This window comes from Lepidochelys kempii, chromosome 3, assembly GCF_965140285.1.
Source record: "Lepidochelys kempii isolate rLepKem1 chromosome 3, rLepKem1.hap1, whole genome shotgun sequence".
NCBI classification, from domain to species: domain Eukaryota; kingdom Metazoa; phylum Chordata; order Testudines; family Cheloniidae; genus Lepidochelys; species Lepidochelys kempii.
In genome coordinates this window covers 119,083,041-119,371,398 of record NC_136382.1, presented here as the reverse complement: position 1 = coordinate 119,371,398, position 288,358 = coordinate 119,083,041, and positions in this window count along the sequence as shown.

The following is a 288,358-nucleotide window of genomic DNA, read 5'->3' as shown; positions in this document are numbered from 1 at the left end:
GGGCAGAACAGAGGTGCTAGACCAAAGCCGCCATCCAACACAGACAGCGGGCCCCCTGCAGCTAACTTACCCCTATTCTGCACATCTGAGAGTGAGTCTGAGGAGGAAGACACAACCCTGGTGTATCCTGGGATGGAGACAAGCTTTCAGTCTCGATCAGCTGAACCAAACGAGAGTTTTCCCTCTTCCGCCCTAAACCCAATGGCGGAACTATTTAGGCCCCTTTCTGATACCCCGGTGCTGCTGATGAGACCCCCCTGTGATGACACACACAGGTTATTGGACAATGGGGACAGACAGGTAGAGGATGTCCTGGGCACCTTGGACCCTCCAGCGTTAGAACTAGGAGTGCAGGGGCCTACGCCAGTAGCCGAGGGACCCTCCAGGGAAGCCTCTCCATCCGTCACTCAAGAGGATGTTCCCCTTACTTCGGCAACAGAGATTCTCAATAGACGAGACAGGGTGATAAGACCAGTGAAACGGTTAACTTATGATGCACCTGGGGTGACTAGTGAGGAGCCAATACATTTAGCACACAGGCTTGTGGAAGCTAAAGTGGGCTTCCTGAGGCCCTTTGGAGGAAACCAATGAGTTGGTATAAAGGGAGTGTGATTTGTCGGGACGACAAAGTCTCGGCTGGGGGGAGGATGTAAGCAGTGTCAGGATGAGCTCCACCCTGACATCTGGTGGTGAGGTGTGGCAAGTTGTGGAAAAGAACTTCAGGGGCCGATCTCATTTGCATAGGCACACCCACCACGCCTAGAATGAGACCATAGCTGCCCAAATGGTCACTTTGGCTGCTGTGGGATCCCCAGTGTCTCTGTTATTGGGGCAGGAAGAATAAATTGTTATTACCCTGATTATGGGAACTGTGCTTGGAACTGTACGTGGCCTTTTGTTACGATGGAGGGATTCACCATCATCTAAGTAGCACTCGCTAGGCAAGGGTCATGGGTTCCAAAACTGTGTGAATGGAGAGAGGCTGGGGACAAGTATTAATACTTGGTGGCATGGGCCCCTTGGTGAGGGCCTTACATGCTGATTGCACTTCCTCCTCTCTCCACTGTGGAATATCAGAGCTAATTTTGATTTCATTAGAAGTCTAGTTATAGGCTGCTGAGCTCACTTTGGGCTGACAGTGCCCCAGCACTGGGGCTCCCCTACTACAAGCTGAATTCACCTAAGAGCTGAAATCACTGAGTGTTGTGTTAAGTAGTGGGGGAGCCTGAAGATATATTGTGGAGCAGTTTGCGGGACGGCTGGTGAAGCAGTTCGACACGGCGCAGTGTGTGGATGGCAGGAGCTGCTTGTGGGCCGTGGAGCTGAGTGAAGGAGTTCGTGGGGCGGCTGGCGGAGCGGAGCGCAGCTGAGCGAAGGAGTTCGTGGGGCGGCTGGCGGAGCGGAGCGCAGCTGAGCGAAGGAGTTCGTGGGGCGGCTGGTGGAGCGGAGCGCAGCTGCGCGAAGGAGTTTTGTGGGGCGGCTGGCGGAGCGGAGCGCCGCTATGGAGCTATGGGGCGGTCAGCTTCAGATCACGTAAGGTGCCTCCTACCCCCGTCCCATTTCCACCCAGGTTGGGAGGTAAAGCTCCGCCGATAAGCTTTCGAACTCTGGGGCTGCCCTGACCAGGGACAGAGACTTTTGGGGCATTGGACTTTTGGGGTTGCTGGACTCAAGAACCAAAGGGAAAAGGGCATGCCCCAATTTGCCTGGGGTGGGGTTGTTTTTGCTCATGGGTTGTGTTATGAATCCGGTTGGTGGTGTTTCCCCAACATAATGCCACATTGTTTCTCTCTGTTATTAAAAGACTTTTGCTACACTCAGACTATGTGCTTGCGAGAGGGGAAGTATTGCCTCTTGGAGGCGCCCAGCGGGGGTGGTATATATTTGTCCCAGGTCACTGGGTGGGGGCTCGAGCCGGTTTGCATTGTGTTATTGGAATGGAACCCCTAGATATTGAACCCGGCCCTTGTTGCTGCCAACTCTGACGGGCAGAAGGGTTACATTATATTTCAGGCACTTTCACATATCATGCTCTTTTTGAGGCATTAGAATATTTTTTATATAACACTGGAGATTTCCTTTAACATTGAATGGGTTCTAAATCCCTTCAGATATGGAAGGGCCTGATTGTATTTGCCAGGGAAACCTTAGGCCCTGCTTGTCCCATCCCAATGTTAAACCTGAGCTGACGGAACGTCTTCGTGGCTCATCTTATGCAGTTCCCCCCCTCATACACCACAGAAGAGAATTAAAATTTCTTTCTACTTGATGGGAATCCTGGAGTCCTAGATCTCTGTAGGGAAACCTGACTGTAACTCCCTGCACCTGGGGTGTATAGCACATGGACCCTGTCCCTCTGCATTTTTGCCTAGGCTCCTCCTATCATGGGCAACATGAATAGCTCAGGAGTTGTGGGGCCTTTGATTCTTTGTACTCTTTCCTAACATTCCTGGGCCTGCATCTGCACCTGCCCCCCATCCCTCAGAATATGACAGGATGAGCAGTTCTGTTAAGGGCAGAGCTAGGTCCATCCCACCTCTAGTTCTGGCCCTTAAAGTGCAGATTCTGGGTGTTGTGTTCCCTGTAGGGGTCAGGTGATGAAGAAGACCGTGTGTTGGTAGGTCTATAAAATAGCTGTGCACACTCCAGAGTGCAATGTCTCATGATGTGTCTAGACTAGTCAGAATAGGATAGTTTTATTTCCCTGCCTTCCCAGACAGTGGAACAGGTCTCCTGTAGGTTAACCCATGATTCACCTCTCTCTCCTCCTCACTCCCTTCTTAAACTTTTGTGCATTGCCATGCATCTGACTGAGGTAACTTCATCCCGGGTGCAACTCCACTGAATCTGGCCCATTATTTCCATGCTGCTTCATAAATTATGTTGGACCGAGCAGTGATTTCTGTGTTAGATGAACAGTATCGTGCTACTGAGCTACTGTATATTTTCTTGCAAGGCAAATACAGGCAACAGGCACACAATTGTTAAACTAATTAAAGTTTCAAGAGAGAGCTTTATAAAAATATTGTACATATTGGCCTAGTTAATTTGTTGTCACAGTATCTTATGGTAAATGTTTTTTTCCAGTTAGCTAAATTAATAATAAACAAAAAGGAGCATGTGGAATGAGTCAGCTGACGAGTCAAGGTGGCAGGAAACATCAAGATTGAGTTTTTAAGCAGCCCACTGCCTTAAGGTTTTCTTTATGTATAAATTGACAGAATATTACAATCATTTAGATGAAGTTTACCTGTCCCTTTACTCTTTACCCTGGTGGGCGGAGTACCACTACTTTTGTCCCTATTTTACAAACCAACTAAAATGTAATGTTACACCAACTCAGTTTTAATGGCAGGTTTCAGAGTAACAGCCGTGTTAGTCTGTATTCGCAAAAAGAAAAGGAGTACTTGTGGCACCTTAGAGACTAACCAATTTATTTGAGCATGAGCTTTCGTGAGCTATAGCTCACTTCATCGGATGCATACCGTGGAAACTGCAGCAGACTTTATATATACACAGAGAATATGAAACAATACCTCTTCCCACCCCACTGTCCTGCTATCAGGTATATGCTATCCTGCTATGGGTATTATAAATATGCAACTATACTAAATTAATCATCTCATTACTTTTAAGGGGCTGGTGAAAGTAAAGTACCATTGGCTTGGTTGTGGTTGCCATTGTATGTGTTTGCAAATGGGGTGAGGAAGAAAATAGGGAGAGCCTTCCCACCTGCCCATGTGTTAGGAACAATGGCACTGCTTGAGTTCCCCTGAATAGGCTAGCACTGGAGGTAGAGAGTGTCCCTTCTGCATCAGCCATTGGAGCTGGCTGAGTGATGTAGGAGAGTGCATGAGGCCCACTGCCTTGGGGAGCTCCCGCTATAGTGGTGTACCTCACATTTACCCAGCTTGTGGGTTGTGGATTCAAGCCTATTGTAAATCAGGTTTTAAAAAGGTGGTAAAAAAAATCCCTTTGGGAACAGTTTGGAACAGGAAGTTTTGCATGAAAGTATTTTATGTGCAATATTATTTTGGTTGTGCATTTTCAAAATGAAACAAATTTTCTGTTGACTTTGAATGAAAAAGTGCAATGAAATGTTAAAAACCACAATGTTGAAACAAAATAATTTTTTCATTTAGAAGTTTCCCATTCAAAAATAATACAAAAAAGTAATTAAAAATGACATTTTCCGAGAGGGAAACGTTCAACCAAACTCCATTTTTTCAGATGGAAATGTTTTTTCATTCAAAATTGTTGGACCAGCTCTACTTTTGAAAGAAAAAGCAAAGTGGGGTAATAGCATTTATCCTTCAGGTGACTCCTTACAAAATGCTGCAGTGTCTGAAAAGAATCCACAGTAACAGAGGTGAATAGGTTAAACAATAACTCTTCATTAAGAGAGGTTGGCCAACCGCTCAACAGGATCAGAAGTCTTTGGACTCTCTACCCTTATCTGGAGCTTTCATTCAGAATACCGGATGCTGGTCACTCTTCTAATTTTGAAAGTGATAATTCACAACATGCAGTGGTTACTGATAATTGCTAACTATGCCACAATGTCCATTTAAATCTCTAAAAATATCCCAATTTTTCAGCTGTTCAGTGCTCTAAAACTATTGTTTTATTTATTTTGAAGTATGAGCTGCTGGAAATTATTGTTACTTTGACACATCTGAGCTACACTGAAGGTCACAGACTGGTCTCATGATCCAACAGGAGTCATCATAGGATGGCAGGACTGCTCCACAACCTTACCTTACCTTAATGGTTTGCCTCTGGTTTGTGGTTCAGTAGATGAAAGATATTTAAAAAATAGAGGGAAAATCCTAAAAAAGATGATCATATATTCCTTTCAGAATCTGCTTAGCTTTGCTTTGCTTGTTCATACATGAAGCTTTAAATCTTCTGGTGTTTCACTGCAAATTTTTAAAATTATGTTTTCATTTTTTTAAAATGAATTTTCATTAGCTCCAGTTTCATTAGATCTTTGCACACAAGTGTATTTATATATTTTTGGTTTTCCATTTGGGATTTTTTGTTATTCCTGTGCAGGGATTGCTTTGGTTGGAACAAGACAGAAGGGTTCCTGTTATCTACTCCTCCAAAACATAGCTCTCTCCTTTCCACCAAGACTGAAAATACAACCCGCAAAAAATGCGAACTCAGAAGCAGAGAATAAAGATTCTCCAGCTACCTGATGCTTCCCAGGAATTCAGAGTAGTTCCAAGAGTATCTCCAAGTAACAATTTAATTGAAATAACAACCACAGGATCTGGATAGTGGACTTACTACTGTGAGTGTGCCCACCGATGTTCAGTGGAACTACTCATGGAAATAAGAACTAATCTTGGTAATGTTTGAAGAATCAGGTCCACATGTTTTATCAGAGCTTCTGATCCCATTGAGCTCTTCTTACTGTCAATGGTAAATCTCTCTCCCTTCAGTGGGAGCATGATCAAGCCCTTAGAGAGGAGTAGTGATCAGAAAGTTTGGGGGAAGCGGATTTGGAGAAAGGGGCATGAGTCTATGAAACAAGTCAGGGACTTGAAGAAAGGGGTTAAAAAACCCTAAGAGGAACACAGTTTTGAGAACAATATTGAAGTTTGGGAGACAGCAATATGCTGAACTGAAATCCAGAGAGGTAAAGCTCCCAGACCTTGAGAAATGGCAAGGACATAACTAAAAGCAACCCAGGTGGTCTTTTGTGGTTTGGAACAAGTGCTGTGAGAAAGGAAGATATTAGTAATCTGTACCTCTATCTTTCTTTTTATCTTTGGGAAACTTGTAGAAGACAGCAGTCTGGAGGGATCTCTAGAGACAGCTTAACTTTCACAATGAACAGTTTAACAGAAGTGACAGTTCTAGTAAAACAGTAGAGAAAAAAATACCCCAGAAAGGGACTTGTCTACATTTTGTGCATTGAGAAAGAGAGGAGGTAAGATGAGAATGATCACAACTACTACGAGTGTCTTTTCTACATGTGAAATATGTGCAATCACCAATATTTTGTTTTTAATTCTGTGGGTTTTACTCTTCTGTCATGCACGTTTTTTATTGGTGGAGCTCTGTCAACTTCAGTGGCATTGCTTTTGATTTACACAGCTGTAAAATGGAAAGGAGACTCAGGCTATGAATTACCCCAACCTATTTAGTAGCAAAATATAAAAAGGAATTTTAAATAATTTAGCCAATGCCTCTCTTTGCCTCAAGTCTTTATGCTTTCCCCCCTAAGATACAGTAAGTAAAGGAGCCCACAACTTCTTATGCAGATGTTATATGATTTTCACAGCACATATTTTGTGCCATGGGTAAAATACAGGTTTTACATACCTAATTGGAGACCTTGAAAAATATGTGGGCATGTTACCATGTTTTAAAAGCTTTTGTTTCCATGCAGAGATGAAGTATAGGTGTTAGGAAACACCCAGTTATCTCACAGAAAACCTAAACAATAAATACAATGTTTTTGTATCTAGAGCCTTGGGTATAAAAATACCATGCCTGATAACCAATTATATTTTGTGTAAGTAAATTCAAGTAATACATGTTAATTACAAAAAGAAAAGGAGTACTAGTGGCACCTTAGAGACTAACCAATTTATTTGGGCATAAGCTTTCATGAGCCACAAGTACTCCTTTTCTTTTTGCAAATACAGACTAACACGGCTGCTACTCTGAAACATGTTAATTATAATATATCTTACTGATTGTCTCTGTAGACATGCATGGGCAGAAGTAATATGGGTTTAAGGACAAGTTTCAGGGAGAATGTGCTGCAGAAGAGTGTAAGGCTGAAATCTTTTTGTCTGCCATCATTTTCAGTCTCTTAATGTGCTATAACAACATTCAAAAAAAGATGTTTTTGACTGACATGACATTTTGTGACTGACATAACATTTTGGGGACTGACTGCCACATTTAGCCCTGATCCTGCCAATACTTATGTGTGAGTAACTTTTGACATGCATAGTAGTCCCATTGAATTCAATGGAACTGCTTATATGACTGAAGTTGTGTATGTACCTGTTTACTGGATCAAGCCTTAGTGCAGAAGGGTGGACACTCACCTATTCCTCACAGATCCTGAAATTCTTTCAGTTCTCACTCCTGCACCTGGGATCATCTACAAGCGGATCTAAATAAAATCTGTAATAATAATAATAAGGAGCATTATTTCATAGCCCTTCTGCCCAGAATGAGCTATAAAAATACCACAGAGTGGTCCCAAAACAGAGAATATGTACCATATAGCTCCATTTCATATACTAATCTTCCTGTCCCTTCAAACTTGACACACAAATATTACAATGATAAACAATTCAAGAAGAACTCCAAGATATTTCAGCCTAAGAAAATAATTCAGTATAACCCAAAGAAAAAAGGGATTAGATATGCACTCACATCCATGCTGTTGAAAAATGTATGAAAATTATGTATTTAGCATCTTCCTGCCTATTGTGATATGTTCTACATAAACTTTAACTTCAAAGCGCAAAGGGCAAAACTCTTTTCTGTGATCCTCTCTGTGTGCATCTCTCTCTTATCCACGGTGCTTTCTGTTTCATATTCTGTACACTTACTTGTCTTACTCATGCAGCTGCAATTGACACTTAATGGGAGTTGTGGAACAATAGAACAATTGTGGAATATGAGCAGCATTGTAAAATTCTCCACTCCAACCAGCCAAACTCAAGGAAGTTTAGTTTTTTTACAGGTGTGTAAAATATTGTTGTTTCCTTATCCTGGCAATTTGTAGCAAAATCAGCACTGAGGCTCAAATTGTGCCCTCCCACGGAAGGGACAAAAGGAGAGAAAATCCCTGAGAATCCTTTTGCAAGAATCCCCATTTGCGGAGTGGGGGGGTGGGGAAGGAGGAGTTGATTCCAAACATGGAATAACCCTCTAGACCTGTGTCCAAAACGAATGGATTCCCCAGATATCTGCATGGATCTATGGGAAGTCAGGACCAATTGAACGCTACCTTTGGCCCCTGGTGACTTGATCCAGTTCTCTAGCAGTATGGCTGTGTTGGAGCTGCGTCACCAGGGAACCCCCCTGGCTGCTTCTGCATTCATAATCATTGAAGACAGAAGGTGGATAATGTGTCCCTCCCCCTCCCCCACCACAGCGTCTGACCCTTGCACAGATCTGGATCCGGGGATGGGGTGGGTTGTGGAAATTGTGCAGGAGAGGTAGTCGACCTCCCGTATGTGCTGGCCATTGTATTGGCAAGTCCTCTCTGTTTAGACTCCGTCCCTTTGATTTCCTCCTCTTCCACTGTATCAGGTTCAAACTTTTTGTCCTAACCTAGGCCTTGCATGACTCTCATGCTCCCTATTTGTCCACTCGCACCTCTTATTATGTTGTCACCTCCTCCTCCCTGCTATAATGCCAGCCTGCACTGACCTGCTTCTCCCTCATAGGGCTTTGTGCTTTCTTCCATGGCATTCTATAAGTGCAACTTTCCCTCCCTGAACCAACCCATAAGGCTACTGCCCTCTCCTGCAAACACTTGTTCACACAATTCTGAAGCAGTCAAACGCACTACAAAGCATATCTGAAAATGGCAAATATGTGATATCTGCCTTGCCCTTGAGTATTGGAGAGGGATCATTTGTGTCTGTACATTACTTATCCAAAATGGAGCATTGGTCCTGACTAGGGAGGTAGGGGGCTACCTTAACACAAATATTAAATGATAATAGACTCATCTTTGCATTTCATTCAGCTTGGCCAGTGTAGACTGGTCAGTTTCATTCATTTTCTGTTCATAATTTCATTTCTTGTTTCTCGTGAACTGATGTTTCTGAGTTTCAGGGGCCAACAATTAAAAAAACAACTATCCAAACAAAAAGGAACAAACATTTTAATTTCAATTTGAAGAAAGAAATCCTAAAAATATCTGTTCACTTCAATTTTTAACTGAACCCTGTCATTACTAAACAAATTTTGTGTCTAGAGTACTCAACAGCATTTCTCTAAGCAATGAATGGCCTGAACCAAGGCTATTGACGTTAACAGAGGCCAGAACCTCAGATGGTCTAAATTGGTGTAGCTCTGTTAACTTCAGTGTTGCTGTGTTGATTTGTGCCAGCTGAGGATCTAGCTCTGGGAGGTTGTTCATTGACTTCAATGGGATTTAGATCCCATTTTTATGAAAAATAAAGGAAATGAGAAAGTGTGGCTTTCTAGGATCCCATAACTGGATTACTGTGCAGTCAAGAATAAATTTAAAATCAACAAGTACCTGAAATATCAAAAATGTGCTCAAGAAAGATGTAGTAAGTAGCATCTATACAGCACTAAAATCCAAAAATACAAGTAAAAAGAGCCCCGACTGGCAGAAAATAAAAGGTTATTAAGCACATGGAGATCCATCTTTGGGCTGTGTGAAACTGAAAAGTGAATGGGAAACAATTGTGAAGATTATAACTGGAGAGATGCTAACAGATATGAGGGATGCTTTTTCAAGGAATTTCTAAGGAAATTGGATTGTAATTTGAAAAGGAAATGTAATTGAGAGAAGATTTCTAAAAGGTGAATGAAAAGGCTTTTATAAATAGCAAACACACAAGTTAAGATGCCAAATCAGCAACAAAAAATGACTGTGTTCATTTATTGGTAATTTTTATCATGAAAATGATTGAGAAGTGTGTTTTTAAACCCAATTGTTTGAATATTTGTTTCACCTTCACTTCCCTGCCAAGAACTGAGTTTAAAATTCCATGCTCGCTTTGAAACAGCTGATATATCACAGCCATTGCGGAGCCTGATTCTGTAAAACACGTCTGCTTAACTTTACACCCCTTTAAACTTTACAAGATTAATGCCATTGGTGTGAGTGGGACAACCCAAGTGTGCAAAGTTAAGCATGCATAAGTGTTTGCAAGACTGGGGCCTAAATCAGCACTCTCTCCTTTGGTCTGGGGCTAAGATGATCTCCTTACATTGCAGGAAACACATGAATGTAGGAGTTGGAAGTGCAAGGATAGGTATCAAGCTGTTAATATACAAGTCAGATAATTTATTGTTAGTAAGGGAGGGATGTTAAGAGCAGCTACAGCCAATATAGTTTCAAAGACTGGGGCAAACATGATTCCAAAGGGCATTGTTCACAGTAATGTTATACAGAGAGCAAGACACAAAGACAGGAAAACACATTGAACCAAATCCTGAGCTCCTATTTAGTACATATTCAGGCAACCACCCCTTGAGATTACTCAGCATTTGGCCCATTACAAAATTAAAGTATAATAATTAAAGTTCTCTTAAAAATGAACAAACCAATATTACTCAGCTTGGGTGAATTTCGCAGAATCTTTTCTGCAGACCAACCCATGTAGCAGGACTGCTGTGGTTTTCCTAGCCAGCGGGCTCACAAAGAGGCTATACATTTTCTACGTATAGCAGAGATGCTTCCATGCCAGTTCTGCGTAGATGAAATGGGGACATTTGGGGATGGAGTGAGGGAGGGGCAGAGGTGTAACTGGTGGGTCCATATTTATATGGCTCCACTAACCACAACCCCTTGTGTAGCACATGCATAGAAGTCTTGCCACTCCCCCCAGCACTCAAGGCCAAGGGGTGGAGGCATAGTCCAATGAGTAGAACAATAGACATTCTTGACTCTGCCAGTGACCTGCTTTATGATCCTGGGCAAGTCAATTGAAAACTGTGTGAAACCCTGGCCCCTTTGACTTCAGTGGGAGTTTTGCTTATTCACCCTCTACCTTATTTTCCCCATCTGTAAATTGAGCATAATGATACTTGCCCACAATGCTAAAGCACTTTGAGATCTATACATGAAAAGTACTATTTAGGTAAGGTTTATATGTTGTCTATTATTATTCCATTCCCCATGTCCTTGTATTCTGCTTGAATAAAAAGCAAATTTACTCATGTAGGGCCCATGTAGAATTTCACCCTGGACAAACAACAATAAAAGGGTAGAAAAAATGTTAGAAAACAAAATTTAAAAAAATCACTGAGCGCAGAAGAAAAGGCAAGCTGAATTAGTATTATTTATTCTGTTTTATATTTTACCAACTTTTGAACATATGAAAGTTGCATATTCCTTGCACTTAGGGTCTGAGAGAGGAACAGTAGAGATGAAGTTGGATGACTGAAATAGTTTGGTGAATAATTCATAACAAATAATTTCTTCAACAAATTTTGCCTCATTATCTTCTCACAAATTACTCTAAAACAGATCACTATAGTCCCAAATTCACTTATTAAAATTATTTACTGAATAATTCTTGTAATTGTTAATATTAAATGTTAGAAAGTTGAAATGTTTTGTTTTAACAGACAGGCCACATGTTATTTTTCTGTTCACTGATGAGTATAACATTTTAAGATCCAATCCTGACTTCACTGCTACAGGTACAGGGATCTACCTGTGTGGAGCAGCTTCTAGGATCAGGATTCATGGTGCAAATTCATTATTCTATTAATATTTGGAAAAAGTCACTTCAGATTCACTGTTTTGTTGAACATCTCTGTCAGTAAACTTCTTGGCTAGAACAGGTACAGAAAATAAAAACAAAAGTTGGGCAAACCCTGTTGAAACAAATTTGTTTCACAGTTAAAAACAGTGTTCATGGAAATAGTGCACTATTCAACCTGTTAACTACTTATTAACTAGAGTAAATAATTGTGCTAAAAGAGACAACAGATTGTGAAGAGTTTAGAGAACCTTAGAAGTAAGCTGCTGGTTTTAATTTAATTTAATGTTTATTAAAAGTGCAGGCTTGACAGCCCAGGAGAATGAGTTTGGGAAGGTAGTTTAGTTTACATATCCATTCAGCCAAACCAATCTTTTCCTTAATGCTGCAGTAGGGAGGAAGATCTGATAGGGATTCAGGGGCCGAGGGACTGGGGATTTTGCTTCTCTGGGTGCCAACTGGATACTCTGTCACAAGTATTGGGGGTTTCTTCCAGCCCCTCAAACAAAAACAATTGTGTTTTGGCTGGCTTGATGGCAAATGTGAACTCAGACAACTGCAGTATATGCTGGAGGTTTGGCTGTACACGTGTTACCGATGATCTGTCTGCAGAACATGCTAGTTGCTTTACTTAGCGTAGGTTGGTAAGAGATCAATTAGAGTGAGAAAGTTCACAGCCCACTTAAGAAGCAATATTCTCCTTTTATCTCATCTGCTTCTCCGGTTTCTGTTTCCCCCCTCTTGTATAGCTGTGTGCCTGTTGTGCTAAATGCTAATGTGAAAATTCTTCATCCAGCACCAGGCAGACATTTTTGTGGAAATTAATTCTATCCCTTTGCACTTGTCTCATGTTTTTCCACATCCCTATCCAGCTGATCAAATTATGACCCTGATATTAAGGGCAACACCTTAGGTACATGGATTGTTGCCCTTCTCTGCTAAAGATGCTGTGCTCCAGCTGGTTATTTCAGAACAACTTTGCTGAGATCATTTTATTTTTGCAGAGAAGCAAGGAGTTAGGGTGAGAAGCCAATCAAATTATTCCTTTTACATAATATTTTAATAAATTAATAGACTTGTGTTCCTTATTGAACCAGTAGTATCGGTAGTTGAATAGTATTAAGAAAATAACTCATTCAGCAGTTTTTCTTCTTTTAATCATTGCACAATTTTTTTCATTCTTTGACCAGCTCTTCTCCTCAGTGATTATTGGTCTAATTGTCTCTATTCTATTCATGTTCGTACACTGAGCACATCACTGTGGTGTCTGAACATCAGATCAATGGCATGTAATTACAGTCACACAGAACACAATCAACAATTATAGTGATCACTTTTGAGATCTTTCAACAAGGAAATCCTATTTAAGACATTGCTGCAGGATTTCAGATTTTCAAATATTTGCTCTTGTAATTAAGCAGATGGAGAACCTGCTGGTAATGAGACACCAGGTCTCAGATCTTCTTCCACAGCTAATTTCTGCCCAGACCAAAGTAAATTATGCTACAACAATTCTTTATCAAGGTAAATAGCCCTGTACTCTACTTGGCAAAGTGCCTAACGACAAAACCCCAAAGAAGTGTCTAAAGGTTTTGTACACAGTAGGGGATTTTCATACCACAGTAATAAATGCAACACAGCAAAAACCCATAGCTAGCAGAAGGGAATGCCTTCTTATCTAACTACTCCGGAGGATATTTGCTGATCAATCCTATGAAAAGATGATATGCTTGTGTGTGTCCAGAGGATGAAATAACAAGCCTGGAGGTAGTAATGCTCTCGTACCATGTTTGTGAATTTTACAAATACAGCATGAGGCTCTGTGACTCAGTCTGAATGGAATTCTGTTTAGCCCATGAATTTTACATGATATTTCAATGCTAGCTCTTTTGGGCAGTTTTCCTAATACCGTGAGATGTCAGTTTTTAGGCTATTTTTTAATCATAGTGGTAAACATCATAACACATTTTGTGAAATGTGTGAGAGGCTCTAAAACCTTAAAATTTGAGAATTACATGAATATTTCATTTGTCTTCTTTTACTTTTGTAAACTCTCACAAACACTCAAAACTATTGGAAAATCAACAAAGCATAAAAATGAAGAAATACAACTTAGTGCAGTTTTTGCGTGGTTTCTCTACAGACTATAATTTCTGGTTGGTATTAAAACAACATTCCCAGTACAATAAACTGTTCCAGATTCATCAAAGAAATAACAAATAGATATGTAGATTTTTTCTTTTTAACAACAAAGTGCATTCCTTTTTGTTTCCAAATTTCTACAAGTAACAATTCCAAGTGATTATCAAATTTCCATATAGAAAATTGGAAAGTGGGAGTGTAATAGCACAATCTGATATTCTTGAGCACCAGTTTGCTATAAATAGAGAAATCTGTTATTTATCACTGGAAATCTTCATTAACTTAAAAATATATACATTATTGGGCATCTGTTCCTACATCTGCAGTTGACTGAGAACTTTTAATCCACCTAGTTGCCATGAAGTGGAATTTCAGGCTTTGAGATGAGGCATGGAGACTCATTTCTCTAGTGTTGCCAGATCTCATGATATTTGGTGATTTTTCTTAAAGCACCAGCATCTGAAGTTAGGTGACTTACGCTCTCATTTAAAAATAAGATGAAGTTTCTAGCTTTCATGGTTGCAGACTAGAGATTGAAAATATGAACCCTAAAGGCTCAATTTCCCCCTCCCCCCCCACATGCAGTGACTGCAAATAAAAGAAACCTAAATTTATTATGTTTAAAAAACTCACGATATTTGAGCCAATTCCCTGATTCTTGGGAGGCTTGACTTGTGATTTTAGAATGCTAGTAGTAGTATGTCAGTGCGTGCAATACCAACTGAAACCCCACAAAACCATTCTGTAGTATTGTAGAGTGTTCATTTTTCAGGGTGTTTGTAGCATACTTTGCACAAAAGGAGCCTGCTCCTGCTTGGCAGGCGTGCCATTTCAGATTTTGGTAGGGGGAGCAACTTTAACTGTGATTCCAGGGGCTACTTAGGCACCTGAAAACTCTAGTTTTTTGGCAGATAACTTAGCAGTTAGCTGACAGGAGCACCGCATCTAATTCCTATATAAAAGAAAGAAAAATAAATAAATATTAGACCCACTCATATCTAATACTAACATGTTCTGACATCTTGTGGCATATCACTTAGGGGACATTGGTTAGGTTTAAAATTGTAATATATATTCTTACTTTGTTACTAACTCTGCGCAGAGAGAAACCTGGCAGGACTCCTGGGTTCTATCTCAGCTCTGGGAGGGAAGTGGGGTCTAGTGGGTTAAAGCAGGGGGCAGATACATCTGAATTTTATATAAGAACATCAGAATGGCCATACTGGGTAAGTCCAATGGTCCATCTAGCTCAATATCCTGTCTTCCAACAGTGGCCAATACCAGGTGCTTCAGAAGGAACAAACAGAACAGGCAATCATTAAGTGATTCCTCCCCTGTCACCCACTCCCAGCTTCTGGCAAACAGAGGCTAGGGACCCGCAGAACATGGTGTTGCATCCCTGCTCACCCTGGCTAATAGCCACTGCTGAATCTATCTTCCGTGTACTAATCTAGTTCTTATTGGAACCTTGTTATAATTTTGGCTTTCACAACATCCCCTGGCAAAGAGTTCAACAGACTGTGAAGAAATACTTACTTTTGTTTGTTTTAAATCTGCTGCCTATTAATTTCATTGGGTGACCCCCTACTTCTTGTGTTATGACAAGGAGTAAATAACATTTCCTTATTCAATTTTTCCACACCATTCATGATTGTATAGACCTCTATCATATCCTTGCTTAGTCATCTCGTTTCTATGCTGAAAAGTCCCAGTCTTTTTAATCTCTCCTCATATGGAAGCTGTTCCATATCCCTAATCATTTCTGTTGCCCTTCTCTATACCTTTTCCAAAGCCAAAATATCTTTTTTGAGATGGGGTGACCAAATCTGCATGCAGTATTCAATATGTGGGTGTACCATGGATTTATATAGAGGAAATATGATATTTTCTGTCGTATTGTCTATCCCTTTCCTAATGATTCCCAATATTCTGTTAGCTTTTTTGATTGTCACTGCGCATTGAGCAGATGTTTTCAGAGAACTATCCACAATGACTGCAAGATCTCTTTCTTGATGGGTAACAGCTGATTTAGACCCCATCACTTTGTATGTATACATGGGATTATGTTTTCCAATGTGCATTACCTTGCATTTATCAACACTGAATTTCATCTACCATTGTGTTGCCCAATCACCCAGTTTTATGATATCCCTTTGTAATTCTTTGCAGTCAGCTTTGGACTTAACTATCTTGAGTAGTTTTGTATCCTCTGCAAATTTTGCCACCTCACTGTTTACCCCTTATTCCAGATCATTTGACCTGTACAGGTCCCACTACAGATCCCTGGGGGACACCATGATTTACCTCTCTACATTCTCACCATTTATTCCAACCTTTGTTTCCTATCTTTTTGGGGAGCATTGAGTTCAAAAGGGCTGAAGTTTAGGCCCCGTATGGAACAAATTAATGGCAAAATTGGGAATTCATGAAACCTCATTTTTTTTCTCTGATAGCCTGGGGATCAATAATCCACTCTCAGCAATCAATTTAGGGCCACTCATGGAATGCTATCACTTGTTAACCCTTGTATTTAACAAACAGCATCTTATAGCCACAGTACAAACATCTGGACTGATGTTTTCATCACTGTCTTCCCAAAGAAACCTGTTGCTCAGGTGTATGTAGCTTCCAAACAAATGTGAGTATTGAAGCATTTTCCAGAATTGCTTAGCCCCTCCCTGCGACTAGTGTTTGTCATTTATTGCCCCCTTGAGGCTTCCATCCAAAGTTTGGTCATTTCATTTCTGTGAGTTTTCCTAATCTGCCTTGATTTATACACACTTAATTCAAAAAGAAAAGGAGTACTTGTGGCACCTTAGAGACTAACCAATTTATTTGAGCATAAGCTTTCGTGAGCTACAGCTCACTTCATCGGATGCATACTGTGGAAAGTACAGAAGACGTTTTTATACACACAAACCATGAAAAAATGGGTGATTATCACTAAAAAAAGGTTTTCTCTCCCCCCACCCCACTCTCCTGCTGGTAATAGCTTATGTAAAGTGATCACTCTCCTTACAATGTGTATGATAATCAAGGTGGGCCATTTCCAGCACAAATCCAGGGTTTAACAAGAACGTCTGAGGAAGGGGGGGGTAGGAAAAAACAAGGGGAAATAGGTTACCTTGCATAATGACTTAGCCACTCCCAGACTCTATTCAAGCCTAAGTTAATTGTATCCAATTTGCAAATGAATTCCAATTCAGCAGTCTCTTACTGGAGTCTAGATTTGAAGGTTTTCTGTTGTAATATCGCAACTTTCATGTCTGTAATCGTGTGACCAGAGAGACTGAAGTGTTCTCCGACTGGTTTATGAATGTTATAATTCTTGACATCTGATTTGTGTCCATTTATTCTTTTACGTAGAGACTGTCCAGTTTGACCAATGTACATGGCAGAGGGGCATTGCTGGCACATGATGGCATATATCACATTGGTAGATGTGCAGGTGAACGAGCCTCTGATAGTGTGGCTGATGTTATTAGGCCCTGTGATGGTGTCCCCTGAATAGATATGTGGGCACAGTTCGCAACGGGCTTTGTTGCAAGGATAGGTTCCTGGGTTAGTGTTTCTGTTGTGTGATGTGTGGTTGCTGGTGAGTATTCACTTCAGGTTGGGGGGCTGTCTGTAGGCACGGACTGGCCTGTCTCCCAAGATTTGTGAGAGTGTTGGGTCATCCTTCAGGATAGGTTGTAGATCCTTGATAATGGGTTGGAGGAATTTTAGTTGGGGGCTGAAGGTGACGGCTAATGGCGTTCTGTTATTTTCTTTGTTAGGCCTGTCCTGTAGTAGGTGACTTCTGAGAACTCTTCTGGCTCTATCAATCTATTTCTTCACTTCTGCAGGTGAGTATTGTAGTTGTAGGAATGCTTGATAGAGATCACCTCTGAACAACATACTAATCCATAGAGACCTCCCTACCAACACTACAAAAAGAAGGATTCTAGGTGGACTCCTCCTGAAGGTTGAGACAGCAGACTGGACTTCTATATAGAGTGCTTCCGCCGACGTGCACGGGCTGAAATTGTGGAAAAGCAGCATCACTTGCCCCACAACTCAGCCGTGCAGAACACAATGCCATCCACAGCCTCAGAAACAACTCTGACATCATAATCAAAAAGGCTGACAAAGGAGGTGCTATTGTTTTCATGAATAGGTTGGAATATGAACAAGAGGCTGCTCGGCAGCTCTCCAACATCACTTTCTACAAGCCATTACCCTCTGATCCCACTGAGGGTTACCAAAAGAAACAACACCATTTGCTCAAGAAACTCCCTGAAAAAGCACAAGATCAAATCCGCACAGACACACCCCTGGAACCCCGACCTGGGATATTCTATCTGCTACCCAAGATCCGTAAACCTGGAAACTCTGGGCACCCCATCATCTCAGGCATTGGCACACTGACAGCAGGATTGTCTGGCTATGTAGACTCCCTCCTCAGGCCCTATGCTACCAGCACTCCCAGTTACCTTCGAGACACCACTGACTTCCTGAGGAAACTACAATCCATCGGTGATCTTCCTGATAACACTATTCTGGCCACTGTGGATGTAGAAGCCCTCTACACCAACATTCCACACAAAGATGGACTACAAGCCGTCAAGAACACTATCCCCGATAATGTCACGGCTAACCTGGTGGCTAAACTTTGTGACTTTGTCCTTACCCATAACTATTTTACATTTGGGGACAATGTATACCTTCAAATCAGCGGCACTGCTATGGGTACCCGCATGGCCCCACAGTATGCCAACATTTTTATGGCTGACTTAGAACAACGCTTCCTCAGCTCTCGTCCCCTAACGCCCCTACTCTACTTGCGCTATATTGATGACATCTTCATCCTCTGGACCCACGGAAAAGAAGCCCTTGGGGAATTCCACCATGATTTCAACAATTTCCATCCCACCATCAACCTCAGCATGGTCCAGTCCACACAAGAGATCCACTTCCTGGACACTACAGTGCTAATAAACGATGGTCACGTAAACACCACCCTATACCGGAAACCTACTGACTGCTATTCCTACCTACATGCCTCCAGCTTTCACCCTGACCACACCACACGATCCATTGTCTACAGCCAAGCTCTGCGATACAACCGCATTTGCTCCAACCCCTCAGACAGAGACAAACACCTACAAGATCTCTATCAAGCATTCCTACAACTACAATACCCACCTGCAAAAGTGAAGAAACAGATTGACAGAGCCAGAAGATTTCCCAGAAGTCAGCGATTGCAGGACAGGCCCAACAAAGATAATAACAGAACGCCACTAGCCATCACCTTCAGCCCTCAACTAAAACCCCTCCAACGCATTATCAAGGATCTACATCCTATCCTGAAGGATGACCCAACACTCTCACAAATCTTGGGAGACAGGCCAGTCCTTGCCTACAGACAGCCCCCCAACCTGAAGCGAATACTCACCAGCAACCACATACCACACAACAGAACCACTAACCGAGGAACCTATCCTTGCAACAAAGCCCGTTGCGAACTGTGCCCACATATCTATTCAGGGGACACCATCACAGGGCCTAATAACATCAGCCACACTATCAGAGGCTCGTTCACCTGCACATCCACCAATGTGATATATGCCATCATGTGCCAGCAATGCCCCTCTGCCATGTACATTGGTCAAACTGGACAGTCTCTACGTAAAAGAATAAATGGACACAAATCAGATGTCAAGAATTATAACATTCATAAACCAGTCGGAGAACACTTTAATCTCTCTGGTCACGCGATTACAGACATGAAAGTTGCGATATTACAACAGAAAAACTTCAAATCCAGACTCCAGCAAGAGACTGCTGAATTGGAATTCATTTGCAAATTGGATACAATTAACTTAGGTTACCTTGCATAATGACTTAGCCACTCCCAGTCTCTACTCAAGCCTATTTCCCCTTGTTTTTTCCTACCCCCTTCCTCAGTCGTTCTTGTTAAACCCTGGATTTGTGCTGGAAATGGCCCACCTTGATTATCATACACATTGTAAGGAGAGTGATCACTTTACATAAGCTATTACCAGCAGGAGAGTGGGGTGAGGGGAGAGAAAACCTTTTGTAGTGATGATCACCCATTTTTTCATGGTTTGTGTGTATAAAAACGTCTTCTGTACTTTCCACAGTATGCATCCGATGAAGTGAGCTGTAGCTCACGAAAGCTTATGCTCAAATAAATTGGTTAGTCTCTAAGGTGCCACAAGTCCTCCCTTTCTTTTTGCAAATACAGACTAACACGGCTGTTACTCTGGAACACTTAATTCAGTGATATTGCATGGCACGTACAGTGGGGTAGCATTTGACCCTCCATCTTTTTCCCATTTGGTTTGCATGGATAGTGATTTGATTGGCTGTGTTTTTTTTTTTTTTTTGGTCAGTATTGGTCTTCCTTTTATACTTTGTGTGTGTGTGTGTGCGTGCTCGTGTGTGTGTCTGTGTAAAACAATAAATAAAATAATCGCCACTCATGATTTAAGATGGCAAGCAGGATGGCAGTAGGAGGCGTAATGTTCCGCATCCCAACTTTTTAGGGGAGGGGAATTTCTTAGCTTACAGGGAATAAATGAGACAGGTTAAAATTGCAAGCTTTACTTTCCCTTAGTCTTATTTTTAAAGATTCAAAACTCTGCCTCCACAAATCACCTTAAACTGTACAGTGCAAGGCAACTGCTTGACCTTAAAGCAATCCTTTTTGAGGGAGAGGTGACAAAGGGGTTGGCAGGCAGAATTTATTGCACTCTGGGGAATAGAGAAGGAGCACATGAGCATAAATATATGGAGAACTGGGAGCAGGAATCGCAGATGGATCTGGCAGATAAAACTTGGGGCCTGTATCTTTGAGTGAGTAGGTCAAAGTGTGATGGTATCGTCTCCAATGGAAATGCAATTCAAAATCTTGTTTGGATGGTATATGATGCCAGGCAGGCTTTATCAAATAGATAAATAATTATCTCCATTATGGTTGTGAGGCTGCAGAATAAGTAGAAAACTCAGCATATATTATGAATGTGAGGGGTTCTGGGGCAGAATACCAAAGGTGACTACAGAAAGCACACAAAAACAATTCTTACTGAATAATTTTAAAGCCATTCTAGGGTTGGTCTCTGTGGAAAGACACCACCCTGGGCAAGACACTGAAGCTTGCAGCTTGTTGTTCTGTAACTAGAGCCCCCAGAGTGTTTAAAAAAAAAAATCCCAAGAGATGGCTAGGGTGTGGTATTCTCTAGCTACTCTCTCAACTTGTCTCCCAGTCCTTCCTTGTTGCCTGACATATTCCTGCACCAATGCCTGTTGAAGGGAGACATGTGAGCTGACTGCCTCTTTCTGGGTCCACAAAGCAAGTGGAAAAAGGGAGAGGTAGAGTTCTTTTTGAAATAATATTTTTGCTACTCAGGTTGCAAAAGTTGGCCATCACTGACATGCTGTATATCACAGTAGTCTAACCTCAAGGGGATGAGGCATGGACTCACAGGGGTAAGGCCTACATCTGGCAGGAAAGCTCTCATTCTCCTTGACAAGAACATATGGGAAAACATGCCTTTGGCCTTCTCCGGACCAAGATAACACCCACATTCTGGACTTGATTTGCAAATGGTGGATGCACTTCCTCAGACAGATTAGCTGATGTCATCTTCACCAGCTCTGGTAGTACTCCACCTAGTTTACTTAGAACTCAGTAGTACAGAGTGCACAGCGAGGGTTCAGGGCCTTTTTTGTTAAGTTCTTGCATTTTCATACCAACCAAGTGTGATGAGGTGGGATTTCTTTTTTCTTAATATTTTTGTGTTGCCTGTATGTGCCTCAGTTCCCCCCTGCAGCTTGCAGGCTGCCCAGCAGGATTGGGTCTGCCCTCAGGGCAGAAAGGGAGATGTGTGTGGGCATGTGTCACTTAGCTGTCTGGGCCAATAAAGAACAGGCAGAAACTGACTGGAATCAACAGAGGGTCCAGCAAGACAAAGAGATGCCCCAACAACTGAACAATCCATACCTAAGAACAGGAAACCCCGGCAGGTGGGACCTGTGAACTGAGCTGGAGATCAAAGGGGTAAAGGTGTTAGCTGACAGGGAGAAGGGTTGCTCTTGGGAGGGATTCAGGAGTTCAGACCTGGGTGGACAAAGGGAGCCATAGATGGAATCCCTCACAACTTGGCTCTCTTATGAAGACACTGGTTTGACCAGGATGGACTTTGCCTTAATTTTTGCCTCTCTGCGCTAATCTAAGAACTTTCAGATTCTGTGGGCCAGGTGACTAATAAGCAGTTACTTTGTTTTAGAAAGGCTCCCTGTGTCATTGTGAATACTCCTTCAGAGCACTGCACCCTGAAGAGCACAGTACAAGCCTCCTGCAGGAGTCTGGGTTGGCCCAATTTGCTGCAGGGAGCCAGCGAGAGAGAGAGAGGGATTGCTGGTGATGAAGGCCCATTCTTGCAGTGTTGGAGACCATGGACTTGCCCCTGTGGAACTGTGTGGCTGCTTAGGCCCAGCACACTAAAGGGGTGTCACCATGCCGCAGTGGGTCGCTGCTGAGAATACTAGATTCAGAACAAACTGCTGAGAAGTAGGGCAGACTCACCCACACTGGTGGTTATTCTGCCATTAGGCTATAGCAACTTAGTAACAAACGTAAACTTCTGTTTCACCACACTGGTTAACAAGAAGTCAAATATGCAGTCTCCTGAGGTATTCTAGCACTTATTTAATCACTCAGACACTAGACTTTATGATAAGTGGTTATTGAAAACGAATGTCATCAAACGAGTTCAGAAGAACCCTTTCAGAAAACAGCCATGTAGCCAAGCTAATATATAACACAGATCTTACCCAATAATCATGTTGCTGCCAATCCTTTTAGTAACTGAAATCTAAAGGTTTTTTTTTATAAAGTAAAGAAGAAGAGAGTTAAAATGGTTAATAGATCTAGAGCTGGAGCACTCATGGAAAACAACCAGTAGGTGCTTAGCACCCACAGGCAGCCAAGCTCCCTCCCTTCCACCAGCGCCTCCTGCCCACCAGCAGCTCTGCCAATCAACTCTTCCTCCTGCCTCCTAGTGCTTCCCATGTGCCATGGATCAGCTGTTTTACAGGGTGCATGAGGTGCTGGGAGGGAGGGGGAAGAGCGGGGATAGGGTGTGCTTGGGGGAGGGGCAGAAAGAGGTGGGGTAGGGGGCGGTGCAGGGGTGGGAAGAGGAGGGGCAGGAATGGGGCCTTGGGGGAAGGGGTCGAGTGGGATTGGGGGTGGAGCATGGGCAGGAAGAGGCAGGGCAGGGGTAGAGGCTTGGGGGAAGGGGTGGGGTGAGGGCGGGTCCTGGGGCTGAGAGGGAGTTCAGCACCCCCAGGGAAAATAGAAAGCCTGCAGGATGAGTTTCTTCTATGGTCCATTGTGAGAGTTAATTGCCTTTGATGGGCCATCAATAAGTCTGGGAGTCTATCACAGAGATTGCAGAAGTCACGGATTCTGTGACTTTCTGCAACCTCTGTGACTTCTGCAGCTGCAGCAGCCAGTGCAGCTGATCCCCAGTCACTCTGGTGGCCCTGGGGCTGCACCAGGTGGCCTGAGACAAGCAGCCCCTGCTGCTGGAGTAGGGGCCAGCTGTCGACCCCTGGACCCCACAGAGCATTGGTGCCCCCCCACCCCGCCGAACAGCAGCGCTCTAGGAGCAGCAAAGATTTAGTCAGTGGTATTTATAGTTAAAGTAATGGACAGATCATGGGCTGTGAATTTTCATTTATTGCCTGTGACCTGTCCATGACTTTTACCAAAAATACTCATGACTAAATCTTAGCCTTAGGCATCAACACAAAGCTGGCTGGCTTCAATGTAGATTTTACCTGGTGGGAGTTACCCCAGGAACAAACACATTTGGGATACAGATCTATCTATCTATTGCCAATATTCATAACTTCAGATACAGTGATGATAAATGGATTTAAACAGGATAGCCATCTTTAGCAAATCATAACTTTTCCACTGACACCTTCTAGGACATACTTTGTATAAAATTTGTTGCAGTTGTCTATCAGTGGCAATATCAATAACATACATGATGACATTTCAATCACACAGCATCATAGTGGGTCACTCTCAGGAGAGTGGTTACAGGCTGGGGTCTAGACCAGACCCTGTGTCTCCATGATGCCAAGTAGAGCCCTTTGGTGAAGGCCAGAACCCTTTGCCAACTCCAGCCTCAGTCTGTCACATTTTTTCAGCCCACCGCCATCTTCCACAATTCTACCATCCCCCCTCTCCAAGCACTTGGGGCTCCAGTTGGCCAAGAAACTGCTGAGAGATGGAGAGAAAATGCAGGTTCAAGACACAGAAATAAAGAACTAGAGGAGAATGAGACAGAATGACCGCAATGCCACAGATGTCTGTTTGTTTAATTTTTGAAAAGAAAGGTGTGGGTTGTTCTTTCCAGATGCCCCCCCCCCCTTTTTTTTTTTTTTGGTAATAGCTTCCTTCTGTCTTCTGCCTCTTTCTTCTCTGTGTCCTCCTCTGCCTTTGGAAACATTTGAAATGTGGCCTTTCACAGTGTGGATGTTGGATTTTTGGGCCCTTGGGTGAGGCCTGCCTTATTATGTACAAATTTGCATAATGTGGTCAAAAGTTAATTAGACATAACATGTGGCTAAAATTAACCACTGTGCGCTCCTTTCAGCACAATTTTCTGGGAAAGCATCTCCTGCATCATCCCTCTAGAGGAGGGCTATCAGTAGTTCCTATGTACTTTCAGGAGTCCCCAGCCTTCTGAGATTTAATTTATGAACACTGAAGTGTCATCATAAGTGTTGTGATATTTTATGCTTTCCTGAAGCTTCTGGGATCCCATGGTTTTGTGGTAATCTCATTTGAGAATCTCACAGAAGTTGGTCCGATAAAAGACATTACCTCACGCACCTTATCTGTTTACGTTATCTGCACTATTAATAAAGCTTCAGTTTCAGGGCATAGGCAATAGCTGCAGGTGTCAGGAAATAACTTTTGCTTTGTTTCCCTTTCCGTTTGCTCCACCTCTCCCTCTTTCATACACAACTTCATTTGAAACAACCCCATGTTTCGGGTCCCTATACCCCCAAATACCAGAAGCTTGGCTTGGATGATATGGGGTGGATCACTCAAAATTGCCCTATTCTGTTTGTTCCCTCTGAATGAAGCATCTGGCATCAGCCACCGTTGGAAGATGGGATACTGGGCTAGATGGACTATGGTCTGATCCAGTATGTCTGTTGTTATGAAACATCGAGTATTGGCTACTGCCCAAAGCAGGATACCAGACATGGTGGATGAATGGGCTGAATCACTCTGACAAATCCTATGCCCATTTTTTCCCCATGAAGATCCAGAAAAGGAAAAATTCTTTTTAATTAATCCTCAGTGTCCAATGCCCATATTCTGCCACTGTGTACAGCAGGAGCAATAAATGACTATTCAGTAATAGTATAGGTATGTGTTGCAGAGGGTCCCAAAGAGAATATACTTTCATGTACAGAGTAGCTGCTAGCCACTGACCTGTCTCTCCACCCTCAAATCCCAATCAGAATGAATCATGTTGTTCCTTGTAAACTAGGACAGTAAAATAGCTAAAGAAAAGGGAATTGGATGTTTATAAAAAAAAATTCTCTAATGTCCTTATTGGTCCAGATTCTGGCCTGGGATACATGTGTGCATCTTCCCATTGAAGTTAGAGGCAATTTAACTGGAGTGTAGTCTCTGAAGAATGGGGAGACAAAGTAGCCTCTATGTACTTTATTAAGTGTATGGTGCCAATTTGTACAAGGGACTTTATACACGGGTAAAAATATACGGTCCTTGAGCTGAAGAATTTACAATCTAGATAGGTTCAAAAAATTGCATGTGGGGGACAGGACGAGAAGAAATGTGAAGTAACTGAGCAATGAAGCTGAGCACATCTGGGTAATGTCATGATTTTTATTTGGATATTTTTTCTTTCAATATGTATCATGCTTAGTGTCCAAGCTGTCCAGATGTCACATTAGTTAACACTTCATTATGGGTAGGTCTGGGGCTCATGGATTTTTTGGTAAGAGGTGTATTTGAAGAAGAACTTGGAGGGCAGCATGGAGATATGGAATACTGGATGATGGAAGGGTTTCCAGATATATGAGACTGCATAGAAGAAGGCCCAAAGATGATGGAGATGGTGTAACTTGGGTTGTTTGGAGAGAGTGGAGTGCGAATAGTGAGGACCAAAATGAGACCACAGAGTTGGTGGTATCTCTTGACGTTGTTAGGAGTTACAAAGGTATGCCTTAGAGACTAACCAATTTATTTGAGCATAAGCTTTCATGAGCTACAGCTCACTTCATTGGATGCATTCAGTGGAAAATACAGTGAGGAGATTTATATACATAGAGAACATGAAAAAATGGGTGTTATACACACTGTAAGGAGAGTGATCACTTAAGATGAGCTATTACCAGCAGGAGAGCGGGGAGGTTGGGGGAAGAAAACCTTTTGTAGTGATAATCAAGGTGGGCCATTTCCAGCAGTTAACAAGAACGTCTGAGGAACAGTGGGGGGTGGGGAGGGGAAATAAACATGGGGAAATAGTTTTACTTTGTGTAATGACACATCCACTCCCAGTCTGTATTCAAGCCTAAGTTAATTGTATCCAGTTTGCAAATTAATTCCAATTCAGCAGTCTCTCGTTGGAGTCTGTTTTTGAAGTCTTTTTGTTGTAATATTGCGACCTTTAGGTCTGTAATCGAGTGACCAGAGAGATTGAAGTGTTCTTCGACTGGTTTATGAATGTTATAATTCTTGACATGATTTGTGTCCATTTATTCTTTTACGTAGAGACTGTCCAGTTTGACCAATGTACATGGCAGAGGGGCACTGCTGGCACATGATGGCATATATCACATTGGTGGATGTGCAGGTGAACGAGCCTCTGATAGTGTGGCTGATGTGATGGTGTCCCCTGAATAGATATGTGGACACAGTTGGCAACAGGCTTTGTTGCAAGGATAGGTTCCTGGGTTAATGGTTCTGTTGTGTGGTGTTGGTTGCTGGTAAGTATTTGCTTCAGGCTGGGGGGCTGTCTGTAGGCAAGGACTGGCCTGTCTCCCAAGATTTGTGAGAGTGATGGGTCGTCCTTCAGGATAGGGTGTAGATCCTTGATGATGCGTTGGAGAGGTTTTAGTTGGGGGCTGAAGGTGATGGCTAGTGGTGTTCTGTTATTATCTTTGTTGGGCCTGTCCTGTAATCGCTGACTTCTGGGTACTCTTCTGGCTCTGTCAATTTGTTTCTTCACTTCAGCAGGTGGATATTGTAGTTCTAAGAATGCTTGATAGAGATCTTGTAGGTGTTTGTCTCTGTCTGAGGGGTTGGAGCATATGTGGTTGTATCTTAGAGCTTGGCTGTAGACAATGGATCGTGTGATGTGGTCTGGATGAAAGCTGGAGGCATGTAGGTAGGAATAGCGGTCAGTAGGGTTCCGGTATAGGGTGTTTATGTGACCATTGCTTATTAGCACTGTAGTGTCCAGGAAGTGGATATCTTGTGTGGACTGGTCCAGGCTGAGGTTGATGGTGGGATGAAAAGGGTTGAAATCATGGTGGAATTCCTCAAGGGCTTCTTTTCCATGGGTCCAGAGGATGAAGATGTCATCAGTGTAGCGCAAGTAGAGTAGGGGCATTAGGGGACAAGAGCTGAGGAAGTGTTGTTCTAAGTCAGCCATAAAAATGTTGGCATACTGTGGGGCCATGCGGGTACCCATAGCAGGGCCGCTGATTTGAATCATAGAATCATAGAATATCCGGGTTGGAAGGGACCTCAGGAGGTCATCTAGTCCAATCCCCTGCTCAAAGCAGGACTGATCCCCAATTAAATCATCCCAGCCAGGGCTTTGTGAAGCCTGACCTTAAAAACTTCTAAGGAAGGAGATTCCACCACCTTCCTAGGTAACGCATTCCAGTGTTTCACCACCCTCCTAGTGAAAAAGTTTTTCCTAATATCCAACCTAAACCTTCCCCACTGCAACTTGAGACCATTACTCCTTGTTCTGTCATCTGCTACCACTGAGAACAGTCTAGAGCCATCCTCTTTGGAACCCCCTTTCAGGTAGTTGAAAGCAGCTATCAAATCCCCCCTCATTCTTCTCTTCCGTAGACTAAACATCCCCAGTCCCCTCAGCCTCTCCTCATAAGTCGTGTGTTCCAGTCTCCTAATCATTTTTATTGCCCTCCGCTGGACTCTTTCCAATTTTTCCACATCCTTCTTGTAGTGTGGGGCCCAAAACTGGACACAGTACTCCAGATGAGGCCTCACTAGTCTCGAATAGAGGGGGATGATCACGTCCCTCGATCTGCTCGCTATGCCCCTACTTATACATCCCAAAATGCCATTGGCCTTCTTGGCAACAAGGGCACGCTGTTGACTCATATCCAGCTTCTTGTCCACTGTAACCCCTAGGTCCTTTTCTGCAGAACTGCTGCCGAGCCATTCGGTCCCTAGTCTGTAGCGGTGCATTGGATTCTTCCGTCCTAAGTGCAGGACTCTGCACTTGTCCTTGTTGAACCTCATCAGATTTCTTTTGGCCCAATCCTCCAATTTGTCTAGGTCCCTCTGTATCCTATCCCTACCCTCCAGCGTATCTACCTCTCCTCCCAATTTAGTGTCATCTGCAAACTTGCTGAGGGTGCAATCCACACCATCCTCCAGATCATTTATGAAAATATTGAACAAAACTGGCCCGACGACCGACCCTTGGGGCACTCCACTTGATACCGGCTGCCAACTAGACATGGAGCCATTGATCACTACCCGTTGAACCCAACAATCTAGCCAGATTTCTATCCACCTTATAGTCCATTCATCCAGCCCATACTTCTTTAACTTGCTGGCAAGAATCCTGTGGGAGGCCGTGTCAAAAGCTTTGCTAAAGTCAAGGAACAACACGTCCACTGCTTTCCCTTCATCCAAAGAACCAGTTATCTCGTCATAGAAGGCAATTAGATTAGTCTGGCATGACTTGCCCTTGGTGAATCCATGCTGTCTATTCCTGATCACTTTCCTCTCCTCTAAGTGCTTCAGAATTGATTCCTTGAGACCTGCTCCATGATTTTTCCAGGGACTGAGGTGAGGCTGACTGGCCTGTAGTTCCCAGGATCCTCCTTCTTCCCTTTTTTAAAGATGGGCACTACATTAACCTTTTTCCAGTCGTCTAGGACTTCTCCAGATCTCCATGAGTTTTCAAAGATAATGGCCAATGGCTCTGCAATCACATCCGCCAACTCCTTTAGCACTCTCAGATGCAGCACATCCGGCCCCATGGACTTGTGTATGTCCAGCTTTTCTAAATAGTCCCGAACCACTTCTTTCTCCACAGAGGGCTGGTCACCTCCTCCCCATGCTGTGCTGCCCAGTGCAGTAGTCTGGGAGCTGACCTTGTTTGTGAAGACAGAGGCAAAGAAAGCATTGAGTACATTAGCTTTTTCCACATCCTCTGTCACTAGGTTGCCTCCCTCATTCAGTAAGGGGCCCACACTTTCGTTGACTTTCTTCTTGTTGCTAACATACCTGAAGAAACCCTTCTTGTTACTCTTAACATCTCTTGCTAGCTGCAACTCCAGGTGTGATTTGGCCTTCCTGATTTCACTCCTACATGCCCGAGCAATATTTTTATACTCATCCCTGGTCATTTGTCCAATCTTCCACTTCTTGTAAGCTTCTTTTTTGTATTTAAGATCAGCAAGGATTTCACTTTTAAGCCAAGCTGGTCGCCTCATATTTACTATTCTTTCTACACATTGGGATGGTTTGTCCCTGTCACCTAAATAAGGATTCTTTAAAATACAGCCAGCTCTCCTGGACTCCTTTCCCCCTCATGTTATTCTCCCAGGGGATCCTGCCCATCAGTTCCCTGAGGGAGTCAAAGTCTGCTTTTCTGAAGTCCAGGGTCTGTATTCTGCTGCTCTCCTTTCTTCCTTGTGTTAGGATCCTGAACTTGACCATCTCATGGTCACTGCCTCCCAGGTTCCCATCCACTTTTGCTTCCCCTACTAATTCTTCCCGGTTTGTGAGCAGCAGGTCAAGAAGAGCTCTGCCCCAGTTGGTTCCTCCAGCACTTGCACCAGGAAATTGTCCCCTACATTTTCCAAAAACTTCCTGGATTGTCTGTGTATTGTGTATTGTATTATCCTCCATTGTATTGCTCTCCCAGCAGATATCAGGGTGATTGAAGTCTCCCATGAGAACCGGGGCGTGTGATCTAGTAACTTCTGCGAGTTGCCGGAAGAAAGCCTCGTCCACCTCATCCCCCTAGTCCGGTGGTCTATAGTAGACTCTCACCACGACATCACCCTTGTTGCTCACACTTCTAAACTTAATCCAGAGACTCTCAGGTTCTTCTGCAGTTTCATACTTGAGCTCTGAGTAGTCATACTGTTCTCTTACATACAGTGCAACTCCCGCACCTTTTCTGCCCTGCCTGTCCTTCCTGAACAGCTTATATCCATTCATGACAGTACTCCAGTCATGTGAGTTATCCCACCAAGTCTCTGTTATTCCAATCACATCATAATTCCTTGACTTTGCCAGGACTTCCAGTTCTCCGTGCTTGTTTCCCGGGCTTCGTGCATTGTGTATAGGCACTTGAGATAACCCGCTGATCGCCCCTCTTTCTCAGTATGAGGCAGGAGCTCTCCCCTCTGATGCGCTCCTGCTTGTGCTTCCTCCCGGTATCCCACTTCCCCACTTACCTCAGGTCTCCTTCCCTCGGTGAACCTAGTTTAAAGCCCTCCTCACTAGGTTAGCCAGCCTGCTTGCGAAGATGCTCTTCCCTCTCTTCGTTAGGTGGAGCCCGTCTCTGCCTAGCCCTCCTCCTTCTTGGAACACCATCCCATGATCAAAGAATCCAAAGCTTCTCTCCGACACCACCTGCGTAGCCATTCGTTGACTTCCACGATTCGACAATCTCTACCCAGGCCTTTTCCTTCCATGGGGAGGATGGACGAGAACACCACTTGCGCCTCAAACTCCTTTATCCTTCTTCCCAGAGCCACGTAGTCTGCAGTGATCCGCTCAAGGTCATTCTTGGCAGTATCATTGGTGGCCACGTGGAGAAGCAGGAAGGGGTCCGATCCGAGGGCTTGATGAGTCTTGGCAGTCTCTCCGTCACATCGCGAATCTTAGCTCCTGGCAAGCAGCAGACTTCTCGGTTTTCCTGGTCGGGGCGGCAGATAGATGACTCAGTCCCCCTGAGAAGAGAGTCCCCGACCACCACCACCCACCTCCTTCTCTTGGGAACGGTGGTGGTGGAACCCCCAACCCTAGGACAGTGCATCTCATGCCTTCCAATTGGCGGAGTCTCCTTCTGCTCCCTTCCCTCAGGTATACATTGTCCCCAAATGTGAAATAGTTATGGGTGAGGACAAAGTCACAAAGTTCAGCCACCAGGTTTGCTGTGACATTATTGGGGATACTGTTCCTGACGGCTTGTAGTCCATGTTTGTGTGGAATGTTGGTGTAGAGGGCTTCTACATCCATAGTGGCCAGGATGGTGTTTTTAGGAAGATCACTGGATTGTAGTTTCCTCAGGAAGTCAGTGGTGTCCTGAAGATAGCTGGGAGTGCTGGTAGTGTAGGGCCTGAGGAGGGAGTCTATATAGCCAGACAATCCTGCTGTCAGGCTGCCAATGCCTGAGATGATGGGGTGTCCAGGATTTCCAGGTTTATGGATCTTGGGTAGCAGATAGAATGCTCCAGGTCGGGATTCCAGGGGTGTGTCTGTGTGGATTTGTTCTTGTGCTTTTTCAGGGAGTTTCTTGAGCAAATGGTGTAGTTTCTTTTGGTAACCCTCAGTGGGATCAGAGGGTAATGGCTTGTAGAACGTCGTGTTGGAGAGCTTCCTAGCAGCCTCTTGTTCATATTCCGACCTATTTGTGATGACGACGGCACCTCCTTTGTCAGCCTTTCTGATTATGATGTCAGAGTTGTTTCTGAGGCTGTGGATGGCATTGTGTTCTGCACGGCTGAGGTTATGGGGCAAGTGATGCTGCTTTTCCAGAATTTCAGCCCGTGCACGTCGGCGGAAGCACTCTATGTAGAAGTCCAGTCTGTTTCGACCTTAAGGAGGAGTCCACCTAGAATCCTTCTTTTTGTAGTGTTGGTAGGAAGGTCTCTGTGGATTAGTATGTTGTTCAGAGATGTGTTGGAAATATTCCTTGAGTTGGAGATGTCGAAAATATGAATCTAGGTCACCACAGAACTGTATCATGTTCGTGGGGGTGGAGGGGCAGATGGAGAGGCCCCGAATATGTCCCAATGTCCTTTCCTCATCCTTTTATATGAAAACATCATTATTCAGGAAAGCCTGTCTGACCCTAAAGCTAGAGAAAAGGAGGGAGACTGGTTTGAGAGCGGAGTTTTGGACGTACATGTGCTACCACCACAGCACAGTCCCCACATTTCTCTAAAATTGTTCAGATTGTTCTGTGAATGTGTGTGAGAGAGCTGTATGGTAGGCAAACATAGCACAGACACAACGCGTTTTGCAAAGAAAAAAATGCAGGTAAAAAGCATTTTGCACAAATCAACATGAAAATAGAACCTGATGTAATTGTTTTGAAAGGGACTGGTGTTAGGATTCCACCTTTACCTCAGCTGCCCTATTATATCTCTGAATACTGAAGCTCACAATGTTTTTTTTCCCTCCAATTTCAGAAGTGTCAGACAGGAGAGACAGTGCCAGTGGAAAACCTTATTCCGATCTCTTGTTAGCTAAATGCAGTGTTTTGTTCCATGTTTACATGTGTGCACAAGCCATCACTGTGTCAGTCATTATTACCACCTGGTCTGTGGCTCCCTTCAGGTTTCATCACCTTTGCAGTATTAAGCACCCAGCTGCAGGAAGCAGAGTTGACTGCCCTGGAGCAGCAAGCGTCCAGCTCTGGATTTCAGAGTATAATTGCTGCCTGAGCACAAACATTTCCCCTCCTCCCTTCCACCCCACAAGAAAAAATACACTATCCAATCTGACTTACTTCTTTGGCAGAGATTACATGTAGTTTTTGCCCTGCACTGAAATACACACTCTACCTTCTACACTCTGTCTGCTATTTGTTGCTGATATATGATTCTTTAAATGAAGCATCCTACAACACAGTTATATAGTTTGGAGATTTTTTCAAGGTGAAGCTTTGGGGGACCCATGTATACCCCACTTACCCTCAAAGCACTATGTTAACTTAAGGCAGAGACCAGATGCATACTTCTTTGTGCCGATCAATAGCTTTCCCATTAAACAGACTGAGAGCCCGAGATTGGAAATGAAACCAGACCTCCTGGATGTAATTGCAGAGCAGCACTGCCTAGCCAGTTAGTGGTTTTAACTGGGATTTTTTTCTTCCCTGTTTTCCCACTTCTTTTTGTAATTCAGCATTGGCTGTCTGACCCAAATGAACGTTCCTGCCAGCAATCATGTTGCATTTTGTAACTGGCTATGGCTTGTGGACAGTTTGCTGCTGTGATTGTCACACTCTTTCACTTAAACATATGGCACATGGAGACACAAATTGCTCCAGTGTGCGGCTTTAAATGACAAACTTTGCATATTCATTGCAGACGTGGTATGCTGCTGCTGCTGAGATATGGCCCAAACTTGGGAAGTGCTGAGTACCCACAATTCCCACTCAAATCAATGCAGTTGCCGGCATGCCACATTTCTCAGGCTCTGGCTCAATTAAGAAAGGTGGTATCAGAGCCAAAGAGGCTCGTGGTCCGTACTCAGTCCAATGGAAGCATTGCTTCCCAGTGGAGGGAGAAGTCACCCTGTAAATGAGAGGCATAAACAATATTTCTCAATGAGAATAAAATCTGGATTCCAGAGCTGGATGTGGAAGGGAGGGATGGGAAGAGGGAAGATGTAATTCAATTTTAACTAGGGATAAGGTATAACTTAAGGTTCAGAAGTCCAGTCTGGATATGCACTCTGACTTTAGGATGTTTGAATCTCTCTAGACTACAAAATTGGTCTCGAACTCTTCTGAGCACTCACTTTTCCCAGCACTAACTTCCAGTCCCAGGTAGAATAAGGAAGGGGAAAAAGATATTGTATGTGAAAATGAAAGAAACCTCTCCCCGCCCCCCCCCCCCCCCCAATTCAAAATGCTCTAACTCTTCACAAAGCTGAGTTGTGCTTCGAGGGACAGATGAAGAAGATTCTGTTCAGTTCTTTTATTTATCCAGATTAATCCCTCTTCATTTTCATGGTGTAAAACAGAGAAAAGGAGTTAAATGTATTTTGCAGGAGTTAGCTGACACGACCTGCTGAATCTTTATCCTACGCTGGCAGGTCTCAACAGAGACAATTCTGCAGATTTGTCACCATCTCATTGCTATCAGTCATGTGGATGTTGGTGCAAACATGAACATGGGGGAACCAAGAAAGAGGAGATGGAGCTATTCTAATTTTTGAGTAGGGGCAGTGCAGTTTAAACTTGCATATTTTTCAGGTGCTAATTTGGTGTGGGTGTAAGAAATTTGATGGTAAAAATATCCCACTTCTTCCAACTTTTATGGGGAAGAGTTAATCATGAATCATCAGCTGGAAAATGGAGCAGCTGCTACACTTTCTCAACAGATTTTTATTAGTTGTGCATGCTGCTAAATTGAGTGATGGTGAAATACCGGGCATTTTGTGTTAAGCTGGTTTCATCAATGTTTAGATTCACTAAAATTTGTTTAAATTGTAGAAAATCTCTAAAACTTTCTGGCCACTGCAGTGTTCAAAGTGCTCTAGGGACCTTCATGATGGAAGGTGACATATAAGTGAATACATAGGTATATGCCACTATTGATCCATTCTCTCCTTCTCGACATCTTGACCTACTTTGGCTTTTGAAACTCTCTCCTCTCTTGGTTCTCCTTCTACCTCTGCAGTTGTTCCTTAAGCATCTCTTTCCATGAGTCCTGTCCTCTCCAACTTACTGTGGGCCTCTAACAGGGCTCCCATCTCTAGCCAACACTTCTTCTTCCTGTAGATCCCTTAGGGACCCTTATCTACTCACATGGCTTCAGTGACCATCACTATGCAGAAAACACACATATCTATCCCTCTCCTCCTGATTTGTCTCCTGTCCAATCCAAGGAGGTATAATATTACTCCAGCCCCTGTTTTAGCATAATGGTCCAAAATATCATTCAATTTATTCATGTGAATTTTATTCCTATTGAAGTAACTGGGATTACTTGTGTGAGTACGCTGAGTAGAGATTGGCTCAGTGTCTCTGAATAAAAATTGGTTTCAGAGTAACAGCCGTGTTAGTCTGTATTCACAAAAAGAAAAGGAGTACTTGTGGCACCTTAGAGACTAACCAATTTATTTGAGCATAAGCTTTCGTGAGCTACAGCTCAGGTGCCACAAGTACTCCTTTTCTTTTTGAATAAAAATTGAATGGCATCAAAAGAGAAAAGGACATTAAGCACCCATAGTGTCTAATCTAATAAATTTTAGGTATTGCTCAGGTACCTATCTCAATCTGATCTCATTACACTTTACAGATGAACAGACTAGTGACGAGCCTAAACTAGAATCCCATATATGAACATCATTGAACTTTGGGAAGGTTCAGATCTAGATCAAAGCTTCGTGGCTTGGCTCCATTCTGAAAACAGACTGAACTAGCATAGAACCCACTTAACAACAGAGAAACAAGGAAGCATAAAATGATAAAATATATTGCATGTCAATCACGGGATAAGATTGGATTGGAAAGAAGGTGTAAATTTTTAACCATGAGGGTAATTACCCCTTTAAACAATTTATTAAGGGTCGTGGTAGATTCTGGCAATTTTAAAATCAAGATTGGATGTTTTTTCTAAAAAATATGCTCTAGTTCAAACAGGAATTAATTCAGTGTGAATTCTTTGGCTTGTATTATGCAGTTCAGTAATCCAGTGAACCTTTCTGGCTTTATAATCTATTAACACAGAGATGATTTGGGAAAGAATTTTGCGAAGAACTCCCACCCACCCTCTATCACCAGCAGTTGTATTTATTTTTGGGTGGGAAGGCAGAATACAGTTAATCATAAATGTACAAAACTTTCCCTAAATATTGATATGTGGAAGTTTTTACTCTGATCTCAACAAGGGAATGTTCGAGGGATTGGTGAATAGTTCTGAATAAAATGAATCTGTTTAAAATTAGCCAGGCTTGAGTCAGCCAAACCAAACTTGATCACTGTGGGTCTGATTTTGTAATTTGATGATGTTTTCACTGTTATTTTATCACATCACTATACTAGATCAGAAAAAGCTCATTTGTGTGGTATAGGTGGCAAAAGAGGTTTGGCCATATGGAATGTTGTTATTTCTGAGTGTGCTTGGTAGCCCCAAAACAGAAAGAGGATATGATTCCTGCCCTAAGACACTTGCTAATTCAATTAGACACGTGAATAGGGTGGTGGAGGGAAGACAGTGGAAAAGAGAAGACTACATAGTTATGTAGTGAAGTCGCTAAAGTGGTCAAAATACAGCAAGAACTTGTAATGGTTTCGGGGCTGGCTGCATCTCTTTCCCTTTGCTGGTCTCTCTGCGTGCACCCCCTCAGGTGTAAAGCCTCATGCATTTTCCTCTCCTGAAGTGGAATTCCATACTTCTTCCACTCTTAGACTGCACCCTGGGCTACAGTACCAGTGTATCCACAGTGCAAGTCTGATTGATTGCTGGCACCTATGCTTCTTCCTTTAGGAATCTGTGACTGTAGTGAATAAAGTGACCAGACAACCTCTTAAAAAAATATTGTTTACTTTGCCAGTAGGAATAAAACAATTAGCAAAAAAGAATATTAAACACCACGTATAGACTGTTTCTTGTTTGATCTTACCTCTAAGCTTACTACAGAGCCAATGGCTTTCCCATTATCCTGTATCAACCCTCAAGTGTTTACTGGAGGTGGCTCAACTTGTCATCATTTCCTTGCTGTTTGTTTTCCTTACAGCCTGCTATTAACAGAATATATTCGTACAGTAAACATCACATTAACCTGGTCAACATACCATAGTCACAAATTATTACCGAGAAGCTCCATGTCTGTCACATGACTTTCCATGAAAGATTTTAAATGAAAAAAATGTTGTTCAAAAATTTTCACAATATTTGGGTACTTTTAGTGAAACAAATTGGTCGGTCTTTTCAAATCAAAAATTTTTGTTTCATTTTGGTTTTGGTTCCCTCCCTCTTCCTCTTCCCTCGTCCTCCATTCTTGAAGGGTTAAAGAGAGGGAACCTTTGAAACGAAGTTTAAAATTTTGATCAAAATTGAAACATTTTATTTGATTTGTCGTGTTGAAAAATCAAAACATTTAAAGGAAATGAATTTTTTCACATAAATTTGTTTCCTTCAGTAACTCATCTTGCATAGTAAAATATTTTAAATTATTATATTTTTACTAGATGTAGAGGTAATTTCTCCTCAGGGAGAAGGGGGTCAGCTGCTTCTCCATGCAGATGACTTCTGCAGCACGTGAAGGACTTTGAATGATCTGGAGACCAGTGCATGCCCTACCACTTCCCCAGTGTGGTAAGCTAGAATGGCAAATTCTGATCTTTATATTGGAGTATGTCTTTCTGATACTGCATGTTAAATTGGCTATCTTATAGGGAGATGGGCACCTTACAGTATCTGATAGGTCGATGTTGTAATGAGGTTTCCGTTTTCCAAATGTAATCAAGTCTTTGGCATTTGAATCCCAAGTTCTGTAAGAAAGTAAGAACGGCCATACTGGGTCAGACTAATGGTCCATCTAGCCCAGTATCCTGTCTTCCAACAGTGGCCAACGCCAGGTGCCCCAGAGGGAATGAACAGAACAGGTAATCATCAAGTGATCCATCTTCAGTCGTCCACTCCCAGCTTCTGGCAAACAGAGGCTATGGACACTCAGAGCATGGCGTTGTAAATTTGCCTTACCAGAGTACACACTGCAGCTCTACTGAACTGAGACAAAAACTAAGAAACTAAGCTGTATACCTATTATTAGCTTCAGCGTATTCACTACCTTCAGCTGTTTGGGTTCCTGTGACAAAGAGGCCATCACTGATTGGGAGTAATTTTTTCTTGATAGAAGTGAAAACCCAAATTTGGCTAGATTTCATTGGGTACAGTCTGAGCCATAAAACTATGACAATTTCCCATATTATTTAGTGAAAGGACCATCTATTTTTAAAATAATATAACTCCACAAGTCTGGATTCTCATCCAGATCTCTTTGGGATGGATATCTTTGTGAGCTTTCAAAAACTTCAGATGATTGGAGAAACAGCCCATCTCACAATACATCAGTACTTTGACTTCCCATCCTGGCCAAAATCACTGAGTGCAAGAATGTTTGTTTGACATTCCCGCCTTCCCCACCCCAAAAAAACCAACAACAGTTTACTGAATATTTTGTACTCTGGTCAGCTAAATTCAATTTGATTGAAGTCTGGGGCAAACATTTACCTGTTTCTTATTTTATCCATTTTGGGTCACTTCAATGCAACTTTGTGATCAAAATTGAGCTTCAGCAGCCATGGTTAGTTATAAATCAGGACAAGATGGGGAGGATATTAACTGAGGGAAGTGGAGATATCAAATCATATTTGATTTCACATGAATTGTCAGGAAAACTCATTGAAAGTCAAGAAACCTAGGAAATGATGGAGCTACCTGCCTCTGGTTGGTGAATTGCTTAAGAATGAGTATTGCACATACAGAGATAAGCTTTTTGGACACACGAAAATGCCAGTGTGTTTCTCTATAGCCATTTTGGTGTATTTAAAAGACAGATATGCCCAGACCTAAACCCTGAACTTTGAAACAGTTCAAAATCCAAGCCTGGATCTGAATGTAGCAGCTGGCACATCTATTTCTAATGAGTTATTACTGTTGATTGCTTGCATTGTGGTATTACCTAGAAAACCCAATCCACATTATGTTGGACGCTGTACAAGCTAACAGTATGTCTAAGTTGCAATTTAAAGCCCGTGTCTGGCCTGTGCCTTTGGCTTGGGCTAAGGGACTGTTTAATTGCAATCTAGATGTTTGGGCTCGGTCTGGAGCTTGGGCTGTAGGATCCTGCAAGGTGTGAGGGTCCACATTGCAATTAAACAGACACTTAACCTGTGCCCTGCAAGCCAGAGTCAGCTGGCACAGTCCAGCCGCACGTGTCTAATTGCAGTGTAGACGCACCCTAAAAGACAGCCCCTAGGTCCCACCCCAGAGAATTGACTGTCTAAACTGTGACCAAGACATGACTTGAGGTGTAGGATGTAAGGAGAGGGAGGCAAGGGCAACAGAAGTGGGAACATAAGGTAGCAATTATTAGCACTAAGTGTGTAACACAGCGGCATTAGAGCTTGATCTTTTTAAAAAAAGTTTTATCTGTATTGGATCTATTATTCCCAAACCTTCTGGTGTTCAAAACTCAGATCTGAATCCAGATCTTAGTTTTTGGCTTAATCCTGCAAGGTGCTGAGCACTTCCCATGAGGGGCTGAGTACCCTCAACTACCACTGAAAACTCTGCGAAGCTGAGGTCATTCAGTACCTGGCAGGAGATTCTCTGCACCTCATAGGGGATTGGGCTCTTTATAGCTCAGGCCCATCTTTGATTTAAATAAGGTTTTAATTTTTTGGTGTACCTCAGTGTAACTAATCGTTGTCACTCTTACAACACAAGGACAAACTGTTGGCACACACAGAGGTGTAGAAACAGGCACCTGGGTGCAATATCTGTAGCAAGATTTGAGACAACTTCCTACTGTACATTTTTGAGAGAGAGCCAAGTGCTTGTGCTCTGTAATTGTGTATTCAGTCACTGAATATGGATAGCATTTACAAGTGCAATGTAACATGTTGACAACCCTGCACACATAAATATGTATCATTTATTTCAGCTGTAGCCCAGTGAAAGAGAAATGAAAAGGGACTGTTTTTATTTTATTCTATTTTTTGCAATGGCTAAGCAAACTATTACATGATTTATAAAGGAAAGTGGGAGTCCTAATGGCTTAACTGCCAATTCAAGATAAAGGACTTCAGATCTACAGGCTCTGCTTCCTAAAACATTCGTATCTCTTGCTCAGATCCCACCAATTATTCCTTCCTTTGCAGCTATTAGCTCTTGAACTCCCTAGTTTGTTCTATATCTCTTTTCGATGACTTTTCAAAATTCAGATCATTCTAAAGTAAAAGCTTTAGCTATCCTTTAAACCAAGACATCTTTTTCTTTCTAACATCAGGACTTCTCCCTTTGATAACTTCAAATGCTTTTCCCCCTTCTGCACCAAGTACTTAATTCTCACCAATGGTTTTGCTTTTCGATCACATCTTGCAATAACAAACTGTATGTTGTTTATCTCCTTCGGTCAGTTATCTTTTTTTATTTCCCAGCCATGTTGGTATAAACAGCGCTATTACTTGTATAATACCGTTGTGGGTTTTTTCCTAATTACCTAAAAATTCACTTGCTCTTTAAACAAAATGTAAGCTTTCTTTATGTGTTAGCAGAGCTGCACAACTGGGGTTTTCATCCTGTGCATTGCTCTCTCTGGCTCTGAAATAAATAAAAGCCAAGATTTTGCATTTCATAACCTCAAAGTCCTCTGAGTAGTTTCACCTCCAGGGCTGGGTAACTGAGCATTTTGAAGCAGCTTAGAGAGAAAAGTGGGGTGGGGGAGAAAGGCAGGGGAAAAGGCAGTAAATGAGAATATAATTTGAGGTTTTCATTACTCTGATTAAACTAAATAACAAATAGCAACAATAGCAGCAGCAGAAAAGCAAACCTAGAGTAAGTGTGAGTGAAAGAGAATGGTTTTATAATTTAAAACATATAGTATATTAGTATTTCAACCTTGCATCATGAAAAAAACCAATTCATTGCTCGTAATGACTGGTATTTATTTAGCACCTTTCATCCCAGAGTATTCTAAAGTGTGTTACATTCTTAAGAAACTGAAGGAATCTCTTCACCCACCACTGAAATGCAGCCACACAGGGGGTGTACTGCCGGGCTATGCCACCGTTTTGGACTGGAAATGAGAGTCCCACAGACATTCTACCAGAGAAATGGATTCACTAGACTGAAAATAGTGACTCATGGGTGCTGAGGAACTGGACTATTTTTACTGAGATCACAGGGGTAATTGTAGTTAAGAAAAATGTTGCTGGTCACATGAGGGTTTGGCCAGGATACCACCTTCCTCCTTCCCACAGTGAAGTAGCAAAATTTGCAGATGACACACAATTATTCCCATTAAGCCCAAAGCTGACTGTGAAGAGTTACAAAATGGCAGATGAAATTTAATTTTGATAAGTGCAAAATAATGGACATTGGAAAAAAGAATCCAGCTACACATATATAATGATGGGTTCTAAATTAGCTGTTACCACTCAAGAAAGATCTTGGAGTAATCAGGATAGTTCTCTAAAAATTTCAACTTAATGTGCAGCAGTGGTCAAGAAGGCTAACAGAATATTAAGAACTATTAGGAAAGAGACAGAAAATAAGACAGAAAATATCTCATGCCTTATAAAAGTCCATGGTGTGACCATATCTTGAATACTGCGTCCACTTCTGGTCACCCCATCTCAAAAAAGGATAAAGTTGAAATAGAAAAGGTTCAGAGAAGGACAACATAGGTGATCAAGGCTATGGAACGGCTTCCAGATGAGGAGAGACTAAAAAGATTAGGGCTGTTCAGTTTAGAAAAGAAATGACTGAAGGAGGAATATTATAGAGGTTTATGAAATCATGAATGGTGTGGAAAAATGAATAGAGAAGTGCCATTTACCCTTTCCTACAATACAAAAACCAGGAGTCACCTGGTGAAATTAATAGGCTTAATACAAACAAGAGGAAGTACTTTTTTACACACTGCACAATTAATCGGTGGAACTCCTTGCCAGGGGATGTTGTGATGGCCAAAAGCATAACTGGGTTCAAAAAAGAACTGTCCATCAATGGTTATGCAACCCCATGCTTCGGGTGATCCTAAACCTCTGATACCAGAAGCTGGAGGCAGGGCAAGACAGAGGTGGATCACTCAAACTGCCCTGTTCTATACACTCCCCCTGAAGCTCTGATATTGGCCCCTGTCAGAGACAGGATATTGGGCCAGATGGATCCTTGATCTAACCCGGTATGGCAGCTCTTCTGTTCTTTACATGCCACAAGGTCTTTTATTATCACAAGTGGTCATGAAGACCTTTGTTTTCCACTTCTAAAAATCAGCCCCTCTAGCAGTTCAGTGCCCCTTAGCACCATATTGGCTCACTTGTTCTATCAAATTGTCTTAAGTTATCTAAGAAGTTGGTACAGCAATTAGTAAGTATGCTAGCTTTCCAAAAATACATGTACACTTTTGCACTGCACAGAACAAACTCCAGCACATACATGCAAGCAATTCTTGATTTAAGTATGCATGTACTTATATGCTTGTGAATTGTGTATTGACAGGAAAAATACAGGTTGGTTGTTTGACCACAGTGAAGCCAAGCTTTTTGAAACACATCACGTAAGTAAGGCACATCACAGAAAATGGAGAAACTGGATGCTTCTGATGATGGTGAAATCACTGGTTCCAGAATCTGAATAATCTTGTAATCCTAGAATCATAGAATATCAGGGTTGAAAGGGACCTCAGGAGGTCATCTAGTCCAACCCCCTGCTCAAAGCAGGACCAATCCCCAACTAAATCATCCCAGCCAGTGCTTTCTCAAGCCTGACCTTAAAAATATCTAAGGAAGGAGATTCCACCACCTCCCTGGGTAACGCATTCCAGTGTTTCACCACCCTCCCAGTGAAAAAGTTTTTCCTAATATCCAACCTAAACCTCCCCCACTGCAACTTGAGACCATTACTCCTTGTCCTGTCCTCTTCTACCACTGAGAATAGTCTAGAACCATCCTCTTTGGAACCCCCTTTCAGGTAGTTGAAAGCAGCTATCAAATCCCCCCTCATTCTTCTGTTCCGCAGACTAAATAATCCCAGTTCCCTCAGCCTCTCCTCATAAGTCATGTGTTCCAGTCTCCTAATCATTTTTGTTGCCCTCCGTTGGACTCTTTCCAATTTTTCCACATCCTTCTTGTAGTGTGGGGCCCAAAACTGGACACAGAACTCCAGATGAGGCCTCACCAATGTCGAATAGAGGGGAACGATCACGTCCCTCGATCTGCTGGCAATGCCCCTACCTATACATCCCAAAATGCCATTGGCCTTCTTGGCAACAAGGGCACATTGTTGACTCATATCCAGCTTCTCGTCCACTGTAACGCCTAGGTCCTTTTCTGCAGAACTGCTGCCGAGCCATTCGGTCCCTAGTCTGTAGCAGTGCATAGGGTTCTTCCGTCCTAAGTGCAGGACTCTGCACTTGTCCTTGTTGAACCTCATCAGATTTCTTTTGACCCAATTTGTCTAGGTCCCTCTGTATCCTATCCCTACCCTCCAGCGTATCTACCTCTCCTCCCAATTTAGTGTCATCTGCAAACTTGCTGAGGGTGCAATCCACACCATCCTCCAGATCATTTTTGAAGATATTGAACAAAACCAGCCCCAGGACTGACCCTTGGGGCACTCCACTTGATACCGGCTGCCAACTAGACATGGAGCCACTGATCACTACCCGTTGAGCTTGAAAATCTAGCCAACTTTCTATCCACCTTATAGTCCATTCATCTAGCCCATACTTCTTTAACTTACTGGCAAGAATACTGTGGCATTGTCTACATATGTAACAAAATGCCTTATATAACCAACTTAATGATATTTATCTTTTGAATGGATGACTGTTTACTTACAGCCAAGTAGTTGGTTGAGTGAGTTTTTTTGCCACTGTATATTCTCTGTTTGTATGAAGTGCATTTTTTCTGTTGTAATATTTTGCTATAATACAGTACAGCTGTAGTCTGCAAAAGAGACATAATATGTTTGAAAAACAAAAGCAAGGGCTGAGTGAGTACACTGGGGCTTGTGCCCATACACTTCTGAAAATCTGGCCCTGTATGTGTAAGCTAATTTAAAGAAGAAAAGGTAATGTGAGACTAATATTTACTACAGCAATGTCATCTCTCTGCAATGACTGTTATTTCGAAACACAGGGATAGTCTCCAAAAGGGTTGAGGAGAAAGCGAGAGAACTAATATACAAAGCTGCTGTGTTCATTACAATTTCTGGTGTGCACTTTGGAAAAATAGGAATTACGATCCTTACCCTCTTTTATCCAGTATTTTTCAATCATAGATCTCCAAGTGCTTTAATAATAATAAAAGATAATGTCTAGTGCTTATATAGCACTTTTCATCTTTAGATAACAAAGCGCTTTAGAAAGACAGGTGAGCATCAGTATCTCCAGTACCTCCAGTAATGTTCAACGTATTCATAAATGATCTGGAAAAATGGGTAAACAATGAGTTGGCAAAATTTGCAGATGATACAAAACTACTCAAGATAGTTAAGTCCAAAGCAGACTGTGAAGAGTTACAAAGGGATCTCACAAAACTGGGTGACTGGGCAACAAAATGGCAGATGAAATGCAATGTTGATAAATGCAAAGTAATGCACATTGGAAAACATAATCCCAACTATACCTATAAAATGATGGGGTCTAAATTATCTGTTACCACTCAAGAAAGAGCTCCTGGAGTCATTGTGGATAGTTCTCTGAAAACGTCCACTCAATGTGTATCAGCAGTCAAAAATGCTAACAGAATGTTAGGAATCATTAGGAAAGGGATAGATAATAAGAGAAAATATCATATTGCCTCTGTATAAATTCATGGTACACCCACATCTTGAATACAGCATGTAGATCTAGTTGCCCCATCTCAAAAAAGATATATTGGAATTGGAAAAGGTACAGAAAAGGGCAACAAAAATGATTAGGGGTATGGAATAGCTTCCATGTGAGGAGAAATTAATAAGACTGGGACTTTTCAGCTTGGAAAAGAGTCAAGATACAGGTCTATGAAATCATGACTGGTGAGGAGAAAGTAAATAAGGAAGTGTTACTTACTCCTTCTCATAACACAAGAACCAGGGGTCACCCAATGAAATTAATAGGCAGCAGGTTTAAAACAAACAAAAGGAAGTATTTCTTCACACAACGCACAAGCTACCTGTGTAACTCGTTGCCAGAGGATGTTGTGAAGGCCAAGACTATAACAGGGTTTAAAAAAAACTGAATAAGTTCATGGAGGATAGCTCCATCAATGGCTATTAGCCAGGAGTTGCAGGGATGCAAAACCATGGTTTGAAAAGTCTCTAGCTTCTGTTTGCCAGATGGTGGGAATGGGTGACAGGGAATGGATCACTTGATGATTGACTGTTCTGTTCATTCCCTCTGAAGCACCTGGCATTGGCCACTGTCCGAAGACAGGATACTGGGCTAGATGGACCATTGGTCTGACAGAGTATGGCCGTTCTTATGTTCTTAGTTTACATCTTGGGGAAATGGAGGCACACAGATGTTTAACTGACTTGTCCAAGTTCACACAGCAAGTCAGTCGCAGATCCAGGAAATGAACCTATGTCTTCTGCAATGGTGCCCAATCCACTAGATGCTGCCGCTTACCATTAGGGGGTTTGTACAACATAATCTTGAAAGAAACATAGAATAAGTTGTATTAGCTAACAATTGAAATTTAAAAAAATGCATTAGAGTTGCTTTTTCTTTAGCCCACTTGGATGAGGGGATAGGAACTCCTGGTTAGAATGAGGCAACCCAAACCCCCAAAGAACTTGTGAGAATTATTTTAGCAATGAAAGGTTATTGTGCTTTTAAGTGTGATGTTCTGTTACTCTACTTAAGGGGAAAAGCTAAGTCCAGAGCAGTCCTGCTTGTGAGGTTAGTTTCTGGAAGCTGCTGAGCAAGCTGCAGGTTGGACTGAAGAGATCTGGTTGTGTATGTAGGCGGCCTCATCCTTCCTACTTGCGAGGGAAGTGGGAATCCCAGGAGACTGCTGGGGTTTGAAAGCCAAATTAGGGGAGGAGCTGCATGTATTCAGAATCCACAGGTGAAATCTTGGCCTCACTGAAACCAAAGGCAAACTTCCATTGACTTCAGTGAGGCCAGAATTTCACCTCAAGAGTTCCCCTGAAGGGCCAAGTCCTTGTGACACCTGACAGAGGGCTGGGAATGCATGGAGCTGTGAATTTCCATGTTTGTATCAACCCTGGATTGTCCCTACCTGAGGCAGAACTTCTTGAGATGCTTCTGAGTATCATCTTACCCACCATCACATACTCGTTGGAATTGTGCCTCCTGAAAAGGTGGAATTTAGGATGAGATGCAAGAAAGACTTTTCTGAGATCCACAAAATCCATTGTGTTTTGGCTGATTGATTAGTCCCTGCATTCTACCGCAGAGCAGTAATAGGTCTCTGATGGGACTGGGAGGCTGCATAGATGCAGCAGCGATTGTAATGGAGTATGCAGAGAGAGACATCCAGTGACAGCAAGGACTTCATGACTAGTGCCTAGAAATCAGTGGTATAAGGAAGCTGTAGTCACCCAGGAACCAGTGCAAGTGAGGAGAAACAGAAATAAGGATGTGAAACCAAATACCGAGAAATGAATGAACTAGAATGAAAATAGTGGCTCTTTTTACTTAAGGTGGAAGGGGAAAATCATGTTTATCGCAGCAGTGCCTAAGAACCACCCAAATCAGTCCTCCATTGCACTGGTCCTGTGCAAACACAGAGTAGGAGATTGTCCTTGCCCTGAAGAGCTTACACTCTCATAGACGTTACAGACACAGGGTTGGAGGGGGATGTATCACGCAAGCCAAGTGAACAATGTGATAATAGCAAAGGACATGTTTGTTCCACTGTTTTTGAGGGACGGTTTAGTTAGGAGAGGATCAGATAAATGTTAAGAAAAGGGGAAGGGAAGGTAGTTAGGGGGGCAAAGCAGGGGAGGAGGAGGTAAGGAGGGGGCAGGTGTGGAATGAAGCAGAGATGAAGACTGGGTGGGTGGAGGAGGGAATGGGTTGGAGCAAACAGCCAATCAGAACAGGGCAGAGAAAGTCAGAGACCTGTCTGCAGTTTTGCCTGGAATGTCCGAAAGTGAAAAAGGTCCACGGTTTGGTTGCTTCTGTTCCTACCAGCTGGAGTCTCTGGCCGGCTCCTCTCTGAAGATGAATTAAATACTGTTGGGTTAATTGTCAGGATTATCATCCCAACAAGGGGGCAACAAAGTATGCATCTGGTCTGGTGAGAAAGGGTAATAAAACTATAATCTAATACATTTAAAGAAGTGATAGACTCTAAGGACACCTATAAGATGCAAGACAGATTTCTATGGAATGCCAAGGGTTCCAGTAATGGAAAAGGAGAGACAATATGAACTGAGAGTAGCAATTTAATATGTAAGGATATAAGGGGTTAAGGCCCCAGTCCACAAACCACTTAAGCATGGTGTTAGTTCCACTGAAATCAGTGAAATTATGTATGTGCTTAAAGTTATGCATGTGCTTAAGTGATTTGCTAAATTGGGACCTATTTACTTCTGTTAAGCTGACTCATGTTCCTGATTGGTGAAAATCTTTAGGGATGAAATTGATCAGCTGAAGCTGAGTTTGAGAAGGTAGATTGTCAGATATTAATCGGAGTCAATACAGCCTGAGTCTCGTGCTAATTGCTGTGAAGATAGATTTACTTTTTCATAAGTTATTAGGATGGAAATAGTTGTCTATATTTATTTACGTCAATGATTTTGGAGATAATGCCAGCAGTTGGGGGTTGAAATTATTTCCAGCTACTGTGGGACAAATATTTGTGTGCATATATAGTGTGTGTAGACACTGGTACCTATGCAGAAGATTACAACACTGATTTGGGCAAATTCTGCCCTGGATAATGAAGTAAAAGGAGGCAAAAGATGCTGTTTGATGCAATCTACCAGCCAGGGCAGGATTCCCCATGACAGAGGTGGATGCACTGCTTACTGTTCTTCTGAGAGGAACAAAGTGTGTCCCAACCTGCTGTGAGCTAGTGTTTGCAGCTGACCATATTGTGCTAGTTGGCTGAGGGCAAGAAATGCCCACTAAACCATACTCTTTCTGGGGACATGGTGCACAAACCAGGGCATTGGCCATCTATAATTCCTAGTGCCTTCTTGAGAGATATGGAGATATCCTACTCTACTGCTTATAAAAGGGGAAAATTATGCCTATGTTTTCTTTCAGCTCGCATCCTTGAACAAAAAGAATGCAGGGTCTAATTGAGGCTATAGATAGTTACTCTACTTACTATGTAATGTAAAAGAACAGGTTTCAGAGTAGCAGCCATGTTAGTCTGTATCCGCAAAAAGAAAAGGAGGACTTGTGGCACCTTACAGACTAACAAATTTAGTTAATATGCCATCATGTGCCAGCAATGCCTCTCTGCCATGTACATTGGCCAAACTGGACAGTCTCTACGTAAAAGAATAAATGGACACCAATCAGATGTCAAGAATTATAACATTCATAAACCAGTCGGAGAACACTTCAATCTCTTCGGTCACTCGATTACAGACCTAAAAGTTGCAATTCTTCAACAACAAAAACTTCAAAAACAGACTCCAATGAGAGACTGCTGAATTGGAATTAATTTGCAAACTGGATACAATTAATTTAGGCTTGAATAAAGACTGGGAGTGGATGGGTCATTACACAAAGTAAAACTATTTCCCCATGTTTATTCCCCCTCTCCCCCACGTTGTTCCACAGACGATCTTGTCAACTGCTGGAAACGGCCCACCTTGATTATTGCTACAAAAGGTTTCCCCCCCCCCCCGCTCTCCTGCTGGTAATAGCTCACCTTAAGTGATCACTCTCATTACAGTGTGTATGGTAACACCCATTGTTTCATGTTCTCTGTGTATATAAATCTCCCCACTGTATTTTCCACTGAATGCATCCGATGAAGTGAGCTGCAGCTCATGAAAGCTTATGCTCAAATAAATTTGTTAGTCTCTAAGGTGCCACAAGTCCTCCTTTTCTTTTTGTAAAAGAACAGGTAGTGTCTTTTGAAGGAACTAAGTATCATACATTGTTGAAAGAAGGGCCAGACTCTGATTTCAGTTATACAGATGTAAAATCAAAATATTGTAGTTCCACCAAAGCAAGAGTCACTGCAGATTCACATTTGTGAAACTAAGAGCAGAATCTGGCACAAAATGATAATAAGAATCAAAGGTAAATCTCCATATCGTATTTTATGAACACTTAAAACATTTGACAGAGCTTCAAAATATCAGAAAGGCAAAGAATGTTGAATAGATAAGCAGAAAAATATGGGTTTGCTTCAATCTGCATTGAAATGTCTAATCCAGGTCATGAAGGACCACACTAAAACTCTGTGGGTGTTAAGTATGCAATGCCCTAAGGTGTGTGTCAACAATACATAAGTGCTTACTGACTAATCTTGTGAAAAGGAATGGAGGTTCAGAAAAGCTGCATAGCCCAGAGATAGAGGGAGAGAAATGCAAATGCAGATCGACCCTCTAATGAAAAACCTTCTTATTAAACTGTGCTTTATCTTGGAGCAGTCCTTCTTTTCGGAACACATCCAAGCAGAGATAAAGGCATCTTACCATACTCATTAAACTGTGCATGGTTTGATGCAATCAGACTAGTATCATTTGCATATGGATCAGTTTAATCTAGTTCATCCTGTTTCGCACCTATTGTTAATCATGCCCACACTCCCCCTCCTTTTCTCTTTCCCCACAACCCTTTGATTCAAGTAGATAAATGAATAGGCATAAGGACATCAACATCTTTGTGAGTGATCATCAGCCTTGTACACTCAGAATGTCCCATGCTTTGCTGATTATGTCTTGGTTGGCATTCCATATGTTCTTGATAGTGTCTGTCTTTACGGATTTAGGAAAAGCTGTACATAGGGAGTCTGAGAAAGATAGAAGATTATTAACACATGCTGCAGACCCAAGTTTAAATTAATCTCTAGCCACAAATTAAATAAGATTTGTGTTCTCAACTTATTCAGCAGGATGGAGTTGTCATTAGAGAATGTATCTCTGAATGGCCCTTCAGGTTACACTGAGCCAAGCAGTTATTTTTGGTTACTTATATTGTTACTTATGAATGCAAGCGGGTCAGAAATAGTAAAAACTGATTTATTTAATCTATACGCCGTTGAAGGGTAACCTGGATTTACTCAGACATACATTTTGAATTTCTTGGGGGGCAACACTTTTTTTGTTCTTCATCTGGTCTTTTATTAACACTCTGTTAGATCTCTGCTAATCTTAACCCTGAATGACCTGAATTTTTCTTATGCTTGATCTGGAGATAATTCAACATATTTGTAACTTTTTTTTGCCCTTAAATTACTGATATGTTCTCCCAAGATTTAAATTAAATGTAGTTTGCTTGTCTAGGAGACTATATATAATGGGATCACATCTGTTGTACTGAGGAAAGTATGGGGGTAATTATTTTGAGGAGGGAAGGAGAGCAACATATTGGACAGTTTATGTAGACTATTCATTGTAGTGAATCTTCCACAGAAATGTGGTGCTATGCATGGCAGTGGAAGAGATGGTTACACATCCACATTTAAAATTGCAGCCTATGATCTCAGCCCTTGTCTGCCCCTGTCCAGAGAACTCTCAGGGCTGGTTTACATAGGAAAAGTTACATCAGCATAGCTACATCTCTCAGGGGCTTGAAAAATCCACACCCCTGAGAGACATAGTGAAGCCAGCCTAACCCCTGGTGTAGGCAGCTCTAGATTGATGGAAGAATTCTTCCATCAACCTAGTTACCACCTCTTTGGAAGGTGGATTACCTACAGCACTGAGAGAACCCCTCCTCTACTAGTTAAATTGTGCTATAGTCTTCACCTATAGATTATCAATGGCAAAGTTACACAATGTGGTTATAACACACTAGTATGTTTACATATGATGCTGTCAAGTGTATTTTTGTTTTATGTTGCCCATTTCTGTAATATCTGAGCAGCTGATGTTACATAGTGTCCTTATACTCATAGTGTCTGTTACTGTAATATCTGAGCATCTGATACTGCATAATCTGTAATATGGACAGAGGCTAAAGGAGTGTGTATCAGGAGGATGGGGGGCGGGGGGTGCTGGGTTGGGGAAAGGGAACCAACATTAATATCCTCTCTATACACACCAGCTGCCATCTGCACATGAATACCAGCCATCAGCGTTGAGTACTCTCAATCTTCTTACCTTTTGTGCATGCTAAATTCATCATTTATACATGCAGCGGGATAAAAAGAAAGTTTAGATATTCAGTTTGTAAATGAGGTAATGATTACATAAGAAACTGATTTGTCATTCCTTTTACATCCTGCAGTGTGCTTTCTTATTTTGTCTGGGAGCCAGTTCATGTCAGTGGAGCTTTTGTGCTAGAGCCATTCCAAGGTATGCCAAGATTATCACTGTGTCCATCAGAAGTGTATGTATATGAGAATGTAGTATTGTGTGCTCTGGTATAAAGGCTGTGTGAGTTTGGGATGTCACCTGATGTACTCTAACATTACAAATTTACACAGAACAACATTTGGCTAAGTTATCCATAATGTTGCCCTTTTTCAACCTGAGAAGCCAGTGAAAGTTTGGTGGCCTGGGAGTATGCCAGTTGGAAGCAGAAATTGATGGAGTCTGGTATTTTCTTTGGTGCAACCTTGCTTATTGACAAGGAATGCGCAAAGTCTTGGTTTTTTGAATGCAGGAACAAGACGAGCCATTTCTTAGTTCGCAGCACTTGGCCTCCCCACAGCACCAGACCCCAAACCTCTCTGCTCACCAACCACTTATTGGCTTTCTTGTCTTTTGCCTCCGCTTCCCTTTCTGTTCTGTTTTCAGTTCCTGTGTGTTCTGTCTTCCCTCCACACACAAAGCACAAACAATACTCAGCAAAACACTCAATCCAAAATCCTGGACAGGTTCACAACCCCCTTTTGTCTTAGATGGGGGACTTCTGGTTAACTCACCCTGTTGGTTATGTCAATTGAAGGGTGTGTTCACACACAATCTCAATGAGGTTTTAACTCAACCCTGTGACGTGTCATTCCATATTCTTCATGAAAATATGCTTATGATATGAATGTGACATAACTGAGATATACTTTATGCAAGATGGCGCATGTGAGCTATCATTGGGAAGGTTATGACTTACTGAATGTGATTATCCTATTTGTATGTATGTATCGTTTCTGTATCTGAAATTAGGAATATTGACTATGTATCTGTATTTCAACTATGCTACTTTGGGTGACACCCATGCCAACACTTCAGGTACAACAAAGGAAAAACCAGACAGGGCGGATGGCCCATCAACAGGGACAACGGACAGTAAAAGAGATTAGTCTTCCTGTGAACGTGTGGGTCAGCCTGTGAAGAATGCCTACAAGGGCCCTACAGAGTCAGGTGGTCTTGTCATCTGATACTAAAACATTACTTGGAACTTCTTGTAACTTTCCACTGTAAGGGAAGGGGGGGTCAAACTAGGAAACAAAGGACTCCTGCCTTATGCAAATCTTCTTTAAGCGTGGGGAGTGAGGTAATCCAGGTAATCAATTTTCCCCTGCTACCCCACCCAAGATGACTGCTGGAAACAACTAAGACTGAACAGGGGGAAAGAACTGGGTCCAGGCTAGAAGGGCATCTGGCCTGTGAAGAAGATTATCAGAACTATATTTAGGGTGAGAACTCACATGTAACCAGTTTCTTTAATGTATTAAGCTTAGTTTGCTTGCTCTGTTTTGTTTTTTTAGTAATTTGCCTTGTTCTGTCAGCTACCTCCTTAACTACTTAAAATACACCTGTTATAGTTAATACATTTATTTCTGGTTTATAATATAACCCATTTTATGTGATTTGTAACTGGAGAAGAGGGGGGTGAGAAATTGTGCATACCCTCTTCCCTATTGAGGGAAGAGGCAAATATAATATATCTTTGGGTCTGTACTCCAAGGGAGGTGAACATCTGAGTGCTGGAGCAAATCCCTTAAACTGAGTCTTCCCAGGGCTCATCAGCAGCTGGGTGTGGCCCTGCTTGTGTGTGTATTAGAGGAGGTTTTAAGAGCCTGGCTCAAGAAGACAGGTTAAAGGGGGCCCATGCTGGCAGAACAGGTAGACTCAGTGGTATCTCAGCACATAAGGTGACTTCCCAAGGGGTCCAGCCCATCACAAACCCAACTCATAGCAATAGTATTTTGAGTGTTCAGTGGAAACTTTATCAGCTTAGTATAACTATAGTATTCAAGAAAAAGGAAAAGGAGGACTTGTGGCACCTTAGAGACTAACACATGTATTTGAGCATAAGCTTTCGTGAGCTACAGCTCACTTCATGCATCCGAAGAAGTGAGCTGTAGCTCACGAAAGCTTATGCTCAAATAAATGTTAGTCTCTAAAGTGCCACAAGTCCTCCTTTTCTTTTTGCGGATGCAGACTAACATGGCTGCTACTCTGAAACCTATAGTATTCAAGGACATTGGACTAAAAGAGATTTCTCTCAGCTCTGTCATCCTTCACTTATGGCTTGTTGGGTGGGCACCAGGGAATGTTTAGTGCACACCAGCCAGGTCAGTCAATGAGCAACAGGTTATTGCACTTAAGAAATCACATGGCAGAATGTGCATTATCCCACCATGTTGACAAGCCCTCAGACATACCAATTTACTGCTAAGAAAGCGTGCTCCTTGCTGCTGACTGGACAATCCTTATTATGGCCATCATTAATTAAATTTAGGAGAAAGGATTTAAAATTCATAATCATCCTTCCCTACTATCTCATTTACAGGGAACTTTATGCTTTTGTTTTTAACATGAACAAGGTATATTAACCATTATTCAAGAGCAGGTATCTTATTTATCCCATCTAGGGTCTTATGCTATCAGTGTAGTATCGCAAGATTATAAACTATACACGTAAAGATATGTGTTTGCTCTTTCTTTTTCTCCTCCATCCAGTCTGCAGGGGCTAGACTTAGTTTGTTGTTATTCTTGCTGGATTTTTTGTGGGGTTATTGCAGGAACGGTAGGTCAAAGGAATTTATTTTATATTTGGCTCTGATGTTTGTTGCCGCCCCAGTCTCTTCTGGGAATCAGTATTACATTCATAGGCCAGTGAAAGAGAAAGATCATGCACTCAAGAGGTTCACTCTTGAGGCTGCCATTTTCATTGTTTTAGAGGGAGTGAGCATAGTCAAGTAGTATCTCCGATGGGCTAGTCATGTGGAGAATGAGTTGAAGAGAGCAAAGTACTGGAGTGATGTGCTCTGGGCAGTTTACATTCTCGCTGCTGTGTTCTGACCAAACTATACACTTGTTTTTAAGTCAGCAGTTTCACCTCTTGTGAATATATGCGCCAAAGGTGTTAATGTAACGCAGTCACTGTCCAACATTAAACAGTGTTAAACAAGGTTCAGGGTTTGGTATTCAGAGACCTCAGCCTGCTTAATACCATGGCAAACACACTATTAAAAGTCCTTCTAACCTTTTATTAAAGATAAAGAAAAGAATGAAAAACAGTTAAAAGATTTGAAATGTAAAGTGTTAAATCAGGCTTTTATTTTAACTGCATCCTTTGTTCCCTTTCCCTTTAGCCAGAGAGAGTTTAGAAGGAAACCCCCTTTTTTGGACAGTCTCTTAGATGGTGTTGAAGATATTGATAACTGTCTGTTTAAGGAAAGGAGAAGTTAGTTGAGATGGGCGGAGCTATTGTTGTTCCTGTCTGTTAAACTCAATCCAATTTTATCCCAGGTGGTGTTTGGGATTCAGCTAGAGCCAGCGGAGGTGGTGATGTTATCTGGGTCCCTCTCTCTGGCCTAGTCTGGTCAGCACATCTCTCAGGATTAGGATGACGAAGGCCCAGGGTCCCAGCCAGGAAATGGTGGGGTTGGCAGCCATGATGATGAAGCTTGCTTTAAAATCCTCTTTCCCCAAAGTCTCTTTCTTTAAGGACTCAAAGAGGGAGTGGTGGGTGGAATATCCCATCCCCTCATTATTTTGTTCACCAATTAGGCCTACTTTCCAACATACCAATTTTGGTTCATTAATTGCTGGGCCCACATTTTTTTGTTTATCAGGCACGATCTTAACATCGTCATTAAGTTATATCAGTAGGCTTTTTTGTTTAGACTTATTATTCAGCCTTTCTGTCTCCTTTTTGTACCCTTTCCCATCAACATTTGTTGTTATGGGTTACTGTGACATCTTATGAACTGTTGCATACTTTTTACAGTTAAGCTCACAATTAAGGTAAATTTATAGGCCCAATTATCACAACACACGTTATAACTGGAATAACACCATTTCTATCAATTTATTTAAAAGGATGTCATGGCTAATGAACAACTTAGAAAACTAAATAACATCTGTGAAAACAGCAGATTGGGAATTTTTTAACAAAAGTTTTTTTTCAAAGAAAAATGCTGATTTGTCAAAACCAAAATAGTTTGTGAAACACGGTTGGTTTTGACAAATTTCCCAACTCAAAAATAAGTCAAGAGAAATGTATGAAATTGTTGCAATATTTCATTTTGATATTTATGAAAATGAAAAAATTCCAGTTTTCTGGATCAGAATGACTTTCATTTAAATATTTAAAATAATTAGACTAAAATAAAGATAAAAAAAAAAAAAGTAAAAAAAGTCCAAATCAAATTGGAACATTTCAAAGTTATTGAAACAAAATATTTTAGTTGACCAAACTGGGAAAAAAATGTTTTTTCAGTTTGCAAATATTTTTAAGTTTTCAACTTTTCATCCCATTTGAGACAGAAAAACATTTTAAACTTTTTTAAAAAAAAATAGTGGGACAAGAAAACAGTTTCCTACCCAGTTCTATTTGTGCTCTACCACTTTACTAATATCTTAATCTTTGAAATTTTATCAATGGAATTCAAAAATATTTGCATAGAAGAAGAAATGAAATGGAACTGGTTTTTGTTTATTCTGCAAACACAAAAAGGAAAATTTCCAAAATGTATCAATTGATACTCTGTAACTGTCGTATAACAGGTGATGATTTTGATAAGAAGTGGAATAGTACGTATCATTTTCCTAATCGTGAAAAATGGTTGCCTTATGTTTATAAAGCCTCTCTCTGTACCTACCTAATTAGACAATATCACATTTCTAGAGGACTTATATGAGTCCAAATTTGTTCTTTAAGGGCCCGATACAACTTCCAGTGAAGCTGATGGGAATTTTGCAATGAAATTATTTTGATATTATTCTATTTGAATTTTCAGAAGCTATTTTATACATTCGGTCTTCTGTGTCTCCACTAAAGCACGTGAATTCAGTAGATTGCATCCACAGTACCAAGCCTAGCATCGAATGTCGGAGCGGTGCACATGTGGGTAGCTATCCCACAGTTCCCGCAGTCCCCGCTGCCCGTTGGAATTCTGGGTTAAGCTCCCAGTGCATGATGGGGCAAAAACATTCTCGTGGGTGTTTCTGTGTGTGTGTCATCAGAAAGCTACGGCAGACAATAGTTTCGCGCCTTTTTGGTGTGCAGACGCCATACTGCTTTCAGCAGATGGTGCACCGCTGCTCTCCTGATACTATGAATCCACCTCTCCAACTCAACTCTGCTCGGCCATCGTGAACCAAGCAGCACAGCTTCTGCTGCCAACTCTGCTCTCCCGCTATTGCCACACTTCCGAGCTTCTCCATGTTGTCTGTACTGGGCTCCCACCTCCGTGAAAGCCACAGAAGACAACCATTTTCAGCCTTTGTTCGGCTACTGTGAACCAAACAGCACAGCTTCCACGGCCACTCTGCTCTCCTACGTTTCGCACCCTTTTTCCAGGATTACCCGTGCAGGCGCCATAGCCATGGAGCCCGATCAGATCTCCGCTGCAGTTTTGACCATTGTAAATACCTCACGCGTTATCCAGCAGTATGTGCAGTACCTGAAAAACCGGGCGAAGAAGTGACGACAGCACAAATACTATAGTGATGAGGACATGGACACAGATGGCATGGCATGTGGCGATTGGGAGATCATGGTGCTGTTGGGCCAGGTTCATGCCGTGGAATGCCGATTCTGGGCCTGGGAAGCAAGCACAGACTGGTGGGACTGCATAGTGTTGCAGGTATGGGATGATTCCCAGTGGCTGAGAAACTTTCATATGTATAGGGCCACTTTCATGGAACTTTGTGACTTGCTGTCCCCTGCCCTGAAGCGCAAAGACACCAAAATGAGAGCAGCCCTCACAGTTGAGAAGTGAGTGGCCATAGCCCTGTGGAAGCTTGCAACAGCTGACAGCTACCGGTCAGTCGGGAATCAGTTTGGAGTGGGAAAATCTACTGTGGGGGCTGCTGTGCTGCAGGTAGCCAACGCAATCATTGACCAGCTGCTATCAAGGGTAGTGACTTCGGGAAATGTGCAGACCATTGTGGATGGCTTTAATACGCTGGGGTTCCCTATCTGCAGCGAGGAGATAGACGGAACACATATCCCTATCTTGGCCGCAGGACACCGGAGTGGCCAGTACATAAACCGCAATGGGTACTTTTCCATGGTGCTGCAAGCACTGGTGGATCAAAAGGGATGTTTCACCGACATCAGTGTGGGATGGCCGGGAAAGGTGCATGACGCTTGCATCTTCAGGAACTCTGTTTGAACAGCTGCAGGAAGCAACTTACTTCCCAGACCAGAAAATTACTGTTGGGGATGTTGAAATGCCTATAGTTATCCTCGGGAACCCAGCCTACCCCTTGCTCCCATGACTCATGAAGCCATACACAGGCATCCTGGACAGTAGTAAGGAGCAGTTCAACTATAGGCTTAGCAAGTGCAGAATGGTGGTAGAATGGGCGTTTGGACATTTGAAAGCGCGCTGGTGCAGTTTACTGACTCCGTTAGATCTCAGCACAACCAATATTCCAATTATAATCGCTGCTTGTTGTGTGCTCCACAATATCTGTGAGAGTAAGGGGGAGACATTTATGGCAGGGTGGGAGGCTTGAGGCAACTCACTTGGTGGCCAGTTTCACACAGCCAGACAACAGGGCGATTAGAAGAGTGCAGCAGGGCACGCTGCACATCAGAGAAGCTTTGAAAGCCAGTTTCGTGAGAGCTGTGTTTGTTTCTCTTAAAGTTACCCCCTATATATATATAATGAAAGGAAATAAAGTCACAATTGTTTAAAAACCGTTCTTTATTATTTGTTGCGCAAAACACTGAGAGAAATCAGAAGCTAGACAGGGGAGGGGGGTACTGGGTTAGGGGGGTGGTGGAGGAGGGAAAAACAAGTCCAGAAACCAAATCAAAATTTAGGATATGCTAGCTTTCTGCTGCTTGTGCAATCCTCTGGGGTTGACTGAGTAGGTCCCCATAGCTTCCCCCTCCCCCCCGTGTTCTTGGGCGTCTGGGTGAGGAGGCTATGGAATCTGGGGAGGATGGAGGGCTGCAGCGGCAGTCTGTGGTCTTGCTGCCTTTCCCGCATTAGATCCACCATACAGCAGAGCATGTCAGTTTGCTCCCCCATGAGCTTGACCATAGCATCCTGCCTGCTCTCAGCACACACATCCCTCCTCTCTTCGTATTCATGTAACGCTTTATGCGACTCCGCAATTGTTTGCCTCCACGCATTCAACTGGGCCCTATCAGTGTGGGAGCACTGCATGAACCTGGCAAACATGTCGTCCCGAGTTTGTATTTTCTGCCTTCTGATCTGGACCAGCCTCTGGGACGGAGTAGATAGGGGCCGCATTGAAACATTTGCACCTGCTGTAGGAAGAGAAAAAGGGAGGGTAGTATTTTAAAAGATACATTTTAGAGAACAAAGGGGACACTGTTTCTCAGTGAAACAGGCAATTCATAGTACGTAGCACATGTTCTTTCTGTACAAGGTCTCATTTTGCCTCTTATACTGAAGTGCCTGCCACTTTGGTGTGAGTAAGCCATCACATGCAGCCAGGCAACAGAATTCAGCTTGCAGCCAGCCTGTGGGCTCTCTGGGATGATCACACAACACCCCCGCGCCCCCCCCCACACACCGCGGGGCTCTGATGAGGCTCTGAGCAGGGATGAGCCCTTTAAACTAAACACAAACAGCCCAGCGTGGCTGGGTTTCCCCCCACCCCCCACCACATGGCTCTGATCAAGCTCTCACTCACCAGAAGTGCCTTCTCCAGGGTCATGGTCTGGGAGCATGCTTTGGGTGTAGGGGGAGGCTATTGGCTCCAGCGTTAAGAATAGTTCCTGGCTAGGGGGGGAAACAGATTCCCCACTTGCCGCCTGTGCACTGTCGTCCTCCTCCTCCTCTTCGTCCTCCAAAAACTCATCCTCCTCACTCCATGCTACTCCCCCCTTGCAGGTGTCCATGGACAGTGGTGGGGTAGTGGTGTCATCATCCCCCATAATTGCATGCAGCTCACAGTAGAAGCTGCATGTATGGGGCTATGACCCAGAGCTCCTGTTCACCTCCCTGGCTTTTTGGTACGCTTGTCTGAGCTCCTTGATTTTTGTATGACACTGCTCTGTGTCCCTGGAGTAGCCTCTTTCTGTCATGGCCCTGGAGACTTTAGCATATGTATTTGCCTTCCTTTTTTTGGAACGTAGTTCTGCCATAGAATCATAGAATATCAGGGTTGGAAGGGACCTCAGGAGGTCATCTAGTCCAACCCCCTGCTCAAAGCAGGACCAATCCCCAATTTTTGCCCCAGATCCCTAAATGGCCCCCTCAAGGATTGAACTCACAACCCTGGGTTTAGCAGGCCAATGCTCAAACCACTGAGCTATCCCCAGATTCGTCTCCCCAACATGCAATAAGATACAGTTCCTTCCGTTTGGACCATGCTGGAGGTCGTCTGTGAATCTGGGACTGTGTGGTCTTTTGAGATGGTGGACTCTGCATGGTCGCCTGTGCTGATGGTAACCAAACAGGAAATTCAAAAGTTCCCAGGGCTTTTACTGCCTACCTGGCTAATGCATCAGAGTTCAGAGTGTTGTCCAGGGTGGTCACAAGGGAGCATTCTGGGATAGCTCCTGGAGGCCAATATATTCGAATTGCGTCCACAGTACCTGTAATCCAGAACTGCGATCTCAATTTTAGCGCTACTCCATTTGCCGAGGTGGAGTACAGAAATCGGAATAAAGAGCCCTTTAAATCGAAAAAACTGGTTTGATTGTGTGGAGGGAACCAGTTTTATTTTGAGGTAACTTGGCTAATTCCGAAATAACCACTTACTGTAGACCAGGCCTTAGGTTGTTCACTCAGCTGTTTATTAGCTGTCAGGAAGTGCCTGAGCCTAGGGTATTGGTGACTTTGATCTTCTATGGTAGGAGTGTTCTTTTGTCAAATATTTCTACTCTCCTTATTTATTTAAAACCCAAATTAATCTCATGTAGGTGGGCTATGTTGACGGTCCCTTCTTGCACCAGTTGCTCCTTATAGTTAATTGTACTTTTCTCAGATTGGAAATCTTCCAGTCATATTCCTTTTAAAATAAACAGGTTGTTAAAATCTGGCATGCTTTATTTGGAAACACAAGCATCACAATGAACACCTGTGTTGTTTCTATTAAGACATAACTCTTTAACACATATATGAAAAAGATATATATGACTTCTCTCTAGTGGGATAGATTTGTTTTGGAGGGATGACTTTTTTTGGCTGAGACTCCATGTCCATTCAATCTTTGGCTTCTCTGTTGTGATTACCAGCAAGGGTGCCACTTATGATGGTTTTTCTGATACCGTCCAGTAGAAATTGAATTTAAACTGCCAGTTACCAGATGGGAACAATTTTTAGATGCTACCAAAATTTGGCTTGTTTTGAACCCGTGAGCTAGAGGTGAAAGACATTCTTCGGTGTCATCCATTCCCCCTGGAGCAGCATTTTAACAGCACTGCCAGAAAGCTCTTTTATTACAATCACAAATCAGGTGGCTAACAACATCAGTGTTTTAATCTTAATCCAACCTGCGTTTTCCCCTTGTTTTTCCTTTTCCCTTCTGCCCCTAAACAATACATTTACAAACAGAGCATTTTCCCCTCTATAAATACAATGGATGTTGTTGTCAGTTCAGATAAGAGCAAACGCCAGATAGGATAGCAATATTTTCAGTCCTGGCAAATGCAATCATAAGTTCAGTTTATTAATATTGCAACAGTTGCACTAAATGAGATCACTTGGATAACAAAACATTTATCAACAAAACGCTGCCACCTACTGAAGTTTTGCAAACAGCCCAGATGATTGGATAAGATCACAAATTCACTCTGTCACAAGCTTATGGTCTTTGCTGAAATCACTCTGAAAAAAGAATGATAACCGGCAGAACGAGACAAGACATCTCTTTCAGGCAGTCTGTTCGGAAAGTGTCAGGGTAAATCCTGGAGAGCAGCATCCAAACAGAGAAGGAGTTTTTGGCTCTTGTGTTCAGTTTGTTGTGGAATTTTCAAGTACAGTGGCTGGGGGAACACTTCTAATCAACTGCTAGGACTTGCTGCTGCCTATTACAAATGTCTACTCCTCTTTACATGCTGATCTTCAGCCTGTAGTAAAATGACATTAAACAACTAGTTTGTTGGCTTCCCCCACTCCAGAGAACAAACGTCTTTGTAAATAAATACATAGAGAAGGGAAAGCTAATAAAAAAATCTTATGCTTATACAGCGCTTTTCATCTCACAGGATTCCAGGCAATTTACAAACTCTGGGTCTGATTATGATTTCAGTTACATCAGTGTAAATCTGAAATAATTCCACTGAGGACAATGCAGTTACACCATTGTGAAACCAGTGTGAGATCAGGCCCAGACATGGAGCCCCTGTATGGTAGAATGCCCTAGCTGATTAGGAATACACAATATTACATAGTTTAGGACAGGAAGTTAAGAACACTGTATCTGTGTGAAACTGCAGGTGGAATTCATATGTGTAGAATGGAACAAAAAGTGCTCAAGTCATGCTGGAATGCTCTGGGATTCTTCTCCAGCATTTTTTGCGGGGGAGCTGGAATGGCATCTTATGGCACTTCTGGTACTTGTGTTCTAGCACTTCTTGAGTGCAGCACTCACCTGCTGATAATAACCTAAATTGGAATTTGACCATGGCTCTGGAACTAACCTCTTCATCTCATGTGAGAATTGCCTTGGGATATTGGGTTACTGCTTTTTTGGTTATTAATTTGTATTTATTAATTTATTTAATGTTAAACAGAATCATTGACAGTGCAACCATTTTATTACACAAGCAATAGAAGTGAGGCTCTCAGATAAACAAGAGAAGCAACTGTGAAGTGTCAAGGCAGCACAGGTTATGAGTTACTGTAATTATATTGTTCATTGTTATAAAAGTTATTCTACCAATGGCATTTTAAAATCAGTCCATCTCACTTGGTCCCACTTAATTAATTTTGTTTTGTTAATAGAAGTAGTAAGTTATTCCATATCTCTTGGGGTGGGATTTTCAAGATGTGTATAATTTAGGAGCGGAAGTTCCATATATTTTCTCTCTTTTAGTTTTTAATTATCACATTTATATAGTGGATATTTGTTTTCATAAATTCTAGTATTGAAATAAATAATATATTGGCTGCAGGTGCAATGGGTGAAATCCTGCCTCTATTGAAGTCAGTGTTTTTGTTAATGATATTCTCTACTTCAAACAGGAATTATTGGGGGAAAATTCCATGGCCTGTGTTATGCAGGAGGTCAAGACAAGATGATCACAGTTGTTGCTTCTGGCCTCATAATCTATGAAAGGGGGGTTTGCTATTGGCTTCACTAGGGCCAAGATTTCACTCAAGGATTCTAAACAGGGTATCTATCTTCAAGTCCAGCAAATCTGGACACTTCACTAACATCATGACCACTGGTGATCAGAACTCTGATTTTTTTATTTTTTTTTTAAGAAAAGGTACATTGAATAGCTAAAAGATCTACTGTACTTTAAGAATAATTTTACGTCTTTTAATTAAGAAATAATGGCTGAAAGGGAAGGATTTGTTGATGCTGACTGGCTGACTATGTTCACCTAGGTAGTCACCAGAAATGTTCAACCCAGTCATTATTACTATTCCAAATTTAACAGAAAATATTCTCCTGTGGCTTTCACCTGCCCCCACCCCCCACAGTATGTGTTGAATCTTGGGGGCTGCATTCTGGCCCTGATGCAGTTCTCTTGTTTATGGTACTACTGTATAATATTTTCTTACAGTTAATGGCAAGTATTGTAGGACAGAATCATAGAAGCTGGAGATGGAAAAACTATATTAGGTTATCGAGCCCACCTCCCTGCCAGTGCAGAATTGCTCTCTATATACCTTTTTAGCTCTCTGTACAATCTCAGTTTTGGTCAGAGAGAAAGTGTGTGTGTGTCCGTGTCCCCATCCTTCAATGCACAATAGCACAGGCCACTCACCTGGGAGGTGGGAGACCCTGCTTCATGTTCCTATTCTGCCTAATCTGGATTAGCAACTGGAACCTGGACCTTCCACATCTGGGTGAGTGCCCCAGTCACCAGACAGTGGGCTATTCTGTGTTTGTGTTTTTTCACAAAAAAATTGAAAATGGAAATAAAAGGTGTTAGCTCTTTTCCTAATCTCAAGACACCCAAATGAAGCTGCATTCTTGTGTTTCATTTCAAGCCCTTCACTTTGTTACCTCAAGATTTAGGGGGTGGTTTGGAAAGATGGTGCTTTTTTTTTTAATGCATCAGTTGCATACAAAATGCATGGGGATGCACGAAATTGCTTGAAACTAGTTCAGAAGGAGGCTACAAAAATGAAGATAACTTAATTCCTCATCTCTGCCCAGTTAATGAAAAAAATCAGTAATGGTGAATTTAGATTTAGTAGATAACTATTTTATGTTAAAAACAAATATTTTCTCTTAACCCCTAAGCTAGAAAAGCACACGCATAACTTGATGCATGTGAGTAGTCCTGTGACGGGATGCTGGGCAAAGGGTTGCTGATTCAGCCCTCTGTCAGGCGAGCTCCCATTTAGGGGGATAGATTAGAGCTGGCTGGAGATAACCTGGCCCTAATTGGGGAGGCAGAAACAGCTGCTGCCTACTTAGCCTGGGGCTGTATAAAAGCCTCAGGGGAAGGAAGCCAAGGGAGGAGCAGAAAGAAAGGGAAAAGGCAAGGAGCAGAAGCAGGGTGGTAGTGCTTCCCTCTCTCCTGCCTGCAGATGGTGAAGGGCCAACTGTACATGGTGAAATGGTGGTGGGAACAAGCCTATGAATAAACTGCACCAGTGGTTACTAACCCAGGGTCTCAGAGTGATCTTGTGGATTTAACAGAGGAGCCAAGGGAGCCCTGCTGTAGACTGCTACGTGTCCTATTGGAACTACTCACATGCTGAAGTGCTTTGGGGGATCAAGTTCTTATTTTATGTACTCCAAGACTTCCATGGTTACAAAGCTCACAGAAAATCCAGACCTAAGTATTTCCTACTTGCTACTCATTTGAAAGGAACACTAGGATGTGGCTTCATTTGGATTGATCTACATCAGGGGTCTCAAACATGCGGCCCATGGAGTTATTTCCTGCAGCCCACCATAGGTGCCGACCCATCGGCAGTCAAGCTCCCCTCTCCACTCCTTCTCCCCCTCGCTCAAGCACGCCGCATCCCTGCTCCTCTGCCAACCTCCCAGCGCTTGTCACCACCAAACAGCTGTTTGGTGGCACTTAAGACTTTCCAGGAGGGAGGTGGAGAAGAGGCGGGGTTGAGGTGGGGATTTGGGGAAGGGGTTGGAATAGGGGCAGGGAGGGGGCGAAGTTGGGGCGGGAACTTTGGGGAAGGGGTTGGAATGAGGGTGGGGAAGAGTTGGGGAGAGGCGGGGCAGGGGCAGGGCCTCATGGAAGGGGTGGAGTGGGGGTGAGGCGGGGGGCTTTAACTGAAGTAATTCTAAAACAAATGCATGTTTTGTCATTTGAGTGAGGTGCATTACTGAGTGTTTATATTTTATTAAAATCCCTCTTCGCATTACAGTTTTAAAAAAGTTAATACATTGACTTTTAATAGCATACTATATTACTCTTCATTTTTGTTCATTTTTGACTATACTTTTATATCGTTGTATGAAAAGGTGTCAGTGATGCGGCTCTCGGGCCAACGTACTAGTCCTCATGGTGATTTGAGTTTGAGATACTGATCTAGATGATAAAAAGAGGTTGAAGTTAGGTCAGAGTTGGTGTACTTGGCCCTAATCCTGACCTTTTTCCTAGTCTGGAAGTAGGTTTACACCTTTAATTTTGATTTGGATTATCGAGATCAACCTTAGATTCCCCCTAGGCCTGACCTGGACCATATGTGTTAACTAACCCTGACCTAATCTCAACCTCTTTTCCTAAAATAACCTTTCTCTTCGCTATCAAAAAGGTGTGTTTTTACCATGTGATAACTAATGCACATTAGCTGTCCTGCTGTAAAATCCTAGTGGAGACAAGGCACCTGTAGTTTTTACTGTGAGTTAGCTAAGCAAAGTCAGCACTATACCCTTCGCCCATGGTTGACCATGCCTGTTTACCTCCCAGTAAAACTACAGCGCCCTGCCTCCGCTAGGATCTTACAGCAGGATAGTTAACGTGTGTTGGTAATACCGCAGGGAAAAAAGCCCCAACTGTTTTTGCAATGAAGACATAGCCTTAGACAAACCCTACAGCTCTTGCTTTTGGCCACATGGAACTCATGTTCCCAGAGGTAAGCATGAACTACTTCAGGCAGGCCTGGGTATGAACTACCCTTTGGTAGAGTTGCTCTGCAGCATAGAGGAACTTGAAACAGGTTTCACTATTCTCAGGGTCCGCTGGAGCCAGCACGGCTGCTAGTTGCTTTCTAGACAAAAGAGAGTGCTTAACACACACACAATTTCCGTAGCAACCATGCAGGTGCAGTTGCCAGATGGAGTGCCTTGGACCAAGCCTTCTCTGTTTAACCCTTTGTGTAGAGTTTCATATTTGATACTTATATCAATAATTCATAACATGCCCTTTACTGGCATGTTTGCTATTATAATGTAAAGGCCCTGGCAACTCCCTTTTCCCATTCCCACAACAGGGCTGCTGCACGCTTTCAAATAATAAGCTGCCCCAGTAGCCTGTGAGTCTCAAGTATAAGGCCAATGTAAACTAAGGAGGCTGTGATTTACCTTCATTATTCCAGGGATAAATGGCTTCTCTGACACTGTGGGGACATATTATCCTTGTCTTGTATTATTCTTCACCCCTTTAAGCCCCAAGCTTTACTGAGCTCCAAATAGCAATTCTGAAGAGGCTGGGAAAAGTGTACCGTTGAAAGGGATCTGATCTGATATAAAGTGAAGTTCAAGCACAGGAGCTGTGGGATAAAGTTAAAGGGGTTAAAATTATGGACTGGATTGGGCTTCTAAGATAGGATTCTATAAGGAAAGGGAGGTAGTGAAGGGGATCTGCTGCAACAGGATCCTCAAGAGGAATTTTGAGCAACTCAGCCAGAATTCCTGTTGTGCCAGCTCTGACTTCATTTGAAAGGGTTGAGTACACACTTATTTTACACCCAGCCAGCCTCAAAAAATCCTCCGTATCTTTTGGCCCAGAACAATCTCAAATCAAGATCTATTGACACAGTGCAGGCAAGAGGATATGAGCACCATCATTGCCAGGAGGCGCTGGAGATGGATTGGCCAGGTGCTTCGGATAGGAACTGATTCCTTCATCAGAGTAGCAATAAGATGGACACCTGAAGGCACGCAAAACCAAGGCTGCCTGAAAACAATATGGCGAAGAGCTGTGGAAGCTGAGCTGAAAAACCTGGGGCACAGCTGGGGAACCATTGAAAGCCTTGCCAGAAACAGACAGAAGTGGAGAAGCTTCGTTGCTGCTCTAAACGCCAGAGGCGTAATGGGAACCTGATGATGACGATGAGTTCTGCTGCCTGGATGTGAAGGTTGGCAGGGTCATGGCTTTTTGCATAAGCACAGTAGATCCACTATAGACATGAAGGACCCTGTGTTTAAAGATAAAAAAAATGAGGGGGAACTCACAGTTGTTTCTCGTAGTGAGTATGTCATGGTAGATGCTGATACTCTGTGGTGAAGTGACATTGCATCTTCTAGTGTGATGAGAAATAGCATGGGAAAGGGACAACTGAATAAATGTGACTGAAAGGAATCCATGGGTAACATTCTCAAAAGTGCCTCAGTGATTGAGACGCCTAAAGTCCCACTGCAAATCACAGGTGCTTTTGAAAATTTTATCCTGTGTCCACAAAGAGGCCTATAAAGTCAGCCAAACAAAAGTGTGTGTGCATGCATATGTGTGTGTGTCCGTGTGTGCATTCACGCATGGTGTGGAGCTCTGTGGGTCAAAGCATCCTTAGTTGTTGATAGGGCCCTACCAAATTCACAGCTGTGAAAAACACATCATGGACTATGAAATCTGATCTTCCCTGTGATATCTGGGTATTGTAGGGGAGGGGCAGGGCTGTAGGAAGCTCCAAGGCTGCTGGCTGGGAGCCCAGCTCTAAAGGCAGCACAGAAGTGAAAGTGTCTGAGTGTGCTTCCCTGGCAGCCCAGCTGGGGCCTACTTCCTGCTCCTTGGAGCCCTGACTGGTGGCCGCCTCCTCTTCTGGCAGCCCTGCCAGCCTCATCCCCCACCACTGTCCCTGGAAGTAACCTGGGAAGGTCCTGAAATCTGTTGCCCTAGGCAGCAGCCTAGCTGGCTTATGCCTGGAGTGGCATCTGCTGCTGGACTGGCATCAAGTCAAAGACTTGCTTGCTTGGTTGATATTAAGGCATATGCTTCTCTGAGCTTATTGGCTACTCTGAAGTCATTGGATCAGTATCTCTACCTCAGCAACTTTAGCATGCCAGGCTGATGTCAAGGCACAGGCTCCTGGCAGGGTACTGGATCAACACGTATAGTTTGTTGGGCTGATGTCAGAACTTAGGCCTCTGTGGATCTACACTGCAGAAAAAAATCCCAGTGGTCTTGAGTCTCTGAGCCCAGGTCTACAGACTCATGCTCGTGCTATAGTGCTAAAAACAGCAGCGTAGACGTTCCTGCTCCGGCTGGAGCTTGGGCTCTGAGAGCCCCCCACACCGCCCATCATGTTTCAGAGCCTTATCATGTTCCGGGTCCAGCCTGAGCAGGAATGTCTACACTGCTATTTTTAGCTCCATAACACTAGTCCGAGTCTGTAGATCTAGGTTCTGAGACTCACTGCCTCAGGTGTTTTTGTGCAGTGCACATATACCCTGTGAGGGTTGCTGGTTCTAGCTTGCTGATTTCACGAGATCTACTGTGATGTCTAAGGCTCAGCATCTCTAGTTTGCTGCTTTTATGCCTAAATCACTTTTGAAAATGGGACTAGGTTCCTAAGTCACCTGAGATGCTTTTGAGAATTTAACCCAAAGTCTCTTTCTTGTTTCTCTTAAAGCCACACAGAAACATTTCAACATGAACAACTCCATTAATGCAATGTTAAATTTGAGAATTTAAACCTACAAAGATCAGGAAATTCACCTTGTCGCAGACAAAGAAGGTCTGACACTGAATCCTTTGGCGATTTTAATCTATAAAATAAAGAATATGGCATAAGTTTGGTTTCCTTGCTCTTCATTTAACATATTCCATTTAAAATACTTGTAATGCTTTTTTGATCCGTGTAAATTACCATGAACTGTTGTGACCACAAGGATTTTTAGCTAATGTATTTGTCATATTGGTTAAAATGTCCATTTTATTTATCATCAAGAAAAATTAAAATTTGTACACCTCTGTTGCAATGTCTATGTTCTCATTTCTCTCAACATGGTGAGTAACAACTAATAGGGGTATTAATAAACAAAAGACATTAGAAAAAAGTTGTACACCTCATTTCTAGAATCATTTCAGTTTTCCCAAGAAAGCATAACCTAAATACACCATTCTTGCAATGTAACTGTCTAACAAATCATGGATTTCTTTAACATCCTGAAAGGTGTGTCCCGTTTCCATACATCCATGTTAATCAGTAGCTGCTGGAAGATTGTCTCATTGCAAACATATGACACAACAGAATGTACAAGACATAATTTAACCAGTGTGGTGCAATGTGAGGAAGGGAGGCTGGGGGCTAGGGTATGACTAGTGGATCTGGTATAAGGGGGAAGATCCACCAGCCATTCCAAAGCCATGGAATGAGGATACAGGAATACCCAAAGAATGGGTGTGCTGCTGCTGCTTTGCTGTCTTGGAGGGCGGGTTCCATCTGCTCCTGTCCCCATGTCCTCCCCACTCTGCCCCACAGTCTTTAGCAACCTGCATGGAACTTGCAGGAAGGACCACAGCTTGCAAGGGGGAAGAGTTTGGAGGAGGCACCAGGAAGTCAGTCTGTGTGCACATGGCCCGAATGCTACCTGCAGTTGCAGCATCTCTGTAAATTGTTCTCTTAATAAAGAGCCAGTTTAGTTTTTGAAACATGGAGTCCTCTCACATTATTACTGAGCAAGTGATATTGAAACACAGCCCAATCACTCAGGGTGTAACCTGGGGATAGGATTTGCCCCATATAGTATGGGGGTACATTTAAAGTTGCTTTTGGAGCAGATGGGGTGATCCTTAGCAGGTGGAAGTCAGTGTAGCTCCACTGAACTCAGTGGAGCAATATCGGTTTGCATCAGCTGAGGATCAGGCCTCTTAACTCTGAGGGCCTCTTGCACATCCTGTTGTGCACCTACAACTGCACACCCAAACTTCAGATTGAATTTCTGGACTCTTGTGGATTTAACTGTGCCCGCTTACCCGCTTACTGTCAGCAGCGTGAATATAGTTTGTTGGTGGGGTTTTTTTTATTACATCTTGCCCCGTCTGAATCTCGTTATTAACGTTTCACAAAGTCAGCCCCTGAGGAAGTCACAAGCAACGACTACAACTTTCCTACTGTTTGGCATGTGTTGCAAAATCACACTGCCAGCTTTTAATGCTGGTGGATGGCAAAGAGATTAAATCTTCAAATGCCAACTCAGTCGTGTAGGGATGACACGACACCTGATGTATTGCTAAATTTACTGGAGTGTGTGGAGCGGGACAGAGCTTTGAGAAAAAAGGTTTATTCACTAAGATAGCAAATGAGGAAATTTGAAAACTGTAATCATCGTTTTTGGAAAGGTTTGGCATTGTGCCCTGGGTGCTGTCTGCATTGTTTGAAAATTACATAACTATGAGTGCAATTTCTGTGTGGTGGGTTTCTTTTTGTGTTTGTTTTTATGGACAGTTCAGAGTGATGTCTAGGGAAATTGAACACCAATGGAATCAGTCTGGCTGTAAAGAAATGTTCATGCATTTTCTGGTTGATGGATTACTAAACCACAAAAGTACCAAGAGCTCATTAATGCAGCATTCTCAGAGTGTGGCTCATGGGGATGGGGAAGAGCTCCGGAGAGAGAGAAAGATGTGCGCCGTTGTAAATGTGGCATCCTGAAGCAATGGATTATGGGAAAGGAACAGCCCTGTAACAGTTCAGCTCAGCCTTCCCTGGGGAGCATTAGAATGTTTGAATTAGGCAGGAGTAGGGAGGTAAGAGTGGAGAACACTATTCTGCCCCAAATATCTCCTCCTATTTTACAAACAGCAACAGAATGGAGACTGTGTGGGCGTGGTGGGGGAGTGAAATGGCATAACTGCTCTACTCTCCGACATGAACATTGTCGTCAGAGAACACGTAGTAGGGTTTTGAAAAGGAAAAGCAGCCAGTCCAGGATGGACCCATAACCCTTTCACATACTGAGAACAAGTCTGTTAATGGAAACTCCAAATACTTTGTGCTGTGTACAGTGTTTATGAAGAGGAGAATGTCATTCACGGAGTTCCTGATCCTGCATTAATTGGAAAAACAACATTTCAGTGAGCAGCAAGGACATTGCTCTCAGATAAGCACACATAACTCCCATTGACTTCAATGGGAGTCATATGGATGAATCTCAAGGGCAGGATTGAGCCCCAAATCAGCTACTAGTGACCAAAAAAAAATAAAAAATAAAAAATAAAATGAAATAAAATAAAGGGGGTGGGAAATAATTGACCATATATTGTTCACTTGGACAATGCAGATTTGATGTGTTAGAGCTGTTCCATCCTTCAAGTTACCAGATGTCCATAAAAATTCATAGCAGGCTATTAAATTTAGCAGATCCCATCTTAATTAGATTAGCTTCTGCACAGCATGACAGGAAAGTATTTCACTGATGCAGGATTTATAAAGATTTCTGGTGGGAATTCTTTATGGATGATGTAGCCTTTTATCCAGTGAGATTTACAAATAGGAAAAAAAATAACCCTGATAATGACACACAAACATTGTCATGGGATGTTAGAATACAAATGGCAGCTCTTATTATCTTGATGTTTCCTTTTTATTTCTCTTAAGAATATGGAGAGCGTAAGTGTGGTTGTTTTTGTGCCGTTGCATATAAGGCCCAGCTAGCGTAATGGCATTTGGGTGGAGGAAAACAACAAGCAAATTCTTGCTGTCAAACCCCCTCATAAATCTAGCACCATAGGAGTGCTTGTCAATTCATGAGTTATTTTTTCAGCTACGGGAAACAGAACCACACAGTTCATATTGGGTTGGTTTTATGTGCTGCAGTCCAGCAGCTATCCATCCGTTGCCCTTCTCTGTTTAAGGCCTCTGCAAAAAAACAAACAAACAAACAAAAAAAACCAAATAAACCCACTTTTTTGTTGCTTCTGCCTCAGCCTAATGCCCACAATGCTCTGGCTTTCTGCAAACACAGTTTTATGGAGGATATATACTGTTAATGGTGACATAAGTGTCACGGTTAGGATCCAAAAAGGGGCAACTCATGCGCTCTATGCCCAGATGTAGATCGTCACCCTTTTTTTTAAAAAAAAATGAAGTGGGGTCAGGGGATGGATACTTTTTCTTGTCACCTGCTTCCCCATCTAAAAGGTCACTTCCATGGAAGAAAAGACAGTCTTCCCTCTGAGTTGTCTGGGGGAGGAGCAGAAATGTCAGGAAAAGCAGAAGAGAAGCAAAAAGGAAGACTCCCTGCCACAACAGAGTTTTCATGTGGTAGCAAAGCAGCCCTTCTAAACACAAGGGCACAAAAAACCCAGAGCATGTATGTTGGTGGCTGATAAAAAGAAAGGACCATCGTTTGCTCATGCCGCAGGCTGATAGCATTCACATCATACACCGTTTGTTACTAGGCAACTGATTAAATGTACGTGCTGGTCCTTCAAGCACTGCTTGCAATTAATTAACCAACCCATTTTCATTTGGACTGTCTTCCCCTCCCCCCCTCCCGCCCCACCCCACCAACCACTTTCCCAAGCCCTGACATCTGACAGAAGTGCAAGTGATTTGATGCTCCTCCTGCACTCTGAGGTAATAAAATGATGGACTCCTTCCCCAGCAGAGGTGGTTGGCACCCAGGTAGTGTACACCTCTGAGCACATTTGCAGTGTCTGGTTGCAAGCACAACAGGCTTTTGTTCCTTTGTTTGTTTTGCAAGTGTTAGAGCAAACTGAGATGCTGAAACCACAGGGCAGTGTTCCGAAGAAGATCCCCGCATTGCAAACTTGACTGTGATTGCTTTCGGGGACTAGGGTATTTTAAGAAAAGCCAGGACTCCCAATCCTAAAGTCTTTTCTGGTCAAGTGTAAATTATTATTATTATTTAGTATTTATATTGCAGTAGCATCTGGAGGACCCAGCTGAGATTGAGGGCCCTGTTGTGCGAGGTGCTGTGCAAACCCATGGTGAACGTTATTCCCTCCCTGCAAAGTGTACCCTCTAAATAGACAAGACAGGCAAAGGGTAGGTGGGGAAACAGAGACACAGAAGGTTCGAGTGATTTGCCCAAGGTCACCCAGCAGGTCAGTGGCAGAACTGGGAATAAAATATGGATCTTTGATTTGAGAAGGAATTCTTTAATAAAATCAAGGATTCCACCCAACATTTTCCCCCTTCTAATTTTGTAATACACTTTTCATATTCGAGTTGTATGAAATAGACCGGCATTACATATGGAAAATGGATAACTACATGAATCCTGGAAGATCTGACTGTTCCTATTACACTTGATCAAATAAAACTGTCTGCTGCTTTGGCAGAGATCACCTCTGATGATTACAAGGAAAGGACTACATTACAGGTGGGTTCAAACGCAAAACCGCTAGCTGCAATCCACAATTAAACAGGAACAGGTATTGTTCTGCTTGCTGACTGGGAACAGAGCTTCGGTTTTTTTGGAGTTCACAGGCTTACCGCAGTGCTTGCCTTTGAAGAGACACAAAACCTTTCTAAATGAGTGCTCCCTGTCCTGCTCAATAATCTGAGTGCATTAAAAGAAGTTATTTAGGTTTTATTTGAAGGGAGAAAAAATATAATGTCCAGTTGTGTTTCTTTTTACCCCCTCCCCACTGGCTTTCTGGGGTGGGGTTTTGAATCAGTGGTTTTCCAGCAGTACTATCTAGTACTAGAGTTGGGTCTATAATCACTAGACGTGTGAGAAACATTAATAATGAAACACAAAACTACTGAAAATTAAGGATATTTTTCTAAATATTGGGCAGATCCTCAGCAGGTTGTATCTTGTAAATGGAGCCGTGCCAGTTTACACCAGCTGAGGATCAGGCCCTTTGTAATAGAGTCAAAATTGGAATAACTTCTATGTAAACTGTTCTTTGGGTATGTGACTCTTCTGAAGGAAACATGACCATTTTCTAATGTAAATTGGCCTGTTTTTATTTTGCACAGTTTTGAAAAGAGAACAAGTGTTGTGGGGTTATTGCTTTTTTGCATAGTTTCAGTATGAAAATAGACACTTCAGCAAAAGATTTGCATTGATCAGAAGTATACATGTGTAAGTAAAAGGAGAGCCAAGTCCACAGTATATCATGCTTACAGTATATACGTACAAACCAGCCATTTAAGGACCCTCAGTCTATCTCATGATGAGAGGTCAGACTAAGTGAAAGACCCTACTTTTGGCAGCTGAATTGCCGCACATAATATACAAAGCAGTCTCACTGGAGTCTTGCACACTTTCTAAGTGCTTTGCTGACCTCTGAATGAGAAAAAAAACGTTAGAAAAGAGTTATTTTGTACCAACATCTATAACCAAAAGCTATGTTACAACAGCCAGTGATGGAAGCACAAGCCATCAGCACCCAATCTCATATGGCAGCTGTTTTCATCAACGGCAATGCTACATTATTAATCCAGCCGGTGCTTATCAATGAAATAAGATGAAGGTTTCTCACTAGCTGAGAGTGACATTCTGGAGCAGGCTTCCAAAAGGAGTAATGGGTGCAAATAACCTAACTGGTTTTAAAAGGGAGCTTGGTTTGTTCATGAACAGGATAACATGAAGAGGTTGCCTGTGATAGCAGGGGACTGGGCTTGGTGGTCCAGGAAGTCCCTTCCAGTCCTATATTCCTAATGAGAGCTGATAATCCCACTCAGAAGATTTGTCCCCTCTGCCAGTTCAGACACTGCTTCATTAATCCAGGGCAACAGAGAAAATTGGAAAACACCTATATTTATTTTGCAGGTCTTTTCCTGTTGTTTTCCTGTCATCTCTGTAATGTTCTATATTTAATTATGTCTTCATTTCTTTTCTTCTTTTAGTCTTGCAGGTCCCATGCCCAAGTATAATCTGTCACCAGCTCTGAGTTTTCCACCTTACTTAAAACAGTAAATCCAGTGGGGCTGGGCAGGAAAATTGTCTTACTAAATTCAGGCAGGAAGCATATGTATAGGAGGCAGCCAGAAGCCTCTGACCATGTGTCTGTATAGTGTATTTCAAGGGGTGTCTGTGGCAAGCCTGGAAAAACTTCTGCCTTTGGTAGAGGCAAATCTTCCTGTTGCTAGTATAAGCACAGTAGAGGTTTGTAGGAGGAGGACCCTGGGATTGTTATAATGCACATTATAGTCAGTTACATTAATCTATTCATATTTCTAAATAAGAAACTTTTTACTGACCTTGGAGCTGGATTCTTGGTAGGGTGCCTATCAGCAAACAAAACTCTGGGTTAGGCAATTTGTTTTCACCATTTCATAGCGTCACTTTCTCCCACATAGAGCTATTTTAACCTTTCCCCATTCTTGCAGCAAGCACTGTAGTCCTGGGGTATACCCATTCAAGGTCAGGGGCCAGATTTGCAACTGACATAGCTCCATTGAAGTCAATAGAGCAGCTATGCTGATTTACATTGACTGAGAATCTAGGCCCACATTTTTATATCTGTCACTAATACTTACCAGGTGGTACCAGCTCGGGGGTCTGGTTGTTTTCTTTTTCCCTATTACACTAATTCTGCTACGGTAACTTTATTTTATTCATAGCTTTTAAGGTCAAAAGGGACCATTGTGATCATCTAGCCTGACCTCCTCAGAATGATTTTACTTTCAATGGATTGCTATGAGTGACCATGCAGAAGGGGAAACAACTCCTATCCCTGTACAGCCTAGACAGCTAAATCCCTCACTCCACGTCTTCCATGTTTCAGCTGCAGAATGTTACGCTAATTTTGCTTGCAGCTTCAAGTCAGCTGAATTTCCGGCTGACTTCAACTTAAGCTGTTTTTATTTCAAACAAGGCAAATTACCAGCTTCAGCTCAAGGCTCAGTTTCCAGGCTACCGTTTTGTTGGTTTTCAAGCTTCATTTCCAGCAGTTCAGCATAATCCCTTTGGAATGTGTGTCCTCTGTTACTCCTGTGCCAGGGATGTGCTGCTGCATTTGGCTGCTCTATCATCTCAGGACCAGGAACACTCCTCTTCCTCGGCCTTTCCAGCTGAAATCACCAGTTGTTTTTTTCACCTCCATTGAACAATCTTTTCTAAGAGATGCTTGCCTGCTCCTGGTCCCATTCATGGAAGCACTGAGCCCCATTTATTTCAGATTTGCCAAACCCTTCGGCCATAGAAATGAGAAAGATCATGTATGTGGCGGAGGAGTATCTCTGTAAATACTGAAGAGAATTTAAATAACCTGAGGTGTTTGATAACTGTTTATTATTTCTATTCCTATAGTGGCTGAATGCCCCAACTGAGAGGTGGGGGGGCGGGCTGTGCTAGACGCTATACAAACACAGGAGACTATCTTTGCCTTGGAGAGCTTCTATTCAAATAAATAGCCAAGAAAGACAAAGGACGGAGGAGAAAACGAAGTATATAGAGAGGTGCCCTGACTTGCCCCAGGTCAGAAGCAGAGCTAGGGACTCAGGTTTCCTGATTCTCAACCTAGTGCTCCATCTACTGGGCCATATGGCCTCTTAGAGAACCATGGAACCTGTTCAAGTGTATTCTAGTCCCATGAACATTACATTACAAAAACCAAACCAAACAAACAAAAACCAACTCCCTGACCCCAGAAGATTGAACAAAGCACTGCAATTATCATACAATGAAAAATAATGTTTCTCTGTTTGCCTCAGGAACAGCTGACATTTTTTGTGCTGGGCTTTGGCCTTTCCAGTGACAACATCTTGTAGGCACAAAACTCAGGTGGATAACTGCTCAAGGGCACAGTATATACTTGCTCATGGGCATAATTGACCTCCAAATCATTTTCATATATGTGATCTGTTTGGAGGTTAGACTAGATGACCCTTGAGGTCACCTCTAACCCTAGGACTGTATGACCTGTGTATGACTTGTGTGATTCAGAGAGCATCTACCAGAATTTCGGTGTAATTTGTGAAATGATTTAAAAAAAATTATTGAGGAATGATTGGCTGAAATCTTTGGCTTGTGTCATTCATCTGCGCCTTTCTCATCTTTTTCTGACTTACAAAGTAGTTCGTGGAGGATGTCGCACAATATTTTAATATTGTTTTAATAACTGTTCAGGAGATTGTGAGAACATGCCTGATTTTTCTGTCATTTACACCACTTATATCAGCAACCTGCCTCTTTTAGGAATGTTGGATTAGTGGTCCACCTAGTTCGGTATGCTGATTCTGACAATGGCCAGTTCTGGATGTCTCAGAGAAAAGCATAAACACCTCAGCATTCAGGTAGACTAGACTAGACAGTTAATGATAATTCACACCCTGAATCTTTCTGTTTTGTTTATTTAGGTTCTTATATCATGCACATCACCAGGGTATCCCAACACCAAAGGAAGATGATGGAGGTTATAGTTTCAGTTTAAGTAGTGTAACTGCAGATTCTACTCCTACGAACATATAGTAAGTGTCTAGTCCATAGTTGAATCTTTAAGCTCTGTGTTTCCATAGCATTCTCCAGCACTAAGTTCAACAGGCTAATTAGACATTACATTGCATTAAAATGTATTTCCTGTATCTGATTTAAATGTGTGCCATTGCCTTTATAATTTAGACAAGCTGGAAAATCTGATGTTCTCTGTACAGTTTTATTATTTTAGCTATACTACATGTGTATATATAGTATACTGTATCTCTGTTATGGGTTGCCTTACACTTCTACTTTCTGAACTATACAAATAAAAATACGAGGCCTTCTAAAGTCTCTTGTTGCAGCCCTCCTCCCCATGCTGCCAGTCATTCTGGTTGCTTTTTTCTGAACTTTTTCTATTTCTTTCTACTATATTTTTCCTAGTGGAGATGAGGGGGCTGAAACTGAATGCAATGGGCAAGGCAAAGATATCCAGTACTGTTGGTTAGTACAGTGTCACAGGATTATAATATTTTCTTCATTATTTTTAGACCCTTATAAATGCAAAACCTGATGTCTTCTTCCTTTTTTTTTTTTTTTTGACCACTGCTACACATTTAGGAGTTACCTCCCTTGAGCTGTCCATATTGATGCTTGGTTATTTTTTATGAGATAACTAATTCAGAACCTATTAGTGTGTTTGAGTAGTTTAACGGGTTCTTTCTGATATGTACCATGTTTCTCTTGCCTATGCTGAATTTTATCAGCTATCTTGGTTTTTCTTAAGTTTTTCAGGAGTTTTTTACTACCCTCCCTAGTCTGACTAACCTTCATAATTTTATGTGTCAGCAAATTTTTCCACCTTCTCTCTTCACCACCTTCTTCAGGTCATTAATAAATATACTGAACATGAATCCTACTACTTATCCCTTGGGAACCCCACTATTAACCTCTTTCCATGCTGAGAATTGGCCATTTGCTCCTACTCTTTGCTTCCACTCTCTTAAGCAGTTTTTTTTAATACATGACAGGACTTTACCTCTCACCTTGTGGTTACCTAGCTTCCTTTATAGCCTCTTCTCAGGAACTTCATCAAAAGCCTTTTGAAAGTCTAAATAAAATATACCCACTGGGTCTCTTCTATACACTGTTTTGTTAACTCTTTCAGAGGTTTCTAACAGGATAGAGAGACACAATTTCTTCTTATATAGAAACTATTCTGGTTTGTCCATATCATATTACATTCATCTACTATTCTTGCTTTATAACTTTCTTTAATATGATGATTTTCCTACACCTGCAGTGGGTTGCTTGAGAACAGAAAGCAGAGGGAGATATCTGTCTGTGGAGACTTTTCCTAACAGCCTTCTAGCTGGATGGTTTTGTAGCCTTTAAGCCCTGAGGTAAGGAAACAGGAAAATAGATTAATAGATATAGCAATCTTCCCCAAGATATTTTTAGATAAACACAGCCTTGGGCATTTAGAAATTCGGATTTACTACACCTTAAAAGAGGTTTCTGAAAGCTGTGGCTGTTTTTATTTTAAAGTATGCAACTAAAGGCCTGCACTTCTTTAATCTTTGCCACTTTTCAACGATAGACAACCAAAAATACAGGTCCCTGGGTTTAGAAACAATTGTGTATACACTGGAAACAATCTAAGTACTGCTTTGTAACAACAACGATCTTTTTCAGGGCACTGAAGTGCATTTGAACACAAGCCAAAACACATTTCCAATCTGCAAGCTATACAAAGATAGTTACACATGCACAAAAGATATTGGTAAGATAATACATCCACTGATACTTTCCTGGAAGCAAATGAGAGTGGAAAAAATATAGTGAGATGTTTGTAGGTGGGTATCTTTTACAGACCTAGTCATCAGTAGGTTCAAGGACTGACTATCAAAACTATACCTAATGTTTCTGATTTGATCATCACTCTAAGTACTCTTCCTGTAATACGTTAGAGCACAGTTGTGACCTGTGTTATGCACCCACCCCACACGGGACCAAAAGACATAATGCACTCTTTTATTATTCTGCACGGGCTATCTGTATTGTGGGGTCATGGTACCAGGAGGCACAGAAATTTCTGTACCTTCTAGTGAAAAAAACTAAGGTTCAAAATTTCCATTCAAATAACCCCAAATTATGGATGAATATCTGAACCTTTCCAGACATATCTGAACAGTTGGCTTTCCTGAATTGGGCTGGAGACCACAGACTTTCTTGTGAGCTTTCTGGTTCATCATTTTGTATTCAGCCCAGAAATATCATAACTGTCTTTTATCACCAGAATCAGGAAGTAGAAAGGTTATTAACATATGAAATAACAGGGCAGAAACATTTTCTGAACTGTTTTTGAATCTCAGAAAAGGTTCATTTTCTTTGAGTTTGTGGGAGGAGTGAGTGTAATTTGCTTTGCTTATTACTTTTGGAATGTAGAAGAATTGAGCAAACTGGCTGAAACTGATTCTTTATCTCTGTCAGAACAGCTCTGCCATCTTAGATTTTCTGTTAAAATGGCCATGTTTCTGACGGGTCTCAATCCTGCAAGCTGCACAGGAACTGTGGGAGGTTCTTAGCACCGTCAGCTCCCATTTAAGTGACAGCCAGCAGAGGTATAGAAGAAAAGATACAGAAACAACGGTTACAATTGCTTACAATCAGGATTCCTGAGTGAGTGATATGGTTTAGGAGAGCAGTTTTTGTCTGTGATTTTTAGAACTTGATGTTTGGGAGCCAGATACAAGTAGAGGCAAGTATAATATCCAGTTTCTAAGGATAAGCATCAGTATGTGCTGTATTTTTGAGATCAGAACCAACACCTTATTTTCTCTCCTCTTCTCTTCCCCATATCCCCCCAGTTGTGTCTGTGTAATCTACACATGGTATTTATTGTCCTCCGCTTGTGGTTTATTCTGTTTCTGCTCTGCTTGATGCATAGTTTGCCCAGTCCTGAAGTGATTTACTAAAGCCTGTGAACTGTTTGGGATTCTGCTAAGCTGTTTTGGCAGACTTGATGCAGGTATTTCAGTGCCCTGCCTTAGACTGATAGTGTTACTTTGGGAAGAGAAGGCAGCTCTGGAAATTGTTTGAGTTCAAAAGGAAGGAGAATCACTTTAATCATTCAGGCTCTTAGGAAACCTAAGACCCACTGGGACAGTCTTTTCATAATCAAGACTGTCCCAGCCGATCAGGGGTATTTTAAAGCAAGAAAATAGCCAAGCAAAGCCTTGCAGTGCTGAAGAGGGCCCCTAATTGTGCAAATGAAATTACTACCTCCCCTAAGCTAAAAAATGTACAGAAGAGATTGGAGCTCTGAATTTCGGAAGGGGACTTTGTATTTGGAACTTCACCCTCTTCCTCCAGAAATATGTGAGTGGGTTTGGGCTAGATCCTCAGCTAGTATAAATCAGCATATTTCCACGATCTAGGGCTAGTTTAGCAAGTTGATATTTAGGACCAGATCCTGCATCTCTCTCTCTCTCTGACTTCTGTGGGATTGCATCAGACAGCACAACTGCAGGATTGGACCTTAATCCTTTTCCCATTCATTTAAAGCACCCTAAATGGTTAGTGATTACAATGTCTTTCAGTGCTGGCCTGAAATTTATTTTATTCTAGAATTTTTTTTTTTGGTGGTTCCACATCTGCTTTCTATCATGTTTTTCCTTTGGCAATTTCACTGGCTTCACTGGTATTTGTAACTTGTAATTTCACCAGTGTGGTCCAACACTGTGAGACCTGCCTTGAGGAGGTCCCCACTTTTCCCCCTTTTGCTCACTAAAATAGATAAGTTCCTATTAAAGTTTGCTCTGCCAGCTCGAAATAGTGGGCACATGGCTGGATAAAGGATTATTTCAGAGAAGGACTCTGAGGACTCAGGGAAGGATGTCTGTTGATGTGGCCTATCAAACGCAGTTTACTCTGAGAACTCCAGTTACAGGTGAGTGACCTTCCTTTCTCCATCAAGTGCTGCTTCCACAGATTCCCACCGTTGACAGTCTGACTAGCAACAGCAACCCCTGGAGGAGGACCGAGGAGTATTACATAAAGAATGAAAACCTGCTCTTCTGAAATAGTCATTTTATTTGGTGAATTGAAATCCATGCGTCTGGCTTACAATTTTTTTGACATTTCTCAAACATGGTATAAAATTTGCCTTAGATCTTAGCTGAATGGGGCCTCAGAGCATCTGTACTGCAACAGTACCTGAGCTAGCTCTTGTGGTGAACGTAATGGGTGCCTAGTAGTGAAGAAGTGAGGCCTGGCTGTAGTACTGACTGAGCTACCAAGTAAACACAAAGGAAAGAGGGCGTAACATTAACTTACTGGCTGTGTAGCTCGGTCCTCTGCCTGGTAGGAAAAACAGACCTCTAAATTTCTGAAAGGAGGATGTACCATTTTGGATAATGGAAGGGAAAATGTTTTATGAACTTGGTGGTTACTTGTTGGAAGTGCAGTTTTGGTACAAAGATTGAAAACTGAATTCTACTACTAGAGCCTATCGACATTGAATTGGACTAATGGAGGTTACTTTGAGCCAGTATCAAGGTGTGTTAGGCATGGAAAAGAGGAGTCTCCTTTAGTGGGCAGTGATCTTGCATCTTGCATCACAGAAGCCATTTTTCATTTGTACAAAACTGTTATCTATCTGGGTGACATTTAACCACAACACACTCTCAGAATCAGAGCATCAAGCTGCTATTACACCTCCAAGCACAACAGATGAAAGATTTTTCACAGTGCATATAGACCCTGAGAAGATGTGTTATGTTTCTCAGATTAAAGTCTCTAGCTTTTGTCTGAAGTTGTGGATTTCTTGGAAATAATATGGAAATTCACCAGGACTTATTTCTGTGCTGTTTGAGCATCAATAGAATGATAGATTAGTTGTTCAATACAATGTTTGATGTAAGGCTATAGATATGCTAAACTGTAACGTGCATGTGATCATGACTCCCTCTCGTGGTTGATCCCAGATACTGTACAGCCTATTTCGTACAGCCAAAAGAGTTCTTTAGCTCCAGTCCTAGAAGCTGGTGCTGAAGGTTCTGAGTTCGATCCCCAATAACAACCATGGTTTTGGTGTGTGTATGCAGCTCCACTTGGTACTCAAGTCCTTATTGGTTTAGAATACTCATGTGCAGAACTAACTAAAATCCCCCAATTTATTTTCACAATATTTTTGCAGCTAAAGCACTTCTTTTTATGACACTTTGAGAAAATTTGACAAAAGCAAAATGTAAATGACTTAAGGGCCCAGCTCCTTAGCTGGTGTAAACCAGCATAACTCCACTGACACCACCCGCTGACGTTCTGGCCCAACAGCTGCGCAGTCCTGGACAGACATGCAGAATGGAACTTCTTAGATTACAAACCCAGCATGATGATCATCTGGTCTGACTTCCTGCTTGATACAGGCCCTAGAACTTAACTGAGTAATGCCAGAACTTCAATTTCCCTCTCTCCCTTTCTTTCTTTTTATTTACCATGCATGCTCTTTCTAAATAACTCCACTTTTTCTTCTTTTAGTGACACTCTTCAGAACCATTAGCATAACCATTGTAGTGGAAATCTGGCCCTGGAACTGTATCCAGAGCCGGACTTTCCCAAAGTCTAGGGTTCTTCACATCCAGGAATTTGGTTCAGACCCAGCTAGTTTGAAACTGAAACCCAGTTTCGAACTGACCAGGGTCAGGAACGAGAAGCATCTGCACATTACCCATTGGTATAAATAAAACAGAGAAGGCTTTTGCAGGGGATTGGAAGAATGGTTCTCTGGCACATTTAACCATATGGCTTGTGGAACTGCAGATACAAGTGTGTTTCAGAACAGAAAAGTAAGAGTCAAGAGTAAGATCAAATGAGTGGAAATATGAGGCCACATCCTCTGTCACAGTAATGTAAGTCAATAATAACTCCATTGAAATCAATGGAGTTATGACAGTGTAAAACTTATGTATGTGAAAGGAGAATCAGTCCCATGGACATACTTTGACTTATGGTAATTAATGGAGAATCCTATTGTGGTGTACTGTAATTAAGAAAGAGCAACAGCAACACTTCTAACCAACAACAAAGATTGTACCCCAGCCACGTTGGTATAACAAAATACAGTATAAGTGTGCTATAGCACTCTTTAGCTAACTTCAAAGTAACTCAAATCAATATGTAATTTCCACGTCATAAGATACTTTCTTCCTTTAGCAGAAATAATATCATAATCATAATGATGATTCCTCAATACTATGGTTACATTTTTATAGCTGTCAAGTAGTGATCAGATATAACCAAAATAACATTTTCTAATCTTAAATATTGTAGTATAGTAACCTCTGCATGAAACAATTGAAAACAAGAGAGGTTATATGCATTTACAATGTCTTTGCACATATATGTGCTCCTCAGATTATAATTTGAAATTAGTTAAGAACTGACACTGTACTCGGAAACTTGGAACAAATTAATTTGGTGGAAGAGCATTGATCTTTTGTTCCTGATATGAGGTTGCAAGGTGTATAACATCCTATGTTTAGCCATTGTTAATGTATGTGTGTAGTTAGACCTTCCTGCTTCACAAGCTGAAATGGACCACTGAACTTAAGTTGTCCTGTTTTTATAAATCCATTTTTATGTTTTCTTACAAAAAAGCTACACTGGAATTGGCATTAGTGAATACATCTGTGTACCATTCACTTTTATCTGACTTTTGTTAAATTATGTCTTGTACATTCTGTTGTGTGGAATTGTGTTCAGAGCTAGGCAAACATTACCAAAAACCCTCAGATAATAGTTTGTTTGAATAATTTAACTAAATTTGTTTTGACTGTTCACATCCTTTTTATGCTGACTTTCTTCAGCTATTTTAGTGAATGAATTTACTGGCAGAAGTATTCATTAAAACAGCAAAGTTTAAGTAAATATTATAGGATATTTGAAAAAAGAAAATTTCTAATTCGGAATTATAAGTATTCACTCAGAAATCTGATTTGAAGAGTCACATTCAGCCAATCAGGGAACAGAAACATGTAATGTGACAAATATGTCCAGTCAAAACAGTTGAAATATTGAATACCAATCTTGTAATGAATTGCTACTGGCAAAGACAAATTCAGCAAATAATTTGTGGTAATAATTAATGAATACATTTGAGCAAATCACAACAGCTCATGAACTGAAAAAGTTACTATATTAATTGAAAAAAGTTATTCAATGCAAATTATTCACGCATCTCTAACTGTGTAGCAACTTTTGTTCAGATTTATGGCTTTGGAGAACATTAACCATTAACTTGGGCTTCATGCTTCTTCTGTGCAGCAGTCCTGCAGGATACATCTGGGTTGTTGCATGTCAGACTGACAGTTATGTAAGAAATCTGTATTGTATGATTTTCAGGATTTCCTTTCTAGGTCAACAGTTTGCAAACAGCCTTTCAAAACTCTATTAAAAATGTTCCATTTCCCATCAGTCTATGATAATAAATAGAAGCAGCCCTAGCTTTAGTGTTGCTCTCCTTCAGATCTTCTCTTGAAGCTGGAGTTCATTGTCAGAGACAATTTCCTTCATGATTAAAATTTGTTAATGAGAACTTGGTTACTGGAGTGAAAGTACTCTGCGGAAGTAATGACTACTTCTATTTGCTGAAATAACCAATTGCAATAATAGTATAATAGTAATCCTCTGATGCTACTTGAGAAGGTCCTACTATACCAATAGAAATCTTTTCTCATGTAGAAACAGGTGAAGGAACTTGTGACAAAAAGTGCCACATATGGCAGCTGTTTTATCAGGCTGTGGCTCAGAGTCATAACACAGTGACTTTGTCATGCCTGCGGTAGATTTCCCAGGATTTTTATAGCCCTCTCAATTTGGAAGTTGAATCCTGGCTGTCAGTAAAGATCTCTGAGGCTTTGTTTGGTTTGGAACACTCTCTGCTGAGTTTCAAACAAGTCAAATAGATATCATCATCATCATCATGTTCCCATTACACCTCTGTTATTTAGGGCAGCAACGAAGCTCCTCCACTCCTGTCTGTTTCTGGCAAGTCTTTCAATGATTCCCCAGCTGTGCCCCAGTTTTTTCAGGTCAGCTTCCACAGCTCTTTGCCATGTTATTTTTGGGTGGCCTCGTTTTCGCTTTCCTTCAGGTTCCATCTTCCTGCTATTCTGGTGATGGAACCAGTTTCCATCCAAAGCACATGGCCAATGCATCTCCAATGCCTACTGGTAATGGTGGTGCTCATATCTTCTTGGCTGCACTGTGTGAATTGGTCTTGATTTGAGATTGTTCTGGCCAAAAGATACGGAGGGTTTTTCTGAGGCAGGTTGTATGGAATGAATAGATCTGGGTTGGATCTTAATAAGAACAATCAGCCAATGAGTGCTACATATCACAGTTATTATTATTATTTATTAGTAGTATTAAAATAGTGCCCAGAGGTTCTAGTTAGAAGCAGGACTCCATGGTGGTGTGTGCTGTACACACATAAAAATAGATGACAGGATCTGCTGCGAGGAGCTAGATTTTACCCATCATAAGTGTAAAAGAAGCCATAAGCATCTGAAATCAACATTGTTGTGCTTTATGGACATCCTTTTTTAAAGCAACCTCCTGCTTTCTGTAGCACAGGACGTTTCAGATCAGATGTTGCTTTTGACTGTTGTGTAGCACAGTATTAAGATCACCTGTCAGAGGTGAACATATTTCAACATCTTCTTCCAATTGTTGTCATAGGCAAGTAAGGCAAGCAATCTGCATCAACTGATATGTTCTCATCCTGGCTTGTACAAATGTAAGCGGGGGAATAGTCCCGCTATTGTGGGGAACTTTCCTGGCTTCTGCACTACCCTGGTGAAGTGGGCTAGCGAAAGGATCTGAGTCCTTGCTCCCACTTCCTTTACCCAGTGGCCTCCCTGCCCTTGAGGACTCCCTTTCCACTCTCTGGTCTGGCAGAGTCCTCATAACCCCAACAAGGCTGGGCCCAAGATTCCTGGGGGACTCGACCCCCAACCCTGTGTGGTCACCTAGGACAGGAGGTAGGATGTCCCCACTCCAGCATACTCTCTCTGCACTGGGCACTTCTCTGACCCACTGACCATTACATACAATTTAAAGCAAATGCAAGTTATTTAATCAACAATTAATTTTAAAAAGAATAAGGGAAAATGGGAAAGGTTAAAGGAAACACATCACCCCGCTCTGTGGCAGGGAACATCACAAACAGTGTCTCTGGAATGTCAGGGCAGTTCACGGTCTGTTCCTTGTAAGTCCCAGGTCTTCTTCTCAGGCCCTGGCTGTGCTGTAGGGATGCTGTGGGTTGGACACTTGCTCTGGTGGTGGCCACACGCTCTCAGGCTCTAAGTGGTAGGACCCTTCTTCCCAGTGTCGCCCCCGTCCTGTCAGGGTTACGATCCAAGCCTGGCCGGCAGAGCCCCTTGGCTGAGGAGTATCCCTGTGCTGGGCCCGCTGCCCAGGGTCCCCCTCGCTCTCCCAAGCTGCTCACCACACCCACCTCCAGACTGCTCCAGCCCCAGCTCCACCACTCTGTCTCTGCACTGCTACTGCTGCTCTGCCTCCAGCTCCCTGGGCTGCTTCTTTGGCCCCTCTGCCTCTGGTTGCTACAGCTCTGCTCCCAGGACAGGTCTGCTCTGCAGGCTGCTTCTGTGACTCTGCTCCCAGCACTGACCTGCTTCCTGGGCTGCTTTTCTGGCCCCATGGCTCTGGTTGGTGCAGCTCTGCTCCCAGGGCAAGTCTGCTCTCTCTGGGCTGTGCCTCTGGCTTTGGGGCTGCAGCTCTGCTCCCAGGACAGGGTCTGCTCTCTCTGGATTTGGCACAGCTCTGCTCCCCAGCTCAGCTTGGGCCCCTGCTTTCTCCTTAGCTCGGCCCCACTCTGTCTGACCTAGGCAAATCCAGCTCACACGGAGGACGGGACCTCCCTGGCCTCCTGACTCCCTGATTAGCCTGTCTGCCGTGTCATTCAGGCTGACCTGGAGCATTGGCCCCTCCCCATTGTTCCTGGGGACTATCAGTCTCAGGGTCCTGATTCCCCATCAACCCTTCCCCTTTAAGTACTGGGAGCTAGCCAACCAAAACACCCCCACTGAATGTTAAAAGGGGGGCAACAGTCCCCTTACACAAAGTTTTAAGGAAAAGTAAAACATCAAGTGAACAACCCATTGGATATGTACAGTTTGATTCCCTTAAATCCAGTTGGATGGTAGAGGATGATGTCTCTGAAGCAAACTTATTTCCAAGATGTCCATTTTTTCAGTTATCCAGACCCAGGCATGTATTTCTTTTTCAACCATAGAGTTTGCTTGGTCTTAGTTACTGTATCTGGTACAATTGTTCTTTTAGACTTACCATAGCTTTATAGAACAGAGTAAGTGTTTCACTTTTGTATTAAGTTAGTCAGTTACAAGGCTGAAACAAGGTAATCACTGTGATTTTAGCAACCCGTTGTTCAAAATAGGACTGAATAGCATTTATGAGGAAAACATGGCATTAGAATGTAATAATGTCTGGCAGGATTCCACTACTCTTGCATAATATGGAATAAATTTGGCATCGACATACCATGAAGTACATGTCCCAGGAAAGAATGACAACTACTGTTTTTGTGGAGCACAAGTTGCAGAACTACATGCACAAGTCTCCTTAGAAACAGAATTTGAAATTCACATGCAGAAGTGTTCCTGCCAGAAGTGCTTGTGTAGCTCTGGAATCAAAATGGAAACAATGCCGTGTGACACATAGACCAGTCATACCTCACCAATACCTTACCTTCAAGCTGGATTGAATACTCACAGGGCACTGTTTGTGATCAATCCATAAATTTTAAAATTTGACACAAAATGTTAAATTCAATTACCATGGAATCCAATTGCAGATAGTATGGGAGAAGATACTGATTAACTTCATGTGAGACATTTATTTGTTGCAGGTTACTTAGTCAGCTGTAGTTCTGCTTGTCCACACCGATGAGACTGAGCATCTTCTATAGTTAGCTATGGTCAGAATAATTCCACAATGGTAGGCTTTGACTATCAAGGCTTGTCTTTGTTTGAATAAATAGAGGACATAGACTTGTACAGTGCCTAAGAGATATGAACTGGATTCTGTTTGCCACCATTTTGTTGGCCACCCCTAGGAGATTGCATAGTTAGGCCACAATCCTGCAAAACAACAAAGCACATGATTAACCTGAAACATATGCATAGTCCCATTTGCTTCAGTGGGTCTACTATATGCTTAAAGTTAAGACATATGCTTAAGGACCTCGGTGATTCAGTCTCATTGAATTAACTGTTTGGGCAAGGTCTGTAGTCCCCATAGCAATTATTTTAGCCTCTGCTTTGCCATAGCAGACTAAATGTGGCTAGCAAAGTTCAGGTATAAGTGAATTTGTTCGTGTATAGAGGCTTTATATTGCTGCTTTTCTGCATTAGCTGCTCTTGAATCATCTCATTAAATTTAAGTCCATGTTAGAACATAATAAGTTTCTGTAAAGTATCAACAGGTTCCCATAAAATAGCAATGCATCAGTCAGTAGAGTGACACAGTTTCCATGCACGTGGTCAAAATGTGTATGGTTCTACAACTACATTCACAATAGACATTAGTCTATTGGAGCATTCTGGTTATCAGGGAGAGAAGTCTGAACTATATGTTGACTTCTAGTACCAAGACTTTTGGGGGCCAATTTATAACCATTAGCCACAGCTGTTAAGGATGGGTGGAGGGCAGGCAAGGGCAGTGTTTCATTACGAAAAACTGATGCTGCAGATAGGCAGAACTGTAGGAAAGAGATCTTTTGTCATGTTAACCCTTGTGATTTTATTACAAATCTCATGTCATTTGTTTTTTCCCCTAAAACTCAGATGCTAGAATCAAGAGATTATAGGAGAATATCTACTTTCATTTTTTTTTTAAAAGTGAGTTTCTAGCCCTCGCCATTATGCAGAAAAGATTTAAAACCTGAAGCAAGTGCCCCCCGGAGGTTCAGAAGCCAGAAAGCAAGAATAAGAACCCACGTGTTTTAATTTTGAAAGCATGCTGGGAGGCCAGTGTTACCTGTTGAGGTTCTGTTGATTAAGTGGTAACAACCTGGGTTTGCCTTGCAATCCTGAGCCTCTGGTGCCACATCAGATTAGGTCCCTCTTGAAACATGATCCTCTAGTTCCACTCATCATACTATAGGCAGGGCAGTAACCCCACCTCCTCTGGGGTGCTGGAAACCCCTGATGGCACACAGAGAGGTACATCCCTATGCTTCTTCACATGCAGAGACTACTGAAACTGTCCTAGCTTATAGTGCAGGGCCTTGAAAGGGGGAGGCTCCTTGTGTTCACCCATAACTACACACCTTCACTAGGGGCATATGACAGTCTGACCCTACGCTTCTTCCTGGCATCTAGGAGCACATCTCCAATAACAAAATTTTAGCACTTAGAAATGGAAACCTATTTATAAAAGGCAATAGAAGAGGGCAGGACAGAAATGCAGAAGTAAGTTCAAGTGGGAAAGTAGCCATCCTTATCACCACAATGTTAAATAATAAAGCTGTATCACTGAAGTTAGATCACACCACACCAATGGTCACCTGGTTTTAGTAACCCAGTGATAAGAACAGTGAAGTCCAGTCTGTTACTGTCTATTTTGAGTCCAGATTTATAGGAGACCCTATGAGGAGGTGGCATGAGGTGTTGTGGACTGTTTTTTAGAAGCTTGGGAGAATTACAGATATCTCTGTTACTGTTGGATTTACTGCAACAATATCCTACCTTTTTTTATACCTTACTACTACTGCAGCTGGGTTATTATCTACAAGATACTATTCTTTAGCTAGAAAATTGTCAGTTAAAATTAATAATTTTAGCATAATTCAACAGTAATGAAGGTTCATTTACATTTACTTTGTTTTTTTATTGTTTTAAATGGTATTCTAGTTAGATTACCCAGATGCATTATTACTGTAATCTTCTTTGAGATCTATGGATGAAAAGCACTATCTAAGACTCAGTAGTACAATTATTATATTACTACATTGACACTTATTGATAAGCTAGACATAATCCACGTGACATGTCACTATTGCTGAAGTAACCAAGAATTATGCTATAGTACACAGGAGGGGCTCTTAAAAGAAAAAGCACACACACAGAATGCCACCGGATCTTTTTTTTTTTTTGCACCTCCCTCATGAGTATGAAATGCCAACGTGGTTGAGAGATAGAAGTAAGTAATTTATAACTAAAATGAAGCCTGCTACGGATAAAGGTCTGCAGGAGACTGGAGAGTTTATTTGCTGAGTTACTATGCAAATTTAACAATTAAATCTTAACTCAGCTCCTGAGGGAATAGCAGAGATTACTAAAGGAAAGGGAATTCAACATGATTAAGAAAAGAAGAATATAGAAGAATACCCTGCAGTTGATCATTTCTACCCTGCACAGTAAGTATCACAGCAGTCAGTGGGAATTACTGTCGAGAGTTCCAGGCATAACTGTACACAACAGGAAAAATATATCTAGGAAATATAAAACATCCACCACATAAATCAACTTTTTTGTTTGTTTTTGTTTGCAAAATTGAATTAATGAATTTATCTTCAAGGCCTTGACTGAATTCCAGATTCCTTGCTGCTGCGTGCAGCCCGGTGAAAATAACAAAACAGATTCCCCCCTTCACCCCCAGCTCTTTGGTTAGATTGAGCTGAGCCTTTTCATTTATTTTTACTACTCATACTTTCTAAGTTTGGCAGTTTGAGCTAGAGACTTCTCTTTTGACAGGCTGTCTCTTGGGTCCCCCACTGAAAAGGCCAAAGCTCCCAGTGCAGCAGCAATTGCTGCCTTTAAACAGGAGATGAGCACTTCTTGCTTTCCTGTGCTGCATGCAAATATAGAGGCTTGGTGCTACACTGCTCTACCTGGCTTCCTTGTGCTATGTGTCCTGCATGGCAATGGCCAATACAAGTGATCATCCAGCGCTGTGTCTTTGAGTGCGTTAATGGCTCCGACCCTGGTCCACTGATCACCCACTTCAGCAGGGGACTCCTCATCTGTACAGACGGCATTTTCAGTCCCTGCAGCCTCCCAGCTTTACGTGTCAGAGAACCTTTCTTTCTGCTCTGGCTATGAAGGGGAGGGAAGGAGGGCTCACTCTTCCGCACTCGTAAATAGTAATTCCATGACAACAGCTCTTTATTTGGGTTTCTTGTATTTTTTTGTTAAAAAGAAAGCATGTTTTCTTTTTAAAATAGAATAATAATGGCATTAGTTCCATTGTCATTCTCATAATACTACCCACAGTGTGCATCCGGGAGTAGTTGGAGGTTTTTAAGCCAGAGGAAAGAGTATCTTACTGCAAAAAGCTATATTTAGTCCTTCCCTCCTCCCGCTTTGAGGTGCCAGAGACAAATCTAAATACATATGTTCCAAGACACACACAAAACATGTGTTTAACAAAACAGGAGAGCTTGCTACACAAAGTTACAGAAGTTGTGAACACTCCCATCAAAGGTTGTCAATCTGCCCCTCTGATTTTTTGGGGAGAAAAGTAAAAAAAGAAAGGAACAGCAGTGAGAGTTACAGAAGAAGTGTGAACTCTGGGAGAGGGGAAACCAGAGTAGCTGTAGGTCACCTTCATGACCCTCTAATCCTAGAGCCAACAAGTTTGGACTTCCGGGAGAGTTTAACTGAGTAGGAATTCACAGTCCCTATCTGCCTGTGTGGGGATTGAGGGGCGGGGGAGCCACAAACTAGTCATCATTTCTGTTTTCAATTTGCTTCCTATAGAGATTGCTTCTGGTTCTGTCATGATCCAGCATGGGACTGTACAAGATAGCCTGGTCATACCTTGCACATCTTACATCAACTCAGCTAATAAGCCACCACCACTGAGTACTGTTTAGATATTTTAAAAATATGTTTTCATGTTGATACAAATGAACATTGGATGTTACAATACTCACCAAAGAAGTCCCAATAATGACCATCTATTTGCATGCATTAGTAAACAAAACCAATCCTACAATTCTGTGGGCTGAATTATTTCCCTCCCCCATGAAATCCATAAAGGTGAATCAAATTTCAAAATATCTTTCAAAAAAAATGTTGTTACGAGGTAAATTTCTGCAACACAGTATTTAAATATATGATTATATTTATATGTATATGCTTATATAGCATGTAATGCATATGTTACACATATTTTAATGTGCATATAATTTTCCTGATAGACTTTAAAGATCCTTTCTTCTCTTGCTAACAGAGACTGAGCTGACGGATGTCAGCTGAAGTGTATGAGAACACATGGGGACACATCTTGGGCCTGATTCCCCCCTGCCTTCGCTCCCACCATTGACTTCAGCTGCCATGACCATGGACAGCAGCCAGACAGCCACAGCCCACCATAACTAAGAAGGATTTACACAACACACTGTAATTGCAGGCATTATAGCATGTGGGGTCAAAACACACTTGTAAAAATGTGCCCTGTGGAGTTCTCCAAACCCATTAGGATAGATTGGGTAAATAAAGTATGTCCTCAAAATGAGTCCAGGTCACTCTTTTTTTCATTACCTTAGATCTCCCTGTGCCAGATAACATTAAAGGCCAGATTGTCTCCCTGCAGGGTATGAGTAATTCCCATTGACTTCTGAGGTCAGTGCTTTGCCTTGATCCTCAAATGCAGGAAGGAGGATGGTTTGAGGATATGGGTACTATTTCTTTAAATCTGCAGTGGGAAGCCAGACACAAGGGGCCTGGGAAAGGTTTTAGATGCACTCTCCATAGTGAAGCACAGACAGTAACTAGATGGATAATACTATTTCTCCCTGTTTAATGCTGGAAGAAAGTGATGCTTTCTGTGATTCTTTACCATCTCATAGAGCTTGGGAAGAAAAGGAGGAAGCTGCGGGCTGTGGAGTGACTTAACTGAGCCCACTCTAAGCCTGAAAGAAGTGCAGGTTGATTTTGGGGGATGGGCAAGGCTCAGGCTGCTAGATATTTGGCCTGAGCTGGTTCTACCTATCCCAGTTAAATGCATTAGCCTTTCACTTCTAGAGCCCTGAATTTGTGTGTAAATTAAGTTTAGAGGTCATTAGTAGGATTATTATGCCCCACAAATGTGCTACACAGTTCTGCACAATTCAGCAGGGACCTCTGCTCAAGAGAGATCCAGGAGGTAGGGGTGGATCTGACAGGTGGGGTGGTCAGAAAATGCCCACAAGTTTTCCCTGCCTTCTAATGTAAACAAGGGGCAGTACTCTGAGAGCAGGGGTGACCAGTTCTTCCTAAAAGTGGGGGATTCTTCCCTCCAGTGCCCTGCCCCCACCCCTCCTCTTCCCCCCCAAGGCCCCATCCCCAAGTCAGAAGCCAGAGCCAGGGAGCTCGGTTCCCTCCGCCTGCTTGGTCTGAGGGGGCCCCTGAGAGCATCCCCCAGCCCATGTCCCTGCCCCCCGGGCCCTCACTCAGGGTAGGTGGAGGGTCTGCAGATCCCCACAGCTGCCTGGGATCTCCAGGCCGCTCTTACCTGAGTCGGGCTCCAGCTTCCAGCCTCACCGGGGGCCAGTCCTAAGGGGGAAGAGGAGGGGCAGGGGAGGATGGAGGATGCTAGCTAGCTCCAGGAGGGAAGGGAGAGAGGGATCTGGAGGCCTCAGCCAGCCCGTGGGGGAAGAGAGACGGGGGTGTGTGCATACCCCAAAGTGAATGAGGATAGAAGAGAGGAGAGGACAGGAGAAACTGGAGGAGAAGATAGAACAGAGGAGAGAAAAGAAATATGCAGTTTTGTAGCTGTTTTGGTTCCAGGATATTAGAGAGACAAGGTGGGTGAGGTAATATCTTTTATTGGACCAACTTCTGTTGGTGAGAGAGACAAGTTTTTGAGCTTACACAGAGCTCTTCTTCAGGTCTGGGAAATGTACTCCGTGTCACAGCTAAATACAAGATGGATCAGATTGTTTAGCATAAGTAGTTAACACATATTTCAAGGGACCATTCCAGGTGAAATGGCACATTGACACCCCTCCATTCACAGGGAGGAAGGAAGAAAGGGGGTGGGGGTTGTTAGTGGGTTACAGCTTGTTGTAATGGACAATAAATCCAGTGTCTCTGTTCAGTCCTTGATTTTTAATGTCTAGCGAAGTTATGAATTTAAGCTCCCAGGCTCATCTTTTGAAAATGTTGTGCAACTTTCCTTTGAGGATGAGGACTGATAGCTCAGATATAGAATGATCATTTTGTGATGCTTTTTGTCTTTTATTTTCCTGCGTGACTCCATGCGAGTATGCAGTGATTATCTGGTTTCACCCACATACTTGCTATTAGGGCATTTAGTGCACTGGATGAGGTACACCACATGTTGTGATAGGTATGTGTAGGACCCAGGGATCTTGAAAGGTGTGTTGTGAGCGGTGTTGATCATTGTAGCAGTGGAGATATGGCTGCAGGTTTTGCATATGTTGTTCTGACAAGGGCTGATGCTGCTTTAAGTTGGTGTGTCCTGGTTTGTGAGGAGCTTGCTTCTGATGAGCTTGGTGAGGTGGCGGGGGTGGGGCGGAGGTGTTGTTTGAAGGCCAGAAGTGGGAGTTCAGGAAAGATTGCTTGCAGGACGGGGTCCCCATCAACTGCGGGTTGTAACTGTTTGATACCCCATATGGCAAGGGTGGTTAACTTGAGCCTGAAAAGGAGCCAGAATTTACCAATGTATATTGCCAAAGAACCACAGTAATACGTCAGCAGCCCGCTATCAGCTCCCCCCCACCCCACTCCCAGTGCCTTCCACCCACTGGCAGTCCCACCAATCAGTGCCACCCTCTCCCTCCCCACACCTCCCAATCAGCTGTTTCGTGGCATGCAGGAGGCTCTTTGTGGGGGGGAGGAGCAAGGGCATGGCCAGCTCAGGGGAGAAGGTGGTAAGGGGTGGAGTGGGGGCAGGGCCTGCGGCAGAGCCAGGGGTTGAGCAGTGAGCACCCCACAGCACATTGGAAAGTTGGCACCTGTAGCTTCAGCCCAAGAGTTGGTGCCTATACAAGGAACCGCATATTAACCTCTGAAGAGCTGCATGTGGATCCGGAGCCACAGGTTGGCCGCCTCTGCCACATGGGTTCCAGTGTGGAGTGGCAGGTGACAACTAGGAGTGTGCGGCTGGCAGGGGTTTTATTTCTGAATTGAAGCAACATCTCTCAGGGTATTTGGGTGGCCATTCCATGAGGCAATCTACTTCTCTCGTGTAGTGTCTTTGTTTTGTGAAGGTAGTTTTGAGCATGTTAGTGTGTATGCTCTGAGGATAAAGTTTCCCAGACTTGAAGAAGAGCTCTGTGTAAGCTCAAAAGCTTGTCTCTCTCAACAACACAAGTTGGTCCCATAAGAGATATTACCTCACCCACCTTGTCCCTTGAAATATGTGTTAACAACTTATGCTAAACAATCTGTTCCACCTTGTATTTATCTGTAACATTCTGACTTAGTTTCCCAGACCTGAAGAAGAAGCTCTGTGTAAGCTCAGATTTCAGAGTAACAGCCGTGTTAGTCTGTATTCGCAAAAAGAAAAGGAGGACTTGTGGCACCTTAGAGACTAACCAATTTATTTGAGCATGAGCTTTCGTGAGCTACAGCTCACTTCGAGTGAGCTGTAGCTCACGAAAGCTCATGCTCAAATAAATTGGTTAGTCTCTAAGGTGCCACAAGTCCTCCTTTTCTTTTTGTGTAAGCTCAAAAGCTTCTCCCTCATCAACATAAGTTGGTTCAATAGAAGAGAGGAAAGCTAGAAATATATAAAAGGGGAGAGGTGAAGCCAGAGAAAATATCCTGCCAGAAACCACACTTGTTAACTTTGGCCAGGAGGTGCTGCTGGAAGAGCTGATTCAGGAATCTTCTGACCTAACAAAGGGAAATATTGAAACAAAAAGGCCCATGTTTGAACAAATTACTGTTACTCCGCTGTCTCTTTGGGCCTCTGCTGCCTCCCTTCCAGCAACTTCTCACCTGTATCAGCTGGCTTGCCTCTCCACCCACTGCAGCCTGGCTCACACTTCCCCTAGGCCTCACTCTCCCATCTCCCTTGCTTTCTCCAGTACCTTGGCCTGCCTCTACAATTGCCACAACTTCCCCACAGCTCCTTTCTTCCCCACAGCTCCTTTCTTCCCCAGGTTGACACTATTTTCTGAGGGCCAGTTTTCCAGAACTCAGCTCCTAGGCCCTACCATTTGGGGCCCATTTGGCTACAGATACGAGCTGTAAATTTGCCCCTGCCAGGACTAGGATAGCAAGGTGTGACGCAGGTCGGGATTGAAGTGTGCTGAGAAAGTGCTGCCTAAGGGAAGCTTGCACAATGCTAGCCTGTCCCTAGCCAACACTCTCAGCCCCTCACTTTTATGAGCACTAACTTCACCCACAAAGGTGGAAGTAAAAAAAATTCCGCCCTGGAGCAAATTTTCGCAGTCATGTTAAACACTCTTCTCTTGAACAGCAGGGATTATAATGGAAATGCTGATACAACCTTAACCTTGGCAGCATGAGGCTGTAATAATCAATTTAAAGGGCAGAATCAGTGCTACAAGCATCAGTAGGAATCCTTGAGAACATGGCATAGACAGAACAAAAAAGGGTCACAGCTGAACAAAAAAGGCTTAGAAATGTGCTTTAAATTCTGCTGAGATGCTGAGGGTCCCACCCCACCTTGATATGGAAACAATAAGGCAATAAAAAAAATTACTCATGCCTTTAATGATTAAATGAGGTCACATCTGAGTCTAGCTTCCTTTTTATCCAGCCTGGCAAGATATCAGAAGAGCAGCTCCTTGGTGGATCTGGATTACAGTGGATGTAAATATGTACAGGAACTCTGTGTGTGTGTGTGTGTGTGTGTCTGTGTGAACAGTTGCAAGGGGGACATCCCTTTAATAATAAACAGATATGCTGAGTTTCAGGTTCCTCTTACGAGGAGGCTAGAAAAAGTTGAAACTCAGCCTAACAAGGCTGCCAGTGGCCTTTAATGAAAATTTCCATTTGGAAAGGCTTGATGTTGACTTGGCATAACACCAAACAAGCAGCCTGCTGCAAAATTTTACACCAATTGTATATTTCCTAATTAAACCCTGTCTGACCTCAGCATTAAGAAACAATTTGTTTCAGGATATAACCAGCACACATAAGCTGTTACATTCTGTTTGCCCCATTAGCATTATTTGGCTTCTACGCCTTCCAGTGCTGCTACTGTAGTGAATGCTGCCTGGGAGCCAGAGCTATAAAAAGCTTGAACTGTTTAGGTTGGTTGTTTTGGGGGTTTTTTTAGACTGAGAGTATCATCCTATTTTAGCAAAGCTGTAGGCTCTGGCAACAGAGTGACCAGATGAAACCTTCATGTTTATTCTGTGGAGGGTGGGGAGAGAAAACGAAGACTTACATGGACCAGAAAGAATCTCTACATTCATTTGCTACAGTTAAAAACAAAACAAAACCCCACCACCTGCAGTGAAACTAATAAAATCTGATGTTATTTCTGCCTTCTTATTTTTCCCGGTTCTCTACCTTCAACTTCTTTCCACTCAGCTGTGGCCAACAGAAAGGAAGGACTTTGGATTTCTAGCCCTGAGCACTGAGCACTTCAGAGCTGTGTTAGAGGAAATGTTCATTTAAAAAAAATCCCTTCAGAAGAGACCATTTAAAAAAAAAATCTAGTCCCCCTGCCGGATGTAGGGGTCTCTTGTCACCAGTCTTTGTTTCTCCCAGGTCAGGAAAAGAGTGGCTGTGGAGGCAGGAGAAATAATTTGGAGATATGGGGAGAAAGAGAGAATGGGTCAGTTATTTCAAAAGCTTTTTGGGAGGATAGTTTCTCATACTGAATTAAGAGCAACTCTTATTGGCAATTCAGTGACTCACTAAGACCACACATTCTTAGTTCACAGAGAGAAGCCTGATTTGCTTCCCCTAGTTTGAGGGCATGCAGAAAACATCTCTGTGCTATGCTTTCCCCTTTATCCAGTGCTATGGAGGCCCTTTCACTGATGCATTGCAGGGTCAGGTTTCTGGGGTTCAGGAGAGGTGCTATCAAGATCAGGTGGAAGTTGAAGTGGGACCTGGAGAGAGGGCCATTGTCCCATGCATCATCTGTGTCGAGACCAAGGGGACTGTGAAGCATAAGATGATGCCGACGTTACAGTGGTTATCCCGCCACTCAGTGAATCCCCCCAGCCTCTGAGAGAGTTAGTGACATCACTGAAATAGAAAAATGAAACAAAATTATAGCTAAATTCACACCACTGTATCTAGATATTAGAGCCCACTTGCTGTTTGGAGATCTCACCAATGCTGGTCCACGGTAGGGTGGGCAAAGGACTAAGTTAGAACCTTGTCTCTCTACATTTCCTTTCTGGTTTTGGTCTAAGGAAAACTCTTTCATCTCCAGATTTTCAAAGAGTTGAGCAGAAGTTAGCAACAAAAACACCTGTGTGTCCAGGCTGTTAACCCTACATTACCGCCAACACCAAACTGTACAAATTATTAAATGAGAGAAAGAGAGATTCACATAACATGACTGTGATATCTGGGTCAAAACAATACTTTTGAAGACTCTGCCTGCATTCAGATTTTACACAATAGACCCTTATGGCTCCTTTAGAATTGTTGTGGCTTAGTGAGACAATGTATGGATTGAAAATGATCAAAATACTCATTTACCTGACAGATTCTATTGGCTCCTTATAGTGAAGCTTTTATAGTTGGATAAATAATATATATTTTTAAAAATTGCCTAACCACATTCATTTTATGTTCTATGTATTTTCATATTTACGCAATGGACTATAAATATCCCATTTACTGTCTCTCGCTACACACAAGGCAGTCTGGCTAAATCCTTTGCAAACTTCTTGAAAATGTGGGGCTTAATGTTATTTAAATACCAATTTGTGTAGTTTAATCTTGTTTGTTGTTTTGGCTTTTTTTCAGGTTAGTCTTATACCCACACACAGAATAAGAAACTGCAAAAAGGAAAGCTTGGCTGGAACTGTCTGAGAGTAGAAACAACACGTGCTTTACAGTCCATTGTGTAAATATGAAAATACATGGAAATGGAATATATTTAGGCAAGTTTTAAAATGCATAATATTTATTCAACTCTAATAGCTTCTTATTAGGAGTCAATAGAGTCTATCAAGTAAATGGGTATTTCAACCATTTTCAATACAGACATTATTTACTCAATAGACCATAATGATTCCGAAGGCGACATTAGGGCCTATTATGTAAATCTGTGTGTATTGTAGGTGTATTCAAAAACGCTGAAGTTTGACCCTTCCTAATCTAACTGTTCAGCAGAAACTAACAACATGACTCTTTAGGAAGCAAATGGCATGATTTAATCTGAATTACAGTGAACGCTTAACAGCATTAGTGTGAGTCAGGCATAGTCCACAGTGCCTGATCCAAAGCAGACTGAAGACAATGGAAAGATGTCCATCGAATCCAAAGCCTATTGAAATCAACTTGTGTTCCCTGAGATGTGTTGGTCAGAAAGGGTTTACTTTGGGGAGCCCTCCCAGTGTACACTGAAGAGAGAGGCAACTACACAGGATAATTCTCATCCACATATGGCGGCCCTGAATTCCCTCACATGACCAATATACATTTTAACATAGGGGTATTATGGGGAAGGGGGACATGGAAAGCTGGAAAAGGAGTACCGCTAGGGAGCAGGCACTTTGTGCAGCCAAGGAAACCTGCAGCAAATTCCTGTGTAAATGAATACTGCGTGTGCAGGATTAACAACCCTTCTGCTGCTTCTGAGGGAGAAGTAGTGCTGCCATGATGGGGAAGCCAATTGTACCACCTCACGTGAGTCAGCCAAATTGCTAATTCTGAGTAAGCTGCTCTGTGTTGAATGACCTGAGCTCCAGAGGGTTGGGCCATCCGTTCTGGCAAATTCCTGGGCTCCAGGCAAAGAGAGTAAATATTGAATTTCAGCTGGGTGAAATTTTGTTTTTTCAGAGGGAGAAAGGATGTGTTGTGGTTTGAATAGTATAGGTCCATAGGTGCAGGAATTAGGGATGCTGGGGGTGCTCTTGCACCCCCTGGCTTGAAGTGGTTTCCATGATATACAGGGTTTACAGTTTGGTTCAATAGGTCTCAGCACCCCCACTATACAAATTGTTCCAGGACCCCTGCATAGATCGAAGAGTCAGGAAATCACAATTTTATTTGTGGCTTTGCCCAGGTTCACTATATGTCCTTCGGCAAATCACTTAAATGCTGAATGACTCAATTTCCCCCTCTGCAAAACAGGGATAATAATACCCACCTCACATGGACTGTTAGGAGGCATGGTCTATTTGTTAGTGTTTGTAAACCACTTTTGGTTGGAAGGTGCTATAGAAATGCAAATAATTATTGTTCCACTAGGCTTCTAGATATCTGAAAATAAGGGATTAGGAATGGAAAGAGAGCTCCATTCTTATCAACTGCCGAGTAAACAGGGAGGGTTGAAAAAAAGAAAAGAAAAAATAGCTACATTTGATAGAGACATACATGAGGTGTGTGCAGCAAGGAAAGAGAAGTAATGGAAAAGGAAGCCACATGACATGCAGAAAATCCCAAGATTTCTTGACTGGTACTTGCATGACTACATTAGGTTTTTTTTTAAAGCCCAAATATTTGAAAACAAACAAAAAAATTGGGGTGTTTGTGTAGCCCTCGTCATACCAGATATTTACAAAGGCTTAGTTTTTTTGTCTAATAAATAATGAAAAGATGCAAAAGGTAAAGACTAAATCAGAGGCTAAACCTACACTAGGCCCATGTGTAAATGTGTGAACTGAGTGTATTTGGGGGGATTTCTGGGGGTAATTGGCATTTAAAACCCACAAAATAATTAAGTCTATACTCAGATTATGTGACCGGAACCCACTCTCTAAGGACTATGCATCAGGATGTTAGCTATTCTGCCATCTCTCAGAACTATGATACCTCATTTCTGGGGGTTGACTGACTCAGTTTACCAGAATAAAATCTCCACTGAACCAACCAGGGCCTACCACTTCCTACTCAGGGTACATATACACAGCAATAAGGAGGTATGATTGCAGTATATAAAAGCATACCTGAGCTAGTGCTGATTGAACTAACTCACTAAAATAGCAGTGTAGCCCCAGTGGCATGGGGTAGCCACCTGAGCACAATAACCTTATCTGACCAGAGGTATGTATTTGGGTGGCTAGCATGTACTGCTGTGGCTATGAAGCTATTTTTAGTGAGCTAGCTCAATCAAATCTTGCTTGGATATGTGTACACATGCTGTCCTGATTGCAGGGTAGAGCTACCCTCAGTTCAGCAAGTTCTGAGCTGCAATCGAGTTTGATCTTCACCAAACCCCAGTGTCATTGTTGCAAGACTGCAAACGGGGCAACCTATGCTCCATTGTGGGTGTAGAGTACACACAAAGGCAGGCACTGATGTCACATCAGAGTTCAATACTGAAATAGGGGTGGAATGCTGAGCGTGCCAGCCACAAGAGGCTAAAGAACCATACTTCTATGTGTGTAAGTGTTTGGGAATCACCATCTCAGAGTAGCAACATCCAACAAGTTCTGTTTCCTGCTTTCAGCATTCACTGAGTGGGGAAGAATTATTGAAATGAGTTTTGGGGCAGATGAATACCCTAGAGTTGCTTTGGCCCATTACTTTCCTTTAGCCCATTTGCCTTTAACTCTCACTTGAGCTACTGTTTAGCAAAGTTAATAGCTGCAAACTCTTCAGGGAAGGTTTGTTAAATCATGTCCAAGAAAATAAATATAATGAATGAACAATCTCCAGAGAAAGTCTTGACATTTTTAAAAAAATGTAAATGAGTCTCACAAGTATCAGCCATGAAATAGGCAAAGGACATTAGTAAAAATGAGATATTTTTGCAGCAATTAGAGGTGGGGATAAAGGCTTCTCCAGGGGACCACACGTGAACTCTTGAAAGCTTAACCAAAAACCAGCTGTCTATTGTATCCAGAAATCTAACACAACTGATCTAAATGTGTTCTGCTCATGACTTCCTTAACACCCTGCCTGTATTTCAATGCACTTCTGCTGCTGCTGAATCAATGGGCTTTGATATGATGAAGCTGGAGCACAGCTTTGAACTCCACTGAACCCAATTATGTCTCGCTATTTAGAAGTGCTGCAGCAGTATGATGGTAGAATCCTGCTCTTTGAACTGGGAGTTCAAGACAGGCTTGAGTGCAACTGCAAATTCATACATAGTAGGGGTATTGCTGGCTTTACTGTCCTGAAATGAGTACATGGAATGTGAAAAGGGAATTACATTCATCAATATGAAGCCATTTTGGCAACTAGTGTAGCCTGCTCTGAAGAAAATGTGTGTTTTGTTTGATTTGGGTTAGTATCTTCTCTTGTCCTGGGATGATTTATAAGTTATACCTCACAGAGCGCTTGAGGATGCTGAAGGAAGTCCTTTCTTGGAATAAGGGAAGTCAACTTTTCCCTCCTCCACTACTGGCTAGGGCAAATTGACATCTCGTGCCACACTTGCCAGTCATTTGACACCTGGGATAGGCTGTGCACATCCCCTTCACCCCTTTAAAAAAATCAAGTCTTCTGTATGCATAAAAAAAATAAGGAAAAGGCACTTTCCCCAAATACCTTTAAATAAATGGCAACGATAAGCTATTACTGCATGAGAGCTTCTGAGACCCAGCCCCCTTTGTGGTCACATGACTGCATTTGGGCTTTATACACTGATCCTCCAAGTCTGAGTTGCTACTGTTGCTGTAGGAGATCTCCTGAGGCCTGGCTTCCTTTCTTGTTTGTAGTTTGGGCTTCCCACATTGCTTCTCATAGACCATTGTTGATTTTTTTTCTTTTCTTCTTTCTCTGTACATAATTTCTAAATATAGTTTGAACCAGGAAGCAAAGTCAGAATAACTCTTTTGGGATGTACTCTGATCAGCCCCCACTGGAATTTTCCACAGTATGCATCCGATGAAGTGAGCTGTAGCTCACGAAAGCTCATGCTCAAATAAATTGGTTAGTCTCTAAAGTGCCACAAGTACTCCTTTTCTTTTTGCGAATACAGACTAACACGGCTGTTACTCTGAAACCTGTCATTGGAATTTAATCTCACTTATCTATTTGTTATAAACCAAGCAAAATTATGGATTTTCTGGCTGTTTCTTGTATTCCATATGTAAAGTTACTGTGTCTCATGCTAATACCCAGAGTCTTCTTGGTATTGCCTCTATCACTCAGGTTGAATCAGAGCCGGACATTATTAGTTTTCATAATGAATCTTATCAAAATATTTCACCACCACTGAGGTGAGGATTTCATTCAGAGGGGAGTGAATCCCTCTATTTTCACCACTGGGTGGGCTAGTTAAATGCTTATGAAAGGCTATAACTGAATTAAAAAGTGCATTCTTTAATGTTAAAGTTTTACTGGGTGGCCTGTGGCAAGAATGGGGAAACTCCCAAGTTTTTAATAATTCTGCTCCAGAAAGAACAATGATGCTCAAGAACTCAGATTGAAGGTAGGAAGCGATTGATTTGCAAGTTCATATTATAGAATAAAGAAACGCCAACATTTTAGATGATTAAGAAGATAAACTATCTTCCTAGTTATTATTAGCTGAGATAGAGTTGGTGGAAAATAACTGCCAAGGGAAGTAGAAAATTACTGTCTCCCCAAATAGGTTCATCTATGTTAAATCCTCATATGGTTAAAAATCCAGTATTGCAACTGACTACTCTCTTAGGATTCCTAAATAGTCCTTTGCTTTGATTTTAATAAGGTCCCACACTGAAAAGGGGCAATCTGTAGAAGTTTTTATAATATATTTTTATTTTTTTTATTGTTCCATTCCTAGGGATCAAACATTTAGGTGTCCCAAACTTGTAATGGCAGGTGTATACTACTAATAATGGCATTATTTAAGAACTAGTGGGTATTTAAGGAAATGCAGGGAATATAGAATTTTGTCTTTAATAGGATTTAGGGTAGAAAGAGTGGAAAATGAAAAAAAGTAAGATATAGGGTAATTTTCTTAGATGGTTTTGCCTCCAATAATGTTAGTAAACTTTTCCAACTGTTTCTTCAAATATGGCTGTTAAATTTGCTTTCCCTAACACTATTCCATTACAAATTTTCTGTTACTCAGATAAATCTCCTCAGGCTTGCTCTCTAAAAGAAATTTAAAATGTAGAAAATGCCTATGTTCAACTATAAAGGGAAAGCAACATTCAGTGGCAGAATCTAACTATTTGCAATGTTAAAATGAACTCACTGTGGTTGCTCAAGTCCATTAAGTTACTTAGGGGTTTAAGTGCTTGCAAGATTAGGGCCTAAAGTGTTGGCAAGCCAATTTGAAGAAATATTATCTACCATAAAACATCAAGATGAGATAGGTTTTATAGCTGGATGTATTGCTTTTCGTAAGCTGAAGAGGTTGTTTAATATAATTCATCACTTTAATCAAAACAAATTAGAAACAGAAAAAGAAAAAGCATTTGATCTCGTAGAGTGGCACTTTTGAGGTAGGTCATACAGATGCCTTGTTTTGGGACAAGTTTCATAGGCTGATTCTTGACTCGCAATAGTTCATATTACAACATGTAAAGCAGCTAGGAAAAGGAATCATACACAGTTACCCCTCGTCTCCATTATGGTTAGTTCTGGCTTTAGCGTAGATCCTCTGGCGTCTTTAATAAGGCATTACAAGGAAATTGAAGGTACTGTGATACATTAATAGACACAATATGTCATCTTTCATCCTAAAGAATCCCAAAGATGTTTGGCATCTACATATACATTTAGCACTGTCCATTTCACACAGATCCATTCCCAGAATGCTGCAGAACAAACGTTTTCCTGCTGGCTTATAATTATGATTAACATTTTGTTTCTGTTTCCTGTCTCTGTTGCTGCTATCCAGCAGATATGGCCAATTAGAATTTGTTCAGTTTTCCATCTGGTGCATGACATAGCAAGCATAGCTAGAGGACCCAAGCTCACACATGGTGTAAAATGCTCCCAGGATGGAAGATGAGCATTATATTTTCAAACATGCTCAGCATCAGCAGCTCCCTCTGCGAACAATGAGATTTAGGTGCCTATTGAGAGCTGATTCCTTTTGAAAGTATACATTGTTTGCAAAATGATCTTGCCTTTGTCCACATGGCTATGAGACAGGTCTTTTAAATAGGAAAGCAATTTAATAGCTTCCCCGGCCCCTTACCCTTCTTCTCTGCATACATTGCATGCATGCACCCTCTGTGTTGCTCTGGTTATCAAGGGCTAAAGGGAAAACTCCCTATGGGTGTCCCTTACAAAAATACTGTCAGCTCATCACTGCTAATAAATAAGAACTCCCTGCTGCAAGCATTATGACTCTCTTAACCCTCAGCATGTACTCCTGTCCTCTTCCTCTTAAAACTCACCAAAAACATCATATGTAAAATGGCCACTAAACTATATTTAGTCAAAGTGCTACAGAGCTCTTGTTGCTTTTAAACCAAACCACTATTTTCTTTTCAAAAAGTGCCCCTTTCCCTCCACCAAAAGTCTTCTGCAGCAAAAAGCAGAAAATCTCTCTTGGCTCCTGTTTTAACTGTGCCATCTCTACGGCGCTGGATCAGAGGAATGCAAGCCATGAAGGTTTATTCCTTGAGGGGTACTTCCTGGTTTTCAGTGACTTTTTGTTGCTGCAGAGCTGTTTCACAGCCAATTTCAAGCGTGCACTTGGAGAATGCTTTTCAAACTGCCCCGTGGTTCAAAAGAGTTCGGCTATCCTTGGCATTTGCACACAAATGCTCTAGAAATGCATTATTTAAAGCCTTTCTTCCTCTGTGTTTTATAAATAAAAGTGTAAACTTTTTTTAGAGGCCTGAGAAATGAAATCCTTTGCTTTAGTAAGAAAAAGTGAAAGGCCAGCCTTCAGGCTGCATATCCTCTGAGAGTCTTTGCATGAGAACAAGTGAGAATTACTTGAGATAATATTCCCATATCCCTGTCTGCATCTGAGGATGGTAAAACCACTGAGGCGTGTTATGTCGACACCTTGCTGCTGCAGTCACCAGAAGGGTGGTGTACTGTTACCACAGCAACAGCATGTCTTGCGTAAGACTCTCTGTCTTGCTGTAGATGTGGGAGCCATCTTAAAAGTTTTATCAGGTTTTTCAAAGATTTATGCTGCTTCCCTGCCTTCTGCAATTGCCTGCTTGACCACTTGCTCATGGTGGATAGCATATTAAAAGTTAGAAAACCCCTACCAGATGTTAAACATGTCCAATGTTTTGAAGGCCTGAATCTGGAGCATCCAGTATAAATATTATGAGTAGAGCTGGGTAGAACATTTTCAACTAAATATTTTTTAATCAAAATATTCTGTTTTGTCAAAGCCAAAGCATTTTGCAGCCATGTATGGCTTTTGATAAAGTTTTCTATGGGAAGATTTCGGCAATTGAAGGTTCCCTGGTCAGCTCTGACTGGGGAGAGGAAGAGGGGAAGGGAGGAAGAGAGAGAGACCCAACTAAAACACCTAATAAAAATGGAAGTTTTGTGCAAAAGCTTTCAAAAGGTTTGTTTTTTGTGAACTCTTTGTGGAATGGAAATTTTGGTCTCTGGCCAGCTGTCATTATGAGTATTAGCCATACTACAATAAATAGTGCAGTATATCCCAAGCACATTTGTAAAAAACAGTGTTACTGGAATGTTTTGAAGCATACCTGTGGCAAAATAACATATTTTTATAAAGGGCTTGGCACACTTGGACTCATGGAGTTACACACTCAGTCTGTGTGTGACACATAAGCTGTATCACCACTGGTCCCTGAAACGAGCCTCACTTGGGGTCTGGTTGGGGAGCATGGCCTAATGGTCACAGCTGCAACCGCTGACTGCCAAGGCGGTTGTGTGTGTAGGGAGCCCAGGGCCTCCCACTCTACCAGGCTCCAACCCAGGGCCCTTTGGGGCTACCAGTGGTCTGGCAACCAAGACTGCTTAAGGCTGTCCTCCCTGCACCTCTTCCTCTCGCCCATTCCCCCTGGGGTCAGCTTAGTCCAAAACTTTCCCCTGGTGGGAAAACCCAAACCACAATAAGTAAAGGGGGTTATCAAAGTCCAAGGTCCACAGGATATTTCCCCCTCTGGTTGTCTCTGAGGTGAGGCCTCCCTTCACGCAGGGAGGTCCCCTTTGGGCAACTGTGTCAGAGTCTTAGGCTTCCTGCTGTGCTACTGGAGCTGTGGGCTGCAGGTCGTCTCACCTCCGACTCTGCCACCCAAATGAGCTGATTTCCCGCTTTTTAATTCCTCCAGGAGATGGAGCGGGGCTGAGCCCAAAATAATCCCTTAACACCTTGTTGCCCAGTGTGGGGTTTATACACCCCATCACAGTCCTCTACCTCTGAATGGCCATTGACAGCAGCCAAGTTTGTTGACGTATCGATGATGGAACATCTACCCTTCAAAATTACAGTCATGCATCAGGTAAATGGAGGTGAGGTTAACCCTTCATGCTGTGTCTGATATAATTAAAGGTGATTAAATGTCATTGTAAAAAAATGCGGAACAAGTATTAATCTTTGGCCTCCGTCACTGTATTAGTCACTCAGGAATTAAGGCTGCACTAGATTCATGCCAACAAAAGGATCCCTCACTACATACTCTGTAGCTTTCATCATATGCTACCTGCTGCAAAGTAAATGTTATCTCTTTGCCACCCTGACATGTTAAGATATAGTTCTTTGGATTATGTCAGGTTACATCTTGCCACAAGGGACAAATCATGTGTGATAACTTAATCCTCTAACTGTTGGATGCCTGTCCATGGATGAAATCTTTGGACTACCATCTAGGACAATATGACAAGTGATAGGGAAACCTGAGAAAGGTTCAATTGCAGGGGTATGAGAAGAAAAGTGGAGGAAAAGGGCTTGGTGTCATTTATGCAGTGGATCAGCTTCACAACTGACAGCTGTTCTATTATTTTAATAGTCAAGATCGGTCCTTTTTATCTGAGAGATTTAAAGCTCTAGACTGGATAAAGCATAGAGAATAAGAAGATAAAAAAAGGATATTTTCCATCTCTGAGTTCTGTGGTTTACTTTGCTTTACATCTTTGGAGATTTGATAGCACAGTTTCTCAAGCACCAATAAACTGTGCAGTACATAATTCATGAACAAAATAAAACAGATTCAGGAAGATAATGGTGAAATAAAACTTTGGAAGTCTTGTTGTTGTTTCTAAATAGAAATAATGAGTCCACAGCATACGTGTCTTGAGGGAAAGAGTTCCAAGAAACACGAAGAATAGCAAAGTGGGTGAAATTCTACCCTGTGCAGAGGCCCAGCATACGGCCTATGCACAGGTTAAATCCCACTTACAACTTCAAAGCAGGGCTTAAGTGATACATAAGATCTGGACAAACATGAATTTCAGACATAATGCTTTTAGAAAGACACTAAGAACAATTCAGATGGTCTCATATTTTTATAGGGACCATGACAGTAAACTAGATCCATGTGGTTACTGCTCAGAGTGGACTTCATGGTGGATTATGCTTTTCACTCTTGCCATGTTCTGCTTGTTTTTCATTCACTTTTAAACCCAGTTGTTTTCTCCCCAGAGAACACAAACTCTGGCTGGCTCTGAGAGAAATAACATCTCACCCATGCACAGGGGCTCATTACAGCAAGATCTTTAGCATCTGGCTGGGTGGCCAGATGGGGAATCCCCATTCAGCAGCAAATCACTGAGAAATCAATAAATCTCTTAGGAGAGCCTGAGAGGAGAAAACCGAAGAGAACACCAGGAGGAGTGTGGGATTGGATCAGTCTGTTTGGAGATGAGGGACAGGAAGAAGGAATTTGTTTGGGGTTGGAAGATCAAAGAGCGTAAAGGGTGAGAAGAGTCTCTTTGAGGAAAGTTGATTTTTGTGAGATAAGGGAGAGACCTGAAATGTTGGTTGTTCCTGGATCTATTTAGTGTTAATCTATCCGTTATATTTATTATTTTTACCATGTGCACTCTTAAAAAGTTCGTTCTGATTTTTGAGGTGTTGCTAGTGCCCCTATTACCTATATGTATGTAAGCAGTATTTGGAATGAGCTCTCCACTGCCATCTAGTGATGAACTGGGGAAAAATACTTCAGGAGCAGACCATATTTGCATAGGCACACCAACTTTGCCTAGGTAATCTCAAACCAACCAGCTTGGCCGAAGTGATCAATTTTGGCGTTTTGGGTTAAGATTCACTTTAGTCTTGGGCGCAGGGGTAATGAAATGTTATAATCCTTATTGTACAAGTAACGGGCAGCAGAGCTGTATTTAATATGCCCTAATTGAGGGGGTTCATGCTGACTTGAACCTCACTCGCTAAATGAGGAGTAGTGATGCCAAATTCCAGGGGAAAGGTGGAGGGGATGGGTATGGGTGTTCCTACATGGTGGCGTGGACCTGTCCTAGAAGCCATTTGATCCCCACCTCCAGTGTTTAAAGCTAGACTGGACTAGGTTCAATTGAGAGTCTTGATTCTTTCTCAGTGATCACTAAAGCTGAAATCACTGATAAGCTGAACTAAGGGTGGCTGAGCCTTGGCTCTTAGACCTGGTATGGAGACAGTGTTGCGGTGAAAAAGATAACATAGAAGAGGCACCAATAGTGAAATCACTAAGATCTGAAAGCTTTAAGAACTGGGCTACGTGCTGGAACCTCAGAACACAGCATTGCTGCTAAAGGCAGCAGTGATGGTGTAGCAGAGAGCAGCAGCAGTGACAGTGGCAGAGAAAGCAGCAGAGTCAGTGACCAACAGCAGCAGAGACTGCAGCTGACCTACGACAACAAACCATGAGTGGGGTGCAGCGGAGGGAAAAGGGGAGTGGTATGTTAAATGGACATTTGTCTGCTGGACTTTCACACGGCAAGGTGGGAAACCAAGGCAAAGGACACGACCCAGGATACTGTGGGTGGGTATTTTACTTACTGCCTGTATACTTCCAAGTCATTGTTGCAATGTTGTCCCAGATCAAAGCTGTGTTTTCTTCCCCTCTTAATAAATGTTTAATTTTTGTTATACACAGACACAGTGCTTGCAAATGGGGAAGTATTGCCTCTTAGATGCACCCAGGGGTGGTGTTTAGTTTGCCAGATTTCTGGCTGAGCGCTTGAGCTGGTTCTGTTTTGTGATCCTAAGAGAAACCCCTAAATATTGAACCCAGCCCTTGTTGCTGCCAACATCCGGCTGAAGGTTACACTTAAAATTGAGAATAATGCTGGTGCCAGTAGTGCCTTGACAGCCACAATAAACATTTGAAGTGCAGCTCGTTTATTTATTATTTGTCCTGCTGCAGCACCTGGAGAACCCAGCCAAGGATCAGGGCCTCATTGCACTACGCTGTGTACACATATAACAAAAAGACAGCCCGTACTGCAAGAGGCTTAACTATGACAATGTCTCTGTCAAAATCTTAAACTGAATATGCAAGAAAAGTGGTGACCCAAGTAACAGAATCGTATGAAAAGAACGTGAAACACACAATACCAGGCAAGCCAAATGGTTCTGCACTGATTGCAATTAAGATAGACGCACTAAAAACAGCAAGAAAACCATTTCAATAACCAGGCTGAGAAAGAACCAAGGCAAGCACCAAAGTTTTATTTGCCAGAGTCATTGACCAAGCACAGATTTTAAATATGTCCATGTGTTCACCCCATAATGCTTTATAGATATATGCTTATGAGTGTAAATATGATTTAACTGGAATATGTTTATGCTAGATATGCCATGTAACATATCTTTGGAAAGGTTATGTTCTTCTGCATGTATTCATCCTATTTGTATGCCTGTATCATTTTTATATCTGAAGTTATGAGTGTTGGCTCTATGCTTGTATTTAAAGTATTTGCTTTAGAAAGCACCTAAGGCAGATTTGGTCAACATAGTGAGAAGGGGTTATTCAAGTAATTGGGAGCACTTGGCTAACAATGAACCTTGATAGACGCCAGTCCACATCTGAGCTTTCCTGGGAACCTCCTGTAGAAAACTGAGTCATGCATGGATATGTGACTTCCCCATGTGACTCCAAAACTTCATTTTGTACCTGGATTCTACACAGGGGGAGAGAGACTGTGTATGCTCCTGGGAAAACCCCTCCGTTTTGTCTTCAGCTGGCACAAAAGATAGCCTCTCCACCCCAAGGAGATGCCTGAAAGAAACTGGAACAAAGGACAGTAACTACAGGGGTGTGAATGATTGCTGGACCCAGACTAGGAGGAAATCTAGTCTGTAAAAGAGGCTGATTGGAACATCTCTGAGGGTGAGATTTACCTGCATTTAGTTTTTACTGTATTAGGCTTAGATTTGCTTGTTTTATTTTATTTTGCTTGGTAATTTACTTTGTTCTGTCTGTTATTACTTGGAACCACTTAAATCCTACTTTCTGTATTTAATAAAATCACTTTTTACTTATTAATTAACCCAGAGTATGTATTAATACGGGGGGCAAACAGCTGTGCATAGCTCTCTATCAGTGTCATAGAGGGGGAACAATTTATGAGTTTACCCTGTATAAGCTTTATACAGGGTAAAATGGATGTATTTGGGGTTTGGACCCCACTGGGAGTTGGGTGTCTGAGTGCTGGAGACAGGAGCATTTCTTAAGCTGTTTTCAGTTAAGCCTGCAGCTTGTGGGGGACGTGGTTCAGACTTGGATCTGTGTTTGCAGCAGGCCAGCATGTCTGGCTCAAACAAGGCAAGGGACTGAAGTCCCAAGGGAAAACAAGCCCCAGGGAAGTCCCAAGGGAAAACAGGCTCAGAAGTAGTCTAGGCACATCAGCTGGCAGTCCCAAAGGAGTTTCTCAAAAATAACAGGAGGACTTGTGGCACCTTAGAGACTAACAAATTTATTTGAGCATAAGCTTTCATGAGCTACAGCTCACTTCATCGGATGCGTGCTGTAGCTCACAAAAGCTCATGCTCAAATAAATTGGTTAGTCTCTAAGGTGCCACAAGTACTCCTTTTCTTTTTGTGAATACAGACTAACACGGCTGTTACTCTGAAAGGGGTTTCTGTGACCCAGCCTGTCACAGTTCAATAAATGGAACTGACAACTCTTCACAACAGAGTCAGTATGGGAGTCAAATAACAAATCAGAATGAAAGGTTACACCCAAATGCTGTGCTACAGGAGCAGGAACTTTACAAGATGATTTTACCTACAAAAAACAAACAAAAAGTTGAAGGTGGATAGCTGAGTGACTGGGCCTAAAAATAAACAGGAAACCGAACAGGACTTTGTAAGCATGTTTTTGTAAATAACATGAAACCAAGTTGACTTGTATCACCAATTTCTCATGCTAATGAAAACAGCTTGGTAAGGCTTCAAACTTTGGCTAACCATTAGACCAAAGGGCCAACACTATTTGAATAATCTATGATCTCTAATGATTCTGTTCTGGAGCCTCTCCCATATAAATAAGGACCTTAGCAACTAGGTGCTTTATTTCTTTCTCTGTAATTTCTTGAGGATCTTTGTCCTCAGATTTCCTGCTCTTTATTTAACTTTTGTAATGATGGAAAAGCTTCAATAAATAGATTACAGAAATTGCAAGAGGTTATACAGTAAATATGTATTATCATATTAGTGATTCCCCTTTCTGCATTTGCATTATGTTCAGCTAATGGAAGTTTATGATTAGAGCAACCAGGTCTGTCTGGGAAAGGTAGCTGGTTATATGATGTGTGATTCTATCTTAATTTAGTAAGACTGTGAGTGTACAAATTCACCCATAAGGCAGGGCTGTTTTTACTTGAAAATCCAAATTGGATACTGGTACAGATGTAATATCAGGATGCTTTGTGAACACAATTGCACGTCTTAGAACTGTTCCAGGCATTTTTCTCCCTAAAGGGAAAGATAAACCAAGGTCAACGATTTTATTTTTCTAACAATTTTTACGGTCAGGATTGTTTGTAATCCAGTTTTCTGGAAAACAGTAAGTCATGGGCAGCAATTTAAAAGTCGCCTGATTTCTTTGCTTCCAAAAATGCAGTGCCACATTACTGCACCCAGCACTCTGCCCAATCCTCAGCTGGTAGAGTGGGCATTTCAGCCCACAGCCATGGCATTGTGACCCTCAGTAGCTCTAGGCTTACAGATGCCTTTCCCCAGCCTTTTAGCTCAGTGCAGGTGAGATTCTAGCCCTGAAAGGTGGAGACTTGATCAGTAAAACCCTTAGTTAGGAACATCACTAATGAGTCTAATTAGTGCTTTGATTCAAAGTGATCCCAGTAACTAAAGACACAATGATATTTTTCTTCATGAGCAGCAAGAATGCATAACTTCCATCCTGACTTTCTTTCTCTCTTCTGAGTGGTGGCAACTTCCCAGTATGCCTACACTCTCCAGCTGCTATATCCATACACAAATGGCCCATGATGGCGGAAGACAAAAGGGGCTTAAAACCATGGCCAAGGATCTGGACCTGGCATTTTTAAAGCCTTTTTTCACTTTCCCGTGTTACAAGAATGTTTAACAATTTGAATTTGTCATCATTGAAATATTTCTATCTTCATCTCTTGTTTCTATCTTCATCTTCATCTCTTTCTATCTTCATCACTATTTTCATCTTTTCCTGGAATGCTTCCTGTCTATACTAGCCACTTGTTGGCAAGGAGACAATAATTTATGTGACTGCTTGTTGCCCACATTGAGAAGGGCAGTGTCTTCTGCTTTATGTGTATGACACAATTATTTACGTAAGATAGAAATACATATAATATTAGTATTAAATTAGGAAATGCTGGTCACAGCATCCCCCCAGCTAATAGTGTTGGGGGTGGGGTAATGCAGTGAAGAGGAACGAGGGGTAGACTGGTGTGTTTCTGGGGGATAGTTTCATAAAGGGGTTGGTGGAAGGCTGGTATCCCTGGAGGGGCAAGGTACAGGTGTGTAGTCTGTGGTATATGATAGTGGGATAACTCATGCCTGAGGGTGATGGAGGAGAAAACAGTATGTAGTTTTAAGAGGCTTAATCTTTCACTTCCTTGCTTTTGTGATTTTTGTGTCAGGTTTGTTTTTGTTTGTTAGTTAATACATAGCAACTGTCTGTTATTCTCTGGTGGGCTGGTAAACAATTTTCTGTATTCTAGGAGGCGTAGTCTTTCTCATGGCAGCTGGTTCAAAATCTGAGAAGATGGGAAGGTCAGCCTGGTTTTATAAGGGATCCTGGCAACTTTTGGTACAAAATCCTATTTGTTATGTCAGTACCTAAGGGCTAACCAAGACCATAGCCCCGTTGTGCTAAACACTGAACAAACACAGAATAGTAGACCGTCCCTGCAAAAGTCAGCTCAGTCCAGCTGATATCATTTAAAGAAACAGGTGAATACCTGTGAGTGAACATTTTTTATTGATTTCCCTGTGATAAAAATGAGTTACCTGTTCTTAAAATTAAAGGTGATCTGTATTTTTGTCTCTAAGATCCAAAGACTTTAGTATGATTCTGACTTCGGTCACCGGTGCAAGGAATTAAGCCATGGTCTTCAAACTACCTCACCTTGCCCCCATTCTTATTCCTGCTGCTGTTCCCCTGGCTCTTGCTGAGAGAAGGCTACTGGTGGCTGGCTTTGTCACTATGTCTTCTGGTCTTCCTGCTCCAGCCAATTACCCAGGAGAAGCAAGCGTCACCTGGAGCTTGGGGACCTCCCGTGCTCAATTCCACGTCCTGTGTGTGGGTGAGGAAGGATTGTAGGGGGCAAGATGCATTGGCTGGCCCCTACAAACCTTATCCCACCCTGCTGCAGTGTCCTAGATCTCTTGAACCCAAAACAAAGCCTTGGCGATTAGCGCTTTGGCTGGCTGAGATGCTGTCCTCTTAAGGCAGTATTTCCAGGGCATGGTCACAACAGCTCATGACATAGGTGGGTAATGGGCTCACGCCTGTGGACAGTAGTCATTGGTATTTTCCACTGTGTCCAACTCTCTCTATTTCACCTTGTTAAAATGATCTGAAATCCAATTATTTTCTGTCTGTAATTGATATCTGCATATAAAGATGATTCATAATTGCTCCTTGTTGCTTTCTCTTGCTCTCTCTTTATGGTGTGTGCATGTAGGTTCTAGGATGTGTGCCAGTTGTATCAATTAAACAGTAACTAATTCAAGTACATTTACAATCTGTGTTTGAAATGCCAGCCCCATACAGTAGTTACCAATTAAGCATGAGGCAGATTAATGGGATGCATTGTTCTCCTGGGTTAACTCCACCATGTTGTCATTAGGTATGTAAGCCCCAACGAACCAAAGACTTCCATACGAAGGGAAAAGTAAACACAAGCTAAAAACTAGGGCAATTTCTCCCAAGCAGAATCAGTGGAGAGAGAAAGGAGTCCGCTCCACCCCTGCTTTTTAATTGTGGTTGTTAATTGTTTCTTCGACCCAGTGGTTTAGTGATTTCACATATATTTAATTAGCAGAGAAATGAATAGGGCACACTGGAAAACAAGAAAGAAAGATCAGACAGACAAATGGTCTCTATAAGTTCACAATTCTTAAAACAGATGTTCACCTCAGCTAGCTATAGTATATCATTATCTCTAGGAACCCTGATGAGAGAGTGGAATCTTTCATTAAATGTAGGAAAAATAGAGAGACCTTGTAGGGCTAAACAGCCACATCTGCCCAGACCAGGAGATCCCATCTCACTGTGATTCAGTCAGTGGCCAAAAAGGGGGAGGGGAGAATTATTTCTATTGTGGATGTATATGAAGGGGTAGATTGTGACTGCACCCATGGCCCTGTTTAAGGAATGGTACATAACCTGGACCACCCCAGAAGTAGACGTGTATAGGAGTGGGGATTGTGGCTCAGACACTCAGAGGCATAATCCTTTCGGCTTTCCCCTTGTCAGGGCCATGGAGATTGTTGGGACCTCAGAGCAAAATCTGGAACTGAGCCAGCCCCTCCACCCACATTCTTCCAATGGGGTGGAGGGGAGGGGGAACAGAGGCTCTGCTTTGCATGTGGCCAGGACGCTGGTCTTGCTTTTCCCTGAGCTCCAGCACTGCTGCCCTTGGGAGTGGTCTCCCCAACCTCAATCCTACCTCTGGGCTGTCGGCCTGGTGGGTCACCTCAGGCCTGGTGTGAGGATACCAGTGGCAGTGACATTGTCAGTGGGATCTGGGCCTGCCTGGGGTGGGAGGGTTGCTCCCTGTACTATCGATGGCAGGCACCAAACCTGAGTGGTACTGTGACTCCATGTGCCAGGCTGCAATGCCTCATACTCAAATTTGGCCCAGCTGCTCTTCAGTTGTAAATCCAAACTCTATGCTCTGGATCTACTGGGAAGGAATTAACTTCTAGGGCCTCAGCAGGCTGAATCAGTGGTTTCTCCACTGGCCTCTCTGGCACATTTCCTGGGCACTGACTCTCAGTCTGCCACCACTTCTTGGAAATGGGGTTCCTCATCCCACCTGCTGTAGGCCTCTAGGACAAGCACTGATCCCCGAGATGCCCCAGTTACTTGAGCACACCCCTCTCTCAGAACTCCACCCAAAGGGTGTGAAGCTTCTGGTTTACATTTAACTTTCTCAGAGGCACACAACAATTGTGAAGCAGTGAATACACACACTTTGCACAGTCTAACACCTTTATGCTCTTTTATACTTAACCAGGTAAAGTGCAGGAGAGTACAGATCATAGGAAACAATAAACACTACACACATCTCTTTCTATCTTACCCTTCCCTTTGGGAGTTTTTAGGGCCCAATTGGTGTCCAGGAACGCAGGTAGAGAGGTCCCTTCCTCATGCAGGCTGTTGCATGCTAACTGGTCTCTCTCTCTCCCTCTGGGACCCCTTACGCAGCTTCTGTGACCTTGCTGTCACTTGCCCCATGCTTCCTCTTCCTGTCTTTCTCTGTTCTTGTGTGTTTCCTTATGTTAAGCCCCTCCTGGTCACCTGGCCTCTTTTGTTCTGCTCCTGGTAAGTTTCCATTGCTCCTACCTTCCCTCTCCCTTCAGACACGTCAACTGGTTTCCTAAGCAGATAGCTTGTCCATTGTTCCAGATGTTTGCACCTAAATAGGGACAGTAAGTCCCAAACACCTTCTATTGTATCTGTTTGGCAAGTACCTTCTACAGCACCTGTCAGCAATGATGAATCCACATACATATAGGCAGTTTTGCATAACACAACTTCACAATATCAAAGAGAATTCACAAGTTGTACAGACAAAGCTCCAGTGCATCACAACCTTTGCTCCAGGAAAGGTTGTAACTTGCTGTTGGCCTGTACCATCGCCAAATCATGACACATGTTGTGTAGGATCTGCTGTAGTGGTCAGTGCATGGGGGAATGGAGCCAAGACTCAACCCATTTCCTGCCCGCCTGTACCAAGTGGGGAATAAGTGAAACACAGCACCTGCTTATCCCTGTGCATCAAGACCCAAGGTTTGTATAGCCTATTTAGGGGTGTAAGATGTGTTGTTTTTCCCCCTCCCTTTTATTCTCCTACACAGACGCTTAGGCAAAGTTACAACCGAGTTCTAAATAATTATCATCCCTTTCATCCAAAAAGAGTCATAGTTACAAAACATCCTGCTGCTCTTGGGAGAGTTGCAAAAACACATTAAAGGCCACATGCATACATTTGCCAGGAAGAATTGTACGTGCATCTGTTTGCATGTCCGTAGACTCATATGTGCAAACTGTAATTTTCATGACTGACTGGTTTTTACATTGTTACCTAATTTGTGGGGGGTGGGGAGACAAATGCTGGGTTTTCTTCATATAAATGGATGTGCTTACAAATATTAAGCAGGCCTTTTGACAATTTGGCGCAAACAATTTGATTAGAAGTAGCCCCAGTTTTACAATGATCCTGTGATTTTTATTTTTATTTTTTTGCTCGTACTGTCTCCAGTCACTTCAGAGTATTTCCAATCTGGCTGCCATTTCTGCCTTCCAATGTAGTAAAGAAGTATTCTGATTCCCAGAGAACTAGAATATATGGATTTGTTAGAAACGAGGCACTAGAAGGATCCTCCACCTCCCCTATCATTCCCACCCCTCCCCCCATCCACTGGTGCACTAGTCAAGGAAAAGAGATGCTGGGAATCAATATAAGAATAAATTGCCACATGGTCTTTATTGTGGAGGCAAGGTTTCAACAGCAAATCCTTGTAATCAGAAAAGAGGGAAGATGAGATTAAACTGATTAAACTGAGAAAGTCAAAAAAGGACAACTTGAAAGATTAGCTCTAGGACGACTGAAAAGCATAATCCTCCACGCATGTTAAGTAGAACAGTCCCTCTGTTATCAGCCCCTTCATCTGGTGACCTTCTGTTGCATTAGCACAGAGCTACTTGATCCAAGGCAAACAGGGAAAATTGAAAAGCCAGAATGCCAGTGATTACAACAGGTATCAATACTACTGCAATGATGCTTTGTTATCATTAGGGAGCCTCATTGGGGCTCACTGTGGAAGCAAGAGAAGCAGAAAATAACCAGGCATCAAGCTTGTGCCAGGCGACAGAAGAAGAGACGTTGTGCTACGGTGGAAAAACCTTTTTCATTTGTTTCCACCTCTAAGATTACAGGAGAAGAAAAGGGAGAGAGAGAGAGCTCAGCTACTGAGAAGCACTTAAGAGCTCTTGTCTTAGGAAACAATTGAACTTCAATAGGCTGCACACAATACATTAGCATCTGTTTTTTGCAACTGCGTGAGGGGAAAAAAACCCCCAAAGCATGCATTTACTTTGCTGGTTTGAAGATTTTACACATCACATATCCTATTTTATGCCAAATTATTTCCAGTGCACTGGCAGCAGCAGAGAGGTGGCTTCTGTGTTACCTGCACAAAAGGCTTACGTCTCCACAACACATTGCTCCGTGTCACAGTTCTGAACGATGGAGTTCAAACGCGGCATGTTGTTTGCTTATCTTGGGAAGTGGAGAAAGACCCTTGAATAACAACCAGAACATTTTTGAGCATACTGTTGCTGAGTTTATGCTGACCCAAAATACCATAAATCTCACATAACTGAATAATAAAATAGCACTTTCCCTGACTAAGCTCATTTTTAATGCTGTGGAAAATGTATATCAGCTAAATTATTGGATCAGGGTGGTTTTTTGGGTGGTTTTTTTTTTTGGTTTGTTTTTGTTGTTTTGTTTTTACAGTAGGAATGGACAGCATTAGCCAAAGTAAACTGCTCAATGGATTCTGAATGTACATTCCACACCCTAATATTTATTAAGGATAATACTTTCTCAAGTATTCAGGGGCACTCTGTTTGTCCCTTTCTCACTGCCCCAAACATCTACTTGGAAACCCAGAAAAATCTCTGAGTTTGCAAAGCTACTTTTGAAAGTCCTGGTGAAAGAGCAGTGTGCTGAGAGCTCTTACTACTCTTGCAAAATGACCAAAACCCTAGTGTCATATTTATCTCTGGTGTAATTCTGTGGACTTAAGTGGAGTAAAAACAAGGGATGAATTTTCCCCCACCTATGCTTACATGCTTGGCAGGGTTTTGTAAAAATCTTGCATCTTCCACTGACCTGCTGTGTGAATTTGAGCCAGGCACTTTCCCTGTCTGTGCCTCTGTTTCCCCTCCTGCCCTTTGTCAGTCATGTCTATTTAGACTGTAAGCTCTTTGGGGCAGTGACTGGCTCTTGCTTGTGTTTGCACAGTGCCTACCATATAATGTGGCCCCAGTCTCAGGGGAGACCTCTAGTCACTATACATATAATAAATAATAATAATAATTCTCCATTGGCTTTTTTTTTGGTCAACAATAGGAAAAAGAACCCCACTAGATTTTGTTTCCCTAATAATCTGTCAATACACTAGGGCCAAATGTAATCTGGATGTAAGAAGGTATAACTCTAATGATTACATTGCAGTGGCTCCCACTTACACCATGGCTGAGTTTGGTCTCAGATGCTTAACTCTCTCTCTCTCTCTCTCTCTCTCTCTTTCTCTCAAAAAAGGAAATCTTCAATTTAGAGGATAAGGGATTCATTCTCAGAAATATCTACCTGATTGAGAGAGACCCCTCAGGGTTGGTACTCATGGGAAGGAGGGAGGCTGAAAAATGACCCATTTGGGAATTTGTCTAATTAGCCACCGAAATATAAGTTGGGTGTTTTGCTAGATGAATTACAGTAATTATCTTAGTGAGGCTGCTCATGCTAGGACTGTCAGCAAGAGAGGAAGCTGGGAAGCTCAAATCAGAAAAAAATTAGAAAAGCACAATCTTTTGATTGTTTGCCCTATTATACTAGTAATCACGTGATAATGGAAAAATGGAAAGCTAAAAAGGAAAGGAGGCAAGACAGCTCCACAAAATTAAAATATTGAGGGCTTGACCCTTGTAAATAAAATGATAGGGATCCTCCTTTGCCCAAGCTCTCTACATGAAAGCACTGCAGACAAATCATCACATCTAAACAGTGCATTCATCATACAGAAGTGACATCCTTCTTCAGAACCAGCCAGTAAATCTGAGGTACTCCCACAGTACCTTTTTTTTTTAAATCTTTAGCATTGCCTCTGTCACTGAACTATGTTCAAAAAGAGTGAAATTATTTTCTCTGGTTTGGAAATGTTTCTTCTGCTTTGGTATGGATTGGAATGAGATTGAAAAAATTATCCTCTATTTTGTTGCAGGTGTATTTTTTCACTCTTCTGTTAAACTAGATTGCACACATCTCCTGAGATCATGGATGGCTCCCGACTACAGGGTTGCTGGCAGCTATGGAATGGCTTTCTCCAAGAAGGATTTCCAGTAAGAAATATAGGACTGTGAATGGCAGGTTCTTTTTCTGGACTTCTTGTTGTCGTAAGGCTGTTAATCTACAGAACAGGGAGATGTTACTTGTGCATATATTCTCTGTGAAATGTACTAATTCAGCAGGTGGGGAAACAGAGGAAGACAGCTGTCCTTATGGCATAGCAGTCAGATATACCCCTTCCAAATATTTATTTATAAAATTTTAAAGCCTCAATCTTGCAATTTGTTTTGCACAGGCAGAGAGGTCCTCCCACTCAAATTATATTGTAGAATTGGGGCCCAAGGCACCTACTGCCTTGGTGTTCATCATCATCATCATGTTCCCATTACGCCTCTGACATTTAGGGCAGTGACGAAGCTCCTCCACTCCTGTCTGTTTCTGACAAGTCTTTCAATGGTTCCCCAGCTGTGCCCCAGGTTTTTCAGCTCAGCTTCCACAGCTCTTTGCCATGTTGTTTTTGGGTGGCCTCATTTTCGCTTGCCTTCAGGTGTCCATCTTATTGCTACTCTGGTGATGGAATCAGTTTCCATCTGAAGCACATGGCCGATCCATCTCCAATGCCTCCTGGCAATGTTGCTGCTCAGTGCCAATAGATCTTGGTCTGAGATCGACTCAACGCATTCAGCCAGCAAATTGGACTGAAAATCAACTGCAATAAGACAGATATCATGACCTTAATATTGCCTCACCATCACCAGTACGGATAGAGAAGTATGTTCTCACCAATATAGAAACAGTCCCATACTTGGGTAGCACCATCAGCCAGGATGGTGGAACAAGACAGGACATCCAGAACAAAATCAATAAAGCCAGGAACACCTTCAGGAGCTTAAATACAGTCTGGAAATCATCAAACTACAGCACCAAAAGCAAACTCGAGATTTATCAGAGCTGCGTACTTTCAATACTACTTTATAGTGCAGAATGCTGGGGAATGAGACACCATGACATGTCCAAACTATCTTTATTCCATACAACCTGCCTCAGAAAAATCCTCCGTATCTTTTGGCCCAGGACAATCTCAAACGAAGATCTTGATGTCTATGCACAAAACAAAATCCTATAGAAGTAAGGTAAGTAAGAAAATATCTGCCCTATCTGCTGCACATCTTTTTTTACCTCTAACCCAAACTCTCCCTAAGCTTCACCTCTTTTATTTAGGATTTTGTTTTCCCCAGGTTCGCATTACTTTTTTGTTCAATAACACTGTGATCTTTTTGGAACAACTCTTATATTGGAAGCATCATAAATGGGTTTAATCACCTGAATGACTTGACTTCCAGAGGCACTGAGCAACAGCAGTCAAGATGTGATCAGGACCTCCTCAGGCCATTGATTTATTGAGGTTTTGAGTCATAGGTGCTGATTCTGACCCCAACTTGATTCCATTTTCTTTAGTGTGTTCAACACTAGAGCTGGGTGAAAATTTTCTAACTCAACATTTTCCTGTTGGAAAGTGCCATTTCATCAAAACTGAAACTTTCAGAGGTAACGTTGATTTTGATGAAATTTCGTTTAGAAAAAAATGGGAAAAAAGCATTTTGATAAAGTGAAAACAGAACATTTTGACCTTACTGGAACAGAACATTTCAATTTTTTCATTTCCAAGTGATTTTTCATTTATTTTATTTTAATATTATGGTTTATATTAAAATATAAAATGTTTTAAAAGATAAAATCAACAGAAAATGCTTTGATTGGACCCCCAAACAATATTTTTTTAGAAATTCCATCTAGCGGAAAATTTTGATTTTTTTTCTTTTGATTTTTGTTCAGATTTGGAATGAAATTTCGAAATGTAGAAATTCCAAGTTTCAACCAACTCTACTTAATGTCTTGTGCTGAAGTGATCATCACTCCCATCCACCTCCCTTAATAATTTCAGTATTAACCTACTCCTCAGTTTGTTTTTCTCCTTCCTCTATAAAGGGAAAGTTCTCTTCTTGGAGCAGAGTAAAGATTTGCTGTGCTGATCTGAGACCAGCATTTTGCCCTTCTTTTCTATTTTTGACATGCCACCGGGCTGTTTAGGAAAGTGAGTCCTCCTGGCTTTTATTGCATCTGTTCAATGACAGACACATATTCCTCTTCAAAGTGAAATCCGTTTTGTTTTCTGAGATCTACATACAAGTGCTCAACCCCATGATTCTGCTCTCATTACTTGCATACAACTCCCTTTGATGACCAACTGGAATTCTGTGTCTGGACTGGAGAGGCATAAGTCACAGTCTCCCTTGGTTACCTGAGAGAGAATTTCCCTCCAAACAGTGCAATGGTATAAATGTGTGTGTATGAGACAGAGAATTGAAGAGTGAAAAGGAAAAAATGTAGCAAAGAATGAGGAAAGAATAAAAGACAGGTGCAGAAAAAAGTAGCTAGGAATTATATGGGAAATGAAAGTAGAAAGGAATTAAAGCCCTATTGTTACACATCATGTTTTAAATTTAGTGAGAAACTAATTTTGGGAGATTGCGTTAGCGAGAAGGAGCTCATAACAGTGGCTGCTCTTACTGTCCGCTCATTGATAAATTAGTCCTGGAGTCTTATCCACCTGTCATTGCAGTGGCTGTTACTCCAAGAACAGACTTTAAGTGATTATGTTCTGTATATAGTGATCAGTCATATTGCAGGACACTGACACTTAAGCCATTCAAACTGAATGATATTACCACCTGGGGTACTTTAGCTTGTATATCTGCGCTAAGGGATTTATGTTTATGTTTTAATTTAGGTTTAGATGTATTAGGAAAGGCTGGTTACACTATATAAAGAAAAGACTTTGTTTTGGAGAAGTACTGCCTGGATGTCAACACTCTGAGCGGAGGGCTGTATCCATGTCCTACCTGGGGTGACTAGATCTAGTCTCTCCTGGGGAGTTTCTTAGAATCGCTGGGGTTTACCCTATGCCCTTCATCAGTGGCCCCTCTCCTTTCACCTTGCAGGAACAGATTAATATGTCAACGTCTTGGGAACCTGGAAGTGAGCAACAGGGGAGCTACTCTTGGATCCCTGTGTTTGTTCTTGGGGTAACATGGCACACTGTTAGGATTCCTCACCGTTTTATATTCAGATGGTTTTCTGATACTTTTTTCTTAAATTAATTTCTGTTTTGCTTCTTGAAAGGTTCTGGTTCAGTGCACCAGGATCTGATTTTGGTTTCTGGGTTAAAATAAGAATTTAACTCAGAACAAAGAGCTTTTCATAATCTGTTTAATATACTGAAGTAACAATTTCAGATTTTTCCTGTTTAGTATGATCCTGTTCATTTTAAGGGATCGTGACTGGCTGCTGAGGGATAGGTGCTGAGATGATAGCCCAGGAGCAAACACTTTGGCTATGTTCTGAGTAAGATAGCCCTTAACAGTAAATTGGATATAAGAAGCTGGAAAAATACTGAGGAAGCAGGACCAAGCAAGAACTCAGAAACAAAGGTCATACTTTGAAGAAACTCGTGAAGTCAAACATTTCTTTAAGACCAGCTACCAGCTTGTTGGGGACATATAGGCACACTCAGGCTATATCAGATATGTCCTGAGATGCCCCTTTATGCATAAATAATTTAAAATGGTCTGGGTTATTCATTCATAGAATCATAGAATATCAAGGTTAGAAGGGGCCTCAGGAGGTCATCTAGTCCAACCCCCTGCTTAAAGCAGGACCAACCCCAACTAAATCATCCCAGCCAGGGCTTTGTTAAGCCGGGCCTTGAAAACCTCAAAGGAAGGAGATTCCATCACCTCCCTAGGTAACGCATTCCAGTGCTTCACCACCCTCCTAGTGAAATAGTTTTTCATAATATCCAACCTAGACCTCCCCCACTGCAACTTCAGACCATTGCTCCTTTTTCTGTCATCTGCCACCAATGAGAACAGCCTAGCTGCATCCTCTTTGGAACCCCCATTCAGGTAGTTGAAAGCTGCTATCAAATCCCCCCTCACTCTTCTCTTCTGCAGATGAATTAAGGCCAGTTCCCTCAGCCTCTCCTCATAAGTCATGTGCTCCAGCCCCCTAATCATTTTCTTTGCCCTCTGCTGGATTCTCTCCAGTTCGTCCATGTCCTTTCTGTAGTGGAGGGCCCAAAACTGGATGCAGTACTCCAGATGTGGCCTCACCAGTGCTGAATAGAGGGGAATAATCACTTCCCTCGATCTGCTGGCAATGAATCATAGAATCATAGAATATCAGGGTTGGAAGGGACCTCAGGAGGTCATCTAGTCCAACCCCTGCTCAAAAGCAGGACCAATCCCCAATTAAATCATCCCAGCCAGGGCTTTGTCAAGCCTGACCTTAAAAACTTCTAAGGAAGGAGATTCTACCACCTCCCTAGGTAACGCATTCCAGTGTTTCACCACCCTCCTAGTGAAAAAGTTTTTCCTAATATCCAACCTAAACCTCCCCCACTGCAACTTGAGACCATTACTCCTTGTCCTGTCCTCTTCTACCACTGAGAATAGTCTAGAACCATCCTCTCTGGAACCACCTCTCAGGTAGTTGAAAGCAGCTATCAAATCCCCCCTCATTCTTCTCTTCTGCAGACTAAACAATCCCAGTTCCCTCAGCCTCTCCTCATAAGTCATGTGTTCCAGACCCCTAATCATTTTTGTTGCCCTTCGCTGGACTCTTTCCAATTTATCCACATCCTTCTTGTAGTGTGGGGCCCAAAACTGGACACAGTACTCCAGATGAGGCCTCACCAATGTCGAATAGAGGGGGATGATCACGTCCCTCGATCTGCTCGCTATGCCCCTACTTATACATCCCAAAATGCCATTGGCCTTCTTGGCAACAAGGGCACACTGCTGACTTATATCCAGCTTCACGTCCACTGTCACCCCTAGGTCCTTTTCCGCAGAACTGCTGCCTAGCCATTCGGTCCCTAGTCTGTAGCTGTGCATTGGGTTCTTCCGTCCTAAGTGCAGGACCCTGCACTTATCCTTATTGAACCTCATCAGATTTCTTTTGGCCCAATCCTCCAATTTGTCTAGGTCCCTCTGTATCCTATCCCTCCCCTCCAGCGTATCTACCACTCCTCCCAGTTTAGTATCATCCGCAAATTTGCTGAGAGTACAATCCACACCATCCTCCAGATCATTTATGAAGATATTGAACAAAACCGGCCCCAGGACCGACCCCTGGGGCACTCCACTTGATACCAGCTGCCAACTAGACATGGAGCCATTGATCACTACCCGTTGAGCCCGACAAGCTAGCCAACTTTCTACCCACCTTATAGTGCATTCATCCAGCCCATACTTCTTTAACTTGCTGACAAGAATACTGTGGGAGACCGTGTCAAGAGCTTTGCTAAAGTCAAGAAACAATACATCTACTGCTTTCCCTTCATCCACAGAACCAGTAGTCTCATCATAGAAGGCGATTAGATTAGTTAGGCATGACCTTCCCTTGGTGAATCCATGCTGACTGTTCCTGATCACTTTCCTCTCATGTAAGTGCTTCAGGATTGATTCTTTGAGGACCTGCTCCATGATTTTTCCAGGGACTGAGGTGAGGCTTACTGGCCTGTAGTTCCCAGGATCCTCCTTCTTCCCTTTTTTAAAGATTGGCACTACATTAGCCTTTTTCCAGTCATCCGGGACTTCCCCCGTTCGCCATGAGTTTTCAACGATAACGGCCAATGGCTCTGCAATCACAGCCGCCAATTCCTTTAGCACTCTCGGATGCAACTCGTCCGGCCCCATGGACTTGTGCACGTCCAGCTTTTCTAAATAGTCCCGAACCACCTCTTTCTCCACAGAGGGCTGGCCATCTATTCCCCATGTTGTGATGCCCAGCGCAGCAGTCTGGGAGCTGACCTTGTTAGTGAAGACAGAGGCAAAAAAAGCATTGAGTACATTAGCTTTTTCCACATCCTCTGTCACTAGGTTGCCTCCCTCATTCATTAAGGGGCCCACACTTTCCTTGGATTTCTTCTTGTTGCCAACATTCCTGAAGAAACCCTTCTTGTTACTCTTAACATCTCTCGCTAGGTGCAGCTCCAGGTGCGATTTGGCCCTCCTGATTTCATTCCTACATGCCCGAGCATTATTTTTATACTCTTCCCTGGTCATATGTCCAACCTTCCACTTCTTGTAAGCTTCTTTTTTATGTTTAAGATCCGCTAGGATTTCACCGTTAAGCCAAGCTGGTCACCTGCCATATTTACTATTCTTTCGACACATCGGGATGGTTTATCCCTGTAACCTCAACAGGGATTCCTTGAAATACAGCCAGCTCTCCTGGACTCCTTTCCCCTTCATGTTAGTCCCCCAGGGGATCCTACCCATCCGTTCCCTGAAGGAGTCGAAGTCTGCTTTCCTGAAGTCCAGGGTCCGTATCCTGCTGCTTACCTTTCTTCCCTGTGTCAGGATCCTGAACTCAACCAACTCATGGTCACTGCCTCCCAGATTCCCATCCACTTTTGCTTCCCTTACTAATTCTTCCCGGTTTGTGAGCAGCAGGTCAAGAAAAGCTCCCCCCCAGTTGGCTCCTCTAGCACTTGCACCAGGAAATTGTCCCCTACGCTTTCCAAAAAACTTCCTGGATTGTCTATGCACTGCTGTATTGCTCTCCCAGCAGATATCAGGAAAATTAAAGTCACCCATGAGAACCAGGGCGTGCGATCTAGTAGCTTCTGCGAGCTGCCGGAAGAAAGCCTCATCCACCTCATCCCCCTGGTCCGGTGGTCAAAAGCAGACTCCCACCACTACATCACTCTTATTGCTCACACTTCTAAACTTAATCCAGAGACACTCAGGTTTTTCTGCAGTTTCGTACCGGAGCAGTCATACTGCTCCCTTACATACAGTGCTACTCCCCCACCTTTTCTGCCCTGCCTGTCCTTCCTGAACAGTTTATAACCATCCATGACAGTACTCCAGTCATGTGAGTTATCCCACCAAGTCTCTGTTATTCCAATCATGTCATAATTCCTTGACATCACCAGGACCTCCACTTCTCCCTGCTTGTTTCCAAGGCTTTGTGCATTCGTATATAAGCACTTGAGATAACCTGCTGATCGCCCCTCATTCTCAGTATGAGGCAGGAGCCCTCCCCCCACAGACATTCCTGCCTGTGCTTCCTCCTGGTATCCCGCTTTCCCATTTACCTCAGGGCTTTGGTCTCCTTCCCCCGGTGAACCTAGTTTAAAGCCCTCCTCACTAGGTTAGCCAGCCTGCTCGCAAAGATGCTCTTCCCTCTCTTCGTAAGGTGGAGCCCGTCTCTGCCCAGCACTCCTCCTTCATGGAACACCATCCCATGGTCAAAGAATCCAAAGCCTTCTCTCCGACACCACCTGCGTAGCCATTCGTTGACTTCCACGATTCGACGGTCCCTACCCCGGCCTTTTCCTTCCACGGGGAGGATGGACGAGAACACCACTTGCGCCTCAAACTCCTTTACCCTTCTTCCCAGAGCCAGAGATGCTCCTACAAATGCAGCCCAATATGCCATTAGCCTTCTTGACAACAAGGGCACACTGTTGACTCATATCCAGCTTCTTGTCCACTGTAATCCCCAGGTCCTTTTCTGCAGAACTGCTGCTTAGCCAATTGGTCCCCAGTCTGTAGCAGTGCATGGAATTCTTCTGTCCTAAGTTCAGGACTCTTCACTTGTCCTTGTTGAACCTCATCAGATTGCTTTTGGCCCAATCCTCCAATTTGTCTTGGTCACTCTGGACCCTATCCCTACCCTCCAGTGTATCTACTTCTCTCCCCAGCTTAGTGTCATCTACAAACTTGCTGAGGGTGCAATCCATCCTGTCATCCAGATCATTAATGAAGATGTTGAACAAAAACTGTGGCCCCGCCCATGCTCCGCCCTCCCCCATCCCTGAAGCTGGCAGGGGCTGAATAAAACCGTACCCAGGACTGACCCCTGGAGCACTCTGCTTGATACCGGCTGCCAACTGGACATCGAGCCATTATCTTGTTAAATGTAGCACCCTCTTTGAGTTCTAGCATAATTGCCCTGTAAATGTAGATCCTTTGAGGCCCTGACCTCTCTATCCCCTCTCCCTTCCATGGATGGAGCCCCTTCCCCCTGCCCACAGAGAAGCCCTGACCATCCCATCCTAGCCGCGCTGCCCGTCCTGACCCAAGCCTCACTCGCTGACCTGACCCCCTGGCTGGCCCACCCCAGTTGCACTGGTCAACCTAAGCCACCCTGGGTTGTGCCAGCTGACCTGACCCTTGGCCAGCCTGAGCCATGCTAAGCGGCCCCGGCTGGCCCGACTCCCACTGGCTGGTCTGACCAATGCTGACTGGCCCAATCCCTGAGCCAGCCTGAGCCACCCCGGGCTGAGCTGGCTGGCCTGACCCCTGAGTCGGCCCAAGCACTGGCCCAAGCCACCCCTAGCTGCCCCAGCCCCTGGCCTCTGGTGGAGCCCCAAGTTCCTCTTGCTTAGTCTCCCCTGGCCTATGATACCTACCATCTCTGGTCACAATTGTTGAAATCGTAACATTTTTTGACTCACTTTCTGAGAATGGTTAGGACAGAGTCCTTAGTAATCAGGCCCAGGGGAATGAGAGGCCTTGAAACAGCTCTGAGTCAGTGAAAAACCCAAAGTCTCCTCAGGAGGAGCTGGTAGAGGAGGATCAAAGAGTCCATCAGTGGGGCTAGGACTGGGACTGGGTAAAGGTATCCACTTGGGGCGGAAATTAGGAGAGCTGGCTAGTCATGACTTCTTTAGGAGTGTAACTATAGAAGAGACATTTCCTGTCTATAATTCAGGGTCAAGTCTTCTTTAGTCAGAGGATTGTTCAATAAACAGCACCTAAAATAAGGACTTAGGCAAAAATCTCAATATTATTATTTTCTATTGCTTTGAATATTCACTCTGGAGACTGTTCCTTGGTTTTTGGATAAGAGATTTCCCTTCTTTCCTTATCCTGCTATCCTGACAGAGTTACCCTGTTCCACCAGCATTACATCAATGTTACCCAGATTCAAAGTCTGAGCCAGCTGATGATTTCCTGCAAGTACTGTGACATCTCCTAATCATGTAAGCTGTGAAGGAGATATAAATCAGGGCCAATGGTCGTATGTGTACAGGGCCCTATGGACTTCATAACTGTGGATTTTCTCACAGAAATGTGCCCGGGGACCTAAGTTTTCATTTAAAAAAAGAATTATGTTTCTGAAGAAAACCATTCAAGCATGAAGCAAATGTGAACCCATGCAGTATGTCATTTTCAATCTGCTGTGAGTCTGAAATATTTACTCTGAGTTTTGTGCACAGCCCTGGTCATTTCAAGGGTTGTTGATGCTGAAACATAATGATGGTAATGTATATATTGACACTGGTAACTATATATAACTATATTAACACTGATAACTTCAAATCGTTTGTGCAGAAACATCATGCTAGTGTGATTATTCAACAATTTTAAACTTTCTATCTCTTCTCGGATGCCAAAAGCTCCAACCGTTTCCTCCCTAGCTGCCCAAATCTCCAGCTTTCCCTTGGGCAACTTCTACAATGCAGATACATGTTATCAATGGAAAAATCTGGGACACATTGAAAACTGAAAATATAGGGGCAGTATAACATTAATTGAATTTGATATCAATATAAATAGCACCAGTGGCTATTGCACTGAAATTGTTCACTTTTTTAAAATGTCATTCCATTGTTTTTTTTTTGTCTACATGAAGCTGTTTCAGAATTTCCAACCTCCCAGACTGGATGCTGTAGAATGCTGCAGGGCATTGCCAGAGAATTTAGGTACCGCTTGCTGTAGAGTACACAGAGCTCAGTTTCCTGCAGTGATGGGGAACTACACCAGGGGCTGGTATGAAAGAAAGAGCCCCTGAATGGGGTTCAGAGATAAAACCTGGTGGGAATTCTTTCTCCTTTCTAGCAGCTGATCATGAAATGCTAAGCTTGCCAACAAGATGTTACTCTGGGTTCTGGTGCAGTCCCCAGCCACCTTTTGTATTGGCCTCTGGTTGACAGATTTTTAGTTGTCTGGCTAGCAGGGCTGGTCAAGATATAGGATGAAACTTTCACAGATGTTTTCTTCAAAATTTGAATCCTTCTTTCCCAACATCAAATTTTGAGATTTGAACCACCTCTCCTGATGAGTAGGTGTCTGGAAATGTTTTCTACCCCTGGGATAGAGCTGTGCTTAATGAGAGAGAGAAAATTGTCTATAGATATGTAACCCTTCTGCCAGGCAGAGCCAGCAGGAACCAGGGCTGTGTTCAATATCTAAGGGTTGCTTTGGGAAGCATTCATTCAGACCCTATTTACACATAATTGCCCAGATTATCCTCTCCCATTGGAAAGCCCCACAGGATGAGATGCAGGGGAGGGTATCCCTGCATGAAGATTTCTCACCTTGTTTGTTGGGGGAGGGACAGTCAGTGTTTGCCTCACAGCACAAAATGCTGTCTACTTGGCAGATTCCCCATGATCCATGTAGATCTCTGGGGGGTCCAGAATAGGCCTGGAATATCCTTGTGGAGATCCCAGGCAGCCACATCATCTCTGGCTGCTGGTATCTCAGCTACTCACAGCTCCCTAATAATACAGCTGTGTTAGCGCCACACTACTAGGGACTCCCATGGTCATGGATGTCTCCAGTACCCCTGGCAGTAGTGTCAGTGGTAGAGATAACGCAGCCTTACAGCCCAGGGTTGTCTCTTTTTTGGGGAATCTCTGTGGGGCCTGAGGGGGAATGATATGCATCTGCCCCCTCCCTGTCTAGTTTCCATCTTCTCCCCTTTCTCAGTCCCAGTGGGGAGGCATCACTGAGGTCCTAAGGGTGGTGGGGATGGAGCCATGGGGGCAGTTTACCCTCCCCTTCCACACAGAAGGGAGATGATTCTATGGAGGCCAACTTCTTTGTGTGACTCGAGAGAGGACCGTTTGGGCAACTGGTAGTATTTAGCACTTTGGAAGGTACGTGTTCCGTGTGCTGTACAAACATTCTAATCAGTTTGACTTTGTGAGTTGTGTAGAAATTTGTTTTGCATCTGCCTCTGTTGTCAGGGTTTCCAAGCACTCAGCAAGAAGGCATAACGATGTCATTATAGTCACAAAACTGTTTCGTGTGTGTGTGTGTTTTAAGGAAAATATCTGTCAACAGCTTTTGCTCCTTCTTGAATGTGCTATTTTTTTCATACCTATTGTGACTGGGAAATGAAACCCGATAAGTAATGGTCATTGGAAAAGCTTTAAAGACATACACTGCTTTAAAATACTGTCTATTTCTAATTTGATTTAGTCTGGTATCAGATGGTCCCAGGTTTTACACTCTGCCTTTGGCAAAGACAAGGGGGTCAGCCTTTCTCAGGTTGCAAGGCAGTCAAAATGCTCTGCTCTGTCAGGTCAACCCAAAATACTGCAAAAATGAGAACTAAATCAAAATGAAATTATTTGGAACCAATTATTATTTCATTTTGGAGCACATTGACATCAGCTGTAAGCCATTACTAAAATTTCACACGACAGGGAAAATAGCATAGGCTCAGTACAATGCTATGAAATTGAAAACCATCCCTGAGCTGATCGGAAAAGCCACTCTTCACATCTCTCCTCAAGATTCAGCTCTGCTATGGTACCTAATAGGTGATCAGCCAATTATTGGTGAGTAGGCTGAGGGCCAGGTGGTCTGATCTGACACTTTATTTATACTATTTAAAGAAATTAAAATCTATATGGGACATATTGTGGCATTTACCCTGTGTAGAAGGTATGTCAGGCTGGCTGACTCTTTAAGAGTGTTGGATGCAGCTTTGCCTGTGACACAACCGTTAACCTCCAGCTGATTCTGAGCTGATTGATTCAATTGCAATTAGTGGTCCCAACTATAAAAAGATTAGGGAGGACTACCCAGAGAGAGAGAGAAAGCAAGCTAAGTGGGGGAAGCTGATCCAGGAGAGGAAAGCTATGGATCTGTCTCTCTGGGGTAAACTTAGTAAAGGCAGTGTAGAGAGAATGCTAAGGAGCAGTTTAGGCTACTATAGGAGGCCGTGAGACAGGGCTTGTAAGAAGAAGGGAAGTTCCTGGGAGAAGCTGCTAGAACTCCTGGTGAGGTGAGGCAGTGGGGAAACCTGCCAGGAAGATGAGCCTTTAGTGGAAAATAACCTAAGAAGTAGTGCTCAGTCAAAAGCACAAAGAAGGGATTTTGCAGTCCCTGGGAGTAGGGATGAAAAGCAGGATCTTCACTGTAGCCCAAAAGAGTCAGAAAGATCTTTGGTGGGGATATTGGGGTGGATTCTTTTAGTTGAACTTTCCTTATCTTGGAAGTGGAAAGGTGTGAGCTGGCTGGAGGGCTAGGCCAGGCGCGGGCAAACTTTTTGGCCTGAGGGCCGCATCAGGTTTCTGAAATTACATGGAGGGCTGGTTAGGGGAGGCTGTACCTCCCCAAACAGCCAGGTGTGGCCTGGCCCCTGCCCCCTGTCTGACCCCAGGACTCCTGCCCCATCCACCCCTCCCATTCCCTGATGCTCCCCCAGGGGAGCCCTGCCCCATCCATCCCCCCTGCTCTTGGTCCCCTGACCACCACCGGACTCCTCACCCCTTGCTGCCCCATCCAACTCCACCCTCTCCTTCCTGACTGCCCCCTGGGACCCGTGCCCCATCCAACCACCCCTTCTCCTTGACCACCCCTGGATCCTTTGCCTCTGCTGCCCCATCCAACCCCGCCCTCCTTCTGGACTGCCCCTGCCCCCATTCAACCACCCCGTTCCCCACCCTCTGACTTCCCCGACCCCTATCCGCAACCCCCCCCTTAGCGCACTGCATGGAGCGCTGGTGACGCTACAGCCGTGCCGCTGTGCAGCACAGAGCACCGGCTCAGGCCAGGTTCCACGGCTGCGCTGCCAGGAGCTCGCTGCTCCGCTGCCCAGAGCATTGCGCCGGTGGAGCAGTGAGCTGAGGCTGCGGGGGGAGGGAGACCATCCAGCCTCCCAGGCTAGGAGCTCAGGGTTTGCTCACCTCTGCTGTAAGCAGTGCCACTGATAGCCATAGCACCCCCTGGTATTAGAGTGTAGTATTGCAGGGGTCTCTCTCTCTCTTCCCCCCTCCCTCTGTCCACTTCTTTGGCCCAGCAATGACCTATCTTCAGTTAGATTCTTCCATGGTCTAGCCCAGAGGTGGGCAAACTACGGCCCACAGGCCACATCCTGCTACTTGCGTTTTTTGGGGGGGGTTTTTTGGCATCCTACTTACAAGAGGAAGCAGGAGTGAGCAGTCCCTATGATCTCCAGAGCTCAGTCAGTGCAGGGACTGCTGTGGTGAGAAACTGTTGCACAGCCACACAAGAAAGGCACTTCTTGCTCACCCCTCTGACCCTGTACACCCATGCAAAGGCCTCTCAGTATATGCCCTTACATGTGTATATATATTGTGATAGACCCAGGCCAGTTGGGTACAGCAGAGTAGCCCTATTGGGATCCGGGGTACAGCAGAGTAGCAGAAGGCAGATATACTGGCTGCTGGATAAGCAGTTTTCTGTTCCCTGACTGACCAGAGCAGGGGCTGCCCCAGGCTAGGGTGGACACGTGACTCCAATTAGCCTGCAAAGAGTCAGGTGAGGCTGTTAAGCTAATGTGAACACCTGACTCTAATTAAGGCCCCTCTGATATTATAAAAGGGCTCACTCCAGTCAGGCTGAGGAGAGCAAGTGTGGCTGAAGGGCTGGGTAATGAAGATGCTCTCAAGCTGCTGGAAAGGGAGCCTTAAGGTAAGGGTGAAGAAGGTGTTAAGAGAGTGAAGTAGGGGAGCTGTGGGGAAGTGGCCTAGGAAAAAGTAGCAACTCGGGTAGTGAAAGGTCTGCTGCCAACAGCTGCTGCCATTAGGGTCCCTGGGCTAGAACCTGGAGTAGAGGGTGGGCCTGGGTTCCCCCCAACCTGCCACTACAGAAACACCTCCTGGGAGGGGAAGACCGGCTGCTGTCAGGACAGGAGGCTAAACTGTTCTGGAATAAGCCTATAGGGACAAGAGAGACTGTGAGAGTTCTCTCACCAACCTCTTTGCTGGCTTATGATGAAAAGGGCTCAGTAAACTGTACCCTGGCCCCAGAAAATGAAAGGCTATGTGGAGGATCACAGTGAGTCTCTGAAGCTAGCATAAACCACCTGGAAGCACGGAACCCGCAGGGACAAGGTCCAAGCTCTGCCACAATATTTGACCTTCTCCTCTATTGTCTGCATACTACTTTGAGACTGTGGATGGAATCATGGCCCCAAAGAAGTCCACAGGAGTTTGGCCAGTACCTCCATAATGCAATGTTATAGCAGCATCATTGGTACTATTGCAATTCAGAGTGTTTGTCACTCCAGGTCCAATCCACAAAAGGTAAATCATCAAATAACATAGTTGCTCAGAGCAACTGCTTGCGTCTTTGGTGGTAGTGCAGACAAACCCTAAGAGAAAAGCGTCTTTTAGCTCAGGAGTGTTGGTGTTGCACATTTTTCCAGGAACAAAGCGAAGACGTTTCCAGCATCAATTTGTTAGAGCAGTGATGTTGCCTCCTGTCACAGGTGAAGGGCCAGCTATACCTCTGTCCCCTTTTTGGGCTCTACGCCCTCAGCCCTTGTGCCCTTACCTATCCTGGAAATGCAATTCTTCCCCAGGATACTGTAGCCCAAGCCCAGTCTATCAGCTGTTCTTATCCAAAAGATTCAATTGGATTTGGCACCTGCAGCTTTTCCCTTGGTGAGTCTGTGACCAGTGGTGAATAAAGTGACCAGACCGCTTTCTTCAAACCAAAATATTCTTTTAATTTTAACAGTAGGAACAAAGCGTGTCAAGAAAAAGGATTTTAAAACAACTGAGTCTATACACATCTGTATCGTACCTGTAGGCACTTCTCATCCCCTGATGACAACTCCCAACAACTACCACCCACATGGAAAGAGACAGTCCATTTTATCCAGCCAGCATTTCTTTGCATTTCCCAAGCTTTGGCCCTGTTTGTTCCAAGAGAATTTTATAGATGCTGTAAGAGGTTTGAGCCAGTTTCCTCAGACCCAATGACTCTGCCATTGTCCTATAACTACCTATTGGGGTGGCTTCTCTTACTGCTCGTTTTACCAACAGCTCCATTGATTTTTAACCCAATATAGTCATGCAGTAAAAACCCACTAACAAGGCCAGCATATAGTATTCATAATTTATTACAGGGCATTACCCCTCCTTCTCTAGCTATTGTTGAGAAAATAGTTTTGTTTAAATAGGAAAAGGAATCTATTGATTCCCTAGTCTCTCATCTTCCTTTCTGAAAGCACATGCTGTGCTGGTGCACAAAATTTAGCACAACATTTTGTGTGGGATTTCTTTGTTAAAACAGTGTCTAAACATTTCTCTTCCCAAGAGGTTTGGATTGGTTTGTTTTATATTTTTAATACAAATACCAATATCAGGTCTTACACCATAGCTTCTGTTTGTTAAATAAACATAGTAGTTCAGCACACTCACATCTTGTAGAATTATGGGGTGGTGGTTAAGAAAGAAGCTATTTTCTGATTTAAAGATAAATGTCTACCTTGAAAGCTTTTATGGCAGTTTTAAAAATCCTAACACAATGCTAAACTTTCCCATTCAAAAACATGGGCTATTATTAACCTGCAAAAAGTTCTTGCATCCTTATCCTGTAAACCAGGGCTAATCATCAGCTATTCATTCTTAGGATGCTCCATGAGCCAAAAATGAAGTGGCAAATGTTAATGGTATTACTATCATTAACTGGGGACAGACATATAATTTCTGGCCATTTTGATTGTGAATTTGCTAGTATCAAAGTTTTCACCTATGAAAGGGCCAACACAAATAATATACATTTACTGTAAATAAGAACGGCCATTCTGGGTCAGACCAGTGGTCCATCTAGCCCAGTATCCTGTCTTCTGACAGTGACTGGTGCCGGTGTCAGGTGCCTCAGTTTTGCTCCATTTGCTCAGTTTTGCTGCAGAATTTTGACCAGGGTACCCTTGAGTTTCCCCCAACACTACAGTGCAAGAAAACAAGGTGGTCTGTGTAAAAGCTGAGAAACCCACATCTACACTAGGACTTCATAACTGGCAAAAAACATGTTGATTCATACTTCTTTCTTCAAAAAGGGACATGAAATGGCTAGGGAGATCTTACCTGGAAAAGACACATCAACCAGATAAGAGGTTTGTTGAGTTCTGGGTTATATAATCAGAACGTGCCATGGGCACCTCAGGCCTCTAACCCCTCCCTTCACATGGGATGTACTGTGTCCTAGCACAGTTCTGTCCTGTTAAAATGACCCCTCCCCCAGTTTCAAGGCCTTTCCTATCTCTCACTTGGTCAGTTGAATAGCTCCCCATACGTTATCCTTCTCCACCTACATGTTCTCTGACACTGGCCTATTCTTCATCAGAGAGCTGCTTTGGGTTCCATTTCAGGAAGTAACCACCCCACCAGTTGGCCTCCCTAGCAGGCATATATTGTCAACCCCTCCGCTGCTTACTGAGCGAGAACCTGGCAACCAAAAGGCACAGCTCTCATTAAGAATATGCCTTGACTGCACTCAAAGCTAGACTGTTCTCAGTGGTAGCTGATGACAGAACAAGGAGTAATGGTCTCAAGTTGCAGTGGGAGAGGATTAGGTTGGATATTAGGAAAAACTTTTTTCACTAGGAGGGTGGTGAAACACTGGAATGTGTTACCTAGGGAGGTGGTGAAATCTCCTTTCTTAGATATTTTTAAGGTCAGGCTTGACAAAGCCCTGGCTGGGATGATTTAGTTGGGGATTGGTCCTGCTTTGAGCAGGGGTTTGGACTAGATGACCTCCTGAGGTCCCTTCCAACCCTGATATTCTATGATAGCTCTGACTGCAGCATGTGTAGACAAACCTAAACCAGCTTTGAATCTGCTAGCTCAGAAAACAAGTATAGTGAAGAAATGGGAGTATGGCAGCATGCCCAGGTGGGACTGTACAGCCCAGTCCGCTGCCCTCTGCGCTGCCACAGCTTCACTGCTATTGTTCAAGCTAAGTAGATCAAAGCTAGGGTGGGTACCTCTGACTGCAGTGTAGACATAACCTGAGGGGACCAGCTGAAGGAGATAGAGGGATTCATGGGAGGCGAGAGGCAGGCTGGAGCACAAGTCTGGACCAAATTCTTCCTCCCCATAGCTACAGATCCTTCCACGTCCCGGGCACAGTAATTCTTAATAGCCTGACCCCAAACCTGTTAGTTTAGCTTCACCAGGGAATGGGCCAGTTTCCCAAGGGTCAGGAAACACAGTATTACGTTCTGGGTCAGGTCCTCAGCTGTTATAAATTGGTGTAGCTCAGTGGATGTCTGTGGCGCTATATTGGTGAGCTATGCCAATTTATACCACCTGTGGATCCGGTTCCCCCATCTTCAGACTATATAATCACACGCCACCATGGCTACGCTTTGTTTTAGAAGTAGAGTTTTCTCTGCTACAACATGCCTATTAGCTGCAGTAATGTTATGCTGCACTCCTTTGGATTAAAACACTATTTCTAAGTGTCAGTTAATGGGTTTTAGTGAAAGCAATTTATTAAATTTTATGTACTCAGTGTAAATCTAACGGGGTAACTAAACGTTAATGGTGGAAATCTATATTACTCTAATTTGTATTGTGTGTTCTTTTCACCAAGAATAATTGCTATTGACTGCCTAACGTACCACTCTCCAAATCATGAATAAGCAGGAAAAATTACTGTGACAGGGTGTACCTGACCTTTGCAGCTCCAGGAGGCCTCATGGTCCTGCTACACCCTCTGCTGGAAAGCAGTGAAGAGCCAGGAAACGAGAAGCAAAGGTGGGTCCTCCAAGCTGGCCTAGAGGCCTCTCAGATGTAGCCAATCAGAGCCCAGCAGGCCCAGGAGATGAAGGGGCTTCCTAGGTCAGTTCCTAGCTGGGAGCAGAAGAAGGGTGTGCGGTCCTCTTTCTAGCTAAAGAAACTTAACAATTAACTGGAGTTTATGGTGGGCTGAACTTGCACTTGCATATGGAGAAGGCCCTAAGGATGTTGGCCCTGGGGTAGGGCTGGAGATAAAAGGGCCTGGGATGAAGAGGCCTAGGGAACTAACAGTGAAAGATTGAATCAAGCAGTATGTGGCTGCTGTGCATAGGGTCCCTAGGTTGGAACCTGGAGTAGTGGATTTCACTACCAGCCAGAGGTAAAGTGATGTAAACCCCAAGAAAGGGACAGGCCTTATTTGGAAGCCTGAACAAAGTGCTGAATTTCAAGGAATCGGAGCTGGGGCTGAAGATCCTACTGAGTGCAAATAGATATAGTTATTGGACTCCTTAAAATCCCAGAAGGGTTTCATTCAGACTCTGTGACTTGGCTTGAGGGTCAAGCCACTGAAGACTCACCAAGATTGGTCGGAAGCCTGCACAGGGTGCTGAGGTGAGAAAAAGACTACACTCAGCCATTGGGAGCTGCTCAAGAGGTGAGCACCTCTTTACACCTGGGTATGAAAAGAGGTGTCAAGGTGGAGTGGAATAAGCCTGAGATGGGTAGCCAGGAGTTACACAATTCAAATCCCACCTCTGACAGTGACTCTTTCTTTGGTGTTAACCTGTCTATATTCACTTTCCTTTCTCTAAAATGAACCAGGGTCTGTAAAAGCACAAAGTTGTCCCTTGTGGCAGAAAATACACCTGATGACAGCTAATGGTCATGGTGACCTCTCTTTTGCTCTTAGCCAGCCACTGCAGCACAAAATGTTTCCGTGAATGTACATGGCTAAGGCAGCCAGTGTTCACATCCAGCAATTTCTGCCACAAAGACTCAAATGGAACAGTGGCTTAAACCAAAGCTCCCATCCCCCAGGGGGACTCCCACTAAGGGCTGCAACAGAAACTCTGCCTGCCTTCCCTCAGGGGTGAATCCCCCTCCTTAATGCAGACTGGCAGAGGAAGGTGCTGTCTGCATCATTTTGCCTGGGTCAGGGAGAAGGAAACAGGAAAAATGGTGGGAGGGGGAAAGAAAATAAAATCCACAGGGATAAGGTGACTTTGTTACTTGGAAAAATAGTCTCCAGCACCTCATCATTTTAGATAATATTTCATTTGGTATTTGACACCCATTAGAAATTTCACTTGTAAGAGAAAATCTATTATAAAGAGGGTCCCCTTTCTGCTTTGCTCATCTTATTGAGTTAACTAAAACTTTATCACAACCTGTGACTATCGGTCATGCCTCTGTATAATAATGCTCCTGCAGCTCAAGAAAACTGTGCTAATCTCCTCAGCTGCAGGAATTCAAAACTAGAGTCAAGAAATCACATGTTTGAGGGATGTCTTCAACATCTCTCTAACATCTGACTGACAAATTACACTGAATTTGATCTGTCTTTAGTATCTTGATCCATAACTGCTCCCTGTTCCTCCCTTTATTCATGGTAATAGAATGTTCACCAACAAAATAACAGTGGTGGCTGGTAGCAGCGAAAGCTATGATGACAAATATTCCTTTTTAACCTTAAAGTTTGCATTTAAACAAGCTATTATTATGAACTTCCCGAATAGGAGGCTTTTTAAAATGCTAGAAAGCCTTCCTATCTAACTAGTACTATATTTCTGTGTATCTCCTTAGATAGCTATGTTTAAGTCTCTCCACATGGAGGGTGGAAATTTATTATGCTTTACTGTGGAATTATGTGATACATTTATTGTGCACCTTTGACTATCTCACCTGCACTTTGCCCACAAATCAGTTGCTGCCCTCTTCCCCCAGGGACTCTCCCTAACACATTGAACCTCAGAGCAGCTCTAAACAGCTACCATTATCTCTTTTAAAATCAACCTCCCACAAAAATATTTAATTTATTTTACCAAATGTGGAATTCTCCTTGGTGGAAAAATCACACTGGTCTGAGATCCAATATTTTGTTAACCAAACTCATTTGTTTGCAAAATGTAGTGGCATGTCCTCTTCTTATGTTAGGTTCAGGCTCAAGGCTTTCCACATCTCCAATTCCTTGGATGAAAGGAATGTATCTGCATGGCAAGCTTTTGAGCTACATATTCTATAGAATTTCTGGATCATCTCATCCTGCAAAATGTTCTAACTTTCTGTCACAAGGATAAATCCAGAAGGCACCAAGGAGAGCCAAACATAATGAACTATACAGAAGATTCCCTCCTGGCCTATGAAAGGAGATCCCTGAAACTATGTAGGGAAGGGATTATGCCCTCTCTGTTTAGAGCAGTGTCAAACACACTGATAGGGCTCAGTAAGTCAATAAAAATTACAATGGTCATATGGTATGTTAATGTCTGAGTAGTGGACTTTTGGCTGGCCAAATTATGCATGGAGATTGGCCATGGTACCTTTACAGGCATTTCTCCAATGAGAGGAGTGATCAGCCACCAGCTCTGTGATAGGGAGTGTGCTGGATTGATTCTTACATTGCAGTTTATATTTTTTGGGCAGGAAAAGGAAATCAAACCTGCTTTAGATGTGAATTTCCAAGTAAAGCTATACATATCTGGGACCAGCCATCTCTACTGCTCAGACAATATTGCAAAGAGTGAGCTTGTTTTATTAAGTTGGGGACTTTACTCCTTATAGTAAGATATAACATTTTAAGGTGCATGCACACACCCCAGTAGTGATACTCTGGATTAGGGGGAAAGAAATGGTCAAAATGCATTTCTTGGGAAAGATTCTTCTCTGTAGAATTGCCCCCAGAGCTGTAGCAGTTAAAATAATAAACAAAAACAACACTCAAGCTATTTCTTTATATAATTTTTCCTGTAGATAGTCTTAGGCTCCCAAGTCTACTGAACTCTAGGCATTTCTCACCTTTATAACTGAAATTACCTACCAGCCTTTTACACCTTCCCATCACCCTCTTTATAGCCCAGTCTCTATAAGGGGTGGACTCAGACTGTAGGTGGAACTTTATTTTAGCTCCACCTCTTGTCAGCCCAAATATAAGGACAGAGTAGCTAACAACCCAATCTGAGTTCTGATAGTACTGCCGTGGGAGCTGCCTTGGGTTCATAGGTTCATACATCCCACCATCAACCTCAGCCTGGACCAGTCCTCACAAGAGATCCACTTCCTGGACACTACGGTGCTAACAAGCGATGGTCACATAAACACCACCCTATACCGGAAACCTACTGACCGCTATTCCTACCTACATGCCTCCAGCTTTCACCCTGACCACATCACACGATCCATTGTCTACAGCCAAGCTCTGCGATACAACCGCATTTGCTCCAACCCCTCAGACAGAGAGAAACACCTACAAGATCTCTATCAAGCATTCTTACAACTACAATACCCACCTGCTGAAGTGAAGAAACAGATTGAAGTGAAGAAACAGATTGACAGAGCATGAAGAGTACCCAGAAGTCACCTACTACAGGACAGGCCCAACAAAGAAAATAACAGAACACCACTAGCTGTCACTTTCAGCCCCCAACCAAAACCTCTCCAACGCATTATCAAGGATCTACAACCTATCCTGAAGGACAACCCATCACTCTCACAGATCTTGGGAGACAGGCCAGTCCTTGCCTACAGACAGCCCCCCAACCTGAAGCAAATACTCACCAGCAACCACACACCACACAACAGAACCACTAACCCAGGAACCTATCCTTGCAACAAAGCCTGTTGCCAACTGTGTCCACATATCTATTCAGGGGACACCATCATAGGGCCTAATCACATCAGCCACACTATCAGAGGCTCGTTCACCTGCACATCTACCAATGTGATATATGCCATCATGTGCCAGCAATGCCCCCGCCATGGTCAAACTGGACAGTCTCTATGTAAAAGAATAAATGGACACAAATCAGATGTCAAGAATTATAACATTCATAAACCAGTTGGAGAACACTTCAATCTCTCAGGTCACTCGATTTCTGACCTGAAAGTGACTATTCTTCAACAAAAAAGCTTCATGAACAGACTCCAACCAGAGACTGCTGAATTGGAATTAATTTGCAAATTGGATACAATTAACTTAGGCTTGAATAGAGACTGGTAGTGGTTGAGTCATTATACAAAGTAACCTATTTCCCCTTGTTTATCCCCTCCCCGCCCACTGTTCCTCAGATGTTCTTGTTAACCGCTGGAAATGGCCCACCTTGATTATCATACACATTGTAAGGAGAGTGATCACTTAAGATAAGCTATTACCAGCAGGACAGTGGGGTGGGGGGAGAGAAAACCTTTTGAAGTGATAAACACCCATTTTTTTTATGGTCTGTGTGTATAAAAACCTCCTCACTGTATTTTCCACTTTATGCATCCGGTGAAGTGAGCTGTAGCTCACGAAAGCTTATGCTCAAATAAATTGGTTAGTCTCTAAGGTGCCACAAGTACTCCTTTTCTTTTTACAACTTTAGTGAGGTTCTCTAGATCTGTTTATAACAACTCTGGGAGAGGGGTAGGTGGGTTGTAGTCACACTGCTGAAATCAGCAATGAATTTGAAAGCACATCTGAGCCCCAGAAACCCCTATAATCTGCACTTTTAACTGGGCAGTTGCAACCCAGTTAAAAGCAAATGCAACCCCAACCAAAATATAATAGAGCTGTGTGCTGCTGTGGTATAAGTAAAGGACGTTCTTTCCCACAGCTGCAGGTGGTATAAATATCCCAGAATGAATCTCTTACAGCAGAGGTTCTCAAACTGGGGGTTGGGACCCCTCGGGGGTTCACGAGCTGTCAGCCTCCACCCCAAACCCTGCTTTGCCTCCAGCATTTATAATGGTGTTAAATATATTAAAAAGTGTGTTTAATGTATAACAGGGGTTGTACTCAGAGGCTTGCTGTGTGAAAGGGGTCACCAGTACAAAAGTCTGAGAACCCCTGTCTTACAGTGTGGAAGTTTCTCAGTTAATGCTGTTTTAGGCAATATCAATTTGGGCAGATCATCTCCTGGGTCAGAGGCTGTGCTGGTATATGTGAAAGAGGGTTGGGGTAGGAGGGGGCTGCATAGTACTGAGTAAGAAATTTAATAAAAAGTGCTTGTTTAGGTTTGTAATGGTTACAAAAAAAATTGGGCAGACTTTTGGCAGCAGGACAATTAGAACGCCCCAAGGAATTCAATATGTTGCTGCTTTTATCATGGTGCCAGAGTCTTACAGGAAAGCAAGGACTGTGAAGACCACTCCGTGGTTCGGTAATGGTGCCTTTGATTTAGTCAGGGGAGAATTGTGTGGCCACCCCCACAGCCCTATTAGGGCTGGGTTGTGCCACTCTGGCAGTGCAAAACAGCCTTAAAGCAGGTGGTATTGATTTTATGGAGGCTTCTCCACGTGTAGGAGAAATGCTTAGGTGGCTTAGAGCCACCAGACTGGCAACTCCTATGCCATTCCCCCATTTCCAGTCTCAGGCACAGGTGGTTTTATTGGGGGTGGGGGGGGGAAGCCAATGTGCCTGGTACAGCTGGGAGTTACCCAAGGATGGGGCACTCCAGCCACAGCATAGAATTTAACTGAGGCTATTCTAAATTAGGCAGGAACCAGTTAATATCTGACAGATCTAGGATCATGGAAGTGTTCTGGGATTTTGAAGCCATTTTCTTTCCTTTCTCCTCCTTGGCTGTGTGAACTAGAGCTTGACTTGAACTGATGATCTCGTCCAAAAGAATTTATATCCCTGTTCCCCAAAGCACATAAGGGCATGTGTACATCCTGTTGAAATTAATGGATAAATGTTAAGAATAAGCTTAACTGCTTTATCCAGACAACTTCAAGTGATGTATGGCCTAAGTCTTCATCTCTGAAATCTGTGTATGTTGAGATCTGCATGTTGGTTTTGAGTAGAACATGCAGAATATGGGTCTTGTGTGCTCTTAATGCTACAGTATGAATGCTGAAACAAAGTATTATCACTCCAAAGTCTTTTGGAAAGGCCTTAAAACAGGTGTAAATTTTTTGCCACAGACTGGAACAATTGTTTCATAAGTGTATTTGTCTCTTAAAAAACATCCTGGGAAGAAATTGGTTTAAATTGTGAGACCAATATGCACAAAATTACTACCAAGGAAATGTGCATTCTCATTTCCCAGTAGAATACCTGGGATGTTGTCTCATTATATGAACTTATTGATAATGAAATTATATTTGCTACCTCAATGTACAGCAGAATTTATGGAGTGCTAAAAGATTGTAAATACCCTTGATCTGAAAAGATGTTAACCCTCAGAGTATTAAGAATTAATCTAGTTCTGAGGGTGTGCAAGGACTCACAGCAGGCCCAGGTACTTTACAGCAGAAGAGTTGCTCAGAGGAAAAGAGGGCATTCCTGGTTTTGGTGGGGGTAAAGTTGGCTCTCTTGAGAGAATAAATCTTATTTACTTCACTTCCCAACAGCCAGAGACTCCCGGACCCAGAACAGAGGGGCCACTCTAACATTCTGGTAATTAGCAAGTTCCTGGAGGGCATCGGCCATGAGTGAGCTAGTTGCTTAAGAGGCTAGAGAAGACAAGGCAAGGTCAAAGGCAGGCTGTACACTACAGAAAATTTCATGACCTGCGTAATAAAAGTCATGCTCTAAAATGCTCTTATATCATTACCAATGATTGCATTGAGTGACATGACTCATACCTGGAAAACAACAAGGAATATTCTAAGTGATACTTACACATCTCACTTAGTGTTACATTGTTACAAGCCAACCCAAAACTGTTCAGATTCCAAGACAAATCAGAGAAGTGATACTTACTGTTACTACATAACCAAACTGCTTCTCTGGGGCAATTTATAATATGTCTGTTTCTCTCTCTCCCCCTCCCCACGTTCTTTCTGTGGTCAAAATATAGAAATACTAGGTCACTTGCTGTTTGATTTTTTCAATAATGTAATGACTTAACTACCATGACAACAGGTACAGTTTGTACTGTACAACAGCACATGGCACAGTTGTTTTCGGTGACCAGATGTAAAAGTGACTGACACAGCTCCTTGAGGCAAGAATTTCTCTGTGTGGGCCTGACCACTGCCCTGGTGCTGCAGTAGCTGTACTTTTAACAAAAAGAGGACCCTATCAGAGGCTATTCCCAACTTCTTTGTTACCCTCCAACTCCTTGCCGCAGTTTAGTGGACACATGTCCATCTATCTGCTGAGATGTGGGGCTGGGGTGGGGGGGAGGGGAGCATGTGGAAAAACTGAAGAGGATGCTTAGCACACATCCCTCTCCTCAGTGTCTCCCATTGGTTCGTTTGCACAGCTGCCTGCCTAAGGCGCTGGCTTTTGTGGATCAGGTTCTTAGGCACTTCTCTCTCCCCATTTGTTGTTTAGGGCACCTAACTTGACTTTGTGAATTGCAGCATTGTTCCTGACTCTTTTTTTTTCTTCCCCCCCGCCCCCCCTTTAAAGTTTGGCACTGAGATGCTCTGTGTTGGAATGCCTAAGCCCCCTTGTGGCTTCCACCCTGATTGGTGTGTGAGAATTTCCCTTTCTGGATCCAGAGCAGGTACCTCTGCTTTCTGCTTTTAGATAAACTTGGACAGCTCTACTTAATGTATACTCCCCCCACCCTGAAGCCAGTCAGTCACCCCTTATTCTAGCCTACTTGGAAATGTCAGAATCTCATTCCTTACAATTGCTTTGCTTCAGAATTCAACTCATGGGGGGCTCTTTGTTTCTGTAGTTATCAATTGTGGTGGCTAAATAATGCAGCAAGCTTAACAAATTTGAATAAAATTTCTGATTGCTTTAACTATCTAAAATAATTCAGTGTTCATGGATACTTCATATGATGAGGCCATAATGTTAGACTCCTATGAACAGCTTAATCAATTGAGTGCATTTTATTATTTTCTAGCCTAAGAATTAGCATACTGTATAATAGAAAATAATTCATAATGATCAAGAGGGCCTGATAAAAGGGTTCAGTGCTTGTGACTGTCCGACTTGATATCCTTGATCAGAGAGCCTCATTAAAAGAGAAACTATGGACAGAACACTGGTGTGTAGATGCCCATTGATTGGTGCTTTGCCTCTTGAACTAATGAGTGCAGCTCTCTTGAATGTCTTTCCCAGAAGCCCTGTTTCCATATTGCTTCCAAATTACATCACGGCACTCTGCTGTACTGATTGGCTGGCAATGTATTGTCATTCCCAATTGAGCTGCTCTCTGCAGGCAATGCTTCTGTTTGAAAAACACGTTACAGTAAATCTAGAAATCCACTCACAGCAGGATTTTTTGCCTGTGTAAAATTGTGCACTAAATGAATTAAGTATGCATACTGTGGTTGGGGAGATTTGGTGCACTTTAGTTGCTGGACACACTTTTTTTTCCCCCCCATGTTTAATCATTTGGAACTGATAAACAGTGAGATTAGACTGGCCTGAGCTACAAAGTGGAGATCTTGATCCAAATTTTCCCAAAGTCAGAGCTGTTTGGACCTATGATGAAGCTGGGGCCCAGCTGCAAAGTCTGAGGCTGCTTGGATCTGAGGTTTTGGTTTGGGCCCAACTCTTCCATTGTGTGTGATGGTAATTACCCAAATGGAAGAGGGAGTAATCTGCATTGTTGGAAGAACAAAGATTACAAGAGGAATGAAAAGGACTTTGTCAAAATTGGTAATATTAAAATAAACCTTTTGGTGCATGTGTCACCATGCAGAGAGTCAAACTTTCTTTTCTGCTTTGCTCTTTCAAAGCAGACAGGGATTAAAATATACACCAATCCACTTGCTGCTCACAAGAACAGAGTACTTGGCTCATGCATATGGAGAAACCCAAAGTCCTGGGTTTGTGGTGAAGGTGGTCCTTGTTAGCATGTGACTTTTTCAATGTGGGGAGAAGACTGGCCTGGAGCAGGACTGGAGGGTCGATGCTTGTGGTTTTGGAAAGCTGGTTTGAGGTGTGAGGAGAGGGGAAAATCTGGGTGCTATACTTTGTAGATGGAATGTTGAACCTGTCAGCCTTGACAGGGCCTATTTATTCTGCCCTTTATTCTGATACTGCAGAATACTTGGTCTGAAAAGGCAGTTTCCCATCCTGTACTCAGTCACTACTAGAGACTCAAGGTTTCCTTCAGTCAGAGCAAAGTGATAGTTTGCTGACTACTAATTAAGAATATGGGGCTAGTCTGCAAATTCTGTGTGCAACTAACAGTTGCACCTGCAGACCTAACAAGAATGGGAATTGCTAACATGTTGTACAAACAAATGCTTGCCCCTCTCATCTCTGCTGTACTCACTAATACATCATTATTAAAAAGGCTGAGATTGTAAGGATAGAGTATCTATTGAATAACAAAGTAGCAGTAATTGCTTAGTTAGTTAGTAACTGGACATATTTCACCTTTCTTTTGAAAATGAAAACTCATTGTTTGAAGTGTTCAAATCACACAGATTATTACCCCCCCAACACACACACACTCAGTTCATTTTATCCTTCCATAGCCTCTCCCCTCACCCCATATCAGTTTCTTCAAAACTACTGGTTCCATTCCTTTCCTTTCCTTTCAGTCTCTCAGGCATCAAAATGATTTAATTTGGACAGCTGTATTGGTAGGCTTCATTTTAAGATCATAAAACTCTGGATGTTTCTGCTAATTCAAAAAAGTGCTTCAGAGAAAGCACATTATGTCCACACAGCTACAAGTGAAAGTTGTAAGTAGACATGGCACCTTGGAACTTGAGAGCTGCTTAATCCTAGGGTTTGAAATTTCTTTAAATTCTGCAGTGTGATTTAAGTCTAGTACATGTAGCTAAACTAATGTCTTTCTAGTTCATAAACATTAACTTAGGGAAATGATCTGCATCATCCTTGCGTTCTTGTTTTTATCTGAGTCATATTAGATAATTGGCACATAGGTACTGGTCTGCCCTCAGGTACAAATCAATATCACCTGAGTTGCATTTAAACTTCAAACTCATGATGTCTAAATAAAGCTAAGTCATGAATTCATGTCTAAATTATTTTATGAATTTAGAGTTTCTACTCTCTGAACATTGTTGTCTGTCTGTATTTGCTGTGTTAACTTATTTGAAGAATATCTTGCTGGCACTTTATTTTGCTTGCAAATTTTTTGAAATGTTGAGCTAGTTTCTTAACTGTGATTGGTCATATTAGCCATATGGTAGTGTTTTTGTTCCCAGGTGGGATGGGTCTGCACTGAAACATTCCACAGATAGTTGGTGTGGAAACTTATGATCAGGTTTTCATGATTACGCGTGCTACTTCAAAAAATACTTTCAGTTTTTCCTAATAACTGTGTGAATGATTTTTTTTTTTTTTTTTTTTTAGAATGTGCACACCAAGGAAATGTGAAGCGGGCTAAAGGGAGAGGAAAGATGATCCAGTGGATGGAGTGCTAGTGTAACACTGACAAACCCTGGGACCTCTGGAGCTTAGTGCATGAGCTTCTACCACATGAGCTAAAAGCCAACTGGCTGTTAGCTAAGGTTGTAGAGCAGACTCATTTTATCCCTTTCTTTAAGTGGTCTTGGTGCCACTAGATGGGACAGAACACTGCACCCAGAAAGTGTGTGGGTTACACTAGCATAGGACTTAAAGGACCTGTGTTCAAGATCTTGCTCCACCACACATTTCCTTTGTGACAGTCACTTAGGGCTGAAACCACAAAGGAATGTGGGTGCCAAACTTCGGAATCTGCCCCCCCCCAGCTGCTAACTAACCATGTAGGTGCCTAGGAATCCATTGGCTAAGAACCCTAAGTGCATCCATTTCTACCTATGTGTACAGCTGAAGTAGTAGTCTCATGCTATCACTCCTGCAGCTTCATTTTGCCTGAGGTGGAACAAGGACACAAACCCAGGTCTCTCTCTTCCGTCCTCAGCAAGATCCCTAACCACTGGGATATAGGGTATTTTGGGGTGGATCTCTTCCGCTGAACCTGTTCCACTCTGTAAGAAATATTGGAGAAGGGACTGGAACCTGGGTCTCCCAGATGAGTGCCCTAATCAGCAGGTTATAGTCATCTTCTCTCTCTCTGGCCCAATGAATTTGTATAAAATATTTAAAGTGGAACAGCTTCAACAAGAGACCTTGAGAAAGACCCACCCTGGAATATACCCCAGTGATTAGGACACTCGAGTGAGAAGTGGGAGACTTGAGCTCCCAAGTCTCTTCTCCAAATCAGGTAGAGTGAAGCTGGGCCTCCCACATCCGGGGTGAGTGCTCTAACCACTGGCCTATAGAGTGTGAAGGGGAGAGGGGAACTACCCCCACATTATGTAGGAGCGGGAGGGTGGGCTGTTCTGGCTTAGGTACATAACTCCAGGAGAGGTCTCTCAGCTGTGAATCGCAACAGGAGGGAACCACCTCCCTACTGCCTGGACTAGGTGACTAATTCTGCTTGGGCATTAGGCCCCACCCCTTTCCTCTGCATTTCCTAGTGGCTAGTTTAAGCAGCTCGTCACTCAATATGATGGCTTTTGAGTATCCCGTTCTTAGGCAGCTAACTCTCCCCATGCATTGTAGAGGGAGTCTAGAGACCTAGTTCAGGGCTAAGGATTCCACTGGGAAGCAGGGCACCTAAAGTTAGGTGTTAAGCTCACTGTTGTAAGTCCCATTGTGAATCTAGCCCTGAGCCTTTCTGGGCCTTAGTTCCTCATCAGTAAAATGGGCACAATACCACTGCCCTCTGTCACAGGGTGGTTGTGAGGATTAATACATGAAAGATGGGGAGGCACTCAGATGGTACAGTGATGGGGGGTCATAAGGACTGAAATGGACAGAAATGGATTCCTTTAAAAACAAATGAATAGTCATGGAATTGTTTTGATATTTGCTCAGCTCTAGTTCTCTATTGGGCAATAGGAGTTTGGTCACCTCTTTGGGGGTTTCCTCACTATCGCTTTGTGACCTCACCTGTTTTAAACCAACTAGTATGTCAAAAAGAATTATTTAGTGCCAACAACAGGCTTGAAAATGAGAAGAATCCTGAGGTCAAGAAGCTTAAGAATTTTGTCTTCCTGCTCATGTGACAAATCTTGACTAAATGTCTGAGGCCGGGCTGTGGTTGTATGGTGGGGATTGGCAGGGGTGTAGTGGCCAGAATTCCTCTGGAGCTCTGACCGCCTGAGCCAGAATTTCCCTAGAGCAGCCTGTCCTGCCATGGTGGTACTGCCACTCTTCTTGATGCAGAGCGTGCATTCCACTCCAGTGTTCAGGAAAGAGGGGGCTGTGGCCTTGCCCCCTCGGGAAGGCTAGCACATGCATTCTCTGTCCTGAAATGCCTCTGCTGGGGAAGGCTCCCTGTGTCCTCCTCCCTACCCCACCCATGCGTACCTAGTCGAACTCTTGGCATCCAGATAACTTTCTCTCCTCCTTTTCCCCCTGTTTCAGTTAGTAAACTGTGTAGCAGAACCCTGCTTATCGCAGCTGGGAGTCTGTTGTTATGAACACAGAAGTTCTATAGTGGTTCTGAAATTTTGTTTCTGCCCTGTTTCATAAAAATGAGTGACTAGCATGTCTTATGCATCAAGACACCTGCTACACTCTTGGCCCGGATGTAATCTGGCACTGAGATGAAAAACAGGAGTAATTCCACCAGCAGCAGGAGCTACACTGGTGTAAGTGAGATCAGAATCAGGCCCTGTTAGACTTTGTTGGAGAGTCAGTACTCAGTTCTATGTTCTGAGTGATTCTCCTAAATTGTTTTGTGCCTGGACTAGCTCTATTTTATTAAAGTAATGAAATAATACATCTTTACCAAGTCTTGAATGCCCTTTATATTAACAAAAATGCATTATTTCATCTGTCTAATTAATATCCTGTTTTAATAGGTATCTCACTTCAGTTAGGTTCCTGTATTCTTAAGAATTTTTACTAATTTAATTGAGAGCAGTCTCAAATTAATTGTATAATTAATCTTGTCAAATTAGGTAACATTTCCTATAGTACCTTATTAAAGAAACTTGAATATTTTAAATTACCATGCTATTAGGCATTAATAAAGAAGCTCTTATTCTGTATTGTTCTATTTTATAACACAAAGAAGGTAATGGCAATGTAAAAGCTAAGTTCTATAGTATACTGATAATTAGATACACCTAATTCCCCATTATAGCTTTTCTCCTAATTCAAACATAGAATGCATAAGCCTTTTTGGTTTAAAAAAAAATGCCAGGAATGAACTATTGTGCTGATTATGGAACAACTGGCCAGTTGGCCCTTACATGGTTGTGTGACTCAAGTCTCACAGAAGAAGCATGCTTCTGAGAAATCTAGTGCAGTGCTTGGCAAGACTTACAGGCATACAGAGCAGTAGAAATCTTTCTTTTCATCAATTGCTCTCATGGGTGGGAATAAGCAGCATGTCGATTTCCTGACTGAGAGTGAAGAGACATGATCCTTGACGAGCTCCTGAGAATTACAGAACACATCTGCCTTCTTGCAGAGACTGGAAGAGTTCCCTCTAGAGATGTCTGGAGAATGACCATGAAGATTATGGGCAGGACTGGAGAATCAGAAGTGACGGCTGTGATGTGGGAGAGGCAAGCACGTGGGCTGAGGAGAGGGGAATGGATAATGAGGCACCATCAATTTTTTATGAGTATATGGAAATGGTACTCGGGGTCAGAAAGCCCAAATACCTGACTTATCTGTGTGTACCAAGGAACTCTTCATTATAGTGGTCTAGTATTTTAAGTCTTAGTATCTACAGTTCTGTGTACTCAATATACCTATTGGATTAGATACTTCAGAAACGGTAAATACCTACACCAATGCGCTATTGGTAAAATTGCAGTTCATATGAAAGAATATATGATTGTGTCATGTATGCAGGACAATAGTTCCATGATCAGTTAGAATGCCACTGAATTTCAGCTTTCATAGCTGCATTGGTGTGTATCAGCGAAAACAATGAGGAGTCCTTATGGCACCTTAGAGACTAACAAATTTTTGGGGGCATAAGCTTTCATGGGCTAAAACCCACTTCATCAGACGCATGGAGTGGACAATACAGTAGTGTGGTATAAATACACAGCATATGAAAAGATGGGAGTTGCCTTACCAAGTGTGGGGGGGTCAGTGCTAACGAGCCAATTCAATTAAATTGGTAGGCAACTCCCATCTTTTCATATGCTGTGTATTTATACCTCTCTACTGTATTTTCCACTCCATGCCTCTGGCGAAGTAGGTTTTATCCCACGAAAGCTTATGCCCAAATAAATTTTAGTCTCTAATGTGCCACAAGGACTCCTCGTTGTTTTTACTGAATTTCAATGTCAGCCATACCTGGATTATAGCGGGTTCTGATCCATTCAGAATAGTTACTATTGAGGGGAGGCCAGGCCCCTGGTAATTTTTTTTTCTTCCTCCTATCAATCTGTTTTGCACATGCTGGAGCTCATCTAGGCAACATGCAATTGGCTGAAAAATCCTTTGAAGCCTGGGAGGGCTGTCAGATACAAAACTAGGGATAGTCTTCAACCTCTAGCTCACAAACAGGAAGTGTGCTTGATAAAGGAGCTGCTGCCAAATTTTGATAAGAATTCAAGTAAGAGTCCTCCCTAGTAGGGCTCCAGAGCCCTTTTATTGGGTTGTTTTAATGCCCTCCAGAAGAGAGAGGTGTCTGGGGAGAATGGCTTTTGAAGACTCGTGTGAGAAAATAACTGACGTTTTATACACAAATGCAAATTTTTCATCCTATAAGCAAAAGTGTTTGGGCAGTGTGATTCTCAGTTTAAGGTGCTACAACTTTGGTACTTAAGCCAGTAATTATCCTGAGAATGGCACTGCTGCTCATATTAACCCTTAAATGGGTATGTGCTCAGAAGAAACTACAAGGCGCACAGAATACAGTACCATGAAGAGACCATGCTGTATTGAGCACGGTCATTCTCTCTTGGGTGTGCGTGGGGGCGTGATCTTAAGATTCTAGCTCTTGTATAGCCTTCTGGGCATCAGCCACACTAGAGACAGATACAGTCCAGTTGCCAGTAATAGTTCCTTTCACAATGCAATAAGTCATGAACCTGACATCTGCATCCCTGTTGATTTTTAGCAGAACTGTCATTCTGATTAGTTTGTGGGTTTTTTCCTATGTGTAATGATATTTGTACTACCCCTGTGCGGTTGGTCTCCCGCACATAATCTGCAATATTAGACGTTCTGCATTATATTACTGCTCTTTGAGATTTGATTTCAGTCCTGTCAGCCATGCTGCTCAACCTATCACCAGCTTCCTGCTGGTAAGACTGATGCCTCAGACTCCTTGCCTGTTAGTCTCTGAAGAGAGGGGCGTGGGGGGGAAGTCTTCTCCAGTATTTATTAAAATCAATCTCTCTCATCTATAGGGTTTCTTTTTATTATTTTAAACATTTTTCCTCCCACAGTCATTCCACATTATCGTTAGACATTAATAAAACTGGTCACTCACAGCGAGGGTGGGGGCGGGGGGGGGTGCTTTTGATCAGGTGGTGCATTAGCAAAGCATGCTGAGCCCAAATGCTGCTGCTTGCGGTTTAGTCATTTGTTTTTCTTCTCCTTCTCTCACCACTCCTCCTTTGCAGCAAGCATAATTGCAGAGACGCCTGTACAAAAATACCACTCCTAAAACCTTGTGGGCAATCCAGTTGGGAGAGACAGATCTCGACTGTTCCCCGAAGGTTAGGAGACGACTCACCCAGACTGGGGTTTGGAGTTTTTCATCCTTGGATTACCCCAGGTTTGCCACTCTTTGCCCACACAATGTAGTTCACATAGCATCATAAAATCGTAGAAATGCAGGGCTGGAAGGGGCCCTAAGTTCATCTAGTCCAGAGGTTTTCAAACTGCGGGTTGTGACCCCATACTGGGTTGCGGAATGTAAGGCACTGGGTCGCAGTGGCTCTGGTCCACACCACTGACCAGGCCGTTAAAAGTCCCATTGACGGTGCTGCCAGGCTAAGGCAGGCTAGTTCCTACCTGTTCTGACACAGCGCTGCACCCCGGAAGCAGCCAGCAGCAGATCCGGCTCCTAGGCATGGGGGCCACGGGGCTCCATCTGCTGCCCCACCCCGAACACCAGCTCTACATTCCCATTGGCCAGGAATCAGCCAATGGGAGCTGGGGGGGGTCAGCGCCTGTGGGCGAGAGCTACGTGGAGCTGCTTGTGCACCTCTTCCTAGAAGACGGACCTGCTGCTGGCTGCTTCTGGGGTGCCTTAGCACCCCAGCTGCGCTGCTGACTGGGAGCCACCCAAGGTAAGCCTGTGCCCCAATCCCTTGCTCCAGCCCTGAACCTCCCCAAAACCTGGAGCCCTTTCCTGCACCCCAAACCCATCAGCCCCACCCCAGAGCCTGCACCCCCAGCCCAGAGCCCTGACCCCCTCATGTACCCTAGCCCCACAAACCCCTCATCCCTGGGCCCAGCCCAGAGCCCTCTCCTGAATCCCTCAATCCCAGCCCCAGCCCTGAGTTCCTCCCAAACCCCTCATCCCCACCTACGCTGGGTTGCAGGCATTAACAATTTTCTTCAAATGGGTCACCAGAAAAAAAGGTTGAAAACCACTGATCTAGTCCAGCCTCCCACGCTGATGCAGGTGTAAATATACTAAGACTATCCCCATCAAGTATTTGTCTAACCTCCAATGATGGGGATTCTACAGTAACCTGTTCTGCTGCTTAACTATCTCTATAGCTCAACTCCCCCCACCCACCCCCAGTATCTAATCTAAAGCTCTCTTGCAGGAAACTAAGTCAGTTACTACTTGTTCTGCCTTCAATGGACATGGAGAACAATTAATCACTGGCCTCTTTATAAAAACCTTTTCCATACCTCAAGACTGTTATCATGTCTCCCCTCGGCCTTCTCCTTTCTAGACTAAATATGCCCAGTTCTTTCAACCTTTCTTCATTGGTCAGCACAAGCAGAGACTGCCTGCATGTGACAGAATCACAGTCACTGCTTTGCTGCTGCCATTCTGTGCCTCTACAACTTTAAGAAATCAAAGTAGATGAACTGAGTGCTGATGAAGAGGTCTCAAACTAATCTGTCAAACTTTGGTGCAGGGACTTTTTACTTTGCTATAATCATAGGCCGCAGCGGGCCAGTCTGATGCCCTGGCAGAGATTAGAGCAGCTGCAGGACAGCTCTAAACTTGTGGTCCCTGCTGGCACCCTTACAGGGCTTGCAGTAGATGGGGAATTACCAGGCTGTCACTTCCCCGCCCCCCAGTCTGCACAAGAATACTTCTGTGCTGAGGGTTTCTGTGGGAATGGTGCAAAGCCGGTGCACTGGTGCAGCGGGCTCTGTCTAGCACAAAACCTTCATGCACCAGACCTATTCCCTGGGGAGGGGGCCTTACAGCTTCTGTGCCAGCTATGCCAGTGCAAAGTTGCCTTGGGCAGAACTGAATCTTGTCCAAAATGAGTCACAACTCATAACCCAAATGCCACGGATAGCTCTCTAATAAATCACTGGATTTGGCTTCTGGGGCTAGGCCTGATTAGCTGTGACAACTGGATAAGTGTGCACTGGCGTATGTGAAATGTTTACTAGGAACTGGACTGAAACAGCTGACCTCTGAATCTGCGTCACAACTGGCACTTCTGCTGACAGTCTCAGCAGCGAGGCCAAGAACTGGATGGGCTTGGGCTTGGCAGGGCAGCGCGGGGGAAACTTGCTGTGCTGGCAGTAGTGCTGTGGTGAAACAGAGGTCCCCGCTGCTGTCAAACTGTCAGCTTTCACAAGCGTTCAGTGAGAGACTCCGCCCCAGCACCCAGATAAACTCTAGGTTCTGCAACTCTTGAGAAATGCTCCTATGACTTGGTATGGACATCACAGCCAATACTCCTGTATGACAACTGTTTGGTAAAAGCTGAGCTGTTTCTTTACATCTGTAGCAGGAATCAGGCAGAAAGGGAGCTCTGGGAAATCTTTGCAATGAAGCAGAGAGATTATCTTTAGGGATAATACTGTTTCCTTAGTCTGATTTCATCTTTCAGGGATAGAAAGTGACTCAGTCTTTATCATGACAATGGCCACTGCAGCAAGGTCTCAGAAATCTGTCTATGAGAAGAGCAGAAAAGTGAATATTACATTCAGTCTATGGTGCTGTCTAAAACAATGAAGCTTAATTGCTCAATTTTAAAAGTTTTGGGGTTTTTTGTTTTTTTTTACAAGTGATTTTAGGGGCCTGTTCTTAGGGAAGTGAGTTTCCTTGTGAAAATGTGAACTCTGACTACTTTTCCAATAGTTCTTTTGGTCTGTCACATGCATTCTGGGATTGCTCCCCCCCCCCCCCGATATGTGGGGAAAGTGGCAGTCCAATGAAGCAGAAAATCTAATTTGCTTTGCTTAATACCACCTGCTCCCAGTTGATTTCTTTCTGTGATAAATTTATTTTTGTGGGGATGGAATGAAAGACAGCGTTACCGTTTCAAGAGACCTGAACATTAAAAATGACAATGGTCTCCTAATAGATGCAAGACCTTAAGAATCTACTAGCTCTCCTTTATATGCCACTGTCAATTAAGGTCAGAACTACATGCTGCATAATTAGCTATATTAAATACACAAAAGAGTATACCATGTTGGAGACCTGCTGCAGAGAAATGCAGCTATTAAAACAGATGCAAGTGTAAAGTATTAAAGAAACTTACTATTGAAACTGTGCTATTAATTACTTATATTTGAACCAGAAACTTGGATTCGGGGAAAAGAGTTAGCTGGGAAACAGCCAAATTAACACGGACCCCATGGTAACCTTAAATCAGCCTCGTTGTTTTTATACATTATGATGCAGTCTTTAATTACATGGTCATGAAGTATTCGTTCTGTAGATCTTCTGCCTCATTCAGCAAGCAGGGTGGACAATATGCAGGGACTAAGGTGGCAGGGATCTACAAGAACAGGAAGGAGGGCCTTCCAAGGAGAGGACTGACATGGGTCTCAGTTGACCCCAAGAAGAGGACCCAAATTTCCTAACTGAGTCGTCATAGTAGCTTGAAATAATCCTAGATTTAAACATTATTTCCTGTCTTAATTTTAGGCACCCAACTACTGAAGATAATCTTCCAGAAGAAAAATATCCATCTTTTCTCTATTCTGTGTGAGCTCTACGATTTCCCTGATTTCCCCTGGGGAAAAATTCTTTCTTCCCAGTGGAGCCACACTCACTTTTAAGACTGACTTCAAAACAAGAAGACAAAAATCTGCTATTTTCTTCCTTGTGTTCTTGAAGTTCTGACAAGGGCCTTTCTCTAGAGAGCCATCTTCTTTGCTTCTTTGTATTTACTGTCACCTGCCAGCATTTTGTTCTGTCTTAAGGAGACAGTAGGTTAGTTACACTGCCAACTTCTTGTGGCTGCTTTTACCAACAGCCTCAAACAAGCCAAGCTAATAGTGATGAGCACAATTGTTTTTTGTTTTGTTTTTTTTCTGTCCCCCCCCCCCCCCGCACCCAATGTGAATGCTAAGGTTTTTTTTGTTTTGTTTTCTGACTTTGTATCCTAATCAGGTCATTTGAAGAGTAAATGATCCCTTGGATAGATACTGATGTTCCCTATTGGCCAGAATGTGAGGCAGTCTAAATAACATAAGTTAGAGAGAAGATGGCTGTCAAAGTGACACTTGTAAATATGTTGGACATTGACTATATTACTCAGTCATCACAACAGGTTGAGATGGACTTTCTGGATTTCTTATGTTGAGTTTAATGACTTGCCAACAATCTAGAGCAATGGTAGCCAACCTGCGGCCCGCAGGGAATGGCGAACCATGGCCACTGGGAGCGGCGGATGGCCATGCAAATGTAAACAAACTGGCGGCCCACCAGCAGATTACCCTAACAGGCTGCATGCAGGCCACAGGTTGCCCACCACTGATCTAGAGACAAGGTGGGTAAGGTAATTTTTTTTTTTATTGGACAAATTTCTGTTTAGCTCATAGGCCTGTCTATTTCACCACAGAGCTGCCCTTCAGGTAAGGGAGAGCCCTAATCAGACCTGAAGAAGAGCTCTGTATAGCTCGAAAGTCTGTCTTTTTCACCAGCAGAAGCGGGTCCAATAAAAGATATTACCTCACCCGCTTTTGTCTCCCTAATATCCTGGGATCAACTCAGCTAACAACATTTGTCAGCAATTCATCAGCTAGTAGTACAAAACAAACTTTTGTTATATGAGCAAAAGATTCAATGAGTCAGTGACCCAAGCTAAAGCATTTGCTTCCACAATTCATTCAAACAGGCTACTTTGAAACCCAAAGTTGTCTGCAACTGGGACCTTCACATTTCTTCATATGTGGGTCTCTTCAATCACCTCAGTACTTGTCCACCTTTCCCTCCTGTGTCTTGGTTTGCTTTGGATTTCTTAGCATTCAGTGGCCACACCATTTCTGGTTTTGTACAGTGTCTAGCACAACAAGGCTTTACTGGAGAGGAGAGGAACTAAAGTCTTCCCAGCAATGAATATAAGTATTTCTAATCTTTTGCTCCATAAGATGAATCCTTTAACCAGATGAATCCTTTACATGAGCATGCGAACATACAAGAAGTGCTCTTCTGGCATACAGCAAATTTACTAAAAAAAACCAAGTTGCAAAATGAGCATACATGCATGTTGCGTGAAGAAACAAGTGAGTTCTGTGAAGGAGTGAAATCTGATGTGGTAAATCCTTGTGCTCCATGGTTTGGTGTCTTATGCTAGGGACCTACAGAGCAGACAAGGTGCAACTCCTGGAGTCTCCTACTGGAAAAGCCAATGGTATCCTCCTACACAACAGCCTTCTCAGGGTGGAGTTTAATTTATTGTATTATCATAGCACCCAGCAGTTCTTGTGCCCCACTGCATTAAAAAAACTGATCTAAGCCAACCCTACTTGTCAGACAGTGAAGTCACTGATTGCTTTTTTTAAGTAACCATAGACTGATTGCAGTGAAATCACTCTGGATAGAGAGGGCCTAATAGGAGAGGATTCTAGCTGTTGAAACACTGGAAGAGAATCCCCTTTATGGAGACTTCTTGGGAACATTCTGTCAGACAGAAGTTTGCTCCTCCTTGGTAGCTCTAGTTAGTTACAAGCCTTGGGGACCCTGAGCTGTTGCATGGCTCTGGCACCTGTTGTCCCCCGCTCTTTTGAAGCATCATATAAGTGGAGTGATGCCTTCCAACAAATGGGTGGAGTAGAAGACCCTATTGGCAAGGTCCTGAAGACTATGTTGCATGCACGCTTTCTCTCCAGTGGATAGCATCACACCCCAACAGAGCCATAAATTTTAAAAATGAATGTTTGTCTCCTCCATCATTAGCCTGTTCCTGTGGGACACACATCAGGCTTCTTAGAGTTTTCAAGTTTAAGAACATTTAGCACTTGGTTAACTTGTAGCCAGCACAGGCATATACTATTTTCAGACTTTTGTGCTGTGGTAAATCTAATTTTAGTGTTCTAAAATCTTAGCGGCTATGTAGTGCTATTTCCATGGTGGCCTGCTTAGCTCCAGGTCACTTAAATAAATAACATTGTAGGACTGATAGATAGATTTTGTCAATCACTTAATAACCATGCTGCACAGAATAATTTATCTGGCATAGCATGACAGTTTGTACTATAATTTGACCCCTGCTGCTGCAGACTTGCATTCCGTTACAGCAATGATTGAGAAAATTAAGATTCCTAGGTGACTTTTCAGGCTGTTTTCTGCTTTTCATAATTTCATTCCACTTCATCTTTGATCAAAGAAAGGTTCATCCAGAAATGTGAAACTGGCAAAAATCACCATGTTGTTCCGCTGTCTAGATCTTAGTTAATTCCATAAACTTATGGGGAGTGGGGCCGTGCATTCCTGAATTGGCATGCCACCAAAGTTAAACTTAAAGTAAAAATTCTACAAATATCTGGCACAGTTCATCCAAGATCTCAGACGACTTTACCAAACCCTCATTTCAATTAGGAAGGTAAATAAAATACTCTGTATTCTATAGGGTTTTTTCCCCTCCTGAAGCCTAAACTGTGTTCTGTAGCAGTCAGAAATAGAATTTAATCTTTCTGCTAACAGGCGAGGTGGTGTTGTCTAGTGCTTGTGCATGCCCAAGTATGGGCGGAATGAGGGGGTGGGGAATGCAAGAAAGGGAAATTTAAAGGAGAACATAAAATGTGACTGTTAGCCTCTTCCTCATAGAAAAGTGAAGGGACATAAACATAGAGTGTGTTGGAAATAACAGAATGTAGTATATCTATATTCAGCAGTTTTTAGTTGTACTGCCTAAGGCTGAAGTTTTTGCTATGCAAGGTATTCCATTTGAGCTGTTTGCTTTCAACACAGTAAAAGATGGAGTTGGTAGATAGGGCACTGGACTTTCTGACCTGGTCTGAGAAGTGTAGTTACTTTGTTGTTCCAAAGAAACTGCGCCAAACTTTCCATGGTCTGATCAGCTGCAGCTACTGCATTTTTCAGGGCAGTCTTCCTTCTTGTGTCTGCAGCAGCTGAGTGCCCACGTTCTCCTCTGAACTACCACCTCTCAAAGCCAGAAAGAAGAATGGCATCTGCCAGACTATCGGATTGAAAGGGGTAGGCCTGGCCAATCCAAGTACTGAATGCTTACCAGGACACCAATCCAACCCTGTGTGAATGATGACCGTTAAATTCAAAAGAGCACCTAGAAAATGGATCTTTGGATATTAGTTAACAGGGTGCCCTTCATTTAGATTCCTGTTTCCAACTGCTGCTGCTAAGTGACCCACATGGTAGTGCAGATTCTCTTGTCTAATGCCCCTGTCATAGGCCATGGGTGAAGCTTCCCCTGGGGGAAGCTAGCTCCCTGTCCTGCCTCTTCCACCCTCGCTCTGCTGGGCCCCCTGCCACCACTTGCCGTGTTCTCCTCTCCTCTCCCTCCTCCCCCGTGAGGTCTCCACTGTCCGCTGATCCCTGTGTCCCCCTTCTCCTCCACTCTCCTCCTTCCCCTGACCTCACAGGGGAGGAGAGGAGGAACTCAGAGAGCGGCGGGGACCTCCAGGGATGGGGAATGGAGTGGAGGAGAGGAGGAACTCAGCCAGGCAGCAGTTGGTTGTGGGGGGCCTTGGGGAAGGAGTGGAGCAGGGATGGGAAGAGGTGGCGCATAGGCAGGGCCTCCACGGCCCAGGCGTGCAGCAGCGGGTTGGTGACGGCTGCACCAGAGGAGGCTTAGCCTCCCCTGGCCTATTATACCCACTGCTTGTGGTCCCTCTAATGCACTGTCCCTTCTCATCCAACTTTGTTCTTCCATCTCCCATCTTTTTTTGTCCCAAAGGTCACAATGGCTCCCTCTACTTGGCAACAGATGGTGTTTTCAACAGTGTTTACACTTTCATCAACAAACTAATGCTGCTGTAAAGATATTCTGATTCCTTCCCCTTCCCTGCGCGTAGAAATGTAGGCACTCTGTTTGTATTGAGAATCCTGTGTCACTTGCCTCCCTTTGTTTTGTGCACGCTTTCCTCTCTGTGCTGTCAGAAAATGATCAGATCTTAAATCAGACTCCGTTTCTGTCTCTTTAAATTTGTCTTTGAGGCAAAGAACTCTCATAACTATCAGAGAATGGCCATGACTCTGGCTTCCTCTGCCTGGAAAGCCCCTGACAAGTCTTGGCACCACCACATTATGAATAATAATAAAGCTAGTGTTTCAGAAGCCCAGAGGGTGGGCATATCCAGAATGGAGGAAGGCATTGCCTGGGTTGCAGAGTACTGATCCTGCTGGTTTACTTTCCCATCGTTCTAAGAAGTGGAACACGTTGGCCTTGATCTGATTGGCTTATGTGAAAATCAATAGAAGATGTCTGCTTTCACTAAGCAACTCTCCTGGCTTTGTAACTACTGTTATTCTGAATCTGAAATCTATGATCCACATTAATCCCTGGCTGCATATTTAAAGTTAATTATTTGTTCGTCTAATGATTTCAAAAGGTTATTTCTCCTGTCCTTGATGAGTTATTTAGTGCAATTGAAAGGTTATGTCTCTTCTTTGTATCTTACCTATTGCTTTTCTTTTTTGAAAATAGTTTCCATAGCATTATTTGTTTAATCTGCCTTTTCTGTTGCATTCACAGTACGGTAAAATTATACAATAAGGTGCAAAGCTGTCTAGCACATTGTTGATGACAGACAAATAAGGTATTCTGTTTAAAAGGGGAATGCAACCAAATATACCCTTCAACTTGTAACTGTTTCCATAGAATTTTCATGATGCGTGGCTTGGTTGGTCTCTGAAAAATTATCAAGCACCATAACTGAACTGAATCCTGGCCATACCTTTTCTCTCAGGTCTCAAAGACTGTTTTGCAATTCACTTAAAGCTGGAAAGCTATTGCACATGGCTTTTAATTAAATGACAGTTGCTCGATTCAGGCAGGGGAGGAGGGAAGAGGGTGTTTTGTGCATAGCCTTGCATCATAAAATGCAATGTCAGTTAAATTTAACGTTAGTTTAAATATCCGTTAAATCAGACTCTTTGCAAAAGCAAGAGAGTTGGGAGTGTCAACCCCTTACTCTGTACTTCCCTGGCATGGTCTAGCTGAGGAATTCCAAGCCACTTACCAACATTGTTTACCACACAAAGGGGTAGGGAGGTGTAAATTAGAGCTGTACAAATAAGTGATTGATTGATTGATTTTGGTTCATGGGCCAAACTGAAATCAAAACTTTCATTTTGGATTGACCCAAAACCACTTGTTTTCTCACCAAAACAAAAAATAAATGTTGTTGTTTTGTAACAAAATGTTTGACCTGGAACGAAACATTTTGAGCATTTTAAACCATTTTTTTTTTTTTAAATTACAAACAAAGGCAATTTTGAAATGCTCACCAAACAGGAGGGGCTGGTAGCGGAGGTAGGGCCAGGCCCTCATCTAGCCCTGTGGTTGACCTATAAAAGACCCAGGTTCAAATCTGCCCCCCCCTGATATGAGCAGGGAGTAGAATTTCTTGTCACGAATTTGACAGGTTTTGGTTTACCCAAAACTGCATAGTTTTATTTATTTATTTATTTTTAGTGAATAAACTCTTCATCTGAAAAGCTTTGCCTGGTTCTGGTGTAAATTATGTTTCCCCACTTTGCAGATGGAGAGGCAGAATCACTCAAGTGACTGGCCCAAGGTTACATAGGAAGTCGGTGGTAAAGCTGTGATCACAGCCCAAACCTTGTGCACCTAAGTATTGCATCATGCAGTTTGTAGTGTTCCTTAGTCATAATGTAAAGCCGACAGACCCTAGTTGTCAGCAGGCAGCATTGAACCCAGGACTTCTGAAGTGCAGTGTATGAGCCTCTACTGCATGAGTTAGCTGCGGCTGTAGCAGGCTCCTCAACCTAGCTGGGCTAGGTGCCACTAGAGGAGGACAGAGCGCCACACCAAGGAGGCATGGGTTCTAATAACACATACCCTTTGTGCCCAAATCTTGCATTATGTGTCTATACTAAATTATGCTGTGCTGCGTTGAGGAGATGCTCAGGCTACATGGAAGTTTAATACATGCTGTGGTATGGATTGAAATGGAGGGTTTCAAAAGCTTGACAAATGCTGCAGATGGTCTTGACTCTCTCTAGAGCTGAACAGAGCTGACCCAAATTAAGAGAAGTATAAGTAACTGCCTGTTGGGCCCAGATTCATCCCTGGTGTAACTCCCTTTACTTTAGCAGATTTATACCAAAGATATACTTGGTCTATTGACTCTTGATATGAATAAGGCTTGTCCAAAGCTCTGAAAAATAAACTGGTCTTCATTTCTTGAGTTTTGCATAGGTGGTCCAGGAATTGCACCTATATGATGTTCTGATTCCCTTGACCAAGCCTGTCTGAGTGAATGTGGAACCGTTTGTCTTTCATAATTCCCCTTGCTGTTAACATTTCTGCATAGCTTTTTCCCTTTCCTTGTCATCTCTTTCTCACCCACCCTTCTTTCAAGCTTTTTTAATTAATTTATCTGCATTTATATTTAGAACTAGATAAGATTTTTAGGTCAGTTTTTAATGTTTGTAGATAGACTTGGTGGTCTGGTCATTTCTGACACACAACTGCTAATGGAAAAGTGGGCATTAGGTTTTCTTTCCCTCATGTCTTAGTTACCTATTTGTTGACCTGGGCAATTCTCCCCCCCGCCCTTGCCCCCAATAGTAAACTTGCTGAAAAAGTGAATTTTGCAGGGCACTGAAACTATTCATAAATTTGGCTCTAATTTGGTGAATAGTTTCAGCAAGAAAAAAAAAGAAAATGCTTCTGAAATGTCAAAACCTTTGTTTCAACATTTTTGAAACACTTTTGTTCATCTCCAACTATTATTATTATTTATTATTGGTGCAAAACAAAATATTCAGTTTGAAATTAAACTTTTCTGGTGCTGTTTTGTTTTGTTTGCTTGCTTGTTTTTGTTTGGCCACTAACCCAAAAAATCGTTGATTATTCACTCAACTCCTCTTATGTCAGCCAGTAATGCCTAGAGATTCCAACCAAGAATGGGACTAGACTGTGCCAGGTGCTGAACAAACACATAGTGAACTTAGTCTAAACAGACAGTGGGTAAGTGTCTGTGTCTATGTTTTTCTTCCACGAGTCACACAGCAGGCAGTGGTAGAGCCAGGAATAGAAGCCTGATTCTAATCCATGGGACCACATTGCTTCTTACTCCATTACTCGTCAAAAGGACCTGATGTCGGAAGTGTGTCACTAAGGAGACTTGTGAATTTTTGGTGCATGTGTTTTGTTTTTGCTGTTGAAATAACTTTCTGTCTTAGCTTGTTAACTGTTCCTGCTCACTTCTATTTATGTAATCACAAATATATTACATTTTCTTTTTAATCTAGCGGCCATCAGTTAGAACAGTTGTGCCATGCTGAAGATAATGTCCAGTTACATTTGCTGCTGGGCAAAAAACAGCTCAGGAGTCTCTCTTTTGATAATTTAGGCAAAAAAAAAGTGAAAACAAATTGCCTACAAATTAAATTAAGGATAAGGATTCACAAGCCAGATTTGTTTACACTCAGTGACACATAATGACTAGGCAGGTAATTGTAAACTTTTTTTTAATGACAACTGAATGATATATTTTTTTAATTGTACCTGCCCATGCTTGTGTTAGATATGTGGAACATTGGAAAAATCTGTAAGGGCAATATATTCCCACCGCCGCTGGGCCACTCCAACTTCTTGACTATGGCAGCCATATTGGCAAACATAGGGGATCTCCAGAGCTAAACTCAGGAATTTCTACAGCTTAAGCTAAAGAGCCAGACCCAGTAGCTAAGGCCTGTAACACGTTCATTCTCTGTGCCTTGGGTATCATGGGGGACATGTAACACACTGATCAGTGGGTTACAGTGGTGCCACTGATAGTGCTTATTCTTTACTGGCAATTACTAGGAGCTACTAATTCAAAAACTTGGGCGAGTCTGATTCCTTCCAGCAAAAGGCCTGAGTTACTCTGCGCTAGCTGGTGTCCTGATACTGCCTCAATTAGGCAAAGCTCCTGCTTGAACGTCTGGGGGTTTGCAAGTGTTCAGCTCTAATAGTCAGTCTAATATGCAATGTGCACACACATCTACAGCACGTGCTTCTAGGACAGAGAGAGAGCATGGTGCTCTTCGCTATAGCTTCACGCTGGCACTGCCTAGTAGTGAGTATCTCTCAGCCAAAGCTAGTCTCCTGGGAGAGGCTTTGAGACAAAGAAAATCATGACTCTGTGAATGTACTGCAGCACCTAGGCTGCTCTTTTCAATGTGGCCCAAGGTATTACTAATGCACTAGGCAATTAAAGGAAATAATCCTGGCTGGCTCTTAGGGTCAGGCAAGCAGGATGTTTGCCATGGGCACCAACTTCCTGACACTGTTGGAGTGCTGAGCTACTTGGTTTTTTGCTTAGCTCTGATTAGCCAGCTGTTTTTTACTTGCTGATTGAGTTGGCCTTTGTTTTTCCTGCCACAGGATAAGAGGGAAGGTGCTCTCATGGCTTGGTAACTGGTTAAAATATAGGAAACAAAGGGTAGGTATAAATGGTCTATTAACCTCTCTGCATTCTAAAAACTGTGGTGTCCCCCAGGGGTCTGTTCCCGGCCCAGCCCTATTCAGCATATTCATAACTGATCTGGAAAAAGGGGTAACCAGTGAGGTGGCAAAATTCGCAGATGATACAAAACTACTCAAGATTGCAGTCTGCCTCGTTCTTCACAAAGAGCTACCAAAGGATCTCTCAAAACTGGGTGACTGGGCGACAAAATGGCAGATGAAATGTAATGTTGATTAATGCAAAGTAATGCACATTGGAAAGCATAATCCCAACTATACATATAAAATGATGGGTCTAAATTAGCTGTTACCACTCAAGAAAGAGAGCTTGGAGTCATTGTGAATAGTTGTCTGAAAACATCCACTCGCTGTGTAGCGGCAGTCAAAAAAGCGAACAGAATGCTGGGAATAATTAAGAAAGAGAGAAAATAGGACAGAAAATATGTTGTCTCTATATAAATCCATGGTATGCCCACATCTTGAATACTGCGTGCAGCTGTGGTCACCCCATCTCAAAAAAGATATATTGGAATTGGAAAAGTTCAGAAAAGGGCAACAAAAATGATGAGGGGTATGGAACGGCTTCCATATGAGGAGAGATTAATAAGGCTGGGACTTTTCAGCTTGGAAAAGAGACGGCTAAGGGGAGATATGATTGAGGTCTACAAAACCATGACTGGTGTAGAGAAAGTAGATAAGGAAGTGTTGTTTACTACTTCTCATAACACAAGAACTAGAGGTCACCAAATGAAATTAATAGGCAGCAGGCTTAAAACAAATAAAAGGAAATATTTCTTCACACAACGCATAATCAACCTGTGGAACTGCTTGCCAGAGGATGTTGTGAAGGCCATAACAGGGTTCAAAAAAGAACTAGATACGTTCATGGAGGATAGGTCTCTAGGTGTCCCTAGCCTCTGTTTGCCGGAAGCTGGGAATGAGCGACGGGGGATGGATCACTTGATGTTTACCTGTTCTGTTCATTCCCTCTGGGGCACCTGGCACTGTCCACTGTCAGAAGACAGGATACTGGGCGAGATGGACCTTTGGTCTGACCCAGTAGGGCCGTTCTTATGTGATGTGCCTCCCCACTCTGCTGGCTTGGCCAGCACTGTGTATGTGGGTTGCTTGGCAGCTTCCTGTGGAGAGGGGCATGGCAGGTGCTAAAACATCTTCTGGCCAGGCTAAAACATCTTCATGCAGACAATGCTATGGGTGCACAACCAATGGACCAGCAAAACGCCTCCCCACTCCGTCAATATGGGTCTCCAAACAGCTAAACGTCTTCTGAAAAATCAGATGAAATTCCACCCGAGAGTATTTGACAGTACTGTTCTCTCAACTTCAGCTCTTTCTATCTGAACTTCAGATCCTATGTTGTTCTATAAACCCCATCAAAGAGCCACGGAAGCAAATTCATTCCCACAGTAACTCCATTGCCTTCAATGGGGTAATATAAAGGATAAATTTGACCCACCCTCTTTTTTAGGGTTGCTGTCATGTGTCAGATCCTGTAAATTGCCTGTATTAAATGTTGAAAAGTAAGTATAATGGAGTAACTTGCAAATATCAGAGGAGTTTAAAATTGCAAACTGTGGCTTATAGTTTGAAATTCAGCACATGAAACAGCCTGTCTTTGGATTCATTGCCTAAAGTTACCATGACATCTAAAATCATAAAAACAACAACCCTGCAATATAATTGAGCCTTTAAAGGGGGAATCTGTCTTCAATTCAAAAAATAATCAAAGGTCAATGTGTTTTGAGGTCTGTGTGGTTTAAAATTCTTCAGGGTGACCAGAAGAGATGGTTTTCAGTCTGTCTCACTCTCCTGTGCACACACTGCACTTCCCTGATTTCAGAACATAAATCAGTGTTTGCCAGCACTTATATGAAAGTGTAAATAAAAGGGGCCTGATGACTCATTGCACCCAGGCAACAACTAGACTATTTCACAGGCAAGACTGCAGCTGCTATCCACCTACTCTTGAATTGGTTCAATATATCCTGTTTGTGTGAGCGGATGTTATTGACTTGCCTCACTTGTCTGTGCTAACAGGTTGGCTTTGGAGGAGGAAACGGGGGAAGCAAAGAAAAATAGGTCAGAAATTCTCAGAGTGAGATTTAGTGATATGTATTCTCATGGTTCTCTCCTCTTCCACTTGCCTCTGTAGTCTTATATATATGCCTCCTTTGTATAGGGTGACCAAATGTCCCAGTTTTTAAAGGGACAGTCCCGTATTTAAGCCCTCCTGCAGGTGTCCCAACCTTTTCTTTAAAATGGGCACATGGTCCTGTATTTTCTGTCTCCCCTGCATCCAGTACTGGTGGGTCCTGCTGCTGGCCAGATCCCTGCTAGCCAGCCACCCACCCACTCACCAGAGGTGAGGGGGGTGGGAGGGTCAAGTGGCTGACGATGGGGGTGGATGTGCAAGGCTGGTGGCAGGGCGAAGATGCAGTGCACGTAGCAAGCTGCTACTGCTGGTCTGTCACCACAGCCCCGGCTGTATGTCCGCTTTCGGCCAGCAGGGCCCCACCCCCCATTCCATTTCCGGCTGGCACTGGCTGCATGCTGTATGATGCAGTGGCTGGTGAGTGTGGGCAGGCGCAAGGTGGCAGCCAGTTACATGTCGCCTCTGCTGCCTGCCTAATGGCCCTTTACGTGCTCCCCCTTTTGCTGGCTTTTTAAGAGGGCTCAGTCAACTGGATGTTAATTTGAAAGCTTGTACTGCATAGTTCTGATTGATTGCCATTGAACTCGCCTGAATACGATTAATTTTACTAGGGGTCCCATATTCAGCAAAGGGAAATATGGTCACCCTATCTCTGTTGGTTTGGTGACTTACAGATAATGCATAGTAGCTAGACAAGGTGGGTGAAGTAATATTCTTTATTGGACCAACTTCTGCTGGCGAGAGAGAAAAGATGGGACTCTGTGTAGCTCGAACGCTTGTCTCTCTCTCTCGCCAACAGAAGTTGGTCCAATAAAAGATACTACTTCACCCATCTTGTCTCTCTCTCTCTGATCCTGGGACCAGCATGACTACGGCAACTCTCCAAACCACATAGTATCTTACATACGCAATACTGGTGTGCTCTGTTACAGCTCCCAGCACAGGGTGTGGAATATGATGAATGGAATGGGAAGGGCAGAAGTCAGCTTTCAGGGGGAACCTAGCTTGTGCTACCTGGAATTGAGGAGTGCAGTCTGGAGAGCAGGCTGCTAGTGGGCAACCGTGGGCTTCTCAACATGTCACGCTGGCTTCTGTGCATGCTCAACAGACCTCTTTCCTACAACTCTGCCTACCTGCTGCATTCCATAGATAATTAAATGGGACAGGAGAGAGACAGCCAGGGCTTAGGAGTCTATGTGGAAGCAAAGAGACTATATGTAGATGACTCTGGCTACCTCCAAATCCTGTGATCTCCTCAGGGATCCCAGAAGATCTGCTGGCTTGGAGAGGGGAGGGCACGCTCAACCCCTCATGGTCTTCTGTGGGGGGGGGGAGAGAGCAAACCTGTAATTCCACCAGAATGTGTAGGGCACACCAGAGGGGAATTTCACAGCTTCCTGTCCCTTCCTGAATAGGGGCCATGATGGTACTTAGCAAGGAAGTTACATTTCCTAAAATGGCCCACGGTTAGGATCCATTTGTACTTTAGACATCTCACTTTTCTTTTAAAAAGACAGGAACTAATTGGAGTGTTAACCATTTACATGGTTATCCTGATAGATTTACTAAATGCACTACAGGAATGTCAAAATCTGAAAAAATTATGCTTGCAAACTGTATAACCATTGAAATTTGGTTTGCCTTTACAAATTACTTCAAAGGAAACATCTTACTTGAAGTGTGTGATTCTGTGTGTGTGTAAGTAAGTAATCTGAGATCTTCTGGAGCTAATAAAAGAATAAGATTTTTCACAATAGCTCCTAGAAGCCCCAACGGAGATCAGTGTCCTATTATGCTAGATGCTACAAAAATGCATAGTAGAGCTGTCCCTCCCCTGAAGAGCTTATAGCCAAGCTACATAAGATTCAGCGGGGGAATATTATCCCCATTTTACACATGGGGGAACTGAGGTGCATAGATGAAAGGACTTGCCAAGGTGTTACAGGAAGTCTGTTGCAGTCAGGATGCCAGAACTCCTGAATCCCAGATCAGTGCCTTAATCTTGAGACCCTTCTTCGTCTAATTAATCTGCTTAAAAAACAAACATGCATTATGATTCATATTGAGCCTAACTCCTCTCTGGCATAACTAATGTCAAGGAAGTATAGTGCAAGGTGAATTTGTCTCAGTATATTCATATAGGTGGATACTCTTTTATCGTAAAAGCCTCTCTTGCTCAGACCCAAAAAGTAATGAAAAGATTCACCTAACCCAGAGGTTATGTCTACATGGCAATTAAAAACCCTGGCCTGGCCTGTGCCAGCTGACTGGGGCTTGTGGTAAAGGACTATTTAATTCTGGTGCAGATGTTTGGGCTCTGACTGGGGCTCAGGCTCTAGGACCCTGGAAGTTTGGAGAGTCCCAGAGCTCAGGCTGCAACCTGAGCCCAAATGTCTGCACCACAGTTAAACAGTCCCTTACCCTGAGCCCCATGATCTTGAGTCAGCTGTCACAGGCCAGTCATTGGTGTCTAATTGAAGTGTAAATGTACCCTAAGAGATTCCCACCCACACAAATAAATATGGAATCTGAGGCAGTGCAATCTGCTGAAACAATGCTACATAGTTTAAGCAGTCGTCATGGTGTAAATATTCCGAAATAGAAGTCCATGGTAATCTAATACAATAGTGATCTGCAATATGGTAATTACAACTGTGACTGAACTCATTAATTTTTGGTAACTGTTGTTAAGCAGCTCATTAGGCAGGAATTGGACAGCAGACCTCAATCTGGGGAGACTCTCAAAACCTTCCAATATTTTCCTGTTCAGAGAAGGAGGGTTGAGAGAGGTGGAGCTCAAGAACCTAAGCTGTTCAAGCTCTGTGAGCCTGGTGGGCTTGGCAAACATCCTCCTAGCTCAATGAGCCCAAAGCAAGCAAGGGTAGATCTAAACTGCAGGCCTGAAAAATATCACGCAGTACTTTACAACACTCTTGCTCTAATGGACACTGGTTCCTGCTGGAAAATATGCTGGGCAAACACTGCATACAAACCCGTCTGGCCTTTCCATAAACTGGCACAAGTCAGTGTTTGCTAATTTCATTCTGTTTTCAGTGCGTTGATTCAAGGTTCGCACGGACTGATTTTGTTGGTCTGTATTAATTCAGCTACAGTACACTAGCTGGAAATAAACATGCATTAGTTCCTCTTCATATACCTGTACATTGGTTATTTCAGAACCTGCAGACATGAAAATTAAAGCTGTCAATGGCAAGCACACGATGCGTAACATCTTCTGAACGTATGCTTTAATCAGAGACCTCCTGCATACATAATCAATTGCTCTTATGCACCAGGAGGGAGGGAGGGGGTGATAAGGGTCCAAGATAGACCAATGCTCTGGCCAAACAACCCTCCCTCATGGAGGAAATTTGATGTGAATGACACAGACTGTGTCTTTTTAAAAATCAAACGGATTCACGTAAGAAGTTTATAGTCACTAGGTTGATTAAGAAGGAGCTTTAATCTGCATGTGCCACCAGAAGACATGGGACCAAATTTGGCTGGGCTGTAAGTAGAGTTGCACCCACTTAAATCAACTGAGTTATATCAGAACTGAGCATAGTGCTACAACTGTCAAACTAGGTGCCGCTTTCTGTCTCTACAGAGCCTTTCTAGTCAGGAACTGAAATCCAAGGGTTGCCCAAATCAATTCTACTTTATCCCAATCTATTGCCTTCCTTCTTGCCTTCTCTTCTCCACATCATCACCCGCCTGCTTTTCTGCCTTATGAACTTTTTTACTGTTTATTATCATACTAGAAGTAACTAAACCAGCCGTACAATACAACTGTGTTCAGGCCATACACACATTTGAGCCGCTCAGTATCCAGTCACAAGATGGGCCTGATCAGCGCTGTACTGCTTTCCTTCAGTTTCTTTCCTATTCCTCCTCCATCCTCTCTCCTCCATTCTACTGCTCACTAATGGGTAATACCATTTATCTTTGGTGGGCATTTCCTAACACTGCCAATGTCCCTTTATAAATAGCAAATAATAATGGGATATTGTTATCAGAACTGATCCTACTGTACACGTGAGGAAATTGAAATACGCAAAGAAGAAGGGTTTTGCCCAAGGTCTGTCATAGCTGGGATTAGAACTCAGGGATTCCTGGGGCTTCTAATCCTTTGTATAATCCATTAGGCTTCACTGTCACACAGTTCAAAACACCTCTCCTGTATCCAGGATACTGTGATGCCTAACTTTCTTTGTTCCACTTCTTCAACTCTCCGCTCCCCCCCCTCCGCCTGGCTTTATATCTTTACATTGCCTCTTAAATTGCTACTTCTAATGGTACAGTAAAATCTCATGTATTTTCTGATGTTACTTCCTAATATGAAATCACACACTGAAGAAAAGTAGTAAGAAGCCCATCTGGCTGCGGCTGGTGACAATCCTTCTTCCCTAGGTCTCTTTCCAGGTGGAACAGGCTTTTTTTATTTCTCTGCTTTACTGACTAGCCATCTCTTTTCAGATCTCATTAGCCAAATCTCCTTCAAGGGAATGTCTCCGGTTATCACAAAGCTCACAAGGACAGTGACACCCTTATAATTCAACCATTCCTACTGTCCTTAAATTACTGGAGATTGTCATGCAAGCTAACTATTACGATGGGGACTGGTGCCCCTGACTTAATAGCATAGCCAAGGCTCAATATGCCAACGTGTTAGTTGGGTCACAACTCTACAACAGGCCTTCTGGCTTTTGCATCAGAGTAGCAATTTTGCACCAGGTTCAGGTAAATGAAAAAGGGAAGGCTTATTTTTAGGGCCAGATTCAGTCACCCTTATGTGGCACAGGCAAGTAGATCCTTGCAAACTGAACTCTACTCCCTTTCCACCCCCTCAAGTTTTCCATGAATTCTGAAGCAGAAGCATTTCATGCACCTTTGTAAATGACAGTTGTCTAGGCACTTTCATAGTGGCAGCAAAGCATAAGAAATGATGCCTAAAGGCAAGCGCTCAGGTGACCCTCAAGGGTATGCTACCCATGCTCACGTCTCCGCCTGCTTCCCTCTTGCATTGTTGACTGTAGCAGATTCTCAAAGTGGAGCATTTTCTTTCTTCAGGGTGCAATGTCTGTCTCTTTCTGAAGGTATGCTGCAGTGAGCTATTTGCTACAGACATAACCTGTGGAGAACATGCCCCTGGGAGTTTTTCATCTCCCTGCCATGCGTCCATCAGGCCCGTGACAAAAAAGCAGCACTAAATAAAAGTTCTGCTTGGCCTTTAGACAAGCATAAAAACCAAATCTGCTTAAAGTTTACACCACTAAGCCCCTAGGAGATTCAAACGATTTCAAGCTTGGACAAATACAGGGCTGTTGACCCCTCTTTGAAATGGGATCACTCTGTCTCATTCTGGTGGTGACTTTTGGTGTGTATCTGCATGAACTGAGACTATACGGTCAAAAGGGAGGAGTCCCAAAAGAAGCCTGCTTAAGTGTGTTTTAGCAACAGAAGGACAGATAGAAAGAGAAGAGGGAAGAGTGAGAATGGTGAGAGTCACTAAAGAGCCTTTCTAAGTGTTTTTTCTTGGATCTCATTTAATGTTTACCTTCAAAGAGGTAATGTTTATCTTCAAAGAAAAAAAATAAATGTTTATCTTCAAAGAGGAAGATAAAGCTCTAAAGCTAAGGGCACACAACTACCTAAATGGGAAAAGTGTCCTGCTTTTGTTAAAGCGAGCCCCAAGTATTTTTAGAGATGGGTGGAAATCTTCAGCTGAAAGTCTCTTCGGGTGAAAAATGCAGACTTGGCTACACTGAACATTTCGTGAATTCGTGTCCGCTTTGCTGACTTGTTCATGTAGGGTGTGGGGGATGGGGGAACACTCTAAAAGCCAAAATGTGTTTTGATACGTTTGTTTCAATAATTTGATCAGAATGACTCTTAAATATGAAGGAAGCTTCTAAATTATTTTTTTTTTAAATTCAAAAACAAAACACTTTGAGCCAAAATGATTTTTAAAATTTTTTTTAATTGCCAGCAAACCAAAAAATCCATTATTCACACAGCTCTAGCAGTGACTGCTTATAATTAAGTTTTTATGTTCGAACTTCGTTTTCCTCTTTCTTTCTTTTTCTCCCTGTGAAATACTCCATGGGAGCTAAAACTTTTTTCCAGATTTGGTCTCATCCCAGAGATGATTTTTTTTCTGGAAACTTCTTTTTTAAAGGAAAATCCCCACAATTCATATAAGTGTTTGGAGAAGGAATGGGGGAAGGCATACACTTTAATAAATTTTATTTTGGGGGTTTTCTGGCTCTTCTGCTTTTCAGAATAGTGATTCTAGTCAGCTGCTGCCTCACATGAAGAGAAATAAATTGCTGTATATTGTAAAGTAGTTGTATTGACTCATAAACTGGGTATGTTTTGTGTGTAGTCACTTCTGGAGAAGCCTCTTGGTAAGATCAATAATGCTGACCTGCTATCACTGGATCATAACAATACTGTCTAGGCATATTAGGCATGGAGTTTTGTTAGTTCTTTATGAACTACTGTCTCAGCCTTTCCATTGTAATTCTTCACACACTTCCCCTTTTTGTGTGTCTGGGAAGTCTCAGCTGTGGGGAAAAGAATAATTTAGAGGATTAGTAATAGGATGTGGAACATTTCACCTCTAGGTCACTGGTTCGAATCCAACCCACATTCAGTAGTGATTGAAAATCACTGCCATCTGATTGCTTTTCAGTGGCCTATCTGACATGAGCTAGTGGGCCCAGTCTAGGTCCTAATAGACAGGTATCCAAATCAAAATTCCACCTTCACATTTAGTTGGCTTCTTTGTAGTTTCAGCAGAGAGAGGACCAGTTTTAAATGGATGATGGTGGGTGAACTAAGTACCCTCTTGACCTTGGAAGTAGTCGTTTCAGGTAGGTAAGCAAGAGGCAATGTCAGGGCTATGGAGAAGCTTTTATGCTGTTGCCTGCATTGCACTTGCTGTGGATAAATAGCAGATTTGAGTCTCTAAGGCTGTCTTTCTCTGATGCTAAAGTCTCTTGAGAAACTTAAATGAACTCCTTTGTGTAACTCTGTCCTAGGCTATTAATCTAGAATAAACTCCAGCTAAGATTAAAGTCAAGTGAAAAAAATTAAAAGGGGAAAGGTAATGGTCATAGCAATAAACATTTCTTCAGCCAGGGCTTTCACAGAATCCTGTTAAAACACAGAGCCAAGACAGATAATTGTTACTGTAGAAGAATATCCCAGGTCACTGGGGAACTGTTCAGCAAAAATAACCCTTTAGGACTATTGTATTGTGGAATCTCAGCTGAGATCTATATTGATACATCTGAACAGTGACCTTACTTCTCTTACTGCTACTGACTGAACTATGAGACTTAATCTTATCAAGCCCTTAGCAGGATTCAAAAGGAATGACATTTATATGGATATGCATATTCAAAGTTATTCTACATAAAGAGTAAAAATATATTTGTAGAAGGGATGTATGCATGCTTGTTTCAGGGCATAAACTGATTGGGGGCAAGAGGGCTAGGAAGAAACTTCCCTTATGAATAGGTTATTCTATAATTGTCTACTGTAGGGACTCTTGCACCTTTCCCTGAAGCACCTGGCACTGGCCACTGTCCTGTGAAGGACAGGATACTAGACTAGATGGACCACTGATCTGATCCTGTATGGGAATTCCTATTTTCCACTCCTGCCCACTATATTACAGAGGACTCAAGCCTTACTGGCAGTGGGGTCCCAAGAGCCACTCTTCCTTCCCACAGCAAGGGTAGGAATGGAACTCTGTGGAACCCATATCACAGGTCTGTTTGCTCAGCACCCCTTGCACTGTCTGATACAATCCTTCAGGCTGTCCATGGAGTATTCTTGACGTTTTCTACATGCTGCATAAGAGACCCAGACAGAGTGAAAGGTACCAGTCAGATTCCCGTGATAAGACTATGAAGCCACAGGCTGAGTATTGGTGCTTTTCATAGAGAAAGTGAGATTATTTGTTTGTTTTTGTTGTCTTTCACATGAAGCAACACACACACAAAAAGCTGAATCCTGAGGTCCTTATTCAGTTCTTACTTGGACCTACTTAGGCAAAAACCTTATTGGAATTAATAGGAGTAATAACAATGTTTAAAAACTGAGTGTGGACTTCAAGATTTGACCCTATGTCAATTTTTTAATGTAATTTCTCATTTCAGTATGAAGGGGAGACTCAATACCAATTCTGTAGAGCAGAGCTATGGAAAAATAGTACTGTGGTGCTGCCTTCCACAAATCAGTCGGAATAATGTCTTAGACTATAAGAAGGGGCAGTTGCAAGATCACCAGTACACAGAACAAGTAGGAACTTTTTGCTTCTTTATCACTGACTTATTTTTTGCCAATTTAAGATCAAGAAGATGGAAAGAATTACATTCCGTCTTAGACGGAACTGACAGAAACACATTTTCAATTACCAGCCAGGGGACAACAGAACAACAATGTCGGTAGTTTTTTAAACAAGGTTATTTCCAGGTTTACAAAGGTGACAATTTATAAATGACTGAACAAGAGTCTCTTACAAATGATCTTATTTTTTTTAAAAAGAACACTGTAGTTGTGGGGACTGAGGTATTTAATTTATATCATGCACTTTAAGGGGAAAGGGTCTCTGTGTGGGAAAAATTATAATCAAAGAATTGTTTTTCATTCTTTTTTAATAACGTAACCCTTCTGCCAGGCCAAGTTGATAGCAGCAAGGGCCGGGTTCAGTACACAGGGGTCCCCTCTCATCAAAGCAAATGCAAAACTGGCTCGAGCCCCCACTCAGTGACCTGGGAAAATCTTACACACCCCTGGGCTCCTCAAAGAGGCAATACTTCCCCTCTCGCAAGCACAGAGTCTTGGTGTAGTAGAGAATCTTTAATAACCTGAGGTAAACAACATCAGCATTAAATTGGGGAAACACCACAACTAGTGTTCATTAACCAAATCATGAGCAAAGACCCACCCCAGAAAATTGGGCCACATCCTTTCCCTCGGGTTCTTGAGTCCCAGAACCCAAACGTCTCTTGAGTCCAACAATCCACAAATCACCCAAAGTCCAAAAAGTCCAGCCCCAGAGTTCAAAAGTTCATCTGCAGAGTGTTACTCCCCAATCTGGCTAAAATGTGCCTGTGTGTGGGGGAAAGAGGTAAGGGGCACCTTACGTGTCCTGAAGCTGACTGCCCCACAGGGCTCTGCTCTGCTCCACCACGACCGGCTCCGCTCTGCACAGCTCGCCGTCTCATGAACACACCACTGTCTCACGAACGGCTCCGCTCAGCTCGCCGTCTCACGAACACACCGCTGTCTCACGACTGGCTCCGCTCTGCACACCTCACCGTCTCACGAACACTCCGCCAGCCTATCCACGAACTGCACCGCTGCACTCTAGATCTACCGGCTCCACACTACTTGACACAGTGCTCAGTGATTTCAGCGCATAGTAGTGGGAGCCTTAATGCTGGTGCACCATAAGGCCAAAGTGAATGCAGCACAGTACCTGTAGCAAGACTCTTAATGGACCCAAAATTAGCTCTGACATTCCACAGTGGAGAGAGACAGAGGTGCAATTGGTGCTTCAGGCCCTCACAAAGAGGCCCACACCACCAGGTACTAATACCTGTCTCTCTCAATTCACAGAGTTTTGGAACCCATGTCCCTTGCCTAGCGAGTGCTACTCAGTTGATGGTGAGTCCCTCCATCATAACAAAAGGCCAAGTACAGTTCCAAGCACAGTTCCCATAATCAGGGTAATAACAATTTATTCTTCCCACCCCAATAACAGAGACACTGAGGATCCTACAACAGCCAAAGTGACCATTTGGGCAGTTATGGTCTCATTCTAGGCGGGGTAGGTGTGCCTATGCAAATGAGATCAGCCCCTGAAGTTCTTTTCCACAACTTGCCACACCTCACCACCAGATGTCAGGGTGGAGCCCATCCTGACTCTGCTTACAATAAAGATGAGGGTTTTTTCTCCTGTCGCCCCTCACATGTCCACAGTCCCTCTGGACTTCGATGACAGTTGTTTGCACACAACAGAATCTGGATAAGCACTAAATAGCAAAGTATGATACAATTGGCTGAGAAAATGTCAACAAGTGAAACACCTTGTCTGAGGATTGTAGGCTGTAAGCTCTTTGGAGCAGGGACTGTGATGGAATGCTAGAACTCTATTATGTTTAGCCACTCAGTGGTGCCATGTGTAACATACCTTACCTGTTTCAGAGTGGTAGCCGTGTTAGTCTGTATCAGCAAAAAGAACGAGGAGTACTTGTGGCACCTTAGAAACTAACCAATTTATTTGGACATAAGCTTTCGTGGGCTAAAACCCACTTCATCAGATGCACGCAGTGGAAAATACAGTAGGAAGATATATATACACACAGAGAACATGAAAAAATGGGTGTTGCCATATCAACTCTAACGAGACTAATCAATTAAGGTGGGCTATTATCAGCAGGAAAAAAGAACTTTTATAGTGATAATCAGAATGGCATATTTCAAACAGTTGATAAGAAGGTGTGAGTAACAGTAGGGGGAAAATTAGCATGGGGAAATAGTTTTTAGTTTGTGTAATGACTCAACCACTCCCAGTCTTTATTCAAGCCTAATTTAATTGTGTCCAGTTTGCAAATTAATTGCAGTTCTGCAGTTTCTCGTTGGAGTCTGTTTTTGAAGTTTTTTTGTTGGAGAATTGCAACTTTTAGGTCTGTAATTGAGTGTCCAGGGAGGTTGAAGTGTTCTCCGACTGGTTTTTGAATGTTCTAATTCTTGACATCTGATTTGTGTCCATTTATTCTTTTGCACAGAGACTGTCCAGTTTGGCCAATGTACATGGCAGAGGGGCATTGCTGGCACATGATGGCATATATCACATTGGTAGATGTGCAGGTGAACGAGCCCGTGATGATGTGGTTGATGTGATTAGGTCCAATGATGGTGTCCCTTGAATGGATATGTGGACAGGGTTGGCAACAGGCTTTGTTGCAAGGATAGGTTCCTGGGTTTGTGTTTTTGTTGTGTGGTGTATGGTTGCTGGTGAGTATTTGCTGCAGGTTGGCAGGCTGTCAGTAAACGAGGACTGGCCTGTCTCCCAAGATCTGTGAGAGTGAGGTATCGTCCTTCAGGATAGGTTGTAGATCCTTGATGATGCTCTGGAGAGGTTTTAGTTGGGGGCTGAAGGTGACGGCTAATGGTGTTCTGTTACTTTCTTTGTTGGGTCCTGTGATAGGTGACTTCTGGGTACTCTTCTGGCTCTGTCAATCTGTTTCTTCACTTTGGTTAATGGGTACTTTTTTTCTCCTGCTGATAATAGCCCACCTTAACTGATTAGTCTCGTTAGAGTTGGTATGGCAACACCCATTTTTTCATGTTGTCTGTGTGTATATATCTATAGCTATACCTTCCTACTCTATTTTCCACTGCATGCATCTGATGAAGTGGGTTTTAGCCCATGAAAGCTTATGCCCAAATAAACTGGTTAGTCTCTAAGGTACAAGTACTCCTCATCGCTTACCTGAGCTAGTCACAGCTACGCTGGGCAGTGTCTTAGAGTATTTTGAAAAGGACATATCTTTTGTATCTCTCTCCATGATAGAAGCTCTGTAGCCTCTCCAAATCTGGTACAGAAGACTGACCTGTTAGTAGCAGCCCTGTAACTTACAGTGTACTCGGAGAACATGACAGGGACAGATCATTGCGTTCTGAATGCACAGCACAGAGAACAATGGAAGCCCGGAACCTGGTGATGGTCAGAAAATGCTGATTCATCAAAACCAAAACTTTTCATGGGAGCATATACATTTTGACAAAATTTTTGTTGGGAAGGCTTCTCAGGATCAGAATGAAAGTTCAGGTCAGTAGGAGAGACCTCCCAGATTAGCCAGGAGGTCGGGCATTCTCCTGATGTGGCTGATGCCTGATTCAGAGCAGGAACTTCATCAGGACTATTGGCTGTTCTGGGATGGGAAGTGTGCATCTCTTTTCTTGTGAAAACTTTTGAAAGGATTTAGTTTTACCCTGAACTGGGATGAGAATCTTTTGAAATCTCAGATTTTCACAGGTTAGGAAAACAGTTTCCTCCCAGCTCTAATTGTAATATTAATTAAGGTACAATAAAACCCCATACTTACTGACTCAGGTCATTGAAATTTGCATCTCTGATGATAAGGGATCTTGTTTCTAGTGCTGTTATGATGGAAAAATCTTCACTAGAAAGGTGTCTGCTCAAATTTGTATTTTACATTTGGGTTTGGCCTTGTTAATTTTGAAAGCTGAATTGTACAATAACCAGTGGTCAACCTCGAGCAGGTGCAATTCTTAGGGAAGTCTCTAGGCCAAATTCAGCAGAGATAAAAGGAGTAGTGTAAATTATGCAGGTATGTGCTACTCAGAAAATGGATGCAAGGGGTAAACCAACATTACTTGGATCAAATTTGGCCTTCAGTTGGTATGCAAAACAAGTGAGGTATAATTTAAACCTATGTACTTGGCCCTTAGTGTGCACAGATGTAACTGACAGTTTGGCACACAGGAGATGGAAGGAGGGATACCAGGTAAAGCAAGTAATAGGGTAAGAAAGCAGGAATCTCCTGATTTTATTTTGTGCTCACACTATCCCAAGCACTGCTGGGGTCAATAATGTATGTTGCAGCCATTAACATTAAGGCTGATTATAATCCCCACAGAATACCAACTCTTTCTGTACCACCACTGAATGCCAAGTAGGGACCGGTTACACTATCTTGCTTCCTCCTATACTGCTTATTTTGGTTCTTAGAGTGAAGATTTTTTTGTTTGTTTAATCTTTGGAAGCTTTGACTTACTTAACCTCACTTCAAAAGTGAACTAGTCTGGAGCTTTTTAGAAATCTGGCACCATAAAGGTAATGTACTTATTTCTGTCCTTTCAACAAAGTTGAAACATAAGAGCTTGGCACAACCATAGACTCTCTGGGAAGGAAATATTCTCATAATAGCCTTTCTTTCCCTTGAAACTTACTTGTAACTGTAGCTAATTGTTTAGAACACTTTAAACTGTGTTTACTGTTCATGTACTTTTAGATTAGCTTTAGTTTGGGTTGAAGAGTTTTAAGTATACAAAATTGTTTCACCCTCCTTTCCCTTCCCTGATTCCATTAACACTCATATTTCAAAGCAATTTAAATTTGGATAAATAGCTTTCCTGCTATTTCCTGCTAGTTTTTTCACACCTACAGTATTTTAAGCTTTATGCAATGGCTAATTTTTCTTTTTTCCTTTTCTTTTTTTAAATCCACTGAATGCATTATAAATTATTCCAGCAAAAAGTCTCTTCTTATATTTTGGTTATTTACGGATTGTCATTGGTTTTGTTTAGAGGAGAAAGCTTCCAAGTTTTAAACCTTGGTAGCAAAGTGCTATGGCTATGCTGAATTTTTGTTAAATTAAAGGAAGCTAGATCTCCCAGAATAGAATCACAGAATATTAGGGTTGGAAGAGACCTCAGGAGGTCATCTAGTCCAATCCCCTGCTCAAAGCAGGACCAACACCCACTAAATCATCCCAGCCAGGGCTTTGTCAAGACAGGCCTTAAAAACCTCTAAGGATGGAGATTCCACCACCTCCCTAGGTAACCCATTTTCCAGTGCTTCACCACTCTCTTAGTGAAATAGTGTTTCCTGATATCCAAACTAGACCTCCCCCACTGCAACTTCAGACCATTGCTTCTAGTTCTGTCATCTGCCACCACTGAGAACAGCCTAGCTCCATTCTCTTTGGAATCCCCTTTCAGGTAGTTGAAAGCTGCTATCAAATCTCCCCTCACTCTTCTCTTCTGTAAACTAAATAATCCCAGTTCCCTCAGCCTCTCCTCATAAGTCATGCCCCAGCCTGCTAATCATTTTCATTGCCCTCCGCTGGACTCTCCCCAATTTGTCCACATCCCTTCTGTAGTGGGGGGAACCAAAACTGGAAACAAGACTGCAGGTGTGGCCTCACCAGTGCCAAATAGAGGGGAATAATCACTTCCCTCAATCTGCTGTCAATGCTCCTACTAATACAGCCCAATATGCTGTTGGTCTTCTTGGCAATAAGGGCACACTGCTGACTCATATCCAGTTTCTTGTCCACTGTAATCCCCAGGTCCTTTTCTGCAGAACTGCTGCTTAGCCAGTCAGTCCCCAGCCTGTAGCGGTGCATGGGATTCTTCCTTCCTAAGTGCAGGACTCTGACCTTGTCCTTGTTGATCCTCATCAGATTTCTTTTGGCCCAATCCTCCAATTTGTCTAGGTCACTCTGGACCCTGTCCCTACCCTCCAGCTGGAGTAACTACCTCTCCCCCCAGTTTAGTGTCATCTGCGAACTTGCTGAGGGTGCAATTAATCCCATCATCCAGATCATTAATAAAGATGAATAAAGAATAATAATAAAGAATAAAGATCTCAGTCCCATCTTATTAATAATGGTTTAAAAATATTTGAGATCCAAATACAGATATTGCATAGTAAATGGTCTTTGAAGCTGGATTGCCAGACTAGTATTGTTAGAGGGGGCACCAGGCATTTGTCAATAACAGGAATAGGATAAAACAGAGGCACTTAAATACCAAACTGTCCCTGCTGTAGAAAAGCACAAAAGCCAAGGGGGGAGAAACTCACACTTGCATCATGGAGCTTCCCTAGATTTTTTCATGGGAGTGGGGATTGGCCCCAGTGTAGAGTTAGCAGGAGCTCTGTCCCAGAACTTGCAAATTACCGAGAAACTGCTGTAATACATGGCTGACCCAGCCTCATTCAATGACAGGGAAGGGCATCAGCAGGTAAGGTAATGCAGCTTTAGGCTGCGTTAACTCTTCTGCAGATTCCGTGCCAGGACGGTGAGGGACGACACACTCCGTCTTTCACCCAGTGACCCCTCGTGGACCCACAGAAGGTGTGGTGCCACAAAACTGGCTGACCCTCCACCCCTGGATGTAAGGCTGAGAGAAAATATGAATGGTCCCCTCTGTGTACAGACCTTGGGGTCTTGGGAAGCCTGAAGGCATTCCAGCATCTGGAACGATCTCACAACCTCTCTGTATAAAAACTGGAGAATAAAGTTCAGAAATCCCAAAGCTTACCTGAGCTCTCGGGCTAGCCCTTGCCCAGGAATGGAGAGAGTTCTGGTACTCCTGCTTCTGCTGAGGGCTTTGTGTCATTCTGTATCTTGAGGAAGTGCCCTATAACTCCCATATTCCTCATTTATATAGAATTGTGATATTGCATATGTCACGGTTCCTCCCCCACTCTGAACTCTAGGGTACAGATGTGGGGACCTGCATGAAAAACCTCCTAAGCTTATCTTTACCAGCTTAGGTCAAAACTTCCCCAAGGTACAAAATATTACACCTTGGACTGGCCGCTACCACCACCAAACTAATACTGGTTACTGGGGAAGAGCTGTTTGGACGCGTCCTTCCCCCCAAAATACTTCCCAAAACCTTGCACCCCACTTCCTGGACAAGGTTTGGTAAAAAGCCTCACCAATTTGCCTAGGTGACCACAGACCCAAACCCTTGGATCTGAGAACAATGAAAAAGCATTCAGTGTTTTACAAGAAGACTTTTAATAAAAAATAGAAGTAAATAGAAATAAAGAAATCCCCCCTGTAAAATCAGGATGGTAGATATCTTCCAGGGTAATTAGATTCAAAAACATAGAGAACCCCTCTAGGCAAAACCTTAAGTTACAAAAAAGATACACAGACAGAAGTAGTTATTCTATTCAGCACAATTCTTTTCTCAGCCATTTAAAGAAATCATAATCTAACACATACCTAGCTAGATTACTTACTAAAAGTTCTAAGACTCCATTCCTGGTCTATCCCCGGCCAAGACGACTACAGACAGACCCAGACCCTTTGTTTCTCTCCCTCCTCCCAGCTTTTGAAAGTATCTTGTCTCCTCATTGGTCATTTTGGTCAGGTGCCAGCGAGGTTACCTTTAGCTTCTTAACCCTTTACAGGTGAGAGGAGCTTTCCCCTGGCCAGGAGGGATTTCAAAGGGGTTTACCCTTCCCTTTATATTTATGACACACCCCCCAAATCTCAGCTAGGGTGAAACACTGGCTGGGATTTCTTCCTGGAGCTCTAGGAAAACAGAGTTAATAAGACACATGTATCTCTAAATATACTACCAAGTACATAAAGACTAACAATATTTTCCACATCTCAAGGACGATTTTAACCAGTTGATTCTGGGAAACTTTCACGGGAGAGTGCATCAGCCACTTTGTTAGAAGCTCCTGAGATGTGTTGGATGTCGAAATCAAAATCTTGGAGAGCTAAACTCCACCGAAGAAGTTTTTTGTTAGTTTCTTTGACGGTGTGAAGCCACTTTAGTGCAGCATGGTCGGTTTGCAGGTGGAAACGCCGTCCCCAAACATATGGGCGTAGCTTTTCCAGAGCGTAGACAATGGCATAACATTCTTTTTCAGTGACTGACCAGTTGCTTTCCCTCTCAGACAGTTTTTTGCTGAGAAACACTGCAGGGTGGAATTCTTGATCAGGTCCTTTCTGCATTAAAACTGCTCCCACACCACGCTCGGATGCATCTGTGGTTACTAGGAACGGTTTGTCAAAGTCTGGGGCCCTTAGTACAGGGTCAGACATGAGTGTCGCTTTAAGCTTGTTAAAGGCCTTCTGACACTTTCCGGTCCACTGAACAGCATTTGGCTGTTTCTTTTTGGTTAGGTCTGTCAGTGGGGCAGCGATTTGGCTGTAGTGCGGTACAAATCGTCTGTAATAACCGGCCAAGCCTAAGAAGGATTGAACCTGTTTCTTTGACTTTGGGACAGGCCACTTTTGGATAGCATCCACTTTGGCCTGTAGGGGGCTGATAGTTCCTTGACCCACCTGGTGTCCAAGGTAAGTCACTCTGTTTAGGCCTATTTGACACTTCTTAGCCTTAACAGTTAGTCCTGCCTCCCTTATGCGCTCAAGGACTTTTTGTAGATGTTCCAGGTGGTCTGCCCAGGAATCCGAAAATATGGCCACATCGTCAAGGTAGGCGACTGCATATTCTCCTAATCCCGCTAGGAGACCATCTACAAGTCTTTGGAAAGTGGCGGGTGCATTTCGCAGCCCGAAAGGGAGTACATTAAATTCATACAGCCCGAGATGTGTGATGAAGGCTGACCTTTCCTTGGCAGATTCATCTAGCGGTACCTGCCAGTACCCCTTGGTTAAGTCCAAGGTAGAGATGAACTGGGCCCGTCCCAGTTTCTCTAATAGTTCATCAGTGCGTGGCATTGGATAGTTGTCTGGGCGAGTTACAGCATTTAGCTTACGGTAGTCCACGCAAAACGTATTTCCCCATCTGGTTTGGGAACTAGAACCACTGGAGATGCCCATGCACTTTCAGAGGGGCGGATTACACCCATCTGTAACATATCCTGGATCTCCCGTTCTATAGCAGTTTTAGCTTGAGGAGACACCCGGTAAGGGTGGACCCTAATTGGGTGAGCATTACCTGTGTCAATGGAGTGGTATGCCCGTTCAGTCAGTCCTGGGGTGGCTGAGAACGTTGGCGCGTAGCTAGTGCACAGCTCCTGGATCTGCTGTCGCTGCATACGCCCAAGGGTCATGGAGAGGTTCACCTCTTCCACACCACCAGCACATTTCCCTTCGTAGTAGACACCTTCAGGCCACTCAGCGTCGTCTCCTCCCTGGGCTGTAAACTGACAAACCTTTAATTCTCTGGAATAAAAGGGCTTTAGAGAATTAATATGATACACCTTAGGCTTTCGGTTGGAGGTGGGGAATGCTATGAGATAATTAACAGCTCCCAGGCGCTCCTGGACCACGAATGGCCCTTCCCACGATGCTTCCATTTTATGGGCCTGGAGCGCCTTTAAGACCATGACCTGGTCTCCTACTTTGAAGGAACGCTCTCTGGCATGTTTATCATACCAGGCTTTTTGCTCTTTTTGAGCATCCTGTAAGTTTTCTCTAGCAAGGGCTAAAGAGGTTCGGAGGGTGTTTTGTAGGTTGGTTACAAAGTCCAGAATGTTAGTTCCTGGAGAAGGTGTAAATCCCTCCCATTGCGGCTTCACCAACTGCAATGGCCCCTTAACCTCACAGCCATATACAAGTTCAAATGGGGAAAACCCTAAACTGGGATGTGGTACAGCTCTGTAGGCAAAGAGCAACTGCTGCAATACTAGGTCCCAATCATTGGAGTGCTCATTTACGAATTTACGTATCATGGCCCCCAAAGTTCCATTAAACTGCTCCACCATGCCATTTGTTTGATGATGGTAAGGAGTGGCAACCAAGTGATTTACCCCATGAGCTTCCCAAAGGTTTTTCATAGTTCCTGCCAGGAAATTAGTCCCTGCATCTGTGAGGATGTCGGAGGGCCAACCTACCCTGGCAAAAATGTCTGCTAGTGCCTGGCACACCCTTTTAGCCCTGGTGTTGCTTAGAGCTACTGCTTCCGGCCATCGGGTGGCAAAATCCATGAAAGTCAGTATGTACTGCTTTCCTCTGGGTGTCTTTTTCGGAAAAGGACCCAGAATATCCACAGCTACTCGCTGAAATGGAACTTCAATGATGGGGAGTGGCTGGAGAGGGGCTTTGACCTGGTCTTGGGGTTTTCTCACTCTTTGGCACCCCTCACAAGACTGGACATAGGTAGAAACATCCTTGCCCATTCCCTCCCAGTGGAATGATCCCCCCAAACGGTCTTTGGTCCTGTTCACCCCAGCATGGCCACTAGGGTGATCATGGGCTAAGCTCAAGAGCTTGGCCCGGTATTTAGTTGGAACTACCAACTGTCTCTGAGGATGCCAGTCTTCCTGGTGTCCACCAGAAAGAGTTTCCTTGTATAAAAGTCCTCTTTCTACAACAAACCTGGATCGATTAGAAGAGCTGAGAGGCGGTGGGTTGCTCCGAGCCGCCGTCCAAGCTCTCTGGAGGCTTTCATCTGCTTCCTGTTCGGTCTGGAACTGTTCCCTTGATGCTGGAGACATCAGTTCCTCATGGGATTGTGGACCTAGGCTTGGTCCCTCTGGAAGCGATATAGGGGATGGAGCTGTTTCTGTTGACTGTGAACCGCTCTCCGCTGGTGCACTATGTTGGGATTCAGGCTCCGGCTGAGCCTCTTGTGTAGGGTTATTGGCTGCTGCCAGTTCAGGTTCGGTGGGGCCCTCTGGTGTTGAGGTTGCAAGTACTGGATTCAGTGCTGACACGGGGTCTGGTGTTGGTTGTTCGGCTGGTTCCGGTTCTGGGACTGGTTCCGTCTGGGTCTCTGGGACTGGATCCACTACTGCTGTTGCAGACATTGGCCTGGGGTCCAGGTCCATCACCTCTGACTGGGTCCTGATAGAAGTTTCCGGAACAGAGCTAGGCCTCACGGCTTGTTTAGCCTGGCTGCGGGTGACCATTCCCACCCTCTTGGCCTGCTTCACATGATTGGCCAAGTCTTCCCCCAACAGCATGGGGATGGGATAATCATCATAGACTGCAAAAGTCCACATTCCTGACCAGCCCTTGTACTGGACAGGCAACTTGGCTGTAGGCAAATTGAAAGAGTTGGACTTGAAGGGTTGAATCGTCACTTGGATCTCTGGGTTGATTAAATTGGGGTCCACTAAGGAAGCATGGATAGCTGACACTTGTGCTCCGGTGTCCCTCCACGCGGTGACCTTCTTCCCGCCCACACTCACAGTTTCCCTCCGCTCCAAGGGTATCTGGGAGGTATCTGGGCCTGTGGACCTCTGGTGTGATTCTGGTGCAATGAACTGTAATCTGTTGGGGTTCTTGGGGCAGTTGGCCTTTACATGCCCCAGCTCGTTACACTTAAAACATCGTCCAGCTGACGGGTCACTGGGGCGAGGAGGGTTGCTGGAGAACGGGGTGGTGGGACGATAAGGGGTCTGGAGGGTTCTTTGGGAGGTAGGTGGGGCTTTGGGTGGCCCCCGGTAATAGGGTGTGGTCTGGGGTGGTCCCTTCTGGTCTCCGCTCCAACTGCGACCAGTTTTCTTCTTCTCTGCCACCTCCACCCATCTGGCTCCAATCTCTCCTGCCTCGATTACAGTTTTGGGTTTCCCATCTAGGATGTATCTTTCTATTTCCTCAGGAACACCCTCTAAGAATTGTTCCATTTGCATTAGGAAGGGCAAATTTACTGGAGATTCAACACTTGCTCCTGATATCCAGGCATCCCAATGTTTCACAATGTGGTAGGCATGTCGGGTAAATGACATGTCTGGTTTCCACCTTAGGGCTCGGAACCTCCGACGAGACTGCTCGGGTGTTATCCCCATTCTGACTCTCGCCTTGGATTTAAACAGTTCATACTTGTTCATATGTTCTTTAGGCATTTCAGCTGCCACCTCAGCTAAGGGTCCACTGAGCTGCGGCCTCAGCTCTACCATGTATTGGTCAGTAGAGATGTTGTACCCAAGGCAGGCCCTTTCGAAGTTTTCTAAGAAGGCCTCAGTATCATCACCTGCCTTGTAGGTGGGGAACTTTCTGGGATGGGAAGTGGTACCTGGAGAAGGATTGCTAGGGTTTGTTGGTATATTCTGCTGGGCCTTTATCCTCTCCATCTCCTCCACATGCTTCCTTGCCTCCATTTCCCTCTTGTGGGCAGCCTCCTGTACCTCCTTCTCCAGCCGCATGAGTTCTATCTGTCTTTCATGTTCCCTTTGTTTTTCCTCAGCCTGAAATTTGGCTAATTCCAGCTGTAGTCGAGCCGAGGATTTGGCCATTCTAACCTCTCTGTTTTTAACTAACTTTACACCCGAGGTTTAGAAATAAACAAACAAAACTTGGCTGTAAAATTTTGCTGTGCTGGAATAGAATACCTATTCTCTGATAGTGATTGTCAGCCTACAGAAAAAGACAATTCCCTTGTCTCTGCTCTGGGCCCAAATTGAAGCAAAAAACCTCCAACTACTTGGAAACCTGCTTACCCAGCCCAAAGAAAAAAAAAATTTCTTTTCAAACCTGTGCTCCTTGTAAAACAAAAAAAAATCAAAATCCTAAAAAAAACCCTGCCACTTTTGTCTCCAGGCAAATGGGTAGAGCACACACCCCCTATTTACTTTTAGGAAGAAAAGAAAAAAAAAACCTCTGGGTTGGAAGACTGTGAATTTCCCTGCAGGAGTTAAGTACCCTGCCTCCAGGCAAAGAAAACCTGCAATTCACAAGATAATCCCCTTTTGTCTCTGCTTGGCCACAAAGCAGAGAGAAACCAAGCTGCTTTCAGTTTCAAAGCTGCTTCTGGACTTCCTAAAAATTCCTTTTTAAAATCTGTATTTCTAGTTCAAAAAATCTCAACTGGATCTCAAAATGATTTCAGGTTAATCCCACCACTGTGCCACCATGTCACGGTTCCTCCCCCACTCTGAACTCTAGGGTACAGATGTGGGGACCTGCATGAAAAACCTCCTAAGCTTATCTTTACCAGCTTAGGTCAAAACTTCCCCAAGGTACAAAATATTACACCTTGGACTGGCCGCTACCACCACCAAACTAATACTGGTTACTGGGGAAGAGCTGTTTGGACGCGTCCTTCCCCCCAAAATACTTCCCAAAACCTTGCACCCCACTTCCTGGACAAGGTTTGGTAAAAAGCCTCACCAATTTGCCTAGGTGACTACAGACCCAGACCCTTGGATCTTAAGAATAATGAACAATCCTCCCAACACTTGCACCCCCCCTTTCCTGGGAAATGTTGGATAAAAAGCCTCACCAATTTGCATAGGTGACCACAGACCCAAACCCTTGGATCTGAGAACAATGAAAAAGCATTCAGTGTTTTACAAGAAGACTTTTAATAAAAAATAGAAGTAAATAGAAATAAAGAAATCCCCCCTGTAAAATCAGGATGGTAGATATCTTCCAGGGTAATTAGATTCAAAAACATAGAGAACCCCTCTAGGCAAAACCTTAAGTTACAAAAAAGATACACAGACAGAAGTAGTTATTCTATTCAGCACAATTCTTTTCTCAGCCATTTAAAGAAATCATAATCTAACACATACCTAGCTAGATTACTTACTAAAAGTTCTAAGACTCCATTCCTGGTCTATCCCCGGCCAAGACGACTACAGACAGACCCAGACCCTTTGTTTCTCTCCCTCCTCCCAGCTTTTGAAAGTATCTTGTCTCCTCATTGGTCATTTTGGTCAGGTGCCAGCGAGGTTACCTTTAGCTTCTTAACCCTTTACAGGTGAGAGGAGCTTTCCCCTGGCCAGGAGGGATTTCAAAGGGGTTTACCCTTCCCTTTATATTTATGACAGCATATAAAGCAGGCCATGTGAGGTATCAGGGGAAAGGTTATGATCTACTGAAAGTCACTGTTCAATCTAAATATGTATATCATTAATGCATATGGAGTTATGAGATTATGTTGTATGGCTGTCACTAAAACATGCTGCAAATTGGGGAATTAGCCAGATATTAGCTTCCCAGAGACAACACCAACGAAACGTAATCAACTCCCGGGTGAGGTGTCAAACAACCATCAACAGCCATTGTCCAGCAAGGGAGCTACAATGCAATGACTCACCTGCATAACGCCACACCAGGGAATTGCTCAACCTTGCCTGGGGACTGAGCAATGCCCACTAGACATGCCTGGACTTGTGTTCTCCAAGCACATGGGACTGAGGGTATAAAACAGAACATAGGGAGCCCATGGTTGGCCTTTCTCCTGCCCCCGCCTATCCTGCAAGCAACAAGGACACTGAGAAGACTTAAGACTCCAACAGAGGAGACTTGCCCAGGTTTCAAGGATGAAATCTGTGTACTATGAATTGCAATATCCAGTGGGGTGAGAAAAACTGCTTAATCTAGATGTTGCCCTGCCTAATAGGGTTGAGAGTTTAGACTGCATGCTTATATTATATTTTATTTTATTTTGGTAACTAACTCTGACTTTTTGCCTACCATTTATAGTCACTTCAAATCTATCTTTTGTAGACGACAAACTTCTTTTACTGTTTATCTTTACCAGTGAGTTTTCTGCTCAGCTTGAGCAGTGCAAGATGGTATATTCCTGGGATACAGTGCTAGGAGCTGGGGGGATTTGGCTGGTGCCATTCTCTATGTGATTCATGAGTGGCTCTGGGAGCATTCATGCAATCTAGCTGGGTGTGGGGCTCCGCATGCGGTTGCGCTGAGTGATAACAGCACCTGGAAGAGCTTGCTGCTGGTCACTAGCAAGGCATTGTGAGAGACAGCCCAGGCTGGAGAGAGTGAAGGGGCTACAGTGGTCCCACGGTCCCAGACTTCACCTCGGGGATCCTGTCACAGGCTGGAAATACCATGAGACCTGCCTTTCCAATGATATTTCCATAAATCTGCGCATGGTCCTAGATGGAACAGAACTACTTCTACTTTTACCAGTGTAGTGTACTGCTGCCTCCGTGCTGCTGGAGACTTTCCTTCACAGGAAAGGACTCCTGGAATGGGGAAAGGCTCTGGCAGTGGGGAGGCAGCAGGGAAGGGCTACCAGCTCTTCGCTGCTGGAGCATTTTCCCCTCTGCAGGGAAAGACTCTGTCAGGGGGAGGCAGTGGGGCTAAGCCTTTTTGCCTCCCCCTGCAAGAGCCTTTACTTGCCATAGGAAAAGGCTCTGGCAGTGTGGAAAGGCTCTGGCAGGGGAGAGACAGTGGGGAATGGCTCAGTCTTTCCCTGTTTCCTCCCCATTGCCAGAGTCTTTCACTGACAGGTGTAGCTACACACCACAGTGTGGACACAGCTCCCTCTTTGCTATGGCACGTAGCTGCACATATGCTACATGCCGCTGAAAGTGGTTCTCATGCTCTCTGGAGGGGCTCACAAGTGTGAGTACCAACCTCAGAGCAGACTGAAGAAGCAGGACACAAACCCCAAACTGGATGTGAGTTCTAGATTTAGATTTCACCAACCAAGTATTGAGTGTGCACGCCTCAAGCACTATCACAGCCTTAACCTGGAGTCACAGACCGTCCCCTTGGGTTCCCCGGCTTGTCTTGCCACTCAGGCAAGCTTGCCTTTGTGATTGATGGTCCTCTATCCCAAAAATCACAGCAATATTCAGGTTACTCCTAATTCCAAAGGACCAGTCAGTTGTCCCAGGTGAATTGCACTTCAAATCCTGTATCAAAGACAATACTTGTAACCAATCCAATAATTAACTAAAGATTTATTAACAAGAAAAAGAAATGAGTTGTTCACAAGGTTAAAGCAGGTAAACACACATACACAAATGAGTTACTGTCTTACATTCCAAACGGTAATAGAAGCTGCTATAATATGCAAGCTCTATAAGTCCTTTTGAGCTAACCCAGGCTAAATAGCTGGAGATCCCCTGTTTCTGCTTAGAAATCTTGGCCCCTCAGAGTTCAAGCAGCATAGAAATACAGTTTCTTCCTGTCAGGGATTTTAATTCCCTTCATTTAGAGTTCAAGATAATGGGACAAGTGCACCTGCAGTTTTCCTCTTCATGGTGTGGGTGTAGGGGGGAGCAATCAACAAAGTCTTTGTTCTTTGAGGTTTCACTTTGTTCTTTGATGGTTCATTTTGGTTTCAATGAGCCTTCTTGGTGGGCTGGTCCTAACACCTTCTGTTGGATACCAGCATTTCTACATTGTAGTTTGATGACTTACACAATTACAGAGGATTACAATACAAACATTTACTATAACCTTATAACATGGGATATGGATGTTATAGGTTTCAGAGTAGCAGCCCTGTTAGTCTGTATCCGCAAAAAGAAACGGAGGACTTGTGGCACCTTAGAGACTAACAAATTTATTGAGCATAAGCTTTCATGAGCTACAGCCCACTTCACTGGATGCATGCACCATCTTACAGACATTGCATAAAGTCTAACACTAAACACATTCTTATAAACTTAACATCTATTTTAACAATATTAACACACAGGTGAGCCAGACTGGTTTCCAGCTGTGCATTTGTCATTGTTCAGTGAGGCCTAGGGGCCTTGGCATGACTTGGCACCTGGTCTCCCAGCATCGCAGTGATGTGTAGTTTAGATGTAGCCTAAACAGCTAAGTTGTATTCTAATAGTTCTTTTTGAGATTTCCTAGGAAAAATCTGCTACAAAAGGACTGAACAATTAATGGGTTTCAGAGTAGCAGCCGTGTGAGTCTGTATTCGCAAAAAGAAAAGGAGTACTTGTGGCACCTTAGAGATTAACAAATTTATTTGAGCATAAGCTTTCGTGAGCTACAGCTCACTTCATTGGATGCATTCAGTGGAAAATACAGTGGGGAGATTTATATACATAGAGAACATGAAACAATGGGTGTTACCATACACACTGTAACCAGAGTGATCACTTAAGGTGAGCTATTACCAGCAGGAGAGCGGGGCGGGGAAAAAACCTTTTGTAGTGATAATTAAGGTGGGCCATTTCCAGCAGTTAACAAGAACGTCTGAGGAACAGTGGGGGAAATAGTTTTACTTTGTGTAATGACCCATCCACTCCCAGTCTCTATTCAAGCCTAAGTTAATTGTATCCAGTTTGCAAATTAATTCCAATTCAGCAGTCTCTCATTGGAGTCTGTTTTTGAAGTGTTTTTTGTTGAAGAATTGCAACTTTTAGGTCTGTAATCGAGTGACCAAAGAGATTGAAGTGTTCTCTGACTGGTTTTTGAATGTTATAATTTTTGACATCTGATTTGTGTCATAGAATCATAGAATATCAGGGTTGGAAGGGACCTAGTCCAACCCCCTGCTCAAAGCAGGACCGATCCCCAAATTAAATCATCCCAGCCAGGGCTTTTTCAAGCCTGACCTTAAAAACTTCTAGGGAAGGAGATTCCACCACCTCCCTAGGTAATGCATTCCAGTGTTTCACCATAGTGAAAAAGTTTTTCCTAATATCCAACCTAAATCTCCCCCACGGCAGCTTGAGACCATTACTCCTTGTTCTGTCATCTGCTACCACTGAGAACAGTCTAGAGCCATCCTCTTTGGAACCCCCTTTCAGGTAGTTGAAAGCACCTATCAAATCCCCCCTCATTCTTCTTTTCCATAGACTAAACATCCCCAGTTCCCTCAGCCTCTCCTCATAAGTCATGTGTTCCAGTCCCCTAATCATTTTTGTTGCCCTCTGCTGGACGTTTTCCAGTTTTTCCACATCCTTCTTGTAGTGTGGGGCCCAAAACTGGAGACAGTACTCCAGATGAGGCCTCCCCAATGTCGAATAGAGGGGAATGATCACGTCCCTCGATCTGCTGGCAATGCCCCTACTTATACATCCCAAAATGCCATTGGCCTTCTTGGCAACAAGGGCACGCTGTTGACTCATATCCAGCTTCTCGTCCACTGTAACCCCTAGGTCCTTTTCTGCAGAACTGCTGCCGAGCCATTCGGTCCCTAGTCTGTAGCGGTGCATGGGATTCTTCTGTCCTAAGTGCAGGACTCTGCACTTGTCCTTGTTGAACCTCATCAGATTTCTTTTGGCCCAATCCTCCAATTTGTCTAGGTCCCTCTGTATCCTATCCCTACCCTCCAGCGTATCTACCTCTCCTCCCAGTTTAGTGTCATCTGCAAACTTGCTGAGGGTGCAATCCACACCATCCTCCAGATCATTTATGAAGATATTGAACAAAACCGGCCCCAGGATCGACCCTTGGGGCACTCCACTTGATACCAGCTGCCAACTAGACATGGAGCCATTGATCACTACCCATTGAGCCCGAAAATCTAGCCAGCTTTCTATGTACCTTCTAGTCCATTCATCCAGCCCATACTTCTTTAACTTGCTGGCAAGAATACTGTGGGAGACAGTGTCAAAAGCTTTTCTAAAGTCAAGGAACAACACCTCCATTGCTTTCCCTTCATCCACAGAACCAGTTATCTCATCATACAAGGCAATTAGATTAGTCAGGCATGACTTGCCCTTGATGAATCCATGCTGACTGTTCCTGATCACTTTCCTTTCTTCTCCTCTAAGTGTTTCAGAACTGATTCCTTGAGGACCTGCTCCATGATTTTTCCATGGACTGAGGTGAGGCTGACTGGCCTGTAGTTCCCAGGATCCTCCTTCTTCCCTTTTTTAAAGATGGGCACTACATTAGCCTTTTTCCAGTCTTCCGGGACTTCCCCTGATCGCCATGAGTTTTCAGAGATAATGGCCAATGGCTGTGCAATCATGTCCATTTATTCTTTTACGTAGAGACTGTCCAGTTTGGCCAATGTACATGGCAGAGGGGCATTGCGGGCACATGATGGCTTATATCACATTGGTAGATGTGCAGGTGAACGAGCCTCTGATAGTGTGGCTGATGTGATTAGGCCCTATAATGGTGTCCTCTGACTAGCTATGTGGACACAGTTGGCAACGGCTTCGTTGCAAGGGTAGGTTCCTGGGTTAGTGGTTCTGTTGTGTGGTGTGTGGTTGCTGGTGAATATTTGCTTCAGGTTGGGGGGCTGTCTGTAAGCAAGGACTGGCCTGTCTCCCAAGATCTGTGAGAATGATGGTTCGTCCTTCAGGATAGTTTGTAGATCCTTGATGTTGCGTTGGAGAGGTTTTAGTTGGGGGCTGAAGGTGTTGGCGAGTGGCGTTCTGTTATTTTCTTTGTTGGGCCTGTCCTGTAGTAGGTAACTTCTGGGTACTCTTCTGGCTCTGTCAATCTGTTTCTTCACTTCAGCAGGTGGGTATTGTAGTTATAAGAATGCTTGATAGAGATCTTGTAGGTGTTTGTTTCTGTCTGAGGGGTTGGAGCAAATGCAGTTGTATCATTGAGCTTGGCTGTAGACAATGGATCGTGTGGTGTGGTCTGGATGAAAGCTGGAGGCATGTAGGTAGGAATAGCGGTCAGTAGGTTTCCGGTATAGGGTGGTGTTTATGTGACCATCGCTTATTAGCACTGTAGTATCCAGGAAGTGGATCTCTTCTGTAGACTGGTCCAGGCTGAGGTTGATGATGGGATGGAAATTGTTGAAATCATGGTGGAATTCCTCAAGGGCTTCTTTTCCATGGGTCCAGATGATGAAGATGTCATCAGTGTAGCGCAAGTAGAGTAGGGGCATTAGGGGATGAGAGCTGAGGAAGCGTTGTCCTAAGTCAGCCATAAAAATGTTGGCATACTGTGGGGCCATGCGGGTACCCATAGCAGTGCCGCTGATCTGAAGGTATACATTGTCCTCAAATGTGAAATAGTTATGGATGAGGACAAAGTCACAAAGTTTAGCCATCAGGTTTGCCATGACATTATCGGGGATACTTTCCTGACGGCTTGTAGTCCATCTTTGTGTGGAATGTTGGTGTAGAGGGCTTCTACATCCATAGTGGCCAGGATGGTGTTTTCAGGAAGATCACCGATGGATTGTAGTTTCCTCAGGAAGTCAGTGGTGTCTTGAAGATAGCTGGGAGTGCTGGTAGCGTAGGGCCTGAGGAGGGAGTCTACATAGCCAGACAATCCTGCTGTCAGGGTGCCAGTGCCTGAGATGATGGGGCATCCAGGATTTCCTGGTTTATGGATCTTGGGTAGCAGATAGAATACCCCAGGTCGGGGTTCCATGGGTGTGTCTGTGAGGATTTGTTCTTGTGCTTTTTCAGGGAGTTTCTTGAGCAAATGGTGTAGTTTCCTTTGGTAACCCTCAGTGGGATCAGAGGGTAATGGCTTGTAGAACGTCGTGCTGGAGAGTTGCCTAGCAGCCTCTTGTTCATATTCCGACCTATTCATGATGACGACGGCACCTCCTTTGTCAGCCTTCTTGATTATGATGTCAGAGTTGTTTCTGAGGCTGTGGATGGCATTGTGTTCTGCACGGCTGAGATTATGGGGCAAGTGTTGCTGGTTTTCCACAATTTCAGCCCGTGCACGTCAGTGGAAGCACTCTGTGTAGAAGTCAGTCTGTTGTTTCGACCTTCAGGAGGGGTCCACCCAGAATCCTTCTTTTTGTAGTCTTGGTAGGAAGGTCTCTGTGGGTTAGTATGTTGTTCAAAGGTGTGTTGGAAATATTCCTTGAGTTGGAGATGTCGAAAATAGGATTCTAGGTCACCGCAGAACTGTATCATGTTCGTGGGGGTGGAGGGGCAGAAGGAGAGGCCCCGAGATAGGACAGATTCTTCTGCTGGGCTAAGAGTATAGTTGGATAGATTAACAATATTGCTGGGTGGGTTATGCTCAAATAAATTTGTTAGTCTGTAAGGTGCCACAAGGACTCCTTTTCTTTGAACAATTAACGTAAGTCAAGCAGTCAACAGAAAAACCAAACCAGAACAAACAAACAAAACTCTTAGGGGCTTTATGATGTATAATAAAGAAGCAAAGAAGGGATAGCTCAATTTTGTTTTCCTTCACAAGTCACCTTTGAATGAAGAAGTGTAACTGTTTTTTGTAAGCAGCAGTCTGTTCTCTGCAGCCTCTCACCTTCTCTTTCTTGGTATTTTGGACTACTTTGAAAGCTCTCTTTTGCAAGGGCAAATTGTTTCTCATTCCACTGAGTGAAAGACTGTTCTAAAATCTGAACAGTTTGATCAGATGGGAAGAAAATATAAACAGGCTCAATCATGCGTGAAAGCTTCTAACTGAACTCAAATATAAATGTAATTTGCTAGCTCCAGAAGTGCAAAAAAAAAATTGTGTAATTTGCATGGTAAGGCCAGGGTTAATAAAAGAAGAGACGAAGCAAAAAGACCGTTTTCACAGAAACTGAAAGCTTGAAGCTCTTTTATTGAACAAGTTTAGATCAAGCATCCAATACAGTTAAAAACACACATTGCATGCAGAAATGTGCAGGGATCTTTTAATTTCTAAGGAAAAGGGTGGGCCATAAGCTAACGTAATCGAATTCTGCAGTGTCATCACACACAACTCCCATTCACTTCAGTGGAAGGTATATACAGGAAAAGAAATGCAGGATCACCTTTTAAGGTTAAAGATTTTTGGGGTGTTGTTTCCCTGGATGTGGGAATCCATTGGATGGGTGGATCAGAATATCCTTAATTACACACAAATATAGTCAATGAGAAGAGCTGTGTGAATAATGGGTATTTTTCAGTTTGCTGGCAATTGTGGACAAAATAAATCATTTTGTGTCGAATCAAAGACACATGTTTTAGCAAATCAAAAAGTTAAATAAAAATAGTTTGGGGTCAAACAAAACATTTTGTTTGGCCCAAAATAAAATGTTTCAATTGTGAATATTTTTATATTGAATTTGAAGGAATATTCTAAATTCATTTTAAACCAAAAAATTTTAACATTTCATTTTGAAAATGACATGCTCAGACTTTCAATTTTTTGGTGGGAGGTGGGGAATTTTGATTCAAGGAATTCAGAGAAACTGACAGGAATTTGTTGCCAAATCTGCTTTTTCTTTTTTCTTTCAAAAAAAGAAATTGGCCAAAAAATTTCATCCAGGGTCTAGTGAAGACCCTTTTTAATTGGTTAATGCATTGTACTGTTGATAGAGCTTATGTTTGACTATGCAGGTCACACTAGAAACTTTGCCATTTCTATTTACTTTAGAAAGCTCTCTTTCTATTTACTTTAGCTGTGGGCCCATATGTAAAGTAATGAGAGATAATCCTGATACTTGTAGTATTAGCATGGTGACAAAGTTCCAAACACAATTCCTGTATGCAGGTAATACACTTCCTATTTAACTCCAACCCTACAATCCCAAACCTGTAAGCATGTGTTCTGAAAATCCACCCCCACCCCGCCCCTGCAGGAAAAAAAAAAAAGCTTGTTAGTTTCAAAACTAAACTTAATTTTTTTCCCCCATGACTATATGAAAAACTGGGGAAACATAATCATTTGGATTGATCAAATAATTTGTTTTGAATTGACATTCTAATGTTTCTGATTTTTGTTTCTTTTTTTTTTTTGGGGGGGGGGGGGTGTTGGCTGAAGCTACATGCTGAATTTGACCTGAATTCAGGAATTTTCAGTGTCCCGAAAAACTGAGTTTGCTGAGAACATTTTGCCCAGCTCTGATGACTCACTGTGTAATGAGAAATACTGTACATTTTGAATGTATGGCTTTGCTAAAATGGGTCTACAGTACTCTACTGAAGCCGTTGACTCATTATTGGGAACAGTCACCTACCCAGTTCAACATCCAGCCAGTAGAGGGCTCCATTGTCTGTCCCCCCCCCCAGAGCATAGGAAAGAGAAATAGAACCTGAGGTCAGAGGGGAGCGTCACCAGGTTCAGGGAAGGAGCTATACATTGCATGGCAGCAGTTTCGGAGCTGGCTGTGAAGAGAAGGCAGGGCAGCCGGAACCTGGAGCTGGGTTTGGAAGCTGGACAGGGAAAGAGCCAGCTGATGCTTGCTGGCTACAGGCCAGGTATCTACCGTGGCCTGAGGAGCCCCCTGGGTTGCACCTTCCCTTATAACCTTATACTGGTCTGCCCTTATGGGCTGGGGTAGGCAGGGTTGCTTGATTTTACTTATACCTGTAGCAGAAATTGTGCCTGGGGGTATTTCATTCTCTGGCAACCGAGTAAAAAGGAGTCCTCTGTTGTACCCACAATGTTATACCATTTATGGGAACCCACCTTGTGCAATTGCCTGCAGAGCCCAGTGTTTGCAGCACTTGCCTCCTAGCTAGTGGCACACACGGCATGTCAGAGGGGACTTGTGTACCACAGCCCTGAGAGAAGCCACTCTGCGCAGAGGTCAGTTACAGGATAGCACGAAGCCCTTTCTGAAGGTCCAAAAGGTGCACCTCCCTCCAGACAAAATTTTGAGTTGGTACAAGCTCCAGGCACCTTTTTTTCTGTCAGCCGTATTTCTTTGTCCCCTGGGGGGCTCCAGGCTCTGCGGGCGGTTCTGTAAGAGTCATGAAAAGGCGTGGCTTCCAAGGTTTGGATACGATAGCAATTTGTCTGGTGAGACATAAGCTCTGCAGACTATACATCTAATATCTCCCAAATTTCCCATCCAGCCCTAACAAAAATAGTGTTCTTTCATTTTGTGCATAAAACCTGTTCCGCAGTCTGGCATGACTTTTCTGGAAATTCCAGCAATCCAGATGTGGTCTCATTCTGTAAGCTGTTTGCTGAAGCTTTCAGTTTGTCTGCCATCACGCTATGGAGGTCATCCTCCGATCTATGCAAAGTATATGTATCTTTCATATAACTTCTGTAATATTCTTCAGTAGGCCAGGAGAGGGGCCAGCATCTGGAAGAGAAGGTAATTGTACTTCTAGCTTTTAACCTTTGAGCTATTCCCCTTAGCTTTTAAAAATTTAAGACCTCTGAAAAAGACTGTTTGGCCTCTGAAATACTTAAAACTAGATAAAGGGTAAGGGTCCAAGGACTTTACTTTTTTTTTGCATTTGTGAATCTGCCTTGTATACATATGTGATATTTGCACATGCACATGCATGACGGTGATCCCTAGGGTACAATCTGGAACTGCTGTGTCCCTTTAAGCCTGGGGTGTCTCTCACAAAGATGTGCCAGTGGCCATCAGCCCCTCTAGGCATTGTGATCACTTAGCCATCAGTATATGGAACCCCAAACCCAGCTAAATTGCCTGAATACTCCCTGAGCCACTCATGAATCATATGGAGAGATGCACTAGTCAATCACCCCAGCCTTGCATCCCAGAAATATACCATCTTGCACTTCTCAGGGTTCCCCTAGATGATGTAAATTTATTAATAAGTTTGCCACGTCATAGAATGTGTAATCTGAGCTGAGATTCCCCAAGCACTTCATCTAAAAATCACACTATTTTAGGTAAAATATAAAACAGATTTATTAACTACAGGAAAAAATAGATTTTAAGTGATTATAAGTAGCAGATATAGAGATCAAAGTTGGTTACCTAAGAAATAAAAATAGAATTTACACCGAGTTTCTAACTTTAACAGACTAAGCAAGTTTTGAATCAAGGAGTCTCTCACTCTAACAAGTTACAGACACCTTATAGTTCCTCAATACATAGACCGGACTCCCTTCCAGCCTGGGACCAATCTCCCTAAGTCAAAGTCTTTGTCTTTCAGATGATCTTCCACATGTTGAGATGCTGGGGAGGCCAAGTGATGATGTCACTTCCCCTTTTCTTTCAGCTGCTAGAAAGATCCTTGCTGTGACATGGGTTAGGCTGCCCTCATTGCATATGTGCCTTCTCTGAGGAGTCCCTGCGAGAGTGGATTTTTTTTTTTGATGGGTCATCAACGCATGTCTGGCCTTCCTTTATTGCAACAGAAAGGCTAGCTGTGGGCATCTCAACATATTTCAGTAATGCATATAGCACTATTTCATAACTTCACATACAATGGTAGTACATACAATCCAACAGGATATTAACGTTCAACAAATCAAGACTTTTAAAATGATACCTCACCAGGTATACTTTGCACAAAACATACCATAATCAGATGGCAGTGGTGAATATGGGGGTTCCAGGGTGCTACTTTGAAGTACAAAATGTCACACATGGGTAACTAGTTGTATGAACATTGATGAATAGAGAGACAAGGTGGGTGAGGTACAATCTTTATTGTTAGTCCAGACAAAGATTGTACCTCACCCACCTTGTCTCTCTCATATCCTGGGACTGTGACATGGCTATAACAGTATTTCAAACAACTCTTGATGAATGACAGGCACAGGACTAGCCAAGAAGATTTATCTGGTGTCCACTACAGTGACTGGACTAAGAGACTCCCTCCCACCCCATACACTTGATGCTGATGTGGACTCCACTGATGAAAGCAAGTTTCTTCTCATGGCAGGCTTACTTTATTTCCCACAGTGTCAAAGAAAGGAACTTCACATAGCCCCTGCACTCACGTTCAGGTCCTAAAGTAGTCAAAACACAACAGATGGACTAAAGTAGGGCATTGCCTAAACTAAAACTTAGTGTTACAGCACCTTACTGGTCAAGTCATGGGACTCTCCTCCCTGTCCTTGATTTTTAAGTACATTTCCTTGTTCCGTATGCTTTGTTAATATATGTAATTTATCTCTTATTTCACTCTACCCTTGTGGTTGCACTGCTGAGAAAGACATGGAAATTGTCAGATGGATTAGGAATGTCATTCAGCTATATGAAGTGAGACTTTTCAGTACACTACTGGAATATGCAGGCAAGATGATGCATGATTGACTTACAGAATACTAAGTAGGGAGGGCCTAGACCTAAAGAATTCTTACAGAACATCAAAAGCTTGATATGAAACAATTTTTCACACATAACCACTGTGTGTCTATGCTGTCGCATAATACTAAAAATACTAACGGAGACTGGAGAATTTATCTGTAAGTCAACTACAGCAAGGCACAGTATAGGGCATTTTTTTTCACTGTTGGGGAACAAAATTGCCATACTGGATCAGACCAATAGTCCATCTAGTCCAGCATCCTGTCTGACAGTGTCCAGGGTCAGCTGCTTCATGGGACGATGCATTAAATGCTAAAGTGGGCAATGCTAAAAGAACCTAACCATAGGGGACTCTTCAGCCTAACAATTCAGAGATTGGCTTATGTTGGGAAGCATTTAAGTCTGTCTGTCTTATCTAATGTAACTGGACGTTAATACACATGGCATACGTATAGCTCTTCTTAAAAACCTACTAGGTTTTTGGCTTCAGTAATATCCTGTGGCACTGAGTTCTTCAGGCTAATCACGCGTTGTTCATTGAAAGTGTTTCTTTTTATCACTTTTAAAGCCAACAGGAGATTTTCCTGAGTAAGGCATGCTAAATAGGACCTATACGCTTATAAAAATAATCTATCGCAACTACAGAAGAAAACTACTTTTTTGTTGAAATAAACAGTACTAATACAAGCTATGAAAATTAGATAATTACATAGCTAACACTAAATGGATGTGAATAGTTGTGAAACTTTAATGTGAAAAAGAAACAATAAATTTAATTATCAAGCTGAATTTTTTTTATTTAACACTTCTCATTATAGATGCTACAATTATAAGACTTACGAGACTGGACATAAAATTTATTTAACAGTTACACTTTAATATAATGTATGCATATTGCTCAATGTGTTTATTTACCATGAAAAAAAATAACCTTTTCCACATGGTAAAATCCATATCTTATGCAGATAGACATAACTAACCGCTATCACTAAAATGCATCAAAGATTTTTGAAAAAGTCTATAAGACACTCAGCTCCAATAACCATTGCACACTGCTTACACTAATTGTAAATAAGAATAGCTGTGTTACCATTTTACAGTTGAACCAATATTATCTGATGGCAAATCAGACAGAGTTAAGCTATGTACCACTTCTCTGCACACACTTGTGAAATGGCAAAATAACAAGAATATGGAATTCTGTTGTGATTATCACCTTACACTCTTTACCTGCATTTTCCTCCATAAATGCTAAGGTTCTAATCCTACAAACACTTACTCACCTATGTAACTTTAACTATGTGAGTAGCTCAATTGAATTTAATCTGGGGATGCAGAGAGATGGGGCACTGGAACAGGGGGGATCAGAGGGCCGTGGCCCCCCTACTTTTAACCGGCAGTAAGAGCGAGCAACGGGGGAAAGGAGCAGAAAGGAGTGAGTGGGTGGGGGTGGGGAACTTACATTACTGTCACAGCCTAGATCCTCTCTCTTGCACACACATGGAGGTTGGAGGAAAACATCCAGTTCAAACAAAAGAAATGGATTCACAAGCACAACCCACTTAGGTTTAGTCTCTACAATAGCTAATATAGACTGTGGCAATATTTGGTTAGTTAACATTAATAAGCAAAATCTCATGTCTAGGGTGAAATCATCCCCCTGATCCTGACCATTTTAGACCAGGTAAATGGCCCAGAGTGATATAAAAAGGCCCTAAAAGCCCTGGTTCTAGCCATGGGAGGATTCCTTGGAACAGGCACTTCTGAAGTCAGCTGCTCTCTGAGGACTCCCTTGCAAGCCCTGGTGTAAGGAGTGTGTTGTGCTGGAGGGACACACTGGGGGTGAAGCTGCAGTGTGGAACACAGTTGAGTTTTTAGGCAGCACTGTGGCCCATTGGGCAGCCCTTGGGTTACCTAATTTACCCCAGGGGCTAATCAAGCCCTTGGAGTAGCCCAGGATTTGGACAGTACAAAGATAGCTGAAAACCGCTATAGCCCACTTTCACCCTGGGCTTTGAATTCTGTGGTGTGCCTCTTGGAGGCACAGTGCCAAATCTTGTCCCTGGAGAATGCATCTCCTGTCTTAGAACCAAGGCTTCCATGCCAAAGAGTCAGGGAAAAGAAAAGGGGGGCAAATTGGAGGAGTATCCTCTACCAGGTGTCTTGTCATACTTTTATTTTTCTTCTCCATGAGGTCCCTGAGCAATATTTTCTAAGGTTACTCTTAAGGCCATGTCTACACTATGCATGAAAGTCGATCTAAGCTACGCAATTTGAGTTATGTTAATAGGGTCCACACTACGTGATGCCGATGGGAGAGTGTCTTGCATTGACTCCCCTTACTCTTCTCGATCCAGTGGAGTACAGGAGTCAATGGGAGAGTGATTGAAGGTCGATTTAGTAGGTCTTCACTAGACTCGCTAAATCAACTGCCAATGCATAGATCGCTGCAGCGTCGATTCTCTGGTAAGCGTAGGCAAGCACAATACTTCCTCTCCAATATGTCCTCAGATGTACCGTCCAAGGATATTTCAGTGTCTTGCGATATGCCCACCAGATGTTTCCAAAACCATTCATGAATGTATTCAGTGCTGTGAGCAAACATTTTTGCTTCCTGATTTTTTTGTACAATTCTATAACTCTACCAGGTATCCTCGAGCCCCTCTTCAGATCTTATTTCCAAATCAGCAGCCACTCAAAGGGCTTTCTGTTCTTTATTCTAGCCTAGCAGCCATGTTTCTGTATGTTAACAAACCTGGTTAAAGGTATCAACCTGAATCGAGTTGTCTGACTATAAAGAGACAGGGCTCATATTCTTATTATTCCCTTTTAACTTTACTCAGTGTAAAATATAAATTATAGACAAGACAGATGTTGTATCAACCAGGCAAGGTACTAACAAGCTTCAACAGGACTTTATTTTCAAAGTGGAAACCTCTTTACCAAGCTGCTGCTGCACCCTCTGTAGCTTTCTCCCAGCCTCTCAACTCCTCCCCCCTCCTTCCTCTTTCCTGTCCTTTCAGACTCCCAACAGCCAGTGCTCCCAATTCTAATAATTACAAGCAACATCTAAACACCACAACAGACTAATGTCCTGTCACATTGATCAGGAGTGTAAAACTATTTGCAGCTATATCAAACTGGGGCTGTGATCTTACAAGGTCTTGCAAGCTAACCTAGTTAAGGTAAGTTTTACATAGAGAGGAGAACTCCAAGGACAGGCTAGTGAGCCAGCAGGATGTGGTGCTGGTGATCATGGTCAACATCCGGTTAAATTCCAATGTAGGTGCATTCCAGTGTAATATATATCCCCAGACTCCCTGTAACTTCATGTTTTACCATAGTGTTGGGCTGTTAAGTAGGTGCTGCATTTCAGTGGTGGGTGAATAAATATTGTGTATATGCTGTAGTGTATAAAGTATATTATTAAATCAGATTGATATTATAAATCCAGCATCAAAGAAAGTAAAATTGGTATTGCCAGGGGAGTTTAAACTCTGGGGTTTAGATTTAATACAACAGGAAGTGGGGGTTTTTTGGGGGGGGGATGGTATATGTGTAAAATGAGAGAACTGTATATGTAAACACATGAAAAATAACTCTTCTGTCATAAGTGTCTTCAAGGAATTGTTCCATTTTTTTCTCATGAATGAGTATAATCATCCCAAGATGTCACCTTGTATGTTCAGTACGTAACTTTTTTTTCTCCCTCCTTTTCAGTATTGAAATGGCAGCTAAGGAAAATAACAAAACCAAGAATCTTTTTTTAAGCTCTTTGTAAGTTGTGATGCTCTGTCTGTGGGCTCACATTTTCTGGGGTAGGCAGCTCCTATTGCCTGGCTTCTCTCTTCGTGTCATCTTCCAAAATACCTCCTATTCAGAATCAGACTGGATGAAGAAAAGGAGGACTTGTGGCACCTTAGAGACTAACAAATTTATTTGAGCATCCGATGAAGTGAGCTGTAGCTCACGAAAGCTTATGCTCAAATAAATTTGTCAGTCTCTAAGGTGCCACAAGTACTCCTTTTCTTTTTGAGGATACAGACGAACACGGCTGCTACTCTGAAGACTGGATGAACAATCCCCTTCCTACACAACCATGTGAATTTTTAATGTTTGGCATTAAGGTGAAACCATCATCTCTCTCTGTCGTCTGGGCGATGGGCCATCAATTAAATTCTCCTTTGTCCAGATGTAAAATAGCTAATGGCTGCAGCTTCTCTCCATAATAGAGCCATTAGTGATAATCTGCCCCTCTCTGCCAACTAGTTTATTCATATGGGAATAGATGAATTGGCAGTAATCTGCCATATAAACCTGGTTGTAGAGTTTCCTTGAAATCAGTGAATGTCCCTCAAAATGAAAAAGCTTGCTCTATAATACCTCTGTCTGATATGTTATGTAATTATATACCGATGTAGCTGTATTTAGATATGCAAACACTTCTTTGCATTCCAGTATTTGAATCTACACTCCTGATTCATGCGCCGACATAATGGATTAAAAAAAAATGCTTTCAGTTTGGTAACGTGCATTTGCTCCACATTGATTGTGTTCAGCACTGGTATCCAAAACCCTAAATTATCTTCAGGGCCCGCTAGTTTGCAGACACAACAGATACTGCAGGTGAGTTTTGAACCCCTTTCTAAATATGCCTACCTGACTGCAGCACAATTAATATTTTACTTTTTATATAGCATATTTCCTCTCAGGTGAACTTAGTTCTGTGGTATTGAGTGACTTCTATTAGTTTCCTAATAATTGTAAAACAAAAGGGGGATGCCAAACACAGGTATCTAGTGAGCAGTGATACATTTTTCAGAAGTTGTACATGTAAAATGTCCTGTATTCAATGGCTGAATGATCAGTCAGGTAAACTATTTGACAAGTTTAATAAGTTCAGTAACTTATTCAGTAAAAGGACAGTGACCCAGAGAAATGAATCTCTATGTTTTATTTCCTGGGGTTGAAGGGTATTGATGTACATCTGACTGTTATCAGGTCTGTGTTTTTGAATGCACAGGAAGTATACTAGCACAGTATACATAATTTCTGAACAGTTAGGTAAGACGTAGAGAGTGAAGTCACCTGGAGAGAGGATGCATTTCTTGCACTACTTAAATGTATGCTGATTAAAAACAAGTCATCCAAAGAGCATTTTTGTGCTATACAAAATACACTCTTAAGGGTGTGCGTACACATGCGTACACATGTTGGATTTTCAAAAACACTCTTGAGTTGATGTAACCCTTCCCCCATTGAAGTCAATATCATAACCCCCACCTGCCATTAACAGGAGCAGAATTAGAGCAAGACTGAATGTGTCTGAAATCCCATCCTTCATGTGTGTGTACACTTTTTATTTGTACACACATTTTCTTTTTATTATAATATGCACATACAAGCTTTTTGGTACATGTGTACTGCACACACTTACACACTTGTGTTCTGTAGGTTTTTCTTGTCTGGCTCCTTCTCTGCTGAATGTTTCCAACTTGGGACAATTCTGTCCTCCTGCTGCCAGTTTTCCAGTCTGGTGTGATCCAAATTCAGTAACCTTCTATTGTGCCATTCATGAGGAATGTCAGCTTAATCTTAGTAGAATTTGGGGCTTTGCCTGACAAGATGATTACTGCAATATTTAAACAACACCTACGGTCTTAATTCACTAACAATATATGGTCCATCCAATACATGACTGCTGTTTTTATTTCACGAATGCCCACATGGACTCTGACATGAAATGTACAGGAAACGGGCAGTCGGTACATAGGTTCACTCAATTGTGTTACAAATCAATCACTTTGAGGTATGTACTATGGTATGTATAAAAATCCACAAAGAGCAGAATGAGAAATTTTGTCCCAAATAAAAAATGAAAAACTAATCTATTGAATTGACAATAGAGAGCAGATTATGGATGGAAATCAGCTGAGGTTCTCCTGGCTTATAGTTAGGAAGAGGAGCAGTCAGCTGTGCTCTGTCTATACTGCCCATTCTGGTCTCTCTGAACTTCTGCTCATTCCAAGACTCATCCATAAGTGTGAACAGACAAGGAGACAGGGCCAGCCAAGAAAAACCTTCATTTGAAAGCCCAGACCCCAGTGCAGGCACCAGGAGAGGAGGCTGGACTATGATTTGAAAAGTTGAGAAGGAATTGAATGAGGTTTAGGAAAACACTTTCAGTGATGGCAGGTTATTGCACAACTGCGGGGTCTCTTACGCCTTCTTCTGCAACAGATAGTACTGCTCATTGCTGGGGACAGGATACTGGACCAGATGGATAACTGACCTGGTCCAGTATGGCAATGTCTATGTTTAAATCTTCATTTAATTTGAATAGCTACAATACATCTAATTAGAGAAGAAGGCATGAAGATGGGAGTATATAGTGTTTTGCTGAATGAAAATCCCACTCTCCCTCTTCTCTATTTGTGTCCTGCATCCCAGGATAGTGACTGAATAGATTAGGTTTCAGTTGTAGTGTGTGCCTTTTTTTGTCTTATGTCTGTAGTGTGATAAAGCAACTGGTAGTATTTAGTAACTCTCTGCGCCAGTAGTTCCATCTTGGGGGACTGAAATTGATGTAATTCATCATGGCAGGTGAATATGCAAGCTGTGCCTTTTGCCCTATCACACAACGCAACAGAGGCAGCAGTAGACAGCGAGTCAGAAATAGCTGGGTTTTTTTTCCTTCTTCTGAAATGGCAACATCCTACGTCAGCATAGCTAGAATATGCAGGTACAATAGCTCCGCTCGCTAACCAAACTGGGTACTGCCACAGAGTGATGGAAGCTGCTGTTTCCTTGCTGCATCACCTGTGATGCATTTAGATTGCTATGAGTGGTAATGTGCAGTTTACTTATATTTTATGGCTTTTTTCAAAACAACAGTTTCTTTGACTATGTTCTAACTTTGCCTAGAGATCCTTGCACTGACAGTTTGATCTTCTCCATGAAGAAAACATTCACTTATTTAATATTTATATGGTGGATGTGCTTTAAAGTTTCAACCAGGATCAGACTCTGTTGGGGCAGGTCGTGTACAAACTGAGGTATGTTATGGGTGTATATAATTATATTTCATAATAGATCAGAGGTTGGTTTGTTGTTCACTGTGGGTTAACTTTCTGATAGGGCATAGACTGGGGAATTGGCCTTTGCTTTCAGAATAAGGCGTAGCTGAGCAAAAGACTCCTCAACCCCAGCTGGATTGTCAAGCTGGTGCACGTCTTGATGAGTGGTGGCTGTTATGGGAGGAGTAATGGATGCAGCCTGTTCTATTTAAATACCCCCTTTCTGGGAGGCAGGGGTTAGCCAGAGAATCCATGCAATATGCCGACCAATGGTTACAATGCTGTCACGCTGCCAGCCAGTGCACAAACAATCCTTCTGTGCTCCTTTAGAGAGCGCTACCATGGAATCAAGTTCCAAAGCACACAAGGGAGTGAGTCCTCTTGTGTGCCTACCCAATTTCCTGGTTTCCCCTTCCCACAGTAAGAACAAAGAGCTCTTTCTTCTTTTTGTTCTTCACCTTGTAATCCTCTAGAAGTGGGATGGGTGAGTTCAAGATGTCACACCTAGTGCTCAAGGATCACTTATTTAATTCAGTTTTTATTTGTAATCTTTATACAACATCCAGAATGCTGGATGGCCACAAAAGAAATAGGTTCAATATAAAAGTACTTAAAGTAACTGGAATTACTCTCTAGCTGCTTCTGTCTTCAGCTACTGGATTCCCGGCAGTAATCTTCCCTGGACTTATGATGCCATGTCACATGCCACCCACAACCCCTGCTTTGCTGGGGACCTTGGAGTTATGTGGCAAGGCCCAAAAGTGAACGGGTCCATTCCTGGTGTGAGATGGTCGTAAAGAGTGGAAAGACACTGATTCAGCACGAGAACTGTGCAAACAAATGGTTTTTTAAATGTCACTGACAGTTCCAAAAATTCAACAACAACAAAATCATTTGGGGTGAAAATGAAAGAGTTTGTTTCAATGTTGAGCTTTCTAATGTTTAAACAAAATTGAAGGACATTTCAAAACAAAGATGTTTTGAATCAAAATGTTTTGTTTAACAATGTTGAAATCAAACATTTCAATTTGGGGGGAACATTTAAGAGTGGTTATTTTTTTATTGAAACAGTTTGGCAAAATCAATACAAACATGTGAGATGTTTCGGTTGACCAGACTCTGCATTTTTATTTATTTATTTTATTTATTTATTTATTTTTGCCAAAAAATTTGGTCAGAAAATCTTATTCGGCATTTTTCAGCACCTCTCATAAGCAGTTTTCAACAATAGGATCCTAGGGAGCCATGATCAGATTTCGCAACTCTCCTCCCTTGGCACAGCAGCTTTTAAACTGTGAATTTTAAGCTGTCTACATTACGTTTACTGTGTTTGTTGCTTCCTTACATGGTCCTTGTCACCCTAGTTTCCAAATGCCTCAAGAAACAAATGAGTTTATCCTTTCAACAGCCCTGTGAGAGAGAACCCTCTGTAATAGATGGGCAACTGAATAAATGACGCACAGGGACTAAGACCTGAATGCACAGAAGGCGCTAGATGCGTAAGTCCCCAGTTTTAGGCACCTAAGTCCTGGTTTCAGCACCATTATGAGGCACAAAACGCCACTCCAAACCCTGTGGGCACTTAAACTTGCTCAGTATCTAAGTGTTTTGCGGTAAAAATTCCCAAGTGCCTGTGTTCCTTCCTCTGAGTGTGTGCACTGTTGCCTCCCTCTAGGTGTCGGGACATCTATCTCCTGCCTAAGCCCCTGAGTGATTCACAAGCCAAGGGAGATAGGCATTTGGTCACCTAAGTCATGTGTGGGGCCTGATCTGGTAGGCCTGCTCAGAGGCCACTTATTTGATAGGGCCTGTAAGGTGAGTTCACACACAACAGTGGGTGGGGGAGAAGGGATGTAAGGTTTCCTTAAATCTCTCCTATTGAAGTTGTTCCACTGTGGATAAATAATCAGTCATTGAAGCACAGGGACACTGGATCCTGGGTCTCCTGCATCAGAGAAGAGTGCTCTAACTCTCAGGAGAGAGTGGGGACGGGAGGGAGAGAGAGAGTGAGTAGGTCTCTCTCTCTCTCTCTCTCTCTCACCAGAGGCAGACATCCTTCAGCTTGGCCTCTCCCTATGGCTAGCTTAGGTGGCTCCTACTCAGCTAGCATGCTGGCTTTTGTGAATCATAGTCTAAAGTGCCTGTCTCTTCCCAATCTTTGTATAGAAGCGTAAGTGCCTAACTCAGGCTGTGTGTATTGAACAGTGATTTTCCCAGGCACCAAGAAGTTAGGTGTTGTGACGCCAGATTTCCTGAGTGCCCCTCCACTCCCGTAACCAATATTCTGAAGGCTGGTTCTGGGTGGAGGGGTGTGTCTATGGATAGTGTTATGCAGTTTTAGGGGCCCTTTCACCTAATTCCAGTATTTGACCCTATTTACCTGACTCTGCACTGGTTCTGATCACCCCCACTCCCCTGGAAGTCAGTGGGACTTGTCTGCTCAGCACCTTTGCAAGTCAGGCCACTTGTGTTTGGGACTAATCAGAAACGGTTCTGCCATGAAAGGTTTATGACTTTGAGAATGTTTCTTGAATTCTTGTTAAGGAACATCAAAATAACTCGAATCCCTTTGCAAACGTTCAGACTTAACAAAATCTTTTATGTGGTACTGTATCCATGGGCAAGTGTGCGCACATGTTAACAGGGCTAATGAGCATAACAGTCACCATAAATAAAATAAAAAATAACTTCTCCCCACAACACGGTCTTATCACAGTTGGGCTGCATTTTTATTCTCCAGATTTCAAAGTTTTGTTTTAAATTCTGCACATCACAGCCATACTAAATATCCCCTTAGACAAGATACAAAGCTGCTGAGTAAGACCCTTGAAAATCAGGGATGCTTTTTCATAAGACCAACATGCATAATTTATATCTGCATACAATTAGCCTGTTTACATTTATACATTTTCTGTTTCCTTTTATGTGAAATATTCCACAGGATACTTGGTAATGCATTCAGAGTAGCCTTTTTTAAAATAAAGGCTGCAGGACCAAACAATTTATAAAACCTAACACCTAATAAATACTTGATATGAATAAAAAAAGTGTTAGCAGCATTTTTACATTAAAGATTGTCTTGCTTTCTCCTCGTTTTTAAGCTCTCAAGCAACAGTTTATGAATCTTTATATGTTTATTTGATCTATTTAAATTGTGTCTGAATTTAGTGGCAGATTGATGGTCCTCCCTCTGTAGAATAAATACAGCAATACAAGTTCACTCCGCTACCTCAATACTCACTTGGAAGGATTGCGCCTTTTTTAATATTGTAAACTCGGTGAATGGACTTTGTCTTTTGGCCTGCTAACAAACTAGATTTGAACTGATCAGCTAGAGGTACAAATGCCACATAGCTTTTTGATTGGTAATGATATCTCTGCAATACGAAGCTCATCTACATTACGCTCTCTCCAATAATAAAACAACCAGATGTTAATAGTTTTCTGTGGTGCTATTTCAGTTAGTATCTGATTTTAAAAAAGTTTAAAGCAGAATATAAAGAAAATCTCATCTGGTCTTAAAGTCTCTGAATTGATCATTATAATTATCTACTTTGAACTCCTACAGGTATAGTCTGTAGACTTTTATAAAGTGATTTGCATCAAACCTATAACTTCTGGAGCATAAGATATGCAGCGGTGGTAAAAATACATTACTCTGTAATAGTCTCCTAAAATGCCTATGTTTTAGCAATTGGCAACTGAATGTGCCTGTCTCTCTGGGATAACTTTTGTGCCTGGCGTAACCAACTATTGGAATTGACCTGAAAGAAATAGTTAGCTAATGAAAACATGCTTTGTCTAGCACACAATACATCAATTCTACTACTCACTCACTGATAGTCAAGAGCTAAGCGTCACTTTCGGTACCCTTCTTCCAAGGCACTAGGTTGGCTCCTCAACAACATTTCCTGTCTTAGTGAAATCCACCTTGTTGCTATTATAAGGTAATGCATTTTTAATGCTGCTGAATATCTCACCTTCTAAATACACAGATTAGTGCATAGACATTTTGGCCCCACTTCATATTAAAGGTATATTTGTTAAATAGTTTATAAAGGGCTAATCAATGGCTAATCAATTGTTATGTGCCATTAAACAGTAGGAGATTGCTTATCATGGCTCATAGCCAGGTGTAACACGTTGTACTGGTGCACTTATTATAGGCAGGGTTGGTATGCTCTCAAACCGGAATTAATTTAGGGAAATTCTATGGCCTGTGTTAAACAGGCCAGGCTAGATGATCACCTGCTGGCCTTATCATCTATTATTGAGGTTGCCTGACATGCCCCATTATAAGATCCTGTTTTCAGCTGCCTATAATTTTTGTAAAATGTTAACCATTTGGGATGAAATTTTACATGCCAGAAGTCTGCCTCAGGCTGAATATTCAGCTGTTTCCGAGAATGAGGTTAGGAAAAAATAAATTGTTTTGCCCATTTAAAAAAAAATAATCTTAAGATGTTTTATTTGAAATGCACTAGTATCCCCATACTTTAGAGCAAGAACTTGAAACTTGGCAGGGAGAGTTCTTTGTGTCAGGGATATGCCTTTTGCCATCCTTGTAAAAACATACCCACATTTGTCCAAGTTATAAGTATTTGAAAAATCAGTTTACACATATTCAGTAGAGACTTGCTAGAGATACACAGCTAAGATCTCCAGAGTCTGTGCTCAGTGAATGCTTGAGCCTCTCCCAGCTCTTAGTGTGCTGACCAGACTGTGCATGTTCCTCATCCTCACAGAGCGACTGCATATGTCCCAGGTCAGGGACTTTGTTTGTAAAGGCTGCTCCCCAGTTTGGGGCCAGGAATTGAAACTGAGAGCAGGGAGCCTCTCTTTCCAATGCTGTCAGCAAACCCTCTCCCCGTCCTCTTCCACACTCCACAGGCTGGTGCCCAGGCAGTGCAGAGGAGAAAGCTGCCTGACTCTACTCCACAGGGGACAAGCCAGACCAGGGGAGAGGGCAAGAAGCAGACTGGCACTGGCTGGACAAAGAGATTGGGACAAGGAGACAGGCAGGGTGTGGGGAGGGAGACTGGGCCTGGGAGGCAGTTGAGGGAAAGAGAGACAGATTAAACAAGGAACCAGCAGGGGAAACTGGGACTAGCTGGGCAAGGAGACTTGGTGTGGGGAGGGAGAAACAAACAGCCTAGGAAGAGTGTGAGATTGGGACTCTGACCAAGTCTAGTAGAGGAGACTAGGACTGGCTGAGAAAGGAGACTAAAACTGGGATCAGAAACCTGAGGAGAGGAGAAAGGACTGAGCAGGCAAGGAGAATAGGAATGGGACAAAGAGTCATGTCCGTAGCATGCATTTATTAACTCTATATGCTATTTATAAATGTATCCTTGGTATCAATTGTTACCAATACTTCTTATTTTTTAAAGATAGTACTGGGATTACTGCATGAAGCAGTAGTAACATTTGTAAGTAATGTTATGTTATGCTTTCTACCCACTGAGACAGAGCAAAACACAGATTTCTAGTCAGAGTAGAAAAACATTATTGGTACAAGTGTGAAAAAGACTAGATTTTCATGTTGTAATACTGCTTAATAATGGAAATACACATTTAATGCCTTTGCACACTGGGCCTCATGGAGAGTACAGAATTAGTCAAAAAGGATGTCCTCATTACTTGCTGTTTACTATGACACTCATGACTCAGGAGGACCTCTATGCTTTTTACCACAAGTGCCATAAATATAGTGGAACTGATATAATTAAATATTTGCTGAAAGATTTTAGTATTTTTGGATAGGTTTTAGTCCCTGATTTACAATTGTGTTACTTCAATTTTCTGCTGGGCTAGCTCCATCGAGATCAACGTCGTGATACCACTGAAAACTGGACTAATGCAACTGTGCATCAGGCCCACAATGTTTTATTATTATTATTGTTGGAGCAATCTCAGAGGCCTAGTTCTGAACCAGAACCCAACTGTGCTAGTCACTGTACAAATGGAGAACAAAAAGGCAGTCCCTGACCAAAAGAGTTTGAAGTCCTAGACAAGACACAACAGACGGAGACAGACAGACAAATGGGGGAATACAGGGAAACAGTGAGACAATACTGGTCATCTTGGAAGACAGTGGTCTCAGCACACCAGCAATCTAACCATTGCCATGCTTCATGGCAGAGGAGAGTTTTTGGGAGGGTTTTAAAGGAGGAGGACAAGTGAGTTTGGTAAAGCAGCATGGGAGAAAACACAAAGTTGCTTGTTTGAAAACGTAACACATGGGTGATAGAGGTGGACATCCATGGAACATGGGCTCTTGTATAACAGTTAGTGGACCAGCAACTGCCCCTTTTAGCACACTCTGATATTAAGATCCCAGACCATTAGCTCTTCAAGCCTGGTCTTTGTTTATCCAATTCCCTTTTGCTCCCATCTTCCCTAAGATTAGGGATTTTCTGACCATTACACCATGTCCAAATGAATGATGATGACTAAGAGTTGGGATTTGGGGGCAGTGGGATGAAATTAAATTGCTAAGACTGATATTATCTTCCACTAACTCCACAGCAGTTCTTCTGAGAGGTGCAATTGTAACAAAGTCAGAAAACACATTTGGGAGGCAAACAGTTGATTTCTTTTCTATTTCTTTAGTCACTGTAATTATTATATGGGGATGTCACTGATGATACAGTTTGCCTCAGTACACAGGGTCCACCTACCCCCTAAACAATAAGGGATGCAGTTTAAGAGGCCCTGGATCCTGCTGTTGAAAAGTGACTCCTGTGCCACCCTGCACCACAAAGTGGTGTGTTCAGGGACAGCACTATGCAACAACTAGTGCAGTTGGCAGGATCTAGAACCTCTTAAATGTAACCTAAGAATACAACCCCTCTCCTCCCACCCTGGGTCCTCTTCTGGCTCCAGCTCTATGACTCAGGTCTTGAGAGTTGCTGTCAGCTCCTCTTTCATGCTGATCATAGGATGCTGTTCATAACTCCTGGGAGGCTCTGTGTCACCTGTTCAATCACCTGAGCTGGGGGGACTCAGTGGGATAACCAGGCACAGCTGAGGCCAAGTCCAGCTCCCTTAAAGGCTACATCAGCAGGGTGTTGTTTCTTTCTCAGTCCTGCAAAGTCTTCAGAATCCCCAGTGGGAAAATGGGGGAGGTAAGATGCAATGAATCATGCATAGGAAATAAAAATAAGCTGCCGAGTTGTGCAACAAGACTATAAACACGCCAAACCCCAACACTTTATGTTACAAGCACACACTCCAGCGGAAACTTATGAACATTTCAAATCCATTCCACATCTAAGAACTGAATGTCAGATGCCTGTTAGTATGTGTGCAACCAGTGAAAAGGACCAGCCAATGCAGCTATGTGGAAGTCAGAACTGATGGAGGAAGGACGAGGAAGAGTTTGCTTCATCCTTAAGCCTGTTAAGTTATATACAACTATAGTTATAGTTATATACAACTATAAAATTGTATCTAACTGTGTACAGTGTGTCTGTGCTCCATTTATGGAACAATTTCCCAAATATGTTTAGAATTGGATGTTTTGATGCTGAATAAAAAATTAGTCAGCACTATCAAAAATATACTGAGGAAGAACAAAGCGAACAAAAAAATAAATAAATCCCAGGACAGATTCATCCCTGGTGTGATTCTACATCATTCAAGAGAGGTATCAGATCCAAATTTTGACGTAGCATATTTGTCGTCAGTTTGCAAATTCAGGTAATATTTTTGGCTTGTTTTTTATTTTTAACAAGAATAATTTTCTTAATGTCGTTTATTTTGGGGTAAGATCAATGCCAGCCACTCAATAATAATAATAATAATAATAAATTAATAATAATGTTGTGACTTATTTGTATATGAAGGATGCAGTCAGGATCTGAGCCCTCTTACTGTTATGTGTATCAGACTATAGGCAAGGCCCTTTCCTCATACAACCTGCCATTTTACTGAAGGCAAGACTCAAGTGTGTAACAAACAATAGGAGGGAAGAGATGAGGGATGGAGAGGCCATATTTACAGGATGGGGGACTCTATTCTGGGAAGAAGTGACTCTGAAAAAGATTTGAGAGTGGTGGTGGATAATGAGCTGAACATGAGTTCCCAGTGTGACTCTGTGGCCAGAAGAGCTTATGCAATCCTAGGATGCATAAGCAGGGAAATCTTCAGTAGGAGTAGACAGGCTGTTTTACCTCTGTATTTGGCTCTGATGGACCTGCTGCTGGAATACTGTGTCCGATTCTGGTACCCACAGTTCAAGAAGGATGTTGATCAATTGGAGAGGGTTCAGAGACGAGACCATGAGAATGATTAAAGGATTAGATAACATGCCTCACAGCGATAGACTCAAGGAGCTCAATCTGTTTAGTTTAACAAAGAGAAGATTAAGGGGTGACTGGATTACAGTCTATAAGTACCTATCTGGGGTACAAATATTTAATAATGGGTCTACAGTCAATAAACACGGTCCAATGGCTAGAAGTTGAAACTAGACACATTCAGACTGGAAATGAGGCATAATTTTTTACAGTAAGGAAACAACTTTTCAATGGCTGTGGTAGATTCTCCATCACTGACCATTTTAAAATCAAGATTGGATTTTTTTTCTAAAAAATATGGTCTGTGAATTATTTTGGGGAAGTTCTATGGCCTGTTCTAGACAAGAGGTCAGACTAGATGATCACAATAGCCCCTTTTGGACTTAGATTCTGTGAAAGCAGACTTAGAAAGGCTGAGGTTCAGATCCTGTTTTGGTAAGGAAATAGATTTCAGTTGCATTCTTCCAAGAAATTATGATCACTGAAGAAAATGACTGATAAGTAGCTGGTATCTTTGAAAAACCTGGTGCAGCTGAAGTATCAAAGGTGGCTCATCCTCCCCCTTCACTTCATTTGTCCTCTCTCTGACCTTTTTCCTCCCACAGACCAATGACAGTATGATAATCAGAGGCAAGGAGGAGGTGCAGTAGGCAGGTGGTGGGCTTGGATTGTGACATCATAGGAAAATCACCCTTTCAACATCTCCTGGTGTCCCGTGCCATCAGGTAAGTGGATAATTCATTGGTGAGGGGACAATGCATAGTCCATATGGATAAGGCTGATTATATGTGACTTCTCAACAGTGTCCTCTGAAAGAGTTAACGATTATTGTTTCAAATAGTTCCAAATGAAAGAATAGTTCATTTGATCTGCTCTATTGATACCGAAGAGAAGACAAGATGGCACTGTAAGCATGCGTGTGGCGGAGGGGAAGGGGCGGGGTGAGGGTGATCTGGATCTTATCCCTTGGTGCAAAACTGCACTGGCAGGAGTAGATTTTTTTTTTATAAAGCTGAAGTGAAACTAGACAGAACTTTTTAAAAAAACATGTTGGGAGACTTTCTTTATTGGTAAAGCCAGAAGGTATATAGAAAAACACTCCTAAAATGTGTTCAGTGATTCTAACAGCCTAAGAACAGGCTTTATGAATTATTTGAGCTGTGAGAAACTGACTGATTTTTAGTGTGTGTGAGTTTCAATGATTTTTTTCCCTTCACTTTCTATTCATATGGGCATTACCCACAGAGTTTCATCTTGAGTCAGGTGCCATGCCATGGAGCCAAATCACAAATCGGATACTACATTGCTGGTGGGCATGTGATGCTTCACAAAGTTTCATAGGATCCTGAAGGCCTACTCGTGTGATCAGTTTATCTCAAAGATTTTGTTAAAAATATAAAATAAACTCAAAAAACCCTCAGCCTTGAAAGACTCATGTCTGGCCAGATCACAAGAAATGTTGCTTGTTAAGGGTCACTGAAACGTTTGTGTGGCTCAAAACAGGTTAAGGTGAAACTACAGCAGACCTGTGCCAACTGTGAAAATCCTCAGCTGTCTGGTCCCTTTTGCATCACTAGCCAGAAGCCTGCCCAATGTATGTAGCATGCTAGGGGGAGCCAGTTGAAAGGATTAAGAAATCAACTATGGAGGTTAATGGGATTTCTTAATGTGTTAAAGGCTAAGATATCCTGGTCTTTTTAAATAAATCAATTCTTTAAACTCTGAAATTCAACCATGTAGAGCAATCTATTTACACTGAGAGGTCTGGAGTCCTTCAAGGTATCTGGTAAGACCCTCCCCTGCACTAGCTGCACAAACCGTAATTTTCAAGTCTCATGTATAAGGTAATGAGACAGAATTTCAGATATGGCCTGCAAAAAGAAAGATCATAAAGGACATCTCTCCATAAGGAGTATGTTATCTGGGACAGTCTCTGCAGAACAACTAGACAATAAGGGCAAAGTGGCATCTTTACCTGGCAGCTTGGGCTCATTCTCTGCATCTTAATAAATGAGCTAAAATGACACTTACAATGCTGAATTGTTAATTATGTAAATATTTCCATTCTGGCTGAACATGGGTACCATGTCAGGATTTAACCAGCTTGAAACCTAAGTTTGGAACACTTGGTTTATTTTGTTTTTGCCATAATGAGAAACTTTTGGATGGGATTGCCTGGGCCATGCTCTTATAAGATTATAATGCCCTGTCACTTGGTATAGATGTTGGACCTCCCTGATAGCTGGGATCTAGGTAGACTAGGACACCTGTGCCCTTTAATTGGAATAGTATTTCAGCACAATGGGAATCCATAGCAAATTATCCCTTTTGGGGTTCAATCCCCTTTCCTCTACTTCCCATGAACTGGGCTATCTTTGTATATGATCTGCACGCAAAGCACTTGTGTTATTGCTAATGTGATGAGCGTCCTCATGGGAGCTCCAGGGCACAAATTATCTTTCCCTTGAGTCCTTCAACTCTTTGTGACCATGGGAGGGAAGGGCTCTCTGACTCACCTGTTCTTTTTAGCAGTTGTGAGCAGTTGAAGTTTAGTTTACGTTCACTTTTTTTCCTTGTCCTATCTTGCTCTAATAGCAGTTGGTTTCTTGTCTGGTTCCCTGCTGGTAAAACAGCAGTTGAAATAAAGGAAGAATGAGTGTCTTGAGGAGATGTTAGATGGAAGTTGTGTTGCCAAGAGGCTCTTTTGGCTGGCAGTGGATTGGGGAGGAGGCTCTCCTATCTTATCTCTCTAGGCATCTCTACTGTGCTCATTACCATGGCATCAGAGGGTGCTTCCTGAGGTGAAGAAGTGGATGGGGAGTTGTTGATCTCTCTTCAGCAGCAAGACAAGAGACTGTAACTGACCTCACTGAATTTGATGCTGCCTAGAAGCTCTCACAAATTTAAGACAACTCCCCGCTCCCTCAGATTTGGATTATTAATATGGCTAGATATCTATTTTGTTTATAAACATGAGGTGAAAGACTCAATTCCTACCTGTCCTACACCATGCCACCCAGAGTCACATACTGTGTGATAGCTATATATTTATGTGTTATGATTGGGCCAGATTCTACTCCTCGTGAATGGGAGAATTGCTATTGAATTCAAACAGAGTAGAACTGGGCTCATTTCATGCATTTCCAAATAAAGGATAGAGGGTTGTAATCAAGTTTTACCGCTTAGATGGAATTGTTTGGCTTTAATTCAAATTAATAATATATTCTTTCTTTTATTTTTTTTTTCAGTGATGCCTGGCTAGATCTATGGAATATAGTGTGTAATTTAGGTTTTAGCATATTGTCCTTTTCTCTTTTCTCTGAAGGAACTGAATTACTGTATTAACTTGTCCCCTGTGTTGGCTTTTGGTGAACTTTATCTGTCTGTATATAGGGCCTTGGTGAACTGTGTTGGAGATTTGTGATATATGAGAAAGATGCCCAGGCATTTTCAGCTATGTACACATTATGTTTATTTCAATATAATCATGCAAAACAGAATAAGTAGAAAAAGTTAAAATCAGGAGGGAGCTGTCTAGAGCGACTAACAGGTGGAAACTAAGATTTTGCACGTCAGTATCTTTACTGGAATTCAGAACTACTGAGGTGGGAATTTGTTGGCAAATATGTGTAATTTTAAGTAAGTTTGAAATGAGCTGATTTTAAAATATCTCTTTGGATAAGGTGAAGTGTTTTGCCTAACTTAGAAATAATGCTTGCAAGATGACTGTCTTGTTGAGCAACATTAAATGCACAGGGCCAATTTCAGCCCAGTGGATATGCTATAACAGTTCTATAACAGCCTGACCCTGAGGGAAGGCAAAACAGATCAAAACCTGGGCAGTGTGGGAGAGAAGGGATGGTATACAGGGTGCCAAGGACATTCTCAGAATTGATGCCTCCCCTGTGGTGCTCTAGGCTGATTTCTAAACTGGGCTGCCCTTAGCAGAAATACCGAGAGATGGCAAGCAGCACCTGTACCATCTGCCCTGCTTTGGGATGAATCCTTCATTCAAACACAAAGGACCAGGCTGGCAGAGGGGAGATATAAATTACACATCCTTGTGTAAAAAACTTTCTTTGGTGTTTCTGTTCCATGCTCTTATGGGAGAGTGAAAATTCTTCAACTAATTCTTCTTTAATAAAATGACAACGTGGGTGAGGTAATATCTTTTATTGGTGAGAGAGAGAAGCTTTTGAGCTACACAGAGCTCTTCTTCAGGTCTGGTCACCCCCCTTACATCACCCACCTTGTCTCTCTAATATCCTGGTATCAACATGGTAACAAGAAGACTGTTTATATCTTTAATAAAATGAAAGTTAGAGGCTGACATGTTGGCTGTTTTACTTGTCCTTCCTTCTTCCTGTTGAATAACACCAATACAAATGGTCTTGTGGGTATATCACGGGACTGGGACTCAGATATGAACTCTGTTCTTGGCTCTGTGACAGACTTTCTGTCAGAACTTGAGCAAGTCATTAGGGTCTCTCTACACTAGGGAGACTATTCCAGCATAGCTCCATAGGGTAGATGCAGCCTACACCAACAAAAGGGGTTTTTCTGTTGATGTAGGAACACCACCTCCCTGTTTGTTAGTTATATCAACCGAAACACTCTTCTCTCAACATACCAGCATTTATGCTTAGGATTATGTTGTCATACATATGTCAGTCAGGCATGTGGGTTTTTGCACACCCCTTACTAACATAGCTATGCTGATACAATTTTTAAGTGTAGACCCAGCATTAAACTGTCTCTGCCTTATTTTCCTAATCCGTAAAATGGGGATAATACCTTTCTCAGGGGGGTATTAATTATGATGCTTAGGGATTGTCTAGACATGAAAGTTAATCTGGAATAAATGTATGAATTTAAAGTGGATTAACTATTCCTGATTAACTCCATGTGTGGATGTTTTTATTTTGGAATAGAAGTGACTTGTTCCAAATTAGCTTAAGCCACTTTCACTTCCTAAATAGGATTATGTACATTTGGAACAAGGCACTCTAATTCTGGAATAGGAGCATCCACACACAGGAATAGCAATTGCGGAATAATGCCTTGTGTAGACAAGCCCTTAATTAATAAAGCACTATTTGATTCTCAGATGATAGGTGCTGTAGAAGTGCAAGATCATGATTTGTGTTTAACTCTCCTGTGTCCTTGTAATTGGCTGTTGTCTGACTTTAATAGTTTTTTTCCACAAGTTGTTTTTTTTCCCCATTTTTTTTTCACTGAGAATGGTAAGAGGTAGCAATTGCTATCACCATGAAACTGGTGAATATAAGTGGGCTGTGAGTCTATTCCAACCTATCTCCTCTGTAGCATGATATGCTTTGCAGTCAGATCCTGCATTCCTTATTGAAGCAGTTGTGCTAGTAAGAGACTGCAGCCATTCTGAAGAGCTTAAAAGAAAGACGAAGGATGGGAGAAAGGAGGTATTATGTCTTTCTTACAGATAGGGGATGGAGATCTGGAGGGTAAAATTCTCGCCATATAGACGTTTATGGGGATTTTGCCATTGACTACAACGGGGTCAGGATTGCACCAAAACAAATTAAGCAGCTGATCTTGGTTGATGTAAACTGTAAATTGTCATAGCTCTACAGGTTTAAAGTCAATGGAGTTATGACAGTTCACCCCAGTTGAGGATTTGTCATCAAATCACTTGCCCAAGATCACAAAGGAAGCCTGTGCCCGGACTGGGGACAGAACTCACTATTATGTAGTCCCAGTCCAGTGCCTGCATCATAAGAGCATCCTTCCTTCTTGAGCTTTTAATTAACATGTCAAGTTTTTGTTACGGAAAAAACCCTGTCTTCTCATTGCAATAAGCTGTTTGCCTTGCACTGATGGTGAAACTTCTCAACGAAAAGCATTTATTCCAGAAAGTTCAGGATTTGACCCAAAAGGCTGAATTCACCCTTTACATTAGAAAAACAATATTGGCTGCTGGCAGAAAATGTGAAATCTTGCTCTGCATCAAATCACATGTTGTATCAAATAGGCAAATACAAAAATCTTTTGGGGGTTTTTTGTACACAAACACTTTGATGCAGCTTTTATGTGTAGGGAAAAATGATTCCATGAAATAATGAAAATGGATAAAATTATAAAAATAGTGAGGCGTGTGTGTATATGAAATAAAGATTATAAAAGGCAAAAGGAGAGAAGAAGACATGGGAAGATGCACACAGAATGAGGATAGAATAGTATTACAAATGTAGTAATAAAATATCCAGGACAGGAGAGATAGGGAGCTCAGTAAAAAGAGGCAAATTAATAATATAGAAACAATATAGACTAGATATCTTACATAGGTTTGAAGGTGCCTTATATTCTTTATTTATTTATCAATAACTGTGGATTTGTCTGTGTTATTCAACCAAAATTAATTCATTCTGGAAGCCTTGCTGATTCACAGTAAGCTTGTGTATCATGGGGCAAGGGTTGTTATTATTTAATGGTCCTTAATCTCTCAGTGTATTGAATTTGCAGTCCCCAAGCCTAATCCTAAAATAAAATGCATTTCAAAGGAGAGGATGTGTATTGAATTAGTGTGACACTTAGCAGGGTTCTAATGTAAATTGTATATCAAAGCACAGATGTGAATTCAATGGGTGAACTTATGTTAAGATGTCAGTCTATAAATTGATTAGTTATATATCTTAAGTACATAATTATATCAAACGAACAATGTGCTTGTAAATGGTATAGCTAGGTTATCTATCATCTTGACCAAAGAAATCTTGAAATTCCTAGTGAAAGGTATTATTTCATCCTATTTGATCTTTAAAGTCTACCCTAGGCACACTTACAGTCCATAACTTGAGTTAAAAACAGAATAGTCAGTCCCCTCAGTGCTATTTTAACCCATGGTGGTTAGCTAATCCAGGGTATGTCTGCATTGCAATGTAAGCTCTGGCTCAGACTCAGTCTTGAGCTCAACCCCCCCTTCCATCTACATGCAAATCTACCTCACTCAGGCTAGTAAGCTTTCTGGGGACTTGGGCCCTGGGACCATTGTCACGTACAGTGAGAGAGCTTCATTTATGGTAAAAAGCACTATGCAAATGCATCCTTTTTCCATTGGTCCATGCAAATCCATAACATGAGTGCACAAAGCATCCCTGATTTCTGATGCCCATGTGCATCCTGCTCCAGCTGTGACAGGTGCGCTTCTGGCTGAGTGTATTGGTTCAACAATCCATTACTGCCATGGGTCTATTCAAGGGCCAATAGCTAACCTTTGATTTCACAAAGATTGGGAAGAGCAGAGCAAACCACAATAATGTGAACAGCATTGATGACACTGAAATGGCATTGGCACTGTGTATAGAACTGCTTGGGTTCCAAACTGCAAAACGCACACTCAACCACATCTGTAATGCCTCCTGAGAGTGTAATTAGACCATAGGTACCGACTCTGCATGTGCTCCAGGACTGGAGCACCCACAGAAAAAAATGAACACATGTTTAGCACCCACTGGCAGCCAATCTCCTCTCCCACCTCCCCACTCCTGCCCGCCAACAGCTCCTGCTGATCAACTCCTCCCCGTCCCTCCCAGTGCCTCCTATACACCATGCGGAGCAGCTGTTCTGTGGTGTGCAGGAGGAGCTGGGAGGGAGAGGGAGGAATGGGGATTGGAGGAGGGGGCAGAAAGAGGCGGGGCGGGGCCTTGGGGGAAGGGGTGAAGTGGGAGTGGGGCTGGGGGTGGAGCAGGGGTGAAAAAAGGTAGGGAAGGGGTGGAGTTGGGATGGGACCTAGGGCTGCGCAGGACACCCCCAGGGAAAATTAGAAGCTGGCGCCTGTGAATTAGACCTTATTTTGCCAGGACCTCTGAGATCAGAATACAGTTTCATAAGCCAAGGCAAAAGGGAATAAGTAGGGTCCCCTAGAATAACAGAGAGGGGGATAGTTGCTCCATTTATGAAGTCATTTGGTGGGAATAGTGTCCTGGGCTGACCATAAAGGTAGACTCCCAATTGGTGGAAAACCATGGCTTCATGAACTTTTCCAGTGCGGCACACATTGGTGTCCACATCTGTGGTCCCCAAATGCCTGCATAACAATGAAGTAGCACCCTTTGCGGTGGATGTATGAGTGTGCGCCTTGAGCATGGCAAACTATGGGCACCTGAGTCCCATCAGTGGCCCCAGTGCAGTTGGGAAGCCTCATTCTCTCAAAACCAGCAATTACTTCTGCAACATATTTATGCCTACCACCGTTGGGTAAATCACATGTTGGATCATATGAAAGAAGTTCTGTATTAAAATCACAAATGAGTTTAAATTCCAGGGTATCACTAATTAAGAGGTCTCTTGGTCTCTTATATTCACTGTTTCTTTCCCTCTCTGTGTGAAACTTGCAAGCTGCTAATTGTGTTAGTACATCCTAAAACAGAGTCTGTTCTCAAAGCAATACTTTGTAACAACTACTCACACAGAGAGAGACTCAAAGCGATACTTTGTAACAAGAGAAACAGCACACACAGACTCCCCGCCCTTTTGTTGTATTTATCTCGCTTTGTTAACAATTGTAATTAAAATAGAGATGGAGGATGTATGTGGATGGATGCTTCATGTGGATAATAACTGAATGATCAGTGAGGTGCCAGCCTAAGAATCCAGTGTCCATCGGCTGTAGAAGGCGTCAAGTGGAAATAACCAGAGGACCCTGGGAGGGCAAACTGGAATTCACCCAACAGCCTCAAGGATGGGAGAACCAAAGAACAAGATAACATCTGGCAGCACGGAGCCGTCAGGAATGTGCCATCTGCTGATTGATTCGGCAACAGCATGATTAAGCAATTCCCATAGGCTGGCATAGGAATAAATTCCTATAAAAAGGGACTCTAGAAAGTGAGAACTTTGGGGTCCGATTCTGCAAACCAACTTCCAGGAGCATCCGATGAGCATCTGACAAGGCCCTGCTCCCTCCTCATGTCCAGGCCACCTGGCCAGTGGCTTGGCATGAGCAACTCTAAGGCTGGAACTATGATAACAACCTTGCAGAACCTGTGTGTGTGTGTGTGTTTGTATGAATGAATGTGTGAATAAATATGAAATTGAATGGAATGTTATAGCTATAACTAACTGCTTACTATGATTCTTTCTGTATTCGCAATAAAAGTGGCATTTTGCCTTTTCCCCTTTAATGCGATCCTGCTGGTTTTTATTTTATTGGTATAACACACACACCTCATTGCCTCAGAAACCTCTGCTTCCACTTCACCCACAGTCAACTTTCCAACATCAAACTGGTTAGCAACAGACCTGTAGTAATCTGGGGTGGCAAGCTTCCAGATGGTTATAGCAATCTGCTTCTGGACCAGCCTGGCCACCATCATGCATGTGTCCTGATCCTGGAGGGTAAGAGCAAGCTGCTCACAAAGCTCCAGAAATGTAGCTTACTTCATATGAAAGTTCTGGAGCCACTGCTGGTGATCCCAGGTATGCATGATAATATTTTACCAGTCTATGCTTGTGGCCCCACGCCAGAAGCACCAGTCTATATAGGGGGTATCAGCAGTCATTCTGAGAGTCAGCCAATTCGAGGCTGCCAAATGTGTATCCTTCTCCTATCACAGGTTCCTTAGGTCAGAAAATGAATGGTGAACAAATGGCTAGAGTAGCCGCAGCTGGGGAGGGCACTAGGAAGCCACGGATAGTCTAGTTTGACTTAGGTTTGTGTTGTGCAGCTTAGATACCTGAGTGTGGTGTGAGATGAGGATCCAGAAATTCTAAACCTAGGGTGAATATGCAGTGTGGATGCTCAAGTCTGGGCTTACAAACAGAGCCTGCAGGCTTGCTTCCCACAGAGCCTGGGCTTACATTGCAGTGTAGACATACCCACAGGTTAGTTAACCTGAGTTAAAGACACACATTTTTTGCAGTGTAGACATAGTCTTGGAGCTGAGAAGAGAGAGCTTGAGTCTGCTCTGTTGTGTGTGTGTATCAACTGTAACTACACTGACCTCTGTGGAACTGTACTAGTGCAAGTGAGGGGAGAATCACAGCCAGAGTGTGAGCTGTTTGTTTCAAAAGCTGTCTTGGAGTCTCAGGAAATCTCCCTTCAATTCCCTAGGGATTGCACTTCCCCTTGAAGTTTTTGAATGTCTGGGAATGTATAACTGCATCAAAGCAAGTGTGTGTAAATACTGATACAGAAGAGAAGGGTTAAGGGTGTTTTAACAGATACAGTACAGAAGAAGGAAAAAGGAAAGAGATATAACAAGGAGATTAAGAGGTAGAATGATGCACGAAAGTGTGTAAAGATGCATGCATACAAAAGCATTATACAGTAATAAAATACAAAAAATTAGGTAGAAGGCTATCTTTGAAAGTGGTTAGCATGAAAGTACAGTCCAGGAAAGAAAGGGGCAAAGACCATGGTTACTGAAATTTCATTCACCAGAGAAATGAGAGAAGCAGACATCTAATTTTCATGAGTGTCTTAAAGTTCAGTAGGCATAAAATCACACAGTTAAGTAACAGAATACCAACACTTCGTCATGCATACATACATATAAACAAGATGTTTAAAAAATAAATGTAATCTTATTTTTAACATCCTATGCTCCCTTCCAGAACCAATTTAGCAATTTAGTCTGTAATACCCTGGCATGGTTCCTGTGAAAATGGGAGCAATTTGAGATTCAGCAACTTGGACACTAATATATTAAACTGGAAAAAAAATCCAGCCCAGTGTATTCAAATAATGTTAAAGGGTGTCACTTATACTCACAAATCAACAGAATTCAGAGCAACAGCTGAATCGTCTCTTTAACCCCCTCCACTGTGCCTAGGTAATATAGCAGCTATCCATTGTTTACAGCCTCCTGTATTACTCAAACCCAACGGATTCAAGATAGCGTTCTGAGATGTGAGTTATGAGGTGAGACGCTTCAGAAAAGAATAAAAGATAAAAGGAGCAGTTGTAATCTACTCATTTCCAATTTATATGAATTTAAGTTTATTGATTTTTCATTTGCCATGGATAATGTATGTAGCTGGAAGAATTTCAAAATAGATTATTGATCAAAATCATAATTTTTCCTCCAAAACAATGTGGGTCTGTTGGGTAAATACTAGAGCTTCTCAAAAAAAAAATTAAAAATATTGAAAAAATCATTTGAAACGGACCCATTTTTGTGGTTTTTAACTTTTCATTGAAAATATCAACATCATTATTGAATTGGCTAGCCAATCTATTTTATTTTAAATGGGCTTTTGGTAAATGAAAAATGCTAATAACCATTTTTAAATGTCACCAAAAATGAAATATTTGGAAAAAGTCAACAGTTTTTCACAAAAAGTTTATAAAAATCAATGAAAAATCTTTTCAAATGTTTTAATTAGCTCTAATAAATACATATGTTTTAGGGAGCTTTGATAATTGTGAAATATCGATCCAAAATCCCATAATGGTTGAAAAGAACAGTAGGATCTGCCATGAAAGTAGGTATTTAGATCATCTGGGAAGACTAAACGTTTGTTACAAACAGTAGGCACTGGATATGCACAGTTAGTCTCTGAGTCATCAAAGCACTTAACCACACGCTTAAGTGCCACTGTCATGGGACTTTATAGAACTTAACCACATACTTAAAATTCAGCATGTTCTTAAGCGTCGCTGGATTGGTGATTTAGGGCTCCTCATGTTCATATTTTAGGTCATTGGGAATTTTGCTACTGATTTTCAAATGAGCATAGAATCAGTTTCTTAAATATGTGCCATTAAATTTTCACCATCCAAAAAACAGTGAAATCATATTATGATTATTCCTTTCCTAAGTTATTAATTTTGTTTTAATATCAACTGTGATTGAGTTTATTAAGCTTCTAAAGGCACCTTAACTTGGTAAACAATTCAAAAAATGTTTTAAAAACAACTACATAACTTAATTCAGTGATGTCAGTGGTTTTGGTGACCTCGGATGACAATTGTGGTTGCACAAAGCAAATCCAACTGCTGGTATGAAAGGATTTTTTTTTAAAAAATCATCAAAATTTAAGAATCTATTTGCAAATTTGTTCTTGAACTGGGATATATTTGAAGTATCAGCCTTGAGCTGAAAAAAATCAGTTATTAACCTCTGAAAAATTGTTTTTATAATAGAAAATTTTTCACAGCCATCATTATAACTACACGAATGACTCTGGTGTAGTAATTAATATCAGGTTCCAACATTTGTTTTGTTCTGGACTACATTTTATTTTCTTAGGCATGACACAGATCTTTGGTCATCTAATAGGCTTTCAACTGTCTGTAAAAGATCCATATAGAGGCTACAGTCAAAATTATTTCCAGAACTCCTGGGGATTCAGGATAGAACAGAATTAAAAGGACAATAAGTAGATGCTTTATTAGTTATATGTACTGATTGGTGTTTCTCTTTACTCCCTATAGCCCTAAAATTGCCTCCCTAAGCTAAGAAGTTCAGATTTGCATTTGGCCAACTAACAAAAAGTTTGTTGATTTCATCTTCCTGGCTCTCCCCTCCACTTATAAGAATACACATGAGACCTGGGCTTTGCTGACTTCATAAATTCAGCCTCAATGAATGAAGCCAAAACAAATCCATCTCATATTCCCTAGAGAGGCATTAATACTATGCTTCCCGATGGACATCTTCATCCAGTTACTCTTTGTACTGATGAGCTCCGGACATTCCCAAGGCTTTTGACTGCAGACTCATTTATATTTTGCTTTTAAAACACAAAAGTGTTACCAACTAGAGCAGTCTCATAAATGCCAATGAGATGCAGTACTCTCTGCAATGCAGATGTATTCAAGGCAACAGCCAATAAGGTAGATAGTGGGACTAGCAGGCTTTCAAGTTCAGCAGGGCTAACACTGTTTAGATTTGATTTTGAGACCAGCACAGGGCACGTGAGACTTCCTGAAAGTGCATTTTCTTTTTAGCATAAGGAATCTTGTCCACATTGCTGGGAGAATGGACATTATAAACCAAAATCATAAAGCTTGAGTTCCATTTGGCTCAAATGAGCTTGAAACATTACACCAAGTTCATATTTCAATGTGATCCTTTTGCCTAGTTCTATTAATTATGTCAGATAACTTAAGACTGAAAGTAACAAACCTTTTATGGACTGAAGGAGTTAAATGCTGTTTAACATATTGTGGTTAAAATATTCAGGGTTTGTACTTTTCACGTGATTTTTTTTTATATTAAGATGAGCCCTGCTGTGGGTTATGTCAGTCTTGTCAAATTCAATCATGTCAGCCATCAGAAAGGTAAATGGAATAAAGGATGGAAATAAAGAGGTGGGCTACTGTGTAGAGGAGGAATCACGATATATACAGAGAAAGAGAGAGAGAAAGGGAGAATGAAAAATTGATGGATACAAATTTGGCAGTACAATATGGAAGGAGGAAGGGGGAAATATGGATGATGAAATAAGAAAGGAAGAAAGATGAACAAGATAATAAAAACTGTAACAAGGCTACCTCAAGAATGTAACCGTAAGATACCTTAGGTATCACCTTAAAGTATCCCAATATAATTTTGTTTGCCTTTTTACTTAAAGTCCATTTCCCTTCATAAGGAATCCCTTAATACATGTTCCACTGGTCCACACTTCTGTTTATAAAGGGTTAATAAATGATTGACTAATGTTTGCATAGATGGTTAATCTATTGTTATAGTCTAATAGGTCAACAGGTTGCTTATAATAATCTGTAACATGTTCTTGTCATATGCTTTTAGCCCTCCATAACATATTCTACCCTGGTCTGTACCCTGCTTATAACTAAAGCTGGGAAGGAAACAGTTTTCTTAATCGTAAAATATTTTCAAGATTTCACAATATTTTCCCCATTCTGAATTGGGGAAAACAAAAAAATTATTTTTGGGGAGGTGAGTCATTCAAAATGTTTTATTTAGATTTTCATCTTTTAAAAGCCTTTTAGTATAATTAACTTAAATTTTTAAAGAAGAAATCTTTTTGAATCTGAATAACAGAATTTTTCATTTCAAAACTATCAAAATGAAGCAACCTTGAAACTTTTTTGCAATATTTTTTCATGTCACACAACTGAATCTCTTTTGTGAACCATTTCAGTTTCAATAAATTGGCATTTTTCAGAAAAAAATTGACATAAGCACCCATAACTTGGGGTGTTGAACAGGGGCGGCGCCAGCCTCTTCCCAGTCTGGGGACTTTGGTGGGCTGGACAGAAAATTGTGGGCAGGGGTCTGTGTCCCCTTGCCACAAGGCCCTGCCTCCTCTGTGGTCCCACCTCCCTGCTCTTCCTCAGGTAAGTGCTGGTCCTGCTTTCTCTTCTCCCCACGCCAGACCCCACCCCCTGGCCAGGTTGGAGGTCAGAGCCAGGCAGTGCTGGGTGACTGCTGACCTGGCTAGTGCCTGTGGCTGTGGCTCTATCCTTCCTCTTCTTCCTGCTGGTGCTCGGGGCCCTGTGGCTGCATCTGCTCCTCAGCTTCATAGAATCATAGAATATCAGGGTTGGAAGGGACCTCAGGAGGTCATCTAGTCCAACCCCCTGCTCAAAGCAGGACCGATCCCCAACTAAATCATCCCAGCCAGGGCTTTGTCAAGCCTGACCTTAAAAACTTCTAGGGAAGGAGATTCCACCACCTCCCTAGGTAATGCATTCCAGTGTTTCACCACCCTCATAGTGAAAAAGTTTTTCCTAATATCCAACCTAAACCTCCCCCACTGCAACTTGAGACCATTACTCCTTGTTCTGTCATCTGCTACCACTGAGAACAGTCTAGAGCCATCCTCTTTGGAACCCCCTTTCAGGTAGTTGAAAGCAGCTATCAAATCCCCCCTCATCCTTCTCTTCTGAAGACTAAACATCCCCAGTTCCCTCAGCCTCTCCTCATAACTCATGTGTTCCAGTCCCCTAATCATTTTTGTTGCCCTCCGCTGGACTCTTTCCAATTTTTCCACATCCTTCTTGTAGTGTGGGGCCCAAAACTGGACACAGTACTCCAGATGAAGCGTCACCAATGTCGAATAGAGGGGAACGATCACGTCCCTCAATCTGCTGGCAATGCCCCTACTTATACATCCCAAAATGCCATTGGCCTTCTTGGCAACAAGGGCACCCTGTTGACTCATCTCCAACTTCTCGTCCACTGTAACCCCTAGGTCCTTTTCTGCAGAACTGCTGCCGAGCCATTCGGTCCCTAGTCTGTAGCGGTGCATGGGAATCTTCCGTCCTAAGTGCAGGACTCTGCACTTGTCCTTGTTGAACCTCATCAGACTTCTTTTGGCCCAATCCTCCAATTTGTCTAGGTCCCTCTGTATCCTATCCCTACCCTCCAGCGTATCTACCTCTCCTCCCAGTTTAGTGTCATCTGCAAACTTGCTGAGGGTGCAATCCACACCATTCTCCAGATCATTTATGAAGATATTGAACAAAACCGGCCCGAGGACTGACCCTTGGGGCACTCCACTTGATACCGGCTGCCAACTAGACATGGAGCCATTGATCACAACCTGTTGAACCCGACAATCTAGCCAACTTTCTATCCACCTTCTAGTCCATTCATACAGCCCATACTACTTTAACTTGCTGGCAAGAATACTGTGGGAGACAGTGTCAAAAGCTTTGCTAAAGTCAAGGAACAACATGTCCACCGCTTTCCCCTCATCCACAGAACCAGTTATCTCATCATAGAAGGCAATTAGATTAGTCGGGCATGACTTGCCCTTGGTGAATCCATGCTGACTTTTCCTGATCACTTTTCTCTCCTCTAAGTGCTTCAGAATTGATTCCTTGAGGACCTGCTCCATGATTTTTCCAGGGACTGAGGTGAGGCTGAGTGGCTTGCAGTTGCCAGGATCCTCCTTCTTCCCTTTTTTAAAGATGGACACTACATTAGCCTTTTTCCAGTCCTCCAGGACTTCCCCCGATCGCCATGAGTTTTCAAAGATAATGGCCAATGGCTCTGTAATCACATCCGCCAACTCCTTTAGCACTCTCAGATGCAGCACATCCGGCCCCATGGACTTGTGCTCGTCCAGCTTTTCTAAATAGTCCCGAACCTCTTCTTTCTCCACAGAGGGCTGGTCACCTCCTCCCCATGCTGTGCTGCCCAGTGCAGTAGTCTGGGAGCTGACCTTGTTCGTGAAGACAGAGGCAAAAAAAGCATTGAGTACATTCGCTTTTTCCACATCCCCTGTCACTAGGTTGCCTCCCTCATTCAGTAAGGGGCCCACACTTTCGTTAACTTTCTTCTTGTTGCTAACATACCTGAAGAAACCCTTCTTGTTACTCTTAACATCTCTTGCTAGCTGCAACTCCAAGTGTGATTTGGCCTTCCTGATTTCACTCCTGCATCCCCGAGCAATATTTTTATATTCTTCCCTGGTCATCCGTCCAATCTTCCACTTCTTATAAGCTTCTTTTTTGTGTTCAAGATCATCAAGGATTTCACTGTTAAGCCAAGCTGGTCGCCTGCCATATTTACTATTCTTTCTACACATCGGGATGGTTTGTCCCTGTAACCTCAATAAGGATTCTTTAAAATACAGCCAGCTCTCCTGGACTCCTTTCCCCCTCATGTTATTCTCCCAGGGGATCCTGCCCATCAGTTCCCTGAGGGAGTCAAAGTCTGCTTTTCTGAAGTCCAGGGTCCGTATTCTGCTGCTCTCCTTTCTTCCCTGTGTCAGGATCCTGAACTCGACAATCTCATGGTCACTGCCTCCCAGGTTCCCATCCACTTTAGCTTCCTCTACTAATTCTTCCCGGTTTGTAAGCAGCAGGTCAAGAAGAGCTCTGTCCCTAGTTGGTTCCTCCAGCACTTGCACTAGGAAATTGTCCCCTCCCCTTTCCCAAAACTTCCTGGATTGTCTGTGCACCGCCGTATTGCTCTCCTAGCAGATATCAGGATGATTGAAGTCTCCCATGAGAACCAGGGCCTGCGATCTAGTAACTTCCGTGAGTTGCCGGAAGAAAGCCTCGTCCACCTCATCCCCCTGGTCCAGTGGTCTATAGCAGACTCCCACCACGACAACACCCTTGTTGCTCACACTTCTAAACTTAATCCAGAGACACTCAGGTTTTTCTGCAGTTTCATACTTGAGCTCTGAGCAGTCATACTGCGCCCTTACATACAGTGCAACTCCCCCACCTTTTCTGCCCTGCCTGTCCTTCCTGAACAGTTTATATCCATTCATGAAGGTACTCCAGTCACGTGAGTTATCCCACCAAGTCTCTGTTATTCCAATCACATCATAAGTCCTTGACTATGCCAGGACTTCCAGTTCTCCCTGATTGTTTCCCAGGCTTCTTGCATTTGTGTATAGGCACTTGAGGCACTTCCCACCGCCCTTCAACTATTCACAGCCAGTAACAGCTGCCTGGGCAGAAGGACCTGCCTCTGGGGCCAGCAGAGCCCTCGGGAGCAGTGACCACAGGGGGCGGGGCCCAGACCCTCCAACTGCTCTGGGTGGTGCGGGGACATGGCTGGGGACTGCTCTTGGGCACCTCAGCTCCCCACCCGACTTACTCCTGTGCTGCTGCTGATGGTATCACTGCCTTCAGAGCTGGGCACCAGACTAGCAGCTGCCACTCTCTCCGCTTTGTCTTCACAGCTGGGCGGTCGGAGCATGGTGGCTGCTATGCTAGGGCTAAGGCAAATTTTGGGCTGGCTATAGCCCCCCGCAAGCCTCCCCACAGCGCTGCCCCTGGTGTCTAGGTAACAGAAAACTGAGGCACTTTCCTTGCTGTTGGCAATGAGCAGATAGAGCTGCATATTTTACAGAAGGGTTCTGGAATGTGAGGAGGTCAATCATGGAGGATCTTCTCATGGGGTTCAGAGATGGAGCGTTTGTCATAAGTGTGTTTGGCAGCTGAGCTAGAATGTGGTTGGGGACAACTGACATGAGGTGGGAAGGGTGCAAGAGGGTTTGGAAGCTCTGAGGTATTTGAAGATGCTCTTCTCTGCTGGGTAATTGAGTACTTACACTCTTTCTCCCTTTGCCTGATCACCTTTTGGCTTTTCAGTGTCCCTCTAGAACCCATGTTTTTCCATCCCTGCTCCACAATTCCCTTCCCCTGGATTTCATCCCTCCCCCATTCCTTAAAGGTAGACAGGGGACCAGTTGCCTTTGTGCTGGACCTCGCTGCACCTCCTTATCCACTGAACTGGAGTCTGGGGAATTCTAAATTCTCATCACACTCCGTTTGAGTTTCCTCAGGCTTCATTGTACATCACAGAAGAGAGAGTTCATTGGGGAAATGCTAGGCTGGGAAGCAGCACAGAGACAGGTGATCTCCAGGTTTAACATCACACAGAAAAAGGAGAGGGTACTTCAGAAGAAAGGAGGCTGGTGAAGAGGCTAATACCTGCTCTGATCAGGTGTGTCCAACACAGTAAGCACAGGCTTCAACTGGGGATGAAGCCTCAGTTCCCATATTTCTTGAATCTTCTTTTCTCTGCCAATCCAGCTAGAGCTCTAAGTGAGCTTCAGGAAGGAGTTCAAGACTCCACTTTTTAGCAGAGCTTTTTTAGCTACTCATCACTGCAGTCCAGAACGAAGTGGGGTGTTTTTGGTGAAATCTTGTATTTGTTTTCTCTAGTTTAAGGCATCTGGATGCCAAGACTGATGCTATTTAAAAATGGTTAGGTAACAGATTTTAATACTTGACTCCACATTGTTGCCATTGACTTCAGTGGTATTACTTTTGGAACAAGGCAGTATTCAGCATGAGTTGTGTGTCAAAATCTGGCCACAAATTAATAATAGACATAAATATTCATATCTGGTAGGAGGCCATCATAAAACTGGAACCATTACCAGATACCTAGTCATTCTACCCTAGCAGCTCTTAAAGCAACACTGAGAATTGTCACGTCTTCAACTCAAGTGACACTTTACAAAATCTGTTTTTAAAATTGTCATTAAGAAAAATCAAAAGAATCTGCAGACAAAAATACCGTTCAGAAGGTTGTGACACCAACTGACAAAAGCAGGGAAATTAAAAATGACACTTAGGTCACATCTTTGTGCTTTTCTTCACAATGGCACAAGTTAAGGGCAAAATGTCAGTCCGAATGTTGAATTTCTTGGCTTTTGTCATGATGTTAATACTGTAAAGCAGGCGGCACATAGTGGGGGTCTTGTCTGTGAAAATGGCTTTATAAATGCAGTAATACCATGCATATGATTAACATAATAATGGGAAACATGCACAAGCTTTAGCTGTACTTGACTTGTTTGACTTTCATGGGTTCAGCTAGAAACGGTACATAGTTTCAAGACTTAATATGGAAAGGTGAAGTGAGGAATGTGATATTCCTGGGAATCATTGCCCTTCTGAGGAATGACAAGGTGAAATCTTCCAGGATACTTGAAATTTTAGTCCATCAGTATGATTATTATGCAAAATAGAATAGCTTCGTTAAGGATTTATCTCAGGTTCCTAAGACCCAGGCCATGGAAAACTGAGTGTATTGTGAAGGTGAAAATGCTCAGTCTCTAAAGCAAGAGAGCTATTCACATCAATTTGCAGCAGGCTAAGCGGCATATGCTATGGGAGACAGGCTTATAGTAACTTGCTGGCTTTCTAGAGAATTACTATGCTATAGTCCTTAACAGAAGAGCAGAGAATTAAAGGAGCTACTCAAATACAGTATTCAGAGTAGCAACCGGGTTAGTCTGTATTCGCAAAAAGAAAAGGAGTACTTGTGGCACCTTAGAGACTAATCAATTTATTTGAGCATAAGCTTTCGTGAGCTACAGCTCATCCGATGAAGTGAGCTGTAGCTCACGAAAACTTATGCTCAAATAAATTGGTTAGTCTCCAAGGTGCCACAAGTACTCCTTTTCTTTTTTCAAATACAGTAGCAATTTATAGTTAAAACACCCCAATAACTCTAAGGCCAGCACTGTGCTTTTGATACTGACATGATGTAGAAAAGCAATGTCCCAACTATTAAATATTTGAGGGATGTAGTAAATTTGTTTGTAATCTATACCCACCGGAACTATAGCTGGACTCTAATTTAGGGAAGCTGGAGCAGTTTTAGCACAGGACTTTGGAAAACATAGTGTTTTAAATTAGTATGCATTTGTACAAACTTTTGGTTTCTGTCCATGTAGGTTTGAATCCTACTCCCCTCTCTTAGTTTCACTCTGAATTTCAGATTTAAATGAACCCTGAATCTAAAAGAGAACCGAGTCAAAATTGCTGAGTCTCTCCTGGTTTCATTAGTGGTATGACACTGTGACTTTACATGGTTTTAATACAGAGTCATAAAGAGGCCCAGGTTAATGGTAAATTTTTATGGCCTTTAGCGATTCTCTCAGCGCACATAGTCTGAGTCTAATGGAACATGAAACCAGGCAAGCTTGTGGTTTCATGTTTTATTGTGAACATCTAAAACAAGCAATTCCAACAGTCGGGTTACAATCAGGTGATAGAAAATAATTACACACCATTTATAGTGTAATGCCTGAAATTTCTGTGCTCTGTGACAATATAGATTCTAATATATCATTTTCATGAAAACTTTGGTTCAGAAACTTGAAATACCACCTGCTTGTGTTAATCTCTTTTATTTTCTTTTAAAATAGTCATGTTAATTACAGAAATAAATTGTGCATATAAGAATGACAGTTTGATATTTCAATGTTCTTTGTTCTTCTAAATGATATCCTATACAGAAATTGGTATAGAATCAAAGAGGCAAAGTATATGTGTGTTAAAGAACCCCAAACTTTAGGGAAACTGGTATCCAGAAATTAATGCAGATCCAGGTTTTATAGCATAACCTATCTTCATAAGGGGTATAGTCTGAATACCCTTTAACTTGGGAAAAATTTGGCTCCAGTTACAAACTTTGCCATTTGGAGCATCTTTATGCCTTGTATTTTCATCACCCACATACAAATAATGTGTGTAATGGAAAAAGTGCAATGCTTCCTTGTCATGAAATCTTTAGTAAAAGCAAATACTTTGAGACCTTTTAAAAATGCAGTTTAACTTTTGACACACCATGAAGCCACAATGTTAATCTCATCAGGAGCATAAGGTATTGTCTAAAAAACTATAGGAATCTAACTTAATGTCTGGTGTACACTCAAACACACTTCTTAGGAGAGCTTTTTCTCATCGGTAGCCTTCAAATAGTGGAGTATATGCATTTTTTTCTAGCTGTGGAACTGAAATTAATCTCAAGTATTTAAAAAGTACACATCATAATGTTTTACCAATAAAGCTAAATGGGAGAAGTTTCCAACTTGCAAACTTAGTTAGCCTTGTAAGTTCATATTTAAACACGTAAATAGAAGTGGCCTGACTTTCAGTGGTGTTGAGCTCCTTTAGTAACTTGTAGTTGAAATTTTTGTTGTAAAGTGTAAGCTTTCATGATATGGGCTGCAAAGTGTTTTTATTGATACTGCAGAATATCAGAAACTGGACATCACACAGCATTGCCAAATCATTAACATTTTAAGCAAAATCTCTCTGTATTGAAATTGGAAAAAATAGTTAATATATGTGATTACTTGTGATAAGATTGCATGGCTTACTGCACTGTTCTGTACTAAATACTGTTTCATGTGGAATATCAGTGAAAGAGCATCTGAGTTACTGAATAGACAAGGGAGTCATATTAGTTTAATGGTTTGTTTAGATTTTTCACTAATCCTTGGGCAGACTTTAGACACAACATGTAAAAGAGCTTGTAATTCATTCACTCCACTGTGCACCTGTCTTTTGTACTTAGTACAGCCATAACTTGACTCACAACTAAATGGAACCCAGTGAGCTGTTAGTGATGGATTTGTACTCTAGTACTGGTCCAGATGTCTGTTGTAAAGTGGATTATTCTCCTCTAACAACCTATAATTGTTTATTTCTTTAACACTGATGTGCTCAGACTTTATATAAGAAACAAAGGTAAAGATTGCCCTGCCCCAACAAATTTACAATCTAAAAAAAGACGACACAGAATGGCGGCCACACTGGGAATAATTTAGAACTGTTTGGTTTTGAAGTATTATGAATTAACTACTTTTAGGTCTTGTGAAATGAATTCTAGGAGAGATTTGAATGTGGAGTTGGTGGTGGTTGCTGAATCAGGATAAGGGCCTGGCAGACTGACACTTATCACTGGTAATAGGTGAGTGTATTTGCATAGTACCATTCCTCTTCCCCAAATCTGATGAGTCAAGTGGTGAGTAACAGAAGGAGGAGGTGACTTAAGACAAGCCCATAGTGGGGTAGCTGCAATTGTTATGTTTTTATTATTGCATGCCTTTATAAAATGCTCCTTGCAATAGTGTCTAGGTACACATTACTTTAGATTAAGATAAAAACAGTTTCCAAAAAATAATGTAATACGTAACCCAACCCAACTACCTTAACTGGTAAATAAAAGCTAAGGAACTAATCCAGATTCCCTTGGCAATACTTAGTTTGGTTTTGTGCTTACATCTACACCATGTGCTTGATATATATATATCAAACTACTTGACTATTTTCCCCCTTCCCTCTTCCTAATTTTGACATTAGAATGTTGACTCAATGTTGTAGGGTCCAACTTCAAACTAAAACCTTTGAACAAATTTTGGGCAAACCCACTCCTTCTATTTGCTCATGGGCTGCTTCTGTTTGCACTATGTCTAATGCAGGAGAAAGAACACTTTGTATACACATGCACACCAGACCACTGAAACATGTAAGATACAGGTTTCAGAGGAGCAGCCATGTTAGTCTGTATCCGCAAAAAGGAAAGGAGGACTTGTACCTTAGAGACTAACAAATTTATTTGAGCATAAGCTCTCATGAGCTACAGCTCACTTCATCGGATGCATTCGATGAAGTGAGCTGTAGCGCACGAAAGCTTATGCTCAAATAAATTGGTTAGTCTCTAAGGTGCCAGAAGTATTCCTTTTCTTTTTATGTAAGTTACAGTCCCTCTGAGACACAGTGGGGATTTGGAAAAAGTGTCTTTTTCTCACACATTTTTTTCAGTGAAAAATGCAGTTTGTGACATCATAATTTGTGTAGATTTTGCCAAACTGTTTTGATTGGGGGGGGAACCCTTAAATTCCAAAAAATAAATAAAAATATTTATTTTCGCATGTTCAAAAATGGAACATTTCAATTTTTCAATTTGAAACCACTTTTCATTTCAGAATTTCCTTTAGTTTTTTAAAATAAAATTATCAAAACCACTAAATGCTTGAAACTGAAACAAAACCTTTTGGGTCAAACAAAATATTTTGTTTGAGGTGAAATAATTTTTTTTTGGACTCTCCAGTGAACCAAAAACTGTTATTTACCCAGCTTTAGTCATGTAGCTATGTGTTGCAAAGGGATCAATATAGTGTTCTGCAGAAAAATATTTGTATTAGGGAAGGATGTCCTGATGAATGTCTTAGAGACTAATATTGTCACTGTATCCTAGTATTTAATTAGTATCCAGTCACCATACAGCAACTTGGTCCCAAACTCTCCTGACAGAGAAGACCTCTGAGAAAAATAAGGCTTATGATAAGTTAGTGGGTATTGTGCTTCCATGTCTGTGAAGAAGTGCTTGAGATGACAAGACAATCTGTGATAGAAGGGAATCCATTCTTGTTCTCATGGGTTGCTTCATTTCATGGAGCATGAGTGCACTGAGGTCAACAGGCATATATTGAGAAGCACACAGATGAGAGCTGCTCTCCTGGGGGCAACAAGGAGAAACTCAAGAAAAGAAAATCTAATGTAGATCCATTTTTACTTAAGATTTCCTTTGCAGTGTTTTCTTGCAGTATTCTTTTTAATCACAAAGACACCTTTCTCCTTCCCTTTCTTGTTTCTACCTTTACCTCCTGGAAGGCTTCTCTCCCTTTTAAATATACTATCACTTATCTCTGTAGAAAATGTTTTTCCCCCTTTCTTCAGCTGTTCAAAGTGTTATATGCATATGGAAGAAGAGTTTAAAATTCAGTTACTAATACATCCATTTGACTTTTTGTATATTTTTAAAAAGCTTTTCTTTTCCCTCTAGTCATCAACTATAATGTGTTTAGACCAATGTTGGCTCCTATGCATTCCACTGTATTCTTTAATTTGATTCTGCAATGAGGTCATAATACAGAATTTGTCACCACAACCAGTGGCAGGGGATGTGATGTCTAGCATAAAGTTATAACTTCATTCCAAGTCCAAGCAGACAGAGAGGCTGGATTGTGAGTGAGAGAGATCTTTTCCCCAAAAAACACTTTTTAATGCAGTCTCTTCCAGACCTTTCTACATAAGCAATAACATGCGCTATGATGCCAGTGAGTCAAAGAAGCAACAGAAGTTCTATCAGAAACAATCTCATACAGAAACTTGGTATACCCTGCAAAGACATATGCACATGCTTAACTTCAGTTGTTCCATTGATTTAAATGGGACTATTCATGCTGTGTAAAGGTAAGTGCATCTATAAATCTTTGAAGGATTGAGGTCTTTATGAATAGTCTATGATATTTGCTTAAAGCTGGTGTTTTAGGAAAATGGTCCCTTTGATAAACTGTCTGGCTACAATACAGGCTGAAAATGAACATGAAAGTAATTTGAATATAATAATGGAGTACATTTTAGAAATTTTAAAAATACATATTTGCAGGAAAAAATAGAGCACTAGCCCAGCTCTGCTTATGATTGGCTAAACATCGTAGAAACAGCCTCTCAAAAACTGGGAGGGGATATTGTGCTGAATGGCTTCAATATGCCTGGAGGTTATGAAAAACCATAACATACTGTCTTTATAATTAATACCTGCTCCAATAGAGAATGAAAATATATGGAATATGTTTGAATAAGTGAAAAAGGGAACAGTGAGTGTATCCATGGACTGGTTATGTGGAAAGGTGCAGCGATGCTCAGATCAAATGAATGAACAAATATATTTGATTATGACATAGAAGCTGTCTTTGATTCTTTTGCTATTGAAAAGTTTCTATGGGAGAAAAGGTACCAATTTGACATGTTTGATTGTTTCTAATGCAGTAGCCTCACAACAGGCGATCCCACTTTATACAACTGGCCAAATAACTAGAATAATAATATTAGTAATTAATATTTAATACTATAAGTAACATTATTATTAATTGGTTGCAGAACTTTAAGTACAGGAAAAAGTCCCTCCTGGACAAAAGATTTGATGTGTCTCTTCTATTACCAGCTAAGCTGAGGGTCACATTTGAAGGATTTTTTTTTGTGATAAAGTTTCAAACTGCTTAAAAAAAGCTAATCAGGATTGCAGAGGAGAGCATGCAAACTTAGAGAGAAGGCAGACTTCTATTTAATATTTGGTTTGCAAATATTTGATTCTGAAGACTCTTTTGAACTTTGTGCTATATGGAAGAAATGGATCAAATACACAGATCATATAAGCAGCTATAAGTCCACTTCATTTGACCAAATATAGTTTATATACAGTAAAAAGTTACTGGGTACTACTGGAGAAAAGCTCTTTGTACTTTGAAAGCTTGTCTGTTTCACCAACAGAAGTTGGTCCAATGAAATGTATCACCTCATCCCAATATGTTGGGACTAGCACGGCTACAACAACACTACAATATGCATTTTTGAAATCCATGGGACTGGTAGAGATCTAGCTATACCTTCATCTGTCTTGAAACAGGAGTGGTCATCACCTTCCCTTCAACAGTATTTGTAGTCAAAAGTTGTTTAATGATCTTGGTTTAGAAAAGCTGTGGCTTAGACAGGAATAATTTTCACTTACTATAGCTCCATAATGGAGCACATTCATCATAAGTGTTAGAATTAACTGAAGTCGTTCAAGGTTATTTATGCCTAATACAGTTTGACTGAAACAGGGATTCTCTGAGGGTTTGAGGCCATATTCTGTTTAACTGTAACATGAAAGAGGGCTTATTCTTTTCTTTAGGTGAAAATGATTGCATGTGTTTCATTTTTCACTTCTACAATATGTTATACTGTGTTATATTAAGGTGACAAAATTCCTTTCAAGATATCTTCTTGCTTCTATATAAAATATAGGGGTTTTTATTTCACTGGCTGTTACCAAACAATTTAATATTATAAATAGCACCTTTACTGTATCTGAAAGCATTTAACCAACTTAAACTGAAAGCGCAGTGCAAATGCCCAGCACTGAAGTGAAACAACTGTTTAATTGTGCATAGCTACCCTACACAATATTCTGAATAGGAATTGAAAAATAATTACCAACTGAAATTGCAGGGCCCAATACAGTTAATGCTCCTCTCCTGAGAAAAGTGCTAGGGAATCCCTAATGACCGTAAATGGGCAGGATCTTTGTTTATATCAGATGAGTCATAAAACGATCTCAGTGTCCTTTAACACCATGCCAAGGAACTGGTTCAGTACTGATTCAGAGGGAAGAGCGCGGCTTTAGTTAGTCATTATCATCACTTCTTGCAGCACCTCTGCGTTTATACTTGGAGGGTCACCCTTTAAAGTGTTGAGCGGGCCTGACCCTGCTTAACTTGTGATATCTGATAAGATCACAGCACAAGGTTACAAATTGCGATGGTGTCAGGTACTTGTACTCTATCTAGAGGCCTAGGACTCTTCTGATGACTCAGCATGATGGTGGTTTGCTTTGATCCTGCACAGAAATGCAATTATTTCTACTGACTTACTGGACCAGTTGAGTCCTGTTAGTTCTAGCTCAAGAATGTAAAATGGTAGAAGGCTAGCAATAAGCCAAGTTCAGGGGAAAGTTTAGGCAGAGGTTTGTTTTGTTGTTAAATTAACAGTACAGGCAAGCCTTAGGCAGAGGCTGAGTTTGGAGATGAATCCGGGGTGTACATGCACTTCAGATCAGATGGGGACTCTACTGGTTCACAACCCACAATATTTTTATAAATGCCTGTATTCATCTTACAATTTAACAACTGAATGAATGAGACTGGATGTAAAAAATACATTTGAATGAGCTATGGATTATGCAAATAATATCTGCAGCATTAAGTGTGTACTGTATGTGACCTAGGAGCACACTGAATACTAATTCTCGGAGTTTGACACATTTGAAGCATTCACACCTATTTCTGTATTCTGTTTCTTATTTAAGAATGCACCATACTTTTGTATGGCTTTGAATGTTTGGCATTGAGGAAGACATAGAAGCAGGCCTTAAATACAATGAAAATGAAAATGTTAAGATGGATGTTTAGCATTACAAGGATGGACCACATTCAGAATTAACAAATTAGGAAGTGTAAATGTAGTACCAATTACAGAAATGCTGAGAGAATCCAGGCTTAGATGGTTCGTGCATGTGAAAACATCGGAAGACTATATAGGCAACAGTGTTAAACTTTTAGAAGTGGAAGGTAAAGAGAACAATTAGAAGACCCGAAACTAGATGGAGGATGTCATATAAAAGTATTTGATTAGCTGCAGAATTTCTGAGGAACTGATTCAAGACAGACAGGAATGGAGAAGGAGGCCTCTGAGATCTAACCCCATATAGAGGGGACTACAGCTAGAAGAAGAAGAAAAGGAGGAGAATGCACCCTTCTGTGAACCTGCATGGGGATTAACAAACCTATAGGAAGACAATCTTCTTCACAAATAGCTCATAATCTATATTAGACGACCTGAACAAAGAAGGTTCAGCTACAAGAATGGTAGCACAGTGTCAGAGCCAAGACTCATGTTGGGAAGTTATACAAACTGTGTTCTTAAGGGTAGATTTACTATAATAGAAGGCTGTCATTTGACAAATGGGAAGAAGGAAGCTGTTGCAGTCAAAAGAGCAGCATGACCGGCGCACACACACAAAAGAGTGAAATCTCGTCCCCACTGAAGTCAATGACAAAGCTCCCACTGACATCAGTAGAATCAAGATTTGACACCAAGTGTAGGAGACGGAGACACATGGAAATATAGGGTAGAATGTAGGTGTAGAAAGAAGCAAGAACTGAGATGTAGACAAGGCTGGAGCCCTGTATGTATTAATTAGACTCATTAGAAAAATACTGCAATATTTATTAAGAATAGCAGACTATAATGAACAAGTAATGTCAGTTCTGTGACTCTGTTCTCTAGCTGTTGAACTACTAGAGAAAAGATTAAGTCTGGTTTGGTCTAAATTAAAACCATAAAAAGTGACCCAAATCCAACTGAACAGGTATTCCTGCTTTTAGGAATGTTATGAAAGCAACTCAACAAACATCTTTTATCACAGAATATCTTCTATCCAGGCATTCTTTTCTGAGATACATTTCTTCAGAATGCTCATCCTTATTTTTAAGGAAGGAGGGGAAAAGCTTTAAGGCCAAAAATGATTTTATTTCCTTATAAAATAATAAAGTTAAGAGACCTATTTAAAATGGCTCACATTACTCTGTGGTTGTTACTGTAAACTTTCCAAAGTGGTGGATAATCTTAATGCATCTACTCTAACTAGAGTGTCTGGCAGATGCTTTTATGTTGCTCTTGCTCCTGTGAGGTTACTGGGCTTTCAGGTTCCTATTCAGATTCTATGGAGAATTAGAAAAAATGTTACATACATTGTTTCAGGCTGTACTCCCAATGTGGAACACAAAACATCACTTACAATGCAAAGGTCCAAAGAACACAGAGCTTATTTAACTCTTTTGCTTCTACGGGTACTGCACTTGTGGCACTCTGTGATATTGGATTTTATGATTTTTAGACTAAAATATGACAAACCTCCATGTATACTCTGAGATGCTAGAGCTAAATGGTACATCCTTTTTTTCCTTTTTAAGATCCTACCTCGACTTTTAGTGCCAACATTTCCTTTGTATCTTGGTACCTGATTACAAAACCACATAAAAGACTAAAAGTAAAACAAACCCCATTTAGAACACTATAAACATTTTAAAACCCCTGTGTAGTACAGCAAAATTAAAACCTGTACATTGGCAGAATCACTATTAAAGACATTTCCAAGAGTACCAGAAAGTCAGCCCAATTTTTGAACATGCACATCTTAATAGGACATCTAAATTACACATTTGGACACTTACATTGACACTTAAGTGTGTAAATGCCCACTTAGGCACTTAAGTGCCAATTTGAACATCCAAATAGGAGATTTAGACATCCCTTTAAAGCATCCATATTTGATATTGGTCCAATAGTGTTTGTATATTTTAAAATAAATATTTGTAATAGAGTAAGAGCAATGTGAGCCAAATATGCATTTTGTACAGTACTGGTAGCCAGAACCGATTCTACTCCATTACATATTAGATATACTAAAACAAAAAGAACATTCAGATCCCCAGGATATGTGCACACGCTATCTTGTACAGTAGAGTGTGCATAAAATCTGCACTCTTTAGAATAAGGCATTATGACAATAAGCTGACTTAGCACATGTACATATTTTCTAAAAATAAATAAGATGAAAGAGTGTTAGGGGTATACAAATAAACTCTCTACCTCAAAGTTTTGTTGTCTAATCCTCCTAGGATCTGAAGAAAGATGAATTAATATAGATAAATATACCCGCTGTTTAAGATGTTTCCCTAAGTAGCAATTGTCCAGTCTATTGGATATTAAGCATTACAGGTCGACCAGACGTGCGGCCTCATTCAGTTAGAAACTCATGTCTTGCGTTTCCATGCTTTCCCCTCTTGAAAAATGTAAGCTGTCATATAAAAAAGTATTCCTACATCCTTCCTTCAAAGAGCTGGTTGAACAATCTTCTTTTATGGTACTATGAGACTTAACAAGTGTTCCGCCATATACTTTAGCTTGACAGCATCACAGTCATATGATGCCTGTCCTCTCTGTCGGAGGCATTTTTGATATAAAAAGTGCAATGGAAGAAAATCATTATCAACCCAAACCTCCTCATGAATCGTTTTTGGGAAATTTAACAAAATTCTGAAATTTTTTGTGTATATGTCTTAATTTGCATGCACCTCTGCACCTTCACATATAGGCTTGGATGGGAAGTGAAAATCACAAAATATTGAGATACAGGCTATCGTAATATTTTCTAGCACAGCCAAAACCCAGGACTATTTGTAATCTCAAAGAATGCTTTTTCTCCTGAAATTTCCATTCTAGTCGCCAGTCTGTAAAAATTTAGGTTAAGTTTGGGATAAGCATCTGAGTTTCCGATTGCTAGAATATCTGAACTGCTCATTTGCAAGGTTCACTCATCATTAAACTAGGTGTGCCTAACTCTGCGGCCATGAAAACCCCAGAAAAGATGGCTCAACAATGCCTTTTATAGGGGATATACTTTGGAAATGCAAGACAAATTATGTCACTCACTGGACTCTAGTCCCTCTCCAAGGTTAGAACAAGTTCTAAACTCATGGTCAGGGCTGAGAACGCAGCCAATGGCCTTTGACAAATTTAATATACAGAATAAAAGGGCAAGGAGAAGTGTTCAAAGAAGCGTCAACCCTGGCCCTAGTTAGGCAAGTGGGGACAGGACAATCTGGAACAAAACCTGGAAACAAATACAGAAAATTAAGGATAAATAAACCCTTTATTTCACTTTTTAAAGGTATTTTAAACAAGCTTAGGTCAGACATATACAAAGACGAAAGAAATTTAAACAAGGTTAACAAAGCTACAAATGATCATTCAAGTATAATTTGACTGAGCTCTCTGTGACTTAATATACTCTCTATCAGTAATTATTTTTTTTAGATTATTCAGATTATAACTATGAACAAAATATAACAATTTCTTATTCTTCAGTATACACAGGTTACCCAAAAGTGTACTTCACAACTAATTCTAAGCAATAATTTTTCCTTTGGGTTATATCAAATAAATTGTATCACGTTTATGGTAACCTTTTTCTTGCTTTTGGTACACCTAGTCTTAAATTATTAATTTTTAATTTTCAAGGTAAATTATAACATTGAGCCAAATTCAGCCCTGGTGTAATAGGTACAAATCCTTCAGTTACTTTTGCCTATAATAATTGGCTGATAATTAGGTCCATTTTGTCCACCGCACAAAATTTTGAAGATGATAAACATTTATTTTGATCACTCAAGAAAAACTGTCATAACTCACAATTAGCAAGAGCTTACAATAATAATCAGTGATGAATAAGGTTTTTCCTTTACATTTATTTGGGAAAAACTGAATTGACAAGTATCACCTACTGCTGAAGAAATAGGTTATACCATAAAAATAAATTTTTCACATTTCAAGATTGTAAATTCTTGTTTAAGCATGTAAGTTTCAGGTAAGACAAGTTATGTTTAGATGTCTTATATTTTATAGACTTAAGGACCATGTAGTTTATCTAATTAAATATAAATACATGACTTCAAGAAGACCTTTAAGGAACTGCTACCTAAATGTAGAAGTGACATCCTAGCACTAGAGAGGTGATTTTTTTAAAAAATTAGATTAAAAAACAAATTATTTCCCTCACTCATATTCTAATGTTTTATGCTTATTGAACAGTCTTTATGCAGCAATGTGCCAACCTTCCCTGCACTTCACTTTTGTGTATTTCTTTAGATTCTTCAGCTTAGAGGTATCACTGCAATTTAAATAATGAATGCCTCTTACATTTTAAATTTGACTTGCAGTGATATACATAGTTAACCCAGATAAGGTGCTTGCTAAAAGTTGCCTGTCCTCTTTAATTTTAGTAAACCAAAGTTACATACTTGAAGTAAATCTAGAAAGGATTGCAAAACTTCTTATATTCCAGATATCTAGCAAACTAACAATTTGCAGATGTCACAATAAGCATCTCTTTGCCTGCTGGGGAGTTGATGTATGAGCTTGACTCTCTACAGCAAGATAATGCATCATTTCACCATTGGACAATAGAAAAGGCCAGTGTGATACCATGCTGAATGCTGCACATTGAACTGTAGACTAAAAGTCTGCTGTTCCAGCCCTAGATTATGCTTTAAGCGAACAGCAAATAATGGGTTTTGTTCAGAATTGTGGATTTCAAGAAATTTGAATGCAGGTCACTTGTACTTGTGGGCCATGATTTGACAGTCTACTTTGGATAATTACAATACAATTCAGTTGATTCTCCCTGAGTCTGTTGGCACTTTTCTCCTGAAATAGTGGTAGTCTGCTCCCTATTTTGGGACTTCTGCCGATGGGCTGTTGTCTTGCAAGCCTTGCTGTGTGTAAAGTAAGGTATGGATTTGTACTTCATATTATGAAATGGATGTGGAATGGAATATATTAAAATTAGGTTTTAAATTGTTTGAAAGTGTTCTAAAATGAAATTATGTCTTAGGCATTCTTCAGTCCAGGTGGTTTTTGTCTTAGGAGTTTGAGATAGAAGGGTAATTTATTCCCTAATATTTCTTTGTGTCTGCATTCCTTTCTGGAATATACATAAATTAAAAACCAAACAAACCCTTGTCTTTGTAAACAATGTTCCTTTGGAAAAAAGGTCCATGGACCATGAGCACAGCTAGCTCACCCTCCAAACAACTGAAGCTGTCATACTGTTAACAAATAATTTAACTTAATTCTACAAGGAATCTCATAGAATATTGTCTGCAATTTGAAAGAGAAAGAAACATCTTTCTGATATTTCTAGGCATCTTAGCAAAACTTGGGAAACATGAAGAAGTTTCAGTCACCTGTTTTCCTAACTTTTGTGGGTGGGGGGAGAAATACTTGATTCTAAAGGAAAAGAAGAAGAAGCAAATATCCTTTCTTGTCTCAATGTAGTCTGTTTGTAAAGTATGCTGCTAAAATTTTTCAAAGATGCTTGTGGATGGAACATTCCAGCAGCAAGCAATCAGCTGGTTCATTGCAGGTAAATTTCACTTTGCTTTTCAGAATCCTTTTTCATTTTTTATTTCCTTTGGGCCAGGAAACTTATAGAGCATCAGGTTCCTCCTCATTTAGTGGCAGATTTTTTTCCCCATAGTTTTAATTACTTGCTTCAATTACTTGACAGCCTTGCATCAGCAACAACTAGAAGGTCTCTGTTTTTGGATCCAAAGCCCCAGCCAGCTGAAAATCACTTTGGAATGTCTGTGTTCCCATTGTTTTGTGATTGGTCTTTAGCACTATAAGAAAAAATAATTAGTCTGATTAATATGGAGTAAATATATTCTTGTCAGACATCTTTCAGATGTCTCCTTTTGGTTTTTATATTTCTAAATGATTTTTATTATTATTTATTATTGTTGTATTATTATTATTATTTTATTGGTTACTGTGCATTCAATAAACTGTCAGTACATTTTACTCCTTCAAACTGTTTTGCTGTTATTACAGTACTATAATTCCTTTTATGGAACCTATATTTTATTTTGGTCTTCAACACAGTTTCTACTACTAACTTTGGCATTTCCTGACTTCTGAGTGCCTTATCTCAAAACCTCGATGTTCTTTTAACAAAGTGCTTTGCATGGAATCTACGATAGAAATCAATGTGCTGATGTGGGTATTGCTACTTTGAGGTCTTTCTAAGTGGAGGCTGAGGCTGTGGCAGGTCTGTTTTTAGGCTCAAGGAACATTTTAATTGAGGACTGGTCTATGCTTAAAAGTTTTGCAGGCATCACTTATGTCAGTCAGGAGTGTGATCTTGGCACATTTCATTCGGGGAACTGGTATAAGCGATACTAGTATAGAAATTCTTTTGCCAGTAGAAGCTGAGTCTCCACTAGAAGCTAAACCAGCAAACTCTTTTTAGAGGACACAAGGTCTAAGAAACTCAAGATTGAGATAGAATGAGGAAATTGTGCTCTGAATTATTTCAGAGCTACTGTGGGCTACTGCACTGAGGCCTTAAAATATGGATAGAACATGCACTACACAGTAGAAAGAAGGAATTCTAAATACGCTCCCTTTTTCTTCATCTGCATGTTGTGGAAGAACTCTTTGTTGTGTGGAATTAACACACTCACTATGCGTTATAACTTACATCTGGCTGAACATTGATGCTACATTCCCTGCCCAGTAGCACTTCCTGCCTTTTTTGCCTGATAATTTAGCTCTTTTTTGCTTTCCCGTCTTTATAGGCAAAGCGGGAGAGAGAAATTGCCTCAGTGGAATTGAAACAACACTGCCTGTTTTGCTCACCTCAGAGGAAAAGTAAGCAAGAGAGAGAAGTACATGCTGAGTGAAAGTGCATAAAATCAGAAGTGGCAATTGGATACTTCTGCCTGATTGAAAGGTCCCAGGGAATGACCTATCATTCTGGATTAGAGGAGCCCTGGATACAAATTCAGAATTGCCCTGAAATATATTAAAACTTTCAGAAATGGCTAGTTGTTTCTCTTCCCTTTTGGCCAAGATCCAGGGTGGTATTAGTAGATACATTCTGTTATGGAAGACTGTGTACTGTCCTTGCCAGGAGGTGGAGTCAATCATCAGACAGATCCTATCAGTAATTACCTGGCTTTGATATTTCTAAGGAATCAGTTACATTTGGAATGTAAGATTATTTCTATTTCTAACAATGTCAATTACATAATTGACTCACCTTGTGTTATCTTCCCACCACCCAAAAAAGTTCATCGGACAACTGCAGAATGTCAAAGATCAAGTCAGAGCATGTGGGGAGAAAGAGAGATGCACTCTCCATGTGCATACATAAGCCTAAATCAGGACTATATTTGCAGGCTGAAACATTCTGCTTTGCATGTTTTCTGTTTTACAGGACATTTTTTGGATCAATTACTAGCTCAAGAGAAGTGTATATTTCATATGCCATGTTCTGCCTGATTACAGAAGTGCAGGTACTGGACATACTGTACCAAATCAAAGAAATGAAGAAGCTTCTAGTACAAATGAAAGTTCACTGACGCTGAAGCACCCTGACATAGGAAACTTCACCAATGGATCATACAACTGAGTATGTCACCATTGTGTAGCAAAGCATATCATTGTGCTATTAGATTACTGTCTGTCAGAGAGTAGCCAGAGTATGAGAGTAAATGCCATTAATTAAGTAGTCAATACCAACCTTGTTATGAATGTTTGCAATGTACAATATGACTGAGTATTTTAGAAGAAGTATTGCATTTCAAACCTAGATACTTATCGATACTGGGAGAAAGCACTCCAAGAAATGAGATGTCATGTTTAGTGGATCACTTCAGTACTGATTCATCAAATACTATCATATACATCTGACAGAACTCAAAACTGGCAAATGTTCTAATGGAACATAATAACAATGATGAGCAGTACACTTGTAGCACTTACTAAAAAGAATTCCTGGATTGACAAATTGGAATGGCAATATTGGCAGACTTAAAATGAAGCATTTGTACAGTACATAAAGTAATTAGCGCCGTGGAATAGGTTCCAACATGAAATGCAGAGATGTTTCTTAACATCTTTCTGAAACCTGATGCTAAGATAGTGACTAATTTTCATCTTGTCACTCACAAAATCCTTTGCATCTGTTCTTTCAATGTGTGAATAGTGACCTGGTAAAAGCTGCTCCTAAAGCTTGAAAACAGAGCATTAATTAATAAGGGGAAAGCTGGTTAACAGATAATTATGAAAAGAGTGGGAAAGATTCCAGGCAATACACTAGCATGACTATCCTTAGAATAAAAATGTAAGGCAGATTATCAGAAGGAAGAAAAAGCCATTTCATCCTGAAGCATTTAGGTAAAGTTGGTTGAGTCAAAGGGAACACTGTATCTTTCATCCACTGTGGTGTGTCCCAGCCTTTTACTCTGTCACATGACAAAGATGTGGGTGGCCATGCCTAAGCTGTCGGAGCAGGAGTCAGGACTAGAAGTTGGAGCCCAGAGTCAAAACCTGAGTCAGAGGCCAGATGCTAGAGCCAAAGGTCAGAGTCAAAGTCAGAGGGTGGGAATCAGAGCTGAGGGTCAGAACTGGATTACCTGGAGTGAGACAAGGCAGGAGCAGGGCTGGAACAAGGCAAAAACAAGACTAGGAACGTGCAGGCACAGGAGGTATTTGCCGCCATTGAGCTGCTGCTGGACTTAGAGCTGGTCTGCTGATTCTTCCAGCCAATCAGGGAGCCTGCTACAGGCCACTGTGCTCTTTAGATTGCCGGGAGACTGGCTCTGTTGCAGGCCCTGATTCCTGACACCCTCTCAATGAATTGAGGGGTAGTCATTCCTGCTATTAAATTGGCCTTATATTCAACCAGATGTTGCTTCTGCCCCTTTAAAATCATCCTGGCAAGGCAACTTTCAAGTAGGTGTATTTTTCCAATGCCAGTCATGTTTGCTTAGTGGAAGCAATGCTCTACTGTTTTTAGGCCCTGATTCAGCAAGGTACTTAAGCTCAAGCATAACTTTAAAACTCATTGAATCCTATTGGATTTAGGGCTTGGCTACTGAGGAAACTTAATATAATTTTACCACTTATAATTCCCCATGTGTGCACTATTATTCCGGAATCAGAGTGACTTTTTTTCAGTTTAGTTTATACCACTTCCAAAGTGACGGAAGCTAGACCAAAAAAGGGCAGATACAGTCTGGAATAAAAGTGTCTATATGAGAAGTTACACTGATATAACTATAAGTTGTATATTTATACAGATAGTTATGCTGATAAATTTCCCCATGTTGACAAATCTTGAATCAGAAATAATGTCATTTCTGAAGCAGAATGTGCTATCTGAATCAGTGCTATAGCAAAGCCCCTTTTCATCATCAGTATCTGTATAGATACGTGGGGTAAAACTCTACTAGAATCCTGAGTGACTGTGTCTTGAGACAGGTCTCACTGCAATCTTTGGTGGAATCATAGGCCTCAATTTCTCCACATTAGCAACGTATTATTTCTGTTCTAAACATGACAGTCAGCCTTCTTTGGCCACAAATTTGTCTCGAACTTACGTGCCCAATAAATTTGTAAGCCATTTCTTTGTAAACATAAGAAATTCCATCTGTGCTGTCGGGAGGCATCTCTCTACATTGATGCCTCGTCCATTAAGTCTATGCTTTGAGTTTTGGATTTGCTGTTCCACTATCATAGTGATGAAGAATTGTCACGACTGTTTTAACAAGACACTTATATTGCACTGTGCTAGTTCATTGTCCTTTGCTAACCTGTGCTGATTTAAAAGATTTTCCTTGGATTTTTTTTCCACTTAAATCCTTTGCTATTTTTGCCTTCTCTTTTCTGTATTTTGCTACCACAATTGGACTACCATCCAGATGTGGGTAAGAAAATGTTTTTGCAGAGCTATACAATAGCCTATTTATTGACATTTTGGTAGTGCCCCATTTAGAGTAATCTCTTGTTTGCTATTTGTTTCATCTTAGAATGCTTCCAGTTTTTCTACCTGGCTTATCTGATTTTTTTAAAATGTTTTTCCCCAGTTGAAAGTAATCAAGTTAAGAAGAAAAACTGGCTATACACATCTGAATTTATTACTTCAGGTTTGATTGAGGTGCAGGATCATATCAAGCAGTGATTATAGTAAGTGGAAGTTACTGAACAACTTACAACAGTAGCTGAACAACCACACACAAATTTTTGTAATGTACAGCAGATAAATCCATGCATTTCACAAGAAATAAGAAAACACTAACATGTATGGCTGCTCTATTGTTGCCACAACACATCCTGGGAGAGTTATCAGAAATGTAATGAGCATTGTGGAATTATTAATATATCAGTAATATTTACTTGGTGGTCCCATAGTACTTCAAACAAAGTTGAATGATTACACTTTCTGGTGGCCATCTCTGTACAGTAGCTAATTTAGTGATATGAGAACCAGTGAGGAACAGCTTTAAAATTGTTGCCACTTCCCTTGTAGAGCGCAGGTTTCAAACAGGCAGGAAGCAAAGAATTGAACATGGTAATCAAAACGCTCCAAATTAAAAACTCAATGACTGAGTCTATTGGCACATGTGGAACTGTGAGACATCAAAAATATAAATTGCTGATAACCACAGCTAACCTTAACACAGTATACCATTCAGAGGAGTGCAAAGAAGAATAGTGGTGTTGTCCTACTGCATCCTTTGTAACAGAATTTTTGGTTTTGCGTTTTCATTTTTTGCTTATTTTCTTTTGTTGTGTAATGTCTATGTATTAGAGGTTTGTCAGATCCAATAGTAAAAGGTCTTGGATTAAATTCCACATTAATCATGGAACCCTAGATATTTTTAAGTATTGAGTCCACTCTGGTAGAAGAATGGCTGCTTCCGCTGCAGCGAGCAGAGGATATGCTCCTATCCAGAGTAAGCCTTATGGTGTGTTGGACTTTTCCTGATAGGATTGTAGGCAATATGGAGGTAGAAAGTAATACACAAGCATTAAGAAGCTTTGGGGGCATGGAGTGGCCTGCTGCAACCTTCACTGCCACTACACTTAGCTGGTATTTGCCAGTTTCCTAGCTTTTTGTATGGGTTTGGTGTACTTCAGCTGGTAGCTCCGGAGGGAGCTGCACCTTCCTGGGAATCCAAGGGAGAAAGTGAAGCTATCCTGATTGCTTCGACCCTCCTGAAGAGTGAGAGAGGCTGTGACACGCTGCAATAAATTCTCTGTCTAGAACATTTTGTTTCCCTTTAAAAGTTACTGAACGCCAAGAGCAACCCTCAGTATTTAGAAGTGACAACCTGTCAGCTGGAGGGAACATCTGTGAAAAGAGTGTGTCATCACTCACTTCCTGAAACACTCAATAGCTTCTCACGGGCTTCTGGGAAATGGACACAGCCACAAGCAGCTTCAGGAGCAGCATGTGCATACCTGCATTACACTACCAGGCCTGGCTATTTTGCTCTACCTTCCTCTGAGACCTCTGTCCTTGCCAGCATACCTCTTAATCTCAACTTCTTGGTTAAAGGTGGGTGTCTGACAGCATGTGTTGGTCTAGAGATGGACAGGAGAGATCAAGTACTATTGTATCATTGCATTGTCTAGTGAAGGTTGAGGTAGCAGAGGATAAGAAATCTGGGAACAGTTTTAAGTTTGTCTTGGCAGTTGACAAGGTCTCCATCTGGAGGTCTGTACACCAGCAGAAGGCCTGGGTTCTTCTCAGCCTTTGCCTCATCTAAAGTTGTTTTTGACCTTCCACAGCAGCCATACCTGTTGCTTCCCAGACTAGAATTGCATATATCTATCCTACCCAATTAATTAGGTTCCTGAGAATAATATCAGATACACTGAATAGTGCATTCTCTAAATCCTAGCATGGGAGATGACCTCCTCCCTGGATAACTGAGACAATCTACCAAGAACAAAAATCATAAGTGGTAATGTGCTCTCAAAATGAATACTCTCTGGCTGATGCTTTTTATGAAGCACAACCAGGGATAGGAAATTTCCCCTTCTGGAGAGGAACATTTGGGGAAACACCCCTCATCAGGCTTATGGGAGTCTCGGGGCTTCTGGCACAAATGATTGGACAGACAGTTCTACTGAAACTGCCCTTCTGCAATGACTGGCAAGGGAGAGAAGGTGGGACAGTTTCTATGTGCTAACAATTAGAGGTTCTTATGTATATTATAAAATAGCACATCCTCATCCTACCACCAACGTAGTCCTACTGGGGTAGGAAGGACTGGAACCACTATAGAGAGTTGCAGATTATGAATGGTGAGAAGCACCAGATCCCTCAAGCAGATAAACAACTTTCTGCTGCAAAATGGCAGAGCTGTGGAGTTTCCCACCCCATTTTTGATTTTCCACAATTGGTCTTTTTCAACTGCTGCATTGCTTACAGACAGTACAGGGCCTCTCAAGTCTTACATGCCCAGAAAATATATACATTTTAATATTTGCAGTCTGTTAACCTTTTTTCTGGGAACAATGCTACGGAGTGCAATTGCCAGAAGAACATTAAACAATCTACTTATTCGGCAGTATTAAAATATAGTAACTACTGAATATTTCATAACAATGTTTTAGGTATAAATCTTTACCAGGAAACTCTGATAAATAATTATGTAAGGCAAAATGTAGGGAAAGGAATCTATTTTTTCTGCTTGAGTACAGTATGAATTCATAGATCCCAAGGGTCAGAAAGGACCATTGTGATCATCTAGCCTGACCGCCTGTATAACGTAAACAATAGAACTTCCCCAAAAGAATTTCCAGAGCATATTTTTTAGAAAAACATGTAGTCTTGATTTTAAAATTGTCTGTAACGGAGAATAAACCACCACCCTTGGTCATCCTGTACCATATTCTTCCTTCCATATGTGTTCTTTGTAACATAGAATTCTATAATTCAGGACTAATTCACCTAGAATGTCCTACATAAAGTTGATTTTTTATAGCATATACACACAAATAAATATGAAGTAGGCTTTTTTCTGTGCGGTATACATGATACAGTTTGCCAAAGCAGGCTACCTAGTGCACAAGAGGTACAGCCCTACTTAATATGCAGTCCTGTAGATTATGTAGAAAAGGCACGTTTCACAATTTCCCTAAAGCTTGAAAAATGAGCCAATTCCCACACTTTGGGTGTATTTTTTCCCACTGTTGGGAGAACATGATATTGCATCCTGTAAGCAAACTATTCCATGGGTTTTTTATATATATCCAACTACAGCTTCTACATTTCTGATCACTTGGGTCACTGGAAATGTGCAGGAAGTTTTGCTAACTTGAGATTTTTCACAGGTTCTACTGATATTTTTGGCAAATGTAGTAAAAATTTGCAAGACATTTTTAAAGTAAATTTGCTCAAAAATAAAGTGTCTAATAAACCAAGTATCGAAGTGCTTTGATTTTAAAATTGACTTTCACCTAGTCTTAAAATTATTTTTTTAAAATCTTCTCCTTCCCTATCCCATCCCTTATTACATCCCAGAGTTTTAATTCCTCTCTTGAGATCTTTGTCATTCTAGACTATCTTGTTCCACTCCTCAGAGATCTTCTATATCTTATTCTCTATCTCCCCCTTGACTTCTATAATGAAGACCAAAAAGTCCCCAAACCCTAAGATGTCCGGCAGAATATTCAATTATTTGCTACTTTAAAATCTGGAACTTTATTCCTATGGAATGCCCTTTAAAATGAATCCAACCATGTTGATAAAGCTCATTAGTTGGATATTTCTGTTAAAATGATCAACAGTGATTATCATCATTAACATCTAGAGCTAACAATGAGATGTCTTTCATTGTTCTCGTCTTTCAAAGCTGTTATTTTCAATCTGTCTAACACATACAGAGAAGCAATATTTCATTGTTGCACATTTGGGAGGATATCTTGGTATCGGGAAAAACTAGAAATAACCTTTAAAAAGAAGTCTGTTATGGAGAAAACGTTGGAAATACTAACAATGTACAGCCAGATCCTAAATTTGTGCTAGAGTCCAGAAGTCCTGTGATGTGTATTTCCAGTTGCCTTACCGCTTACTAAATCTCCTATCACCATAGCCACCCTTCCTGGCTGCTTCTCAAAATATCTTTTGTACACACAGACAGGTGCTCTTTCTCTGTCTTTGCTGCTTTTAAAGGTTGCTCTGTTCTTTTTTCTTTTTAATCTCTTTTTGTCATTACACTGGCCTCCTCAAATGGAGGATGAACACATCTGGTTCTAAGATACACCCTAAATACCAAAATACCTTGTCTAAAAATCACTCCACCATTAAGCAGTTCAGCAATTCTGGCTTGAAAAGTATACTTCTCAGAACCATGAGTACTTGCACATTATATAGGTACCTGGTGCACATTTGATCATGTGTCAGGTAGTCATATATTTTGCTCTATGTACTATAAACTGGTGCCAAGCCCTCCTGAAATCTGACTAAATTCCTGTGACCTTCTTCCTAGATCTCCCCGAACTTGACCCTTGTTTTAATTATACAGCTAGTTACTTTTTCCCACACCTCTAATGGTGCGTGCACCCTAGGGGGAAAAAGAGGGGGTTTTGCATGTGTAAATGTGCCAGGTACTAATACATAGTGAAATCCTAATGTGGGAAAATCAGTTGTAGTTTTAACACATTTTTACCATTTACAAATACTAGTGTTTACCTCAGTTGGATAAAACTACAACTGCCTCGTCCACACTAGGATGTTACCATGCGTTAGTTACCACGTGGTAAAAAAACCACCCTTTTTTTCCTAATGAAGATAAGTGTTCTATTAAGTTTTGCTTGTTGTTTCTACCTCTCACCTCCACCACTCACTCATGTAATATACTCATATTCTAATTCCTACCCAGGGTAAGCTATGTTTTAATATGGACTGTGTTCTTTCTCACTCTGTTGATAGCCTCTCAGCTTGTCATCTAATTATATAATCATAGCCTCATCTATAATCCATTATGAGATATTTTTATGGAGGATAGCATCATAACTTTGAAGGAGTCTTTGATGGCACCTTTGATTTTCTTATCCACCCTTGGGGGTCCTTAAGGAAGGAGAAACTCTCTAGGAGTCTGGTTATGCTCTTGTATAACTCTACATTTAGCTTGGCATGTGATGAAAGTCAATTTAATTTCTACTTCTTCAGGCATCCTAGCCTGCTGGCTAATCTGCTAATTGGGTTGGAGAAACAGGGTGGGGGAAAGAAAGGGGAGAAGGGATAAGAGTGGGTGAAATAACACTTTTAGATTTTACAGTGGAAATAAGTAACAGGTCCATGGAGGAAAAGGGGGGCTTTCTCTGACCTCTGAAAGGTCAAGGATTGTTCAGACTTGTTTAATCAAATTAGAAATACTCTCCTATCCCAATAACCTGTGGTTTCATTTCTCTTCTATTCTCTACATTAAAGACAAGCTGACTTTCCTTTGAAACATGTGTTCCTCTGCCAGTAATTACCCAGTCACTGACATCAGTTTTCTAGCTCTTCCTATTTCTCTAGCACCTTGTTCTATTAAATGAAAATGTTATTGCACTTTTGAATAATGTATCAAGATGCATAAATTGTAATTAACTCTAGTAAAGGAGAATCATGAGTAAACACAGCATGCAACCAATGTCTATTCAGTATAAAGCATTAACATGTAGACATAATGTACAAGATGACATATAATAAATGTACCTACAGGTGAATTCAATAGGCATGATTAACACTACAATTGTACAAGAATAAGAAAAGTAAAGGGGAAGATATCAGTCCAGCTGTCAACTATTTACAGTACAATTCCAGAAAGTATTTCCAGATAGAATGCGTCTCCATTAAGCCTTTACCCATTTAATAATCAGTATAAACCAGTCAATAATTCATATCTGTTAAAGAGGAGAACAAGGATAAGAGGAAATGACAAGAATGTATCAGTCTTATCTCTTTATAGGTGACAATGAACTGGATTCAAATTAATGCCTCCAGTTTGGACAATTACCATGCAAAAGCATAGCTGCTGGGCTTGAGCAAAGAGCAGAACATCTTTGGGGTGGAGGATGCTTATTTAGAAATAAGAAGTTGTGCTAGGAGACACTGTGTGTGTATCTTCAAAAGAACTTAAATTGAAAAATAGTATAGAAAAGACAGGATCTAAAATTATCTTAATATGAGCTTGAATGGATTTTGGAAACATATAACAGACATTTCATAGAGGACTGTAATATCTTCCTCAGAAAGTACATGCGTACAAAATGTCTTGGTGGGACAAGTTACAGAGGACAGAAAAAATTGTATGAAACAAATAATTATATGGCTCTAGAGGAACAAGTGTTGATCCAAGGCACCTGATAACAGAGGCTGGTATAAGAAACTGCCCTGCCAAAAGGCCTGAGAAAAAGGGACAAATTGGAACAGAGAGGATGTATTCTTTTAGAAATGTAGGACTACAACCACCATTAATGTGTCCACCCTCATCGCCTTCGGGCTGTGTTTCACTTCTGGGCATGAGATCATTCCTTCATGTTTACTGCTCAAGCACTAGAGTGCGGCATGTCCCTGCACAGGCACAAAATGGAATGTGGGAAAGGTTTCCTACGCATGCTCCCAGATTTATCCATGTTTTGGGGCCAGAATCTGGCAAATAGTAAAGAGAGGGATATAAAAGTACAGATTATCTTAACACACACAAAAGTAAAGCCAAATAAATACAGTACCTGCCTGTAAGTCGAAGTCTGGCGCTCTGTACACTTCCTCAATATTTTTCCTCAGGCTTGGATAGTCATACAATATTTTTCTGAAACTGTCCACTGAAAGAGAGTACATTCTGCATACTATAACTGCTCTCACGGTATTAGTCCTTTTCTTAGTGCCCAGTAGACACATTTCTGGATTGAGGGAAAATGTAATTTAAAAAAAAAATCGATGAAACACTTTGTGGGGACTGTAAATCTTCTCTCCCTTCCCTCACAATCTTCCTTTATTTTCTTGATGAAAACTTGGAAGTTAGTTGAAGACTGAATGAATACCAATGCAGAATAAACATCATAATCCACACTATATAGCTCCTTATCTGTATTCAAATGATTCAGAATATAACATTTATCACATTGCTTTTCAAAGAGCCTTCAATTTTGTCCCTAAAACATGATCCTCATGGAAGAAAAGTACTTAGTCAACTTTTCATTGTTTAAAAATTGTGGTATATTTGAAGAGGCTGAGGCAGCATTCGACACTGGCTAAATGGGCAGCTACCTAAAACACCTTTTAAAAAAAGGCAGCGGAATATTACTGTGACTACTGCGATCACCACACATGCTAAACCGGAGCCGCTCGTATTCAGCTGTGAAGTTTCTGGCCTTGCTCTCCTCCTCCATCACCTGTCCAAAGAAGGGACCATGTTTTTGCTCAGTCATGAGTGGAAGGTTTCTTTGGGGTCCAGATGTTCATAACCAGTGCAAAAGATTCTAGCACATGTTTGAGAACTAAAGATGCCCACTGCAGATGACTGAGCAGATGAAAGGGCATCATCTGGGAAAAAGTAACTGAAACAGAGGACTGGATATGTTGCTCAGATGGGTGGAAGCAAAGGAGAGAGTAACTGAAGGGTACCAAATCCAATCTTTGCCTATGGCACCTAGGCATAATACCGGTTGATACCATCAAAATAATTCTACACAGGGTTATGCAGATGATAATAAAAGGACAAGTATTTAATCCAATAGTTTTGCAAAATTCAAAATACTTATGCACTCCCTATAAATGATCTTGAAGTCAATCACTTTCAATACATACCATTTTCCAGACTATTAAGGTATTCCTTTGTGATAAGAGAATTAGCAGAAAAGGTAGAAAATTTCACCTTACTAATGTTTAGGATAGTAGGTAAAATCTTAGTTACAAAGAATCCCAAGGCACATTGAAATTCCAGCAGTCAAACAATGGTTCAAATGAGTCAAGTTTGCAGATTTTTAATATAGAAGGCATATAAACTGCAGTCATTGGTACAATAGGAATCCATGGAGGAAGGACCATGATTTCAAGTAGTAAACAAGATCACTGACATAGATTGTGTCAAACCCAGGGTTATTATTTGTGGGAGAGGGACACGTGTGAGTGTGCCTCCTAATGTGAAAAAAAATTTCTCAATGGAAATAGTATTAATTTAGGGAAAGTAGGGCTAAAAATAGGGAAACATAATAAGCTGTATTAGGTTAAACAAACATTTTGGATAGAGCCACATTTATTCATTGTTGCTTTGCACACATCATGAGCCTAATTCTCTTCTCATTCATACCAATGTAGCTCTATTGAATTCAGTGGAACGGTGCCAATTTATACTTGCTGAAGATCTAGCCCACTGAAGCTAAGAAGTGTGTTTGTATCTTATAAGAACACAAATTCACATGTGTATTCTACCTATAAACTGCTGTTCTGTGTTAAAAACAAAACAAAATCCAACCCCAAAAAACATTGCTACCATACATGTGTTTGAAATAATTGGTGTAGAAGCCATTTTGCCTGTTCTACAGACATGAAAGGCTACAATATCAACATAAGACATTCAAAATAGGCAATGGGAAAAACCATCACTGGCATAATAGAAACCAAAGATGTTAAAAAGAATGACAATAAACTTGATTATTTTTCCTATTTTTCTTGGTCCAGATCTTGAGGTGCTGGGTATTTTTACATCCAATTACTTCAATAGGTGATGCAGCAGCTCATCTGACAGCTATTAATAGGAACTTAACTTAGGAAATGTATAAAAGGAAGATTGTTTTGGTTTACTTGACTGTATTAATGTTCTCCCTAGTATTCTCAACTTGAACATGATAGTTGCAATGCAGTAGTGGCTAAAGAGGTACATCAAAGCAAATTATAGGATGTTTCATTCATTTCAGCACACAAGACTTCCTGCTTAATCCATTTTAAGCTTCAGTAAATAACTATTTCATTTATTACTCTAATGGTAGTAATTGATAAAATGTTGAACACTCAGTTTACCTTGGGTCATTACTGTACTAGATGACTCTCTACAGGTGCATGCATACACACAATGTATACATGGTGATATCCATATGATGAATTGCATTTATCACATACTTTTTGACCACCTCACCTGCAGCCTGTCCACTAAGCCATTTCCTGGCCTTATTCTCACATTCCAAATTCCTGAGTAGCTTCAAAGAGTGAATATTGAAACATTTTATATTAGCTTGCCTGAAAACTGTCTCCACTTCCTATTATACTGCACAACTGTCACGCCTCTGAGTGCACAGGTACGACAGATAAAAACCTGGTAATATTCAGCCTGGTTCCAGTGACAAGTTTAAGGTGTATTTTAGCTCATGTCTAGTTAAGGCTGGGATTTGGGAGAGTGAATTTCAAGGATGTGTTGATAATGTCTTGCTAGACAAAGGAATCAAGCAAGGGGATTACAAATGTAAGTGTGGCTATGAGACCCTTCAGTCTGAGGACAAACATTACTGGCTGGTGACATTGCTCTTAATCTCTTTAAAATGCAGACAGGTACGATGAATCCTCCTCCGCAAGGAAAGCTCTGCCCGCTTGAGAGTCCAAAACCCACCCCTCTGAAAGGGATTCTTTGTGGTGGAAGCAACTGTGGAATCCCCCCACCCCTCAATTTATATAGAATCTAGTTTCTCAAAAAGGGAGCATGAGCAAGTCATATCCTTGGACAGACTTTCTTGTGATGATACCTTTGAGCCATGTCTATATAAGGGTAAATAGCAGCAGCTGTAGAATCTGTGCACACCTCATCTTGCAGACTTACAAATGTTTCCTGACACCTCAGAGACCCAGGACTATAATTTAGATCAAAAGATTTTTTTATTGTTTGAAAGCCAGACTCATATGTAAGTACTACAGCAATTTCAAAACTCTGGAATCCCTTGTTTATTTTTAATTGATTTTTTCAGATATGAAACAGCACTTGCAAAATGTTATTTCTAGTCATCATCTGGTTCACAACATTCAGTCCCTTTTGTAAGCATTCTCAAATAATCTTTCAAAACTTGTCTGAGAATCTTTCATTTGGAATGACAAGCTCAGGATAGCCCGTTAGCTCATTGCTGTTTCTACCCCACTTAATGTAAGATGTACTATATCAAAGGAATGCTTTCAAAGACCTATTTGGTTGACTATCTTAGAACCAAAGTTCAGGGTGAAATTTTCAAACCTGCCCAGCACTGGCCTACCTTTGTTCCCTCTGAAGTCAACAATCCCACCCTCAATCTAGGCGTCAGCAAAGTACTGTACTAGGACTATAAGAATTTAGGAATTGCCATGCCAAATCAGAATAGCATCCTGTCTCCAACAGTAGTCATTACAAGCTGCCCTAAAGAAAGGCTAATGAAACCCTGCAATAAGCAGTTATAGGATAAGATGCCATAAGGAAATTTTCATCCTCTCCCCCATCAGTTAGAGGTTGGCTCAGGCCCTCAGGTCTGAGGATTCTTATCTGTTCCAAAACTGTTTTTAAAATTCTTACTATGATATGGATATTCTTGTTACAACTATAATTTACTTGAAGTTTGTTAGATTAGATGTTCTCTTATTACAGAATGTACCCTGTTTGCAGAGGTTTCATAATTTATTGCCTGATTATGCCCCTGAGCAGCATACACAATTCCTATTGACTTCTATCAGACTTTCACACAGAGAACATGACAATATAATACAATACTTCTGAAGTACTTTCTATAACTATTCATGACTGTGTCTACAGTGTGTTAAGATGTAAACTAAAGAATGGAAAAGTATTCCCAGTAATTCCTTTTGTCATACTGCTATGGAGACAAGAAGAACTCACAGCATTCTGGCTCAATTTACCCAAAAGCAAGAAGGCAAAAGATGTGCTAGTTAAGTCCAGTATATAAGCACCAGCTGATAAAGGCTATACAGTGTTCTGGGGTGATAATGATGAGTAGTGAAACACTGACCCAAACCTATAGAAGGGGGAATCTCCAGATCTGGAATATCTCCAGAAAGATTCAATTTCCTTATAACCTCCTGAAAATGTCTGAGTAAATTCATAGTGGTGTGTCCCTCCCCTGTAGATGCACGCTGAAAAAATGGGACTGTGCCCAAAAACAGGGCCTGTCACCCTTTCTGTTCTGAAAGATTATAGCCTTTAGTTGTTGCATCTGGATAATATATGTTGGTCCAGTGAACTAGCTTCTAGGCAATCCACTGGACCAATGACTATATGTCCCTGTTCTGAGCAGAACCAGACCTCTGGGCTAAAAAGGATCCAAGGTGAACTCTTCAGTCTGGCAGGTTGAAATTCATAGTGACAGAGAGCAGGTTGGGTGGAAGCTACAATGTCGGTCCCAAAGCAACATGAGGTGGGTGACACCACCAAAGCAGAGGTTCCTGAATTGTCACAGGGGGAATAATTGTTTCCTTGAAGGATAAAAGGTGTCACTTCAAGAAGGTAGCCTTGGAGGGGTATGGAGGCACTGGCTTGCCCAAAAAAACAGGCAGCAAGTGTCTGTGTAAATGAAGATTTGCTGATCTAGTAATAGGGCTAGAGCCCTGGACATATGAACTGAGACTGAGAAACCTAAATATTTTGCTCACCTGGGAGTTTTGAATCACACTTAGATTCATGATCTCTGAGAGGATGGAAGTGGGATATTGCTGTGATTTGCTGAGAAAGTGAAGACGTGTCAGGTACTGGTGAAGTTTTCTGGGAGATCAAGATGGGGTCTGAATCACCACAAACGATTATGCATTTACAGTAGCACTAAGATATAATGCATGTTACCAGGATCTTGGTTGGTAAATTGGGGACCATGGAGAAGCAAAGTGGATAAAAATATTTCTTTTAAATCCTCCACAGTGAAACAAGACACTGGTGGACCAGGCCCTTTTGAGGTTCACCAAGCAAAACAATGTCCCAGGAATATGGAGTGAATAGACATTGCAAGTGTGTCCCCATGGAAGTTTGTGTTTGCAAAGCCTCTTGTTAAGGATGTCTGGGTTCAAAATATGGCAACAAATCCCAATATTCAGGCATGAAAGGGATCATGGAGCTTTTTTAAAAAAAACTCACCTGTCCCCTTTGGTAATGGGAAGAATAGATCTTTGGGTCAGAGGAGATCCTGCACTTTTCCATGGGCAAAGAGTGTTTTGGCAGAGACTGAAAAATGGGGTTTCCAAAGACAATTCTACATAATAGTCCTTGTGCGCCACTCTAGTTGTACAAATCCCAACAAGTTTCAGAATATGCACTGCCTTCTCCCTGGAACAGGCAAATACATTCTGCCAGTGAGGGTGGAAAATGGTTTTTGGTGCCCCCTGTCCCAGAGTGGCTGCACTAAAAAGAAAAAGAAGCCAGCCAACCAGTGGAGAAAAAAATCCCACAATACAAAATTGGTTGAGCCGCACAGTGGCATAGAACCTCCTGGAAGTTGGCACCCAGGACACCCACCCTGCTTGCCTGACCCTTGAACCAGCCTTGCCTCCTTTCCTCTTCTGTGTGAGAATAGAGTTGGGGATAGGATAGGGTTGGCCTGATCTCAGCAGGTAGCTTTTTTGGAAGGATCAGAGGCTGGAAAAGGGAGGTCAGGTGAAAGAGTTTAATCCGTTCAGTCTGTGCAATGCAAGATGCCCCTGCTAAGAGGTTCTGGAAACCTGACAAAGAACAAACTGTTTGGTTATGAAAGGAAGAGGAGGACAAGGAGGAACTATAAATAATGTGCAAAACTCCTTTCGCTGGGAACTTAGCTTAAAGGAAGACTTTGGCGAAGGGTGATGAGGAAGAATTTCTTGTAAGGCTCACAATGTCTCTGTGACCTTTTCAAGGTTCTTCTTCTACCCTCAAAAGACATTGGCTAATTGAGATTTTTGTGCTTACCCTATTGTGTTTCAGCATCTGAGCCACATGTGTGTACTGTGAAATAGGATATAGAAACACCTGGAGATCTGGTAGCAAGCCTGGGCCCTTCAGAAGAGGAAGAAGTAGAGGTACCTGAAGCAGTGGAGATGGTGATGGCCCCAGAGAGAAACTCCAGGACAGACAGAAAGAAAAGGAGTACTTGTGGCACCTTAGAGACTAACCAAATAAATTTAAGTGTATAAAATGCTTGTTAAAGTGCCAAAATCTGGCTTCAGTTATCCCATGGTAACCCCAATTACATTAATAGATCAACTTCTATTTTGAATCATCTCTGATATTCCACACCCTTGAATTCTATATGTGTATAACCATAGGTAAAATTTAGTCCAAAGTGTAAAGTGCATTCTGGAGTGTGCTTTGTGTGTGACATGATCTGTTTGATTTATGCCTATAACTCAGATTTCAAATTAAAGAATTGTGTCCCTTAGTTAAGTGCATATTTGTTCTTGATTTGCTAAATGGACTTTGTACTCTCATTTAGTTTATCGAGTACAAAGTAAAAAAGCAGGTCTCCCTATATCAGTTTATGGAGGTCAGTGCATATTATAATAAATGCTGGGTAGTGCTAATGTTCTATAATAATTATAGCAAAAAGGTTCCAGTAAAGAAGACCAAACTAGAGCTATGTTTTGAGGGAGTTTTTAAGTTGCCACTGGCAAAAACAAAACAAAACTGTCCTTGTAAAACAAAAATCAGTACTTTCATACAGCTCTAAAAAGCTTTCCAAACAAAGGAGTCAATCAGGAAGCTTTCTTCCCTTATGTTAGTAAATTATTATTTTAGTTATGCTGCTTGTAATATGTATAACTATTCACTGCAAAAGCAAAATAAATAAATTGAAAAGGTATTACCATTTGTCTCTGACCCTTTATTGCCATTTTGTCTTCTATTAAAGCAAAGCAGTGAGCAAGACTAAATGCCTAAAAATTGAAATAATTAATTAACTTAAAAATGGAAGCTATAAAGTTTCTATTTAGTGATCTGCTATATCATTTTGAATGCCCATCTCCTGTGTCTAAATAACAGGAAAGACTGTGCCAAAAGAGGTCCCCAACATTTGTCAGGACTAACTACTTCACTAAACTTAAAGCTTTCACCTCTCGTGATTAGTCAAATTTTGCTCTAAATGGGATTAATTCGGGTGTATCTGTGAAGAAGATTGTCAGGGTGCACGTCCCTCTTTTCATCTGTCCTCGGGTCTTTTTTTTTCCTTGCTGAATTTAAAATGAAGCTTGAGCTATAATCTTGCATGGCAGATACTGGATCATTCCTTTGATAAACATCTAAAATGCTAATGAATATGGGCTGCAGTTCTGAAACAGAGAAGCAAATGATTTGACAAGAATCTGGAAGGTTAAAAAAAAAATTCTGACTTAAAAGAAGCTCTTTTTGTTCACATTCTGTATTGTTTCCCCAAGAAATTTTTTTTTTTTTTTTTTGCTTTGCAGAAAAACTGAAAATCCTACTACATCAAAACGCGGAAGCATGAAAAACTGATGAGCTTTCAGATTGTCCTCTTTTGCATGCAAATCATATCAGAACTTCTCATTAGCATAAATGCATGAGCAACTCTAAATGCTTTTAATTTCCAATCTCAGCCAGCAGAGGAGTAATTTGTCACTGTCAGGGTGAAAATCTAAAAAGAAAAAAATAGAGAGAGAAGGACTCCGTACTAAATTGGAATCATATAAATTTTTGATTTGCTAATTGACTGATGCTGCAGTTCAATCAACTGCCTTGAAGGTGTAAATAATTCAATGTACAGTCAGAAATAAAAGCATAATGTGCTTCTACTGAAGGCATATTAGCATTCAGTGCAGCAGGACACACCTGACCATGTCTTTTTCATAGATACCCCTTTAGTGAAATGATAACTATGCTGGCAAGTGCACCTACACTAAAAATGAAACAACCACTCAGCAAACTGTAGACTTTCAAATGAATATATTTTTGTGCTAGGGAAGAGATTTTAAAATATTTTACAGCAAATATTCCAGTAAGTCAGATCTAATTCTTTCAAGAATGGTGGCATACACTTGTACTGTACCAATGCAATTATAAGATACAGAACGTGCACCAATAGAAATCTAACACTTCTGTTAACTTCTAATTATTCTGCTTCCTTCATCAACTGCTTTAAATGTCACATGCAAAGTGTATTTATTGCAAAAACACTACTTATTAGTGTGCATATGCTAAGGGTGTGTTGGAAACTGTGCAGTGTAAGGGATATATAGAATAGATATGCCTTGAATGATTAATAACGACTGATTCCTTCTGGCCCTCCAAAAAAAAAAAAAAAAAAAGCTATCCACCTCTGTTATCCCAGAATAGGGTTCATGTATGAAATAAAGACAATAAGAAAATGATTCACGTTGTGTGAGACACTTTGTCCAAGAAGCTACAGATCAGCAAGATCAAGAGTTCCTATCCCCAAGAATAGAAAATAAAATGTCTAAAGGAGAGTACTGTTAATTATCCAGGCAAGAATCTCAGTTTGCATATAGATAAAATCCCTTTTTCCCTCCCAGCCTAGGTCTAGTATCCACTAGAACTGCTACAACAGTGCAGCTGCACCGATGCAGCTGTGCCACTGTGTAGCATGTCTGGTGAAGACACTCTGTGTTGACAGGAGAGAGCTTTCCCATCGTCATCATAAAACCACCTCCGCGAGAGGTCGAGAGGAGAAGCTCTCCTGCCGACATTGCGCTATTCACACTGGCACTTAGGTCAGTGTAACTTATGTTGCTCAAGGGATGGCTCACTCACCTCCCTGAGCGACATAAGTTATAGGTAACAAGCCCTAAGTTACCAAGTAAAGGTGATACCCTGCTTTCTTATGCAAAGTGACCCATTGCACATTGTGAATGGATCAAAAGATGGGTGGGAAAGCTGCAAACTGGGCAAACTAGAAATGACTGGCTATAAGATGGAAGGTCAAACCGGGCAAACTACAAGTTACCCCAAGAAATGCAAGCCACATGTTTTCACCCCAAATTAGAAGCTACATGTTTGGTCAGATCAACATCCTTCTCTATATGTGGAAAATGTCTCATGTTCTATTTTAAGTCCTAAATAATGTGAAATGCGCAATCCAAGAATGTGTTGAGCATGTCCTCCAAATTTAGAAGATAAAGAATTTTGTTGGTTTTCATTGTAAATAATCATTGCACTTTTATGAAGTAATATGAATTGTCTGGCACCAGGAAGAAGGAATATTAAAAGATATAAGCCAGGGTGTGATTTTGGAATATTAAGAGAAATTGCTTGAAGTGTGTATGTGAGTGGGGTAGGGGCTGTGGGAATACAACTGACAGCAGGATCTGCTAATGAAATACAAATCTTGAAACAAATCAAACAAACACCCTCCGATAAGTTTCAGAGTAGCAGCCGTGTTAGTCTGTATTCACAAAAAGAAAAGGAGTACTTGTGGCACCTTAGAGACTAACAAATTTAAGGTGCCACAAGTACTCCTTTTCTCTTTGTGAATACAGACTAACACGGCTGCTACTCTGAAACCTGTCATTATGCAAGGCACTGAATTTAGCTGTATGGAGTGGGAACCCTCCGATAAGAAAAGGATTGAAGAAATTTGTTATACACTATTGCCATCTACTGGGTAACAACGGAAACAGCGGAAAAACTAGGAGAGCTGAAATCCGAGTGCTCACTTGGCACTGATCCAATAGAAATCAGAGGTGGCTCTCTCCATCAAATCCCTGAAATTTGGATATTTTAAAACAGAAGTCACCATGTGCTCACGAGAGTTGACTGAGCCTAACAAGAAGCTGCAGGATCCTAAGTGTAACCCATGCCTGGAAAAGCTGTGTAGAATGGATTTTCCCCCGTACCAAGGTTAAGACGAGAAGAAGAAGTGATCAGATTTCATTTCAAAGATTGTATTTACCCTTCTATTTTTTGAATATAAATAACTGTAGGTTATCTTGCTAAGTTTGCAATCACTAGTTAGACCACAAGTAACCATGTTTCAGACTTCACTCCTTGGTAGGTCCAAGAAAATTGGTCTAAGAGAGATTGCTTTGAATATTCTAAACTTGTTCCATTTAGACCAATCCGTTCAAACAGGAGTAACTACACTCTCTTAAAAAGTGCTTTAAAGACAAGTGCATCCTTGGAACTGTGAAATATGTTAGAAACTGAAGAATTGATGATCATAAGTAAATATAAGACGAACTCTTGGTAATATGCACTGTTCCTTGTTATAACTGCTAAGCCTCAAGTCCAGTCTTACTTGCAAGACTGTATTGGGTGTGTAGTACATGCCTAGAACATTGGTTGTGTCTACACTTGAGTGGTGAACTGGTGATTGTATATTTAATGTGATAGCGGGTGAATTAATAAATTGTTGGTTGGTTAAGAATAAGAGTTCTAATTTGAGAAATACCGTTCAAGCTAAAAGTTGACCTGAAAAGAACCCAGTATTAAAATCAGTAAATTAGCACTCCCTGGACTCAATAAACGGGGGTTATCCTGTTGGATTCTATTACATATTGGCTATAATTCATCCAATTGGCAAACCTAGTTTATTTGTCTTCAGCTTTAAAAATCTAACTGGCACCTCAGTAAATTAATAAAAATTGACCCTTTTTCATGCTTACAGCAGGTACTTGCAATAGTTTATAATTTACAACACAAGAATGATATTTGGTTTGCTTTTTCTTCAGCATAAACAGAATATTTCAAAAAACTATCTTTTAGGTTAAATATTTCCACCAAACTATGCATTACCTTTTAAATCAATTAAGATTTACTATTCATCTTATGGTTGTATAATTTAACTGTGGTACCAACAATCTAGCTGAATAATTAAAAAGGCTCTTGAATATGCTCAAACCCTCCCATGGAACTTGTATAAGGAAGAGATGTGACTTGACAATTCACTTTGTGCATCAGGAGCATTGTAACATCCACCAGTCCATGTGACATGAAAATCAAATATGGATATAGGGACCCAGAGAAAGACTAATCACTTTGGTTGGAATCTGTGGAAGACATATTTCAGTCAGTAAAATCTAAATAGTCATCATTGTACTATTTTTCTAGATTGATGGTGCAGAAGATAATTGTCATATCAGCTACTTTTTATCTGTTCCTTGCATTTATTCTTACTGCTCTACCTCTGCGCTCTCCACATATCACCCCAAATGGAGATTGTTTTTTTTAAAAAAAGTAAAATATTTAAAAAATATTTGATTAACAAAGTATCCAGTCAGCTCTTGTTCCAGGCAGATTTAAATTGCTAGTAACACAAAAAAATCCAGATTTCTGATCATCAAGGGCCAGATCCTACTTATGCAAGATTCCCATTGACTTCAATGGGGACTTAATATGAATAAAGTCTGTAGGATTAGACTCCGGGTGTTAAACTTAAAATGTGGTGCAGTGTCTGAATCTGCTTCCATTGAGATCAATGAGAATTTTTCCACTGACCTAGTGGAAGCAGGATCATGCCCTCTGCTTATTGTAAACTGCATATTTTCTTTTAAAACAATATTACAATACAAAAGGAAATAGCCAAGGGTCTACGGGATGTGAGCTATCATGGGCTGAACACAGGTAATTTGTTGAGTACTAAGTCATCCTTGTGAAAGATGCTTGACTGAGGCTCATAAAGTATAATTACTCATCTGAGATTTTACTTCTTTGAAGTTTTCATTTGTCTGGATTCTGACTCTTGGGTCCTCGCTTCCCAGTGCCAGATGGACTGGAACTCCTCAAACTCTTTAAGGTTTTCTGGAATTTCCAAACTCTACTAAAAGGTAATACAGAGACATGGATCTCACTGAGAGGCAACCTGTCTCCTGCTGTGAGCTGAGACCCAAAGGTAAGAAGCTATTCAATAAGGTATCTTTAGAGAAAAATAGTTCTGAAAAGTATATTTTTAGGAATGGATTTGCTTGTGCCAGAGTGGCAGGTGTTTTCCAAAAACCCTCGCTGGTGGGGACAGGAGGGGGTGAACTCTGGATTCTCCTTCAAGAGCAAGAGGAAAGATATGGAGGTACAATTATTATATTGTATACACCAGTGCCTAGAGCCCCCAATGTGCTATTCATTATTCATACACACAGTAAGAGACAGTCCCTTCCCCAGAGAGCTTACAATCCAAATATACAAGACAGAAGATGGGAGGTGAAACAGATACATAGAAGTGAAGTGACTTGTTCAAGGTTACACAGCTGGTGAGTGGCAGAGATGGAAACAGAGCCTAGTCTTCCTCAATCTCATACCCATCCACTGTACCATGGAATTCATCCCTGCCCTGTGACCCTTTTGTGCCATCTGCAACCACACAAAGATGTTATAATGCAGGCAAAAGTCCCTCCTGCAAAAGAGACCCTCTGCAGGAGCTGGCAGAGTTGGCTCAGCACCAATTCAACCTTCTACCACACACAGGAGGCTTTCAAAAAGTGAGCTAGGGGTAGGCAGAGTGTTGGGGATAGCAGTCGGAGTGGCCAGGGTGTTCTTACCTCCCAGTAATTTTCTGCTTCTTGAGGTCCACTGCAAAAAGAAAACAAATTAAGGCTGCCCTCAGGCCTACCCAAACTTACACAAAGGGCAGAGCCATTTTCTGGCAGCCTGAGACTAGGGAAGACACAAGCCGTTTCCCTTCTGCTAGCCACAGCACTGGTGCACGGTTGAATCTTACCCTAGGTTGCCTCTTCTCCTTGGTTATGGAAAGTGTTTCGTTTAAATGGAAACACAAGTTTCCCTGACTTGCACTCTTTCTTTCTACAGGCTTGTTCTCACTGCAGGTGAGAATAAGGAGGAATTTGTCTCTGACAGCCCCTTATTACAATACTGGTAACCCACCTCTGACAGGTTCACTATTCAGAAAAGATCAGCTACTTTGTGCTTTTAGTTAAGCAGCACTACTCACCATGAAGAGGAGAAAGGGATCTGAAAGGAGAAAAATAAGACCAAGCATAGAATGAAACAGTGGGTAAAAGCCTTAGGATCTCATTCAGACTGTGAACAAACAATTAAAACCTTGCTCTAAATGATTAAAGCACCAACAGACATTTCAGGCTTTTTAAATTTAAAACAGCCCTTTAAATGTGTGTATTTTTTTCCTTTTTAATCCCTTATTATTTAGCTGCCTCTAGTTCTCTTGTGACTTGTACATCATTCAGGCAACAACTGTGAGCTAATCATTTGGACACAGTGGAAGACAGATTTGTTAAATAGGGGAAATTCAGTTTTGCTGTAACTAATTATTGGTTAATTCTGTATTTTAGTAGCTTATATGGAACATAGTATCTTCTGTGAACAAAGTTGTAAATGTTACTAGATATTACCAAGTATTTTACAATAGCTACAGAGAAAAATACTTCCAAAAAGCACACTCAAGAACAGATCTCCTGCACCAAATGGCAGGTGTTTTCCAAAAAACTTGTGGGGAGGGTGAATCTCTCATTAAGTTGGGGAGCTCTGAGTAAATTCCCCATCAATATATCTCGTGTTCTGTTTTTTTAAATGAAACTGAGAGGGAGAATAAGTAATAGCATCAAATTCTGCAACCAGTTCAAAGCCAAAGTAAACACATTTTGTGAACAGGATCTTCACCGCGTTGGAGGAAAGGACAATCTTTCCCTTCAACCATAAAGCACCAGCAGAGCTACGCTGTGGCTGTTTTTACAGCCTTATGGGTGATGTAGCCCCCTACTAAGGACTCATGGGTATTGGCCAATAGCTGAGAGCACCCCATAGGCTCTGGCCATATCCATAGCACTTATCCAGGCCACAGCTCTGCAATATCTGGGTGGCTTTCCCACTCCTGTTCCAGACCTAAAAGGTTCAGTCCTCCAGCTGGGCCCCAGATAGTCCACACCTTGTAGGGCTATCAATGAACAGAAGAGAGGGAAATTAACACAAATGAATCATCTCAAAGTTGTATTAAGGGCTTCCTTCAGAGGGCATTCATCAAGCTGTGGCCCCAAACTGAGTTCATAGGAAATAGAGGGGAAATAGTTCCTTCACAAGGTGACTCAGCATCAGGGCTGGCTGACTGTCATCCATCAGGGGCTATCTGACAGCAGTTATCCAAAGAGCTCCTGCCTTCAGCCAGCCCTCTCTCCTGGAACTGAAGTTCTACTCTACTTCCTGATATACCATCAACTGAGCTGGATTTCCCCCTCTTAAGGGCCTCCCACCCAGACATCTATCACAGGTATGAAGGGGCAGTGACATCTGACCTTACATCAGCTCATTAACCCTGTGCTGGGTTTGTATACCTCCTCACATCACTCATTTGCTGCATTTCATCTTACCTTACGTTGTAAGCTCTTGTTCTAGGGGAGATATCTTTCTAAATGTTTGTACAGCATATAGCCCAATGGGTCTCTGATCCTGCTTGGCACCTTTGGGTGTGATTATGATATAAACATATAATAATTTTTTTAAAACACCCTGATAGCTCCACTGACCATACTCTTGCTATCATCATGACTCCAATCATGTGAGCACAATAGCATGGAGAAAATTGTCTTGAAGCAATACTCAGTGATGTATGTGGTCTCGCTTCCACTCTATGGCCTATTGTTATGATTTTGCTGTAAATAATATATTATACTGTATCTAATTTATTTAACAATCTTAATTTATTATTTTCAGCTTGTCAGTGTGTAATACTTTGTGATGCAAAAATCCAGTACACTGCAGCCAATTAACTTCCAGGGAAGTGGCCAGTGCAAGGGTTAAACAATATATAATGTTTAAGGGTGAAGTGAAGAATTGCCCTCTGGAAAAGGTACTTAAAGTGTTACAGCAGGCTTAGATAATAAATGCTTGCCTTGCTTGCCACTTACTCACAGTTCCCCAACGCAGTGTACCTGGAAATGCTAACATTAGTAGCATCAAAATAGGGCATGGAAAGGAGAACAGGTGTGTTTAGGAGGCAGTGGGCTTACCCCAGATTCTGTGCTGCCTTAGCAAAGGAATAGATATCTTTAATTAAATAAACATATAGTACTTCTGCTCGCTGGTAGAAGCTTCTGGCACACAGTAGTGCAGCTAATGGGTGAGGGTCTAGTAGTTCAGAATGTGGAATATAAATGAGACAGTACACAAACAAACTTAGTACTGCTCCCTACATAGCCCTTCATTTCAAGCTGCTTAATAGATTTTTTTGTGGGGGTGGGGAGCTTACTTGGATTATCTCTCTTTAACCAAGGAGTGCTATACTACTACACATGCTTTCCCACATACAGGGAGCTCTCTTAGCCAGGTACTGACTTGTAAGCTGGCAGTCATCCTAGATCTGGGGCTGATGATTGATGCAAAATATTCCACATGAAGGAAGAGTAAGCCTTTCTCTGGTTTACAAACCTGCCATAGGCTACTCACACCCCTCCTCTAGCCAAATAAACATCCAGGTACTCATGTGAGGACCAAGCATGCAGAATAAGGCCATGGTTTACTAACATGAACAGGGATATATTATTATGAGAAAGAAAATCCAACTATTTCTTCAAAGGGAAAGATAGAGCCTGAAATATGTTATACAATATTATCTCACAAATTTTTTTCTTATGATAAATTCTCTCTGTTTTAGATGATTCTTAGGTTTTTTTTCCATAGTAACATGGCTCACTCTTGCAGAAATAAATGCAAATTAACTTTTTTTTATTAAAATTGGGGGCAGAAATAAAACATTATGCTGTTCTTGCAAACTAAAAAAAATCATTAGTGATTGCCAAAGGCAACAAAGTTGATCTCTTGGCACTATATTGTATATAATTACTAATTTTCTTTTAGATTTCTGTCCTGTGAGTAGCAGTGCAGTTGTCCTATAATTATGTTATAGGACACACAATATATCTGGCACTATGGTAACTCAGGTTTCAGAGTACCAGCCATATTAGTTTGTATCCGCAAAAAGAAAAGGAGTACTTGTGGCACCTTAGAGACTAACAAACTTATCTGAGCATAAGCTTTTGTGAGCTACAGCTCACTTCATCGGATGCTCACGAAAGCTTATGCTCAAACAAATTTGTTAGTCTCTAAGCTTTCGTGAGCATCCGATGATGTGAGCTGTAGCTCACGAAAGCTTATGCTCAAATAAGTTTGTTAGTCTCTAAGGTGCCACAAGTACTCCTTTTCTTTTTAGGGTAACTCAGTACGCTATCTCATTCTGACCACTCCTCATCAGACTTGTTTCAAATTAACTATATTTTCAATACTATAGTGGAAAGGAGAGCGAAAGCAAACACTTTCATTACTTACATTTGCAGAACTGTCAAGGATGCTACAAGCATACCTCAGGCAGATTTAATTGTAATATTAATTAACTGGTTCACTTACTCACTAATTAATCTGCTGCCCCCTCTTTTCACACACTCTTCAGAAGCAGACACAGAATTTTTAGAAAAGTTGCTCTTCACAGTCACACTGAACTAAAAGTTTATAATAGTGTGTGTACAGAAAAAAGCTCCAGGATCACAGTGGTAAGATTTAAGGTCATAGCTTATATCCACCTAAAAATTAAAAGAACCTTGTCTAGATAAGAAGCAACTGTTAGTGGATTGGATAGCATGATTACAAGATAACTAAAATAAATCATAGCCTGGAGGAAAAAAAAACACTAAAGACACAGGTGATGATAATATCCATGTGATAAGTAATAGAGCTTGTGTTCAATTGCAGCGGTTTGGGGGGGAGGGATAGCTCAGTGGTTTGAGCATTGGCCTGCTAAACCCAGGGTTGTGAGTTCAATCCTTGAGGGGGCCATTTAGGGATCTGGGGCAAAAATTGGGGATTGGCCCTGCTTTGAGCAGGGGTTGGACTAGATGACCTCCTGAGGTCCCTTCCACCTTGATATTCTATGATTCTATGGTGTTTGTCATCCACATTTGACTGTGTCACATGCACTCAGCCCATTAACCCATCTCTTCCTTTGTCTAACATGCTGGACCTCTGAGTTACTTTACACAAATGTGTTTTTTTTTTTAAATCATCCTGCCACAAAAATGTTGTCTTCTTTCCCCTCAAGTATGGAATTTTCCTCTGTCCATCCCCTTACTTCTCAGCCTGCCAAAATTCCACTGGCCTGGGCCCTAGGATAAGTAATTGGACTAATCACCTATTCATTGTCTGATATTGTATCTCACAGTGATGCAGTGCTAAAAACAAGAGCTATATATCATCAGAAAGAGGAGAATCTCATCTTGCCAATGGGATACATAACATTGTTTCTAATTCTGGAAAGTCTCAAGATACTGGACCTTTAAAAATGTGACACTCATGTATGAAAAAGATATTTCTGGAGCAGTTTTCAATATATTGGTTACATATATTTTAATTACATATTTTTCCTCTCCCTATGATCACAATTGGACTCCTATTTAAGGCAACCATGATTTAGAAGTAAAGGGATACAAAAATAGTTCTAATAAAATGTAAAGCACACTATAATGTTTGTCTGTGGTTCTTATTTTACCCCATCACCACAGTGTTTTAGCCCATCACAGTCTAACAAATGCATCTTCAGAAATTGAATATCCCTGTGAAGTTTGATTATCCCTATTTTACAGATGGGAAACTGAGGCACAGAGAGACTAGGTGATTTTTCGAAAGTCACACAGGAAATCTCTGGCAGAGCAGGGAATTGAATGTAGTCACTCAACTACCAGGCTAGGACCTAACCACTGCACCATCCTTCCTCTCAGCAAATTTTATTTTTTTCTGTAAAATACATTGCATGTATAGGAGAAATGGTGTGGTATAACAAATATTTATTGGTATTCTTTTGGGTGAGATAACCTGCATGGTGTGCTCATGGCTTCAGCACATGAAAATAATGCAGTCATCTTAATGTTACATTATCATGTTGTGTAATATATAGATTTTAGAGATGTATTTTGTCCTAACTAGTATTACTTAGATAAGGAGACAAAATGAATCTATGCTAATAAGCACAGTTAAACTATTGCACATGGTTAGTTCACTGTTTTGGCTCAGATTTTGCTCTAAAGGTTCATTCAAGTTCATAGTTCCTACAGGAATGATGTGATCGTTGTTCATTGTTTAAGTGAATCATCAATGAGGGTGTGGTAAAGTTAAAGCACTTGGCACCATTTTCTTGTTGGAAAAAATACTTCTGTACAAAAATTGAATAAAAATTATTTGTTTTAAGCTTACAGATGTTAACTTTATTAAACTCAAAATATTCAGCAATTCTATTCATATTCTGTGGCAATATATCAACTCTCATAAATAATCTATGCTTGTAACCAGTCCAAAAGGAAAAAATTGAAATCAGAATAGCACCAAAATGTGTGTATTCCAAAGACCCTACAAATATTTTAGTTCAGTAATAAAGGTGTATATGCAGCCTCTGTGACATCCATAAATAACTAGCCCTATGCACTTACTTAAAAATAAAAGAAAAGGCTTGGATTACATTTATATTATGGTTGTATACTAAAGAACTGATCTTTTAAACACTTATGCATATGAATAACTTCCGTCATGGGAATATCCCCCACTGTCTTCAGTGGGATTTATTCACATAGGTAAAATTACTCACAGGAGAATGTTCAAGGTTGGGTCCTAAATGTGAAATAATATACATTAGAACAGTGCACTCTTTTTAAAAGATTTAATTAACTAAATGATGAATGATCCTTCATTCCTTTTGCACTGAAATCTTCTATTGAAGTTTTGGGTGAACAAAAAATGCAAGACTGTATCCCATGTTCCTTCATAATAATATACCAGTAAAAGAGGAAAACAGCTGTGAGCTCTGGAAAACGTGCAAATGGAAGGAACATAGCAGAAGCATTATAGCAGCAAAATTGCATAAAGCTAGTAATGACAGGTTTCAGAGTAGCAGCCGTGTTAGTCTGTATTCACAAAAAGAAAAGGAGTACTTGAGACTAACGGCACCTTAGAGACTAACCAATTTAAGCTAGTAATGTAATTTTTTCCCCTTCAGTTTTCTGTTGCAACTTATACTTCTCTGGTTGGAGCCCTCTTTGCTCTGGCCAGGTTGTACTTCCAGTGCTCTTATCTTTCATCTTCTATTTAAAAAGATAGACTGGGAGCATTTATTATTCATAATCTATCTTTTTAATATATAATGGAGATTTAAAATATCCCAGTTATCAAAGAAGTGCACCAGTGTCCATTTTAAGGTAACAAAACTTCTTTTGACCTGGCACAGCTGAAATGGCAGTTGAAATTTTATTTAAAATTAAATTCAGATACATCAAATATACCTGACTGCCCTCAAACTATACATTACTTACCTGGCCAGTTTCTTGGCCAGAATTTCTTCATCAAGGAAGAAGTAAGAGGAAATTTCTATTTTGTCTGTAGCTATATTACAAGGTGGTCTGCATCAAGAAATGTAAATCTCTAGAGATAAATATTCTGGTTTTCTTCTATTCAATTTCTGCCACATGATTCCTGAAGTCTTTTTATCAAGTAAAACTTTCATTGACTTCAAAGGGAAATTTGTCTGAGCAAAGACTGCAGGATCAGTTTTTCATTTGTGCAAGAGGTTTCTTCCAGGGGCATCATTTGCTGTTGGACAAGGCGGTCAGTTGCCCCCTGTGGTTCTCTCCCCAGCCCCCGTCCACTTTTCGTAAGTCTATATGCTCTATAATGTCTTCCCCTTTTTGTTTTCCATCCCCGTCCAGACTTTGCAGGATATAATAGAATCAGAGTCTGCAGCACTTCCCTTTCCTAGCATCCATTAATAACCTGCTTCTTAACATTCTGACAGAGAACTGTCATCCATGTGAGAAGGAAAGACCTCTGAGAACTGGCATAAGACTCATATTTTGAAGGCTACACATTTGTGCTGCACTCTGGACAAGAGGGGCCCACGCTGGTAGAAAACAGTCTTGTGATTCAGTCAGGGCATTTATGCCAATTTTTAATCAGTTTTTCAGGAAAAAAAATATTTTTGCCAGCTGAAACATCCATCTTGAGGTATTCTTGCCACCAGCTGGTGGCAAAAATTATTAAGGATCTACTGGTATGTCTGTCTACTACTCAAATGGAAACCCAGGTGTCTGTGCTGGTGTCCCAATTAGAAAGAAACATGTTATTTAATTAGAAAAACAGGTTCACACATTTTCAGATCTCTAGGCAGACCCAGATGAGACAGAAAAAGCTGGTTATGTTAAAACTGGAATTTTCTCAAATTGGCACAGAGCAACAAAATTGTGAGCTATCCTGGATAGGGGGAGGGTAATAAAATGTTTTGTTACTTTTATGTTGCCAAAAAATAATGTTTGGACTCCAAAATGGCACCTTTCCAGGAACCTGATGAAAAATCTGTTCTCTTCTGAGGAGGAAATTAAGTTTTCTAGATTTCTAAAATTTTGTCCCAGTGATATTACCATAGTTCCTTCTCCAAGTAACAGGAACTTTTGATGGCATGGTTTAAATGGACCTAAATCTGTCCTTAGTATAACCTGTAACTGCCTTTGATCAAAGTTAGAGACAGTTGTCTGATTCGTTCCATTTATATTACATGTAACTAGCTTTCTTCAAAGTAACTGATGCATAACTACTTCTTGGCCACACCACTGCCACTCATGTATAGCCAGTTACATTACAAATTGACTTTTACTAACTTTATTTTTAGACAGTTACCCCCAAAACTAAGCACTACAGCAGCTCTCTTGGAGGATAAGTTGCATGGATGTTTAAACTCTGAAGACTTGCCAACAATGTTGAACTTGTTTTACAACAATTAGAAATACAAATTTTTCTTAATCTTATTTAAAGCAAATTCCACAGACTTTTTTATTAAACTTTTAAAAAGTTTTCCTGATTCAGGTTGCAGTAATATACTAAGATGTGGCTGAGGGATTACATTTAATTTAATCAAAGCTCCATCTCTAATTTTATTTAACTGGTGCAAGATAAAGTCCTTTCAACTGTACGAAAATGCATGAAATTTCAGTTAATTGTCCAATGTGAATAGCTATTTCCCTTTTTTGCATTATTTCTCTGGAGATATTTATATGAAGTTACCACATCCTTCTTAACTGTAAATTTTAGATTTAACATACTGTCTCTGGTGTACATGAGGAAACTTAATGTAAAATATTCATATTCTTAGCGAGAGAGATGAAAATATTTTTTAACATAAAGGTGTGGATAATTGTCACAGCTTTAGGACATGTGATAGCGTCGGGCCAGATGGCTACAGGAGAGTAATTTTTTTTTTAAGCAAAAGATGTTTTTATTTGCATAACATACTTACAAAGTAAAAACAGCAGCATATGCAATGTGTAACACAGCAACCAATCACAATTGTTTTCTCATTAGCTTCAGGGGAGGGAAGTGTTCAAGCTTGCCCGGGCCCAGAGCAGGGGGGCTTCCTCAACTCTCGTGTTCTTCCACCCTTCTGAGTTACCTGGTGGCCCAGAGCGAGGGAGGTTCATCGACTCTCATGGTCTTCCACCCCCTCGAGTTACCTGGCACCACGCCTGAGTGTCACCAACAATTCCCTCCTCTGAAAGCACCCAACAAGGGGGCAGGCTGTGGGGTGGACAATCCGGGGGGGGGGTAACGTGCACCCACGCGTGAAAGGACCCCTCTAGGGTGGTGGTGTCCGCAGCAGCAATGGCTGGGGCTGCGGTCCCTTACTCTCTCCCCCGATCAAAGGGTCAGACAAAGGGACCCGGACAGGGACACCGAGCAGAGAACCTCAGACAGTGCCCACTGCTCCTCAAAAGCATCAAGGAGTCGGTGGATGCCGCCCAGAGGAACTCCTCCCGGATATGTGAACGGACCAAGGACCGGAAAACAGCCCCACAGTCACAGGAAATTCCATCGGCCAACCTCCTCTCTCTGGTTTTATAGATAGCCGTTTTAGCCAGGGCCAGGAGGAGGTTAACTAGGAGATCCCGCGACTTTGTGAGGCCACGGATAGGGAGTGCATAAATAAAAAGGTGAGGGGAAAAATGCAACCAAAAACGTAATAGGAGATTTGTGAGGAGCTGGAACAGGGGCTGCAGCCTGGCGCACTCCAGATATACGTGTGCCAGGGTTTCTCTCATACCACAAAAGGGACAAGTATCTGGGATGGGGGTGAACCATGCCAAGTTCGTGCCCATGCTCACAGCTCCGTGAAGAAGCCGCCAACTGATGTCCCCAATGGGCCTCGGAACCAAGGTGGAATATAGGCTGGCCCACCGGGGCTGCTCACCCTCCAAAGGTGGCAGAAGGTCTCGCCACTTTGTGTCAGGGTGGGACACTAGGGTGAGGGCATGAAGGGTGTGGAGCGCGAGCATGTATAGATGTTTTCTTGGCGCGGTTTGGAAGTGTACCGACTGCAGTTCATGCAGCCGGCTCGCAGTGAAGTGGTGGTGGTGGGGGGTCGATTGGATCTGCGGGGCAGGGGTCCAATTAAAAAGTCCAGTGGGCCTGGGGTAGAGGGTGGGCGGGGCATGACCTCGAGCAGGACCCGGTCGAGGTAAGCTCGAGCAGCGGGCGACAAAGCGGCCTTCACCTCCTGAAGTACGCGCCGGGGGTACGAGGTCTGGAGAGCCCCATGCGCCAGGCGAGCCTCAGGGGATCCAGCCAGTCTCCCCGGTTGTAGTCCAGGAGGTCTCCGACTCTCGTGACTTCTGCCAGGATCAAGCTCTGGCGCACCGAGCAGGACTCCGCCACCTGCACAGGGAGCTGGGGGTTGTGTAGCAGGGGCTCCGCGAGGAGATCTACCCCCTCGGTGGCCGCCATGGACCTGGTTGTTAAAAGCAGTTTCCAAGTCCGGAGGAGGTCCTGGTAGAAGACCGGCAGCCTGGAGAGGTCTCGTGGAAGACCTCCCGGATGGAGATAAAAGAGCTGCCGGTCATATCGGAGCCCTCAGATGCGGCGCAGGATGGCGTGTGCCAGTGTGCTCCACGCCGAACTGCCTGCACCATAGAGTAGCCTCTATAGGGCCTGGAGGCGGAAGACATGGACCTGAGTGTGTAGACACTTCAGGCCCTGTCCTCCTTCATTCAGGGGTAGATGAAGGACCCCTACAGGGGCCCAGTGCGTTCCTGACCAAAAGAATCCCAGAATCGATGTCCGGAGGTTGGTCAGGAAACCCGGGGCTGGGACCAGGGTGTTGAGCTGGTACCATAGCATGGACAGGACTAGTTGATTAAGCACCAGCGCACTCCCTCGGAGGGAGAGACATCCGAGTAGTCCCGTCCATTTCCGGAGCCACTCTATCACCCCGCCCTCTAAATTTTCCCAGTTCTCCAGCGGAGAGGGATAGGTGGCAGAAAGATAAACGCCGAGGTAGACCAGCGGACCCGCGCTCCACCGGATGGTCTGAAGTGCGGGTGGGAGGGAGCTTGCCTGCCGCCAGGCTCCTACCACCAAGCCAGAGCTCTTGACCCAGTTGACCCGGGTGGAGGAGGCTGCCGAATAGATGGCCTGGCAAGCCTCCACCTGCACCAAGTCGCTGGGGTCCTGGATCACGAGGAGCACGTCATCAGTGTACCCCGACAGGACCAGTCACAGCTCTGGCTCCCGCAGCACCAACCCTGTCAACCTCCTGCGGAGGAGACAGAGGAAGGGCTCGATCGCCAGAGGATACAGCTGGCCCGAGAGTGGGCACCCCTGCCGTACTCCTCGCCCAAAGCTGACCGATCTGGTCAGGGTCCAGTTGAGCTTAACCAGACACTCTGCAGAAGTGTACAGCACCCGGAGAAAACCCACGAACTGGGGTCCGAAGCCAAATGCCTGCAGAGTGCTCAGGAGGTACCCATGGTCCACCCTATTGAATGCCCTCTCCTGATCTAGGGACAGGAGGGCGAACGACAGACCATCTCTACTCCCAAGTTCCAAAAGGTCCCGAACCAGAAATAGGTTATCAAAGATACTGCGGTCCGGGACGGTGTAGGTCTGGTCTGGGTGGATCACGTCCGCCAGCACAGACCCTAGCCGCAGCGAGATTGCTTTCGCTATGATTTTGTAGTCTGTAGTCTCGCTGAGGAGCGAGACGGGACGCCAATTTCATAAATCATGTAGGTTCCCCTTCTTCGGCAATAAGGCGAGCACAGCTCGCCTGCACGAGAGAGGGAGGACCCCGCTTTGCAGAGACTCAGCCCAGACGGTGACTAGGTCTGGGCCGAGGACGTCCCAAAACACGCGGTAGAACTCCACTGTCAGCCCGTCCATGCCTGGAGACTTATTAGTGGGCATACGACGGAGGGCTTCCGAGAACTCTGCCAGAGTGAGAGGCAACTCTAGCCAGTCTTGGTCACTCGCGCTGACCATAGGGAGCTCCTCCCAAAGCACTCTGCAAGCACTAGGGTCGGTTGGATCTGGGGAGAAAAAACTTGCGTAGAAGGCTTCTCTCCGCCGGTTCCGTGAGGGGGGTGCCGTCTTCTGCCAGGAGGCAGGTGACATGTTTCTTGGCCCCCCTCGTTTTCTCCAGGGTATAGAAGAAGCGGGAGCCGCGATCCATCTCCCGAAGGAGGCGGATGCGGGATCGAACAAAGGCGCCCCGGGCCCAATGGTCCTCGAGGGCCCAGAGCTCCTCCCACTTCTCCCAGCACGCTCCACAGAGGAGCAGGTCTTCGGGGTTGGCGGCCAGACACCTCTCCAGCTCTAAGACCTCCCATATCAACTGCTCTATCGCTGCATTTCTCCATAAGCTGGTGCCCCAGGTGTAGTCGCGGCAGAAAAGCCAGGCGCGCACCTTCCCCAGGTCCCACCATCGCCGCGCCCAGGGAAAGGCACGCTGCTGCTCTCGCCAGGCCAGCCAAAATTCCTGGAAGGATGTCATGAAGACCTTATCCTCCAACAGGCCATTGTTAAAATGCCAATAGGCCGCACAGAGGGAGGCTGTCACGGTGGCTAGGTGATGGTCAGAAAATGGGGCCAGCCGAATGCTGGAGGAGTGGGCTCATTAGAGATGGAAGCGTGATAGACAAATGCGGTCCAACCGGGAGTGGCTTGACCGATGGGCTTCCACCCAGACAAAGGTGAAAATGGAAGTGTCATCCGGGTGGTGGTCATGCCAGATGTCCATTAGGGAGTGATGTTCAACTATCTCCCGGAGGGTGTCTGCAGCGGCTGGGCACTGCTCAGTCCCTGAGTGGTCTCGCTCCCCGAGGGTGGTATTAAAATCCCCTCCCAGGACCAGGCACTCGTGAGAATCTAAGGTGCCGAGGAAGGCGGACGCCTGCTGATAGAATTGCAGCCGCTCCGGGCCCAATGTCGGGGCATAGACGTTAACGAGGTTAACCACGAGCCCCTCTATACGGACCCGGAGTTGCAGCAGGCGACCCTGCATGGCCTCAGCGACCCCTAGCACCTTGGGCCGTAGGTCGGGGGAGAACAGGGTCGCCACTCCAGCCTGCTGAATCGTGGAATGGCTAAAATAGACCCTGTCCCCCGCACTCCAGCCGCCAACTATCTTCGGCGGTCGGATCCGTATGGGTCTCCTGCAAGAAAATCACAGAGTACCCTCCCTCCCGAAGGAAGGAGAGCACCTGGGACCTGTGGAGAGCCATCCTACAACCCCAGATGTTCAATGATGCGATGGTGAGAGGTGTCATGGGGAGGGCCGGGGCAGGGATCCTCACTGGCAGGGATGCTCGCATCCCCCAGCGGGCAGCACGACAGTCCCTGACCCATCCCGTAGGTGAGTAATTGGTCACAGAAGACGCAGACCCACCAGTAGGCCGCAGCATTCTGCTTCCCCATCCCTTTACCTTCCCCCGTGAGGGCCCTTGTGGCCCGGACGATTTGAAAAAAATCCCCCCATTGCTGGAGAGCAAACTGTACCTTGTTGCGGGAGCCATGGACATCCTCTAAAAACTTCCGCAGCTCTCCTCGCAGCTCATGCGGGGGTGGGGTTATGGTTTCCTGGTTGTTCCCCGGTAGGGCTCTTGGTGCAGCCCCATGGCCCACTAAAACAGGCAAGCAAGGTGTGGACTCCTGACGGGGTGCCTGATGGGCTGGAGCTTCTAGGCCCGCCTCAAACCCTAGGGCAGTAGGGGGTGGTGAAGGGAAAATAGCAGCCCCTAATGGGTTGGGGCAGGAGAACAAAAAGACCGCTCCCTGGGGGTCATCGGTTGGAAAAGGGAAGGAGACAGCCCCAGGGGCAGCAAAAACATCGCAGGAGGTAGACTGGATAGGGATAGGGGCAGGGGCAGGAACAGAGGTGAAATTCTGGGTTTTGGGAGGCAAGCAGCTGGATGGTGGCACCTCCTGATCAGGCTCGAGGGTTAAGGGGGTAGGGAGGGAGCTCTCAGTGATACTGGGCATGGGATCTATGGTGAATTTAGTGGCTACAGCATCAGGAGGTGGATTATCTTCTG